Source organism: Cuculus canorus, chromosome 5 (assembly GCF_017976375.1).
Source record: "Cuculus canorus isolate bCucCan1 chromosome 5, bCucCan1.pri, whole genome shotgun sequence".
Lineage (NCBI taxonomy): Eukaryota > Metazoa > Chordata > Aves > Cuculiformes > Cuculidae > Cuculus > Cuculus canorus.
In genome coordinates this window covers 17,058,154-17,335,914 of record NC_071405.1, presented here as the reverse complement: position 1 = coordinate 17,335,914, position 277,761 = coordinate 17,058,154, and the positions used below count along the sequence as shown (strand labels likewise).

General features: G+C 49.9%; 12 protein-coding genes and 1 long non-coding RNA gene across 37 annotated transcripts in view; 5 read left to right on the top strand and 8 right to left on the bottom strand.

Annotated features, from left to right (window-relative positions):
- PLCB2 (phospholipase C beta 2) overlaps positions 1–29,128 on the top strand; it is a 56,377-nt gene extending 27,249 nt beyond the window's left edge. The window contains exons 7-32 of one of the 5 annotated variants that reach the window (XM_054066721.1): positions 1–28; positions 698–798; positions 1,446–1,612; positions 1,801–1,947; positions 2,728–2,885; positions 6,220–6,302; positions 6,680–6,764; positions 8,579–8,750; positions 9,414–9,511; positions 10,190–10,286; positions 10,439–10,523; positions 10,936–11,060; positions 12,788–12,921; positions 13,382–13,546; positions 13,895–13,994; positions 14,269–14,373; positions 15,368–15,453; positions 15,537–15,633; positions 17,414–17,467; positions 18,484–18,694; positions 18,913–19,072; positions 20,701–20,777; positions 23,841–23,936; positions 24,573–24,630; positions 25,438–25,524; positions 26,104–29,128. The exon at positions 1–28 is cut by the window's left edge and continues 48 nt beyond it. In XM_054066721.1, coding sequence (XP_053922696.1) covers positions 1–28; positions 698–798; positions 1,446–1,612; positions 1,801–1,947; positions 2,728–2,885; positions 6,220–6,302; positions 6,680–6,764; positions 8,579–8,750; positions 9,414–9,511; positions 10,190–10,286; positions 10,439–10,523; positions 10,936–11,060; positions 12,788–12,921; positions 13,382–13,546; positions 13,895–13,994; positions 14,269–14,373; positions 15,368–15,453; positions 15,537–15,633; positions 17,414–17,467; positions 18,484–18,694; positions 18,913–19,072; positions 20,701–20,777; positions 23,841–23,936; positions 24,573–24,630; positions 25,438–25,524; positions 26,104–26,376 — 3,049 coding nt within the window. In that variant the 3' untranslated portion in view covers positions 26,377–29,128. Of the gene's footprint in view, positions 29–697; positions 799–1,445; positions 1,613–1,800; positions 1,948–2,727; positions 2,886–6,219; positions 6,303–6,679; positions 6,765–8,578; positions 8,751–9,413; positions 9,512–10,189; positions 10,287–10,438; positions 10,524–10,935; positions 11,061–12,787; positions 12,943–13,381; positions 13,547–13,894; positions 13,995–14,268; positions 14,374–15,367; positions 15,454–15,536; positions 15,634–17,413; positions 17,468–18,483; positions 18,695–18,912; positions 19,073–20,700; positions 20,778–23,840; positions 23,985–24,572; positions 24,631–25,437; positions 25,525–26,103 lie in introns of those variants that run through there. The other 4 variants (XM_054066722.1, XM_009566766.2, XR_008449930.1 and 1 more) reach the window with 4 other exon arrangements.
- A 1,726-nt stretch (positions 29,129–30,854) lies between these two features.
- Positions 30,855–78,212, bottom strand: PAK6 (p21 (RAC1) activated kinase 6). Of its 6 annotated transcripts, none has more exons than XM_054066728.1 (13): positions 77,255–78,212; positions 64,478–64,801; positions 63,982–64,103; positions 62,914–62,970; positions 56,065–56,422; positions 51,594–51,802; positions 46,002–46,619; positions 40,614–41,105; positions 40,231–40,364; positions 37,232–37,358; positions 36,887–37,012; positions 35,402–35,536; positions 30,855–33,459 (listed from the first exon to the last, which is right to left on the bottom strand). In XM_054066728.1, exons 6-13 carry the CDS (start codon positions 51,795–51,797, stop codon positions 33,292–33,294), a joined length of 2,004 nt encoding a protein of 667 aa, XP_053922703.1. In that variant the 5' UTR covers positions 51,798–51,802; positions 56,065–56,422; positions 62,914–62,970; positions 63,982–64,103; positions 64,478–64,801; positions 77,255–78,212; the 3' UTR covers positions 30,855–33,291. The 6 variants fall into 6 exon arrangements, with proteins under 6 accessions (XP_053922703.1, XP_053922701.1, XP_053922702.1 ...); XM_054066726.1 differs by having other exon boundaries at positions 30,856–33,459; positions 56,062–56,422; positions 77,255–78,211; XM_054066727.1 differs by having other exon boundaries at positions 30,856–33,459; positions 56,062–56,204; positions 77,255–78,211.
- Positions 78,213–84,207: 5,995 nt separating this feature from the next.
- Positions 84,208–104,248, bottom strand: BUB1B (BUB1 mitotic checkpoint serine/threonine kinase B). The gene is made up of 24 exons (XM_054069076.1): positions 104,165–104,248; positions 102,904–103,066; positions 101,931–101,990; positions 101,552–101,696; positions 100,504–100,700; positions 100,224–100,402; positions 99,927–100,120; positions 98,631–98,725; positions 97,509–97,735; positions 97,110–97,222; positions 96,576–96,673; positions 96,236–96,288; positions 95,262–95,372; positions 94,951–95,035; positions 94,310–94,412; positions 92,307–92,593; positions 91,062–91,252; positions 89,833–89,979; positions 89,568–89,680; positions 88,912–89,073; positions 87,904–88,046; positions 87,363–87,534; positions 86,901–87,007; positions 84,208–84,722 (listed from the first exon to the last, which is right to left on the bottom strand). The coding sequence occupies exons 2-24, from the start codon at positions 103,044–103,046 to the stop codon at positions 84,539–84,541; spliced, it is 3,309 nt and encodes a 1,102-aa protein (XP_053925051.1). The 5' UTR covers positions 103,047–103,066; positions 104,165–104,248; the 3' UTR covers positions 84,208–84,538.
- Positions 104,249–107,590: 3,342 nt separating this feature from the next.
- CDHR5 (cadherin related family member 5) lies at positions 107,591–124,708 on the bottom strand. The gene is made up of 14 exons (XM_009566837.2): positions 124,504–124,708; positions 124,112–124,290; positions 123,178–123,228; positions 122,804–122,896; positions 122,159–122,257; positions 120,775–120,885; positions 118,706–118,882; positions 118,211–118,301; positions 117,398–117,495; positions 116,483–116,689; positions 115,889–116,005; positions 114,774–114,846; positions 112,297–112,448; positions 107,591–110,169 (listed from the first exon to the last, which is right to left on the bottom strand). The coding sequence occupies exons 1-14, from the start codon at positions 124,580–124,582 to the stop codon at positions 109,585–109,587; spliced, it is 2,112 nt and encodes a 703-aa protein (XP_009565132.1). The 5' UTR covers positions 124,583–124,708; the 3' UTR covers positions 107,591–109,584.
- Positions 124,709–127,199: 2,491 nt separating this feature from the next.
- On the bottom strand, positions 127,200–142,895 carry LOC104064491 (VIP peptides). Of its 10 annotated transcripts, none has more exons than XM_054068159.1 (9): positions 141,349–142,895; positions 141,168–141,277; positions 138,552–138,748; positions 134,842–135,014; positions 130,228–130,324; positions 129,874–129,978; positions 129,484–129,588; positions 128,602–128,703; positions 127,200–127,504 (listed from the first exon to the last, which is right to left on the bottom strand). In XM_054068159.1, exons 5-9 carry the CDS (start codon positions 130,314–130,316, stop codon positions 127,396–127,398), a joined length of 510 nt encoding a protein of 169 aa, XP_053924134.1. In that variant the 5' UTR covers positions 130,317–130,324; positions 134,842–135,014; positions 138,552–138,748; positions 141,168–141,277; positions 141,349–142,895; the 3' UTR covers positions 127,200–127,395. The 10 variants fall into 10 exon arrangements, 7 of the variants coding, with proteins under 7 accessions (XP_053924134.1, XP_053924135.1, XP_053924136.1 ...); XM_054068160.1 differs by having other exon boundaries at positions 134,846–135,014; XM_054068161.1 differs by lacking the exon at positions 134,842–135,014.
- A 179-nt stretch (positions 142,896–143,074) lies between these two features.
- Positions 143,075–153,587, top strand: DRD4 (dopamine receptor D4). The gene is made up of 4 exons (XM_009566763.2): positions 143,075–143,408; positions 150,716–150,828; positions 151,716–152,263; positions 153,371–153,587. Exons 1-4 carry the CDS (start codon positions 143,142–143,144, stop codon positions 153,571–153,573), a joined length of 1,131 nt encoding a protein of 376 aa, XP_009565058.2. The 5' UTR covers positions 143,075–143,141; the 3' UTR covers positions 153,574–153,587.
- Positions 153,454–180,458, bottom strand: DEAF1 (DEAF1 transcription factor). Of its 2 annotated transcripts, none has more exons than XM_054069049.1 (14): positions 178,667–180,458; positions 177,343–177,440; positions 176,364–176,493; positions 174,173–174,319; positions 173,255–173,394; positions 172,039–172,104; positions 171,312–171,438; positions 169,115–169,243; positions 168,238–168,366; positions 166,158–166,408; positions 161,703–161,768; positions 159,135–159,224; positions 154,644–158,340; positions 153,454–153,584 (listed from the first exon to the last, which is right to left on the bottom strand). In XM_054069049.1, exons 1-13 carry the CDS (start codon positions 178,929–178,931, stop codon positions 158,236–158,238), a joined length of 1,743 nt encoding a protein of 580 aa, XP_053925024.1. In that variant the 5' UTR covers positions 178,932–180,458; the 3' UTR covers positions 153,454–153,584; positions 154,644–158,235. The 2 variants fall into 2 exon arrangements, with proteins under 2 accessions (XP_053925024.1, XP_053925025.1); XM_054069050.1 differs by having other exon boundaries at positions 159,135–159,221; positions 178,667–178,937.
- A 96-nt stretch (positions 180,459–180,554) lies between these two features.
- TMEM80 (transmembrane protein 80) lies at positions 180,555–190,322 on the top strand. Of its 3 annotated transcripts, none has more exons than XM_054069053.1 (6): positions 180,555–180,599; positions 185,293–185,309; positions 186,766–186,859; positions 186,970–187,062; positions 188,255–188,507; positions 188,949–190,320. In XM_054069053.1, the coding sequence occupies exons 1-5, from the start codon at positions 180,581–180,583 to the stop codon at positions 188,458–188,460; spliced, it is 429 nt and encodes a 142-aa protein (XP_053925028.1). In that variant the 5' UTR covers positions 180,555–180,580; the 3' UTR covers positions 188,461–188,507; positions 188,949–190,320. The 3 variants fall into 3 exon arrangements, with proteins under 3 accessions (XP_053925028.1, XP_053925029.1, XP_053925027.1); XM_054069054.1 differs by having other exon boundaries at positions 180,577–180,599; positions 185,298–185,309; positions 188,949–190,322; XM_054069052.1 differs by lacking the exon at positions 180,555–180,599 and adding an exon at positions 182,356–182,444 and having other exon boundaries at positions 188,949–190,321.
- LOC128852403 (uncharacterized) lies at positions 182,283–195,432 on the bottom strand. The gene is made up of 3 exons (XR_008450232.1): positions 195,212–195,432; positions 189,741–189,825; positions 182,283–182,419 (listed from the first exon to the last, which is right to left on the bottom strand). It is a non-coding gene; the product is annotated as an uncharacterized LOC128852403 (long non-coding RNA).
- On the top strand, positions 194,514–254,676 carry EPS8L2 (EPS8 like 2). 2 transcript variants are annotated; one of them, XM_054069048.1, is made up of 21 exons: positions 194,514–194,663; positions 215,167–215,231; positions 216,308–216,363; positions 228,213–228,277; positions 232,367–232,528; positions 233,917–234,066; positions 234,194–234,273; positions 235,022–235,161; positions 237,178–237,257; positions 237,987–238,113; positions 238,435–238,523; positions 239,247–239,321; positions 239,951–240,099; positions 240,499–240,625; positions 241,514–241,629; positions 245,077–245,188; positions 246,489–246,596; positions 247,332–247,473; positions 250,221–250,404; positions 251,316–251,448; positions 252,408–254,676. In XM_054069048.1, exons 2-21 carry the CDS (start codon positions 215,188–215,190, stop codon positions 252,477–252,479), a joined length of 2,211 nt encoding a protein of 736 aa, XP_053925023.1. In that variant the 5' UTR covers positions 194,514–194,663; positions 215,167–215,187; the 3' UTR covers positions 252,480–254,676. The 2 variants fall into 2 exon arrangements, with proteins under 2 accessions (XP_053925023.1, XP_053925022.1); XM_054069047.1 differs by lacking the exon at positions 194,514–194,663 and adding an exon at positions 203,150–203,158 and having other exon boundaries at positions 252,408–254,675.
- A 1,377-nt stretch (positions 254,677–256,053) lies between these two features.
- Positions 256,054–265,339, top strand: TALDO1 (transaldolase 1). Its single transcript, XM_009566762.2, has 8 exons — positions 256,054–256,241; positions 258,773–258,896; positions 260,014–260,121; positions 261,306–261,437; positions 262,454–262,629; positions 262,785–262,982; positions 264,237–264,382; positions 265,025–265,339. Exons 1-8 carry the CDS (start codon positions 256,145–256,147, stop codon positions 265,055–265,057), a joined length of 1,014 nt encoding a protein of 337 aa, XP_009565057.1. The 5' UTR covers positions 256,054–256,144; the 3' UTR covers positions 265,058–265,339.
- A 3,145-nt stretch (positions 265,340–268,484) lies between these two features.
- GATD1 (glutamine amidotransferase class 1 domain containing 1) lies at positions 268,485–275,950 on the bottom strand. Of its 3 annotated transcripts, none has more exons than XM_054068057.1 (8): positions 275,869–275,950; positions 274,747–274,823; positions 274,289–274,394; positions 273,463–273,570; positions 272,276–272,370; positions 271,355–271,448; positions 270,275–270,386; positions 268,485–269,832 (listed from the first exon to the last, which is right to left on the bottom strand). In XM_054068057.1, exons 1-8 carry the CDS (start codon positions 275,924–275,926, stop codon positions 269,829–269,831), a joined length of 654 nt encoding a protein of 217 aa, XP_053924032.1. In that variant the 5' UTR covers positions 275,927–275,950; the 3' UTR covers positions 268,485–269,828. The 3 variants fall into 3 exon arrangements, with proteins under 3 accessions (XP_053924032.1, XP_053924030.1, XP_053924031.1); XM_054068055.1 differs by having other exon boundaries at positions 268,492–269,759; XM_054068056.1 differs by having other exon boundaries at positions 268,496–269,756.
- A 1,807-nt stretch (positions 275,951–277,757) lies between these two features.
- LOC128852289 (olfactory receptor 8I2-like) overlaps positions 277,758–277,761 on the bottom strand; it is a 1,682-nt gene continuing 1,678 nt past the window's right edge. The window contains exon 1 of the mRNA XM_054068054.1: positions 277,758–277,761. This exon is cut by the window's right edge and continues 1,678 nt beyond it. The gene's annotated coding sequence lies outside the window, so the exon portion shown is untranslated.

Below are 277,761 nucleotides of genomic sequence, written 5' to 3'. Positions count from 1 at the left end.
AAGCGCTTGTCATCTTCCCAAGGGCAAGGTGAGTGGTTTGTTAGGTAGCCAAAGGTCCTGCGGGTTTGGGGGTCATCTTTTTGCCTGCCCTGACTGTGATGCCTATGGCTATGAAAAGCTCATCAGCCCAGATGCTCTCTGTCACTATGAGACCTTGTCCTTGCCTCTGGTTGCTGTGCCTCAGCTGCAGGCCTGCTAGGGTCAGGTCTCACTAACAGTATTGCAGCAACGCTTGCAACTGCATCGTTTGTGCTGTGTTCCCTTCTACCTGTTCCCCTGTGTGCTCTTTGAAGGAGCAGATCTGAGGGTGAATCTTGGTGCTTCTACCAACCCGCAGAGGACAGTCTAGGCCTCTGGCATCTCCTACCACTGGGTCAGGCCTTAGAATAGAATCACAGAGTTGTTAAGGTTGGAAAAGCCCTCTAAGATCATCCAGTCCAACCGCCAGCCCAATCCCACTGTGCCTTAGCTTTATGCATCACACAAGTGGCACTAAGGGATGGCTCAAATAACTCTCCGTTCTGTCCCAGGGCTTTGTGGTGCCTCTCCGCTCCATCTGTTCTTTCCTAAACACCTTGCCAGATGCTCCAGTTGCTTTCTTGCATTGTCACAACCAAGTGCTGGACTGTGGGTGTTAATGGAGAGGTCCAAGCACTCATGGGTCTGTGATACCGATGTGTCTTTGTTCCTTTTGCAGAACGATGCCATCAACCCTGAGGACTTCCCCGAGACTGTCTATAAAACCTTCCTCATGAATCTGTGCCCACGGCCTGAGATTGATGAGATTTTCACGTCGCAGTAAGTTTCCCTTAAGCCACAGCAGGGAACAGCATCTCTTGTCGGAAAAGACAAGCAAAAATGAGGGGCGAGGGGGTTTAATGCAATGCAGCTTGTCTGGTCTCAGGCCTAAGAGGGGCAGATACCCAGGTCACAAAGCAGTGTCCATGCACTCAGTGCTTTTACTCACAGCCTGGATAAGAAGGATGAGGCCTCAGCTGTCACCATCAGAGGACCTGATTCCAGGTCAACACTAGATCGTGCTGATGTGATCCTGCTTGTGGTTGGCCCCAAACACGGCCATCCGCAGCGTGAGAACCACAGATCTTCACAAACAACCAGTGACTGATTCTGACTTTTCAAGTGGACTGGATTTCATGGGGCAAGCAAGTTGGTGTGCTCTGAAGTTCAGGTCCCTTTAGAGTTCAAGTCAGAGTCTCTAAATATGCTTTGTGCTCAGTACAACCTCTTCACAGTATTGGGTTATCGAAGAGGAAGGAAGGCCGTAGTAGGAACATGATTTACAGGAAGACATGTAGACAAACTAGAAAGTTGTGGGCCCAGAGATGCCTGCCGCTGATCCGAGGAAGGACCAGCCTCTCTGTGTGAGGTTTTCTGAGTCACACCCAGGCATCATCTCTGCTCCTCTTGTTGTTCTCTCACTGCAGCCATTTAAAAGCAAAGCCCTACATGACCAAAGAGCACTTGGCAAAGTTCATCAACAAGAAGCAGCGAGACTCTCGCCTCAATGACATCCTCTTCCCACCAGCCAAACCCGAGCAGGTGCAGAGCCTGATAGAGAAGTATGAGCCCAGCGGGATCAACATCCAGAGAGGTGAGTCATATTCAGGCCCAAAGCCTCGCTGTAGAGGCCATATGAGAATGGCAGAGGATCTCGTGCCTTCTGCTGCCCTGACTTTCCCGAGGGAGCAACCAGAGGGATTCTTGCAGGTCTTGGTGTTGCAATGGAGGTGCCAGAGCCATTTTGTTTCAGTCCTGTGAGCAGCTTTGTTCTCCATGCAGGGCAGTTGTCTCCAGAGGGGATGGTCTGGTTCCTGTGTGGCCCTGAGAACAACGTGATAGCACTGGACAAATTACTGCTGTATCAGGACATGACCCAGCCGCTCTCACACTACTTCATCAATTCATCACACAACACCTATTTAACAGGTACGAGGCCATTCCAGAGGCTGCCTCAACCCCGACACATGCGTGCCACATATGAGGGGCAATTAATTGGGCAGATGTATCTGCCCTGAATCGTAGAATCATAGAATTGTTAAGGTTGGAAGAGCCCTCTCAGTTCATCCTGTCCAACTGTCAGCCCAACTCCACTGTGCTGACCAAACCATGTCCCCAAGCACCTCAGCCACACATTTTTTGGATCCCTTCAGGGATGAGATGCCACCACCGCCCTGGGCAGTCGCTGCCAGGGTTTCACCACTCTGTCAGTAAAGAAATCTTTCCTAATATCCCATCTAAATCTCCCCTGACACAACTTGCGGCCATTTCCTTTTGTCTCATCACTTGTTACTTGGTTGAAGAGACCAGGACCCACCTCACCACAACCTCCTTTCTGGTCGCTGCAGAGAGCAATGAGGTCTCCCCTCAGCCTCCTCTTCTCCAGACTAAACAGTCCCAGGCCCCTCAGCTGCTCCCAGAACCCCTGTTCTCCAGCCCCTTTCCCAGCTCTGTTCCCTTCTGCAGACACGCTCCAGCCCCTCAGTGTCCTTCTTGGACTGAGGGGCCCAAAACTGAACCCAGGATTCGAGGTGTGGCCTCACCAGTGCCGAGTCCAGGGGGATGATCCCTTCCCTACCCAGCGGGGCTTGGCACTTAAATGCTGTGTAAGAAGAAGAAAAGTCACTCTGTAATCTACACCATCCTAAACTCCAGTTTGTGCAGTGAATGTCCCACATGAGTAGCTAATGCCAAGCCTCTTCCCTCCAGCCGGGCAGTTCTCCGGTATCTCGTCTCCTGAAATGTATCGCCAGACGCTGCTGGCCGGCTGCCGCTGTGTGGAGCTGGATTGCTGGAAAGGCCGTCCCCCAGATGAGGAGCCCATCATCACTCACGGGTTCACCATGACCACTGAGATCCTCTTCAAGGTGCGGAAGAAGTTTGCTTTCCACTGCTTGGTTTTAGACTGGTTGAGGCGGCTGAGGAAACTGTGAGATGGATGGGCCGAGGGCAAAGTGTTGGAGAGGAAAAGATCAATGAGAAGGTGACGGGTTAATGAAAGTGCAGACAGAATGAAAAACAATCAAATAGGTTGGAGTTTGTGTACATTTTTGGAGCAGGAGGACCAGAAAAGCTGGATGGAGATGGATGGTTGAGAGAACTGCAGGCAGTCAAGTGGAAGCAGTGGAGAGATGGTTGAGTAGATGTGCCTGCACACACAGTGCTGAGTAGCAGGATGGTTGTACAGATGGATGGTGGATTTATGGATGGATCATAGAATCCTAGAATGGTGTGGGTTGGAAGGAACCTTTACAGGTCTTGTTATCCAACTGCCCTGCAGGAGCAAGGACACCTCCCACTGGATCAGGTTACTCAGAGCCCCATCCAACTTGGCCTTGAACACCTCCAGGGGTGAGGCAGCTGCTGCCTCTGTGGGCAACCTGGGACAGGGCCTCCCCACCCTCAGTATGAAAAATTCTTCATAAGATCTAGTTTAAGTCTCTCCTCTTTTAGTTTAAAACCATTCCTCAACGTATTGTTGCAGGCCCTGCTAAAAGGCTTTTCTCCGTCTTCTTTATCAGCCCTTTTTATATATTGAAAGGCGGTAATAAGATCTCCTCAGAGTCTTCTCTTCTGTATGCAGAACAACTCCAACTTGGATGCATGTCAGAGAAGCAAATAGGATGGCTTTTAGAAAGCAAATGGTCAAGATGTATTTATCTTCTCCCTGCTCTGCGGCAGGTTTCAGGCTTAGAGCCTCGTATAGTGGCGATTTGGAGGAATAGGTTTTAATTACTTCCTAATTCCATGAGCATGTGGACTGCATTCAGTGGAGCAACGGCTGTGCAGCACACTGGGCAGATGGCTTCCCTGAAGGTTTAGCTCCCAGGCTCCTGAAGCAAAGCCTGCTTCTCCCTGGGAAACGTAGGGTATTTAACCACAGAGGTTCCAAAGAACTTGTAGGTTAAAAATCAGTGCAACACAGTTATTCTTTCTGCACTCCTTTACAGAGCTGCTGCCCACAGGCAGAGGCACTTTGAAAGCTCTTCGTAGAATCATAAAATCGTCTCGTTGGAAACAAACTTTGAGACAGAGTCCAGCTGTCCCTGTCCACTCCTAAAACAGACCCCTGACCACCTCGTCTGACCAGCTTTTGAACTCCTCCAGGTCTGGGGACTCTACCACCTCCCTGAGCAGCCTCTGCCAGGTCCTGAGAACCCTTTCTGTGAAGAAATGTTTCCTGATGTCCAATCTAAGCCTACCCTGGTGCAACTTGAGGCCATTTCCTCTCATCCCATCCCTCGTTACTTGTTTGAAGAGCCCAGCACCCACCTCACCACAACCTCCTTTCAGGCAGTTGTAGACAGTGACGAGGTCTCCCCTCAGCCTCCTCTTATCCAGACTAAACAGCCCCAGGTCCTTCAGCCGCCTCTCATAATCCTTGTGCTCCAGCCCCTTTCCCAGCTCTGTTCCCTTCTGCAGACACGCTCCAGCCCCTCAGTGTCCTTCTTGGACTGAGGGGCCCAAAACTGAACCCAGGATTCGAGGTGTGACCTCACCAGCGCCAAGTCCAGGGGCACAATCTCTTCCCTGCTCCTGCTGACTGTTATCTTTCTCACACAGGTCAGGATGCCGTTGGCCTTCTTGGCCACCTGGGCTACTGCTGGCTCTGTTTTAAAGTTGTTTATTCTGCTTTAAAGTTATTTGTTTTGCTTTAAAGCTATTTATTCTGCTTTTTAAAGTTATTTATTCTTATTCCCTATCTTTTCCCCAGTTCCCACACTTCACTATTACTAAAAATTTTAAGGAGGGGGGGAACCAGTCATTCAGGTCAGCGGGATCAGTTGTGTTGGGAGTCAGTAATTTCCTTAACCCCGGAGCACCACTGCTGTTTTTTGCCCAGAGGTTCGCTATGATGGGAGAAATAACAACAGCTGGGTGAAAGCTGAGTAATTGCAGAGTTCTGCTCAAGCATGGGTCCCCACCTCGAGGAAATTATAAGCTGCTAACGCAGCATGTGCCCAGGTTTTAGCTTTACATGACGTGGAGATCTTTCCCTGCACGCCTCCCTCCCTTTTCTACCATTTTAGTAGCTTTTCTTTAGCTTCTCCTCCTCTGAACCTCGCAGGTAGCTGCAATACGAAGTCCAAGTGGTCCACAAACCAGGATTTTGGGGGAATAAAGGACTGTAATTGCGAAGGAACAACTAACCTTTCTTTCCTGTGTCAATTAGCAGCACAAAACAGAAAATAGAAGGAAACTTGTGGCAGATTAGTAGGGGCTTGGAAAAAATATGATTCTTTCTCTTACACTGTTAATGTTGAGAACGTTTCCATGGCATTTGCATTTGAAATGTCAGCGCTGCTGGTTACTGAACGTTCCAGTTTCTCTGCTGCTAGAGAGAGGGATTTTAGAAGCAGGTGAAATGATAGAAAATTGGACAGGTTCAGAGGTAAGAATAAATAGATATTTAATATAAATATTAAAGCAGTTTAATCTGGCGCTGCACACACCTTTCTCTCCCAATCCAAGGCGTATTTGGCAGTGCTTTGCCTCTCTAATAGGCACTTCCATGTTCATTTATGTGTACACTGAACTATGAAATACTCATTGTCTTGCACTTTTGGCTTCATTTTTTATGCAAGCTGTTGAGTTTAGCTGCAGGTTGTGTTCTCTGGGGCTGGAATCCAGGTGGGTATGAATGATGACACTTCTCACCTCCTTACTGGGAGAAGATCAGTTATGTTTCTCAATTTAGCACCGTCCCAGCCAATTTCAGCAGCCAAAAGCTGAGCACTTGGGCTCCCAGGTACTTTTTAGCCACATAAATAGGAGAGAGTGAAATATGTAGTTAAAAACCGCCATAAAGTTACAACCATAAATAAGGTTCCACAGTGGCATCCCAAGATATCTTAGGATTTTCTTTCAGAAAACGAAGTTACTGAGGTGAGCCTTGGCTGAAGTTAGAAAACTGACTCTAATTTAGCTCAAACCACAATGTTACATTAAAGAGAAGCTCCTGGCAGTGATTGGTTTGGAGTCTGCTCAGCGGGAGATCAGCTGCATGGCGCAAATCAATGAGCGTAATCATAGAATCATGGAATAGTTTGGGTTGGAAGGGACCTCAAAGCCCATCCAGTTCCATGGGCAGGGACACCTCCCATTGGATCAGAGGCTCCAAGCCCCATCCAATCTGGCTTTGAACGGTTGGGTATCAGTGGTCTTTTCTGGTCTTTTCTCTGACCCTTGTCTCTCGTTTAGGATGCCATTGAGGCCATCGCAGAAAGTGCTTTTAAAACATCTCTCTACCCTGTCATCCTGTCCTTCGAGAACCATGTGGACTCGTGAGTATCTGGGGATTGGGAGAACGGTGTTTGCTGCCCAGAGCAGCAAGTACACAGGCAGGGGCTGCTGGGTTTCAATGCCCGAGTTGAAACGAAACACCGATTGACAGTTTGGAAGCAATTGGTAGTGGGTCAGAGCTGAACGGTGAGCCATCAGCTGCAGAGGGAGAGCGGACACATCTGTGCAGCCTTTTAGCTCAGGATAGGAAAGTGTGAGTAGATTGGAATAGGCCTGGGGAAGGATTTCAAGATGTACATAGTTGTCTGGTGAAGGAGAGATGGTTTTCTGGGTAGAGTGCGTGGATCTCAAGATGGTTGTTCATGCTAAACTCTGGACTTGGACATGAGTTTTCCTGCTCGATCTCTTTGTTCTCTAGGCCCAAGCAGCAGGCGAAGATGGCTGAGTACTGCCGAACCATCTTTGGAGATATGCTGCTGACAGAGCCGCTGGAGAAGTACCCGGTGAGTGGAATCTGGGGAAGGAGGCTAGTGCAGAGGATTTTCTGGGATAAAACATCTCCTGGTGCTGAGAGGGGGCACCACAGATACAAGGGTAGTGAGAGAGAAGGCAATACATGGACAAATAAGCCCGATTCATAGGGGTGAGCACCATGGCACGTGGATGGAAGAGGAATCAGAGAGGTTTTCCTAACACTTTCCTGATTCTGTTCTAATTTAATGCTCTGGGAATTTAGTGACTTTGGGAACTGAGCTCTCGGTGACCAATCCACACCGGTTGTACCAGTGAGGGATGGTGTATTTTGGTACACGGTGCTGTTTCAGATCCGTCTGCCAGCTCCTGCTTTGGAAAGAAACAGGAACAAGGGCTTAGTAGCAACTCAGGCTCTTCCTACCAATGCTTCTCAATTCCTGTTACCAACCTGGAAATATTCCTTTCCGGTAAGGGACAGTGGCACGCACAGCTTTGGGCTCAGAGTGGCTGAGTGGAGCTCCCGACCTGCTTGACTCTCATCATCCGTTTACTTGTACAGGCATGGTTGCAGTGACACCTTTGGTGATCCCCATGCACGCTGCTGCTTCAGCTGCTTCATGGATGGACACAGATTTAAAATAACAGGCACTGCTTGCATTCTGCAAAGCACGGGGCAGTTCCTTTGGATGAGGAATGGGTCAGAAGGAGGCCATGAAGATGATCTGAGGGCTGGAGCACCTCTGCTATGAGAGACTGAGGGAGTTGAAGTTGTTTAGCCTGGAGAAGAGAAGGCTGCAAGGAGACCTTAAGAGCAGCTTCCAGCACTGAAAGGGGCTCCCGGAAAGCTGGGGAGGGGCTTTTTACAAGGGCCTGTGGGGATAGAATGAGGAGAGTGGCTTTAAATTGGAAAAGGGAAGATTTAGACAAGGCATTAGGCAGAAATTCTTCACCATGACGGTGGGGAGGCCCTGGCCCAGGTTGCCCAGAGCAGTGGTGTCTGCCCCATCCCTGGAGGTGTTGAAGGCCAGGTTGGATGGGGCTTGGAGCCCCTGATCCAGCAGGAGGTGTCCCTGCCCATGGCAGGGGGTGGGACTGGATGGGCTTTGAGGTCTGTTCCAACCCAAACCATTCCTCGATTCTGTTCTATGATAAGCGGTGGAGGGAGCTGAGACATTTGGCCCATGCATCTGTTTGAAAGCACTGAGATCAAAAGAAGAGATAATAATAAGCAAATTAGGAGTTTCCCACTGTTTGGACCCATGTCCAAATGTCCCATTGTCCAGGCAATGGGAAGAAATGTTGGGGGGGTGTGAGGAGAAACAGTTCAGGACATCAGCTGAATGATTAATGTCTTGCTGGTGTCTGCTCGGGGAGTGTAGGTCTAGAAGCACAGGCTGAGTCACACACATCCTTGTCTTGAGCCACCTACTCTGGGATCTCTTTTTTTCAGACCTGCTGCAGGCAGGATGTTTAAATACAGCCTCAGTGCTGACGGAGGAGTGAGCCTGTGGTGTAATGATTGAGGGAGGCGCGATGTGAAAGCCAGAGGGGTGTGGGTGCCTTCAGGACACATAGATGGTTTTTCAGCTGTGGTACAGTAACAGCATGTGCAGAGGCAAAACACTGGTCTGAAACAGCATAGGGAGGATGAATTCTTAGGTAAAAATCTGCATAAATACAGTGGGAAACGCCAGGAGATGGAGGAGTTAAAGTATACAGTAGTGAGAGATGTGTCCATGCACCAGTCAACGGCCAGAGGAACGGTTCTGGGAGAGACAGGAGAGAGGAGTGTTTGAGTTCCACCTTTGTGATGAAAATTTGGTGTGACGTTTATCTGTTGCAGCTGAAGCCAGGAGTTCCTCTTCCAAGTCCTAAGGACCTCTTAGGGAAGATCTTGATTAAGAACAAAAAGAACCAATCGATATCTGGGAAGAGGCAGAGCTCTTTGAAGAAAGGGAGGAACGTGGAACCAGAGATCATCGAGCAACCATCCCCTATGGATGCTGAAGATACCGGTATGTCTGAAGGGAAAATGGGGCGAATAGACCTAGATTAGCAGGTCTGGCCCTCTGGACACCTTCCAGATGACCCAGTACTAGCCTGAGGCCAGCCAGTGCCAGTCATTAATTCACATATTTCAAGGAGCAGCAGAAGCTTGGAAGAGAAATCAAATCTTCTCCATATTCTCAAACACTTTATTGCAAACAAAACAGACGATTAAGTTATGCCCATCAGTCAGCTCTCCTGCCTGCTCCAAGGTGTGTGGCTGCACGAGATGGTAATTCATGGATATGCACCAGCCATTGGTTTGATGGATGACTTTTACTGCTTGTAACTCTCCGATAACCACAAATTCACCATGGCTGACTCCTCACTGTGAGGTTCTTAAAAGTTTATAGAACCTTATTTTCCCCAGAGAAGTAGATTAGATATTGGGAAGAAATGTTCTTCTTTGAGGGTGAGGAGGCCCTGGCCCAGGTTGCCCAGAGCAGTGGTGGCTGCACCATCCCTGGAGATGTTGAAGGGCTGGTTGGATGGGGCTTGGAACCCCTGATCCAGTGGGAGGTGTCCCTGCCCATGGCAGGGGGTGGGACTGGCTGGGCTTTGAGGTCCCTTCCAACTCAAACCATTCCATGATTCTGTGATACAAAGCACTGATGTGGGCTGTGTATGCTCAGTCTGGGCAGGTGACGTGGCTGAAGAGGAACCAGAGGAAGAGGAGGATCCTCTCAGAAACCTGGATGAAGAGCAAATTAAGAAGATGCAGTCAGATGAGGTACTGTCACTGTTTGTCTGTACCTTTCTGGTCTTTTTCCTGGCCACCAGCTTTCTCTGGGGCCTCGGTACACTGAGTAGAGATGAACCCAAAATGGGGTCTTTCCTTCCCCCACGCAACACTACTTTTGCAGGAGACACTGAATAACAGAAATGATGTTGCAAGCTTGGTGAATATGGCAGAAGAGTTATTATTTCTGCCTCTGATATTCTGCATGATTTGGAGATAACTGTATGCCTTCAGGGTGTTTCGAGAGGTTTAACCTTGGTTTGATGACAGTTGTTACTGAAACATGAAGCGCTGCAGCTGAAGGAGGAAGGAGATCAGGGTTCCCTTGAGTAAAAAATCCAATTCCAATTTCCATCTCCTTAATATCACTCGGAGAGGAGGGAAAACAACATCCCAGGTTTGTCCCAGACTCCGTGATTTGAGAGGTTGAGGAGACCTTGGCCTTCTTGCATATTGATGCCTCCCCACCAGTTTTGGCCAAGCTGCCTGGAAGCTCTGTGCTCCTGCACTGTTCATGATGTGATTGTAGGCCAGGGAAGCCACACACTGAGTGTGTCCTGGTTAGGGCAGCCACTAGAGTCCTTTGGTTGTGAAGCCCAAGCGTGTTTTGTTTCATCTCCAGGACACGTCTGTACATTTTTCTTCTCTTGGGTTTTGTTTTCTGCCCAGGGCACCGCTGGTTTGGAAGTGACAGCATACGAGGAGATGTCTAGCCTGGTTAATTACATACAGCCAATCAAATTTGACTCTTTTGAAGTCTCTGCCCGTAAGTCAACTCAGTCTTTTCAGAATCCCAAGTAATTCCATCATAGAAAATGGGTTTCAAGGGCCAAGTGCTTGCTGGGTCTGTTGGTCCCCACACATAGAATGGGGGGCTGGGAATGTCTTTCTCCTAAATGCTTTATCTCCCTTTTCTAGAGAAGAACCGGAGCTACGTAATCTCTTCCTTCACTGAGCTGAAGGCTTATGATCTGCTAACCAAGTTCCCAGTGCAGTTTGTAGAGTATCCTTTTGGCAGCCTTTGTCCAGTGGAGTTGGTTGTAAGGAGCATGAGAGGTCCTCTGAAGCTTGGGTGAAGCTGAGGACTATCTAGCTGGCTTCTGGTTCCAGAACCAGGTAAACTCTTCATCAGAGATGTAAAGTGGGTTGGTGCTGGAAAGGTAGGATCTTCCAAGGTGGCTTGGGATCGATTCAGAGAGATTCTTGGCAGAATGTGTCCTGCTGTAGGGAACACCAAGGCTGCTTGAGTGGAAAGGGTGCAGGAAAGGAGCCTGATGTTGCCAGGGCTTCTCTCATCTGGAAGGCTCTGAGCATTTGGTAGCAGAGCTTAAATGATTTTCACAATCTGAGTACGTGAGCCAGACTCAGGGGACACAATGAGTTCTCCAGAGTTGTTTCCAATAGAGCGACTGCAGATACAACAAGCGACAGATGAGCCGGATCTACCCCAAAGGCACACGGATGGACTCCTCCAATTACATGCCTCAGATGTTCTGGAATGTCGGCTGTCAGATGGTGGCCCTCAACTTCCAGACCATGGGTGAGTGTCATGTTGGCTTCCAGCTGCTGGGTGGGTGAGGCTGTGTGCTCGTCTTCACTGTCTCTTCCTCTGCTGCTCTTTCCTTCTGCTGCCTTTTCCACGAATGCATTTACTTTGCCTGCCTTTTCCCAAAGCGTTGTTCTTTGACTCCATCTCCTGCAGACCAAAAGCTCTTTTCTAGGCCCAGCACAAACCCGGCACACCCAGGTGTTGTTCCCACACTGGTGCACACACAAAGACACGTTCTCGCTCTCACTCAGCATCTGAGTGCCTTCTCTGACTGCCCTGATATGGGATGTCAGATAGAATAATGTGCACAAACACATCAGAAGCTCCTGCTTCTCCTGAGCTGCTTCCTTTCTTGAAGGCAGCTGGCTGGGCTCCATCTGTCTATGGCACTGGCCTGTCTAGGCTATTATTTCCAATACTTTGACCTGAACAGGGCAGAAAAGCCTTTCTTTGCTGAGAAGCATGAGAAGGAGAGAAAAGCCTCCAGAGAAAGCTATTCTTTACTCTTCTTCCCTTCTCAGAGGAGTGTCTCGTGTACAGGGTGCAGAGGACCAGCTGTAGGGTTAAAAAAAGCAACCTTAAAAGGGAGAGAGTGAGAGGTTGGTTACAAAGAGGATCTCGTAGTGAAGACAAGTGCAGAAACCACAAGGCAGTGTTGTCAAAAGAACCGACAGGGGGAGAAGATGGACTCAGAGGAGACTGAAAATGAGGAGCAGAGGGGTTCAGACAACTATTGACTTTGCACCCAAAACAGCGGGTGCTTCTTAAAGCAGGGTGTCACGGTTTGGCTCTGGCCTGGCTGGTTTTGGCAGCTAAAGCTGAGCAGATGAGTACCCAATTCCTGCTCCTCCTACCCCCAGGGAAAGGGAAATGATAACTTGTGGGTTGGAAACTAAAACTGCATCTTTAATGAAATAATAGTAATAAGAGGGAAGATAATCAGAAAATAATAAAATATATAGAAATATATGACATCAGGCCTCAGCCCCTCATTCACTGCTTCCCCACAAATGCTGCAGAGCAGACATGAGGGAAGGTGTCCAGGATAGGAGGGAGCTGGGCTCAAGAGCTGGATTTAGGAATGCACGGATCCAGGATCAGGAGAAAACAGATGGGCGAGGTCCTCGCTGGACGCTTGCCATCGCAAAAGAGGGCGAGGCCCTCGTGATCTTTCAGTTTCATACCAAATAGGATGTTTATGGGTTGGAATCCTCTGCTGGTCAGTTTGGGGTCACCTCTCCTGTCCACCCCTCCCTGCAGGTATGACCTTTTTCACCTCTTTGAGTTCCATCAGCTCAAGGGTGGCCTTTGTTTCTGTAGGAATAAGAACAGGCCTTGGCCTTTCTACATCCAAGTGCCCCATGTGATCACCACGAGAGAAACTTAAAACATGCTGTTATTGTTCAGAAACTGAAGTTCCTCTGACGAGACTTTGCTGAAGTCAGAAACTGATTCTACTTTAGCTCAAACCACACCAGTAGGTTTTAGTTTCGTTCCACCCATGCCTTATGGTGCAATCATCAGCAAACCCCTCGCCTTTCTCACCACAGCTGCTGTAATATTTCTCCCTGTAGGGTGCTGAGAGGCTTAATTAGTTTCTGAAACGGCTGTGTGAGCCTTTGGCAAGCATGGGCTGAAGTACAGCATCTTCCAGCTCATTCATAACCACCTGATGAGGTCCCTCAGACATTTTCCTCTGCATCTCCCTTGTATCTCAGATGTCCCCATGCAGCAGAACATGGCTCTCTTTGAGTTCAACGGCCAGTGTGGGTATCTGCTCAAGCACGAATTCATGCGGCGCCCAGACAAGCAGTTTGACCCCTTCTCCGTGGACCGCATTGATGTGGTGGTGGCAAGTACCCTGTCTGTCACGGCAAGTACAAACCATGGGGTTGTTCCTCCCCTGACAGCCAGTTCCTGCCACTGCGGACAGAACTGGCATCTCCATCCCCGCAATTTATTACCCAGTAGGGCTCTTGGAGGCAAACGAACCCGGCGAGTCCTGTGGGAGCGGGTTACCATGGCAACTCCCAGCCTTTTCGCTATCTTAAATTAATCATCATTGCGTGAAAATTGAAAATTAGCATCTGCCACACAGAAGCAGCCAAGGCTGCGGTGATGGGGAGGGAGGAGGTTGGAGGAAGCGCTGCAGCAAGAAACATGGGTGGAAGTGAAAGAAAAGCCTTTTGGGGACTGGAAGCTCCATCAGGAAAGATGGTTTTGGGTGGGAAAGTGACTTTGGGATGAAGGAATGGGTGGGTTCTTCTGTTTTATTTTCAGCAGTTGCTAATTCTGTTTCTTCTTGTTGATAGATACTTTCTGGTCAGTTCCTCTCAGACCGCAGTGTGAAGACATATGTGGAAGTGGAGCTGTTTGGGTTGCCCAGGGACACAAAACGCAAATACAGAACCAAACTGACCTCCACTGCCAACTCCATTAACCCTGTGTGGAAAGAGGAGGCTTTTGTTTTTGAAAAGGTAAGGTCCCTTCAACTCAAACCATTCTGTGATTCTCTGAAAACACTTTTCAGGCTTCAGTTCTGGCAGAATAGTTTTTAGTTAATTTTATGGAAGAAGAAAACCAGGGAGGAGGGAGGAGCCCTTCTGGCAAGTTCATTCTCTTCGCTGGTGAATTGGTTCATGGAAGCTGAGGTTTGGAGGCTTGTTCTCCCCATTTGTTCTTTAGGTAAACTAAATAGGCAAGATCTTCCTTGGAGAGGTGGCAGTGCTTTGATGGAAGGAGGGAGAGAGTAAGGTTCTCCTTGGTGAAGCTGGTTTGCTGTTAGGAGTGAGAGGTGAGGATGCCTTACTCTGTTTTTCCCTTAGATCATGATGCCTGAGTTGGCATCTCTTAAAATTGTGGCCTGGGAGGAAGGAGGGAAGTTCATTGGCCATCGTGTCATCCCTGTTATTGCAGTGCATTCAGGTAAGTGCGGCTACAATTCCTTCAGCTTTTGTGCCCTTGAGGTCTCTCCATTGGAAGTTGTGAAGAAGTTAGCAAGCAAAACATGCAGATGTTCCTCATCTCCATTCCTGTCAGCAGTGGAGCCTCCAAATTCATCCTGTCACTGCCTTGGCTTAATTCCATAATGTATCCACCATGCCCTCCTGCAAAGAGAGGCTTTGTTTTGCACTTGGAGCGTCTGCACAAGAAGGGACAGGGATTCTGTCAGCTCACCTCCTCTGCTTTCTGCTTCCAGGCTACCACCACGTTTGTCTCCGCAGCGAAAGCAACATGCCACTCACCATGCCTTCTCTGTTTGTGTACCTGGAAGTAAAGGACTACGTTCCCGACGCTTGGGCAGGTAGGATGCATGTGAGGGTTGCTTTGGCTCTATCCAAACTGTGATCCAGCAGCAATTTTCCAGCCTCAGGGGCTGCTTTCCTTAATTCCTCGTCAGGGTGGGACCTGAGTGTGTGCCAGCATCCTGTCACACCCTTGCTTTTGTTGGAAGAGGCTGGATGCTTACACTGTAACTGTGACTGGTTCCCCGTAGGGGCGAGGTGCGCACACACCTGAGGCAGCGTGGGTGTAACTGTGTCCAGTTTGGGATGGGACCATTTCTTCCCTGCTTCATCCAGTGGCAGGAGAGGTGGTCACTATCAGGGATTGACAGCAGTAGGGCTCTAGGGAACACAGGCATGTTCTTCTTCTCTGTTTCTTGCTGGTGCTGGGATACAGGGATCTTACTCTAAAAAGGAAATGGTCAAACCATCCCTGAAACCAGAGGACGCCCATGGAGATGAACCAAAGGTTGGAGCACCTCTGCTATTAGGCCAGGCTGGGAGAGTTGGGGTTGTTCAGCCTGGAGAAGAGAAGGCTGCGGGGAGACCTTAGAGCAGCTTTCAGGACTGAAAGGGGCTCCAGAAAAGCTGGGGAGGGGCTCTTGATCAGGGAGTGCAGGGACAGGATAAGGGAATGGTTTGAAGCTGAAAGAGGGGAGATTGAGATGAGATCTTAGGCAGAAATGTTTTGCCATGAGGATGGGGACGTGCTGGCCCAGGTTGCTTAGAGCCATGGTGGCTGCCCCGTCCCTGGAGGTGTTGAAGGCCAGGTTGGATGGGGCTTGGAGCCCCTGATCCAGTGGGAGGTGTCCCTGCCTCTGGCAGGGTGTGAGACTGGATGGGCCTTGAGGTCCCTTCCAACCCAAACCATTCTGTGATTCTAAGCAGACGATACAAAACCTCCCTTCTCCACGATTTCCTGTTCTAGGCCAGAAAGCAAACAAGAAAGCAGGGGAAAGAAGAGTACAATGAGTTATTTGATAATCCGAGCAAAGCCCTCCTCTTTGTTTCTAGATCTGACCATTGCTCTCTCCAACCCCATTAAGTTCTTCAGCCTGCAAGACAAGAGATCCGTTAAGCTAAAGGATGGCTCAGTGGAGGTAAGCTCTTCCAGGTTCTTCTGCTGCCTCTAAAGAGGTTGCATGTTTTCAGCCTGAAATAATGGAGGTGGTGTTTGTTTTAGAGGCTTGGCCCACAAAGGAACCTCCCATCTGCTGAAAGTAACGGGATACCAGACTCTGCTGGGAGATGCAGCTTTCCTGTTTCAAATGGGCCTGCAGGTAAGGGTGTGGGTGTGAGGGGACCTCAAAGCAGATGGGAAAGCCTGTGCACTCAACAGGCTGGAAAAAGACAGCGCTGGAGGGTGACGATCATTGGTAATGTGGTCAGAACCTCTCAGGCGAAGTCGCCAGCTTGGCATTGATGACAGAAGTCGTAGTTACCCTGACTTTTGTGGCTGGGGCAAGTGTGATGTGCATAGGGCTTTTAATCCACAAAGAAAAGTCATCCTAGGTGTCCACTGAGACCACCAGGAGGCAAACTGCAGGCCCAGCCGGCATGAACATCGTGTCTCCTCTCCAAGGCAGGGCCAAGGTGCTGGGGTAGCACTGCTGTTCCCTGTGCGATCCTGAGGACTCTGATGGGCAACCTCAGTTTTCCAGGTTCAGCACAGGGTTCTCTGGGTGAGAATTATGTTAAGAGAAACTACTATCCATGGAAGAACTGGCCCATGGTAGAGATGTAGCCTTTCATCTTCAGTGTGAAATGGCAGGTTGACAGTTTTGAGCAAAGATAGGATACTACGGATATTTCTGAGACAAATGGCTTGTTTTATCCTCCAGTACCTCACTGCTCTTCACCTCTTCCTTGTTCTTTTCAAAGGTCTCTTTCTGTAGGTTATCGTTGATTTTTGACATTTTAAGTATGTTTAGATCCCTCTTGAAAACTCTCTTAACTTCTGAAACTGGCTCAGGTTGCCCAGAGTGGTTGTGGTTGCCCTGTCCCTGGAGGCGTTCAAGGCCAGGCTGGATGGGGCTTAGAGTCCCTGATCCAGTGGGAGGTGTCCCTGCCTATGGCAGGGAGTGGAACTGGATGATCTATAAGATCTCTTCCAACCCAAACCTTCCATGATTCTATAATTTATTACTAGGTTTAAGAAGCTGTAGCAGAGAAAGATCTTCCTAATGGTACATTTGTTCCTTGCATAGTGACACCTTCCAGTTGGAAGCCAAGGTGGCTAAAGTCCAGTGGCATCCTGGCCTGTTTCAGGAACAGGGTGGCCAGCAGGAGCAGGGAAGAGATTGTGCCCCTGGACTCAGTGCTGATGAGGCCACACCTCAAATCCTGGGTTCAGTTTTGGGACCCTTACTCCAAGAAGGACATTGAGGGGCTGGAGTGCATCCAGAGAAGGGAATGGAGCTGGGGCTGGAGAACAAGGTTTATGAGAGGCATCTGAGAGCACTGGGGCTGTTTAGCCTGGAGGCTGAGGGGAGACCTCATCACTGTCTACGAATGCCTGAAAGGAGCTTGTGCTGAGGTGGGTGCTGGGTTCTTCTCCCAAGTGACAGGCAGTAGGAAAGGAAATTTACACCAGAGTGGGTTTAGATTGGATATTAGGAAACATTTCTTCATGGAAAGGGTTCTCAGGCCCTGGCAGAGGCTGCCCAGGACAGTGATGGAGCCCCATCCTTGGAGGGGTTTAAAATCTGGGCAGACTTGGTGCTCAAGGGATCTTTTTCAGTAGTGGACAAGGACGGTTGGATTCGATGATCTCAAAGGTCTTTTCCAACCAAATGGTTCTGTGATTCTCTGATTTTAAGTCATCACCTGCAATATTCCGCTCGTGCAGGCTCTTTGGAAAGGCAGAGGATCCTGTTCCCTTTCGCTGTGCTTGTTAACAAAGTTCCCAAACACTTTAGCATCTCGGCAGATTAATTAATTACTGTGGCTTCACACCAACATCCTTCACAAGGCCCACGTTCTCGATGAGCCCCTCAGTGTCTGTTTTCAACCTGAAGGTCCGGGATAGAACATAACCAGGAACGTCTGTTGTGATTTCAGGAGCAGCGGCTTTCACCAAGGATGAAAGTGCAATAGAAGCAACGCAGATTGCAGGTAACTTCTCATGCTGTTCCTGTGACCTTGGCAGTCATCTCACATTCCCTCTCCCTATTTCTGACTGGGATGAAGATGAAGCCTGTCTTGCAACTTAAAAAGGACCACCCAAGTGAATCTGCTGCACTGGGGATGTGTTGCCAAGTAATTGTTAAGGACATCAATTTTCATTTTAAATGTTATTCCTAAAGAAAAACTTTCCCCAGGACACAGCTGTGATTACTTCAAATATGTACCTTCCATAATCACAGAATCATAGAATGGTTCGAGTTTAGGGAAGGGACCCTAAAGTTCATCTAATTCCAACCCGCTTGCCATGGGCAGGGACACCTTCCACTGGATCAGAGGCTCTAAGCCCCATCCAACCTGGCCTTCAACACCTCCAGGGATGGTGCAGCCACCACTGCTCTGGGCAGCCTCGGCCAGGGCCTCCCCACCTGAGTTCATCATGAAGAATTTCTTCCTAATGTCTCATCTAAATCTTCCCCCTTCCAATATAAAGCTATTCCCCCCCATCCTATCACTTCATGCCTTTGTAAAAAGCCCCTCCCCAGCTTTCTTGTAGGGCCCCCTAGAAGGTGGGCCCTGGTTTGACAGTCTGGACTTGTCGAGTTGCATTTAAGCTCCAGTGTCCTCAGTACCAGCTCTGAGAAGCCGATCCCGCACAGCACAGCCTGGCACTGCAGACACACCCGTGAGTTCTGCATAGTTTTGCGCATTCCAAGCCCAAACCCAAACCCGTTACTTCCGTATAGAAGGTAACTCCTGGAGACTTTTGGCTGCAGATAACCACATCTGCCTGCCTTGCTGCTGCCAGATATCAAGTTCTCCAACAGCTCATCCTTTCCCTTTCATTTTTATCTGCCTCAAACCCCTTTTTGTTTATTCCTCGCAACCCACACAGAGGGAGAAAAAGCTGAATGAAGGCAGTGCTGGAAATCCTGACCCCAAAAGGCATCACAGTAGGTTGAGAAATGCTAGATGAGAGCAAACAGCCTCTTTATTTTGTGCTTTAGAGCCTCAGACAGCAAGCATCGCGGAGCTGCAGCAGATGAAGCTCTTTCTGAAGCTGCTGAAGAAACAGGAGAAGGAACTGAGGGAGCTGGAGCGGAAAGGATGTAAACGGAGGGAGGAGCTGCTGCAGAAGTATTCTGTGCTCTTCTCAGAGCCTCTGTGCTATGGAGGCAAGAAAAGAATGATAAACAGCAGGAAGACCCAGAAGAAGAGGTAAATGCAGCACAGGGCCTGGCCTGTGGGTCACCACCACAAACCAAAGCAGAGGAATCCCCAAGAGAAGCGTGGCTTCGCTGAAGGAAGCCCGGAGTGCTGTGGGCATCCACATCTCCTGGATTTATAGCTTTGGATGTTGCCGCTGAGGGGTAGGCAGGGAGGTCAGGATCGTCAGCATCTCTTGAAGCAGCAGAGCTGCTGTCTTTCTTCTGCAGGAGTTTGACTACAGGTGACGTTGGTACATGTGCAAATCCTGTAGAAATGGCAGAAAGCCAAGTTTTGGAACTGAGAGAGAGGCTGGAGATGGACCTCACCCACCTAGGAGAGGAACACTATGATGGGATTCGAAGAAAGAAAGAGCAGCACGCCACAGAGGTAAGGACCACGAGAGCCAACAGCAAATGTAGCCAGGAGAGCAAAGACAGCCTGAAAATGGAGTTCTTTGCTAAACTCTGAGCTTGGAAACGTAACTGTGGGGCAGAACCCCCCACCCTCAGAGCCACTGTTGGGTCCACACAAGATAAGTGAGCCTGTAGACAGTGATCCTTATTTGTCAGAAGCAGTAAAAATCCAGCAGGAACATTTTTATAGGTCTGTGATGTGAGAGGAGTTGAGCAGTGCTGCCCTGGAGCACGTCAGGCTCCATTTTCAACTCCTCTGGGAGCTTGGCTTGGGCTTAATGTGGTGTTTATTGGCTTTGTGCTCTGCCACCTCTCTAGGAGCATGGGTGTGTGAGGCTGTACCATGCTTCTCACAGCTCCCACTTGATGTGCCACCAGCCAGGTGACATGTGGGCGTGTTGAAGCCCTGCAGGTTCCCCAGTGGTGACCATTGCAGCCTTGCAGATACACAGGGGCAACCACGCTCACCAATCATACAGCCAGGACAGAAGATGCATGGGAGAAGAGTGGCCCCACCAGTACACTCAGTGTTTGCCACTGCTGCATCTGTGCCTGTGAAATGAAACCTGGAGCGGGACAGCACCTCAGGGACCACCTCTTAGCAGGCCTGGATTTCATTCCTTTTGGAATCCAGAAAGTGTTTTGCTGTTTGACTTAGTAGAAGACTTAAATGTCTACGCAGGGTGTTACCAGCGAGTCCTGAAAGCTCATCGGTGCTTCCCACACCCTTGGACCTCCCCACCTTAAGCAGTCCCCAGCGAGAGAGACTGATGCCTGGAGACAAGGTGCAGCCCACAAGGTGGAGATGAGAAATATGGGATAGGGCATCTCTTCCAGTGAAAGGGGGACTGTTCCAGGATTTAAAGGCTTTTTCCAAAGGACCTGGCATCGTGTCTTAAATCTTAGGTTCCCTGGTGCATTTTGGCTTGACAAGCACCTTGCAAGCTGTCTCCAAGACTGGCTGGTCTAGCATGTGTCAACTCTAAGAGAGAAGAAAACCTGTTCTTGAGAAGCAGCTTTACCTGGAAATTGTGCTTATTGGCAGAGAAACCAAGAGAATAAGACAATCTTGTCTCATGCTCTGACAGAGACTGAGAGATGTAGTGGGCAAGGCTACAAAAAGGAAATCAAACCCCGGAGCTGCAGAGTGCACAGCCCAGCAGGCAGGGTTTTCCTTTCAGGCTGTCTCTGCGGGCAGGTCCAACTGCACACTGGCTCTGCCAGGAGCTTCCACAAGAAGGCCCAGCCTCTTGTTTAGAAGGTAGGATCTGCTGCTGTTTCCCGTATACCCAAAAGCACAGTGAATCTGGTGCTGCCTCTTATACAGAGAGAAGCAGCTGTCCATAAAGGTAGCCTAGAGGTGGTGACATGGCTTGTGGAGCAGCCTCTGGCCTTGGTAGGTCACACTACCAGCCCAGTGTGGTCTGTGGGCACATCTGACCTCACTGTCGTGGTGCACGGGTTTGCACAGAGCCTCCTGGGTGAGTTGGCCTCTGGGATTGAGCCCAGGGAGAGATAAAGCCAAATTCACTAGTAATTAAATACAGGTGGGCTGCGTGTCATCTTGGTTTGGTTTTCATCTTGTTTTCATTCCTTGAACAGCAAGTGACCAAGATTATAGAGCTGGCCAGAGAGAAGCAGGCAACTGAGCTGAAGGCACTGAAGGAGTCATTGGAAAGGTAAACTTGATATTTGAATAATGAAGTAATAATGCACGAATAATGAAGCAATAATAATCTTGCCTGGGGTAGGGTTTTCTGCTGGATCACAAAGCCCCGTGCTAGAGGCAGGGGGTGAATACAGGGGAAGAGAAGCGTTTGCACTGGAAGGAACGAATCCAGTTCCACACCCTGCCATGGGCAGGGACACCTCCCACTGGATCAGGGGCTCCAAGCCCCATCCAACCTGGCCTTCAACACCTCCAGGGATGGGACAGCCACCACTGCTTTGGGCAACCTGGGCCATGGCCTCCCCACCCTCACCGCAAAACATTTCTCCATCTCACCTTTTTCAGCTCAAAACCGTTCCCCTCATCCTGTCCCTGCACTCCTTGATCAAGAGCCCCTCCCCAGCTTTCCTGGAGTCCTGTCAGCACTGAAAGCTGCTCTAAGGTCCCCAACTCTCTCTCGTATGAGAGATGCTCCAGCCCTCAAATCGTCATTGTGGCCTCCTCTGGATTCCCTCCAACAGGTCCATCTCCTATGTTGGGCACCTCAGAGCTGGATGCAGGACTCCAGGTGGGGTCCCATGAGAGCAGAGTCTTTTACTTTAGTGAGAAAGTGAGGCAGAAGTGATGAGACACAAGGTCTCACACGGTTGCCCAGTGGCAGGGGTGGTAAGAGAGCTCTCGCCTTGTCATCTCCAGAACAGCGTCTGTGCCCCAAGACACCAAACAGGGTACAAGCATTCGAGCTGCAGTCAGCAGCCTTGACTGATGGACTCAGAAAGATAGGAAATAAGCCTGCAGGTCACTGGATGTCATCTCTGTCTGCTGCGGTCTGTCCATCACGTATAATCCCTTCCAGGGACTGATCAGCTCAGCCTTCTAAAAGAATTGAGCCCCGCTACTTAAACTGGCAGAATCAATTCACCAATTTCTAGTCAGGCATTTATCCATTTGTTCGTGCAATAACTTTGTCCTGAAGCTAAAATCCTCACTCATTCCTGCTTCCCATTATATCCTCTCTCAGCCTTTACTTGCTGAATTGGGCAAAGGTTCCTCTTTTCATGTCCTCCATCAAGACAGATTCGGTTTGTCTCAGCTATTCAGCATATTCAGACAAGGGTAAGAAAACCAGGGCATACCAGGAGTAATGGTTTGTTAATGATACGGTGTCATTTAGTAGAGTCACAGCTGGCTGTGAGGAGCTCCAGGAAGATTTAAAGATCTTGAGCAATGGGCAATAAAATGGCAGTTAAATTTGGGATGAATAAATAGAAATGAATGCGAATGGAAAACCCAACTGTACAAGGGCTGAGCTGTTGTCACTCGGGAAGGAGATCTTGGTTCTGTCCCTCTGCTCTGCTCTGGTGAGACCCCACCTGGAGCCCTGTGTCCAGTTCTCAAGTCCCCAGCATAAGGACATGGAACTGTTGGAGCGAGTGCAGAGGAGGCCACAGAGATGATCCAAGGCTGGAGCACCTCTGCTGTGAGGCCAGGCTGGGAGAGTTGGGGTTGGTCAGCCTGGAGAAAAGAAGGCTGCAGGGAGACCTTAGAGCAGCTTCCAGGACTGAAAGGGGCTCCAGGAAAGCTGTGGAGGGACTTCTTACAAGAGCCTGGCGTGACATGATGAGGGGGAATAGCTTTAAATTGGAAGGGGGAAGATTTAGATGAGACATTAGGAAGAAATTCTTCATCATGAACTCAGGTGGGGAGATCCTGGCCCAGGTTGCCCAGAGCAGTGGTGGCTGCACCATCCCTGGAGATGTTGAAGGCCAGATTGGATGGGGCTTGGAGCCCCTGATCCAGTGGGAGGTGTCCCTGCCCATGGCAGGGAGTGGGACTGGGTGAGCTTTGAGGTCCCTTCCAACTGAAACCATTCTGTGATTCTATGAAAACCAAGAGCCAAGTCAGCCTTATGCCACCGCATCCATCACTGTGAAGTCACTTGTTCAGTATGTGATCACGAACAAAAGGCTTTAAAAGAGCAAGAAGGGGGTGGCAAGGAGAGTCAGCAGCAGGGAGTTGTTTCTGCACAGAAAGTATCTGAGCCAGACTCAGCGTGGAGAGCAGATGACTGAGGGGGATGCGACAAAGTGCATAAAATCATGAGTGGTGTGGAGAAGAAGAATGGGGAAGTGATTACTCATAGTTTGTTGTAAGAGAAGAACCGTGGGGCACCCAGTGAGGTTCTTGGGGAGCGTGACTTCTGTCACACAGCTTAGAAATGAAGTTCTTGTCCTCTCATGGCGAGGAGTTTTGCAGTCTAAAAGTAGAGCTGAACTCCCAGATGTGAGAGACATCCACAGGAGATAAATGCGTAGAAGCTGGAGGACAGACTGGGAAGTTGGAGGATGGGAAAATCACCCTATGCTTATTTTCTTTCCTACGCTTCTCTTACGTGTTTGCTTCTTCCACTGTTGGAGGCAGGACCCTGGCCTGATGGGCCACTCTTGCGTGCACCTTCACAGCCATCCTGATGTAGTTGTGCTGCACAGGGGTGGCAGGGATGACGTTCTGCTGGTGCATCAGCAGCCTCGGGTACCCTGCTAACACCTTTCTCCCTCTCCTTGGCTTGTGCTCTGGCCTGCAGTTGGCATTTTGATGCCACACAGGGCACAGATCTGAGGTTTTGTTCTTTCCATTGTTCCTACTGGTCAGTCAAATGCTTTCTAAGTATTGATGGGTTCTGCTTTGCAAGCCACATCCCTTAGTTTATCTGCCTTTCTGCTTGCTTCACGTCATCTTTTGAACTCTCCTATAGAGCCACGTAGCTCCTTCTTTAGTTTTTCTTTTTCATTTAGCAGTGTAAATCCTTTCAGTAAGTCTCCTGCTGCTCCAGAAGAACCCAGTACAACCCAGTTGTAACACATGGATTTTCTCCTGTCCTTTTGCTATGACTCAATTTGAAAAGAAGAAAATGTTACAGGACTTAAAATATTCTGCAGACTTAGGGCTTTGTGCTGCACTATCGCTCAAGCTTTGCTTTTCCAGGTAGTCACGCGCTGCAGAGAGCAGATGTGGAGAGCTGTGTCAGTCTGGGGTTTGTAATCAATCTCTCAGTGCTCTCTTCTCTCCCCAGTAACATTAAAGACATTAAGAAGAAGCTGGAGGCAAAGAGAGTGGACCGAATCCAGGCTGTGATGAGGAGCACCAGCAACAAGGCAGCTCAGGAGAGGTACTGGGAGAGAACAGGGAAGAGATTGTCCCCCTGAACTTGGTGCTGGTGAGGCTGCACCTTGAATTCTAGGTTTGGTTTTGGGCCCCTCACTCCAAGAAGGACATTGAGGGGCTGGAGCGCATCGAGAGAAGGGAACGGAGCTGGGAAAGGGGCTGGGGAACAAGGGTTATGAGAGGCGGCTGAGGGACCTGGGGCTGTTTGGTCTGGAGAAGAGGAAGGTGAGGGGAGACCTCATCACTGTCTACAACTGCCTGAAAGGAAGGTTGTGGTGAGATGGGTGCTGGGCTCTTCTCCCAAGTAACGAGGGATTGGATGAGAGGAAATGGCCTCAAGTTGTACCAGGGCAGGTTCACATTGAACATCAGGAAAGATTCCTTCACGAAAAGTGTTCTCAGACCCTCACAGAGGCTGCCCAGGGCAGTGGTGGAGTGCCCATCCCTGGAGGGGTTTAAAAGCTGGGCAGACGAGGTGCTCAGGGATCTGGTTTAGTAGTGGACAGAGACAGTTGGACTCAATGATCTCAAATGCTTTTTTTCCAGACAAATAATTCCATGATTCTATGACATTGATAAACAGGTTTTATATAGAGACAACAGGTGGGTTATAGGTTTTTATGGATTTCTTTCCTTAAAGGTTGAAGAAAGAAATTAACAACTCTCACATTCAGGAGGTGGTGCAAACCATCAAACTGGTAAGTCCTGGCACTGCCACAGCATCGCTCTTCTGTAAAGCAAGGGTGTCTGTTGGATGGCACCAGCAAGGCTCCCAGACAGAGTACAAGCTCTCAGAGGTGTTTAGATCCTCTAAATTGCCTCTGTGCCAAGCAGTCTGAGTAATTATGGCTCTCCAGAGCAGTGGTGGCTGCCCCATCCCTGGAGGTGTTCAAGGCTAGGTTGGATGAGGCAGTGGGAGGTGTCCCTGCCCACAGCAGGGGGCTTGAAGTGGTTGGCCTTTGAGGTCCCTTCCAACCCAAACCATTCCATGATTCTAGTTCTGATGGCTACTGTCCTTACTAATGTTCTGCGAGTCCTTGAGGGTGCATTTGGTCCCCCAGCCTGGTCAGGGATGCAGTGCAGATGGAGCCCTCTGGAATATTCTGCACTGGTGTTGCAGGGGTCTTTTTGCAGCACAATTAATAAGCGTCTGCCTCCACATCTACTGAATAGTGCACAACACTGTGAGAGGGGGAGGAGAAGATCCAAAGGTTCCCATCTTTGCCCTTTTGAGATGCAGCCCCTTATAGAGCAGAGTCATGCGCACATGTGTGTCTGTTCTTGCAGTGCTTTCCTAGTTCAGGGGCTTGAGGAGGACACAAACACCTTGGAGCCAGCAGATATTGGTCAGAATTGGGAATGAGGGGGATACTGTGCCATGTGCTGGGTAAATCTGTGTCTTGTGCTCTAACAATGTATCTTGCTGCTGTAAGCTTGGGCTGGCTAAAGCATTTCCTTATAAAAAACTTAAATTTAAGTGCTTTTTTAATTTATTCTTTTTAAAGGTAACAGAAAAGACAGACAGGTATCAGCAGAAACTGGAAGAGAAGCAGGCAGAGAATCTGAGAGCAATCAAGGAGAAAGAAAGCCAGGTAAAGGCACCCATGGAGCTCAGGGTCAGTGCTGTACAGTAAATCCTAAATACTCAAGGGGTTTCATCTTCCTTGTGCACTCTTTAATTAATGCCTCACTCATCCTGCACACGCACGCTGTAGCCACCCACTCCTCTGTGCACTGAATGAATGACTTAGATCTGCGTGGGCTCCTCGAGAACCACCTTCAAAGTCACAGCTGCTGCACCCTGATGCTCCCTGTGCCAGCACGAGCATTCATCTCACCACAGAACCTTCTAAATTTCAAGTGTGGTGGAAACGCGTCTTTAAATGAGACAAATCTCACCCCTCAAAGTGCACAAATGCACTCATGTTCTTTCAAGGTGGGTGTGCAGCAAGCATGCAGTCTCAATTCATCTCACTGCAAATCAGAGTAGCCCATCTCGGGAATCCTCCTTTCATCTTCTGGAAAGGCAGAGTTTGCCAGGGGGGTGGAGACCAAAACTGCAAAGTACCAACGTCTCCTCACATCAGTCTCTCTCAGAGCAGGTTTTTATACCGTTCCCAGTCTGACTTAGCTCCAGTGTTTGGAGAATGACATGAGGTCTCTCTTTGCAGCTCCAGCAGGAAGCACTGGTGGAGTATGAGGAGAAGTTGAAAAGACTGAGTATGGAAGTGCAGGAGATGGTGAAGAACTATGCAAGAGGAAGCTTTCCTGGAGAGCCAGAGGCTCAGAAGGATGCAGTTCAGAGCATTCCTGAGGGAGAACAAGGCCCTACAGACCAACTGGAAGAAAAGATCCTGGTGGCAGAGGTGTCAAGGCTCACATTCACCGTGCCTGGACCGCCAGGAGCCGAAACAGACGTCGAGATCGAAGAAAGCATATTTTGAGAGAGGCTTCCCTTACTGTTCCACTTCAGGAAGGTTTAAGGAGCTATACAGTGAAGTTAAAGACCAGCTTGACAAACTCCCACTCTCCCATTCCACTCCAGGGAGCTCCTGAATCCTTCAGGAATGTACTGCATTATTGTCCTGGACATTGGCAGGAGGCTAAAGAGATCGCCCTTCAGAGACCACTTCGCTCCCATCTTCCCTGGCCTTAGCACTAAGGATTTTGAGCAGTGTAAGGGCCCGTGGCTGAAGATGGGTTTGCTGTTGGCTTTCACAGTGGCATCGACACTGATATTTCAGTCTGGATTCAGACTTCGGTTTTTAGAGTAAGGCCTCTCCCCCCTCCATTCATCACACATGTCTGTCCACATCAGAGCGGTCTCCAAGCTGGATCCTTTGAATCAATTTAACAGGCACACTCTCCAGTAGGCCTGCTGAGAGTGAGCCTGGACTAAAGCCTCCGGACACACACAGAGTGGTGGGTCCTCAGCAAACACTTATCTCCTAAAGTGCCACTCCCACCAGCAACACTACCTGTTACTGCAGACCCCACCTCTGTAGAAGAAAGGGTTGGGTTAGTAGACCCTCACACCAGTTCCTTGGACAACCAGTGTTGGCTCTGTCCCCCCCCCCCGGGATGAGGACAGTTTTCAGTACAGTGGCACTCACACCACATCAACCAGCATTTCCCTCTGTGGAAATGGGCATCACCAGTGCTGGAGCTGGTCTGACCACAAACCTTCCAGCAGAACACACCTGGAGTGCCTGCTTCCCCGGATCTTGGGCTTGTCTTGCCACAGCAAAAGGGAAGTGCAGAGACAGGAGGAGGGGGATGGTTTTGAGCTGGAAGAGGGGAGATTGAGAGGAGATCTTAGGGAGAAATGTTTGCTGTGAGGGTGGGGAGGCCCTGGCCCAGGTTGCCCAGAGCAGTGGTAGCTGCGCTATCCCTTGAGGTGTTGAAGGCCAAGTTGGATGGAGCTTGGAGCCCCTGATCCAGCAGGAGCTGTCCCTGCCCAGGGGATGGCAGGGGGTGGGACTGGATGGGCTTTGAGGACCCTTCCAACCCAAACCACTCCATGATTCTAAGTTCCTCTTGGCCACCTTTACACTTCCATGTTGTAGGACAGCAAAGCTTTCTTTGGGAACACAGCACTGCACGGTGATCTCCTGCCTCCACACATACTTTCTCTCACCTGCCTTATGACCTTGTGTACTCAACAGTTTAAACACAGCAAGTTTTTCCTCATCCAGAAGAAAGGAGGTCCAACTCTTTTCATAGCACTGTTAAACACAGACTTTGCTTATGGATTCTTAAAAAAGCAGGAAAAGGCAATAATTCAGGGCAGAGCAACCGCATCCTGGCCTTCCCTACATCATAGCCTGAAAGAACGGGAGCCCAAGAGCTGAAGTTTGGCTCTGCCCTACATCTCCTCGTCCCAGAGGCCCCATCACATTCTGCACTTGTGGCTACTGCCCTGACACCCCAAAAATGACTCGGCCCACTCCGGTCAGACACCTGTAGGGATCACTAAAAAGGTGAAGGAAGATGGATACCCTTAGGAATACAGAAGGAAATGGGAATGGCAACTGGTTTGTTACAAATGCTTATTTCTAGGATAAGATCCTGCAGGTCAAACCTTCCACATCCATCATTCAAGGAAACAACAAAACCCATACCAACAAAGGAATTGGTGGGGCTGGGACCCCCAAACCAGCACCCCCAGCCTGGAGAACCTTGTACTGATGAAATCCTCACTGGGTGTATTTGGCCATTCAAGCCTTTTTCACTGCTACATCATAGAGACATTAAACGCAGTCATGGAAGAGCAACAGGTGAGCCCATGGGTGGAAAAGGAGCTACTTTCATCTTGTTATTAAAATCTCTGCCCTAAATTTGAGACAATACCAGAAGAGATGTGTTCGCAAGTGGTGCAAGGGTCACCAGAATTCAAAGTAGCATGTAACCCAATGATGTCCCCACTCACCTGCTCTTCAGGTTCCTGTTGTGGGAAGGTGACCTCAGGCACAGCAAATGCGCAGCGTGCAGTGGTTGTGCCGGGAGCACAGTCACACTGCTGGGAAACACGTCGGGAAGTGTTGCTAGTGCAGAGGAAAACCAAACAACCAGCTCCCAGAGGTCAGCGAGAGGAGATGCTCCAGGCCTGGTCTGGCACCTAAGGACAGCCCATCCCTCCCTGCGGTGCTAAGGTGATACTAGAACTGTGTGTTGTAAATGTCTGACTTATTTATTTTCTACAAAAAAATAAACCTTGCATTTTTTAAAGAGCTGGACTGGCTTTTTTTAATTGCAGTTGGTGGGGACGGGAACAGCTGCAGGCGATGCCCACTGTGTGCACGTCTTGGCAGAAACACCAAGCGCTCTGCCCTCAGAGTTCTCAAATTCAGCTTCTCCTGTTATCAGACAGACAGGGAGATTATTTTTTTTTAAACATAACACTCTTCTCACACATGTTCTCTTCTGTGTGAGTTTGTTCTATTCTGTATGGCCCTTCATAACCAAACATGGCCAAGAAAATTCCTCCCACTCCCAATCCTGCTCCTCCTGCCTTAGAGGTGCCCTTCCTTCACTCCAAGACAGCATCCCCCTCCCCAGCTTTCCTGCAGCCCTTTTCAGCACTGGAAACTGCTCTAAGGTCTCCCCACAGCCTTCTCTTCTCCAGGCTCAACAACCCCAACTCTCCCAGCCTGGCCTTGGACAGGAGGTGCTCCAGCCCTCGCATCATCTCCGTGGCCTCCTCTGCACTCGCTCCAACAGCTCTATGTCCTCCCTGTGCTGAGGACTCCAGAACTGGACGCAGGGCTTCAGGTGGGTCTCAGAGCAGAGCAGAGCAGAGCAGAGGAGCAGAATCCTATGAATGTCCTACAACCTGCGTGTAGTGTGGAGCAGCAGCTCAGGCTCAGTTTGCACAGAATGATCCCAAATTGTCTGCTATCATCTCTTTAATAAAGAGCTGGTGCTGATGTGACCATTGCTACTACAGGAGGCAGGGTAGCTCCTGTGTGTTAGAGACACTTTCGCTGCCCCACCTGTATCCTACGGAGTCAAGATTCACCGCCTAGCACTATCCTCACTTACCAAGTGGGATCTAGCGCCCAGCAATCGCTTTCTCCAGGCTATGGGGAAACCTAGCGTTGTTCTCACCACACAGAACAATCTTAAAAGTCAGGAGCCTCATTTGATGTAGGGTCCTGCAGTCATAGAATCACTGAGATTAGAAAAGCCCTCTAAGCTCATCCAGTCCAACCACCAGCCCAACCACACCATGCTGACTAAACTGTGCCCCATCTACACGTTTTTGAACCCGTCGAGGGATGGGGACTCCCCCACTGCCCTGGGCAGCCTCTGCCAGGGCTTCACTGCTCTTTCAGTAAAGACATTTTCCCTAATATCTCATCTAAACCGCCCCTGGCACAACTTGAGGCCATTTCCTGTCACTGGTTGAAATACAGGTGCCTCTAGAGAGAGGTTTGTCCTCTTCTGCAATGCTCAATTCCATACAGACAAGCATAACTGGGCGATGACAGCAGCCACAGCCTCCCCATTTGATTCAGTAAATTGTTCTTTTAAACGCAACCTGCTGACTTCAAAGCCCTGCTCCATCCCGCCTGCCAGAGCTGTGGCAGCATGGAAAAGAGTCAATACTGGCAAGGCTGACAGGAGGGAAAAAGAAAAGGGAGTGATTCAGGTGAAACATGACACAACCCAACAGGAAAGCCTGAGACATGACAGTAATCTTGTTGAGAGCACACATGAAGAAATATTCAGAGTAAACAGCATCTCTGAGCGCAATTACCCGTACAGAAGGCGAGGAGGTCTTCAGAGGAGAGGCTACATTCAGGTACGTACTTGGATATTCCTTGGCACACCAGAAATCCTGCTCCCGAACACGCTGGTAACACCCATCCCAGACCTGCTCTGCTGGCGCTGGAGATGCTCCTGGCCCTGGAGACAGAGCTGCAATCTTTTAGCTAATCTAGGATAATCTGAGGATTTATGCTTGATTCCACACTCACCCAAGTAACGGACTAATTAACTGGTGATGTGCCACACACGAACTGTAGAAGGGAAACACAAGAATTGGATATTTAATTCTGTATTGCCAGGAAGATGAACACTTTCTGCACTCCTCACTAATAGTATAGAACCATGGAATGGTTTGGATTGGAAGGGACCTCAAAGCCCATCCAGTCCCACTCCCTGCCATAGGCAGGGACACCTCCCACTGGATGAGGGGCTCCAAGCCCCATCCAACCTGGCCTTCAACACCTCCAGAGACGGGGCAGCCACCACTGCTCTGGGCAACCTGGGCCAGCGCCTCCCCACCCTCACAGCAAAACATTTCTCCCTAAGATTTCATACCAATCCCCCCTCTTTCAGCTCAATACCGTTCCCCTCATCCTATCCCTGCCCTCCCTGATCCAGAGCCCCACTCCAGCTTTCCTGGAGCCCCTTTCAGCACTGGAAAAGTGCTCTAAAGTCCCCCTGCAGCCTTCTCTTCTCCAGGCTCAACAACCTCAACTCTCCCAGCCTGGCCTCAGACAGGAGGTGCTCCAGCCCTCGGATCATCTCCGTGGCCTCCTCTGCACTTGCTCCAACAGCTCCATGTCCTCCCTGTGCTGAGGACTCCACACAACTGGACAAAGGGCTCCAGGTGGGTCTCACAAAGCAGAGCAGAGGGGCAGAATCCCCTCCCTCCCTGCTGGTCCCATTGCTTCTGATAAGGACTTTTTAGAATGCTAGAATGTACTTTAATGCAATCTTCACAGATTTTGCTCCCTGTTCTTGTTCAGACTCGGGTCAAGGAATAAAATAGAGTCAAATGTAAAACATCCCTGTCCCTGTTTCAGGATCCAGGCTTCTGCTGGAGTATCCTCTTGCTTCAAGAGCCATAGAAGGGGTGAGTTTGACCAGACTTCAAGGTTGATGCTCCCTTACGCCTCTGAACTGCAGACACACTTTAAAGCATTCGGGCACCGCATCAGGCTTATGAATAAATCAAGATCTACTTTAATTTAAAACACAAGTGCAAAGGATTCACAACTACAGACGAGCAGAATCGTTTGTTTCAAACTATAAATCTTTTCAAAGCCCTGCTCTTTTGCATTTAAAAAAAAAAAAAAAAAGAAAGAAAGAAAAAAGCAGTAAATCTGGAGTACAGAAACATTTTACATCAAAAGTTTTCCAGTGCAGCTAAGGAGGAGCTCAATGAATGCATTGCAAGCAACTTCATCAGCCCCAAACTCCACCACCCAGCCCAGGTGAGACCCCGCGGTCCCTCTGCTGCTCACAGAGTGGGATGGAGACACTCGGCCCTGCAGAAGGCATCGATGTAGAGGGAGCTGGATCACCCTCTGGAGGTATTCCTCTCGCCTTGCCTACAGATTCCACCTACGGGTGCCCACCATTTAGCTGGCTGGCAGCAGTGCAGACGAATTCCATCCCAAATTACTTCAAGTAATTAACTGTGGCTTCAATTTTGAAGCAGGATCTGTAACCAGAGGGAAATGGCAGAGCAGCGAGATTATTGACATCTTCAGAAGAAAATGCAGTGATGAGGTTAGTTTCTGACAGTAGGGCTAGCCCAGGAATAACTTAAATCTCAATAAATTTATATCTGGAGTTTCAAAACAGGATCCCAGTTCCACACGGAAGATTATATCCTCAAGACCACACAAAATACACACTAGTACTGTACAACGTCACACCCTGACCGAGAGCCCAACTGCCCTAATCAGCTTGCTGAGCAGAAAGGGTATCGTACAAAACAGCTAAATCCATTTAAAAACAACTGAAAAGACTGTTCAACCAACCAGTGACCCTCCAAATGTACCAGCAGTGGGATGGTGGGGAAGGACATACCATAACAAAACATACAGCAGTTTCTTTCCTCCCTGTGTAGGGGAGGCAGGGGCTGAAAGTGCCTCATGGGGACACAAAACCCTCTCCCAGGATGTGCAGGCAGCTGGAACTGTTTCACTCCATCTCCTACAGCATCCCCAAAGTGCTGCCCAGAGCAGCGCTCCTCAGCCTCTCAGGAGAGGGCTTGGAAAAGAAAGGTGCTTGGAAACCAAACGTAGAAACAAGCTCTCGCAGACTCTCCAGCCCAACCAGCGATGAAGGTGTTGTGTACCACAACTTCTCAAGCACAAGAGCCTGGAGGCAAGAAAAGCCATCTTCACTGAGTCTGCTTTGAGCCCCGTATCCAAAGGTTTCCTCCTCCAAAAGCTTAAGATCATGAAATGGATTCAAGATTGACCACTAAGCCGTATGTATTCCTCAGCCAAAGAGAAGCATGTGGATGCAAGAGAGCCATTCCAAAACAAATATATACACGTCACATCCGCTCCCTAGGAAAACAGGTTTCTAGGTCTGCATTTAACTGAAGGGAATGAAAATCATCCGTGAAAAAGTCTCAGAAGAAAAACAAATCAAGTCTTTGTGCATTGTTTGAGAGTTTGGAGGGCTCTGTGCCCCATAAATGTGCATTTGGGTCAGGTCAAGACTCCAGTGTAAAACCAACAAAATAAAGATCACATTTCTAATGGGGAATTATTGGTCAGTTCTGTAGTCAGCAGCCAATGTTTGCTGGAACATTCAGATATGCCACATTGCAGCACCAGCTCTTCAGAAGAAGCGATCCACACGCCAGGGAACACCCGCTTTGTTCTTGAGACGTACTTGGTCCTGTTGGGAGCCAGGATGCGTTGATTGTCTTCAGCAAGAGAGAAGCCACCAAAGGCTGAGGATGCTAGGGCAACAGTCACATTCATCCTCTAAAGAGATCGCTGACGAGTTCCAAGCACCATTTGCAGGATGAGGCCACCTGGCCTTGTGATTATGTTTTTATATGTATATAAATACGGTTTTCTCCCAGCATCTGCTCTTCTGCCAAGTCAGCAGGTGGAGGTGCGCTTTCTGTACTGTTGGATAAGGGGAACCAGGCACTCTGGGAGTCCCGTCTGGAGCAAAAAAGGGTGATCCAGAAGTTCTTGTGCCGTCGCTCTCTCTAGTGGGTCCCGGGTCAGCATCCTTTCCAAGAAGTCTCTCAGAACCGGGGAGGTCTGTGAAAAAGCAACCAAGTCAAGCCCCGAGGGGACCAGGCAACAGTTCACACAACACCAGGCTGCCAAAGTGCATTTGCTTACAAAGGATGCTGTACAGCTCAATCTTTAATCCTGGTTTTGCCCAGAAATGTTGGGGTTTATGCTAGAATAATAACTTTCTGTCCCTGGGAGCCACAACAATTATCCATGTTGCTTTCTTTTCAACAGAGAGCAGCAAACTAAGACAAGACCACCTGTCTCACCCTTCCGTCTACGTGAATTTGAGTTCCCATTTTGTTCATTGAATCATAGAATGTCCCGAGTTGGAAGGGACTCACAAGGATCAAATGTTATTTATTCTTTTCTGCCTTTCAGCTCAAAAATTCAACAGAACTCCTGCTACCCAAAGCACGTCACTTGGGGCTGAAGGGTTGACCAATTGTTTTCCTGGCCACAGACTGTGGAAAAAGTAGTTAAATATGATTCCCAAATGGGGTTTGAGAGTCTAGAAACCTGATAGTGCGCCAGTGCAAGAAGATAAAGGAACCGCAGAACCCAAAAGCTACGTGACCTCAGTGGGCTTTTGCTTTGAAAGACTGGCTAAAACCTAGTGAGCAGCCAGACCCAAGAACCACATCAGGGCACAGCCCATCTCCTGCTGGTGGTAAAGTCTCTGCATCATTAAAACGGAATAAAAAATGAACTTGGTATATATATATTTATTTTGATGCTGCTAATTACATCCATTTCAGTCTGGAGGCATTTTCCCAGCTCTGGTTAACTCAGATCACGAAATCCTGCTCACATCAAGCTGCTGCTTATTTCATGAGTGCTTTGAATGGTTCCCCTGTGGTTTCTAGAGGAAGAATGCCTAACATGGCTAAGAACGAGTGCCAGCATCCAGCCTTTATCCCTCTCTAAATCAATCTACTTATGCTTTGGAAGAGCAGCCAAGAAGATCCCAGGTGGTGTCTGCTTGACCTGGGGCACCTAGGACCACAACAAGTGGCCATGAACAGAAGGCTGTGTCCACAGTGGGTGCTGAGCTCCACTCAGCAGAGAGACGGGGAGGATGCCCACCAGCCTGGCCATCCAGAGGTCTTCTGGAAGACACTTTGCTTCCCAGGACGAGACTATAAAGGGCTCTGGCTTTCACAGCCCGTGGTAGGGTCACCTCACCTAGGGAGACCAGAAAGGTCTTTGCACCACAAAGGAGGGAAGCACTGGATCCAGAATGTGACCTTGGACTTGTAATTAGCGTAACAAAGGGAGGAAGGGAAGGGCAGCTGTAGATGTGGGAGCATTCGCTCTCAGATCAGCGGTCTCCTCTGCTAAATAATTCAGTCAGCAGCTGCAGATATTCTGATTAATCGGGAAGGCGGGACAGCTTGGAATGCTGCAGAAGCTATTTGATCTCAGAGGCTTGGATGGAAACGAGAGGAGGACCGCTCAAATTGGGGACTAAGAGGTAATCTCTGTATTTCTCATGTCACTGCTACTCTTGTATAAGAAACCGTGAAGCTGAGTTGATTTTCAAAGCAACTGCAGCATCCCCGTGAGCTTCTGCCTGCACTGAGCGCTCATGCTCTGATTGTAACGCGCACTTTGCAGTCCTGAAATCCGTGAACCTAGAAAATCTCAAGAGAAAGGACCTCTAGTTTGCTCCCCTAGAAGATAAGCTACTCTATCAACAAGATATTAACTGCTAAGTCCACCTGAGGCAGCTTTGAGTTGCATTCTTAGGTCTATGCCCAGGTGACCTTCCATCACCAGGGCTATTTCCCAGCCAGCCACTAGCTGTCAGCACAGCTCACATCCACTGGGGCACCAAGACCAAAGAGGTTGCCCAAGAAACATGTCCTAGCAAGATGGCTTTCACAACCAGCTTACCAGGAAGGGCTGATAGAGATGTTTCCCCATGATAAGCACCAAGTTTGTGAGTGTGTGCCCGTATGCTCACCCTGTGGAAGTTTTTCAGCTTGGGAGGGGGGCTGTCTCGGAGCCTCTTCATTGCCTGGACCGGAGAATCACTAAAATAGGGGGGTTCTCCATCCACCATCTCGATCACCATGATCCCCAGAGACCAGATATCCACCTGCGGGAGCCAACATCATGTCAGTACACACAGTTCAGAGCAACAGAACCTTGCTTTGTCGCTTGCACAAAGATGACAACACCTGCCTATCACCAATGGTACCAGGCGGGTAAAAAAAAAAAAATCACAGAAGGGTTTGTGTTGAAAGAAACCTTAAGCCCTTGTAGTTCTACCCCCTGCTGCCATGGGCAGGGACACCTCCTGCTGGATCAGGGGCTCCAAGCCCCACCCAACCTGGCCTTCAACACCTCCTGGGATGGGGCAGCCACCAATACTCTGGGCAACGTGGGCCACAGCCTCCCCACCCTCACAATGAAGAATTTCTTCTTAAGATCTCATCTCAATCTCCCCTCTTGCAGCTCAAAACCCTTCCCCTCGTCCCGTCCCTGCACTCCCTGATCGAGAGCCCCTCCCCAGCTCTCCTGGAGCCCCTTTCAGTCCTGGAAGCTGCTCTAAGGTCTCCTCTCAGCCTTCTCTCCTCCAGGCTGACCAACCCCAACTCTCTCAGCCTGGCCTCAGACAGGAAGTGCTCCAGCCGTCGGATCACCTCCGTGGCCTCCTCTGCACTCGCTCCAACAGCTCCATGTCCTCCCTGTGCTGAGGACTCCAGACCTGGATGCAGGGCCCCAGATGGGTCTCACAGAGTAGAGGGGCAGAATCCCCTCCCTCCCTGCTGATCCCACTGCTCTGGATGCAGCCCAGGACATAGTTGGTTTCTGGGCTGCGGATGCACGTTGCCAGCTCACATTGAGCATCTCCTCCCCTATCACCCTTAGTCCTTCTCCTCAGGGCTGATCTCAACCCATTCTCCACCCAGCTTGTACTGGTGCTTGGGATTGCTGCTGGACTCCTCACCACAGTTTAAAAGACATCTTCTCACCTTGGCCCGAGCCACGCTTCTGTTGCAACACACAAAAGTCTGCAAGTAACGGCTTGCGCCACACTTGGTCAGCTGGTAAACAAGGCTAATCCGTCTGCTCCCACCTGCCCAGAATTCAGAGCTCCCAGCTGTGTCTCCTCCCCTCCCTTAGCACCATTGACTGATTTACTGATCCCTATCGTGCCATGGGCTGCTCCTTGCTAACATGTGTCCTCACCTCAGCAGATACAAACCTCTGCCAAGCTTCAGGTATAAAGTGCAAGTTTACACCATGTTCCCAGAAGAGGAACCTGATTTTCTACTGGTTTAGGAAATATTGATACCATCACAATAAAACCTGTTATCATAATTGTATTTATATTTTAAACAGACTTCAGAGGCTCTTCCTAGAAAAGCCAATGGGTACTTTCCCAAGACATCTGGGAATATCACCTGCTGCCTCTTCTGATGTGAGGGACGTGGTCCCTTACCTCAGTAGCGTACGGTATCCGTGCAATAACCTCTGGAGCCATCCAGTAGGGAGTTCCCACCAGGGACTTTCTTTTGGGTACATCTTTACTGATCTGAGCACAGAAGCCAAAATCAGAGAGTTTGACCTGTCCAAAAAGAAAAACAACCAACCTTAAAGATTGTTTTTAAAGAACATTGTAGGAAACACCAAAGGCAAAGGGAGTAAGAGGGCAGAGCTCAAACAAGAGGCTGAACAGAAAGGAAACAAGGAGACAGGCCAAGGCTGTGACATAGATGACAAGAGATGATTTGGCTCAGGAAACCTACCCTTCCATCCAGTGTCAACAGAATAGAATCAAACGTACCCTTCCATCCAGCGTCAACAGAATGGAGTCGCTCTTGATGTCCCGGTGAATGACCCCCTGCGAATGGAGGTAGGACAGAGCCTGCAGCACAGATTCACACACAGTTGCAATTTGCTCTTCATTTAGCCTGAAAGCACAGACAGAGGAGTTAACAGCATCGTCCAGGGCAGCATGCAGTGCTCACTTACAGGTCTTCTTTAAAGGCACCCAGCAACTCTGAAGCCAAGTTGCAGATGAATAATTTTGGTTCCTTGTAACCATTACTCCTCTCCCTGCCCTCTCTGATCAAGAGTCCCTCCCCAGCTTTCCTGGAGCCCCTTTCAGTCCTGGAAGCTGCGCTAAGCTCTCCCCACAGCCTTCTCTTCTCGAGGCTGACCAATCCCAACTCTCTCAGCCTGGCCTCAGACAGAAGGTGCTCCAGCCCTCACATCATCTCTGTGGCCTCCTCTGGACCCGCTCTAACAGTTCTTCTAGGATAGCGTTTCCCTGTTGAAAACATTTTTGTCTCGATGCTCAGCAATTTTACATTTCCATAAGCTGAATCCAGAGAAATTGCATTTTAAATCTTGCAGCTAAGTTCATTCTGCAAGATGCTGTCTCAAGCAATTCTGATAGGCAAGGCTTCTCCATGCCAAGTGGCCACAGTAACTGTTAAGACAGCTTTTTTTAAAGCAAAAATAATAAAGCTATTGTTCACAAGACAAATTGTGCAACTCTATCCAGAAAGCATCTAAAGAGGTAATTTGGTAGAGAACAAACAGAGGGATCCTTTACAGGTTTCACACACCAGACACTTTGGATGCTCACACTAACTCAAAGGGGCTCCAGAAAAGCTGGGGAGGGGCTCTTGATCAGACAGTGCAGGGACAGGATGAGGGGAATGGTTTTGAGCTGAAAGAGGGGAGAGTGAAATGAGATTTTAGGGAGAAATGTTTTGTTGTGAGGGTGGGGAGGCCCTGGCCCAGGTCCTCTCTCTGCATCTGAGCACCAAGAACCTTATTTTTAGAAGCTCTTTCCACTTGTAATACCAACACAAGAACCTTCACGACCTAGTATGAGCGAAAATGGTTGAAATGCAAAGTGTCTCCTGTAACCGAGGGCAGCCACCACTTCTCTGGGCAACCTGGGTCATTGTCTCCCCTCACAGGAAAACATTTCTTCCTAAGAACTCACCTCAGTGTCTCCTATTTCAGGTTCAAACCATTCTCCTAGTCCTGCCCCTGCTCTCCCTGATGAAGAGCCCCTCCCCAGCTTTCCTGGAACCCCTTTCTGTCCTGGAAACTGCTCTAATGTCATCTGACCAGGACGCTGCCTGGTGATAGCAAACACACCTGAAGGACAGCAGAGGGCTGCTTTTGCTATTGTGATTTAATCTTGAACAGGAGATGGAATTCTCCAACACAGAACCTTTTCATTTTGTAGTGCCTGAGCTATAAGAAAAGCTGAGCCACTTCTGAGCTCCACCACAAGGCAGACTTCCAGCTTGTCATGCATGGAATTTGGTTTCAATCAAGTGGCTGCATGGTGTAAAACAGATTACTGGAGGATTAGCTCCCTCCTGGAGATGCAAATCAGTTATCACTCTCAGCAAACGTTTAATGAGTGGATTTTCTGCCCTGTGAAAAACTGATAACGGCTTGCAGCTTACTTTTGATAAACGTTATGGTTATAATAGATCTTGTTTCTACCATGTCAAAAAACAAGCACTCAGAGGAAGCCTTTCTGGAGAACCCAAATCTAGGCTGAGGTCCCACACTGGAATCCAGTGGCACTGGTGGGTATAAAGTTCACAGGCTCTTCATAAACCAACTCAGAATGGTGGGTTTGTGTATAGCTCCTTTGGTTCTACCACCAGCTGAGAGCTACAAGTGCTTTCTCCAGCTCTGCTGTGTCCCAACTCAGCGCTCTTGAAGAGTACACGTTCTTTCTCCTGCCCAGGAGCAGGGATGTGGCTCACAGGGAACCCTCGGTTCTCACAGCCCGAGATGCCTCTGAACACAGCACTGGAGGGCTTGGCCATCCAAGCACCTCCAAGACCACTCCTTACAGGCGGGGCCATAGAGCCTACAAAGGACAACGCGCTTTCTTATGCCTCTCAAACACATCAAAGATGCAAATCTGAAACAGAGAACGCACCACGGCAAGGATTATCCACCACAGGATGAGCAGAGGCCAGTCAAAGCTTTTAGGTGAAGGCATGCTATGATTAAAGAAGTAAATACAATTAGTGTTAGTGCTACTACCTAATTGTAAGCCAATTAAGGTTCTGAGTCCTCAAAAAAGGCAAGCTCGTTCTACAGACTTTCTTGGTCAGCCTCGTCATTGGTGTTCCCTGCACCAGTCTACAGCCTTGCAGGATGCTCAGGGCGAGAGGAGGGTACTCCAGGGTCATGGGAAGATACAACAATCATAACCGCATCTCCAGAGAGCCTCATGAGTGGGACTGCAGAGGCCATTTGAGAACAACTTCTCTGCCCTACAGGAATGCTTTGGTCATTAATTAACATGAAGTGGTGTGGATAAGAAAACAAATTTAGGAGAGTGTCCTGTAGCTGCTATCTTTAGGCAATGAAATTTGGGAAGGAGTCCAGATTTCAAAGCTCTGCTGTACATCTCCGGAAGAGATAGTCACAAATTCAACCTCTGCTAAGGTTGTACCACTGAAAACTATTTCTGCGTGCTCTTTAATCCTTATTCAACGAGCTTCCTAGCCAGGACACAACAGATATGATAAACAATGCTCTTTGTGAGTGCTGTGTTGTACAGAGAAGGTCATCAAATAGATGAATAGTGGGTATCTAAAGGGATCAGCACTGTGAGGTCCCGTCTACATTATAAGCATCGCTGCATACTCCAAACAGATAATAGTTATTAAGTGTAATAATTTCAGGGCACTGCAATAACAAGATCTCTGAGTAAAAATATTCTTCCCAGAAAACTCCACTCTGCTGCTCTTGCCTACCAGGAGGGAACCCAAGCGCTGACATTTTGCTTCCTACCTGATCTGTGACACAATGTCCGTGAGGGCTCCGCCCTGCAGGAACTCCATCAGCACCCAGAGCTCATCTCCCACAAGGTAGCTCTTGTACATCTCCACTACATTGACATGTTGATAGTCCCTCATTATCACCACCTGGAAAAACAACACAGTGGACAACTGACCACCTCAAAATCATGAAAGACCCTTATCCAAGCAAGCAAGCAAGCACACACAACTCTCTGAGCAACAGCAGCCTCCACCCCCCCCAGGCATTTTTCTTCTTGGCATGAGCATTACTCTATTAAAAGGAAGATGCCTCCTGCTCTTCCCTTCTTTCTGCACACGACCGTTGCCATGGCTTTACGGTGGACAGCAGAATCCCACTCTCATCACCACACTCACCTCATTAAAAAGGAGCTCCCGGCGCTGCTGCTTTCTCAGGTCCATCATTTTCACTGCTACCTGTCGCCCCGAGTGCTTCTCACGAGCAATGCAGACGATACCCGTGGACCCTTCACCAATCTTGACATAATTCTCCAGCAATGACCGGGGATCCCCCTGGTCCACCACCATCCTCAGGGCAGCTTTGAACTGCTCATGAGTTACGACCACAGGGTCCTCACTGGCCAGTTGCCCTTTCACAGAAGAGTCCTGGGGCAGGTGAAGGTTGCTAGAGCTGGTCTGAGTCTGCCGGTTCCTGGGAGACCCTGCTGGTGATGGCCTGCCTTGTGGCACTGCCATTGCCTTCTCCACTGTTGGTGACTTCTGGGGAGTCCCAGCCTCCGAGATAATCTTGGGGAAGTCAGATGAAGGCTGATCTGGTGGAAGAGACTGGGCTTTGGCTCCCGGGCTGCGTGGTGAACCCCACTGCTGGGGCCTGAATAAAGTATTAGGCTTTGAGAAGAACAAACAGGAAAGTGGAAGAAAGAAAAAGTGGTGTTTAGGTTATGGTAGAATCACAGAATGGGTAGGGCTGGAAGGGACCTCAAAGCCCATCCAGTTCCAAACCCCGGCCATCGGCAGGGACACCTCCCACTGGATCAGGGGCGCTAAGCCCCATCCAATCTTCAGGGATGGGGCAGCCACCACTGCTCTGGGCAGCCTGGGCCAGGGCCTCCCCACTCTCACAGCAAAACATTTCTTCCTAAGATCTCATCTCAATCTCCCCTTTTGCATCTCAAAACCATTCCCCTCATCTTGTCCCTGCCCTCCCTGATCCAGAGCGTCCCTCCTCAGCTCTCCTGGAGCCCCTTTCAGTCGTGGAAGCTGCTCTAAGTTCTCTCTGCAGGCTTCTCTTATCCAGGCTCAACAACCTCAACTCTTTCAGCCTGGCTTCGGACAGGAGGTGCTCCAGTGCTCAGATCATCTCTGTGGTCTCCTCTGGCCTTGCTACAACAGTTCCATGTCCCACCTGTGCTGAGGACTCCAGAACTGGACGCAGGGCTCCGGGTGAGTCTCTCAGAGCAGAGCAGAGCAGAGAGGCAGAATCCCCCTCCCTCCCTGCTGGTCCCACGGCTCTGGATGCAGCCCAGGACACAGTTGGCTTTCTGAGCTACAAGCACACATTGCTGGCTCCTGTCACGCTTCTCCTCCCTCATCACCCAAGTCCTTCTCTTCAAGACTGCTCCAAATCCATTCTCTGCCCAGCCTTTACTTGGGATTGGGATTGTCCAAACTCAGGTTCAAGTTAACTTGGATTAACAAGAAGTGCCAGAAACCAGTTGTGTGTGACGCTGCTCTGGCCTGGTCCAGCTAGTGGCAGATTGGAGTCAAGAGCAGCATATGCTGCATGACTCGGGAAAGCCACATACATGCATGGTTTCAAGAATCAGTTACAGGATGGTGCTATGCTTTAAGGGCTTCCAAACCAAAGCAGTTTAAAAGGTCGTTTTTGAAGCACATGCTTTGAAAAACCCACGAAAACCCAAAAACCACAGAAAAAACCCAGCTGCTTGCAAGCATTCCGGCCTTGCCATCAAAACTCAGGGGCAACCTGTGCCATAGAGAGTTTGAAAATCCTCCCTCCCTCTGTGCCTCTGATCTTCCTATGTATAAAAGAAAAGAGGATTCATGCCAACGCTGTAAATCACTTTGATGTCTTGGCCTAATTCCCTCTGGGTAATTACGTGCTGCCTACTGAAAACTCTCTCCCACTGGTCCCTGCAGAGCTTTCCTGCCTATCAAACATGGAACAAGAGCTCTGGTTTGGGAAAAGGTCTGTGCACCAACTGCAGTGGGTGGCCAGCGAGACATGCCACCTTGCTGTCCTACTACCCCAAAATTGACCTACGATGGATTGGAATTGCCAGTGCTCTCCAAAGCACTAGAGCCTTTTGGAGACCTCCCACTCATGCACCCAACCCTGTTTAGTTTAAGAGATCGAGTGAGATCAGAGCCTGTGGGAACGTAGCTTCAGGATACGCATTCCCATGCCTGTGCTGCTCCCAGGAAGGATAAATCTTGACGTGCTAACACTCACCCTGGAAATGTTGACTAACTAAACTCAACAACATCGAGGTACAAAATACATCATATATGTAGTCATATGTAAAATAACAGCAGATTTGACACAGTAGCGACTTCAAAAAGAGCAAACCAACCGCTTATACTACAGGGCAAAATGGAAACTTCAAAGCAGGAAGCTTTTTCTCTCTTGAATTCAGAGAGATTATGAGCAAACTTAATAACATGGGTACAGGAACCCAAAAGTGCCAGTAGAGAAATCTTTAGAAGAGTGCTCATTTTCTCTGTCTCAGACAGAAAATAGAATCACAGAATGGTTTCGGTTGGAAGAGACCATAAAGATCAAGTCCAACCATCGATCCAGCCCTGCTAAGTCCCCTACCAGATTGTGTCCCCAAGTATGACATCTATTCATCTTTAAATTGTCCCAGGGCTGGTGACCCAACCACTGCCCTGGGCAGCCTTTGCCAGGGCCTGAGAACCCTTCCAGTAAAGAAATCCCTTCTAATGTCCAACCTAAATACCCCAGCGCATCTTGAGGCTATTTCCCCTTGTCTGTCACTGGCTACAAGGGAGAAGAGACCAACTCTCACCTTGCAACAACCTCCTTTCAGGCAGTTGTAGACAGTGAGGAGGTCTCCCCTCAGCCTCCTTTTCTCCAGGCTGAACAGCCCCAGGTCCCTCAGCCGCCTCTCATAACCCTTGTGCTCCAGCACCTTCCCCAGCTCCACTCCCTTCTCTGGACATGCTCAAGCCTCTCAACGTCCTTCTCGGAATGAGGAGCACAAAACTGAACCCAGGATTAGAGGTGCAGCCGCACCAGCGCTGAGTCCAGGGGGACGATCCCTGCCCTGCTCCTGCTGGCCTCACCATGGCTGATCCAAGCCAGGATGCTCGTGGTCACCTTGGCCACCTGGACCACTGCTGGCTCACATTCAGCCAACTATCAAACAACACCCCGAGGTCCTTCTTCTCCAGGCAGCTTTCCAGACGCTCTTCCTCAAGCTTGGAGAGCATAGAACTTAATTCTGCACCCTTCTTAATCAAGGATTTTTGTCAACAGTAGAATCTGCATAAGCCAAACACACACTGAGCTCGTTTCACACGCAGAGGCCTTGAAAGGATGATTTATAGATGCTGGCATTGGGTGCAGGGGTGCGTGAACACCAACTGCCTGTCACAAGTGACTTCCTCCCCGTTTGCCAGCTCCACCCCTGCTGTCCTGTGGAGACACGTTCATGGCAATGAAGCATTTGTTTCCCAACTCTTGTTTTGTCTTACAAGAGAGGCAAAAAAAAAAAAAAAGCTTTATATAAGCTAGAGCATGCGAAAGGGAACACAACATGCATGCAAGCTCACGCATGTTTGTCCAACCACACATAAGGGTTATTTCCTGCTCCTTTGACAGCCCCACTATCCACCTTCTCAGTCTCTGGATGTGTTGACATGTCTTTGGTTCTTCAACTCCTTCCCCTAATACTTGGGGAAAACAGAAGAGCACCCGACTTTCTCATGGTGACAGCAAGCACCCACCTCCCCAGGTTCAACCAAAGGGAAAAGCACCCAACCTTCCCATGGTGATTGCAGGTAACCACAACCCCATGTTCAACCAACTGCATCCCCTGTCCACTTCACTTGTAACTGTGCATTTCTTACACATTATAATAACCCGTCATCACCTCCATTTGTAAGGGAGACAAAAGTTTTCATCACTGGAGGCTGTTAAGAACAGCTTAGATAAACAACCAGAAGTGATGGCACAGATCCATCACTGGGATGAGAGACTTACTAGGCAACCTCAGGAGCTTTCCCACTCCTCTCACGGGCAGTATGAGTTCAAGCACAACCAAAGACTGCCACACACAGATACCATTTGACTGCCAGCCTCTGTTCCTCCTTGTGAGAGAGCTGAGGTCCAGACTCTTGCTAAAGAAGAAAGAAGTGGTTGCTTTTCCTCTACTCGGGCATGGGCCACCAGCCAGTAGATCATAGAAACACATGACAGAATAGTTTGGTAGGAAAGGACCCCAAAGCACATCCAGTTCCAAATCCCCTGCCATGAGCAGGGACACTTCTGACCAGACCAGGAGGCTCCAAGCCCCATCCAACCTGGCCTCAAACACCTCCATGGGGCATCCACAACTTCTTTAGACAACCTGTGCCTTCCCATCTCCACCAGAAAGCATTTCTTCCTAACATCTCATCTCAATCTGTCCTCTTTCAGCTCCAAACCATTCCTCTTATCCTATCCCTGCACCCCCTTATCAAAAGCCCCTCCCCAGCTTTCCTGGAGCCCCTTTCAGTCCTGGAAGGCTGCTTTTGTGTGGCAAAATTAGGCTACTAAAACAGTTTTTAAGTTATGCCTTTCTACTACAGAAGGGCAAAAATAAGCAAGTCCCCTACCTCCATCCCAACCTATGCTTCTGCCTGGGGGAATGGCTTTGAATTGGAAGGGGGAAGATTTAGATCATAGAATCACCAGGTTGGAAAAGACCACTAGGATCATCAAGTCCAACCATTCCTATCTGCCACTAAACTATTTCCCTGAGCATCTCGTCTACCCGTCTTTTAAATACTTGCAGAGATGGTGACTCCATCCCCTCCCTGGACAGCCTCTGATGACCCTTTCTGTGAAATTTTTTTTTCTGATATCTAGTCTGAACCTCCCCTGGCGGAGCTTGAGGCCATTCCCTCTTGTCCTGTCCCCTGTCACATGGGAGAAGAGGCCAGCTCCCTCCTCTCTACAACCTCCTTTCAGGCAGTTGTAGAGAGCAATAAGGTCTCCCCTCAGCCTCCTGCTTCTCAAGGCTAAACAACCCCAGTTCCCTCAGTCACTCCTCATAAGACTTGTTCTCCAGCCCCTTCACCAGCTTTGTTGCTCTTCTCTGGACACATTCCAGAGCTGCAACATCCCTCCCGTAGCAAAGGGCCCAGATGAGACATTAGGAAGAAATTCTTCACGATGAGGGTGGGGAGGCCTTGGCCCAGGTTGCCCAGAGCAGTGGTGGCTGCCCCATCCCTGGAGGTGTTCAAGGCCAGGTTGGACTGGGCTTGGACTCCCTGATCCAGTGGGAGGTGTCCCTGCCCATGGCAGAGGGTGGGACTGGATGGGCTTTGGAGACCCTTCCAACCCAAACCATTCTGTTATTCTACAAGCTTATGCAGACTACATGCTTCCCTGTCCAGGACCATTTTGATTCCAGCATTAATCATACCAATAACAGATGATTGCATGATGCTTGCAATTCAATTTGTTCATCTGTGTAACTAACCTCTGCAACTGTAAAGTCAATGGTGCCGTCACTCAGAAATACTGGATAACCATACCTTTATCTGCAGGGAGGGGCCTGACTTGTTTGAGCCGCTGGAGGATGGAAACACACTGCGCAGCAGCCTCCTCTTCAAGCTGTTCTCCCTTGATTTGGAGCTAGGGCTGCCCTCCCCCGACGGCCTGGAATTTGCCTGTCGTAGGAGACAAGGCTGAGGCCAGCACTCCTCTGAACTCTTTCTCCCTGTCTTCTCGTTCTCCCCTGGCAGAGTTGGCATATGCTGCAAACCAGAGGCGCGCTGGAGGCAGCTGTCATCAGCATCTTGGAACTCCGAAGGCCCGAGGGACTGGGCTTTCATGACCATACCGTTCGAATGAGATTGTCCTTCCAAGCGAGGTTTATAATCCGGCCACATCGTCTGCCTCCGGGTCACCTTGGTCCCACCATTGCAATTGAGGTAGTTTCCATATTTGTCCACCCAGTCTGCTTCAGGACTCTGAAGATACATGTCTGGGGGTCTGTCTTCCCCCAAGAGCCCAAGGGACTGAGCTCTCCTTCTGCTGGTGGGGCTCCTGCCCCTCAGAGTGTTTGAACTGATGGCAGAAAGCTTCTGGATGTCATTGAGGATCCCGGAGATGTAGCCTTCTACTTCTACCGTGCTGCCTCTCACCACCGTCTGTGAAACAGAAGGGTTAGTTAGAATCACAAAAATTAGGGCTCAGGTTATCTTGACAAAAGGTCAGGCTATGTTCAGCCAAAAATTACTCAAGGAATTTAGGAGAAATACAAAAATGTTGCTTTCTGTCTTTGTTTCATTGTCCTTCAAAAGAAGAGTCATTAGGTCACATCCTTCTGTCGGAGGCAGCGGTGCTTTCAGTCAGAACAGGGAGTTCTGCTGCTGCACTCGCATTGTAAAGGACGACGCTAGAGCTAAACCAAGGTGTTTTAGCAGTCCTGACCCTCTTGTGCTGCACTACATCACTTGGGCCCAAAAAACCTAAGAGTTCATGGTCAGAAGTTACATGTCCTAAGCTCTATCTGCAAAAATCACCTTGCTGCTCCAACACAAGGTCCATCTCCCCCTGTACCACTCTTTGTAGTGTTTGTAATCAGCCTCCCTTAGTCTGGTTCTGGACAATTCTACAACTGCCTGTAAGGAGGTTGTGGTGAGGTGGGTGCTGGGCTCTTCTCCCTGTGACAGGACAAGGGGAAATGTCCTCAAGACGCTCCAGGGGAGATTTAAGTTGGACACGAGGAAGAATTTCTTTCCCGAAAGGACTGTCAAGCACTGGCAGAGGCTGCCCAGGGCAGTGGTTGAGTCCCCATCCCTGGAGGTGTTTAAAAGACGAGTAGATGTCATACTTGGGGACATGGTCTGGTGGTGGACTTAGCAGGGCTGAATTGACGGTTGGACTTTATAATCGTAAAGGTCTTCTCCAAGCAAAACCATCTGTGATCCTGTGAATTTCTGCTAGTGCATCTTAATCCTGACCAGCAAAGACCACACTGTTCAAACACTGCATCCCTCTGCTGGTCTGCCAAGCTATTATAATTAAAAATGATGAAAAAAGGGTCACAGCAGCTCACAACTGCCTTGTAAGCAAACCGGGAAGAACAAGGCTTGTGTCCAAGCAAGCAACAGCACTATACAACAAGACACTTGAAGCTGTTGGTATATTATGTTGTGCTCTACCTTGTTTGTTCTGGAACTCAAAAGCTTACAGAAGCTTTTTTAGTGCTGGGAATCAAAATGTTTTGTTTCCTCACAGGAATTCACAGCACAAGATCACTCCCACACCTTCATGAATCTCTGCCCAAGGAAAGGCCTTCCCTGGAGTGATGGCAATCCCCTGTTTGCTAACTGAACTCCAGGGTTCTTCTAAAGATGCTGAATCAATTACTCTGAGCCTAATATTTAGCTGGTGTAAAACAGCAGCTCCAGTAATTTCAACCAAATACCACCAGAGCGCTCAAAACAAGCACCCAGTTTGCTCAGTGTCTGAGAATGGAAGGCAGGACAGAGATTTCATCCTTTCTTCACCTTGTTTGACAATCTGACCCATACCACTGCATACACAACACCACCTGCAGCAGGAGACACCGCTCTCCAGTCCCACTGTAGCAATGCTTGCCCCTCACTACATACCCGCACCTTCCCTCTCAGCCCCAGCTGCTGGAAAGCAAACCATGTGCTGAGAACACAACTCCTCAGGCTGCTTCCAACACCTTTACATCAACATTGATAGGGAAGAAAAGGCCAAAAGTAAATGGTCAGAAATCAGTCTCTGAATTCTGTCACTGAGGTGGAAGAGTCTCCTGCCCATGCTAATTCATCCATAAGAAATGTCAGACATCTTGGTTTACTTCAGTAAGGCCCTCAACTGCGGGGGAAATCGTGATCAGGGAGTGCAGGGACAGGATGAGGGGAATGGTTTTGAGCTGAGGGAGGGGACACCGAGATGAGATCTTAGGGAGAAATGTTTTACTGTGAGGGTAGGGAGGCCCTGGCTCAGGTTGCCCAGAGCAGTGGTGGCTGCCCCATCCCTGGAGATGTCCAAGGCCAGGTTGGATGGGGCTTGGATCCCCTGATCCAGTGGGAGGTGTCCCTGCCCATGGCAGAGGTTGAATGGGTTTTGAGGTCCCTTCCACTCAAACCATTCCATAATTCTATGATAAAACCCAATATTATTTTAGGAGTCTTCTCTAGTTTTCAAAGACTACTGGGTATTCCATCATTTTGCTCGTAAGGGCTTGAACCTTCTTTCAGCTTTTACCATCTACAGGTTTAATGAGTCAATGATGAGAGCACTGACCAGGATTAGACACAGGACAGAATCTAAACTCCTCCTGCACATTTCTGCTTTGGCAGCGATGTGTCACACTGTCCTTTGCAGTATACTTTCCCCAATGCACGGGAAAACCTGCCCAGTTTACTCCAGGAATGCCATAGGTACAGAACCAAGAGCCTAAATGAAGCCACGATGTCAGAGAATGCTGTCGTTTTTCGATGCCCCAAAGCCTTATACCCTGAGATTGATGGAAATTGCGTTGCTTGACATGATTTGTTCCTGATAAATCCAGGCTGGCTGCTAGCTATTACCCTGCTATCTCCTAGGAAGTGTCTGCGAACAGATTACTTGCTTATTTGTTCCAGTCTCTTTCTGGGAATTGAAATTATTCCGACTGATCTGCAATTCCTTGAATTCCATTAGGCCTGGCTGGCTTGAAAATATGGAACTTAGAATGATGGAATGGTTTGGCTTGGAAGGGATCTCAAAGCCCATCCAGTCCCACCCCCTGCCATGGGCAGGGACACCTCCTACTGGATCAGGGGCTCCAAGCCCCATCCAACCTGGCTTTCAACACCTCCAGCAGCCACCACTGCTCTGGGCAACCTGGGCCTCCCCGCTCTCACAGTAAAACATTTCTCCCTAAGATCTCATCTCAATCTCCCCTCTTGCAGCTCAAAACCTCATCCTATTCTTGCACTCCCTGATCCAGAGCCCCTTCCCAGCTTTCCTGGAGCCCGTTTCAGTCTTGAAAGCTGCTCTAAGGTCTCCCTGCAGCTTTCTCTTCTCCAGGCTGACCAACCCCAACTCTCTCAGCCTGGCCTCATAGCAGAGGTCCTCCAGACCTTGGATCATTTCTGTGGCCTCCTCTGGACACATTCCAACAGCTTCATATCCTTCTTATGTTTGGAATTCCAGAACTGGACTGAGTTAACTTATCTAGGAAGTCTCATTTCTGTTCACGTTCTTTCCTCATTCTAGCCTACATTCTTCCCCTGTTGTGCTCATGTTAACCGTGTGAGCCCACTGATCACACTTAATCCTTTTCATAAAGACTGAAGAACAATCATTAAACATTTAAGAATAAAGTGTGAGCCATTATTAACTGTCTTCCAAAATGAGCAGTGAACAAATTCTTTCCTTCATCCTGCTCCTCAGTTTACTTATGGTATCCCTTAGTGCCCTTTATGTTCTTTGAGAATAACATCTCCTTTTGCATCTTGGCTTCCAGTTTTGTCTGTACATAAATTTCTATTTGCCCTTTATAACTTGACCCAGTTTCCACCCTTCTGAGCAATCCTCTCGCAGTTTAAGCTCATTAGAGAGCTCCTGATCCAACCAAGTTTGTCTCTTATTACACATTTTATCTCTTTGGATAATGGTCATATCTCCTACTTCCTTTGGAGCCTCAAAGCACATTCAACCAGGAGGCAATACATCTTCCCTTTTTCTTTTACCTCTTCTTCCTAAGCAGGTTTCTCCTTTTTATAACAACTTTCTGGGGAGACGTTATGGAAACTTTCCAGTACTGAAAGGGGCTCCAGGAGAGCTGGGGAGGGGCTCTTGATCAGGGAGGGGAGGTATGGGGCAAGGGAGAATGGTTTTTAGCTGAAAGAGGGGAGATTGAGATGAGATCTTAGGGAGAAATATTTTCCTGCGAGGGTGGAGAGGCCCTGGCCCAGGTTGCCCAGAGCAGTGGTGGCTGCACCATCCCTGGAGGTGTTGAAGGCCAGGTTGGATGGGGCTTGGAGCCCCTGATCCAGTGGGAGGTGTCCCTGTCCATGGCAGGGGGTGGAACTGGATGGGCTTTGAGGCTCCTTCCAACCCAAACCATTCCATGACTGTGTCCAAAGATCCTGATGTGCCATGCACATTGCGGGTTTGTCTTTTCATCAATTCTTGCATTACAGTAAAATGCTGTACCGTTTAACCCCTATGGTTTAAGCCTCTGTACTCAAAAAGCTAAATATATTCACCAGATGGACAACCAGTTTCTTTTATGTCCCTCCTCAAGTTCCAGTGGTAACATCTCTAGTTCACAACTCACCTTTCAGGTTTGAGGCCCCTGGAGGTTCTCTTTAACAGGGAACCAAAACGTCCCTCAAGCCAGAAACACTTGTAAGATGATGACAGAATTATTGTGTTTAATTTTCTTTTCCAAGCAGTCGCCCCAAGTCTCCCTCTCTGCACACAGCTGGTTCCTGCGGTCCCTTAGGACACAGTCTCCAGACGCCATTACCACCAGCCATCCAACATAGCCACCTAAATGCACCTATCTACAGGATCAGCCCCTTCTTCCTCCTTACTGAGGGACCTGTTCAAAGAAATTCTGTCCACGCTGTCCCATTTTCTCTGCAACTGCTGTTTTATGGACCCTTTGGCCAAAATCCGAGTTTAATCCCTCGCCTCTCATTCACTTGGACATCCATGAACAGCAAGCGAGCGCTACCCCCTTCTCTCCCTCCCACTCAGGCTTCCCTGTCAACTTAATTACCAGCCAAACTTCCTCACCCACGAGGATGACGAACTTGCTAAACCAGGTCTCTCCACAAATTCTCCTCTTCTCTTCGCTGTATGACAGCCGAACATCCTAGACCTTCTCAGCTACCACAAAAACTTCCATAGGTCCTTGTGATAGTGACAGGTTATTTGAGCAGAGAATTTACTGCTGTTAAGGACTATTTCTGATGAGTTACTATCACCTCAGAAGAAGTGCTATCAAAGCCCAGAACCTGCTATCCACCAAATTTCCTACAGATTCAACCCTTAGCCCCATTTAAATATATAGGGAAACATTACCTCAACTCAGGCCTCCCCAAGGAAAACCCAGGGAACAGGAAAGAGCAGCCTTCCTCTCTTACCTTCATAGGCTGGAGTTGCATCCTCGTGATCCTCGAAGGGTCTACCACTGGCTTGGGGCGCCTCAGCGTGTCCAGAATGTTCTGCCATTGAGGTGGCAGGCCCACAAATTTGCCCTCCTTTGGGTCAAATGAAGTGTGGACACGGTGCTCAAAGTTCTGTGGAGCCGAGATCTCTGGGCGTTTCTTCTTCTTCTTGCGGAACATGATGCCTGAACAGAGAAAGCAATGCCATCAGTGCTATTAAATCTTTTAAGTCTGACATGCCCGATCAGTAATATCAATTATATTAGCTAATCACATTGCATTAAAAACATTCTCTCCAGTGAAAAGCACTTTAAAAATGGAGCTGACGTGATCATCTGCTTTTACAGATGAACAGATAGAGTCAACAAGAGCACAATGACTTGCTGGAGACCACTGAGCACCTCGATGGCCAAACTAGGAGATCTACAGACCTTTCTAGTGCTCTGCCCACTATGAAACCATGCCCCTCGTTCAGAAAAGAAACGGACGCCTGTTACGTCTACAGCTGAACTCCTGTCACTTGGCTTCATTTAGTTCTACCAATTCATATTGCCCAATATAAACATTTTGGACAGGTATTAAGAGATATATATTTATATTTTATAGGCTTATATCTGGGTTAAATGTCTTTGGAGTTCAGCCAGTTAGACAGCGTTGATTCCACTACAAGCCTGGAAAGAAGGGGGGTTATGAAGAGGGCTTGTGGTGGCTCCTCATGGGTCACTCCAAGTAAGTAATAAACATCTGATTGCCACTTAAAGATGACAGAGTTGACACCAAAGGAAGAGCTGCCCAAGATTGATTTTGGATTTCAAATTCTCTTGCTTAGGCAGAGGGCTTAGGAGAGAAAGAGGATGTGGTAGGTGGAAATCAAACTGTCAGCAGGTACTTCAAGGAGCTAAAATTAAAATCTAAGATTCCTTCCCCTTGGGGGCTGAGAGAGTTTGTGTGAACAGCCATCAACAAGCCAAGAGCAGCTGACACAAATACACACAAACACAAGAGACACTCAAAATCTGAATTTAGACTTTATAGACAAAAAGAAAGAGATGTAGATAGACAGAAAGCCAAAAGGTTTAGAGCTTTTTGAAACTGAGAAGATAGGAAGAAAAAGGAAGAACTGGAGCTCTGCATGCTGTCACAGAGGTGGGAAAGCTTCAGTAAGTGGAGCATTGTGATAGATGGACACAACCTCTTCAAAAGACAGACAGGGAATGTGGAGTAAGGGGAAGTGACCCTTTCCATGAAGAAACAGCTCCAAGGTAGGGACATTTTCTATGGAGAGCAAGGGTTTTCACAGTGGTATGAGCCTGAGAGACAATAGACATAAATCAAAAAAAGAGAGGTCCCAACTAGATAGAAGGAGAAACTCTTTCATGACCAGGAGAGTCCATAACTGGAGCTGCTTACCCAGACAGGCTGTGCTGTCTCTACCCTTGGAGGATTTCAAGACCATGTTTCTCTTGAAGACAAAGCCCTGTGCAACCCGGTCTGACTGTGAGAGTGGAGCCTGCTTTAAGCAGGGGGTTGGACTACAGTTCCTTTGTGGTCCCTCCTCCCCCAAATTGTTCTACAATCCCATGGACTGGTTTGATGGCTTTAAAGTTATGAATATTCCAAGTTACACTTTCCTATTTGCTGTTGGAAAAACACGTTTAAGGAGCAGACGACTGTTCTATGGATGCTCATCAGCATCTCTCCAAGATGCTTTCTGTCAATGGACACGATGAACTGCACAAAGACACCCGCAAGAGAGATGAGACAAAGATGAGACCCAGTGCCAAAACTTCTCAGGTAGTTCAGCGCTAACGCTCCCTAGCTTGGGAGAAAGGTGTACAGAATCATAGAATGGTTAGGGTTGGAAGCAACCTCAAAGCCCATCCAGTCCCACCCCCTGCCATGGGCAGGGACACCTCCCACTGGATCACGGGCTCCAAGCCCCATCCAACCTGGCCTTCAACACCTCCAGGGACGGGGCAGTCACCGCGGCTCTGGGCAACCTGGGCCAGGGCCTCCCCACCCTCACAATAAAAAAAATTATTCCTTTGGGAAAAAACTTTTAGATGATCTATATCCACCAGCAAAAAGAAAATGTTTATCTGCCCTTCCTCTTCCACTTACAACTTCAACACCAGCATTTGTCCCTCACTAATACCACTTATAGTGATTGAAGACAACCTCTTCCTTGGCATCAAGTAGAGAACTTTTGCCATTCGATCTTCAGCTCTTCCCCCGTACCAAACCTCAGCTTCCAACTATTTGTGCTCAATAAACATTCACAAGGGTCAGAGGCACAGAACACGCGCAGAGATAACGTGAGGGGTGCAGACAGAAGCACACTTTTAGAGGACACTGGTCTCAAAGATCAGCCCATCTCATGCTTTTTTCCCCCCACAGTGAAATATATGTCAAATATTCTCCACGTTTTTCCACTTAAAACTAGTTTAGGGAGCAAAGTGCAGCCACCAGGTGAATGACTTTGCTTCCTAGTGCTAAACTCAGATCCTGAAAATGCATACACACTTGCTTAAAGCTTGGTTACTGCAATCCTGTAGTCACTGGGATGGGAAGTGTTTGTCAGAGAAGGACCTTTGCACCATCTAAACCCCAATCATGCAATCCACCCTGATGAAGTATGAACTTAGAACCATAGAATGGTTTGGGTTAGAAGGGACCTAAAGCCCATACAGTTCCACCCCTCCCATGGGCAGGCACATCTCCCCCTGGATCAGGGGCTCCAAGCCCCATCCAACCTGGCCTGGAACGCCTCCAGGGATGGGGCAGCCATCCTGACAGTGTCACACACAGACACTGCTGACTGCAACACTGTGGCCTACTGAAGATACCTTATGGTTGAAAAAGAAAGCAAAAGACTAGGCAACTGAAAAACTGCTTACAAAAGAGGCTGGAAACAACTGCTCTGACCAGAAGAGGTTTCACAGCCAGAATAACCTTTTCTTAGAACGTGTTCTCATGAAAACCCAGGTACATTTTAAATGGAGAGCATACGGGAAGAGAATTTGTACTCCAGGTCTGTACTGCAATACTCAAACACTGATTCATCCTTAAGGCCCCTCAGTGCTGCGTATTAACAAATAATTGAAACAAAACTCACAGGGCAACTGTTTAAGGAAAGAAAAAGCACAGACAGCACTGGAAAGGAAAGATGCTCCAATGGCTCATGGTGTTGCAACCGTTCAACCCAAGAGCTGGTACTGTTGAGGAGCTCTTGCAGCCTCCAAGGAAAGCAGGAGGTACGCCTGTAGCATAATAGTGAATGCTTCAGTCTGAATCAGTGACTACACCTCAGTCCTGACAGCTCCCTGGTCCCCCAGCACAGGAGCACCTCTAGACAGACCGAGGGTACTCGTTTAACCAGTATCTTCCCTTGTCCTGCTCTCACAGCTTCGTTCCTCATCTCATCTTCCTAACGAGAAGACAGTCAGAGCAGAGCACACAAGTTTGCTTTCAAGTTTGCTCTTTTACTGCTTCAGGTGGCAGAGAGTCCTGTAAATCGTGGTGTTACAAACACCACAGCTATCAGCACTTACGCTATCCATCGCTTTATGAGCACTTCAATCATTTCCCCATAAGGAGAATAATTCTAGTCTTCAAAATGCAAATCTTTAAAGCCCAGGTGATATTTTGGCCCCCAAAAGAGCAGTGGCAGCATGCCAGCACATCCATTTGCATAACCATAACCACCACACTTATGAATGGACATTAAATCCCTACCCCAACAATCAGCCCCTGGACCACACTTTGATCCTACACACCACAAAGTGCTTCCCGAACACGGCAAGCGTCATCTACTAAATCCATGGTCAATTCTAGGGCGATGAACTGACACAGCCAGCACCTACCTTATTGGTTTATAATACACATCTTAAAAACAACCAAATAGAATCAACTCCAATACCACAACTCCCTGGGCACCCCGTGACATTCACTTTATCCAGCATCAATCTTTGCTTATAAAGACACTACTGTAGCAGACAGGTGGTTGAAAGGAACACTGCATTGAGAGCAAACGAGATTCACACGCTAAAAATAGTGATTTGAAACGCAATGGCTTGTAATAATCTGTGTAGGTTTTGCATTTCAGTGAGAAGGGCTGTATTTAAGCAGCCTCCTTGCGCTTTGTGGTTTGCATGCAAGAGCTATTTACTTCTATTTCCAATACCCAGCACAGACTGTTTAAATAAAACACATAAAACCAGGCCCTTTTCTAATTCAGACAGAAATTCAGCAGAACATTTTATGCATATAAGATTCTGTAAATCAAGCCAAACCTGTATTTAAACATAAGCAGCGTCCCTTTAATGTAATAATACAAATACGGTGGCACTGATTTTATAATCATCAACTCAACTTCAGGCTCTCATTCACTGCTGACAACTGTACTGTACCAAATGTCACAAACAGAAAGAATAAAAGTCACTACCACAAGACAAAAGCAGTCGGAGATTGAAATTCTCTCAGCGATCCATTCCTGCTGCCTGGGAAACCACGTTAGGTTTTTTCAACTCCAGATAGAGCCGTTCCTGGGTGATACGGTCCTCAAAGCTGTCACATCTGCCGAGCAGCCTGAGAAAAAAAATCCCCCAGCCAGCAGATCCAGAGCAGGGGGAGGGATCGGCAGGGAAGGAGGGGCAAGAAGAGAGCAGGGTCAGGCTCAGATGAGAGGAAGGGGTGGGAAGATGAAGGATGGGAGAGGGAAAGGGGAATGAGAGTTCGAAAGGGAAAGAGGAATGACAGGGAGAGAGGCAACACGAGGAGCAGGGCGTGGAAAAGGATCGCCTCTGCTGGAAAAGAGAAATAGATAAACGTTATCAGGGATTGCTGCGTATGACACAGGAGTTCAAATGCTCAAAGCAGCTGCTGTGCCCTGTCCTTCCATCCAACGTGCTCCATCCTTCCATCTGACATGCCCTGCCCTTCCACTCGATGTGCTCTGTCCTCCCACATGACATGGTCTGTCCTCCCATCCGATATGCTCCATACTTCCACCCAAAATGCTCCATCCTCCCACTCGACGTGCCCCAGCCCCACACACCCCACAACACACGGCAGATGGATCTCCATCTCCATACTTAACCGTGCTCAGCCACTCTCTCGCTCACACGTACGCTTGGCGATGGCAAAGCAGCAGAGAGCTACTTCAGCCTCACTTGTGTTGCTTCCAGTTAAAAATAAGCTTTCCCTCCCCCTCCTCACTGCAGCAACCAAACTCGCTCATCAGGGCTTATTGCACAGGTCTGGAGACAGCTTGCTACATTCCTCCTGCCCCAGACAAGAGATAATGCTCGGTCCCAGGGCTGAAGAGAGTGATTCTCATCACCTCCAAGCACTCACTCAACTGATAACGCGAAATGACTCCAGCTGGCTACAAGAGAGGGGGAGGAGAAGAACTCTTCTTCTAGGACCTGAGAAACTGTGATACGCAGACGGAGTTTGGAGTTGGAAGATGAAGGAGATCCCGGAGAATCCACCAGTTAAAAGGAAGAAGACTGATGGCCAGGTCATTGGCATAGAACACATTTCAAATGCAGCACAAGTTAAACAGGCCGTTCTCAATGCATGTTGTGTGCAGGATGGATGTGTTTGTGTACCCAGAATCATAGAGTGCTTTGGAAGGGACCTTAAAGATCACACACGTGTATGTGAATGTGCACACACAGTATTTCATTGTATTCCTGACCTTCCAAACCCCTCATGTTCATCCTCCTGAGCTTTCCAACATGATTGTTATTTATAACAAGCTATAAACGTTCATGGCAGCTTGCAGACAAAGAAAAATGATGGGTTACCTCCTCAGGGACCTTACAAATCTAAATGGGACTTAACATAGCAAGAAATGACAATGAAGAGGCACGGAAAGCGAAACCATCTGCAATCTGAAATAGGATCTCAGAGCATGGAGCCTTGTCACAATGACACCTTCTGCATCCATCTGCAATTCCAGTGTTAGAAATACTGGTTTAGGGACATTTTTTCTTCTAAAGGAAGCATCAATATTTGCTGGCTGCACTATTGCTTCTCCTACTTTGAGTCCTTTCCTTCCCCTTCTTTCTCGCTCGCCAGCCCCCAACAGCAAAGCTGTGTGTTGGGAATGAGCAGCACAGCAAACTGCTATAATGCTCTAAATCCTGACCAAACACACACACAAGCACACAGATTAATATTACATTAGAAATGGATTGGGAGCAGCCCTGGTGAGAAGGACTTGGGGTGCTGAGGGAGGAACTCAACAAGAGCCAGGAATGTGCGCTCACAGCCCAGAAACCACCCGTGTCCTGGGCTGCATCCAGAGCAGTGTGTCCAGCAGGGAGGGAGGGGATTCTGCCCCTCTGTTCCGCTATGAGAGATCCACCTGGAGCCCTGTGTCCAGTTCTGGAGTCCTCAGCACAGGGAGGACATGGAGCTGTTTGAGCAAGTGCAGAGGAGGCCACAGAGATGATCTGAGGGCTGGAGCACCTCCTGTCCGAGGCCAGGCTGAGAGAGTTGGGGTTGTTCAGCCTGGAGAAGGCTGAGGGTAGACCTTAGAGCAGCTTCCAGGACTGAAAGGGGCTCCAGGAAAGCTGGGGAGGGGCTCTTGATCAGGGAGTGCAGGGACAGGACGAGGGGAAGGGTTTTGAGCTGCAAGAGGGGAGATTGAGATGAGATCTTAAGAAGAAATTCTTCACTGTGAGGGTGGGGAGGCCCTGGCCCAGGTTGCCCAGAGCAGTGGTGGCTGCCCCATTCCTGGAGGTGTTGAAGGCCAAGTTGGATGAGGCTTGGAGTCCCTGATCCAGTAGGAGGTGTCCCTGCCCATGGCAGGGGATGGGACTGGGTGGGCTTTGAGGTCCCTTCTCATCCAAATCATTCCATGATTCTATGAAATAAGCTCAAGGAGAGCCATATTTATTTTATTGATGGAGGGGTGTATTTTTGACAAATGAGAACAACTGCTTGATGTTTTTTGCCCTGGCTCTGCTGCACAGGGTCTAAAGGCTATGTGCTGACTCTTTCTCCTCTGCTCCAGTTTCTTGCTCATAAATTAGGACTAAAACACAGTGAACGCCTATTTGCTCAGCTGGTTTTGGACACTGCTCAGTGGTAGCTTTAGGTGTGTTTTAGCTACATGAGACTAAATTCATTCTGGGACATAAGCGTGACTTGCAAGAAAAAAGACCTCTTGAACCTTCTGAAACGAGTACGGGCACATCCCAGCTGCTCATGGGCTTTTTCTCCTGACAAATAACAAATTTTTCCACTCTCTGCAGTCCCCTAGCAGTCCCAGCGAAAGTCACTGTCCCCAGTCTCTGAAGTCAGACCTCACCCTCCAGAAGTTTCATCTCAACAGACAAAAGGTAAGGAAAAAGAATTATTACCCTCATTTGCAGACTAGACAGAAAAGGAATGACTAGCTTGTTTTTTTCCCAGCTCCGTCTCAATTCGTGAAGCTAAAAGAGCTTCCAGGTATGTCTCCTGGCTGCTTTTTAACTTCATATCAAGGTCAGATCCAAGCACAACACACCCTGGCTTCCAAGGGTAGAAAGCATGGGTGATGGCACTGATGAGAGCCCAGACGTACTCCTACCACCTGTTTGATCTTGACACCAGCACGTAGGTCTAGACACCATGACAGAACCCAACGCACAGACAAATCACACCCAAACCTCAACGGCAACCCAATGCCTTCATTACAGAATTAGCCTTTTCCCCACCTGTATTTGGTTTGTGAGGGGCTTACAGCCAGCAAACACCACCACGGCACCATGAGAAGGCTGCAACTGTGCATGGTCTTCACTGAAGGTGTGTGCTGCAGGTCATAAGGCTGAGACGTGAGCCACTACAACAGCTATGATCCCTTTTCCCCAATTTTTAAACACTCAATGTGGCTGTGTCTTATTTCCCATGTACAAAACCATTCACTATTGCATCTGTCCAGAGGGCCACGAGGCTGGGGATGGGTCTAGAGAACAACACTTATGAGGAACAGCAGAGGGAACTGGGGCTGTTCAGCCTGGAGAAGAAAAGGCTGAGAGGAGGCCTCTTTGCTCTCTATGACTACCTAAAAGTAGGTTGTGGTGAGGTGGGTTCTGGTCTCTTCTCCCAAGTAACAAGTGATACAAAGAGAAGAAATGGCCTCAAGTTGTGCACAGGAGGTTTAGATTGGGTATCAGGGAAAATTTCTTTACCAAAAGACTACTGAAGTCCTGGCAGAAGCTGCCCAGGGCAGTGGTGGATCCTCCATTCTTGGAGGGGTTCAAAAAACGTGTAGATGGGGCACTTCAGGACACAGTTTAGGAGGCACAGTGGGGTTGGGTGGACGGATGGACTGGATGATCTTAGAAGTCTCTTCCTACCTTAATGATTCTATGATCTCTTTGGCTCCCATCACACACACAGACACGTCACTGTTCCATGTCCAAAGAGTCACTGCATTGTCCCAAATGGGTTTACTGCCATTATTTGGCCACAAAGGATGTTTCAGGGTTAATACCAAGCACGTGTATTTTGTTGTCAATCCAGAATACCAAAGAGCTTCAAGACAGATTAGGATACAGAGCTCCACTCTCCACTGTCTTGTGCAACAAATCCATTCAAAACAAACACAACAACTACATCAAGATTAGGATCACAATGTCCAAGATTCTGTGCAAAAACTCACATGGATTGCAACATCTTGCATACCAGAAAGGAGGCTGTGCTGGGACAAGGGCAAGGGGCCACATCTGGCATGCTGGCTCGCACGAGCCATGACGGAGCCAAAGCTCTCAGCTGCATCTGAGGAACATGCTACTTCCAACTTGGAAACACTGGGTGCCACGTCCCACAGCTCTGTCCGAGCACTGTCACCTCATGGTGCCCCTCCAAGCCACGTCATGCATTGCGAATCCAATGCTTCTGACACTCTGGGTCATCAGAGGGAAGCCGCGAACGGGCACGGTGCTGACTCTACTGCAGGGAAGCACCAGGCAGGAGCTGAGCAAGAGCTGCTCACTCAGTGAGTGTGGCTGATTGCTCACAAGCAGAAATGTCCCAGCAGAGACAATCGCACACATCCTGGATCCCATTCCTTGCTCCAGCAGCATGGCAAAGGGCTGGCAGAGACCCCACAGCACCTCCCCATGCTGCTCAAGAGATGCAAGGGTTAAACCTCCTTCCAAACAACACTAAGCAATCTTAATCCCTATTTACCATCATCACATTCTCCCAAAGTGAAATCCGTATATTTAATTGCTGTCAACAGCCTGCAAGGCAGCTCGCTTGGATTATCCCCATGGGAAAACGGATGGGAAAACTGCAGCCCAAACCATGGAGCAGACAGAGTGGCTCAAACCCGATCACCTAGCTGACTCTCGATGCCTTCCTTCTCATTACTGTCAACACCAATAGGGAAACTTAAATCGTAACAGACACATCTTCTCCTCAGGAGTGTCGGTTATCCTGCTTGGTTTGGAAAGTAAAAACATTCCCCAGGAGCACGAACGCTCACCTCGCTCTGTGTAGGTTAAAGCCCGAGGTGCACTGCTAACACAAGTACAGAAAAACAACCGTTATCATCTACAGCTACGCTCTCTTCATCAATTAATTACCAATTAATCTAATTACTAATGTAACAAGTTAAAATGGCTCAGCCCAAGGGTAAATGATTTTTTTTTTGAGGGCAATAGATTTCAGCTCTTGGTCTATCGTCACTCTGCATCCCATTGCTCTTGTGCCAGGCGAATGGAAGATCAGTCCCCAAAACAACAGCAACATCCCTAATGACCAAATCTCAGCGCAGTCCTCAAGCCATGTGGTAATTGTCCTGCAATTTAGAAACCACAATGAGAAATCCCTTAAAAGCAAGCCCTGTGTCAGCCAAGCCTGGCTCTGCCCTCCTTTGCATCGAGTCCATACAATTGCTACACAATCGGCACAAAAGGACATGGAGCTGTTGAAGCAGATGCAGAGGAGGCCATGGAGATGATCCAAGGCTGGAGCACCTTCTGTACAAGGTGAGACCGAGAGAGTTCTGGTTGCTCAGTCTGGAGAAGAGAAGGCTGCAGGAGACCTTAGAACAGCTTCCAGGACTGAAAGGGGCTGCAGGAAAGCTGGGGAGGGGCTCTTGATCAGGGAGTGCGGGGATAGGATGAAGAGAACGGTTTTGAGCTGAAAGAGGGGAGATGGAGATGAGATCTTAGAGAGAAATGTTTTGCTGTGAGGGTGGGGAAGGCCCTGGCCCAGTTTGCCCAGAGCAGTGGTGGCTGCCCCATCCCTGGAGGTGTTGAAGGCCAGGTTGGATGGGGCTTGGAGCCCCTGATCCAGTGGGAGGTGTCCCTGCCTATAGCAGGGGGTGAGACTGGATGGGCTTTGAGGTCCCTTCGCAGCCAGACCATTCTATGATTTCATAACTGAAGTCAGTGAGGCTGGTGCAGGACCTGGGTTAGTACAACAGACAAGAAAACTGGTCTCCATGTCCAGAACCTCCCTTGACATGTGTGGGAGCTCGCTGTACTCTCTCCCGCTACCAGTGCTGTGCAGCACCATGGCCTGGGCAGCATTCAGCTGACTTCAGCTGACACCGTGTACATGAACAGAACTGCTGCTCCAACGCTGCAGCCCAGTGCCTCTCTTGGTGACCTCAAGAAATCATGATGTTCAACACAGAACTCAGAACCCTGCTGAGTATTGACTTGCAGTTAGACCAGCTCAGACCAGGCTACACTAAGTGATTTGCACCAAACATTTAACTCCTTTCTCTGCCTTTGAATTTCTGAGAGAAGTACATTAAAAAGTGCATTATTTTTGCCTCTGCTCCCCATCAGAACTTTTATAGTGCTTCTCCTTGTGAATGAAAATCACTTTGTAGCCACTTTTGCAAGCCTCAGCAACAGGACCCAGGCTATTTTTCCAGATACAGATGTGCTCACACCCATAAGGACAAAAACAGCCCCGTACAGGCAACATTGTCCATCTAGGAGCACAGTTACTAACCCCGCAAGCTCTTTGCCAATAGCTCCTTCCACTATTTGATCACCTTTGCTATGAGATACATAGACCATTGCTCACACTTAGTGCACAGGACACAGACCCCAAAGCAGCAGAGAACGTAAAAATCAATATACAGCTTTATCACAGCTCTAAGAATGAGACTTTTCAGTGGGACAGGGCTCAAGAATGTGCCATGCAGCAGCGCTTCCTCCCCCAACAGCTGTGTAGGGGCTCAGCTGCTGTTTTACCTAAGCTCCAAGCTCAGAAAGCAGATGAAGACTCAGCAAATCTCTCTTACATCCCCCAGCCTCACCCAGGAACCCGCACTCACCAGCAACAAGCTTCTCTTCTGGTTTTTCAGCACTCTGTCCTGAAACACATTAATGTCCTGGCAAAGAAAAAAGCAAATGCATCAGCACACCATTAATAAAGAGAGATGAAAATACCTGGCTGTGCGTGTTGGTCACTGCCTTGCAGAAATAATTAAGTTGAAAACACAGAATCATGGAATGCTTTGGGTTGGAAGGGACCTCAAAGCCCATCCAGTTCCACCCCCTGCCATAAGCAGGGACACCTCCCACTGGATCAGAGTCTCCAAGCCCCATCCAACCTGGCCTTCAACACCTCCAGGGATGGGGCAGCCACCACTGCTCTGAGCAACCTGAGGGCCAACCCACCCTCATTGTCAAGAATTCCTTTCTAATGTCTCATCTAGATGTCCCCCCTTCCAATTTAAAGCCATTCCCCCTTGTCCTGTCACTCCATGCCCTTGTAAAAAGCCCCTCCCTGTCTTTCCTGGAGCCTCTTTAAGTCCTGGAAGCTGCTCTAAGGTCTTCCCGCAGCCTTCCGTTCTCCAGGCTGAGCAACCCCAACTCTCTCACTGTCCTCATGGCAGAGGAATGCCCAATGGAATTGTAGATAGTAATGCAGAGAGGAAATTCGCCAGCTTTCAGACAGCCAAAAATGCACTCACACGCCCATAGACACCCGAGTAGGACACCGTGGTTTCAGTAGGCGTTTGGAAAGGATCTTGGCTGGCCCAGCAGGTCAGGAACACCAAGAGAAGGGGCGTTAGCTGGCCAGTCAATTAGACGTCTTCATCAGCTATGGGGAGGGTCCTTGCAGATACAAGAGGCTGAAGAGGAGATATTGCTATGTCTCGCATAAAGGCGATGAGCATGCATGTTCCTGACATGCTGCCTGCTTTGTCAAGCATCACCCAAAGTAATTTTTAACCCCTTCTTCACTCTGGTGTTTTAAAAGCATCACCCTGCAAGACTCAATGTGTTTTCCACTCCACACTCTCCATCATCTTGAGTGTCAAGAGGGGGAATTGCCGGACCCCAGGCCCCACACACCCACCTACAAGACAGTGGAGAGGAAAAATGCAAGATCTTACCAGCTGTCCTGCTGCAACAATACTGGTAGAGACCAATTCCAAGTGAGAGGAGAAAGAAGGGTCTGGAGGGAAGCTCTCCGACTGTCATGCAGCAAAGCCGATGGGAGAATGGTGTTGCTGGGCTATAGGAGTAAAGATGAAGTTAAGTCCTTCTCAAAGGGATCCAACTCCTGTTTTTTCTTCCCTTTCAGAACCATCCCTTGAAAGAAAAAATTGTATGATTCCCCCCAAACCATTGCCCTCTTGCTTTGCCCTTGGCTGGCGGTGCCAGTGGGAGTGTTACACTCATTCTTGGCAGCGTCAAGGCTCTGCTCCGAAGGGAAGGGGTTAACCCGCAGCAGTGAAGCCACCGGGGAGTGAAGACGTTAGTTCAAACTGACAAACCTAGTCCTCTGTAAACAGAGGAAACCTCGCAGGGAACAGCGGCCATTGGGCTGCTAGAGATTTAAAGCACGCAAGTCAACGGCAATCCCCAAATCCGTGGGATGGAGCTTACCCCCAACTCCTCATTGCTCCGTAGCCAGAGGTGAGGTGGGAACGCTCTGCCACCAGAACCCGCCGACACGCTGATAAACTTGCGCGAGAGACACAGCAGGAGAAAGCGGGAGACAAAAAAGGGGTGGAGGCAAGCCTGACATGTTTGTGCAGTGCCTGCTTCACCTAAGCTGCCGAGTTTGATTTCAGGGTGTGGTAGCAGATGGGACGCAGAAACGCTCGGCGCGGAGAAGCCTCAGGTTCTTGTTCCAAGGAAAAGGACACATGCCAACAGCAGAGCTTCTTGGGACCACCTCTCCTTCTCCTCACCTTCTTCTTTGGGTCCCTAGAGAGGACAAGAGAGAGAAAGAGTTGAGCGTCGCACCTGGGCACTGAGGTTTGCTGGGTCTTGGGCAGGAACCTTGGGGAGATCACCTCCCATTCCTCTCCGCCCTTGTTACCCCCCCCCCTCCCCTTCACCGCTGACCTAGTAAAGCTCTGACTTGCTCGTTAGCTCTTCTCTCGGCTCCACAGCCTCAGGGCCCAGAGCTGCTGCAGTTCCTAACGAATCCTGACAACTCTGCCTGTGTCGCCTGGCTGGAGATGTCAGGACCTGCCATCCATTCCATGTCATTCCTGGCAGGAAAGCTTTGGTTGCTTGCTACGTGGCTGGCTACAGAAGAAGCCACCAACTTGTTTGCATTGCAGATGAGCAGCACATGACCTGGCGCTTTTGCTTTCCTCCTGGTGCTCCAGCATGAGTCAGGGCTGCGAGGTCTGAAGCCTGGGATCACCCTGTAATCCTGTTGCGTTGCCTGTGCCGCGCCTCAGGGTTTCCTCACTCCTGGAAACAGCTTCCAGGAGCGACTTAGGGTCAGTAGGACACCAGCTCCACCAGTGCTTGGTGCTGGTGGATTGGCAAAGGTGGAATGATGGCACACAAGGACACTTTGGGGATTACAGCCTAGGACAGGTTAGGGTTCATGTCAGCAAACCCATCAGCTGCCAAATAAAGAGGGTTCCTGGCCTCTCCAAACCACTAACAACGCTGGCTTAACCCTAAGATGTCTTCAGGTCCAAAGAGCAGAGATAAAAGCCTTAAAAATCCACCCCCATGACTGTTCTTTTTTTAATGTTTGCTTTGTTGAACCACCCTTAAAACAAATAAATGAATGACATGCTACAAATAATCATTAGGCTGTCATCATTCCTGCTCAGAGTTGCTTGGCCAGCAGAGGTGGGTCATCCCAGTGAACTTTTAGCCACATTCCCTCATTCCCATTTTCCTTCCTATCCATTCATCCAACTCAGCTGCAGTGTCTCTGTACAACAACCAGAGTCACGGATCTCATTGGAATGCGCAAGATCTACAGTGATACCACGTGAAAGAGCAGAACTGGGGTTCACACAGAGAACATAAAGGAACACTGGCACGGGAGCTGATGGGCTGACGCTCACATCCTCACTGCCAGACCTGCTCAGTTGGGGAAGACTCCTTGCTGAAGGCACAGTCATCATGTCTGCATTGCACAGCAGGTCCTTGCCTGCCAAAGCGCCTGAGCTTTCCTGCCTGCTACCTCCCAGCAGCGTCCCTGGGGTGGTGGAAATGAAGCCAGCCAGGTTCCTTTCTGTCTGGAGATGGGCTTGGCTCCTCATACAGGGCAGAGCCCAGACATAGATGGAATCAAGAAAAGGAGAAGTCACATTAATAGTAGTGAACAATAAATGACAATCAAGAGAGATGACAGCTTGCTTTCTCCAAAAGATGGAGCTTTTGAGGGCAAAACAGCATGGTGGAGGATCAGAGATGAGGAAACAGAGCATGATCCTGGTAGGTGTGGAGGAAACGCAACTCTGAGTGCAAACCATCACTGTCATCTCTGGCATCTGCGCTTCACTGATGTGCCAGGCAGCGCAGAGTCGTCTGCACAACCACAGCTTTGGGAGTGTCACAAAGAAACATCATTTATAGTCTATGAGGAGTCACTCAGGCTTGGAACTGGCTTCAGATTTGCATACGCACTGTATTTCATGGGCTTGCATACTAAGGCAGTCTTCTAGAACAAGACACATGCTCTTTATAAACAAAGAGCCTGATTTTACTTCTCAAGACACAAGCTTAGGTGAAACCAAGGCAGCTCTGAGTTGGTGGGAACCGCTGCTGCCTACGATCTTTGTGGAAAAGTAGGACACTTCCCAGTGTTTCTGTTCACACATTTGGTCCCAGCAGTTCTACACCCTTTGAAGAAATAGTCCCCAATAAGAGCGTTGAAACACTGGCCCAGGTTGCCCAGAGAGGTGGAGGCTGCCCCATCCCTGGAGGTGTTCAAAGCCAGGTTGGATGGGGCTTGGAGCCCCTGGTCCAGTGGGAAGTGTCCCTGCTCACTGCAGGGGGGTTGGACAAGACAACCTTCGCAGTCCCTTCCAATCCAAACCAATCTCTAATTCTATGACCACTAATTTTTCCCTTTAGCTATTGTCCCCTTATTAAACCTTTTGCTGCTCCTTCCCTGCCCACTGCTCCCTTCTTACCTAGAGAATTGCACAAGCTGATATCAACAATCACACATTCCTATAACCACCCTGCTCCTCCTACAGCTGCTCTACTCGATGTTGTTCACTCAGGTCCCATCTCCAGCAAGAAGTGTTGCAGGGTGCATCAACTAAACTAATTTATCTTCCCATCAAAGGCCATTCCGAGCTCCATGGCCCCTCCCCAGAGACAAGGCGGAGCACATTTCAGATCAAATCCACTAATCTCACCTCTTTCTCGCCCTGTCCATCCACACCACTGTGTCAGGAGAGCACCAGGAGCTCACATCCCATGCTCCTCCTGCACTAGATCCCATTGAAGCCCACTTCATTCTCCACTGGAGCAGAATTTTGTGAGAGAAGAAACACTTTTCAATGTTTTACTTTGCCAACAGGCAAGACTGGGCTGCATCAGAAGAACAATAACCATCAGGTCAAGGGAGGGGATTCTGCCCCTCTACTCTGCTGTCGTGAGACCCCACCTGGAGCCCTGTGTCCAGTCCTCAGCACAGGGAGGACATGGAGCTGTTGGAGTGAGGCCATGGAGATGATCCAAGGGCTGGAGCACCTCTGCTGCGAGGACAGGCTGAGACTGAGAAGAGATCTTAGGGAGAAATGTTTTGCTATGGGGGTGGGAAGGCCCTGGCCCAGATTGCCCAGAGCAGTAGTGGCTGCCCCATCCCTGGAGGTATTGAAGGCCAGGTTGGATGGGGCTTGGAGCCCCTGATCCAGTGGGAATTATCCATCCCCATGGCAGCAGGGGGTGGGACTGGATGGGCTTTGAGGTCCCTTCCAACTCAAAAACTTCTATGGAAAAAATAGAGAGACAGCAAGACCAACTCTACCACTTACAACAGCTTTCTTCTACCTAAGCCATCAGAAATAGACTTGGCCACCTCAGTTTGGAAGTTGTGGGAAATGGGCAAGCTGTTCAGAAAAATTTATCTTCCTTCAACAAAACTTCCAGGAGAAGCCCGATATCAAGGCAGAGAGAATTTGATGCACTCAGGAAATCCTGCTGAGGACTAATGCTGTTCCAGGCACGGAGCTTGGTTGTGATTCAGAGCTAAACCTTCTAGCAGAGCTCCTCTGAGCTCTAGGGTTTGCCAGGAGGCACAAATTTGCTTCCATCAAAGAAGAGTGGCCCCTCTTCTCTTTTATGGCTCTCAAAATCCAAAGTAAGCTGGCCAGGAAAGGGAAGAAAAAATGCATCAACAAAGGGGTTACCAGGAGAAAGGGCGTGTTGTGAATTAACAAAGCATCAGCATCAACTGGTGGGAGGAAGCACAAGATAAGAATCAAGTCTGCAAGTCTCATAATCAAGGCATGACATTAGCCAGCACTGGAGATAAAGAAGGAGCCATCCAGAGGCAGTTTCGCTTTAAATAACTGCTTACAGTTTAGCTGCCTCTCCCCAGGGCTGCTGCCTTCAGAGGTGGGCAGAAAGGTTCAAGAGAGCACTAGCTGGGTTGTCTGCTCTGATGTCAGGGCTCTCCTCCTGCTTCTCGTGCGCTGCTGACACTGTAGAATCATAGAAAAGAATCAAGGAATGGTTTGGGTCAGAAGGTACCTCAAAGCCCATCCATTCCCACCCCCTGCCATGGACAGGGACACCTCCCACTGGATCAGGGGCTCCAAGCCCCATCCAACCTGGCCTTCAACACCTCCAGGGATGGGGCAGCCACCACTGCTCGGGACAACCTGGGCCAGGGCCTCCCCACCCTCACAGCAAAACATTTCTGCCTAAAAAATCTCATCTCAATCTCCCCTCTTGCAGTTCAAAACCATTCCTCCTTGTCCCATTCCTGCCCTCCCTGATCTAGAGCCCCTCCCCAGCTTTCCTGAAGCCCCTTTCAGTCCTGGAAGCTGCTCTAAGGTCTCCTCAAAGCCTTTCTCCTCTCCAGGCTGAACAACCCCAACTCTTCTCAGCCTGTCCTCATACAGGAGGTGCTCCAGCCCTTGATCATCTCCATGGCTCTAACTCTAAAGGCAGGATCCTGGAGATACCGGCAGGACAAAGCCATGACTGCACTCCCACTACATGAGTGGTTTATGGTCTAATCTAGGTTTCACTTTTTTGGCCCAATTCAAACCAAAAACCAAACGCACCAGAGCTGAATAACTGGAGGTTGGTTTAGCAAGTTCACCTCTGCCAGAGCACTGTATGATGCTATAGATCTGGACACTTCTCCATGCTCAAATTTGGTGAGTACTTGCAGTCCCTTTTCCCCAGATGCACACCAGCAACTACAACATGCACTGGGTGACATGAAAGAACATTTGTGCTCCTCCAAGCTCCCAGCACCACTGAGTCGAACTTAGTGCCAGGTTCTCCTTGGCAGGGCAACTCTGATGGCAGAGCAAAGCAAGGAAGCAACCTGGACCTACACATTCTGCCAGGCTGAGAACACCAGGCAGGAGCTTCAAACACAAGCAAGAAAGTAGATTAAGCTTGAAGAGAGTAAGAAACCATTAGACAGTAAAAATTTTAACCCCTACTCTAACAAGAGGTTGAAACCAAAACTCCAGAAGATCACCTAAACACAGCACACGCTGTTTTGCTACTGGTTAAATTCCTGTGGCTTGGTAGACATTCCCTCCAGATAATATCAATACAGCCTGGATCGCAGCCACCTCGCGCTTCTTCCAGATCTTCTACTTGCAATAATTCACAGACATGTTCTGTTATAATAGAAGTAACGTCACACTCCACCAGACAAGTCTGTGCCACCCTCTCCAAAAGGTGCATCTGCTGCTTCCCACAAGAGTCAGGGCAATCAGTCTGCAATGGACACTATCACAGCAGAAAGGCAGTGTCCCTGACCTCTCCCACAAATCCGTAAGTTCACCATGGGAAAGTCATTCCGCCCACTGGGAAAGCAGCTGTGACAAAGCCCAACACCCATGGAACAGAAGCGGAATGTCATCCAGAGGGACCTGGACAAGCTGGAGAAGCGGGGCTGTGTGAACTTCATGAGGTTCAACCAGGTCAAGTGCAAGGTCCTACACTTGGTTCAGGGCAATCCATGGTTTCACTACTGTCTTAGTGGGGACATAATTGAGAGCAGCCCTGAGGAGAAGGACTTGGGGTGCTGGTGGGTGAGAAGCTCAACAGGAGCCAGCAACATGTGCTCACACACCAGAAACCACCCATGTCCTGGGCTGCATCCAGGGCAGCGGGACCAGCAGGGAGGGAGGGGATTCTGCATCTCTGCTCCGCTCTGCGAGACCCACCTGGAACCCTCAGCACAGGGAGGACATGGAGCTGCTGGAGCAAGTGCAGAGGAGGCCACGGATACGATCTGAGGGCTGGAGCACCTCTCGTACGAGGCCAGGCTGAGAGAGTTGGGGTTGTTCAGCCTGGAGAAGAGAAAGCTGTGGGGAGACCTTAGAGCAGCTTCAAGGACTGAAAGGGGCTCCAGGAAAGTTGAGGTGCGGCTCTGGATCAGGGAGTGCAGGAACAGAACAAGGGGGAAAGGTTTTGAGGTGAAAGAGGGGAGATTGAGATGAAATCTTGGGGAGAAACGTTTTACTGTGAGGGTGGGGGTCCCTAGCCCAGGCTGCCCTAAGCAGTGGTGGCTGCCCCATCCCTGGAGGTGTTGAAGGCCAGGTTGGATGGGGCTTAGAGCCCCTGATCCAGCGAGAGGTGTCACTGCCCATGGCAGGGGGTGGAACTGGATGGGCTCTGAGGTCCCTTCCATCCTAAACCATTCTATGATTCTTAAGCTCGTGTTCTTCAAGCACACTGTGATGCGCAAAGATGCTATGGAAACGCAGATTGAAATCCCTGGCTGACAAAAGAGGAATAGAGACTCAAGCTTCTGCTCGGAATAACTAGGTCAGGCAGCTATTGCACAAGTATTAACCAGAATCCAGAGAATTCCTAGTGGCTAGAATAACGGCAGCAGGAGCCTAACACTGTTTGCTGTTATTAGTCACTCTCTACCTCTGGGTACATTCAAACCCAACTCTCAAGAGCCTAGAATAATTTGAGGGCTGGAGCTTCTGAGCTTCTGTTTGTCAGGATCCAGCCATGTGGCTCCAAGCAGCACTGGAGGGTCTCATCCCACTCCCTGCCTTCTGGAGACGGGGAACATCTGCCCTCCTGGACATCACAACCCACGTGTCCAACCCACCTCAGAGAGCTCACCCTTAGTCCTTTTGCCAGGGAACAGGTGTCACGGTCCCCTCCCACCACCACAACCCACCAGCAAGCACAAAAGCAGGCTCTGTAGGGTGTCCAGGTAGCTTTTTGGAGGGAAGGTTGTTAGGGCAGAGCAACTGTTTGAATGGAATCCAGGGAAGAGGTTGACCATTGCAAAGCAGATTAGTATCCAAAACTGATCTCAGCCTCCTCCAGTCTCTGAGGCTGAACCAAACATTTGCTTTCCCCTCTTTCAGCACCACTGCATGCCACTCACTGGGGTTTATTCCCCCTGGTCGCGCAAGAACAACTGCCCAGCTGCCTGCAGACCATCCATGCAGACAATCAACACAGCTGCACGCACCAAAAACTTTGGGTTCTACAAGAAAGAGGAGGTGGGTGAAGGGTTAAATCAGTTTGGGCTTTGTATTGTTACTATAAATAAAATCCTCTCTGCTCTGGTAAGACCCCACTTGGAGCCCTGTGTCCAGGTCTGGAGTCCTCAGTACAGGGAGGAGAGAGTGGAGAGGAGACCACGGAGATGATCTGAGGGCTGGAGCACCTCCTGTCCAAGGCCAGGCTGGGAGAGTTCGGGTTGTTCAGCCTGGAGAAGAGAAGGCTGTCGGTAGACCTTAGAGCAGCTCTCCCAGGACTGAAAGGGGCCCCAGGAAAGCTAGGGAGGGGCTCTTGTTCAGAGAGTGCAGGAATAGGATGAAGGGAATGGTGTTGAGCTGCAAGAGGGGAGACTGAGATGAGATCTTGGAGAGAAACGTTTTGCTGTGAGGGTGGGGAGGCCCTGACCCAGGTTGCCCAGAGCAGTGGTGGCTGCTCCATCCCTGGAGGTGTTGAAGGGCTTGAAGCCCCTGATCTAGTGGGAGGCATCCTTGCCCATGGCAGGGGGTAGGACTTGATGGGCTTTGAGGTCTCTTCAAAGCTAAACCATTCCATCATTCTATGATGTGAAAGCCTTTTCTTGTAACTGGACAAGGAACAGAAGGGTTAATGCATGCAGTGGCCAGAAGGCACTACACAGAGCTTAAAATAACTAAGATCAGTATAATTTGGCTTTAAAAAACATCTGGGTCTTGATTCGGTGCTTATTAAAAATTCATACTAGCCTTATGATTGGTTTCTGGAGGAATTAAGCCGGGTGTTACGCTTTCTAATGAGCGCTTTGGGCCTTGTCCAAGAAAGTACATAAATGCATATGATAATGTCAGAAATTAACTTCTTCCCTGTGACATCCAGCATAGAATAAGAATCTCTCTGGCATTTGTGGAAGTTGGAGGAAAAAAAACCACTGGTTTCAAGGGATTTTGGATCAGCTTGGAAGAACAGATGCTCCAACTGACTCTGGAAAGAAGTCTCTATGGGCAAGTCATCCTTGAGTTGCTCATGCTGCACCAGCTGTCCAAGTTGGGCTCTCGTACAATTAATGGGCAGAAATCAGAGTTCCCGAGTGGGGAGTGAAAGGTGTGGGAAATTGGATGGCAAAGCTAGAGACTGTTACGGAATATTTGGGCCCCAAGACGAAGAGTGAGCATTGGGTTGATTTCATCAGTAACCAAAATGTATAAAGTGAGGTCACAAGTGGGTTAGGCCCTGTACCACCTCACCAGCCACAGTGACGTTGGTAGACAAGACACTCCTGGTTGTGGCTGCTATTGAGGAAATACCTGGATTTTGGGCACTTCATAATAAAACACACACTGGTGTTCATAGAATGGTTTGGGTTGGAAGGGACCTCAAAGCCACCCTGTTCCACCCCCTGCCATGGGCAGGAACATCTCCCACTGGATCAGGGGCTCCAAGCCCTATCCAACCTGGCCTTCAACCTCCAGGGATGGGGCAGCCAACACTGCTCTGGGCAACCTGGGCCAGGGTCTCCCCACCCTCACAATAAAACATTTCTGCCTAAAATCCCATCTCAATCTCCCCTCTTTCAGCTCCAAACCATTCCCCTCATCCTATCCCTGCCTTCCCTGATCACAGAGCCCTTCCCCAGCTTTCCTGGAGCCCCTTTTCAGTCATGGAAGCTGCTCTAAGGTCTCCTCAAAGCCTTTCTCTTCTCCAGGCTCAACAACTCCAACTCCCTCAGCCTGGCTTCACTGCAGAGGTGGTTGGTTGGTCAAGTTCTTCTTCCAGGCTTGGGCCAGTAGGTGAGCAAAGGAGGAATAAAATAAAGAGGAAAATGTTCTACCTGCTTTTCTAGTCCCCAAGCATCCAGCACCTCCTCTCACTTTCCTCCCCTGGGCAACAGCAGTTCCCATTCCAGTGTCCCAATTCCTCTGGTCTTGGTCAAATCCTCTTTATGCTTCCTTGTGGTTTGTTTTTTCTTTTTAACCTCTTTTGTATTCTGGGATTTTAGGAGTTTTTCCTATTTTTTTTTTTCTAACCCTTGTCTGGCCAACAGATGGACGTCAGAGAAATGAAATGGGTGAAATGGAAGGAGTAACAAAAACTGAAGTGCTGCATTAGGCAAGCCAGCTACGGAAAAGAAATTCTGTTCTGTCACTGTGTATTACTGAGTTGAGAGAGATTAATGAGCTTACACTCTTTAACCACCTCCCCAGAACGGGCACCACGGCTTGAGGAATGCAGACAGAGCTCAGAAGTGATTTCACGATCAGAAGTGAGGGGTGGGAGGGAAATAAAGAAGCAAAAGACTGTTTAAAGTCCTTTCTTGCCTCCAGATGCACGACATATGGTGCAGTTGTCCTAAGTTGGGGACTGAAATACTTCTAATTCCCTAAAAACACACAGAGCAGCAGGAGTGCAAGCGCACACTGCACTTGTCATCATTGCTGCAGCAGAGATTGAGCTCAAACTCCCACCTCTCTGCTGGGAACATCAAGTTAAGCATCAACAGCAGAGTAACCTGCAACAAGCAGGGAGGGAGGGAGGAGATTCTGTCCCTCTGCTGCACTCCACGAGACCCATCTGGAGCCTGCATCCAGTTCTGGAGTCCTCAGCACAGGGAGGACATGGAGCTGTTGGAGCAAGTGCAGAGGAGGCCACAGAGATGATCTGAGGGCTGGAGCACCTCCTGTCCAAGGCCAGGCTGGGAGAGTTGGGATTGTTCAGCCTGGAGAAGAGAAGGCTGTGAGGAGACCTTAGAGCAGCTTCCAGGACTGAAAGGGGCTCCAGGAAAGCTGGGGAGGGGCTCTTGATGAGGGAGGGCAGGGACAGGATGAGGGGAATGGTGTTGAGCTGCAAGAGAGAAGACTGAGATGAGATTTTAGGGAGAAACGTTTTGCCATGAGGGTGGGGAGGCCCTGGCTCAGGTTGCCCAGAGAGCAGTGGTGGCTGCCCCATCCCTGGAGGTGTTGAAGGCCAGGTTGGATGGGGCTTGGAGCCCCTGATCCAGTGGTAGGTGCCCCTGCCCATGGCAGGGGATGGGACTGGGTGGGCTTAGAGGTCCCTTCAACCCAAACCTTTCCATGACTCTATCAAGTGACACACTTCACCTGGTATCGCTGCTAATGCAGAGATGGAGCTCAATCTCCCTCCTCTCTGCTGGGAACACCAAGTAAAGCATCACCAGCAGGTTGAATAACCCAGACAACTCTGCCTTCTGAAACGGCCCGACACGCCATGTGCTTTAACAGGTTTCGGTCCCTTTGGACTTGAACCACATTTGAACTTCTCAGTAGTAAAAAAACCCATTCTCTCCTGTTCCTATTCCTCTGAGCAATCGCACACACGCCCCTTTCATTATTACAACAGTGTAATTTTGTCTCCGACATTCCCCCAAGAGGAATTACTCATGTCCTGCTATTATTTATTTTACTACTAAGAGCCTGCTTTTTAGCAGTAGTTTTAATTAAATACCAATCCTCCTCCTCAATTAGGAGCACCTTTATCTAGCTCGCTGTGCTTTGTGTTCTCCAGCAGTATCGTTTGATTTCTCCTGTTAATACCCCCCTCTGCGGTTCTCAGGAACTGCAAAAAGCCCCTTCTCCCACTAAATCTTATCAGCAGAAGAAATACAAGGTGTTACCAAAGTCAACAACCATCAGATAGAAGATAGAGCAGTTTCCAGGACTGAAAGGGGCTCCAGGAAAGCTGGGGAGGGGTTCTTGATCAGAGAGTGCAGCGACAGGATGAGGGGAAGGGTTTGGAGCTGAAAGAGGGGAGACTGAGATGAGATCTTGGGGAGAAATGTTTTGCTGTGAGGGTGGGGAGGCCCTGGCCCAGGCTGCCCAGAGCAGTGGTGGCTGCCCCATCCCTGGAGGTGTTGAAGGCCAGGTTGGATGGGGCTTGGAGCCCCTGATCCAGTGGGAGGTGTTCCTGCCCATGGCAGGGAGTAGGACTGGAAGGGCTTTGAGGTTCCTTAAACCCAAATCATTCCCATGATTAACACTGGTTATTCAGAATTCCAGTTTAAATTGGTGTCAAGTGATGCTGCTAAAAGTGGCAGCATCTTCCATATCCCCAAAGCCACCCTATGCCATTCTGTGTACCACCTCAGAGCACGTTGCTGCTGCTGCTGGAACCTCTTTGGTTTCCCTGCTCCTCTGAAGCCCCTCTTCCTTGTCCATTGCTCCTCTACCCTTTATGTTTCATCTGTCCTCTCCAAAGATGCAACTACAAGATGTCAAGGTGCATTTTCTTTGGGAGCTGGACACTCACTGTGTCCACATGCTGGGTAAATACCTCTTCAAAGCCTTTGCCGCCCCTGGATAATGAATCAGATCATAGCATATCCTAGACCACAGCACACAGGACCCTCGGAAGCTGCCCTAGATTTGTGTTTTAAGAGTTATTTATTCATGCTCCCCAGGTGTCAGAGGCAGAACCGATGCCTCCTCGCTGTGGAGTTGGCAGGAACAGCCTCATCTCAACTGTTTCTACAAAGCGGAATCAAACTGCAGCAACAGCATCAACTGTTCCAGCACCTGCAAAGCCGCCTGCGGAGACAGCCCAAAGTTCCGCAACTGCTGGCACCAAACCCCTCCTGGCCACCATTCCCTGCTGGAATATTGGGCACAAGCTCCCTTCCCCAGGCAATCCCCCCTCCCCTCCAGGCACTGCTCCGTTCCCTGCCTCCTAGGGAAGGAGGCAAAGAGTCTCAGATCATTTTGATTGCACCTCTCAGGCTTGACAAGGCTTTTTCCTCCTTCTCAGCTCTAGGTGGAAAAGTTGGCTTCCCTAAATATAAGTTTTTTGCTTTTATGAGCACCTTTTATTTCTTTTCCAGGAGCAACTGAACTGCATATATTAACCAGTGTGGAAGGAGGAAGAGTGGATTCACACCTACATCTTGCCTGTCCTCCCAGGCTCTGCAAGTGCATTCATTCATTCATGCTCCAGCACCCTTCTAGGCTCCCTGCTCCGCAGTACTCCAATGAAGGACTCTCATTCCTACTCCAAACTTGACTGTACAATGCTCAGTCTGGAGGGTTCACAGCCAGGAGGGAATTAGGATGGAAAACTGAGGATAAAAGACATTTCAGATGTTACTCACCAGGTTTTCCAGAGCCATCTCCATGCATTCCAAATGTTTTTTCCCTTCCTCAGACAAGGCTTTTCGAACAGATTTCGCCTGCAGCTGGGACAAGCAGCTCTCCTGCTGTCTGCTCTCTCCACAAACACATTTCAACAGCAATGAACTGGTTGGTCAGGTGTAATTCAAACAGCTGCTTTAAAAGCACCCCATCTCCTTGTCCTTGTTTCAACAGCATTACTTTAAACCAAGCCTATTAAGAACTCCCAGGTTCCCCAGGCAGGAACCATCTTCACTTTGCCTCCTACAGACCAACTAACGCTCTCTCAAGGTTCAAAAGCACTAAACACAATTAATAAACCATAAGCTCATGCCTGTTCACTAAATTTCCCTTTCATTCCCCATCGTTCCTCCAACACCCATCGTTCTATTTAAGTACCTGCTTTAGAAGCACAACCAGGGGCGTTTATTCACCACTAGAACACAGACAAGCAAAAGACAGCCTTAAAACCATCTTTTCTATGGCTTCAGACCTCAGAAAATTAGTTCTTTGCATTTCCAGCCTAAAAAACGGAGCGCGGGGAGATTTGTCGCCGCTCCGGAAAGTAAAAATACTCTAGAAGGCACCTGAATGTCAGCGCTGAGCTGCCCCACCCGCTCCCCAGCGCTTTCCTCACCTGGAAAGAAGGGCTCCGAGAAACGCTCCTGGAGTGAATTCAGTGCCTCCTTCCTGCCGAGTGCAGGTCGCTGCTTGTCTCAAACACGGGAAGCATCCCTTGCTTCAGGCAGAAACTCTCAGCAGTTGCCTCTCCGGGGCTCCTGGTGCAGCCCCAGCGCAGGACACGGACACAGCCCTGGGAGGAGAGCAGAGCCCCTCACCCCTCCAGCAGCGGGGCTGGAGACCTCCCCGGGGGGATAACACCTCACAGCTGGCAGACAGGGCAGAGCAGGAGGAGAAAGCCCCTCAACCCCCCGGTGAGCGCTCGCTGTAGGCACACACCGCTTTCGGGGGCTCCGTAACGCCGTGAATCAATGCTTTCCAGGACCTTATTTTATCGCGTGAGCTCAGCGGAGCGGATGGAGCTCCGGGCTGGTTTGCACGAGAGGCAAAGCGAGCTTCAGGTGTGCAAAGGCTGCAGCTGCGCTGCCCCGCAATTAAAGCCTTGAAAGCAGAGGATGCTTCGAGCTTCCCCCGGGGCGGGGAGGGAGTCCACAGACAAAACAAAACCTCGCACTTGGTTATTAACGCCTCCTGTGCCCCCGAGGGGTCTGACCCGCAGCCCACTGCAGCAAACGCAGCGCTCGCCCTGCCGAGGCGAAGCCAAGCGGTGGTTCTCGCTGTGCGAGCCTTGCTGCGGTCCTGCTGGGCGGCCGGAGCCGGGGGCGGTGTGCTGATCCGGCAGAACCCGCCTGCCTCCCGGAGCAGGCAATTGCCAAATGCAAACTCTAATAGCGAGCTGACACCTCTTCAGGCTCAATTCCAGCAGCAGCTCTCCTGGCACCCTGCAGGAGGAGGAAGGGAAACTCTTCTCAGGCTTCACACTTCAGAGGGGTGTAAACTGGGACGGATTTATTAAGCTGATGGAAGCAGGGGCAAGCTGCACCGGCTGGAACTCCACAGCTGTGACCACCACCTTCTGCTCGGGTCCCAGGTGGAACCCAGCAGATTCCAATCCTGCAATCAAGGCAGCGACTGAAGAAGCTTCTCCCCCACCTGATTGGGAAATCAAGTCAAACCCAGCAGGGCTGCCCGGGAGGCAGTTGGGGGTTTTCCACAGGTAGTCTGATAAAGAAGCCAATTATTTACCATTTCCTGGCATGTCAGCTGCTCCTGTATCTCCTGGACAACACTCGGAAAAGAGAGCTTTTTGTTGTTGTTGTTGCCAAGATGTTGTATCCAAGAGACAATTCATTTTTCTTGCTTTTAGAACTGGCTTTTATTTCCTCACCTGGATAGAATCATAGAACGGTTTGTGCTGGAAGGGACCTCAAAGCCCATCCTGTCCCACCCCCTGCCATGGGCAGGGACACCTCCTGCTGGATCAGGGACTCCAAGCCCCATCCAACCTGGCCTTCAACACCTCCAGGGATGAGGCAGCCACCACTGCTCTGGGAGACCTGGCTCAGGGCCTCCCCACCCTCACAGTGAAGAATTTCTTCCTAAGGAAATCTAAATCTTCCTCCTTCCAATTTAAAGCCATTCCCCCTCATCCTGTCACTCCAGACACCTATAAAAAGCCCCTCCCCAGCTTTCCTGGAGCCCCTTCAGTCCTGAAAGCTGCTCTAAGCTCTCCCTACAGCCTTCTCTTCTCCAGGTTGGACAACCCCAACTCTCTCGGCCTCTCATAGCAGAGGCGCTCCAGCCCTTGAATCATCTCAGTGGCCTCCTCTGCACTTGCTCCAACAGATCCATGTCCTTCTTATGTTGTGGACTCCAGAACTAGACACAGGGCTCCAGGTGGGGTCTCAGCAGAGAGGCAGAATCCCCTCCCTCCCTGCTGGCTTCACTGCTTGGGGCGCAGCCCCCAAAGCCATTTTCATGAACATTAGGTAACAAGAATGGCTGCTGCAAATTCTTTTACATCAGGGCCTGAGGAAAAATCCAAGCTGTTGGGTGAAAGCTAAAAAACCAAACAGAAAGCATGATGGGGGGGCAGAGAGAAAATAACTGGGGAGTGAGTCAGTCCTGTTCCTCCTGCTTAGTCACCTGAGTGCTGCTCTCCAGCCCCACCGGAGATGGGGAGGAAGATGTCTCCCACCCACCTCTGCCTCCTCCTGACTTACAGAAAGAGGAGCTGGGGCAGAGTTGCAGGATCCTTAGGGATACAGCTTCCCAGAGAAGCGGGGCTGACAGGAGCGCGTTTGCTCATGTTTCTCACCCCCTCTGCTATCTCTCAATTAAATCATCTTGAATCAACCGGTACATTTGCCAGTTGAAGTTTCTCCGCTGGTGCTCTGCAGTTTTGACATCGCTGGGAGTTGCCATGGAGAAGGGGGTGATGTCACTGTCACAAAAAGCACTGAATTTACAAATACAAGAACAGAGCTATTTATAAAGAGCTGCTTCTCTCCCCCCACTCTCTGCTGGGGTGGGTGGAGAAAAGGCAGCAGCTCCATTCTGGATGTTGCTGTCAACAAGTCTCAGAAATGAGTCGTCGTGTTAGAAAATATCCTGAGCCCGTGAAATTGCTGAATGCTCTCGGACTTCATTCATTAGAGCTGGATTTAGCTCTCCAGCTCCGAGCTATTTTTGAGGTCATCTAACACTTGTGTTTGCAGAGGAACTTCTGGCCTGAAAAATCTGTGCAGTGTTACTGAAATACAGCCACTTCCGAAAGGAAAAAGAGAGGGGATAAGCACCCTCTTCTATGTAAATGCTGCTTATAATCACTTGGAAGTGACTGTTGGGTTCGCCTTGACTACATGGGGTGCCATCACACATGAATGCACACCTCTTATAATGGAACATTTAGAGCATATAAAAACTGCAAAATGCAGAAAAGATAGAAAAAGGAAGATGCTAAAGTTAGACTTGAACCAAAAAATCAGTTTAGAAAGCAGCTCAAATAAAGTGGAAGGGATAAAGGGCGGTTTAAGAACATGACAGGGAAGCTGTCATAGATGTCAAAAGAGGATTATTTATGTGTATGGTGCCTAAACCAAGCACGCAGCCATCTATCTCTCCAAATGTGACAGGGCAGTGATGTTCCTAAAAGCTGGATGCTGAGGAGAATTATTTCAACAAGATACAGGTCAAGGACAAAAATTCAGTTTTGAGTTGAAAAAAAAAGCTTCATTTTTAAAGAAAACAGCGCCGATCTGGAGAGTTGGTCGAAAGCTGCGCCCCAGCTTGAGCAGCAGCAGCAGCCACAGCAACGGTTCCACTATTTCACCCTCTGGATACTCAGATCAAAACCAACCCCTGGCTGATGTTCCTGTTGCACTGCACGATTCAGGTGCCCAGAGCACAGCAGGGTGGGGAGCAACAGAACTCACCAATCCAAATGGAGGTTAGGAAACCAGCACCTGAATCAGCAGGGTTACTTTGGTTTTAGGAACCGTTTCTCCTCCACAGAAGTGTAACAGTTATAAATAGGTTAAGTTAGATATAAAAAGATACGTTAAAGTATAATACCGGTTCAATAAACAAGAAAACCCCAGGATTTGAATTATTTGTCCAGCATCACATGCAGAGTTTAACAAAGTGGATTGGGAGCAGCCACCAAGAGAAGAACTTGTGGTGCTGGTGGGTGAAGAGCTCAATCTGAGCTGGCAAAGTGTGCTCGCAGCCCTGGGCTGCATCCAGAGTAGTGGGACCAGAGAGGGAGTGGATTCTGCCCCTCTGCTCCGCTCTGTGGGCCCCACCTGGAGCCCTGCGTCCAGTTCTGGAGTCCTCGTCACAGGGAGAACGTGGAGCTGTTGGAGCAAGTGCAGAGGAGGCCACAGAGATGATCCGAGGTCTGAAGCACCTCCTGTACGAGGCCAGGCTGAGAGAGTTGGGGTTGTTGAGGCTGGAGAAGGCTGTGGGGAGACCTTAGAGCAGCTTCCAGGACTGAAAGGGGCTCCAGGAGAGTTGGGAAGGGGCTCTTGTTCAGGGATATAACGATATCAGCAGATCTGGTCTATAATCCATGGGAACAGACTAATGAAAGTACAAGTTGTATTCAGTTCGGTTCATGTTGCAGGTACAGGACTAATCCAGGCTGGCTGTTTGGGATTAGCTGCAGCTCTCCGGGTGGCACAGAATGGTCCAGAGGCCTTCACTGTATCTGTTTGCACTGGATATTGAGGAACGTCCCCAGGCACCACTGAATTTTGCAATACTCCATCACTTTTTTCCCCTATGAACGATTCCTGGGTGAATGATTATTTAAAGTAGTCTCTTAAAACACAGTACTGGTTGAGCTTTTTGAAAGGATCTGCACGATCCAAGAGATTCTGGAGAAGTACTGTGCATCAAGAGGATCCAAAGCACCGGAAAAACAAACTGAAGCTTCGGCCCAGGCGCTGAACAGAGACAAATGCTTGTCTTTCCTTGGCTGCTGATCCTGCCTTCTAGATCCCACTTGCCTGCCAAGTGGAGCACCAGGATCAATAATGGAATCACCTTAGATGGTGGTTATTGCAGAGGGAGAGCAGTGAGCAAACCTTTCTGGAAGTAACAAAAGGAACAGGCTCTTCCCTGCTCTCACCCAGTGACCTCAATGTTCCCAGCCTCGTTTAATCATTTAAAATATTCCATCAGATAAAGAATGAATGGCAGTGTAACCTTATTCCTAATGTTCTAAACATGGTATTCTGCTAAATTAACCAAGCAGAGGGGCAAGAAGCATGAAACAATAAGAACCAAGAGGCATTCAGCCTTCCTTCAGAGGTCTTTAAGCGTTTTAAGCAACCGCACATTAATGTTACCGCATTGCCCGTAGCCCAGGGCTAAATGAGAGACTCAACCTCCAGTTCTCAAGGCCACAGTGCAAGAACTCACTCAGAATAAGAACACCAAGCATTGCTGGGGAAATCATGGGGGCACAGCAGCACCTCAGAAGCTGCAGTTTAGCCCCAAGGCATTTGTGGAATATTTATTTGGGAAATCAGCAGCAGCACAGAGAAAAGATTCAGATTATTTCCTGATGTGCAAGCATTTATCTGCTTTTAAAAGCAGTGATAAATGTCATGAACTGAAAAACAGTTGGATTTGATTTATAGTAGGTTTGGTAGAACCAACGCAGCGTTAATTAATCATAGAATCATGGAATGGTTTGTGGGGGAAGAGACCTCAAAGCCCACCCAGTCCCACCCCCTGCCATGGGCAGGGACACCTCCCACTGGATCAGGGGCTCCAAGCCCCATCCAACCTGGCCTTCAACACCTCCAGGGATGGGGCAGCCACCACTGCTCTGGGCAGCCTGGGCCAGGGCCTCCCCACCGTCATCAGGTAGAATTTCTAATTAATCCAAACCTTCCCCCCTTCCAATTTAAAGACATTCCCCTAATCCCATCACTACAGACCCTGGTAATACTTTCACCAGTTATCTCAGGTTTAGGGGTTTGCATCTCCTTGAGATTCCATACCTTTTTAGGACAGCAGGGGATGAGTGCTTGTCACTGACACATTCCCTCAACGCAATTGCTGACGATGTAAAGCATTAGCAAGCATTAGAGATCCAGAGCTTGCAGCAGACGTAGCTACAGACACACTTTAAAGTCCCTTCTGTTTAAGTATTAATATTTTAGACTCTGATTCTTATTGTTGGCTTCTTTTACTCGCTTTTCTTTGCTATCAAGATCTGCTTTCTCTTCTCATTTGCACTGCGTAGTCTAGGAGTAAGAAGGTTGCATAGCCATGGTCACAATTCATAGTGAGGGGGAACTGGTATCACCTGTTTCCCAGCTGCAGGCAGTGATCCTGATGAGCCCTGAGAGCACTGGGAGTAACTGCTTCCAACGCAGGTGGGGCTACCAGAGCTCAGGGAGCAGAAAATGGCTCAGAGATGTGGCTCTTGCCCCCTCTTGCATTATCTGTACATCTTATGCACATTTAACCAGCCAAGATTGTTTATCTGTAGCATTTGGGCTCAATGACTTTCAGCCGTTGTTTCCAGAATCCTTTCCTCTTAAAGCAGAGTGGACAACAGAATTGGCTGAACTCCTTTACCGTTTCTGAATCAAAGTGGAGGGTTTATACCAAAGCAGAGGAAAAGGGGGGCCCTACAAATACCTTGCTTCAGAGAAACACCCTGGAGTCCCGGCAGCAAGCAGGCAGACCATGTATTCCCTGATCTGGGATGAAAGTATCTGGATTTGGGTGGGTTCCTCCTCACAGGGCTGCTCTGTGCAGTGCCCATCCGGAGCATCAGTCAGGCTGCTCTTCATTGCTGCAAGAGTTAAAAGCCTAGCTCTTCTGTCCCACTACCCTCTCTGTAGCCTCTGGAGAACGTTCCACTGCAGCATTATCTCAGGAATAAGAAAGAAACAGGGGCAGGCGTTGTCTCCTGTTCCCACCCCACTCTAGCCAGGCAGAACGCTGGGATCAGAGCTAGAGCTTGGAGACCAAAACTCCCCTCCTCACCAATACTGTAAATCAAGAAGCATTTAGCAGTGGCATTAGAGACTTCACTGTAAAAAACCAAACAAATATAATGAAGAAGAACTGGCAGCAACCGAAAGAGCAGATGTGTCTGTGCTGCATGTTCCCAGTTCTACTCCCAAGGAACTCTGCGTCTCTTCCACACAGGTTGGTCTCTGTTCTACCCTATGAATTCATTGCACCAATATGTGAGAACAGCTCAGGGAGGTCTTTCAGGCCCTCGGTAGTATCTCTGTTCAAGGTTTGCTCTCCACGATACTGGATACAACTGGGATCCATTACATTCCTTGGGTTTCTTTTCATATAATATATATGAAAATTTCTTATGCCAATCCTCTATGAGAGCACATCCAAGCAGAATCATTCAGGTTGTGTTCAATTGTCCAAGAAGCCCTGTGTGGTTATGAAAGCTGCCACCAAATCAGAGGCTTTGTATCCTGTAGTCACTTCTCAGTCAGGCAGAAGCACTCCAATATAGATACCAACCAAGTCTTTGGAAACCATCTGACAGTAATGTTTGATATGACAGAGTTGCTCTCAAAATACAACTTTATTGATGAAACATTGATTAAAAGACCAACTAAACATAGGACAGAGATGTTTTAGAGACAGCAGCGTGAACTAGGTATCAAACACATTAAGGAGGTACAGGAGAAGGGGAGGGCCAGTTATGACAAACAATTTTCTCTGGCAAACTGCTCAGATACAGAGCAGTTCTCAGCAGGCTGAGGAGGCTGATCTCACATCAGCACACAGGTAACGCTCCTTAGTCAGTCCCATGTAAAAGTATTGCAGAAACAGCTACAATCATTTGAAAAACAATAAATAAAGCTAACAAGAAACCGCTTTATGTAACACAAAACGGATCTGTCCTCTATGAAATCACAGAAAGGTCCAGTGGAAGCACAGCTAAGGATTCACAAAGACGTTCTTGGAAACCGCTGTCAAACATGTCACCGATTTCCTCTCTCAACTCCCTCAGCAGATGCACCGTGGACTTACCATCTGCATTCAGAAGCTGCCCAAAAAGTTTACTCCAGAAGTCACCGTCAGCAGTCCTAAGGCAGAGAGCAGCTTTCAGTGAAACAAGACACACACGCAATACATCTGTCAAGATTTCCATTTATATTTGGCACTGGACATCCTGGGAAAATGAAGTCTGAAGTAATAATTTCATGCAGTTGTCACCCCAGAAGGATGGGATGGCATCCAGAGGGACCTTGTCAAGCTACAGAAGTGGGGCTGTGTGAACCTCATGAGGTCCAATGAGGCCAAATGCAAGGTCCTACATCTGGGTTGCAGCAATCCATGGTTTCAATACAGGGTGGGAGGCAATGTGATTGGAAGTAGCCCTAAGAAGGACTTGGGGTGCTGGGGGAGGAGAAGCTCAACATGAGCAGGCAACATGGACTCACAGCCCAGAAGGCCAACCATGTCCTGGACTGCAAAAGCAGTGGGACTAGCTGGGCAAGGGAGGGGATTCTGCTGTTCTACTCCACTCTGAGACCCCACCCAGAGTTCTGTCTCCAGTTCTGGAATCTCCAACATAAGAAGGATATGGAACTGTTGGAACTGTTCCAGAGGAGGCCACAAGGGCTGGAGCACCTCTGCTGTGAGGCCAGGCTGAGAGAGTTGGGGTTGTTCACCCTGAAGAAGATGACTCCATTGAGACCTTAGACCAGCTTTCAGTACTGAAAGGGGCTCCAGGAAAGCTGGGAAGGGATGTTTTACAAAGGCCTGTAGTGATAGGGCCTTGAGCCCCCTGATGCAGTGGGAGGTGTTCCTGCCCATGGCAGTGGGGTAGAACTGGACTCGCTTTAAGATCCCTTTCAGGCTAAACCATTCTAAGATTCTACAATGGTAACAAACCCCTCTCTCACCAATCTACCCACACAAAGTGAATAAGAAGTTAACTGACTCATTAGTCTCAGAAAACCTCTCTCAGAGGTAACCCTTTGCTCCTCAGTCTGGCACTGAATCAGGAGACTGCACCACCGCTGACTACTGCAGCACTTCGCTCTCGAGCCAGGAGTTACATCGGCTTTTGAACAAGTTCTGAGCCTCAGCTTTATGGAAGTGACTCAGAACAGCAGCAGCCGCAGAAGGAATCTGGCCTGTACTACAATATAAGTGACTTTTCTACAACAATGAGATCACACAGAACCTGACAAAAATAACACGCAAGAATTGAGGCTGTTCCTTTCATGTTCTCAGGCAAGCAAGAGGCATAGCAGAGGTGGTTACGTGTTGGTAAGGGCATCTAAGGAGTAATGAGGGACAAAAATAGCCCTAAAGATTCAAACTTAGCTTCTATAAACTACCCAACATACGCTGCACAGATGAATTTCCTTAAAATAGCACAGGGAAAATAGAAAAGCTAAAGCTGGAAGTGAAAAATCTGCAAATCCATTCTTGAATAATGGTAACATATAACTCCCTTCCGTGAAAAACAGATTGTCACCCTTATAATAACCTCACAGATGAAAAAAACCCTTGCTCAGAATTCACATTCTGCGTCTCCAGAAGTCTTTGCAACACTGACTCAGTGCTTTGCGTTCATTCCATCAGCTTTTAAGTGGGTTTGGAGTCACTGAATGCCATTGGCCTTAGAAGAACCATTCTGTGCTCTGCCTTGCAGTTCCCCAATGCTGCAGTGGTTTGTTGAACTGGTAGTAAGATCACTGGCTCTACCAGTCAGTTCTGCTCTCTTTAAGTCTGTTTAATACTTAAAAATAACGAGGTCCTTTTTTAAAAATTTTTCCTAAGATGAGGTGGTCATGGTTGTTGCATTTAACACCAGGCAGCCTTCAAGTAATAAACCTTCTTTCTGTTTCTCAGAAAGTTCTTTGAGGGAAGTTATCCTGTCAATACAACCCTCAAAATCAAAAGCAAACCTTAACGGAAAAAAAAAGCCGACCAAGCCACTTTCTAAGTCTTTATAGAACTTACAGCAGAAAGGGCAGCAGTAACACGACCTATACAAATGAAAAATGGAATTGCTAAAAGCAATAGGAAAAAGAATCCTGTGCTTTGATGGGTGTTGCCAGCGTCATTGCCACGCACAGCCATATCCAAAGGATAAAGCACAAGATTAACTTAAGTTCTCTTTCGCTTTTGGCAAAAACAGCACTAAGTTCTGTGTTCTAAGCGTTGAAGATTCTACCACTGCAAAGAAAGGGAAGGAAGTTAGAAGCAGTCTGTTCTATCCCAGCAGCCTACTCTGCAAAAAGACTTACTTGGACACATCTCGGCTCATTTTCCAGATGGAGTTCTCTTGATAGACCTGGACATGTTCCCCGAACAGCATCAAGTGGATAATATCCGCAATACCAACCAAGTCTACCTGCAATCACAACAAATATCAGAACATCCAATTTCCATCAACGTCTGCAATCCCCTACTGTTGCTGCGTTTACACATTTCATCTGAATTACTCTTTACATTACAATCTTCCAGGCCTGCTGAGCAAGGAAGCTTCAGAAAGTATAATTCTGGTCGTCTTATAGGTCCCGGATAAATGTAGCAATGACAGTGCTTGGGAACACTACTGGTCCCTTCACTTAACATCACAGATTTATTCAGATAAAACCTCTTTAGTCAGTATTTATTGATTGGAGATTTCCACAGAGTTTGGAAAATGTCATTTAAGAACAGAGAAGGAAACACAAACTAAGATGTCCTGCTAAACATCTACTCACCTGATAAGGGAGTGAGCTTTTGGCCAGAAGCTGCTGCCCATGAGGGGTCTGAGATGTTGGAAAGCTGTTGGGCAAAATTACTCGAGACTGCAATCTCAAATCCAGACTGTGAGAGAAATCCACGATCTTCAGAGCTCTTGTCACCTCATTACAAGCGAAAGTGTCACAGATACTGAGAAGAGGAAGCAAATGGAGTGTAAGACAACCCAACAAGCTTTTGTATTTATAAATACAATTTTACAGCATAGCAAAGGTAAACCAATGCTCCCCTCTGATGGTCAGCACAAGAACTACCACTGAAAGGATTGCCCCTGGATGGGGAACAGCTGGCAGACGGACGCTTAGAGATCACAGCATGGTCTGAGTTGGAAGGGACCTCAAAGCCCATCCAGTCCCACCCCCTGCCATGGGCAGGGACACCTCCCACTGGATCAGGGGCTCTAAGCCCCACCCAACCTGGCCTTTAACACCTCCAGGGATGGGGCAGCCACCACTGCTCTGGGCAAACTGGGCCAATGCCTTACCACCTTCTGCTACGAACCTGTCTCCCAGGAAGAACACCTCTGGACGCAGATCTCCATGGACAATCTCTGCTTTGTGGAGCCTCTCTACCACACCCAGAAGATTATAAACAACCAGTAGGATAACTTCCTCCATGATGGATGTGCAGCCACGAATAACATCCTGAAAATGGGGAATAAACACGTATCTATATGCCATTCTACCTCAGAGACATTATTATTCAGAATCGTAGAATAGTTTGGGTTGGAAAGGACCTTGAAGCCCATTCAATCCCATCCCTTGCCATGGGCAGGGAAACCTCCCACTGGATCCAAGCCCCATCCAACTCAGAACACCTCCAGGGATGGGGCAGTCACCACTGCTCTGGGCAACCTGGGCCAGGGCTTTGCCACCCTAATTGTGAAGAATTTCTCCCTAATGTCTCATCTAAATCTTCCGCCTTCCAAATAAAAGCCATTCCCCCTCATCCTGTCACTACAGGTCCTTGTAAAAAGCCCCTCCCCAGCTTTCCTGGGGCTCCTTCTAGTCCTGGAAGCTGCTATAAGGTTTCCTCAGAGCCTCCTCCTCTCCAGGTTGAGCCACCCCAACTCTCTCAGCCTGGCCTCATGATCCAAGGGCTGGAACACTTCTGCTATCTTTGTAGCCCTCCTCATGGGGCAAAAGATCAGGAGGAGGAAATTGAACTGAAGGCTGGAACTCATTTAAAGATGTTGAGTTAAATAAGAGTTTTAGATGTAAATAGTGTTGTGGAATAACACACGGTTCTTGGCTCAGGTTGTTTAAGCACTCATGAACACCGAAAATGTGAAAAATTGGTTCAAGTTTGTGACCGAGAAGCAGATGATCTACGATCGAGAAGCCAACTCTAAGGATACAATAGACAAACCTAATTTATGTAAAACAAAACCCTGAAGATCTAGATTGCAGGATTAAACATGTGAAACCAGCCTCAACAATGATCATAATGACAAACGAAACTTGTTAAGAGTTTGTCTTCTACAGTCATACTTTGTTTACCCGTACTGACCGCAAGCGTGAAGCGATTTACATCCCTGTGCAGAACAGCACAGCCGTCCTCAAACAGGTAACAGCTACAATTCTCACTGAAGCTCTGGTCGAAGTCTGTGTTCAAACGCTCCTGTAACTGACATGTGATATAAAAATCCCACGGCACAGGCTGAGAATACACCTACAGGAAGGTACAGAAGAACATTTATTTTTGGAATAAAGCAAGAATTGCTCATCTTCATATTCTTCTCATCCTCTTTTTTTTTCCTCTCCACTTTGCCAAGGAAGATATTTTCCAGTCAAACTTTCAATCTGTGCAAACAGGAGGAGGCCTCACCCCATGGATCCAGCCTGTCCAGGTCCCTCTGCAGAGCCTCAGCCCACGGATCCAGCCTGTCCAGGTCCCTCTGCAGAGCCTCCCTATCCTCAAGCAGATCCACACACTGCCTGGCTTAGTGTCATCTGTGAGCTGACCAAGGAAGCACTCAATCCCTTCATCCAGATCATCGATAAAGATATTGAACAGACCTAGACCCAACACCGAGCCCTGGGGACACCACTTGCAACCTGCTTCCAACTAAATTGAACTTCATTTGCCACCATTACATTTTACTTTATATTGGCTGAGGAGACGTTACCATTTCACACTTGCACAACCACCATCATATGTGTTACCTTTATTGCAAATCCTTTTGCATCCAACGGGGGAAAGTTAGCCAGAATGGCAAAAAACATCTTGTATTCTTCGTTGGTCCAATATTCCCATTTGATGCAGTAAGTCTCATTCCCTGTTAGGAAGGTTTACGCTCATGAGCTGGCACAAGTGGTGCAAGTTATTCCCCATCTACCCCACATGAAACTGGTGAGAGCGAATACAAAGCCCATTTCAAACCAATGACAACAAACAAATCCCTTGTGCCACAGCGTCTGGCGTACCTACCCAGCTCGACGTCTTTCTCAAACTCCATGACAGGTAGAGTGCCGGCTTCCAAATGAAAGTCGGGAGAAGCAGTCAGTGATTCTGGCACAGGATCCAAAAGCTTTTTACGCTCTTCAGCGCTCCACAAGACCCAGGTTCCATCATCACCTAGGACGAGAATAGAAACAGATGAGCTGAAACAAGGTGTTGAGCCTGTGACTCGATTATATGTGTCATGAAAATGTAACCTGGATATTGGGGCTTTCTGTCTGCATTCTGATTTACGGCATCACCTTTCAGTGACTCAATCTCTTCCAAATGGTTCCTTGTTCTGTGAACAGAACACTCACGTGAAACTGCCTCACATACCCTCTCATCATGAGGTCTCGGTGATTTTACTGTAGCATCGCGTAAAATGTATATCCTTCACAAGAGACCAAGCCCTGAATCAGATCAGGTACAGCTGCTCAGCCACAGCAGAACTCAAATGCATCTTGTGAACTCATGCTCCTTTCCAAAATCTGTGTCCAGAATAATCAGTTCTAATTAAAATATCATAAACAGACATCAGAGGAGTTAAAGCAGGTTAAGAACCTTGACAACCATCATGGAACACAAGCCTAATTCCACTGGCCAAGCTTTGAAGGCTTTTTGTGACCATTCCAGTGCTAACTGTAATATAAAGATTTTTAACAGAGAGGAACAAAGGGCTTTGCCTAGGGAAAAAAAATTACATTAAGTATTTAAGTACCACAATTGTTTTCCTTCAATAGGAAACATGCTGTGAAGCAGCACAAGAGTGCAAGATTTAAACCAAAGTGATGCAACTTTCTCTAGATTTCAAATTCACCTTTTTCAGTGTGGCATTTATCAGCACACCAGGAAAGCACAGTGTGATCAGAGAGAGAACAAAAAGTCAAGACAAACTAAAGCTGCCTGAGAAGTTCTCACTACCATCCAGTCCACATTTTTCATTTCAGAAGCTGATCTCATTGCTCCTACGCACCCCCTGCTTTAATATCTTAAATAACCTCTCCGTCACCTTAATATTTACATCTTCTGGGTGCTGACAAGCGTGCTGGACTGCACACCTCACTATTGCTGCTGGCAGGGGAGACAAGTTTAGTCACGAGTCACAGTAATGGGAGATACACAGGAAGTGGAGTAGAATGTAGGAAGGACAGGAAAAGCACCATCGTTTGGTGACAGCAGCAAGTTACTTGTTGAGTGAAACTCAGTGGAGTACTAACCAGTAGCGTTTTCACTGTCACCTCCAGAATCAGCAACCATTTCAGCAGGCAAGCTCTGAGCAAGCTCCAGTTTCTCAGGGACGTGCAGGTCTTTAATGGTAGATATTTGTGTAACAGAAGAAAGGGAAGATCCCGAGGAGACAGAAGAACCTGACGAGCGAGTATCTTCCCGGCTTGCTTCCATGATGGGGCTGTAAATAAAGTCATCAGTTATTCAGATATTCAGAAGATACTCTGCCTAGATAACACCAGCCTAGTGACTGTGACAGGATACTGTGTGCTCCCAGACTGCTTTAAAATAAAGTCCTTTTGCAGCCTTAGTGAAAACCCCATAATTATGTCAGAACATCATTTTAGCTTAAATGATTGCATATACTCAGAATCTTAGCCTACCAATGATTTTATCATCTCTTCTGTTAAATTAATGCTACAACAGGAAAGAAACTGAAAGTTTGTTACTCAGCCACCAACATTCAGACCTACAGTGCTCCTAAAGCAGTTGAGGGCTGAGTGGGAAATAACGCTTACTCTTGGTAATAATAATCCGCATGGATTCCCAGGAAACTTGCCAAGGAAACACCTTCGCCGTTGCATTCATGTTTACATCCTAATAGCTAACAAATCAAATTGTTCCAAATCAAAAAAAACCCCCGTACAACAGGTGTTTTTTTTCCTTTACCTTGATAAGAAACAGGAGGTTGTTTCCCAGTTTTTCTTCCTCTCTCCAGCTTTTCTCCTCCGTAGGAGAAATCCAAGCCCTAATCCAGGCTGGGTTGGATGGGGCTTGGAGACCCTGATCCAGTGGGAGGTGTCTCTGCTCATGGCACGGGGGAAACTGCATGGGCCAGGCCATTTGAGGTCCCTTCCAACCCAAACCATTATATGATTCTTTGACTCAAGAGATGCATTTTCTACACTAAAATACTTACAGAAGTGTGCAAATATAGAACAAATCAGTGATTCTACTTTTAGTCTCTGGTTACAAAGGCAAAACGTGTTTATGAATTTCTGTGCAAGTTATTTGGTAGAAAAAGCATAGTTAAGCCCCATTTTCAGTGATGCTGAAAAAAAAAGTGGGCTTGCTATTATCTCTTAGATCTGCTCAGGGCAAAATAGATCCTGAGCTTGAGAAAAGGTTGCCTGGTCTATATGTTCTGATGTCTTCAGAAAATTGGTTCTTCAGAAACAGAATAGTAAACCCACAGCCAACTGAAGACATGGGAAAAAGGATGTTTTGTTAGTTACCTCAGTTTATTTATACAGAGTGCTTCACTGTATGCTCCCTCACAAACCAGGACTTCCTGAGTCAGCGGTGCACACTTTGCTTCTGGACAGTGTTCCTTCAGGACATCCTGTGAGAAATCAGGAGCTGGGACTCTCTGAGCTACCATGCCATGAAATGGTGTTGAGGCCAGATGGGCAGCCCGAACGAAATCACATGTGTCTTCTGGGTTGGCACAGAGGGTTTTGTTCTTGTAGGAGCCAGTCACAATCGCATCTTCAGTCAAAGGTTCAATTCCATTCAGCTCATCCTGAAAAAAGCAGGAAGAGACAGTGAAAGACTGGTAGAATTTGTCATTTTTTTTTTTAATTTCTTTAAAAGATGAACAATTCTCTCTCTCCCCTTTCTTCCACTAAATCATGCTCCTACATGAATCTGCCACTCAGTCTTCATGTACTCTACTTGCACTACTCATTCAAATTGGATAATCAAACATTACCTAATATAGTTGCGTGTTTTTCCTAACCAGAAAGGCCAGCTTTGTTACCCTCTACAGTGCTGCAGAGCTGCCAAAGGCTACTTAGTACCCACCACCCAAGAACAGCATTTCAGTGTAGTTATAAGCACATCATTAAAGTGTTTAGTAAAATGTTGGGCATTTCAGACACACAGAACCATAGAATTATAGAACCATTTGGTTGGAAAACACCTTTGAGATAGAGTCCAACTGTCCTTGTCCACTACTGAACCAGATCCCCAAGCACTTCATCTGCTAGTCTTTAAACCCCTCCAGGGACGGGGACTTCACCACCACACTGGGCAGCCTCTGCCAGGGCCTGAGAACTGTTTCTGTGAAGAAATTTTTCTCAATACCCAATGTGAACCTGCTCTGGTGCAACTTGAGGTCATTTCCTCTTGTCCTATTGCCTATTACCTGGGAGAAGAGCCCGGCACCCACCTCGCTACAACCTCTTTCAGGAAGTTGTAAACAGTGAGAAGGTCTCCCTCTCAGCCTCCTTTTCTCCAGGCTAAACAGCCTCAGGCCCTCAACCACCTCTCATAACCCTTGCTCTCCCAGCCCCTTCCCCAGCTCCGTTCCCTTCTCTGGATGCACTCCAGCCCCTCAATGTCCTTCTTGGAGTGAGGGGCCCAAAATTGAAGCCACAATTTGAGGTGTGGCCTCACCAGCTCCGAGTACAATGGCACACCTCCCTGTTCCTGCCAGCCACACCATTTCTGATACGGGCCAGGATGTCATTAGCCTCCTTGGCCACCTGGGCCACTGCTGCTTGATGTTCAGCTGGCTGCTGGCCAACACCCCTGGGTCCTCCAGTGCCAGGCAAACACCTAAAGCAGAACTATGTGGTCATCTAGACTGACTCTGGAGACAAAATCAGCATGATCCTTAACCCTGTTAAGTATTTCCTATTGTAGTTGTCCATAAAATCCATCTCAGCTCAGAATAAAACCTTCTCAGCTCAATCAGTCTAAAGGTCTATTGTGGCATGAAGTAACCAAGTCCTTCGAGATGAAAACTACTGCCTCCAGAAAGCTTTACAAACATCTGCACAGCTGCCACATAAAGGCACACAGCTTAGGAAACAAGAGACAACAGTTGAAGGGAGTCAAGCATGAGGTACTTCAAGCAAAGAACAGAGGAGCTGAGAAGCTTGTTTGGATGCATGGCAAGGAAGTGGATGGAAAAGCAGCCAGCGTGTATGAGTACAACTCTTTATCACACGCGCTTTTTAAAGTTTGAGTGAGCAATCTTGGCCATGAATCAGTTGCCTAAAATCTGACAGATTCCTTACTGTCATCTCTCTATTGGCCACCTGAAAGGCTCATAAAACCACGAAGTTTCCAGTGTAATCTTAACATCCCCCAAGTCAAGTAGTGCCACATCAGACAGAATCCTTGCTTATGTCCCATCAGGTCAGTCCAGGTGCCTCACTCGGTTCAACTGCAGGACATTCTATGTTGTTTTCTCCTTAACAGGAGATCTGCTGTGGGATAAACTGCTCCTTACACAGGTTTCCGGTGGTACATTTTCCTTTGCAGTTAGAGAATCTGGAGGTTTATGAACATCAGGGGGATGCCAGGCATTTTTCTGCGCATGACCTGCAGAACAACTAAGATAAAGTTACATCCAATTAAATATCTATTAGAGTAGCTTCTAATCTTCAACAGAGATTCCTCTCAACAGTTTAACCTACTGACAATTTCAATCTACCACTTTCAACTACAGATTTACCACTAAACTGCAGCAGATGCAGATCTCCAGAATGAAGAAAGTTTATACAGCAGCTTAAATCATAGAATCATCAAATGGTTTGGGCTGGAAGGGATCTCACAGCCCGTACAGTCCCAACCCCTCCCACAGGATCAGGGCCTCCAAGCCTCATCCAGCCTGGCCCTGAACACTCTAGGGATGGGGCAGCCACCACTGCTCTGGGCAACCTGAGCCACTGCCTCACCACCCTCATCACGAATGATTTCTTTCTAATGCTCTACTTTCAAGTACAGTTATTAAATAAAACAAAAAATACAAATACAAACAAAACCAAACCACACAAGAAGCAGTTACTGCTTTTCAGCTGCTAGAGAAAGTGGTTCAAGACTTCAGTTTTCCCTCCCTCTGAAAGATAGGTCTTAAACAAACAGTTCTACCTTGTATTCTGGTTTGCCAAAGTAGAGGATTCATCAAATATGGAGAAAGCCATAGCAGGACCCGGTGGAGGAAGAAGAGGGACACCTGTACAGAAAAAATCTCAGTCTGTTATAGCAACAGGTTTTCAACAACAGCATAACAAGTGCTACTTAAAACATTTAATACACAGCCTTAAAAATGCCAGTTCTAGCAGGAAGTTACAAACTGGCATTTAAAGAAACCTATTAATAAAGCTTGGGTTTGTCATGTTAACGAGCCATGCTTTTACCACCATGTTTTGTCAGCTGCTTTCTCTTTCCAGAATTCATACCTTCTTTCGCAAGGCTGGCCTCATCTCTCTGTTCCTCCTGTTCATCTTCAGAGTCTACAAACACGTTTCCCTGTTGTGTGGCTGGGTCTACATCACAAGACTGGATAACCTCTGCCAATAGGAATAGCAGTCAGTTTGGATCAGTCATTTGATTCAGCGCACGCCCTTCCCAACAACAGAACTGAATATGCAATTTCTGATTGTATTCCTCTACCAAATACTTTCAAGAAAAGCAGGACTTCAGATTGATACAATCTTAATGTTTGCGTTAAGCTCTTCCAGAGATTTTAGTAAGAGTACATATATGAAAGCGTGAAGAAAGCTCTTTCAGCTACTAAAAAAAAAAAAAAAGGTTTTTTGCTTTAAAGTCACAGAATCACAGAATCATTTAGTTGGAAGATATCTTTAAGATCAAGTCCAACCATCCCTGTCCACTACTGAACCAGACCCCTGAGCACCTCACCTGCCCATCTGTTAAACACCTCCAGGGATGGGGACTCCACTGCTGCCCTGGGCAGCCTCTGCTAGGGCCTGAGAACCCTTTTGGTAAAGAAATTCTTCCTGATGTCTACTCTGAACTTCCCCTGGCACAACTTGAGGCCGTTACCTCTCATCATATCGCTTGTTACTTGGAAGAAGAGACCAACACCACACCCTCCTTTCAGGCAGTTGTAGACAGTGATGAGGTCTCCCCTCTGACTCCTTTTCTCATGTCCCTCAAGCTGTCTCTCAAGACTTGTCCTCCAGCCCCTTCCCCAGCTTTGTTGCCCCTTTCAAACCATGACAGTTCTCAGACCACAGATGCTTGGTCTTTTGTCGACTATGGTTAAGGGCACTCAACACTCAAATCATCTTATTTTCTTTCTTCTCATCCACCTAGACTTTGCTTTTAGTTTTTTGCAGTTTATTCATATAAAAGAACCCTTCCCTTTAACACTGCTTTCTCCTTAACGGTGAAAAACTTAAATACTTACCCTGAGAAAGGGATGGTTTATCCAGCTGAGTATCGTCAGAGCCCTGGAATTCACTGGGAAAGAAATAAACTTGTTATGTTTTACCCAGCTTCATAAAACATGAGAAATACTGTAGGAGAGGAAAGCCAGACTGACAAGAACTACTTATAAGGAGTTCGGTATCCCTCAGCGAATAATCAGAACTATATAAAGACAAAAGACAGATCCTGGTTGCAGGCTGATGCCTGGGTGCATATTCCACCTGCCTGCAGAAACTGGTTACCTCTTAGTGATCCACACTACTCACAACTGATTATCCCCACAATTTTTCTCATTGCTGGCAAAGAAAATCCTGTGTTACCTGTGTAAGTGAGGCTGTTTCTCTCCGACTTCTGTTGCACTGGGAGAAGTAAATTCTTGCAGCCCCAAAGGTGGTGAAGCTTCTGGTATCTCTGTTGACTGTAGAAACAAAACCATATTTCAGTTGTACGGTGATGGAATCACAAGCCACAAAACAAGGAGTTCAAGGCCAGGTTGGATGGGGCTTGGAGCCCATGTTCCGGTGGAATGTGTTTCTGCCCATGGCAGGGGGTGAGACTGGGTGGGCTTTGAGGTCTCTTTCAACCCAAACCATTCTATGATTCTATGGAGTAACATTGTAAGATTTAAAGTCTTCGATTTACATTCCTACAGTGAAAGTGTGTAGATTGCAGAGTTGGGTGAAGAGAAGAAATATTTCCCTGAGTACACACAGGTGATCTTTGCATACAGTGCTTTCAAAAAAGAGCTTTAGAAGAGCTAGCTGAAGAGAAACCTATCAGATATTGTTCCTCCTTTGCTGCTTTTACTTAATACAGCAGCCATTTGTAAGAGAACAGTTGAATGAAGACAATACCTCTTTACACGGTTGTTGCTGCTTCTCATCTTCTTTCTTCTTTAATTTCTTCTCCAGCTCCTCAATTTGCCTTTGTATTTCTTCCTTCTGCTGTGCTATGGCCTGCATTTCCTCTAAGGAAGAAAGGCTTTTAAGGCACAATGCATATTTCATATATGCTCTATGGCTACAGGCTATATTATTTTTAAAAGAGGCTAAATCCCTTGGTCTTCTTCCCCCTTTTCACAGCTTACAGGTAAAAGGCTGTCAGACGTGTTACTTTCTCTACACCTCAGAGCAGTTAAATAACTATCCCAGCAGAAAAAATAAGAGAAGCTGCAATAACACAGAGCTGTACGCTGATAAGAAGCGAGGATAATATTATGATTCCACCTTAGAAAGTCTCATTTCGAAGCATACCTTCAGCTTTCTTCTTTGCTTTCTTCCTGTAGATTTCAGCCCTGATCTCTTCCAATGAGAATTCTTCTACTCCAGCATAAACTTTGTCCTTGCAGTACATCACTGTCTCTTTCTTCTCTTGATCATCCTGCTGAAGATTCTGCACTCGCTGCAGGAGGTCTTCCTCCTTCTTAGGTTTGCGAACACTTAAAATGCAGTTTACACTGGGTTCAATTTTGCAGGGAGTCCTGAAAAAGCAAGTTATTAGTTGATTGTGTGTACTTCAATGCAACACAGAAAAGAAACAGCTGATTTCACAACCTGGTTGTAGTCTTGGAGTAGATTTAGCCTGGCATTTCAGGTTAAGCAAAAAATGGAAGATTTAAGATGCAATAAGAGGGGAATTTGCTGAAGGAGAACTTCGGATAAGGAATTGATTGGAAGGGTGCATTCAGAGGGTAGTGGTCAATGGCTCGATGTCCAGATGGAGACTGGCGACAAGTGGTGTGTCTCAGGGGTCCACATTGGTGCCAGTGCTGTTTAATATCTTCATTGATTGCATAGAATGATAGAATCGCTTGGTTGGAAAAGACCTTTGAGATCATTGAGTCCAACCATAAAGACAGTGAGATCGAGGGCACCCTCAGCAAGTTCGCAGATGACAGCGAGCTCACCAAAACCCATCACTGTACAGTGAAACAGAGCCTGAAGCAGTCCATTTCTCAGCTAGAAATGCCTTCAGAAATGCTATGTGCTAATTTCAGGAGAGAGGAACCAGAATCTGTACAGTTTCACAGATCCCAGGTTGGATGAGGCCTTGAGCAACCCTGATCCAGTGAGAGGTGTCCCTGCCCATGGCAGGGGGTGGAACTGGATGGGCTTTAAGGTCCCTTCCAGCCAAACCATTCTATCATTCTATACATAAATATGAACCAGGTTCCCACATAACAAGCAGTGACAGTCAAATATTTCCCACGTCCTTGTGCATGCTCCACTGAAGCCTCTGCAATCACGCTAAAGCACCAAGAGCTTCCAGATTGGCAGATTTAATTCTTGTAGATCTAGAGGCTTGGCTACTAGGCAAAATGCATCTGAATTATACAAAGTAGCTTTGATAATTCCAAATGCAAACCATAGACTCACATGATTTGTTGCTGAGCTGACTCTTCCACATATGGGGTGAAACTAGGCTGTGGGAAGGGCACTTCTACACCAGAACTGGCACTGCCACGAGGACGCTGGGGAGGAAAAGCCAATGTTGTTAACAGCTTGAAGGTTCCTATTTAGGCTCTATATTCATCTCTCCTCCAAATTTCCCTTCCCCCAGCAGTTGACTCATTTGTATTTTTTGTTATTTACAAAAATTAAACCTGATAGACTTCTCAAAGATTAACTAACAAGATTAATTCCATTCTGATACATAAGAAGTTATGGACTGAGCTAAGCACTAGCACCTCAAAAAGCAAGATACACTCCTCATCACAACCCTCATCAGTACCCAAGTTTCAGTTGTTCTCAGGGAATGCTGGTCAGGCTGGGTATGCCTGTTGCTCCCGTTTGTTTTGGGAAAATGCTATAGCCCTTATTTTTCAGCCAAGACTACCTCAACTCTAGAAGAGTATTCCTTCTGCTGTCTACTGGGAATCTCCAAACTTCTTGATTTTCCTCTCAGAGGCCATTCCAATACCATAAAAATCCCTTAACTGCTTCTGGGTCCATTATTTAAGAAAAGGCAAACTGAATTCTAGTCTCATCTACTCTCTACTATCTCATTCTACTTGAATCACATTCTACAGCCAAGTGGTGCAGTTGTCACACTAGACGGACAGGATGTCATCCAGAGGGACCTGGAAAAACTGGAGAAGTAGGGCTGTGTGAACTTCATGAGGTTCAACAAGACCAAGGGCAAGGTCCTACATTTGGGTTGGGGCAATCTGGGGTTTCAATACAGGCTGGGAGACAACACAAGTGAGAGCAGCCCTGAAGAGAAGGACTTGAGGTGCTGGGGGAGGAGGAGCTTGACATGAGCTGGCAATGCAGGCTCACAGCCCAGAAAGCCAACCGTGTCCTGGCTGCATCAAAAGAAAGACTGTCTGGCTTCTCTCCCTTTCTTTGGCTGCGTTGCCCTCTTCTAATTGTTTTCTGCCCCCAAACAGTTTGGCAGGACAACTCTACCAATTTTTCTGGTTAGCAAGAATGATAATTTCCTGATTTGAGAACCCTAGAGAGAGTTTTTTAACTTTATTCTAGCAGGATCAACTTGCTAAACTTGAATAGGCTACACACAGCCTGAGACTCTTCGGGATGACCTGTAGTTACAAATAGACACAAACACCAGGCAAGGGAAAGAGAATACAACCTTTGTCTCGGGGATCAGAAGAAGATATCAACTTACACACACCTTCCTCTCTTTTGCCAGTCCATTTTGAGACTCCTTACCCTGCCAGAGTTCCAAGGTCCCGCTTTTAGTTCATTCTCCTCAGCCCTTGCAGCTGGAGGGGCCATCCACGGCTGTGATATAAGCACGGGAATCTCGGATCCAGAAGCTGAATTTTCATCAAACACCGCAAAACCCGGGTTATTTGGAAGCTGCTGAGAAGTTACAGTCTGGAAGCTTCTGGTTGAGTTTGTGGCTATAAGCAAAAAGATTCAACTTTTATCACACTCAAGTGCAAATTGCACAGCAAAAAGATAAAACTTTTAATAATAACCTGTGGTTTCAGCAACTGAACTTACTTTTAAGCGCACCTCCGACACGACTAATTGGGGCTTTCACTTTCTTCTTTCCCTTGCCTTTTAGCTCTGCCAATGTGCTTCTCTGAGGCTCTGCAGGTTCTAGAAGATCTAGATCTTGTTCATCGGGGGGGTCCTCAAGCCTCAGCAGTGTCTGCCGAGAAACACGCATCTGAAACTGCCTGAGAAAGATATTGGAGAAGTCAGTATAGCCTGACTTTACCAGGTACCCCTTGAAGCACACAAGACTACTCCAAGCTCTTCCATTCAGCTGGAAGCTTACCTGTGAAAGGACTGGAGTTTATCCAAAGGCTCAGCCTTGCGCTGAAGGCCTTCCTGGAATATTATGTCTGCTTTCTTAAAGTTTCCTCTCTCCTCGAGTACTTCTGCCCATGTGATGTAGAGCAGTGCCAGTGTTGTGCCAATTTCTTGGCTATGGAGGTAACTGTACAGATCCAAGGGCTCGTTACAAAAGTTGCCCTGAAAGAACCAAAGTGTTCAGTAATGGCACTGGACTACAAAGGATTCCAAGTTGATATCTGCATTTTGATGCCTCTTGCAAAACCCCACTGATTTCAATACAAGTCTTACAGAAGCAGCTATAGGCCAGGACAAAGTTGCATCGCATCACAGTGTACAAGATAAAGAAGAGGAATTCAATTGGAGAAGAATAACAAGAAAAACCTCCGATGGCATTTGTCAATATTATTACCAGTCCCTTAATTCTAGTCTACACATGCAAAGTCAGTCATTTATTATCCGTGATAATTCAATGATTGAACTATGTCATGTTAGTATTCCTGAAAATAGTTATTTCACCTTTAGATACAACATATTTCTTCTTGGTTTCAGAACTAGTAAATCGGCTCAGAAAGCAAAACCTTGAGAAAAGCTGCTTTAAGATGAGAGCAACAAGAACTATAGCAAAGAGAGAGGGCAGGACCAGAACGCACTCAGCCCATGTTTGCTCAAACACAGAATGTGGATAAGAGACAGTTAGAAGTTAAAATAACCAGTAGGACAGAGTTAAATGGGTCTTTAAATTACTATTTGTCCTTAAATAATCAAGGCCTACCCATTCAAACTAGTTTTTACAAAACAAAACTTATGGAGTTTGCAGCTGCCCAAACCAAATGATGCTAAAAAGATCCTATTTATAATGAGAAGTAGAATTCACAATAGGCAATGTTTGCAGAGGGATACTCCCAGCATTGCACAGTTGTACAACAGATGCTTTGACTCTGTTGTTCAAAAAATCAGCTTAACTGTGTGCAAACAAGATGACAAGTACCAAGAAAAAGCAGCACCCAAGACATTCAGAAAACACTCACAAACTTGAGCCAGAGGTTAAGGTAGCGTGGGTCTTTGTAGTATCGCTGCTGATTGTTGAGGGCTTTCACCGCCCTTTCCAATATTGCTGCGAGATTGCTCTCCTTTCCGCCCTGGGGGAAGCTCTGCTCTGTCCACCTTACATACCTAGGGATGGAATAGATTCATAGGAAGGCGGTTCTGTACAAGGAACAATACTTCTCTTTCCGTACAGGATAAGGAGATACAGAAACAAAAATTCGGGAACGCATTCAAACACAACATATGCTGAAAAACTGTTATAGAAATTATTTTTAATTTGTTTCTTATTCATTTTTCCCCAAGCTTTTACAAGGATATCTGACCTTTCTATTCTTTCTTCTGAAATAAAAGGAAACCCACCTGTCCCAGACATCCAGCGGGTCATCTCCAGAGTAAAATCGGATTTCTGATTCAAACTCCCTTAAAAAAAAAAAAAAAAAAATTAACCATGCTGCCTTTGCTCACTCAGGTGTCTTTGCAATCCAGAGAAGACACACAGAGATGCCTGGTTTGTGCCTATATTAATCATTTATCTCCTAAAAAACATTCTGCTTCAATAGATTATTGTGGGAAACACAAAAAAGCTCTTCTCCTTGTGATCTTAGAATCATAGAATGTCCCAACTTGGAAGGGACCCATGAGGATCATCGAGTCCAGCTCCTGTTCGTGCACGGGACAATCCCAACATTCACATTATGGGTCTGAGGCTGTTGACCAAATGCTTCTGGAATATCATCTGGCTAGGTGCTGTGCCTGCTTCCCTGGGAGCTGTTCCAGTGCTCCACCACCCTTTGGGAGAAGAACATTCTCCTAATGCCCAACCTAACCCTCCCCTGATGCATCTTCCTGCCATTCTCTGGGGTTCAGAGAGAAGAGCACAGCATCTGCTCCCCCTCCTCCCCTCGTGAGGAAGCTGTAGATCATGATGAGGTGTCCCCACAGTCTCTTCTTCTCCAGGCTGCACAGATCAAGTGGCTTCAGCCTCTCCTCATATGGCTTCCCCTCTAAACCCTTCACCAGCTTGGTGGCCTCATCTGGATGCTTTCCAATTCCCTTCATGCATTTTCGTTAATAAACACATTTAAGAACACAACCAAATCTCCATAGAGTTTGCCATTTAAGTGCTCCATTGCAAACCTAAACTGTCTATGCCACCCAGAACCCCTGGTCCTGAATACTTGCAGCATGACAGTAGCACAGACATCAGTGGCTAAACTTCCAGTGTTTTATGTGTTCTTTAATGCCTGTGAGATTAGTATAGCTACAGAAGACAGAGACAAATTGATAAGGAGGGAGGAAGAGAAGGAGAAAGAAGGTGTCAAATACTGCTCACTGTCTTTTGAGCTGAAGAGCGGTGTGCATGGAGGTCTCCTGCTGAGCCAGTGCCTCCTGCAAAGCAGCCATGACCCGGCCCTGCCGCAGCGGCTGCACGTTCTCCTTGCTGAGCTCCCACTCATCGCTGTAGTCCTGTGACATGACAGCTTCTCCTTTGAATTCTGTGATAACAATAAAAACTAATAAGGAATTGATGCATTAGGCAGGACAGTGACCTGGAACCTGGCAGATGTGGCTGTCCTCAGCTACACTTTCTGTGTAAACCATGTCCCCAGGTGCCACGTCCATACGTTTTTTGAACCTTTCCAGGGATGGGAACTCCACCACTGCCCTGGGGCAGCCTCACCAGTGCTTCACCACTCTTTCTGTAAACAAATTGTTCCCAATACCCAATCTAAACCTCCCCTGGCACAAATTGAGGCCATTTCCTCCCAATTCTATCGCCTGTTACTTTGGAGAAGACATCAGCACCCATCTCACCACAACCTCCCTTCTGGGAACTGCAGAGAGCAACGAGGCCTCCCCTCTGCCTCCTTTTCTGCAGGCTAAACAGCCCCAGGCCCTCAGCAACCTCACATAACCTCTGTTCTCCAGTCTCCTCTCCAGCTCCATTCCCTTCCCTGGATGTGCTCCAGCCACTCAATGTCCTTCCCGGATTGAAGGGCCCAAAACTGAACCCAGGATTCCAGGTGCAGCCTCACCAGCACCAAGTGCAGGGGGACGATCTCCCTGCTGGCCACACCACAGCTGATCCAAGCTGTCGGCCTTCTTGGCCATCTGGGCCACTGCCGGCTCACTGTCACCCAGCACCCCCAGGGCCTCCTCTGCCAGGCAGCTTTCCAGCCTCCCGAAGCCTGGAGCTGCACCGGGTTGTTGCGTCTCAAGTGCAGGACCCGGCACTCGGCCTTACTGAGCCTTATACAAATCACAGGCAGCGAGGGCCGAGTGTCCCCCAAAATCACATGCAGCAGGGGCTAAGTCTCTCCCAAACCACATGCAGCGGGGGCCCAGCCTCCCCCAAATCACCCGCAGCGGGGGCCCAGCCTCCCCCAAATCACCCGCAGCGGGGACTGAGCGCCTCATTGCAGCCTCGAGCCTGGCGCAGTTGACGGGAGCTCGAAAGGCTCCTCGCACGAAGGCGTCTCCCTCCCTCCCCCGAAGCAGGCAGGGGCCGAGGGGACCCCCGGGACCCCCAGCCCTTCGCAGCCCCCGTTCAATCCTCCGTCCCTGCCCCACGGAGCGTCTCCGGCCGCACGCACCGAGCGCAGAGGTCTGGACAATCCCTCGGTGGCGGCAGCACCGCCGCCTCCGTAATTCAAACCCCTAACGGCCGCCCGGCGCCCCTCCCCATTGGCTGCTCCTGCCGCTCCTCCCCGCCCCTTCCGGTGCGAGCCCGCGGCTTCCGTCCCGGTGCATCATGGAAGTTGTAGTTTTTGGCTGCACTGCAGGCAAAAGTGAGTGGTCACTCAGCTGCTGTTGAATCCTACCCTGAATAAGATCTTTGAGGCTATGCCTACTTTTTTTTGATAACTGGGGCTAGTTTTCATTCTGTTATTGAATTCCAGCTCAGATACAGAGCCATAATAATACAAGAAGTAGTGACTAACACAAAAATATGGAATATTTTGATTTAAGCTAGAGTTTCACTTCTTCTTCGAAAGTTAGACAGAATGGCCCTCTGAGAACATGTTTTTTTAAAATGGTGCTTTTCCAGACCCAAACACGGTTCGGTCTTTGGAGATGACAACATCTGGTGTTCAGTGTGCTCTGTGCTGAACAGACATTTCTTCTTCTGTAATCAACTCTGTTTGGAGTTTTATTCCTATCTCAAATGCAAGGTCAGGCAGAGCTGGAGCAAGCTCCAAATTAACAAGACTTTTTAATGTTGTGAAGTGTCATAATAACATTAAAATTAGACCTTGGAAAGTAGTAGAATATGCATAAGATTTCTGGGAAAGAAATTATTCACATGCGTGGAAGTGGGAAATAGCTCCTGTCCCAGCTCTTGTCTCGCTGCACAAATTGATGGAAGCACTGCCTCATGTTGCCCGGCCCTGAGAAAGGATACTCGCTTCCTAAAACTCAAAAATTAGTCTTAGAGAGTTGGATTTGCCAGCATTTCTGGTATCAAGAGAGGTGCGCTGCACCATGCCCAGCTAACAGAAATAAAAGGAATAAAGCCTATGCTGAACCTATCAGCAAATCATAGAATCATAGAATATTTTGGGTTGGAAGGGACCTTAAAGATTATCTAATTCCAACCCTGCGATGGGCAGGGACACCTCCCAACAGACCAAATGCTTACATTTAATAAAAATCCTGACTTTCTGCATCAGTGAGTGTCTCAGAGGATAGTCGTCTGAGTTGAAGCAAGCCTTCCTTTGTTTAGTCATAGGGATTTTTTAAACAAGGTTACCTGGAGGTGTTCAAGGCCAGGTTGGAGGGGGCTTGGAGCCCCTGATCCAGTGGGAGGTGTCCCTGCCCATGGCAAGGGGTGGGACTGGATGGGCTTAGAGGTCCCTTCCAACACAAACCATGCTATGATTCTGTTATTTGGAACTATAATAAGACCTAATGCTCAGAACTGACATGTAGAGAGCTGTGACCTGGTAGTAATACTTTGATAGAAACTGCATTTTGCAGGAAGGTCACCAAAACCTCCCTGCTGCCAGGACACCCTCGTTCACCGCCAGGCTCCAAAGGAAGGGTCAAGTGCAGGAAGGACTTGGGAGGAGCGCCTTCGCTTTATCCTTTCTCATTCAAGTGGTGCAGAAGGAAGGATCGATGCCTTTCCTGTCCGTGTGATGGCACTCTTTGAATACTCTTTTCCCACTGTGAGTGCCACAGTTTTAACTTTTGCTTTTACAAGCGTAAGCTATGGGGTATTTCCAGTATGAATTTTGCAGGATAAAATACCCAAGAACATAAATGCTTGTGGGGGAACAGACTTGACAGCTAGGGCTGCAGAGGAAAGAGTCGCCAACAGGGAGCCTGGCAGGCGAGTGGCACCTTGATAGGACTTCAGTTGCATGAATGGCAGGCTGAAGGTTCTTGAGCTCAAACAGCTCACCAGCACAAGGGGCTGAGCACAGGAGAAGCACAGCAAGGAGGAGAAGGTGAAGCACCAAAGACGCTGCATGCTCTTTGTCAGAGGATGAAGGAATAGGACAAGGGGGAATGGTTTGAAGCTGAAAGAGGGGAGATTGAGAGGAGATCTTAGGGAGAAATGTTTTGCTGTGAGGGTGGAGAGGCCCTGGCCCAGGTTGCCCTGAGCAGTAGTGGCTGCCCCATCCCTGGAGGGGTTGAAGGCCAGGTTGGATGAGGCTTGGAGCCCCTGATCCAGCGGGAGGTGTCTCTGCCCATGGCAGGGGGTGGGACTGGATGGGCTTTCAGGTCCCTTCCAGCCCAAACCATTCCATGATTCTATAAAGTAGCACTATAAGTGAGGTGAGGCTTGGCAGAGGGTGCTGGCCTTGATTAGACTCATAAAATGTCCGGAGTTGGAAGGGACCCACAAGGATAATCAAGTCCATCTCCTGTCCCTGCAAAGGACATCCCAATATTCACACTGTGGGGCTGAGGGCATTGGCCAAATGCTTCTGGAGTGTTGTCAGGCTTGGCACCACCACTGCTTCCCTGGGAGCTGTTTCCGTGCTCCACTACCTTCTGGGTGAAGAACCTTCTCCTAATGTCCATCCTAAACCTGGCCTGGTGCATCTTCTTGCCATTCCCTGGAGTCCAGAGAGAAGAGCTCAGTGCCTGCTCCTCCTCCTCCCCTTGTGAGGAAGCAGGCTAGCAAAATGCTGCCGGAGTTAGGAGGTATTTCTGCCCTGGCACACGCAGCAGCCAGCTGGGCTGCGGGACCCGAATGTGCTGATGTGTGTGTCCCTCCATCACCATGAGCTGTCAGCTTTGCTAAGAGCTGGTGGGGCCAAATTCCCCATGCTGCTCCAGATACCAGCCTGGCATCCCAGGCTGCACATCTCCAGCTGCCCCAGAACTGACCTGAGTGTGTCCCCTGTCCCTCGCTTTCAGTAAACAGATTTGTCTGTGTCAGCATTTCTCTCAGAAATGTTTTTCCTGGTTCATTAAAGGCAGATGGGATCTGGCAATCAGCAGTTCACCTTCCCGACGGCACTCAGTCACTTTTCAGGTCATTATGCTTTAAAATAATTCAGAGCTCCTTATTAATGCATTGAGGCAGGAAAGGCGGGTTGCAACCCATGGACCAGAGCTGCGGATAATGACAACCAGGTTCCAATAAGAGAAAACGGGGGCAAAGGGGGTGGTGAACATCAGGGTGTTTTATTTGAACTTTATTCCTTCTGTTAAACCTCCTTTGTCCTTCCCAGTCTCTTTCTGTACCCACGTGGGTTGGAAAACACAGCACAGTGGCTGTTCCCCTCACCCATCTGATGGAGACAACTCATTGCTGCGTTGGTGCAACATCTGCTTCTTAGTTCAGCTTTCTGCTTTGCTTCCACAGAGACCATCCCTTGTTCCACACAAGCTGGGTTGCATCAGCCACTGACGTGGAACACAACCCTGCACTGCCAAAATTATCCCTACTCAGTGGGGCACTCGGCATCACTGATCCTGAATGAATGAATGCTGATGCTTGGAGCGCAGCAAGCTGATGGCACCTTCAGATCTTTCACCAGAGGTAGAACAATCAAAAGCCTGGAGAGGGGTAGAGTAGGAACAGTCCAAACTTTTCCACCCATGACGAGTAGCATCAGCATGCAGGGCAGGTTGGGCTCTACCCTCAGCTCTGCTGGTGGCTGAAGGTCTTGGGTGAGCAAGAATAGAGGGGAGATTGAAATCAGATCTTAAGATGAAATGTTTTCCTGTAAAGATTGAGATGAGATCTTAGGCAGAAATGTTTTGCTGTGAGGGTAGGGAGGCCCTGGCCCAGGTTGCCCAGAGCAGTGGTGGCTGCGCCATCCCTGGAGGTGTTGAAGGCCAGGTTGGATGGGGCTTGGAGCCCCTCATCCAGTGGGAGGTGTCCCTACCCATGGCAGGGATAGGAATGGATGGTCCATTTCAACCCAAATCATTCTATGATTCTATTTAGCAGCTACTGGAGAGTTCCCACAGTCCCATGGGAAATGTTTGCTGGAAATAACCCTAATCTACAGAAGGAACCATGCTTACATGGCAAACACAGGGCGCATTCCCCACCCTCCCTTATCAGACAAACAGTACTTGTAATTTCTGGGCAAATCACTTTATTGCAGTAAGGAGGAGACCTTTGAGCATCTCCATCTTCACCTTCAGCAGAAATGCAGCTCCAGAGGTCCACACTGCAAGGGCAGCTGTCCTCAGAGAAAAGAGAGCAGAGCTGAGCACTAGGAACACTGGGACATGGAAATGTACAGAAATAAAGAGTGGACCAAGATGATAAAAGCTTTTCTTTTATCATTTGTGCTGTGGCAGGATTATTTTTTGGTTTTTCTTCTCTACCAGGAGACTCATCTTCTTGAATCCTGTGCTAAGCTGAGAAGGTGCCATAAACACTAGTGACCCAAGCTCCTCCCATTTCATCTCTGTTTCAAACACTCCTGAGCTTCTTCTGGAGGTTGAACCCTCAACAGTCCATGTCTGCCATGGCTTGAAAATGAGAAAACCGGCAGCAGCAATTTTGTGCTGGTGGATCAGAAGATGCAAACGCACACAGCCACATTGTTTGCCAGTGGACATCTGCCCAGGTTTGGTTGCCAGATCAGGGAAGAGATTGGTTGATGGGAGGTAGAAATCTAGACCAGAGCATTCAAAACTTTTCTCCCTGTGCTGCCTGAAATGATGTATTCGCTTTGCTGAGTTGGTGCTTTACGGCAGGACTATAACTGAGGACAATATTGCTGAAAGATGAGGGAGGGTGGGTCCAACATGCTATGGTGCCATCACCCCTTAAAGTCAATCCAGGGCTCAGTAGGCTTTTCTAGGTCAAGCCTGAACTCATAAACTGAGCGCAGGAAGGTGGACTTGGTCTTAATGAATAACCTCAACTTTAGGTGAAGCCTGAAAGATGGCAAAAGAACCCACTGGACTCCTCATGAGTGGTGGAAGGTCAAATGCAAAGGGGTTGGCACAGCAGAATAGTGGTGGCATCTGGCACTTGGAGGTGATGACCGCCTCCACCTCCAGCAGCAACGATAAAAAGGATACCTTCAGCCCTGTTGGACAAGAGAAACATTGGGAAGCAGTGTGGTGACCCCACATCTAGCACTCCTGGAATGATACCTATTGCTGCTGGAAATATCCTTGCCATTTTGTAGGCAGGGCAGGGCAGGGCAGGAGCTGCTCTTCTGCCTGACAACCAGGAGACAGAGCTAAAGAAGCACTGCACAAGTAATGGTTTTATGACATAGAAAAATTGATGACGAGGTCCTTCAGTAGAGAACACGTGGGCAGTCCTTTCTTACCAGCGAGGGAGGAAACATCAGCCCCTGAGCATGGGAGCTCTTGGCTGCTGGCAGGATGAGGACCATGGTGGCAGATGGCAGCTGCTTGTGCTGCAAGCACAGAGTCTGGCACAGCGGAGAGCAGAGCCAAGCCCTGAAGTGAGCTCCTGGACACAGACCTATGAGCAACACAGGGTCAGGGTGGCTTGCAGTGGCTTATGCCCCGCAGCAGGCATCAAACTGCTACACCCCGAGGAGAACAGCCAAGCAGTCTATTACATGCGACTGTCATCATCCGCCACTGTGTCTGTGAGAGACATGTTGACCATGGCTTCTGCAGCGGGGAGCAATGAAGTCTCTGATGCAAAGGACACTCCCAGTCCTCTTTGGTGATCATCCTTGTCATAATCTTCTTCCTCCTCCTCTTCCTCGTTCTTCTGCATATCTTGGTCACTGTCATCATCACCATCTGCTACATCAACCTCAATCACTTCAACCTTCTCTCCAGCTTCTGGATCCACATCAGTCTTAAACCACACAGCTTTGTAGCCATCATCTGCCACACGCCTGTCTGTCTTGAGGATAGACTTCACTTCTTTCTCATTCTCAGTTTCTTCTTCCATTTCTTCCTCTTTCTCTTCCTGGCCAAAGGTTATGGTGGAAGCTATGGAAGACTTTGGGAGGCTTTCAACTTCTTCTGCATTGGAAGCGGGCAAGGGAAGTGCTGTCTGCTCTAGCACTTGTGACACTGGCTGGACACTGCTGCTTTCTGATGTCTCATGCTGTTTGATGCCCACATCTGGGTGTTCATCTGGCTTGTAAGATAGGTTCTGGTGACCCCCAGAGATTTTCTTGGAGACCTACAGGAGAAGAGATACCTTGTGACTATCATGAAAGAAAAAGGGTGAGGAAAAGAAGAGGTGGCTGCAGTGACCGAGCTGCTGCTCAGCAAAGCTTCATCTTGCTTTGCAGGTAGACCTACTTGAAGCCTGGGAAGGATATGGCTCCCTAGAAGAGCTATTTTTTATTGAATCTACTTATGGATTTTTTCAGGTAGGCATGGACGTGTTTTCCAGGAGGGCTCAGAGCCAGCAATGTGTCCTGATTTGTACCCACCCATTTGGGGATCACTCATTTGACCTCACTCAGATGAGGACTGTTGTTATTCACTCGAGCTGGGTGCTCTGGACTCACATCATTGCCTGAGGAGTCCAGACTCCTGATAGCCCACCCTAAGGCAGAGACCAACACCCGGTCAGGAGAATTACACCCTAAACTCCAAAGTAACTGGTCTGCCAGTAGAGCCAGAAGTAAAGAGCTCAGATGCAGACAACTGTCTAAGCCCAGGCTTTAGGACAGGACACAGAGGGACCTTTCTTTTTTGACTGTAGAGGGAGGATGAACATTTACACCCCAGGCGCAGGTTTTTCAGAGACTTCTCCTACTATGTGTCACATTGATCCTAGATTTTGTGCTCCACGGGGCTGTGGTCCTCTCCTTACCCTATCTGCTCATTACCCACCATGCAGCTCCAGCCTCGAGGCAGCAAATCATGGAATCATTTGTTTGATTGCCCTGACCCAGGTGTAGGACCTTGCACTTGGCCTAAAGTGTCGTTCTTTAATAATCAGGCAAGATACTTTGTGCTAAGATATAAACTTCTAAATAATGTAAGTGAAGGTACGCTGAGTGCTTAAGGGTGAATTATTCTTTCTTAAGCTCTGTTCACATGCAGCTTCCTCTTATTTAGAGACGATGTAGTGCAAAAGAAGACAAGAGAAGAAAATGGAACTACGGAAAGAGTCCAGCACCATGCACATAAAATCATAGAATCACCAGGCTGGAAAAGACCACTAGGATCATCGAGTCAAACCATTCCTATCTGCCACTAAACCATGTCCCTGAGCACCTCATCTACCCATCTTTTAAATACCTTCAGAGATGGTACTCAACCACCTCCCTGGGCAGCCTCTGCCAGTGCCCAATGACCCTTTCTGTGAAAATTTTTTTTCTGATGTCCAGCCTGAACCACCCCTGATGCAGCTTGAGGCCATTTCACCTTATCCTGTCCCCTGTCACTTGGGAGAAGAGGCCAGCTCCCTCCTCTCTGCAACTTCCTTTCAGGTAGTTGTAGGAAGCAATAAGGTCTCCCCTCAGCCTCCTCTTCTCAAGGCTAAACAACCCCAGTTCTTTCAGATGCTCCTCATAAGACTTGAGGGAGCACATGCTTGCTCACTCACCCTCAGACAGATGGGAGAAAGAACCAGAAGGGTAAAAGTGAGGAAACTTGTGGGTTGAGATGAGGACAATTCAATAGGTAAAACAAAAGATGCACCCGCAAGCAAAGCAAAACACAGAATTCATAGAATCATTTGGTTGGAAAAGACCTTTGAGATCATTGAGTCCAACCATCCCATCCACTACTAAACCTGATCCCTGAGCACTTCACTGATCCATCTTTTATATCCCTCTAGGGATGGAGACTCCCCTACCACTCTGGGCAGCCTCTGCAAGGGCCTGAGAACCCTTTTAGTGAAATTTTTTTTCTTGATATCTAATCTGAACCTCTCCTGGTGCCACTTGAGACCATTTCCTCTTGTTCTATCACTTGCCACTTGGGAGAAGAGACCAACACCCACCTCGCTACAACCTCCTTTCAGTAGACAATGATGAGGCCTCCCCTCAGCTTCCTTTTCTCCAGACTAAACAACCTCAGGTCCCTCAGCCGCCTCTCATAACCCTTGTTCTCCAGCCCCTTCCCCAGCTCAATTTCCCTTCTCTGGACATACTCCAGTCCCTCAATGTCCTTCTTGGGACGAAGGAAAAAACAGCTAACACCACCAAAGCGATGCTACCTTTGCCAACGTGGTCTCAGGAGAAATTAATCACTTTCACACAAAACTGTAATATTTAAGCAGCACATCCATACCTGAAAGCATCCTTAGATTCCACTTTGCAAGCAATCCAGGTACAAACAAGGCACGTACCTTTTTCCTCATCAGGTGTTTGACTGGTTTCCCGTACTGTTTATAGATCATCACTCCAAGGAAGATTAAGGCAATTAGTAGCAGTGTTCCTAATGTCCCACCTAAGATGCCCATGACCTGAGCTGTGTGTGTCTGATCAGGGGGCGTCACAGCTATGAGAAAAACAAACCAGTGTTACAAAGCCTAAAAAATGGCAGCAAGGGTTTTGAACACAACACTTCATGGTGGGAGAACCTCCAAGCAAGGCCAAAGCAGCATCCTATGCTGCAGAATCATATAATAGTTTGGGTTGGAAGGGACCTCAAAGCCCATCCAGTCCCACCCCCTGCCATGGACAGGGACACCTCCCACTGGATCAGGGACTCCAAGCCCCATCCAACCTGGCCTTCAACACCTCCAGGGATGGGGCAGCCACCACTGCTCAGGGCAACCTCGTCCATGGCCTCCCCACTCTCATAGTGAAGAAATTCCTCCTTATGCCTAGTGTAAATCTGCCCTTCTCCAATTTATACCCATTCCCCCTGATCTATTGCTCCCAGCCCTTGTAAAAAGCCCCTCCCAAGCTTTCCTGGAGCCCCTTTCAGTCCTAGAAGCTGCACTAAGGTCCCCCTGGAGCTTTCTCTTCTTTAGGCTGAACAACCCCAGCTGTCTCCACCTGTCCTCAGGGTTAATCAGTTTTGCTTACTGTTGTCGGTGGGGTTTGTTATTTTTAAGTTTTCCAGCCTTGTGTTTTATTGTAAATTAGTGTCTACAAATTTTAATCATTAGTGAAACATAGTTTTGTTCTCCTGCTGACCTGTTTATGACAATGGACTTTGAGAATTCCCTCTGTCTTTGGTTGCACCCTCAGTTTATCATTAATACGTTGGTGAGGGTTTAATACGCTAGTGAATTGTTACTCCTTAATAATGTCTCCTAGGGAGCCACGGCCCACAGAGCTGATGTGGACCTCTATCACCCTTAGCTCCACCATGCTGCGCCTCATCTTGGTGGAACAACTCACCTGAAGATCCAAGTGAACTGGGTCCAGCACTGGTGCCTCAGAAACCAGAGGCCAATGTACACTTACCACTGTATAGTAAACAAGACTCTAATTTCTCCTCAGATATTGGAACCCTCAGCTAAGTATCCTACAGCCTCTTGCATGTGCATTCCTTAACACCACCTCTTAGAGCTAAATGACCTATGGATCGGCCTGGCAAATGGTCATCTCAGCTGTCTTTAGGCCATTCCTGGGTCCTGGCTATAGCACAGAACCATAGAATACCAGGTTGGAAGGGACCCCAAGGATCATCTGGTCCAACCTTTTTAGGTCATATATGGTTGAAATGAGATGGCTCATCACTCTGTCAAGCTGAGCCTTGAAAGCATCCACAGAATAAAGCACAATCCCTCTCTTAGGCTCTGAGCCATTCAGTGTGACCTCAATCTACTTTTTTTGCCCCAGCATCGTTTTATGGGATTTAAATAGCAAGGGCAACATTTCTATGTTGCATAGAAGTGTTAGTACATCTGTTTGGAGTGATTGCAGGTCTGTGTATTCACACTTGAACTAGCTTTCTGCTGAGCTGGACTGTGATAAATTAGGTTCATGTGGGTTTATGCAGCCAGTATTTTTAGTTCTGAAGTCACACTGCCCTTGGGGAATCCAAATTTACACCCAAGAGCCCACCAGAAACCCCCACAATATAGTGATGCAGAGGGTGAAGTAATGGAAGAGCCCAACTGGAAACTTCAATCACACATCATCACGTAGAAACCGATGGAGTCTGAGCATTATCTGCTTCTCCTAATGTGAAAATGCATTATATTGGTTCATCTTAATCCTAGTTTCATAAGTTTGATACCTCACTGATTTATAAGTTCTGTTTAAGGGCCGTTTCTAAGAAGTATGGAGAAGAAGCTATTATAGGTGGAGGGTTGTGTACATAGCCTCATCTCTATGTTATTTCTCAAAGGCCATTTCTCCCAGTAAGACTTTAAAATACCAGAATATCATAAGTTGATGTGATTAGAAAACACCTTGGCTCCCTAGGAAGCCTGGCTTCATGGGGCTGCGGCAACTCCTGTCTGCTCTGCATAGCAGTTTTCTCTATTTCTGGCTACAAAGGAGCAATGATGTACCGAGGCATCAGAGCAACCCTCCTTTGCTGTGAGAAGACATCCTGGGTTATTTCTGACCCACAAATCAAGCCCAGATTTAGCTTTGAAATGCCAAGGAAAGACACTACAAGGCACAGCACTACTTAAAGCCTCAGAAGGCAGTTTGAGGCACGTGGTGACCACATAATGAAGGAGTGGTTTGAGTGTTTGCTCTTTCATAGCCACCACAGAACCTCTTGTAGGTCTGAGGCTGGCCTCCACTCAGATCCACAGACTTCAGTGGATGACCTTGTCACCGCCAGTTTGCCCACAGAAGTGGAAAAGACTTCCCAGTCATCTACACCAAGCAGAAAACAAAGAGACACTCAGCCTACCTGCGGCAAGGACAACTTCTACTATGATTACAGTGCTTGCCTCCTGCAGGCTCACCACGTCTTTTCCAACAGCCTGTGTGAACATGGGAAAGAGACAGCTTAGGGACTTCCTAGACATTCATCTCTCTCTCACGTTTTGTGGTGGGTGCTTTGCAGACGAAGTACTTTGTCTGTATCCTCACAACATCCTCACAATATCCCTCCATCGTAGCTGGACAATCTGGTCACAGGGCAGAAAGGGCTCTGAAGCCACATCAATCTCCTACCCATTTCCTTACCCTCCTTTTTTGATTAATCAGAAGGATAAAAGGAGGGTCGTAAGATCTCCCCAGCTGACTTTTTGCTTGTCTCCCACAATATTTTCCACAGAATTAGAGAAACACTTTTATAGGTGGCACCAGATACGGCTGCATCGCTCAGAGTAAATTTGCTATCACTTCATCTCCCTCCATCCCTTTACATTTGAGATGCACGCGGTTGGGGCAAGGATTGTCCTTTCATTATATCCTTTACTTAATGGCATTCCACTCTCAGAGAATCAATCATAGACTGATTTGGGTTGGAAGGGACCTCAAAGCCAATCCAGTTCCATCCAACCTGGCCTTCAACACCTCCAGGCATAGGGCAGTCACCACTGCTCTGGGCAACCTGGGCCAGGGCCTCCCCACCCTCACAGCAAAACATTTCTGCCTAAGATCTCACCTCAATCTCCCCTCTTTCAGCTCAAAACCCTTCCTCTCATCCTATCCCTGCACACCCTGATCAAGAGCCGCTCCCCAGCTTTCCTGGAGCCTTTCAGTCCTGGAAGCTGCTCTAAGGTCTCCCTGGAGCCTTCTCTTCTCCAGGCTGGCCAACCCCAACTCTCCCAGCCTGGCCTTATATCAAGAGGTGCTCCGGTCCTTGGATTATCTCTGTTATCTCCTCTGCATTCACTCCAACAGCTCCATGTCCTTCCTTGTTTGAAACTCCAGAACTGAACTCAGGGCTCCAGGTGGGGTCTCAAGAGAACAGAGGGGCAGAATCACCTCCCTTGACATTCTGGTTACCTCAGTTGTTCTCTACTGGGAACCACCCCTTCCACAATCCTGGCAAGATTACAAAGAACATTGCCTTACCTCAATGGTTACAGTTCCCGGTGACTGCAGTATCACATTTGTCAGTATGAGTCCATCTCTGGTTGCAATGAAATCGGTGCTGTTCTTTAGATAGTACTCAATGTTTGGGTTGACTTTCTGAAAAGCCAGAAGAGTGGATGATTAGACCACGCTGTTTGTCCTCTGCAGGCCTCCTTGTAACAACCCATTGGCAGGACTTGTTGTATACACCTGAAATATGAGCAGGTGAACAGGGCAATAAATCTGGGCTGAGGAGGTGAGAAAGGTTGGATGCAGTGTGTTCATCCTGTAGCTCAGAGTTCAAGCCCTGATTCTGATCCAGACCTGCTCACCATATCTGCTCATCCTATGCTGGTTTGTAGCGGATCAGAGCTGAGTGGGATGGGCTTTTGGAAGACAGGAGGCCAGCAGCTTCTCCACACTACACCAGCCATGAGTGATTCTGATCTATGTGGGATTTCCAGGGAAATATAATACTGAACACTAGAGGAAAACATGTGTTTGCCTCTGTCCACCTCCCTTTCTTCATGTTTTCTGGTCCTGCTTTAAGCCCGAAGCAGTGAGAAGGAATGCAGTGCATTTTCAGTTTCTTACATCAAGGAAATCATAATCCACTGCCGTTATCATCAGGGGTCTTGAAGAATCACCAGCTTGGAAGACAAAGCTTCTTGGGGCCTGACCAACAAATGCTGTCCCGTTGTAGATCCTGTGTTCAAAGTACGGTGCATAATGACTTTTATTGATGACCTTGATCTCAACAATGGCTATGGAGTATTTCTGTATATTGTTGACCTGGGTGGCCTAGAGAGAAAGAGAAAGAGAGAGAGATAGACGTTAGCTTTTTCCCAGTAGTGATGAGACATAAAAGGAAAGGCTGAATCTGAAGCTCATTGCAACCCCTGGAGTTCTTCCCACCACTGTCAGTGTGCTTTGAGCCAGGCCTGTCACAGACGGGCTTATGGTTTGCAGTCCTCATGGCTTAGGTTTCTTCTGCTGTTGGCCCTCTACACAGTCTTGGTCTAGCACCAAAATCTAGGTTTTGACCGAGATAGTATCTAGACAAATTGACTGCTCCAAAACAGTGAGATTCCAACACTAACATGTTCCAGCACTGCTCATCTTTGTGAAGGTTTGGATCATCTCTGAGTCCATACCTTCCTAGGTCTGTGTGTACAGGGTGCACTTTTCAACTTCATCTTTTCCTTTTGAGCGTAGCCAAAAGAGGAGCTGGTCTCCTGGTTTGAGTTACATTAACTACTGTAACACAAGATCCAGTCATGACTAAAGAAAGCCTTCCCATTGTACTCCTCCACATTTTCAACTCAACAGAACCTCCCTGTAACTTGCTTTGATGTTGCAACCCACACACGGCCAAATACTAGGTCCTTCCAAAAGAAAGGCTGTAACAGAATCCTCTTTAATTTTTAATGTAATTAACCAAGTGTCACATCAAGCCTGCTGCTACCTAGAAAGCTGATGGGTTGTTGTCTGAGCTGTCATCACACTTACCATGACCTGCAACAGGTACGAGTCTGGGGAAGTTGCTTCTTTGTTCATAGTTAGGTTCCCTGTGTCTGCATCCACTGAGAACACTTGATCAGCATTCCCTAGAGAAAAAGGAAACACTATTCAAACCTTAGATACCTTCATGAAGTCACTTGGAGCTCATTGACTCATTTTTTTGCATATTAGTGATAATAGCCCCAAGGGCAAAATGCTTCCGTCGTTGCCTGGCTGGAAATGTGCAGCCAGGGAGGTCAGGCTTGTACCTACAGCATCGTGGGGAATTTGGCTCCACCAGCTCTTGCCAAAGTTGATAGCCCACAGTGATGGAGGAACACAGATTGGCACACACAACTCCCCCAGCCCTGCTACGTGTGCCAGGGCAGAAATACCTCCTCATTCCAGCAGCATTTTGCTAACCTGCTTCCTCACAAAGGGAGGAGGAGGAGGAGGAGGCACTGAACTCTTCTCTCTGGACCCCAAGAAATGGCAGGAAGATGCCAGGAAAGGGTTAGGTTGGACATTAGGAAAAGGTTCTTTCCCCAGATGGTGGTGGAACATTGGAACACCTCCCAGGGAAGTAGTCATGGCACCAAGCCTGGCAATATTCCAGAAGCGTTTGGCCAACACTCTCAGCCCCATGGTGTGAATATTGGGATGCCCTGTGCAGGGACAGGAGCTGGACTCAAGGGTCCTTGTGGGTCCCTTTGAACACAGGACATTCTTTAATGCTCAATAGCTGTGGAGGGATCTCATCTTGGAAGGTAAAGCAGGGAACATAGGAGATGAGGTTTGTGGAAGATGACAACGTCTACTCACCACCAACAATACTGTACATGATTTTTTCATTGATAGTGTAGTCAGGATCAATAGCATAGACAGGTCCTGGCTGGAGGATGAGTGGTTCCGTCTGCAACAACACAGCGAACCGCTAGTACCCCACTACAACACCAACTCAGCGTTTGCCACAATCCATCTCTGCCTGGATCCTGCCGTTTTGCCCAAATAGAACTGCATTTACTGCTGGGACATGGCTGTAACAGGGCAGAGGTCAGACAGCCTCAAGCAAAGCTTTTTCCAGCTCTTCCCTCTCCCAGAATGTTCTGCAGGAACAAGGACAAGCAGTGCTGCCTGATGTGGAGGAAATTCCACTTCCCAGGATGACAAAGGCTCCCTGTTGTGCTGAATCATCTGCATTTATGAGAGGGAATGAGCACGAGCGCATGGAAATTATTAGATACAAGCAAATGGGAACAGCATCTGGATACAGGTTGAGAATAGTATCAATGACACTGTTGGATCACATCTGCTTACCGACATCTCAGACATGTTGACCCTGCCAGTGTAGGGGCTGCTGATGCAAATGCTGTTGTCTGCGTTAATGAAGGTGCAGGGAAGGAACCAGGGTGGTTTGGTGTCTGCTTGTTCTATAATGATGTTTATTGTAGCGGTGGCTGTGTTGGTGGCATCATTGCTGCCCGCAGGCCTGTCCTGCACCCAAAGGCAAAGCATTCTTGTGAGGTCCAAGCCTTATCACCAAAAGAAGAGCCCATCTGCTAAAGCCAGGGGCCCCGGGGCTCTTAGTTGTGGTAACACCCTTTGGTGCAAGGCTTAGCAGTTTATGTGAGATCAGATAAAGCAGTGAATCATCTCATTCTGCTAACAAGGTGGACTTGAAAGAAGGGCTGGACACAGTCACTGTGTAATTATGGAGGGTGGAATCATAGAATCACAGAATGGTTTGGGTTGGAAGGGACCTTAAAGTCCATCCAGTTCCACCCCCTGCCATGGGCAGGGACACCTCCCACTGGATGAGGGGCTCCAAGCCCCATCCAACCTGGCCCTGAACACCTCCAGGGATGGGGCAGCCACCACTGCTCTGGGCAACCTGGGCCAGGGCCTCCCCACCATCACAGCAAAACATTTCTCCCCGAGATTTCATCTCGATCTCCCCTCTTGCAGCTCAAAACCCTTCCCCTCATCCTAACCCTGCCCCCCCTGATCCAGAGCGCCTCCCCAGCTTTCCTGGAGCCCCTTTCAGTCCTGGAAGATGCTCTAAGGTCTCCCCGCAGCCTTCTCTTCTCCAGGCTGAACAACCCAACTCTCTCAGCCTGGCCTCGGACAGGACGTGCTCCAGCTCTTGGATCATCTCTGTGGCCTCCTCTGCACTTGCTCCAACAGCTCCATGTCCTCCCTGTGCTGAGGACTCCAGAACTGAACGCAGGACTCCAGGTGGGTCTCACAGAGCAGAGCAGAGGGGCAGAATCTCCTCCCTCCCTGCTGGTCCCACTATTCTGGACACAGGACACGGGTGGTTTCTGGGTTGTAAGCACACTTTGGTGGCTCATGCCCAGGTTCTCATCCACCAGTTGTCCAAACTCACTGCCCTTAGTATTACCCCTCCCTTCTGCCAGCCCAGAGCTCTCCAATTCAGACCATTAGGCTCTGCAAAGGGATCTGAACAGGCTGGACCAATTGGCTGAGACCAATGGCATGAGGTTCAACAAGGTCAAATGCTGGGGCCTGCACTTGGGGCACAACAACCCTATGCAGTGCTACAGACTAGGGTAAGTCTGGCTAGAAAGCTGCCTAGAGGAGAAGGACCTGGGGGTGTTGGTTGACAGATGTCTGAACATGAGCCAGCAGTGTGCCCAGGTGGCCAAGGCAGCCAATGGCATCTTGACTTGTATCAGAAACAGTGTGACCAGCAGGTCCAGGGAGGTTATTCTCCCTCTGTACTCGGCACCGGTGAGACCGCACCTCGAATACTGCGTTCAGTTCTGGGCCTCTCACCACAACAAGGATGTTGAGGCTCTAGAGCGTGTCCGGAGAAGAGCAATGAAGCTGGTGAGGAGGCTGGAGAACAAGTCTTACGAGGAGCAGCTGAGAGAGCTGGGGTTGTTTAGCCTTGAGAAGAGGAGGCTGAGGGGAGACCTCATCACTGTATACAGCTCCTGAAAGGAGGTTGTGGTGAGGTGGGAGCTGGCCTTTTCTCCCAAGTGACAGGGGTCTCAAGCTCCGCCAGGGGAGGTTCAGGCTGGACATCAGGAACAAATTTTTCATGGAAAGAGTCATTGGGCACTGGCAGAGGCTGCCCAGGGAGGTGGTTGAGTCACCTTCCCTGGAGATGTTTAAGGGACATGTGGATGAGGTGCTGAGGGGCATGGTTTAGGGAGTGTTAGGAATGGTTGGACTTGATGACCCAGTGGGTCCCTTCCAACCTAGTGATTCTATGAGTCTATGGTTTAGGGACTGTTAGGAATGGTTGGACTCGATGATCCGGTGGATCCTTTCCAACCTAGTGTTTCTATGATTCTGTGATTACCCTCCAATTAAGACAGACTGGGGCAAACAAGACATTTTATCCCTCTGAAAGAACTTACCCTTGCGTACAAGATCAACGTCGTCCATTTAAATTTCTCATAGTCCAATGTTTTTTGTAAATAGATTTCTGGGTTATTGACTCCTTTGATGGCAAAATAACCATCTGTGACCTGGGAGGAAAAAGGGAAAAAACCCTGCTAGCTGAGTGAATCACAGACATGTTCCCAAAGCTTCTCATCGCTGTGTTTGTCTCCCTTGTCAGACCTTTAATCCCAGGCCCTGGGACGGGCAGGCAGTGTGGGAATGCTGTCTCTATTCAGTCCTTAGCGTGGCATGCTGGAGGTGCCTGGCTTGTTTGTGTTCCTCCAAGTTTCATTCTCCAAGATCCCCTCCTTTCCCTTCCTACCTTCTCATCAGGTGCTGCCTGAAGTCTTTTACCTCTTTCGTCTCCTGCACTCACTGGGTTACCAATAGCCTGTGGTTTGGGGTTGGTGCCAGCTGAGCCATCTCACATCCGTGCACAAAACGGATCAAAGACGGCTCGGCCTCTGCTAGCTGGCAGGGTTGCTCTCCTTAGCTCAGAAGAGCTGAGCTTTGGAAGCATCTGTAAAGCCAAACTGGAATAAAATACTTCACATTCTACTCTATAACCTCCTGTACTTGTCTTGGTTCTCCTTTAATCTATGCCCTGACTAGAATCTCTCTGAATTCCTGAATCCGTCTGGATTTACACCACTGTGAGGGCAAAGTCTGGTCCTAGGGCTGAAATTCAAAAGCTTGTGGTTTCTGTTCACAGCCCTTAAAGTCCCTGGAGTTGTGGAGGCGATGGGGGGAGCGGTCAGAGCCTGCCTCCTCACTCCCTTTTTGAAAGTATTTTGAAGGTATTATACGTACACTTCTTTTTCTCTTGAACAAAGGGTTTTCTAATTTCTAGTGGGACATCACACTCCAGGCGGGCATCAATTGAACTGTGTGTCCAATTCATCTCCCACATTACCAAACACACACCTTAAGAGACAAGAAGCTAAGGCACCAAACTGGGACTTGAGGAAAGAAGAGTTCATGTCTGTGTGATCTCTGGCAGCCCAGGTCATCTCTGCTTCACATGGACGCTGTTGGCAAACAGGACAATAACTCTTTCTTTCCCTATTGGACTCAGAGCAGCTCTGAGTGCTGTGAGGTACAAAGGTCTCTCCTGATATGTTTACAGACCATCCCAACGAGGCTTCACTGGGTTATACCGCTCAGAATATTATAGATGAACATTTAATTGTAAAGTGCAATAAATGAGTGAGTGGTAAAAGTAATCAATAACTGCAGTGAGGATTGCAAAGCTGTCAGAGAACCCAACGCAGCACAGTGGCCTCAGCCTCAAAGCTGAGGCTCTGCTGAATTCAACACAAAGGCTTCTCCAGAGATACAGGAAAGAACAGAGATGCTCACCGGCACTGTGGTTGTGAGCTCGTAAAAGATGGTGTCCAGGTCAGCATCGGTAGCGCTTAAATCTTCACGGGTTACAATGGTTGCATTCACTTTTGTATCCTGAAACAAAGGCAAGAAGACCATCTGAGAGTTGGACCATCTCTGCTAAGAGGGTGGGCTGAGACAGTTGGGGTTGTTCAGCCTGGAGAAGAAAAGGCTGTGGGGAGAGCTTAGAGAAGCTTCCCATGCTTCAGGAAAGCTGGAGAGGGGCTCTGGATCAGGGAGTGCAGGGACAGGATGAGGGGAAGGGTTTTGAGCTGCAAGAAGGGAGATTGAGATGAGATCTTAGGCAGAAATGTTTTGCTGTGAGGGTGGGGAGGCCCTGGCCCAGGTTGCCCAGAGCAGTGGTGTCTGCCCCATCCCTGGAGGTGTTGAAGGCCAGGTTGGATGGGGCTTGGAGTCCCTGATCCAGCGGGAGGTGTCCCTGCCCATGGCAGGGGGTGGGACTGGATGGGCTCTGAGATCCATTCCAACCCAAACCATTCTGTAAGAAAGCTGCTGTTATTCTCTCTATGAAACGGGCTGAGGACTTCTCCCTCCTGACCTTCGCTTATTTCTACAGCTTTGGGCAACTCAGTGCCCTCTTGGCTCCCGTAAAATGCTTACCTCGGGAACAACTTCAGTGAAATTCGTTTGTTTGAACACCGGGCTGTTATCGTTCACATTGAGAATGGTCACAAAGATTTCCAGGTTTTCGCTCTGCAGAAAGGGTAAAGCAAGAGAATCAAAGACAAAAGAAGGGCTGTCAGGGGGTGATGCTGCTTCGCAGAGTGATGGAGGTGTGAGGAGCAGAGCTGGATGAGACTGGCATGGGATTGTTCCCAATTCCTCCCCCCTTTGCAGAGCCTTAGGTGGTCTCTCTTTCTGACTGAGAGGAGCGTGTACGTCCACAAAGAGAAGGACATCGTCTCATCCCAGCCTGTGGACTAGGAAGAGCAGGGAGAGTCTGTAACAGAGTCAGGGTTTGGGAGATCACTCACCTGCCCGGCAGCATTCTGGCAGATCAAGTACACCAGCAGCAAGGAGTCTTTCTGTGTGCAAAACCCAAAGCCCAGCCATTAGAAACAACCCAAAAATGTACACTGCAATCAGTACCCGCTCTTACGAAAGACTTGGACTTCAGGTGAATTCCAACAGAGATTTCTTTATAAATTGAATGAAAAAATGAACATTCCGTGCAATAAGTGTGGGGTGCCTGCAGGGTATTAGCTCTCCCTGTTGTTCTCCACTCAAAGAGGTGCAAGTTTTTATGAGGGGAAAAGGATGCTCATGGCTGTGTACAGAGCACTCCAGGAGATAAAATAACTTAGCAGCAACCTAACTAAACACACTGACCTTTAATACTGCCTTATGTTTCACATAAGATTGCTTGGCTGCTCAGAGCTGTGTTTTCTACAGGCAAATACGGATCATTTTACAGGGCTTCTGAGGAGCTCTGCGCACTACAGTTGTCACATTTGGGGTTTTAAAACTTCCCCTTGTTTTAATTCATGCAAACTCGTTGAAGGAAAGCAATAGCAGGCACACCATGCATCCCCCTCCTCCCATACTCTGCTGGTGGAAGGACTGATCTCCCAAACAGGGAGAGCAAACGCAGCTGGAGTTGGTTTATTTTTAAGAGTTATTTCCCAGATCCTTTAGAAATGGGCAATGAATTCCTGGAAGTTGTAGAATCATGGAGTGGTTGTGGTCGGAAGGGACCTTAAAGTTCCTCCAGTTCCCACCCCCTACCATGGGCAGGGACACCTCCCACTGGATCAGGGGCTCAAAGCCCCATCCAACCTGCCTTCAGCATCTCCAGGGATGGGGCAGCCACCACTGCTCTGGGCAACAAAGTCCAAGACCCTGGGCTGAAACACATTGCATCTCAACATTACCTCCCTCATCCCTCCAGCCTGCCAGCTGGAGTCTTACCTCATAGTCCACACTTTGGCTGAGCTGCAGCTCGGACCCCTGTAAAGTGAAAAACCTAGCATCGGGGGAAGTCAGATCAATCCTTACGGTGAAGCCTGATTCCACATGGACGGTGGCCACCACGTAGCCAGGAGGATTATTTTCATAAACGCTTGGTTTGCTGTTATCAACAGAACATCCTGGAAAAACACAGAAATAAGACACAAAATTGCCCGGGGCTTCACATTGTGACAGAGTTGGCTGAGATGTGAGACTTGAGTCACCATTGGAGAGAAGATCATTGGACAAAGCTGTCTTACAGGGTGAAGGTTATAATCTCCCACCTACAATGGTGCGACCTGCTGCCTTAGAGGTTATCCCTCTGTGGTCACAGACCTCCTGCAAGAGCTTACCTCCTTGCTGTGCTGAAACCAGCGTTACGAAGAGCAGCAGAAAGAGCCCAGAAGCAAGGATCCCGTGAGAAAGAGCCATGGTGAGCTGCCAGCAGTGGAAAAAAATCCCTCTTTCTGATTAAGCTGATCCTTTTCTCTCCCCGTTTCTCCTGCTTCAGGAAGGTAGAAACACATTGGTTTGCTGGAGTGCTTTGCTGCTGGTCAACCTTTGCCTCTTTGGATGACTTATTGAATGATATCACCAGTCACGGAACATGATGACGCATAAATTCCTGTTTCTACTTTCATCCTGTGTATTCCTTATCCTAAACTCTCAGTGACAACAGGGATAGCTTTGAAGCATTTTATAATTTGGAGCCAAGGCCCCCGAGATGGACATGAGCGGGAAGGAGAGCAAGGGCTGGTCATTGGGAAGTTGCCTGGGTACTCCACCTTCTCCCAGTGGGGAGGAAGCAGGCAGACTCCTGTGTCTGATGGGCCAGAGGTAAGGTCTGGTTTGATCAAACCAGATCAGAATGATGTGAGCTGGCCATTCTTCAGAAAAAAAATCTTAATGATCATAGAATCGCAGAATGGTTTGGGTTGGAAGGGACCTCAAAGTCCATCCAGTTCCACCCCCCTGCCTTGGACAGGGACACCTCCCACTGGATCAGGTTGCTCCAAGCCCCATCCAACCTGGCCTTCAACACTCCCAGGGAGGGGGCAGACTGCCATGTTACTCTGCTTCCTTTATCTTATTTATTTTAGCTAGGCTTTTTCTGCATGGCCCACAAGCTCTTTTCTAGCAGATTTTGCCCTCCAACCCGTGACTTACAATTCCTCTCCCCTAGTTTGCAGTCTGTTGTTCCTAAAAAACAGTTTTGGTTTTGTGTTTTTTTTAAAAAAATAAGAAAATAAAAAGCCAGCTCTCAAATGTCTTATCTTCATTTACTTCTGGAAAAAGCAAAAGTTTCAGTGAAGGCAAAGCCATTCTGGCTGATCCTTTTTTGTTGAATGAAGGAGCCGGACCCTGTGTGAGTCCTTGGGTTGAAATAATCAGTTATGTTTCTGAGACAGTCTTGTTATCCCCAGCCACCTACGGTATCCTGGCAAGCGTGGATCCAGAAGTAGTGGCTGAGCTCAGAGCAATCAATTGTCCCCTTCCACCAGTGGCCAGCAGTGGCTTTTTGCAGAGACGCTCCCCATAATCTCCATACAAGCTCCAATTACTTACACCTCAGCACCTTGTGAAACATCAGTAGCATGTTATTCTGCTGTCTTCTCCTGCCTTTTTCTGAGCCTGTGTAATGCTTTCCAAGCCAAGTGTCAACTGGAAAGTTGTTTGGCCACTTGGGCAGAGAAACACCATTGCTCTCAACTTGCCCATTGTGTCAAGGAAGAGCTGCTCACTCTCTTCCTTTTCAAATCTCAATTGATTTTAGAGTGTTCTCACCCAGCATTTTAGCCAAGTGGTTGTTAGTGGCTTAGGAAAATACAGACCAACATTCCTGCCAAAAGTCCTCTACGAGGTCTCTTTCCTAGCAAAGATCACCTATGGACCAAAATAAATAAACACTAAGGTCTGTAAGGACCACATTACAGCACCACGGTAAAGAAATGTGTGCTTAGATGAATGTTTGAGAGGGAGTAGCTTCCTTCCAGATGTCAGGTAGAGCATGAACGTGCAGGCTGATGGTGCAGGCTGGACAGAGCGCTTCCATGGTGGCCACACATGGCTGCAGCTGGACATGCCATGTTTTGGATCTGCTTTTCAAGATCTATTGGGTTTACAGGAAAGGCGGAGCTGGTGTTTTATCAGAGGAGAGGATCTGCCAGGCAGTGTGGTGTAGGGAGAACGTATAAAGCTCATTAAGTGGTGGGAACAAATTCCTCCTAGAGAAGCTTTGTCTTTAGTGGCTGTGGGAATGCTGGGCCAGTAAATACGGGGGCAGAATGGACTGGAAGCAATATTTACAGTGAGTATCTCTGTTGGATAGCTCTCAGCACATTTATTTGCAGTAAAATCTAGCACCTGGCCAAGCTTCCGCTGAATGGAGACCCTTATGCTTGGATTGTGAGCAGTGTGGAGCCCCAGCCACGGAAGGTGTGGCCAGGGACCCCAGCTAATCCCAACACAGAATCATAGATTCATTAAGGTTGGAAAAGACCCCTCAGCTCATCCAGTCCAACCCCACCATGCCTGCTAAACCATATCCCAAAGCACCACAGCCACACGGTTTTTGAAGCCCTCCAGGGACAGAGACTCCCCCACCGCCCTGGGCAGCCTCTGCCAGCACCTCACCACTCTTTCAATAAGGAAATTTTTCTTCCTATCCAATCTGAACCTTCCCTGGCACAACTTGAGGCCATCTCCTGTCATCCTATTACTTGGGAGAAGAGCCCAGCACCCACCTCACCACAACCTCCTTTCCGAGGGCTGCAGTGAGTGATGAGGTCTCTCCTCAGCCTCCTCTTCTCCAGGATGAACAGCCCCAGGTCCTTCAGCCTTATCTGGAAGAAGCCTGGCAAAACACTTCTTCTCCCCGCCCCTCCCATTCCTAATGGTCCAACACTTGTTGAGGGTCCCCCCCTCATTGCTCTTTCCCAAAGAGCAGCCAAAGCCTGGTGGAACTCACGAATCTTTATTTGACTTCAGAAGCAGGCAGCCCAATGCTAACAGAGAGTGGAAGTGATGTGCTTCCTTCAGGCTCCATCTACTGACACTGGTTCACACTGACATACATCTCACTTGAGAATCTACAAGGTTTTATTGGGGTTTGGTTGCTTTCCAGATTTTTTTTTAATTTGCTGCTCTCCAGGGTTTTTCCTAAGCAAATTCAACAGCTTCCTTCTTTATTTGGAAAGCTCTATACATGCAAAGCCCATTCCTTGGCTGTTTCTTTCCCTTTGCCTTCAGTTGGAAGTATCTGTATCATCTTTCATGCCTGCGAGCATCTCAGAGCTGGAGCAAACATACTGGCTGGCAATGGCAGCAGCTGCCTTGGCATCAGGGTCAGAGTGGCTGTGGTAAGGGAAAGAAGGAGTGATAGTTTGTTATTCCTGGGGACACAGACCACAGGAGGAACATGAAGGCCACCTTCTAGACCCAGATGACACCTGCCTGCAGGCAGCACCCCACACATGTACAGGGAAACCCGCTGGTGTTATCATCCCCATCCGTTCCAGGCAATGTGGATAAGAGGCACTGAAAGCCAGCTTATCACTCCTCATTTTAGTGATTTCACAGTAAGAAAGTGCTTGGTCACTAGGAAGAGACTACATCCAGACGCTGGGACAGCCCATCTCGAGGTGTGTTTGAATCAAGGACCGAATCAAGACAGGGTAGCAAAGGCTTTTAAACTGTTAGATCAGGTTTTCTGATGTTTAGGGGTTGGAACTGGATGATCTTCAAGATCTCTTCCAATCCAAACCATTCTATGATTCCTAATGGGATGAACAATTGTTTCAGTCCAGGATGACAACTCTGTGATTAGAAAAGATATTATTTCATTTCCCTGGGGGTTACTATTTTTAATACCTGGCTTTTATCTGGCACATTTTAGCTGTAAATCTCAATGCCGGCTTGGCTTTAGAAGGGCAAAACTGAGTGCCAGGTGGGCTCGGCACGTAGAACTAGAGATCACTGTGAATGCAGGTGTGGAAATCTATTGAGGTGGCACTCTTGGCAGTTAGACTGAAGCATCTGCTTCTCTAGCTCTGCAAACCAGCCCTGAGAGTGTGGTGGCTGGCAGAGTGGCAGGAGGTACAAAAGCGTGTGATGCAGGGTGGCAATTCAGCAGTGACAGTCCCCAAGCTGGTGGGGAATGAGGCAGGAGTAATCTTAAAATATGGACAATTTAATAGATCCTCCAACCTCTTTGAGGACAGAGGGATAGCAGCCTTACTAGTCATGTTGGTGTTGTGTTCATAGATGACCTTGGAGGTCTTTTCCAACCTTAACGATTCTGTGGTTCTATCTTTTTGAGGGTATCAGCTGATCTGTTGCATTATATCAGACTTCTGAGCTTGGGGCAAAACCTGGGTATTTACAAGTGTCCTCTTTTGTCTTCAATGTTTTGGTGATCAGGGCTATAGAAGTGACAAATCCATCCCACCTACCTGATGCTTAGAATGTTCTGATACAACCACGTAAGGCAAAGCTCCTTGAGGCTGATTTCCTCCTCCTTCTCTTGCACGTCTGCAGCGACTGGACCTGGAGAGCTGGTGTGGATGGAGAAAATTGATGATCAAACAGTATAACCACTGCAGCTGGGAAGCAGCCCTGGTGTCTGCAAGGCAGGTTTCTTCTGGAAAGAAGGTTTGTGCCCTGCTCTGTCTGCTGTGACAAGCAGGACAGGCTGGTGGGGTGTCTCTGCCATCACTCCAGGTGCAGCCAAGCAGGAGGAGACCAAGCCCCAGCCTGCTGGCTCTTGTCTTGAGGTTGCCAAATCTTCTTTCCTTAGAGCTGAGACCTGCCTCCCTGCAGCCCGCAGAGCCCAAGGTGCCTCTCCATTCCCCAGGAACCAGACCTCACTACAAGAAGGACATTGAGGTCCTGAAGCACATCCAGAGAAGGGTAGCGAAGCTGGGGAAGGGACTGGAGAACAAGTGTTACAAGGAGCAGCTGAGGGACCTGGGGCTGTTTAGCGTGGAGAGGAGGAGGCTGAGGGGAGACCTCAACACTGTCCACAGCTCCTGAAAGGAGGTTGTGGTGAGGTGGGTGCTGGGCTCTTCTCCCAAGTGACAACGATAGGACAAGAGCAAATAGACTCAAGTTGCACCAGGGCAGGTTCAGACTGGACATTAGGAAAAAGTTCTTCACTGAAAGGGTTCTCAGGCCTTGGCAGAGGCTGCCCAGGGGGGTGACTGAATCGCCATCCCTGGAGGTATTTAAAAACAGGTAGATTAATTGCTTAGGGCTATGCTTTAGTAGTGGACAGGTACAGTTGGAATTGGTGATCTTAAAGGTCTCTTCCAACCTAGAGATTCTATGATTCTTACCTGCGCTTGCGGCCCATGAGACTTTGGATGAATTTCTGAACCTGAGCATTTCCTCTCATCTTGCTGTATTCACTGGTGAACAATCCATCCGAGTGCCTCTGGGACCTGTGCCAGGGGAAACACTCCAACAACTGCTCTTCTCAGCCACTAGATGTGGGTCTCATCACAAGACACAGAAATTTCCCCCTCCCACCATCAAGGAGCCCTGCATCCCTCTCTTCTCCTCTTCTGTCTCCTTTCATCTTGAACATCTTCTGGATGAGGCCAGTGCTCAGACTGGCTCTGGAGCTGGAAACAGCTCAGCCCCATGGCAACTCCCCTCATAGCTGGGATCCCATCTCCTGCTGGAGACGTCCTTGCCCCAGGAGGATGATTTTGGCTGGTCCTTACCTCTCCTTGAGGCCCACCAGGTGTTTGACCAGCTCCTGCACGTAGGCATTGCCATTCATCTTGCTGAGCTCACTGTGGAAGAGCCCATCTGCATGTCTTTCAGTCCTGGGAGAGGAGAAAGTAGGGGTCAAAAGGCACAGGTTGAAAACCATCAATGTTCCTACACTTAAGCAAGAAAAAATATTTACCACATTTGCACTAAATTTAACTAAATCAATTTAGGGAAGAAAAAAAATCCAACAGCCAAGGAGCTGCAAGTTGTGTGAGGAAGATAAAAGGTGACTTCATAGCCAGCAGGCTCTTTGAACCAAAAGCCATGGAGAAAAAGGAAGCAGAGGCACAAGAAATGCTTACCTCTCCTGGGATGGCAGAGATGCTGAGAAGTGTGCTAGGACCATCACGGGAATAATTAGTCGCCACGGACCAGACATCAAGCAAACCATGTTTTCTCCTGCATTAAACACAAGGGTTTAGGAGCAGCAGAACAAATGACCTTGGTAATTGGTACAGTTCAGGTGCCCCACTGAAGACTTTGTTGTGGAAATAACCCCACTGTAACTAAATCAAGCAGGAATTCCTGCCAGCAAAGGTAGTAGGTCTTTAAAATGCGAAAGATGAACAAGTCAGAGAATCAAAGAATGGCTTCAGTTGGAAAAGACCTTTAAGATCATCAAGTCCAACCATCGATCCAGTCCTGCCACCAAACTGTGTCCCCAAGTACAACATCTACTCATCTTTTAAACACCTCCGGGATTGGGGACTCAACCACTCCCCTGGGCAGCCTCTGCCAGTGCTTGACAACCCTTTCAGTAAAGAAATTCCTTCTTTAAGGGACCTTGAAGCCCATCCAGTTCTGACCAGAATCCAAACCATTCATGTTGCCAGTTAGACGGAAGCTGTTTGTAGTTATCCCACCACCACACAGTCCAAAGCATGGGTGTGAGGTTGGCTGTGTGAGAGCCTGTTTATGCTGGGCTTGCTCCTCGCCCATCTGATGGGCTCTACCTAAAACCAAAGACCGTGTGTTTCTGCAAGCCATCTGATCCAGCTGCCGCCTGGCCTCTCTCCTTTCCTCTGCTTACTCCGGAAGACGAAAACCCCACATGTCGCTGGCAACACCGCTCAGGAGATGGATCGCCTTATGGCAAATGCTCAGCAAAGCATCACAGGGGCCTGAGACCCACCACCCAGAAACTGAGAGAGAGGAAAAGGCAGTCCATCCAGTCTGAGCACATCAGCCGTACTCACCAAGCTGTGGTGGCTCCTGAGTCTTGGCTGTCTCACGGCTGTGGTGCACCAATGTCCCACTCCTCTCCTTGGCCCCTATAAATCTGCAGCCCTTATCAGAAGCAATTATTTGGGTAAAGATATGAATATGAGTAATTATGATGAACAGCAAATAATGCATCCGGGATGGAATGTCTTTTTAATTACTCTAAACCCCATCAGCTCATTCGCAGCAATTTGATGGACTCTAATTCTGCTGATGGGTAATAATTCCTGCTTCTCTCTGCAACGACAATAATTTATTGGCCACACATCCGTGCTCTAATTGATTCATTATGATTGTCATCATTATCTCCCCTCCTGGCTTTAATTATCTCGTGATAGGAGCTTAATCTTCTCTTCTTCTTTTTTAATCCTGGCTTGGGTTCTGTTTGCAATTCCCATGAACTGGCGATGAGTGTATTTGGCCAAACACCGTGTCAATTTTTAGGACAAACATTGACTTATCGGTAGGACAAGGGCTGGCTTTCATATGAGGGGACAATACTTTCCAAGCTGTGGCTTCACAGACATCTGGGAAAGGTCTGGTGAGAACAGAGGGTATCACAGCTTCAAAGAAGGAAGCATCCGCACAGAGTCCTGGAATGGTTTGGTCTGGAAAGGACCTTAAAACCCATCCAGTTCCAACCTCCTGTCATGGAGACAGAAAAGGACCTGGGGGTGTTTGTGAACAGCAGCTGAACATGAGCCAGCAGTGGCCCAGGTGGCAAAGAAGGCCAGCGGCATCCTGGCTTGGGTCAGCCATGGTGTGGGCAGCAGGAGCAGAGAAGGGATCGTCTACCTGGACTCGGTGCTCGTGAGGCCACACCTTGAATCCTGGGTTCAGTTTCGGACCCCGCACTCCAAGAGGAACATTGAGGGGCTGGAGCACACCCAGAGAAGGGAACAGAGCTGGGGAAGGGGCGGGAGAACAGGGATTATGGGAAGCACTGAGGGACCTGGGGCTGTTTAGCCTGAAGAAGAGAAGGCTGAGGCAAAATCTCGTTGCTCTCTGCAGCTCCTGGAAAGGAGGTTGTGGTGAGGTGGGTGCTGAGCTTTTCTCTCAAGTAACAAGGGATAGGATGAGAGGAAATGGCCTCAAGTTGCAGCTGGGGAGGTTCAGATTGGATATTGCGAAACATTTCTTTACTGACAGAGTGGTGAAGCCCTGGCAGAGGCTGCCCAGGATGGTAGTGGAGTCCCCATCCCTGGGGGGGTTGAAAAAGCATGTAGACATGGCACTATGGGACATGGTTTAGTAGGCACAGTGGGGTTGGGCTGACAATTGGCCTGGATGAGCTTAGAGGGCTTTTCCAACCTCAGTCATTCCACGATTCTATGAAACACCACCAAGCTCTCAGGGAAGCTCAGTTTGCTGTGAGGATGTGAACAGCTCTGGTCAAGAGGCTGCAATGACAAAGGAGCCCCACGATGGCAGCAGAGGGTGAGAATCAAGACAGTAAAACCAGGAACCAAGGAGCCTGGTTTATCTACATTACAGCAAAAAAACATGGTGTTTGTCTTGCAGTGAAGGAGAGTGAAAAGGTGATGGGATAGAAAAGTGTGTGGCCATGCCCAGCTCTTCTGCAACATAGTGCAGGTGTCAATTGTGGGCTAGAGCGGAAATGCAACTCCTGAGGACCCAATGAGGAGATTCGGGACCATACGTGAATGAACTGGCACTCAAACCAAATCCCCAGTCCTGAAACAACACCTGATTCTCCTTTAAGGAGAGTTAAGAACAGATTCTCATCACGAGACATCATGGAAGCAGCAGTGATGAACAATGCTACTTTGCAATAGCAGCATGAATCTGCACCTTGCTTTTCCATTCTCCGTCTGTGTGAGTGCTCCAAGCAGGAGCAGATATTCCAAAAGCACGATTAAATCATCTAGTGATGACTGTGATCTGACCCATCATCCCTGTGTGGCATCATACAGAGAAAAGCTCCCAGTCACTGACTCCAAGAATGACAAAGGCAAGTTTTGTTTCCTTTCTTTCCTCACCCGATCCCTGCTCCTTGCACCTGTGATAACCTGAAGCTACAGGAAGCCAGGGCTGAGCTCGTTCTTGCCAGGACCTCCAGTGACTGACCTGTTTATCATAGAGTCACAGAATGGATTGGGTTGGAAGAGACTGCAAAGTCCATCCAGTTCCACCCCCTGCCATGGATAGGGACAACTCCCACTGGATCAGGAGCTCCAAGCCCCATCCATCCAATCTGGCCTTCAACACCTCCAGAAATGGGGCAGCCACCACTGCTCTGAGCAACCTGGGCCACGGCCTCCCCACCATCACAGCAAAATATTTCTCCCCAGGATCTCATCTCAGTCTTCCCTCTTTAAGCTCAAACAAATTCCTCCTTGTCCTGTCCCTGCACTCCCTGATCCAAAGCCCCCCCCCCCCCCCCCCCCCCCCCAGCTTTCCTGGAGCCCCTTTCAGTCCTGGAAGCTGCTTTAAGCTCTCCCCGCAGCCTTCTCTTCTCCAGCCTGAATAACCCCAACTCTCCCAGCCTGACCTCATACAGGAGGTGCTCCAGCCCTCAGATCATCTCCGTGGCCTCCTCTGCACTCGCTCCAACAGCTCCATGTCCTCCCTGTGCTGAGGACTCCAGAGCTGGATGCAGGGCTCCAGACGGGTCTCACAGGGTGGAGCAGAGGGGCAGAATCCCCTCCCTGCTGGTCACCCTCCTCTGGGTGCAGCCCAGGACATGGGCAGTTTCTGGGCTGTGAGTACACGTTGCCAGCTCGCATTGAGCTTCTCCTCCCTCAGCTCCCTCTCCTCAGAGCTGCTCCCAATCCATTCTCCACCCAGTCTCTTTTTGTGCTTGGACTTGCCCCCACCCAGGCGTTTACGGGATGTAAGACAATGTTCACAGGACATATAGCAAAGTGCCCCAAACAGATAACACTATGGAGTGCTGAGGCCATGGATCAACACCCCTTGAAGAGGGCATGAGAATTGCTTTGCGTTAGGAGAGGGAAGGGTTCTGTGAGCCCTGGGGCCAATCCCTGAGCAGGAGCCGAGCTGCCCTGAGGACACCACCAGGTGCAAAACCACCAGGATCTTTGTGCAGTAACCTGTGCTTAGGCTTGACCCCGACTGACACGCACAGCGTGGAGAGCACTGTGGTGAGCTGCATTAAGTAAATCCAGTCAGCACAGGTGCAAGGGCTGTTCACAGCAGCCACAGGGCTGGCCAGGGACACTCTCGTGTGTGGCAGCGAGCACAGGTTACAAAACAGCAGAGCCATCCCCCACTTCAACACCAAGGTTCTGCATTAAATGGTACCTAATGGTGTGTGGTCACAGGCCAACCCATCCCACAGGGGAACGCATGGCTGGAAAGGTGACCAGGCAAAAAAGACCAAGGGGTGCTGGGCGACAGCAGCTGAATATGAGCCAGCAGTGGCCCAGGCAGCCAAGAAGGCCAAGATCATCCTGGCTTGGATCAGAAATGGTGAGGCCAGCAGGAGCAAGAAAGGGATGGGCCCCCTGGTGAGGCTACATCTTGAATCCTGGGTTCAGTTTTGGGCACTGCACTCCAAGGACATTGAGGGGCTGGAGTGCATCTAGAAATGGGAACAGAGCTGGGGAAGGGGCTGGAGAACAAAGATTCTGGAAGCAACTGAGGGAGCTCGGTCTGTTTAGCCTGGAGAAGAGGAGGCTGAGGGTGTAAGGACAAGGGAACAACCATCTCACCCACCACACGTGTCCAGCAATGCTGTCACAAGCCCTGACGAAGCTGTTTAGTTGCAGCCAGCCTTCAAGGAGCCCAGGTACAGGCTGTGACCCCATCCACCAGCAGCACCCACCAATGGCATAGACATTTATTGAGGTCAGATGGTACTGGGAACTGCATGGCTAAATCCTTCCTGCGTAAAAGTAAAATACCCTTTAATCAGCTTATGGGTTGTTCAGGAACTTCTACCTCCCCCATTCTTTTATTTCCTTCCTTAACATATCTGTGCGTGTCTCCATGTGTGCAGCAGGGATTTGCTCTCTTAGGATTGCAGATGAGCCTCCCCCGTGCCAAGAAGCCGACCACGACACTGCTGTCCACTGAGAGCAGATCAGAGTCATTTTCATTCACCAACTCCAGGTCTGTAGGAGAAAGGACCCTAATTGGAATAAGGGGATTGGAGGATTTAGCCTTCTAAATGCTCCTTTCTCACACAGAATGGTTTCAGGAGTGGCTTTAATCTTCACCACCTGATTTGGTAATTTGGGCTATAAAACAGAAGAGTGGGATGGGAGGAAAGGGTGAGCTAGGGCAGCTGCAGGTGGGCTCGGGAGAGACAGGGAGAAGGTTCTGGCCTAGGCTGCCCAGAGCAGTGGTGGCTGCCCCATCCCTGGAGGGGTTGAAGGCCAGGTTGGATGGGGCTTGGAGCCCCTGATCCAGTGGGAGGTGTCCCTGCCCATGGCAGGGGGTGGGACTGGCTGGGCTTTGAGGTCCCTTTCAACCCAAACCTTTCCAAGATTCTGTGATCCCTCATCCCTCTGCTCTGGAGCAGGGATGGGTGCTAAGCCAGGAGGTCCCCTCAGGGAGTGTCTGCCCGCCTGGTGACACTCTGCCTGGGGATGCCAGGCTCATCCTGTAGAAGCTGCTCCCACTTGCAGCTGACAGGAGACAGCCTTGAACTTCGAAGGGCTGCCATGAGGCATTTCCCTCCTGCAAGCAAATCTTCCTTTCTGCTTGGGAATGGACATGGTAGAGAGAAACAAGGGTTGGGTTTACCTTGGCTGGCCCTGAGATACAGAAAAGCAAAAGCCAGGCTTGGGGCACACTCCAGTTTGCAGGGAGAAGGGGAAAACTCCATTTTCCCAACCTCTGTGCATGTAGTGGCTGTCTCTGTCACCAAGCACAAATAGCTTTTTGAAGACAAGCTGCCACCCCCATTAATGACTTACTGGGTTTTTTTTATACCCTGTGGGCTTTCTTTCAAGTCTCATCCAAGGACTAGAAAAATGGGTGCACTCTGCCTGCCTCCAGGTAGTCTCTACGGTGTGGGACGCATGGATGGGACAACCCACACCACTGCAGGGACATGATGGGACAGGACTGGCTGGCTTTCCTCTCCATCCTTGACCACCTGGCCCAGCTTTGTTCTCTCTCCAGATGGAAGCTACCTTGTTCCTTGACCCAGAGGAGCTCCAAGTGCCACCTCCCCACAGCAGAGCCATGCACTAACGCTCCCCACACATCTGGCCTTATCACAGCTCTAATTGGCATCAACAGCCATAATCTCAGCCTCCAGCTGTTTGCTGTGTCTGAGGGAGAGCAGAAAGCACTTCAGGGAATTAATTTTAATTATCAGGATGAGATGCTCTGTGTCCCGGCTGCCAGGCAGGGCTTGGCCCAGCTGTTCCAGGTGTGCAGTGCCAGCAATGAGCACAGCAGCTCCACTTCAGGGCAGCTGCATCCTGCTTTGGACTCGAAAGGACATCCCTTCCAGGTGAACCACAACAGGCTTTGTGAAAATGAGGGGGGAAGGAGGTTCACTGCTCACAGCCATGCCTTTATCTGCCTGCACTGCCTTGCACTTCTTGTCCTCCCTGGGAGGTTTTTCATGACGAGTGGCTCTAATAAACCCACTGATGCTTTAAAACCTGTAGGGGCTCTTGGAGCGTGTTAATCTGATCTGCCCTGTGACACAAACCCTTGTATTTCACCGGGTTACCTCTGTGTGAGATCAATTATGAGTCTTAGTCTGAAACCAGGCATCCACAAAAACATCGAGTTTTGAGTCTGAGCTAAAAGAGACAGAAAACCCAGCCACTGCCTCTGTAGTTTCAGCCCCACAGTCAATCGCCACGAAAAAAAGCATCCTTTTTTACATCTGAAATGGATTTATCATGACCTGCCAGAATGTTAAATGATAAAAAATAGAATCATAGAATGGTTTGAGATGGAAGGGACCTCAAAGCCCATCCAGTTCCAACCCCTGCCATGGGCAGGGACGCCTACCACTGGATCAGGAACTCCAAGCCCCATCCAACCTGGCCTTCAACACCTCCAGGGGTGGGGCAGCCACCACTGCTCTGGGCAACCTGGGCTGGGGCCTCCCCACCCTCACAGCAAAACATTTCTCCCTAAAATCTCATCTCAATCTCCTCTCTTTCAGCTCAAAGCCATTCCCCTCATCCTATCCCTGCACTCCCTGATCAAGAGCCCCTCCTTAGCTTTACTGGAGCCCCTTTCAGTCCTGGAAGCTGCTCTAAGCTCTCCCTGTAACTTCCTCTTCTCCAGGCTGAACAACCCCAGCTCTCTCAGCCTGGCCTAAGACAGGAGATGCTTCAGCCCTCGCATCATCTCCGTGGCCTCTTCTGCACTCACTCCAACAGCTCCATGTCCTTCCCGTGCTGGATATTTATCACATCAAGTTATTTGTCATAACTTGCCAGAATGTTAAATAAAATCTCTCTTCAGTGTGTCCATAAATCCCTGCACCTTATTGGAAGAGGACTCAGAGTAGTGGCATCCTCTTCCGTCTCCCGCCAAGGTTAACCTGGAAGGCAGGGGCAGCCTCTGCCTCTTTTCTCAGAAATGCATTACAGGCAGTTTGAAAAGCAGGCGGCTTTGCTGCAGACGATACTTTCACAGAGAATTGCTCAGCTCAATATGTCAAATAAAATGAGAAGGATTGGCCTTAAAAGCTCTTTATCTTCCTCTCTTTGTTCTGAACCTGAAGTTCCCCCCCGGTTCTCTGCTGCCCAGCTGTCAGGGCACGGCTCAACAGCTGAGTTTAGGCACCTCTGTGATAAAACTTTGGCAGGTGATTTTGTTCTCCTTTCTATTTAAAGGATCACACCTGGATTCTTTTTTGAAGTCTCTGGCAGATGCTTCACTTTGTGGCCTTCCTCATCCTTTGAACTGGCTCTTGGAATGCTGTTATGGTTTGGGTTAGAAGGGACCTTAAGGTCCATCCAGTTCCACCCCCTGCCATGGGCAGAGACACCTCTGACTGGGTCAGGTGGAGCTTCTGGAGCTCTTGCAAAAGGGCAGGCTTTCAGAGGTGTCCAAGACCCTGGAAAGGGAACACATGCCACGGTCTGTTCTTCCCCGACTCAGCAGTTACGCACAGAGCAGGGGTGGAAAGTACTGGACACGTATGGAGAGAATCATAGAGTCATTAAAGTTGGAAAAGCCTTCGAAGCTCATCCAGTCCAACCATCAGCCCAACCCTGCCACACCTGCCCAACTATGTCCCAAAGTGCCACAGTCACACATTTTTCAAACTTCTCCAGGGATGGGGACTCCCCGACTGCCCTGGGCAGCCTCTGCGAGGGCTTTGCCACCCTTTCAGTAAAGGGTTTTCCCTAATGTCCAGTCTAACCCTCCCCTGGAGCAGCTTGAGGCCATTTCCTCTCATCCTATCCCTCATTACTTGGGAGAAGAGCCCAGCACCCACCTCACCACAAGCTGGAGCTGCAGAGAGTGATGAGGTTTCCCCTCAGACTCCTCTTCTCCAGGCTAAACAGCCTCTGGTCCCTCAACTGCTCCTCACAAGACTTGTTCACCAGGCTGGTCTCCTGTAGACCTTCCTTCTCCTCTGTCAGGAGCATAGTTCCCCTTGTCCAAGAAAGGGAATGCATCTAATGCCTATGCCTGCCAAGAGATAAAAAAAAAAAGAGAGTGCTTTTCCATTAGCCTTTTACCTCCAGGATTCACTGGAGACCCTGTCACACAGCAAAGCCAAACCAGTTGTCCCATCCATGCCAGATGGGCAGCAGGATGTGGTTTCCAACCTCTGTATCTGCCAAGGGATGCAGGGAGCCACAGCAGATCCAGCGATGGTGAGCAAGGATCGTTGCAGCCTGGGGGGCTGCTATGGCAGAGCCAGACTAATTAGTACTTCACACAACTGCTCTTTTTTGGAAGTCAAACTCCTTGTTTCACATCAGTTTAATCCACTCCAGAATTAAACTAGTTTAGGATTAAGGCCTTGTTAGTCTGGACTAAAGGCTCCCACACTGAGAATTAAGAGCCATTCTGCACTACCCCACAGGGAAAAAAAAAAAAAAAATCAGGCTAATGGACACAAATTAACTGTTAAAGTGGATTAAAAAGCCATTAATCCCTGTGGAAAGGCATAAGGCCTGCAATGGCGATTCGATCCTGCTCTCTTTGCTGCTCACATTCGTTAGACATCAATAAATTAAGCGTATTTTGTACACACAGGGGTTTGGTGCAGCTTCATTCATGCACTTCAGGGCTTCATTTGGCCAATTTGAGAGGTTGTCTTGGAGTAAAAGGGCTCCGGTAGAAGTGGCTCTGCTGTACCCATTCCTGCAAAGGGTGCCAGCAGTCAGGACTTAGGGACCACCCACCAGACCAGAAAATACATGACTGGGTGATAGAGACTGCTGAACGATCTCAAGATATTCAGGTTTAAAAAACAAGTGGGGGAGTCTTGTCCTTGTCCCAGTTCACCATGCTGGGTAACATCTGTCTTCCTCATCTGAACTTCTCAGCAGGTGAGGGCATTGCCAAACCAGCTCTCCTTAACCTGATGGATGCTCGTGCCCACCTGAGTCAAGCATCAGCAGAGGCTGTCCAGGGAAGTGGTGGAGTCTCCATCCCTAGAGGGGTTCAAAACGCATATAGATGTAGCACTTTGGGACATGGTTTAGCAGGAATGGGGGGGTTGGGCTGTCAGTTGGACTGGATGAGCTTAAGGGTCTTTCCCAACTTCAATGATTCTGTTAATGTAGAAACAGAGGCAGGGCTGAAGGCGAGCGAGTACCCGCTCCATTGCTTGTGGCCAAGAGCAGCAGGCTTGGAGACCTGGTCCTATTCAGAGTAGGTGGAAGCATCTGTTCTGTGCTAGGTAGGACTGAGCTTGGTCTTTGCACACCAGTTTAAGTACATGTCAAAGCTGGGTCAGCTGGAAGAGGGAGACAAACAGACAAATCCATGGGTGTTGGGATAAATGTGATGGCAAGCCTACATTGGGGTTGGGAGAGTGGGGAGAAGCAACTCAGCAGCAACTAAAGGGCTGGCATTCCCACTGGCTCCAGAAAAACCATCCCTCTGGAGACAGCGTTTGGCCAGATTGCCGGTTAAGTGCTTAAATCAAGGTAATTTTCTTCTCCTCTCATATGAGATTGCAGAGCCTGAGGCAGCCGGGTAAAACAGAGTGTGCGGATCAACTGCTGCTAATCCACCCCAAGGAGAGGACAATGCCTAGAGCTGATGTGTCCCTGCAGCTGAAATCAGGGCTCTGGCTCGCCAGCACTGCACACACTGAGGGTTAATCACATACTTTGTCCAAAAAGGGTGAAAGAATTGGGGGAGTGAGGCCTGGAGAGAAGACTTCTTCCACAAGTCTAATAGAGGAGATGAAACTCTGATAGATGGAGCCTATAAACAGCTCTGAGGAGCTTCTTGTCTTATAAAATGCTGCCAGTAATGTAGGTTTTCCCCCCTCCATCTGGTGTAAATTATCCTTTCCTGCTACACCTCCTCTTCCCACTGCCTCCCATAAACACCAGGAGCACCCATCTGGATGGTGATCGGGTCCTCAACATCTCATCAGAGGTTTGGAAGCACAGCTGGGAAGACACCCACCAAGCCTGGGTCAGGTCCCGTATCTCTCAAGCCATCTGGGCTAGAAACAAGGAGGTCACAGCTCCCCTGTCCTTCCCACCTCAGCTCAGCTGCACTGAGCCACCTTTGCTCCCACCTCTGCTGCCTGTCCAATTGCTTCCTCAATCCTGCATTTCTTATAGAATCATGATATCATTAAGGTTGGAAAAGACCTCCACGCTCATCCAGTCCAACCATCCACCCAACCCCACTGTGCCTGCTAAAACATGTCCACCAGCACAACATCTACACACATTTTTTTTTAAATCTCTAGGGATGGAGACTCCACCACTGCACTGGGCAGCATCTGCCAGGGCTTCACCACTCTTTCAACAAAGAAATGTTTCCCGATATGCAATCTGAACCTCCCTTGGTGCAACTTGAGGCTATTTCCTCTCATCCCATTGCTTGCTACTTGGTTGAGGAGACCAGCACCCACCTCACTACTACCTCCTCTCCAGGAGCTGTAGAGCATGATGATGTCTTCCCTCAGCCTCCTCTTCTCCAACCTAAGCAGCCCCAGGGACCTCATCCTTATGTAGGGGAAGCCTAGGAAGATCCTTCCAATTATGGACCAGACTGCTGCCACACCTGGAGGGATGGTTGATCACAGAACTCACAGGTGGGTCAGTGCATGGTTGCTCTCTTCCTCCTGCTCAAGAGGCAACGTAGAGTCCAGTCCTGGGAGCAGCTGGGGTGAATCAGGCACCGAAGGGCAAGGCATGATCCCCGGCTCTGTTTGTTTTCCCTGTAAAGCTCAAGGCTGGTAGAAGAAGCCTGGGAGCTTGGCCTGGGAAGAATTAGGGACAAGGCCCACCAGGAGCATCCCAAGAGGGGCTCCTCCAGAGAGCGGTGGGGTGGACTGGGACACTAGGGACACTGGGATCACACTTCAGGGCACAGGGCCACACAGTGGGGCATGTACCTAGGACACACACTGGGGACACCAGGACACACACCAGGACACAACCTGGGATACCAGGACATACACTGGGACACACGGGATGTGCACTGGGGCACGTACTGGGAAAACAGGGGACACACCAGGCACACACACCGGGACACTGGGACACACACTGGGGACACACACTGGGACACCAACTGAGACACTGGGACACACACCAGGGGCACACATCAGGACACCAGGACACACACTGTGGACACCAGAACACATGATGGGATACTTGGACACATACTTGGATACCAGCAGACACACCGGGGGGACACATGGGAACACTGGGACACATACTGGGGACACCAGGGCACATACTGAGACACCAGGACCCACCTTGGGGACCCACTCCAGGACACTCCTCAGGACCCAGTGGCACCAGGACACATCTATGGACACTGGGACACATACTGGGGCACCAGTACACACACTGGGGACACTGGGACACATACTGGGATACTGGGACACATATTGAAACCCCAGGACATGTACTGGGGACACCAGGGACAAATACTGGGACACCAGGACACATACTGGGATGCCAACGACATACCCCGGGGGGACACACCATGACCTGAGGACACTGGGACACATACTGGGACACCAGGAGCCATATTGGTTCACCAGGACACGCAGTGGGACACCAGGGCACGTATTGGTATATTGGGATGCATACTGGGATACCAGGAGACACAGCAGGGGGACACACACTGGGGACACCAGAGCACATGCTGGAGCACCGGGACATCTACTGAGGACACCAGGACACATGCTGGGGCATCGGGACACATACTGGGGACACCAGGACACATACTGGGACACTGGGACATGCACTGGGGACACCAGGGACGCACCCCGGGGGACACACACCAGGACACATACTGGGGACCCCAGGACCCACACTGGGACCCTCCCCGGGACATCCATCAGGATCAGGGGACACCAGTACACACACAGGGGACTCTGGACACATACTGGGATACTGGGACACATACTGGGATACCACGAGACACGCCGGGGGAACACATACTGGGGTATCGGCACACAGACTGGGACACGGGGACCCATACTGGGACACCAGGACACACACTGGGGACACTAGGAGACATACTGGGACACCGGGACCTGCCCCGGGGACCCTCCCAGGGACACCCCTCAGGACCCGGGGACACCGGGACCCAAGCAGGGACACCGGGACACGCAGGGGTGGCAGCACCCTCGGTACCTCCCGTTCGCCCCCCGATCCCCCCCGGGGGACGGTCAGAGGATGCTCTTCCCCCGATCCCCCCCGAGCCCTCGGTGGGGCGCTCAGAGGATGCTCCTCCCCCGATTCCCCCCGATCTCCCCCTTCTCCCCCGATCCCCTCGAGGGGCGGTCAGAGGATGCTCCTCCCCCGGGGCGGTGTCGCTGCCAGCAAGGCTGAGCGGGGCGGGGGGGTCGGACCCCCCTGCTCCGGGCTCCATGGGCAGCGGGAGCACCGGGAGCATCCCGGGCAGCGGCCCCGAGGGGTCCCCGCCGCCCCCCGCAGCCCCCAGCGCCCACAACATCGCGGCGCTGGTTCTGGGCATCCTCCTCATCCTCCTCATCGTCGGGGGCAACGGGCTCGTCTGCCTCAGCGTCTGCACCGAGCGGGCGCTCAAGACCACCACCAACTACTTCATCGTCAGCCTCGCCGTCGCAGACCTCCTGCTCGCCCTCCTCGTCCTGCCCCTCTACGTCTACTCCGAGGTGAGGCGGCACCGGGGGCACCGGGGGCACCGGGGGATCGGGCTGCTCTGCTCCCGGCACTGATGGGCTTGCGGGGTGGGCTCGGCGAGACACCGAGGATTGAGGCTGGCCAGGTGTCCCCAGCCTCCATCCCTCCGGTTCGGGACAGCCCTCGTCCCCAGAGGTGCTTGTGCCACTTGCCAACCACCGCAGGTTTCCTCACCATCTCCTGGACCACGGGTGATGGGAGCAGCAGACGGTTTAGGGTGAGTTTGTGGTCTTCCCCATTGTCCTCCCAGGTGATTGTTGACCTCCAAATGCACCGAGTGGGGATGATCGAAATGCACTGGGTGGAGATGTTCGAAATGCACCCAGTGGGGATGCTCCAATTGCTCCAGGTGGAGACGTTTAAAATGCACCGGGTGGCAAAAGAGCAAGCATTGAGGTTGGATAGGTGTTCCCAGCCTTCATCCCTCCGTTTTGGGACAGCCCCTGCCTTTCTGCTCCATCCCCGGAGATGCTCGTGGCACTTTCAAACCACTGCAGCTTTCCCCCTTCATCTCAAGGACCACAGGTGATGGGAGCAGCAGCAGAGTTTGAGGACTCCGCTCCCCCATCATCCTCCCGGGTGATTGTTGAGCTCCAAATGCACCGGGTGGAGATGCTTAAAATGCAGCAGGTGGCAAGCGACGAAGCATCAGGGTTGTACGTGTGTTCCCAGCCTCCATCCCTCTGTTTTGGGACAGCACCTGCCCTCCTGCTCCATCCCCAGGGATGCTTGTGGTGCTTTCAGACTACCATGGCTTTCCCCTCCACCTCCCATGGCATCACAAAAGCCCTGCAGGACCAGAGGCAACGGGAGGGGCCCATTTAAACCCCTTTAGGGTGAGTTTGTGGGTTCCTCCACTGTCTTCATGGCAATGGAAGCAACAGCCAGTTTAGGGCGAATTTGTGAGCTCTCAAATCACCCTCACGGGTGATTGTTGAGCTCCAAATGCACCGGGTGGAGACGCTTCAATTGCAGATGCTCCAACTGCACCCAGTGGAGATGCACCAGGGTATCTGCCCTGGGCCATCTCAGCAGCTCTGGGCAGTCCTTGCTGTGCCCGCTTCCCAGGTTGCCATCAGCAGATGGTTAGGAGGGACAGAGAACTCCTGTGCTGTGCTCTGTCTGGCGTAAGGTGAGCAGGTTTTGATGATAAGGGAGATCATGAGCCAGGAAACAGGTTTCCATGTCCAGCTGAGCAGGGGAAGGTGTCTTTTTTTGGGACCTAGGTGGGATTCAGTCACTGTACATCAAGGCTTCTCCTAAGAGTGCTCTGGTTCACGCAGGCGGGCAATAGTGGTCATGGAGAGCCACCCTGGGGGACTTTGGGTCAGGTTTTCTGTTCCTCTCCAAAACCAAGCCTGTGAGAACTCACCTCCAAGCCTGTGAGAACTGAGGGAATGAAAAACAGGCTCTCCTGAGGCTGAGTGGTTTTGCATCTCCCTCTCTGTCACAGGGAGATAAACGCTTGCTGCCGGGAGATTGATAAAGCCTGGTGATTGTGGGGGGATTTGTTGGACAGGGATGAGGAGGCTCGCTGGAGCCTGTCCATGAGCACCAGCCAGCGGCTCTTCTCCTGCTCAGGTGGATGAAAGCACCCACAGGCAGGGTTTGAACCTGTCCTCGCAGTGGCTGGTGCTGTGGAAGAAAGAGGAGTCCTTTCTGGATGGGGGGGAGTCAGGATGCGACCTGTGCACAGCCAGCAGCCCCACCAGCTGTAGTCTGGGGCATCCAACAAACTTTATGTTGTCTGACAGCTGCATGGTTTGTGGTGGAAGGGAGTGGAAGGGAGTGTCCCATGAGTGAGACCCATCTTGGAAGGCTGGAAAGAGTGAACCAACAGGGTTCAGCCCTTCTCAGCGCATGAGTGGGATGGGCCTGTGCTTTCTTAAGGCTGTGGATTAGAGCTTAGGATGCTTTTAGCCTCTCTACCTGCTCCTAGGGTTTTGCAGGACACTGTGACCTCTCTGGAGGTATCCTGGAGGGACAGGTTCATCTGGGGATCCATCAGAAGAAGCAGTGAAGAACGGGGGCATTAGAGCCCCCTCTCTTTTCAGCACACTGACAGGAGCCCCCCTAGGCTCTTTGGGTTTGCTCTTCCCTCGTTAACTCATTTTTGGTGGCTAGAAAGCCTCTGTCCTCATGCTGCTTCTTAGCTACTCCTTGCTAATCAGAATTCCCTTTTTATACTTGCTCTTGCTGCTGCCTCTCCATGCCCCTGGTTCCCCGTTCTGTGGGCAGACACACACATCCGTGTGGTGTCTTGGTTTGAGTTTTGCTGGCTTATGTAAACTGCTGGCTGACATCTTCTGGGGTCCTTCTGGAGGTGCTTCCAGTTGGGTGTAAGCATTGTGGGGCTCTCCTTGGCTATCACAGAAATCCCACAGATTTGGGATGCTCTGGCAGTGGGCGTTCAGCCCTGTATGAGCTTTAAAAGCCCAGGCTGTCCAGCCTGTGCCTTAGCTGTGACGATAGTTGGTGTGTCTGCTTCTTCAGCTCTTCATCAGCATCAGTGATGTGGTGTAATCCTTCCATTCCACACCAAGGAATGAAGGTGGCTTGTGACAGAATTGTCTTTCCCTTCACTTCATAGAATCATGGAATGGTTTGGTTTGGAAGGGACCTTAAAGTCCATCCAGTTCCAATCCCCTGCCGTGGGCAGGGACACCTCCCACAGATCAGGTGAAACTTCTGGAGCTCTTACAAGAGGGCAGGATTCAGAGGCATCTGATACCCTGGAGAAAGCACGCGCCAGGGTCTGTGCTCCTCCAGCTCAGCGGTAATGTACAGCATGAGGATGGAAAGGACTGTGCAGGTATAGAGGGAATCATAGAACCATTAAGGTTGAAAAAGCCCTCTAAGCTCATCCAGTCCAACCGTCAGCCCAACCCCACTGTGCCAACCAAACCATGTCCTGAAGTGCCACATCACACGCTTTTTGAACCCCTCCAGGGATGAGGACTCCACCCCTGCCCTGGGCAGCCTCTGCCAGGGCTTCACCACCCTGTCAGTAAACAAACGTTTCCCAATATCCTATCTGAACTTCCCGTGGTGCAACTTAAGGCCATTTTCTCTCGTCCTATCCCTTGTTACTTGGGAGAAGAGCCAAGCACCCACCTCACCACAGCCTTCTTTCCAGAAGCTGCAGAGAGCGATGAGGTCCTCATAAGGGTTCTCCACCCTCTTCCCCAGCTTCATTGCCCTGAAGAAAGGCAGAGCCACACAGCATTGGAGCCTCCTCAGGCTGCGCGGTACCCAGTCCATGCCTGGAAGCTCCTCTGAGGGTCATAACTAGTGGCCATGGTCATTTTTAATTATCCCCTCTAGGTTGGGGCAGGATTTCCAGCTCATTTTGTTCTGCAGTGTGGTAAGGAATAGTCAGAGCCAGGGGACGGGATGTTTGTGTTGGTGTTTTTCTTTTCTTGGAGGGAAAAGCAGAACCTGAAGATCAGACGCGATGCTGGGACAGGGCTGACAGGGTACAGTGGCTGCTGCTGTTTAAAAGAAGCTTAATTTCAACTTGCACTGCTGCGTTCAGCCACTGAAAATGTGGTGTGATCTGCATGTTCAGCTCAAACTTTACTCTCAGTCTGGGCTTTGGTGGTTGTTTTTAATTTCAGTACAGAGTGAAGTGGACTTTGAGGGCTTATTGGAAAACTTAAGAACCAACTGAGAGCATATTTTCTTCTTATTTAAGCAGGAAGAGAAGAATAAAGTTTGACCCCTTCCTTCAGCAGGAGATGCTTGGCCATCTTGTGCTTTTTCCCTGTGAGATGGCTTCTAATGTTAGGTTTTTGGAAGCATTCCTCCCAGTCAGGGCTTGAGGAGCCAGCTGGAAGAATTTAAACTGTTGAGGTGACATCAGACTTCCCCACGAAATAACAGCTTCTGTGGCAATGGGATTCCTTCCTGCGAGAGGTGGATTATCCTTTGCTGCTATTCACGGAAGCCTGAGCACAGTGGGAGAGGCCTTGATTTTGTTGTTTCTGTTGTTAAGAAAGTTCATTCCGATGTGTTAGCAGCAGTTGTTGACACATCCTCTCCTTTTGTACTTCTGAAAGAGGCAGCAGAACTTTTTGTCAGCAAAACTCTTAGTGAGCAGTGAGGACAGAGAGGTCTTGGCTGTAGGAAGCCCTGGATGTCCCTTCGTAGAATGAGGATAGTTTGGGTTGGAAGGGACCTCAAATCTCACCCCGTCCCATAGGCAGGGACACCTCCCACTGGATCAGGGGCTCCAAGCCCCATCCAACCTGGCCTTCAACACCTCCAGGGATGGGGCAGATGTCACTGCTCCAGGCAACCTGGGCCAGGGCCGCCCCACCCTCACAGGAAAACCTTTCTCCTTAAGATCTCATCTCAATCTCCCCTCTTTCATCTCCAAACTGTCCCCAAATGTCCTATCCCTGCACTCACTTCATCATTCTTTCAGTAAAGAAGTTGTTCCCGATGTCTAATCTGAACCTCCCCTGGCACAACTTGAGGCCATTTCCTCTCGTTCTGTCACTTGTTCCTTCGGAGAAGATCCCAGCACCCACCTCACCACAACCTCCTTTTGGGAGCTGCAGACAGGGATGAGGTCTCCCTCAGCCTCCTTTTCTCCAGGATAAACAACCTGGTTGCTCAGCCACTCCTCATAACACCTGTGCTCCAAACCCTTCCCAAGCTTCATTGCCCTCCTCTGGACATGCTCCAGCTCCTCAATGTCCTTCTTGGAATGAGAGACCCTGCCTCTTTTGCTGAAAGACTTGGTAAGAACGCAGGAGCCACAGCAGCAGTTTATATAGTCCTCATCCACTGGAGACATTCCCAGCTATTAGGGAAGGAACCAGGCTGAGCACCTTCAACTCTTGGTCTCTGCTGTGAAGCATGCCTGGCTCGGCAACCTGCTCGATGATCAGCCCTTTCCTTAAATCCATGCCAAGTGTGGGTCTGATCCGGAGAGCTGCGGGCAGGAGCCATGCGAGGCAGGGTTATGTAAACATCTTTGTCACTAAGATCCCTCTAATTGATGACGAAAATGAGGAAACACTTCTGGCAGAGCTGCAACTTCACCCAGATCCTTCCACAAGTCAGGGAGCAGGAGGCTTTTGAGCAGATCTTCGAAGCGATAGAGCAGCCAGGACTGAAAAGGGCTCCAGGAGAGCTGGGAGGGGCTCTTGATCAGGGAGTGCAGGGATATGATGAGGGGAACGATTTGGAGCTGAAAGAGGGGAGAAAGGTTAGGGAGAAAGGTTTTCCTGTGAGGGTGGTGAAGAGTTGGAATTATTGAATAGTTGGAGTTGTTTCTCCTCTGCACAGTGGTTGATCCAGAGCCTAAGCCATGTGTACCGAGATATTTGTAGCTTGTAAGAAACCACAGTGGCTGCATGTGAATTTACTGGCATTGCCGACCTCGGTCGGCTCCACAAGCAGCCAATTTGCACCTGGAGTATTACTTTAGGGATTTGGCTTGTGTCCAGAGCAACCATCCTTATCCCTCTCCTATAAACCCTCCTTGTCTGCCACGAAGCGCTGAGCCAAGGGCAGAGCATGACCCATACTGAGAGTTTTCCCATCTTCTCCCAAGAGGTGATGCCTGGAGGTTTCCAGTATGGTGGTCAGTGTGCTGAACCTTGCCTGTTTAAGGCTTGGACTATGTTCTCATCAGAGCACATCAGCAGCCTTAGAAAAGTCATATCAGGCTGGCTGGCTGGTGGGATAACATTGGCAGCTTGGTTTAATGTTGAGGGAGATGGCTTCCCTGTAGAGCATCTGGTTTAACATTCCTCCAGCTCTCAGCATCTTCTCCTGCCTCCAGCCTTCCTGACTGGGCACAAAAACATTGGGAACAAAAACAATGGGCCTGGTGCTGTAAAAAGGAGAGAACATAGGAAAAGCTGATGGAAGCAGAGTTGCTCTGGAGCAGTTCTTAAAGGCAGCTTGAGCTCCTTCTGATCCCTAAAGCTTTACACTGTGTACCTTGACGGGCTAAGCTGCTGTAATTAGGTACCAGTGGATCCTATGACCCAGCAAAGCCAGCTATGCCTCTAATCCAAAGTCACTCACCCGTGGGAGAGGAGCTTGGCACAGTTTGCCCAGGCAGGCAGGCAAAAACTGTGATATAACGGCAAATCCTCTCTCAGCACTTTCCCCAAAGTCGGAATCTTGGTGGTGGGGGGGGGAAGGGAAGAATTTGTAGCGTTGTCTGAGAGTCCACTGAATCTCCTGGCAGAGGCTGTGTCCTCTGGAGGTGCTGCAGCCTGCGAGCTCTTGTCCTTTTCAGAATCAATTAGATTCCAAAATCACTTAACACCTACAGAAAACTCTAGTCTGGAATCAAATTTCCTCTCTCATGATCTTAACAGAACCTGTCAGTGTCCCAGCAAGCTTGGCAGAATCACAAAGGTTGTTTTTGCAGAATCACAAAAGGGTTTGGGTTGGAAGGGACCTCAAAGCCCTTCCAGTTCCAATGTGTGCCATGGTCAGGGACACCTCCCAGTAGACCAGGCTTCTAGGCAGGTTGGATGGGGCTTTGAGCCCCCTGATCCAGTGGGAGATGTCCCTGCCCATGGCAGGGGGTTGGAACTGGATGGGCTTTGAGGTCCCTTCCGCCCCAAACCCTTCTGTGATTCTATAAGAAATGAACAAGCTCCCCTGAGAGACAGGTCTGAGCTGTCTGTGGGTCAGGACTTTTTTTGGAATGGAGCATCTATTTCACCTTCCAGGCAAAGAATCCTCCTCCCTGGAGGTTCAGGCAAATTCTACTTCGTGATGGTGCTGCTCCTCCTAAGCATCACATGGTTCCAGCCCTGATGCAGCTGAAACAGGAGCTAAAGGTGCTGTCAGATCTGACACTATCCTCACCTCACGATGGATGCTCCATCCTTGGAGGGGTTCAAAAAGTGTGTGGCCATGGCACCTTGGGACATGGTTTAGCAGGCATGGTGGTATCGAGCTGCACAAGCTTAGAGGTCTCTCCCAACGTTAATGATTCCGTGATACTAGGATTGCAGAGCCTCTCCCTGCTCCCCCAGTGACCGGCCACTTGTCACGCTGCACAGAGGATGCTCAGCCCCACCTTACTGGGGACAGGACAGGATGGGGAATTGGAGTTTGGGGGTTTGGAGCCTGCTGGCTGTCACTTTGCTGGGAGGGGAGCATTGTGCCACGGGCAGGGCTTCGTGACGTGAGGCTGCTCACCTGGAGGAACATGTGAGTGGCCAAGGCAACCAGGCCTGGAGCTGTTTCCTGTCATTTAAAGGCAGTGGGACACGACATGTGCTGACCTCAGGGATCTTTTCAGTTCCAGGGAGGTGTGTGGTCCCTCAGCACAGTGCTGTGCGATGCTCTGATGACCATGGACGTGATGCTGTGCACAGCCTCCATCTTCAACCTCTGTGCTATCAGCGTGGATCGGTAAGTGTGTTCCTCAGCTTCATGTCAGAGGAGAGCATGGTGTCCTGGCATTGACCAGCTCCCGTAAATCTTGCAAGAGTCCCACACAGGGAGGCCAGATCGTGCTCTCCCCTAAGCAGCACCTGGGCTGCATCCAGAGCAGTGGGACCAGCAGGGAGGGAGGGGATTCTGCCCCTCTGCTCTGCTCTGTGAGACCCACCTGGAGCCTGTGTCCAGTTCTGGAGTCCTCAGCACAGGGGGGACATGGAGCTGTTGGAGCGAGCGCAAAGGAGGCCATGAAGATGATGCAAGTGCTGGAGCACGTCCTGTCCAAGGCCAGGCTGAGAGTTGGGGTTGTTCAGCCCGGAGAAGAGAAGGCTGCAGGAGGACCTTAGAGCAGCTTCCAGGACTGAAAGAGGCTCCAGGAAGGCTGGGGAGGGGCTCTTGGTCAAGAAGTGCAGAGACAGGATGAGGGAAGGGTTTTGAAGCTGAAAGAGGGAAGATTGAGATGAGATCTTAAGGAGAAATGTTTTGCTGTGAGGGTGGGGAGGCCCTGGCCCAGGTTGCCCAGAGCAGTGGTGCTGCCCCATCCCTGGAGGTGTTGAAGGCCAGGTTGGATGGGTCTTGGAGCCCCTGATCCAGTGGGAGGTGTCCCTGCCCATGGCAAGGAGGTGGAACTGGATGGGCTTTGAGGTCCCTTCCAACTCAAACCATTCTGTGAATCTGCACCACCACACTCCCTTTCAGCCGTGTGTGCCACCAGCACCCTCAAGGCTGTAACCCAGGGCTTGGCTGTGTCAGTAACTTGACAGGTAGGAGGATTGTGGCAACCAGCTTTGGGACCACTCAGTTATTCTCCTGGTGGTGACACCATGCCAGGACTGACTCACCTGGTCCTGTGTTGGCAGGTTTATCGCTGTCTCAATACCCCTGAACTACAACCGGCGACAAATCGACCTGCGGCAGTTGATCCTCATATCCACCACCTGGATATTTGCCTTTGCTGTAGCATCCCCAGTCATATTTGGCCTCAACAATGTCCCAAACCGGGACCCCAGTTTGTGTCAGCTGGAGGATGACAACTACATCGTGTACTCCTCCATCTGCTCCTTCTTCATCCCCTGCCCTGTCATGCTGGTGCTCTATTGCGCCATGTTCCATGGACTCAAGCGCTGGGAAGAAACCAGGAAAGCCAAGCTCAGGGGTGGCATCTATGGGGCCAACAGGAAGCTCTACCACCCCTCAACCTTTCTTGAGCGAGAGCGAATGGGACTGGAACCACAAGAGTGCAGCCATTGTGCCCGCTCCGACCAGCCTGGGGACTATGTGATGAACAATGGGATCCAGACTGTCTCCTACCCACACCTCAAGTACCCACACCCAGGACACAGTTGGAAGCGAGCCAAGATCAACGGCCGGGAGCGGAAGGCCATGCGGGTGCTGCCTGTTGTCGTCGGTGAGTAGCAGTGGGTGCTGGGTGGGAAGGGTGCAGCACTGTCCTGCAGCACGGTTGGAGCTGGTAGGATTTGTTTGAACCTGGAGATGCAAACACGCACTTTCCGACTCTACATGAGCGTTTGGGGAGTGACGAGAGGTGGCGAGAACCACGCTTTACCCTCGCTGCAGGAGGTGAGGGCAAGAGAAAAGCCACCTCCTTCTTGCTTCTCCACCACCCCTTGATCTTGCTGGTTTTTGGTCCTCACGGAGTTCTTTGAACACCCATCCTCCCTGTGTTCCTCTGGAACACCTTGGTTGTGGCATAAGAGTAGCTGTATCTATCACTCGCTGTGAGAGAGTGTTCATCGGAGAACATCTCCATACTCCTAGAGCCAGAGCTGTGCCAACAACCACCACCCCTGTGAAAGGGGGCTGGAGCACCTCCCGTACAAGGACAGATAGAGAGTTGAGGGTTGTTCAGCCTGGAGAAGAGAAGGCTCCAGGGAGACCTTAGAGCAGCTTCCAGTGCTGAAAGGGGCTCCAGGAAAGCCAAGGAGGGGCTCTTGATCAGGAAGCGCAGAGAAGGATGAGGGGAATGGTTTGAAGTTGAAAGAGAGGAGATGGAGATGAGATCTTAAGGAGAAATGTTTTGCTGTGAGGGTGGGGAGGCCCTGGCCCAGGTTGCCCAGAGCAGTGGTGGCTGTCCCATCCCTGGAGGTGTTGAAGGCCAGGTTGGGGAGCCCCTGATCCAGTGGGAGGTGTCCCTACCCATGGCAGGGGTGGAACTGAATGGGCTTTGAGGTCCCTTCCAACCCAAACTATTCCATGATTCTATGAAAGAACCAATGGACAATGTCTATAATCCAGCCTTTCCTTCAAGGCAAACCTATGGCTCCTGATGCCTTAGATGGGAATGCAAAATTGATCCATAATTTATGTTTAGGATGAGAAAGACATCTGAATCATTTTGTCCAGGCATGTGCCCAGCTCTGCATGTCAGCACATCTGCTGCTTTTCCCTGTTTTCTCTAAGCTGCCTCCATTCTTGTTTGGCCCAGGCTGTCCTGGTTAAATCAAACCCTTTTTAACATTGCCATCACCTTCTCTCTTTAATGTCCTTCTGGCAGGTGCTTTCCTCTTCTGCTGGACGCCTTTTTTTGTGGTCCACATTACCAGGGCGCTCTGCAAGTCCTGCTCCATCCCCACTCAAGTCACCAGCACTGTCACTTGGCTGGGTTACGTCAACAGCGCGCTCAACCCTATCATTTATACCGTTTTCAACACGGAGTTCAGGAACTTCTTCCGCAAAGTCTTGCACCTCTTCTGCTGAGCCCACCAGAACTGGCGAGGAGAAGGAGCCACGAATCACCAGGCTATTTTTTTTTTTTTTATAGTTCATTAAAGCTCTATTTCTGCCTAAGTTCCTGCTGTCTTTGTTGGGAGGAGGGAAAGAAGAGAGGTGGGAGCTGCAGGTCTCTGGTTCCCAGATCTTTGTAGTAAGGACTTGCAGGTGAGGAGCAGTGGATCCACTTGGATGCTCTCCCCACTGGGAGCTGCAGGCGTAGCCGCCTTTTTCACACTTGGTGCTTGACGTAAGAGGCAAGAGATGCTGCAAGACAGCTTCTCGCGGCAGCTCCTGCTTCAGATGTAGGTGTTTGGTCTGGTTTGGGTTACTCTTTGCTGCCACTAAGCAAAATCAATCACCGTTATCCCTGTCTCGTTCCTGGGAGCAGGAGACCATTGATGCTTTCAGCTGCCCTGGCCCTGAGAGTGTCAGCCAATTCCCTTTCTCCTGCCTGCACTGAGGGAATGCTCCATCTTCCATCTCTGGAAGTGTTCCTGAAGGAGGTGGCTGATGCACAGCCCTCCGGGGCCCGTCTTCACCCTTTCCATATGATTTAAACCAGGAGGACAAACCAGAGCAGAGCAGAATTGAGCCCTGATACTGCACGCTGGGACACACCGGGCGTCTCGCAGAGCTGCTCCCAGGGCTGTGTGACCTCCTTTCCCCCAGCAAAGTATCCCCTGGGGCACAGAGAAGGGCAAGGGCAGGGATTCGGCCCACTGCAGTTCAGCAGTGGCTCTGGCAGAGCTTCAGGCTGGCACAGATTGAGGAGGATCATAAATTACATTGGTTTGCATCATTTTACTCAGAAGCCTGGCCGTCCTGGCGTGGTGCCCCATTTGCTGCCCAAGCTGCTGTCAGCTGTCTGTGGCCTCTTCTGGTTCCTGGGGCAGCACAAACAAGGCTGGGAGGCAACGTGGACAGGAGTTGGAGGGAAAAAAAGGCTGCTAGGCTCATTTCCCAGATGTTCCCTTGCCAGATGATGTTGTATTTACCTGTACCTCCTTTTCCTTTGATTTTAAATCCAAAGACTGATTTTTCTCATGTTTTTCTACCAGAAAAAAAACCAAAATAAATGGCCGAGCCTGACATCCTGAACCCCCCAGGGCCAGCTCAGCCATGGCAAACTCTGATCAAGACCTGGAGGACACCGAAGTGATGGCTGTGGGGACTTAGTAACCCCATGGCTTGAAATGCAGCAGCCTTTCCCACAGCGCAAGAAAGATGAATGTCACTCAGCCCTCTCCAGCCACGTTGCTCCTTACCAGCTCATGGAACAGTTGCCTTTTCCCGCTAACTGTGTGGTTTTCCCTGCTTGGGAGCAGTGCTGGGTCACACTCCTGCTGCTGAACGCACTAGGATAGCGAGGATGAGAGGCGTAAAGCCCTTGTATAAGGACACTTGGCTGCACAAATTGTGGATTTACCCATCCAAAGGCACACCAATGTGACCGCTCGCTCTCCAGAACGCCTCATCACATCACACCCACCAGGAAGAAATCCCTTTGGTAAAGTGGAGCGCGGTGACACCAGGGTGGCCAGCAGGAGCCACTCTGGCTGTTCTGGAAGGAAATGATGATTGCAGGAATCAGCAAGCGTCAGAGTAACGATTTCTGTCTGGGGTTGGTGCTTTCCAAGGGGTAATTTGCTCGCTTCAAAACAAAAGGAAAACAGTACTGCAGGGAGAGCTTAAGCTTTTCTTCCACAAAGAACAATGGCTCAATCAATTTATCATCTGCAAATAAAGATATTGAATTCCCACAGGGATTAGAGTGGAAGCGTTGGTGCTCTGCAGTGCGGCACTGTGCTGGGCACAGCTGCCCGGGCTCTGATGAGACGCTCAAATGATTCATACCCACAATTTGTTCATTTAGGTATGTTGCCCCGATCTCTTCCAATGTTTTTTTTTCATTTAAAAGGTGCAGTAAAGCCAAAATTCAGCATCCCAGGCTCAGCTGTACTCGGCCACGACCTGGTGCCTGAGAACACTTGCCCAGAGCAGTGGTGTCTGCCCCATCCCTGGAGGTGTTGAAGGCCAGGTTGGATGGGGCTTGGAGACCCTGATCCAGTGGGAAGTGTCCCTGCCCATGGCAGGAGTGGGACTGGATGGGCTTTGAGGCCCCTTCCAGCCCAAACCATTCTATGATGAGAGTGGAGGCTGTAGTGCTGGGAGAAGCTGCTGCCTGGTCACCTACCCAGGCAGGAGCTCCAGTGCACGTGTACCCGCTGTCGGAGCTCACCTCAGCACACAGCTGTAGCCCCCAGTCCACGCAGAGCTCACTTCTCCAACCAGCAGTGAATGATTTCCTGTGGAGAATGAAAGGCGAGCCAGAGAGGTGACGCAACAGGAATGTTTTCCAGCTGAAAGCCATGGAAAGCACAGCTGAAAGGCACCATGCCAAAGCTGTCACCCTCAACTCTTTGAGGAGCAACTGGATCAGCAGAGTCACTGGATCGCAACTCGGCCACCTTCTCTGAGAGCAGCTCCTTTGAGCTGAGGGGTTGGCCTGAAGCAGGAGCACGGCTTGCTGCCCACCCTTCCCCAGGCTGGACATGAGCTGATGGATCTGGTGTACACATGGACCATGCCAAGATCTTTGCACCCTCGCCAGGTGCCACTGAGGCAGTGCTGACACCAGTCCAGGGCACAGCCCAACAGCAGCACGAGGCGTTCGATGTCCCCTGCTTCTCTGTTTAGTCACAACCTTGATGGGCAATAGATGGAGGCAAGAAACCATGCCGATTAGCTGTATCATTGTGTGCTCAATTAAGGCTGTCTTTTCAATTAGCTAATTGTCTTTTAAGCTTTAGAAAACAGACAATCATAATTTAACAGTGTGAGAAGAAACTATTACAGATACCGAAGTACCACTCCGGGAAGCAGAAGAAGTGAGTGTTCTGCTATAAGATCAGAGGAATTGCTGATTCTTTTCTTCCCTGGAGTTTTGCACGTGTAATTTCTGGTCCCATCCCGCTTTAGTTCGTGCTCGGCTTTCCTTGGTTCTTTTGGGGAAGGCCAGCCAGCTGCTGCTTCCCCTCTGCTGACACCAACTCCGTCTGAAATGCTGCCTGCCTTGCCCACGATGCTCTGCATTCTGAGCCAGGAAACAATATTCACTAACTGCTGTGAAGCCCTGCTGGGCAATCGCCACCGCCCTCCACCACCAGATCCCCTCTGCTGCCAGCAAACCCAACTGCGGGGCTCTCTGGAGATGCTGAGATGATAAAGCAGCTCCCATCTCCTCACAACACAAGGAGCAGAACCTAAGGAGACCTTTAAGACTCATGGAGGAGGAAAAGACTGGTTAGGGACAGCTGTAAGAGTTCAGTATTTCGCATCCTCATTTGCTTTGTTATTGCTTTCCTGCCACTCTGGACAGGATTTTCTCCTTCTGACATAAATTTTGATGCCACTTTGGATCACTGTCATTCTGAGGTGACGTCTCTTGAAGAGTAAGCTAATCCTCACCCACCAAGATAAAATTGGAGCGAACAAGAGAATCACAGCATCATTTACATTGGAAAAGACGCTTAAGATGATCGAGTCCAACTATAAATCCAATGCCACCATCCCTACCATTGAACTCTGTCCTTCAGTGCCACAACCAGTGACCCCTCATACTTGTTATGCCTGAGGCTAAAACACCAAAGCAGAAGGGTGTGCATCTGCCAAGACCCCTCTGGTTGGGCATGAATCCTCAAAACACAAATAAATTAGCCTAAATTATTGAAGAAGACACTAATAATTAAATGATTTTGTTATAGCAAATGAAGCAAATAACTTCCTAGTGGTCACCCCCTCTGTTAATGAGTGGCAACAATGGAGCAGCGCTCTTAATTAAACTCTGGGTGCAATCAGATCTGATATTGGCCAGACACACACCAGGGAGGCAACAGGCTGTGACTGTCCATGCCCTGCTGAACAAACACTTCCCAACTGGCCTCCTCTGGAGACCAGGACCAGAGACGCACGTGGAACCGCAGCAGCATCGTAGCTGCAGCCACTCCCAGCGGCCACTTGCTGTGTTTATCAGCACATTCAAGTGCTGCCGTGAGAAGGAAACGGCACCCTCGTGGTTTCACTGCATTTTATTTAACAACATGGTATTTATCACTTATTCTCAAGTGCTGAAGCTCCAATGTTTTCCAAATTTGCCCAGCACAGAGGGAACACAAGGAAACAAAACTCCTTCCACAGGCAAACAGAAGAACATGGACTCAATTTTTCAAGGCAATTAAATAAAACAAACACAGTTTCGTTTCTCTTTCCAAACAAGAGGTAGGGAGGCAAAGGGAGATGGAAACACTGGCACATCTCATGGCAGCACCTGCGTTAGATCCATCTCGAGAGAGATGATGAGATTGCGATCATCCACACGGTGGAGGCTCCAGTCTGGCAAAGCCAAAGCTCCCTAAGCTGAAGGTGGCTCCCAGCTGCGAGGCTGCAGGTCAGTGGCAGCTGTTCTATTCAGCTGAGGTTTTCACAGTCTCAACAAAGAGGATTGGGTGTAGGCAAACACTGTCACAGTATCAAAGATCAGTTTGCTGGAGAAGAGTGTGGTTCATAAAGGACAAACCATTCATGCCGCGCCTCCGATCCAGCCGGCCGCGTTGTGTCATTCATGACCAGTCCAAGAGGTAGATGTGCTCAGACAGCAACCTTCTCCATGACGCTGTCTGTGACGTGCACCTCGTCAGCCTGCACTGTCACCGTGGCCGACTGGCCGCAGATATGCTGGTGGTCCTTCCAGTCCTGCAAGGGAAGAGCAGATGGAAAGGGAACGTTTAGATTAGACATCAGGAACAATTTCTTCACCAAAAGGGTTCTCAGGCACTAGCAGAGGCTGCCCAGGGAGGTGGTGAAGTCTCCATCCCTGGAGATATTTACAAGACAGGTAGATGAGGTGCTCGGGGATGGTTTAGTAGTAGACAGGGACAGTTGGACTTGATGATATCAAAGGTCTTTTCCAAGCAAATGATTCTATGAAAGAACAAACACACAGCTGGCAAAAGCACAGTGCGCCCCAGCAGAAACCCTGTTGGAGAAGCGCTTTTTCCAGCACGGATGGGTCACAGGGGTCTCCAGTGCTCAGCCAAATGAGACTGATAATGGAAATGAAAGGAACCAGGTAAAGGGTTTGTAGAGGAGGAAATGAAGCAGAATGTTGGCTTCTCAATCCAAACCCCAATCCAGAACATCACTGTCAGTCAGGTCAGGAGTCGGAACCCTGATTTTAAACCCTCTCCTGAAGGACAGTGTTGGATACAGGGTCTCCATTCAGCAATGCCAAAGGAGAGGATACAATTCCACCCAGGACTGGTTTTAACTTGAACTAACACGCCACCCCTTGCTGAGCCCAGAAGCCACAGAACATGGCTCACAAACCCTAGGGGGGAAACTCAAGGAACCAGTTACTGCCAAGTGCTTCGGACTCCTCCACCCGGTTCCTCTTGCCCATCAGGAGGCAGGCAGAAATGTCTGGCTGACCTCAAGGTCACCTAACCTCTCCAGAAAACAGAATCCGCAACCCGCAAACAAGCCGATACCTTCCTCTGGCAGAAAGTAGAACAGTAGTTGACTTTGTGGCATCCCGTGCACTCGTTCATCGCCTCACGACCGCAGTTGACACAGGACTGCTGAGAAAGCAGACAACAAAGTGATTACAACAGAGATAGCAACAACAGCGAGATCACCAAAGTGCAATTAATACCAGTGATGTCATATGAACAGTGGTAAAACAAATACCTCCTCAATATGTCAATCCAAACCAAACAGGGCTCTGGACGTGGGAGGCCACACCTCAAATCCTGGGTTCAGTTTTGGGCCACTCACTCCAAGAAAGACATTGAGGGGGTGGAGCCAAAGAAGAGGAATGGAGCTGCGTATGGGGCTGGAGAAACAAGAGGTGGCTGAGGGAGCTGAGGCTCTTTAGTCTGGAGAAGAGGAGGCTGCGGGGAGACCTCATTACTCTCTGCAGCTCCCGGAAAGGAGGCTGGAGCCAGGCAGGTGCTGATCTCTTTTTCTAAGTAACAAGTGAGGCCATTACCACTGAAGAAGTGGCTTCAAGTCATGCCAGGGGAGGTTTAGACTGCGTGCTACGAAAAATTTTTCACAGAAAGAGTGGTGAAGCATTAGCAGAGGCTGCCCAGGGCAGTGGGGGAGCTTCCATCCCTGGAGGGCTTCAAAACATACATGGCTGTGGCACTTCAGGACATGGTTTAGCAGGCACAGTGGGGCTGGACTGACAGTTGGATGGGATGAGCTTAGAGGGCTTTTACAACCTCAATGACTCCGACTCTGCGATTCTCTGATTGCCCACTTTCCAAGACCCCCTCATTATCTTATCAGGGATCACTCTGGAAAATGAAATGCCCCTTTGTTTTCCTTTCTGGAGTGCAAGAAGCCCTTCAAAATTACAGGTGAGATGCTAAGTGGTAGTGGAAATCTGTTCAGAGGTGCCTCCCTCCACGTAGCTCATGGATTTGCTTAACCAGAGCCAAGTTACTGGTTAATCTTGCCCTGTATTTTGAGAGGAAAAGGGGATCTGGGCTTGAGCAAGCTTGTTCCTTTGCCAGACAGCAGCATGACTACATAAGCAGCGTCTCAAGAGGGAAACAGCAGACAAAGAGGTAAAATTAAGAAGGCTATGAAAGGATAGAGGACTTAAACATGGAAGTAAGATGAGATCGGATACATGGATGAAAAATCACACCTGTTTTTAAAGGATGTTTTTCCGTCTATCACTTTAATCTGGTATCAGCAACACCAATTAACATAACCTGGATATTTAGGTGGAAGCATCATTGAACTCTCCCAAAAATAAGCACTTCACAGAGCATTCCACTTCCAACTCATTAAATTACTGCCAATTCATTAGCACGTCAGAGCGTCAGCGTGAGGCTGCGACAGGAAGCGTTTCTGGGCTGTGAAAGTATCACTGGCGTCGTTAATCCCACCACCTCTTTCTCTTTTGAGCTGCACCAGTCTCAGAGTCAGCGCCCCAATCAGCACGGAGCTTATCACGCCGTCTGCTCACATCTTACCTAGAATTAACGGTTGGTGCAACTGAACTGGGTTTATGTTCCTGAGGTACAGATGAGGATTCGTGTCACAAAAAAGGAGCTGGAATCTGCTCTCTGGAGAGAGCAGAGCCTGTCCCAAAGGGATAATTGCTCAGGGTTGTTCATAACCAGTACAGGACTGGAACATGTTGAATGCACAGTGTGTGCAGTTGTACCCGGGCATCTTAGAGACTCCTGACTACAACATACAGCTGTAGTCATGGGTCCCAGATGAACTCAAACCCTACTCCCATTCCAAGTCAGAGGGAATCGTGCAGGTTTGAAAAGCAGCTCACAGGACAAAAACGAAGAGAGTTTCCCTCCTCTAACCCCTCAGTGACAGCCACGCATCTGAGCTGCAACACTCAGAGGTGAGTGAGAATGATTACCAGCCAGATAAACGACAGGGAAAACCTCGAAGGTAAGGGGAAGGGGACAGGCTTTGCTAGGACAGAATGTGGAGGGCTACGAAGATGATCGAGGGCTCAAGCACATCCCGTATAAGAACGGGCTGAGAGAGTTGGGATTATTCAGCCTAGAGAAGAGAAAGCTGTAGGGAGACCTTAGAGCAGCTTCCAGCACTGAAAGGGGCCCCAGGAAAGCTGGGGAGGGACTTTATACAAGAGTCTGGAGTGATGGGATGAGGGGGAATGGCTTTCAATTGGAAGGAGGAAGGTTTAGATTGGACATTAGGAAGAAATTCATCACAATGAGGGTGTGGAGGCCCTGGCCCAGGCTGCCCAGAGCAGTGGTGGCTGCCCCATCCCTGGAGGTGTTAAAGGCCAGGTTGGATGGAGCTTGGAGCCCCTGATCCAGTGGGAGGTGTCCCCGCCCATGGCAGGGGGTGGAACTGGATGGGCTTTGAGGTCCCTCCCAACCCAAACCATTCTGCAATTCTATGATTAGTGCTGCTAGGGAAAGCCTGGATCGCTTCTGGAAGACTCAGAATACGTGACTTCCGTAGCAATGATGACAAACTCCACGTCTGGAAGTGGAAAAAGACCAATAACAAAGGACTCTTCATAAAACATGAGACTCCCCTTCCCACCTTACCTTGATGATGATTTCCGATTTCCCATCCACATCTTCTGTCTGTTGAAATAACTGGTTCTGATATTGCTGCAAGGAAGAACACACCAGAGCTGTCATTTCACAGCCGTCAGGGGCTGAAGAGGGGTCTCTGTATGGAGGGTCCCAACACTGAGCGTGTTCTGTCAAGTCCACAGTTGCTGCTGTGAGAGGACAGAGGGGAATGTCACTCCCTGCTTCTACAAGAGGAACACTGACCTTGTGTGGAGACAGAGGAAGGAGCTTGTGAGGTGACAAAGAGGCCCAAGGTGACAACCTGCCAGTGAAGTACAGCATTGACTCAAACCCCACTCATCCCATTCCATCCAGCCATGCATTCCTTAAGACGGGTAGGTTTAGTGCCAGAAAGGAACTATACCACACCATGAGAACCTAAGAGGTTGGCAAAAGAAAGTGGAAAATACCAAGTGCCATCGTCTTGGGCCAAATTTTGGGTCAAAACAGAGTCCAAAGGGATGGCAGAGTCCAACAGAATGGATTAGGTGAGAAAAAACAGACAAAATTAACACCCTCAGTACTTCAGAAACAGCATCAGCCATAAACACTACTGCTTTCAGACAGGTTTTGCATCAAAGTCTCCAGAGGTGGCTTTTAAAGCACACATCGGGGCTGCAGATCTTCAAAGCAGCCCAAGCCCAATGGGTGCTGCACCCACTGCCTCACCAGGCCCTCAGCCAGCACTGCTGAGACAGGATCCCAACAGGATTAGGTGTTAACCCTCTTCTGCCTCTGCTCCTAGCCCCAAACCTGCTGATGGAAGCCACATATTTAGCCCCATTCTGTTCACTTTTTATCTCTCCACACAGCAAGGCTTTTTCTTCCACACAGCCTGGGGTGTGAGGAATTCAAGCCAGGCAGAAACTATGGAGAAGGAAAGGATCTTAGGAACCCTTAGGACTCCTTAGGAAATCCTTAGGAAAGGAACAAGCCACACACATCCAGATCTCGCAAAAAAACAGCTCTAGAAGACCAAACCCCCCAGTTCTCACTGTTTTCATGGCTGCTTGGGAGTACCCAAGCCATAATTTGCTTAGAGAGCTCCATTTTTTAACTGCCCGACCCTTTTTAGGCTGATTTCATGCTTTCCAGCCCTATATTGCTTTAATCTTTCTAAAAAGGAATCCAGCTGTTCCAGCTGTTGGCTGAATTAATCTTCCACCTTGTTTTAAGCAGGCTGGGCTCCAAAGGCATTGCCACAGTAGCAGAAAAGGACTATTGCAGTTAAACACTTGTCATGTTGCAACAGCGATTCCTTCACATTTCTACAGAAAAAAAACTCTTTACCACATTGCCCGAATCTCTTTGTTATCTTCAAGCAATATCTTCCGGCACAGAGTTTGGCGAGTTCACCTGTTCTCCCCCTCCAAAAGTTTATCTGATAGAAATGATGGCTTAATACACACTCAAAAAAATTACATTTTGAAGCATACAGACCTTTGTAAGTCCTGCCTTTAATCCATTCCCTTTTGGGCCAGGCCTGCAAATCATCAAATCTCTCCTGCAAGAGACGCTGAGCCTTTGTTGCCCCCTCACTCTCTTCCTAAACTGTTTTCCCTAAGTGAAAAATTGCAGCAAAGCCAACATTCAGAAGCCCTCGAGGGATGGAGACTCCACGGCTGCCCTGGGCAGCCTCACCAGTGCTTCACCACTCTGTCAGTAAAGAAATGTTTCCCAATATCCAATCTTAACCTCCCATGGTGCAACTTGAGGCCCTTTCCTCTCATCCTGTAACTTCACTATGACCTATATCTGCAGTGTCTCCACAGCATCTTATAGCTCTGCTTTCTCATGTGTCCTCACTGTCTCAGTGGAGCAATAACCTCAGTTTTCAGTGCTATCAATGCTCCAGGCAGACTCCGGCATCTTCTCTGGACTTCTCTTAACACCAAAGCACAGCCTTCCTCCTGGGGTGTTATCCTGGATCACCAAGACCTCCTTTCACGCAGTGGTAGACAGCAATGAGGTCTCCCCTCAGCCTCCTCTTCTCCAGGCTAAACAGCCCCAGGTCCCTCAACCACCTCTCATAACCCTTGTTCTCCAGCACCTTCCCCAGCTCCGCTCCCTTCTCCAGACACACTCCAGTCCCTCAATGTCCTTCTTGGACTGAGGGGCCCAAAACTGAACCCAGGATTCGAGGTGCAACCTCACCAGCACCAAGTGCAGGCGGATGGTCCCCTCCCAGCTCCTGCTGGCCATGCTGTTTCTGACACACTAGAGTGATTTGCAATAGACAAAGCAGCATAGAAATTGTGATTAAAAATTATTAATGTTTCATTTACAGGTCTCTAAGATAACTGAACTAAAACGAGCACACATGTCCTTTTTCCTACACATTTGCTCTTGTCACCTCTCTGTGATGGCAGAGGGATGTGGTCAGGGATACAGGCAATTATGAGATCCAGAGAGTTTGAACTCAATATCCTCAAGACCTGAGACAACAAACTAGAGAAGCTCTGCACTGCTGTGAGAACTAAAGATAATTATTACTTACAGTCATGGCCATGAACGTTGTGTATCTGGTTGGGAACCAGCCCACTCCCAACAGATTTCTTTAATCCTGCTATGTATTGTTACTCTTCCAGGAAGAGCCATGTCTACAGCTCTATTATAAATAGTTTAATCTTGTACAGCCTTTGCTCTGATACAATGACACAGCTTTCACTTCTAAATACCTCGGCACATCCTGCTGCACAGATTCGCTGCAGAGCGGTGCTCTCTGATGGAGAAGCATCCACGCTTCTGCATTTACCATCTCCATTCATGTGAACGGAGGAGATGGTGAGAAGGTTATCCCCCTTGGAAGTTCTATCAGTGTCAAACACAAAGCAGTGGTAAATCCTAAGTGGTTTCACAGAATCACAGAATCACAAGGTTGGAAAGGACCCATTGGATCATCGAGTCCAACCATTCCTAACACTCCCTAAACCATGTCCCTAAGCACTTCATCCACCCGTTCCTTAAACACCTCCAGGGAAGGCGACTCGACCACCTCCCTGGACAGCCTCTGCCACTGCCCAATGACTCTTACTGTGAAGAATTTTTTTCTGATATCCAACCTGAACCTCCCCTGACGGAGCTTCAGGCCATTCCCTCTTGTCCTGTCCCCTGTCACTTGGGAGAAGAGGCCAGCTCCCTCCTCTCCACAACCTCCTTTCAGGTAGTTGTAGAGAGTAATAAGGTCTCCCCTCAGCCTCCTCTTCTCCAGGCTAAACAACCCCAGCTCTCTCAGCCGCTCCTCATAAGACTTGTTCTCCCGCCCCCTCACCAGCTTTGTTGCTCTTCTCTGGACACGCTCCAGAGCCTCAACATCCTTCTTGTGGTGAGGGGTCCAGAACTGAACACAGTATTCAAGGTGCGGTCTCACCAGTGCTGAGTACAGAGGGAGAATAACCTCCCTGGACCTGCTGGTGACCCCATTTCTGATACAAGCCAAGATGCCGTTGGCCTTCTTGGCCACCTGGGCACACTGCTGGCTCATGTTCAGTCGGCTGTCAAGCAGCACCCCCAGGTTCTTCTCTTCCGTGCAGCTCTCCAGCCATTCTTCCCCCAGTCTGTAGCGCTGCATAGGGTTGTTGTGCCCCAAGTGCAGGACCCGGCATTTGGCCTTGTTAAACCTCATCCCATTGGTCTCGGCCCAGCAGTCCAGCCTGTTCAGATCCCTCTGCAGAGCCTCCCTACCCTCCAGCAGATCGACACTTCCTCCCAGCTTAGTGTCATCTGCAAACTTGCTAAGGGTGCACTCGATGCCTTCATCCAGGTCATTGATAAAGACATTGAACAGAGCTGGACCCAGTAGGGGTCCAGTAGCTGGTTTGGGTTGGAAGGGACCTTAAAGGAGAGAAGGGCCCTGGGCGTGAGCCAATTCTCCTGTAACACCAGCTGGCTTTGCAATCTGACCACACGACTCGTGCAAGATCAGCTTTGCTTGCACAACACCCAGCAAGACACCTCTAAATGTCACTGCTTCTCTTCCCCACAACTTCCGCAGCTTGCTGTTCTTTTTATCCCCTTTCCTCTTCAGCTTGCTGGTCTTTTTATCCCCCTTCCTCTTCAGGCCATCAAAAGCCTCCAATATCCCTGCTCACTCAGCACGAAGAAAGGAGCCACCACATGGCTGAACATTCACCATCTACACCAGGATTCAGTGTCCAGGTCTCATAAATGTAGAGATGTGTGATGGGAGAGCTCAGGACTCACAACAGCAACCCTGCTACCCATCACTCTTGGAGTCCCAGAGCACTCTACTCCTTGCCCCATGATACAAATGACTCTGATTTCTCTTGGCAATGCTGCTCTCAAAAGATGGAGAAACAATCCCTAAGGGCTATCACTGTAACAGCCAGCAAAAACCAGCAAGGTATTGCTGTTCCTCACTCAGCCAAAAGACACCCTTGGCTGAGTCACCTCTGGCACTGTTACCTCTTTCCTCTCCACATCAGCTTGGATTTTGGCTTGAGTGACAGCAGCCTCGCGGAAGGAGGAGCTGGCCTGCTTGGCCTGTTCAATGAGAGTCTTCAGCTGCTGAGCGGTGTTGAGCAATGAGTTGACCGTCTCTTCCAAGTAGAGCCAGCTCCGCTGCTCCGTCACTTCCAGCCCATTCACCACCGAAGGGGATATGGCTTTGGTGGGGGTTGCAGGGGGCACCGCCAGAGCGGGGAGTGAGGTTAGCACTGAACAAAGAAAGACAAAGGAAACATTAGAATTAGGGCATTTCTTTTCCATATGGGGAGGGTTTTGTGGCATTGTGTTGAGACATTTGCAAAGGTTAAGGCTGAGAAAGATATTCATGCAAGCAGCAAAAGCTGAAAGAACCCAGCATAGATTTGGGGAGAGGGAAGGAGCCTCAAAGCTGATGGTACAGCAGGGCACTGTGTCCCAGACGTGCAACCTCCTCTGACCCACAGCCCTGCCAGTTCATCACACAGATAAATGACATTTTTCGCTCAATGGCTCTTAATTAAAATAGTGATTTCATCCATTTGCACACAGAAGTATTTGTACTCAGATATCCATAAGAGATAAATAGGTCTCTTATCAGGAGCTGTTTGCAGAAGAGCCCTTTATGCTGTGACATTCCCAGCACAATATTTACCACAACGTGGCATTTGATAACATATTTAAAAGGGAATTACTTCCGATTCCTCATTTTGGCACGAGTTTATCAGTCAAAATAAAGTCTTACCCAGTGAAAAGCAAATCAGTTTAATTAGTAACATCAAGATCTGATTAAGAGTTAAAACCAACAAGATTTCACTCTGAACAGAGCAGGAATGTGCTGTGCTGCTCTGTACCAGTAAATAAAATGTCCTACAGCAGGGAGAACGTAGAATCACAGAGTGGTTTGGGTTGGAAGGGACCTCAAACCCATTCAGTTCCAACCCCCTGCCATGGGCAGGGCCACCTCCCACTGGATCAGGGGCCCAAAGCATGGTTGAATTTCTGGGCTGCTAAAAAATATAGGCTTTAAAAAGAAAGGCTTCACACTGCACAAAGGAACTTTGACTGTTGGACTTGATCTTAGAGGCCTTTTGCAACCTTTAATGATTCTATAAGGAACATTATACATTCACATGGTCTTTCCTTGATTTCTGAGAGCACAGTGGCAGGGATCAAATCCTGCCTCTCTTATAGCTCCTCAGTGTCAGCGAGACCAGGAACCACCAGTGACCACACAGAATCACAGAGATTAGAGAAGTAAAAGGCCTACAAGTCCACCAGCCAGACCATTGCCTGCTGGATCTTTTCTCCAGGCTCAAATAAAACACATATTGCAAAAGCAACGCTCCAAGTCTACAATTCCAGTTCCTTCAACACTTCTATTGTGGTACACAATTCACGAGTTATCTCTAGAAAGGAAACATCATTAAATTTAGGTGACAATTACACACGAAGAAATACTTGATCATCAGTTTAACACTGTCTGTCAAACACTAAAGGGCTGACTCGCATTTGGCATTTTTCGTATTGCCTTTTCTTCCTTGACTCCAGAGCAAAAGTGACCGCAGCAGGAGAGGTTTCGCTGGCACCTACCATTCCAGCACAATCACCAGCATTACAGGATGGAAAACTTGCACTGGATGCAAGAGCAACACAGCAAACCACTGTCGGGGTAGGCACAGCGAGGTATGGGAGCTGTGGGAGCTCCTGGGATGTTATTTTAAAGGAGTCTCCTCTGATCAAAACTAAAACGACTGTTTAGCCACAGCACTGACAGAATCCTTGAAGCAGAAGCCTTAGGAAAGGCCAGGAACTGCGGGATGATTTAGGAAGCAGGATCATAACAGCTGCCTCCAGGAGAAACCAACAAGTCAAAGTTCTCAATAACAGTGAAAAATTTTCCACAGAGTGGAAAACCTGCTTGGCCAAACCCCAGAAACCACAAAGCTCATAAGCAAAGCAGAGCAAAGTCTATTTTTCTGCCTCAATCTTTGCCAAGAAAGATTAGAGAGTAAATTCAAGCACTGATAACTTGGTCTCAGGTGACGGATGTAAAACTTACCTATTTTGGGGTGAGAAGTGGGCAGCGCAGCTTCAGGAAAAGGTGAAATCTGGCAGTTGTCCTGGTAGCTGGGGTAGTGGGGCTCGGGGTGGCTGACCCGGCAAGGCTGCTGGACGCTGGTGTCCTGAACTGTGGAAGAACAACACCAGCATTAGGAATCACTCTGGAACACAGCCATCAGGTGCGACTTGTGCTACTTTCATCATCTTTTTATCATGTTTTATATCTGTTCCTACACTTTATGATAATTCCAAGGGTTGCAAATGAGAAACAGTAGCGTGGTCTTACACAATTAGCAAGCAAAGCAACCTTGCACCCATTTAATCTCCATCTGCTCTCACTTTTAAAGGCAAAGCTTACTACTGCCTTCCCTCCCGCACACATACAGATCTGGAATAACCACAGGACTCAAAAACATGGTTTTCGGAGCAGGACAGTGCCCTCAGCAGAGCTCATACCCCATGAACCACACTGAAAGAACTATAATAGATGTCATGAATCTCTATTTTGTTTTATTTATTCCACGGTTTTCACTTAGGGTTGACAACTCGCCCATTTTCCTTTCTCCCCTAGCATTTTAGGCCAAAAGAGGAGTGAAAAGAACGACAGAGATGGCCACACCCCTAGAAATCAGCAGAGGTGCATGTTAGCTGCTGCAACACCCAAAATTCCAACCTCTTTTGTGCAGCTGGTAAGATGTCCAGCTGTTGAAATAATTTCAAAGGCAGGACAGCAGATTAGGCACGGTCTCTCTGTAAGCTCTTGAGAAATAAACACTTTGGGCAGCATTCAAAACACTTCTTCCTGCGGCAATGGGCATCCAACCCCTTTTTCTCGTTCCCACGGCTGCCCAGCAGCCATACACCTCAGCTCTTACCAGCGGCTCCACTGAAAACATCGCCCTGGGATGGACTTTCCGAGATAATCGCGGTGGCTTCCACTGTCGACGCACGGTCGAACGTCAGAGCGCCGGACGTAGTGATTTGTCCAGAAGGAGTCACCGTGACTGGAAATAGAAGTACTTTCATAATTAACGCTCCACGCAGAGGTCTCAACAGTTCAGCTGTTTATCGCCCTTCTCTGAATCACCCGAAGGCACTTACAGGTCAGTAAATGGCCTGTGGTACCCAACTTTGGATCCCACCCATGACCAATACAGTTGGGAAATGCGAATAAAAGCCCCACGTGGCTTCTGAAGGTGCTGCTGCCCTCCTGCAGACCTCTGGTCACTGGGTGTACGAGGCAGAATGGTCACTTACAGCATGCTGCCTCTCAAATCGCCACTTTTTTCATTAGCACAGGAGCAAAAGCACCAACCAGAAAGATCCAGCAGGGCCACAAACCCCATCAGCTTCTGGCAGATCCCCATTTATTACAACCTGAGCGTGGATTTCACTATGTAAAGCAACGCAGAAAACCTGTGGATTACAACCAATTCTGTGACAGTCAGGTTAGCTGGACAATTTTATCTGTCTGTCTACATGGAATGATAGAATCTATTTAGCCAACGCAAGGAACAAGTGACAAAATCCTTTTGGATGAAAATACCCGAGTGGCTTTAAAAATGTTTAAAACCCTTTTTAAACAGGTTTTTAAAGAGGCACCTCCCGTCCAAGGCCAGGCTGAGAGAGTTGGGGTTGTTCAGCCTGGAGAAGAGAAGGCTGTGAGGAGACCTTAAAGCAGCTTCCAGGACTGAAAGGGGTTCCAGGAAAGCTGGGGAGGGGCTCTTGATCAGGGAGTGCAGGGATGTTCCAGCCCTCGCATCATCTCCGTGGCCTCCTCTGGACACGTTCCAACAGCTCCATGTCCTCCCTGTGCTGAGGACTCCAGAACTGGACACAGGGCTCCAGGTAGGTCTCACAGAGCAGAGGGGCAGAATCCCCTCCCTCCCTGCTGGCCACGCTGCTTTAGATGCGGCCCACTTAGTAAAGTTCCCATGCAGACGACGCTAGGGTGATGAGAGCAGGAGGACACGGGCACACAACTGGGAACGCACAAGGTAGATGAGCTTGCAAATTAATTTCTGTTCTCACACAGCAGGGTTTGACAATCAAAACCAGTAAAGTAACAAAGCGTGTCCTGAATGTTAGAGGGGAATTTGCAGATGAAAGCGTCACGTTCTGCCGCTTTCATTAACAACTTTCAGGCTGTGTGTTTCATTCCAGCTGCTTAGAGCCTACTTTTCCATGTGTTTCAAGAATTAGCACAAATATTATTACAAAGCCCCTACCAGCTTCTAAAGGACAAATTCAGGCTTGGGGATGGCACAGGGGCTTCCAGCAGAGCAGAGAAGGCCTAGCCTTCCCCTCAAGGTGAACAGCCCTGGAGGTGTTTAAGGGACAGGTGGATGGATGAGGTGCTGAGGGGCATGGTTTAGGGATTGTTAGGAATGGTTGGACTCGATGATCCAGGGGGTCCTTTCCAACCTCGTGATTCTACAGTTCTATGATTCAACCTAATTGCAACAGGAGAAAATGTGATTGCTCCATCCCTGGAGGTGTTCAAGGCCAGGTCAGATCGGGCTTTGAGCAACCTGATCAAGTGGGAAGGGAGATGTCCCTGCTCATGGCAGGGGGTGGAATTGGATGGGCTTTGAGGTCCTTTCCAACCCAAGTCATTCCACGATTCTATGAAATTTCTCAATTGTTATTTGTGAAAAACCCACCTGAAACCCACTCCAGATCAAGGTTGGGAGTCCACAACTCCCCCTACACCACAGGGCTGGGAGAGCAGGAAAGGGGGGAAATAACACTGATCTCTCTCAGAACTAAATCTGAAACCTATTGCTCACTACAAAAAAAGCCGTTAAGAAGCTCAAAATTAAGTCTCCTGAAGGTCTAGAGCTGTACTTTATCTCCTACTCAACTGGCAGTCCAATGTGGCAACACCATAGTTTCTACAAATATGAAGTGAAATTTGTCTCACTGTGCCCATAAAACCATTCCATGGAAAGGAAGTGGCAAGGAAAGAGACATTTCTCAGCCGGTTAGATCCAAGGGGACGCTGACTGGCATAAGATATCCGGTGTGGCAGCTCATCAGAAAAAAAGGAAGCGATTTTATCAAAGAACCTACATGTAGTAGCTGCTGTGGCTGGAAGCAGACTGATGTTTTTGGAGCAGTCCTTCTTCGCTGGAGTTGTAGGCATGTCATTTTCTTTTTTCCGCCTTTTATATGGTACAAAGAGTCGAATGGGGCCGCTCTGGGCAAAACAGAACACAAGAAAAAAGAAGAAAGGAAAAGCATTAGTTGAGGCACCTCTGGGGATTTTGGGTTTGCTTCTCATTTTTCCAGATGCAGCTAAGGTCAAGCAGCACATATTCCCATGGAAGATGTGTGGTTTGCAACAATTGACCAAAAATCTTCTAATCCAAACCAAAAAGGGTGAAAATGGAGTTGCACTCAACTCCCTTCAGCTGAAGAGGCACAGATGTATCCACTTCCCACTGTTCTTTAAGAAGCAGAACTAGGCAAATAATTGACTGCTGGGCAAGGTGGTGGGAGAGAACAAGAGCAAAGGGAAGACAGAAAGTTTCAGGTGTAGGAAACAAGCAAATAATTCAGTTCAGAGCAGAAAAGAAACACAAAACACTATTTCAAGTCAAGTTAAAGGCTTCTGCTTTCAGGATTTTAACCTTATTTTTCAAGCAAAAAAAAACAAACAAAAATCCTCAAGTAGTCTAATACGAAAATATGGATGTAACACTAAGTAATGACATTACTCCCTAGTATTAGAATTATTCAGCTGAAAAAGACCCGATTCACTGATTTTAAACCAACAGCTATAAAACCTAGAGCTCACCAGAGTCATGTCATCACAGCAGGCAGCACATGTACAGGAAGCAGCGTGAGGATTTAAAATCCCATCCTGGAAGTAGAAGATAACCAGTTCAGCATCAGTCACCAAAATACTGAGAGCACGACTGTATGATAGAATCATGGAATGGTTTGAGGTGGAAGGCGCCTCAAAGCCCATTCAGTTCCAGCCCCTGCCATGGGCAGGGACACTTCCCACTGGATCAGGGGCTCCAAGCCCCATCCAACCTGGCCTTCAACACCTCCAGGGATCCAGGGATGGGGCAGCTACTATGAGCAACCTGGTCCAGGACCTCCCCACCTTCAGTGTTAAGAATTTCTTCCTAATATCTCATCTAAATCTTCCCCCTTCCAATTTGAAGCCACTCTTCCTCATCCTATCACTCCAGACCCTTGTAAAAAGTCCTTCCCCAACTTTCCTGGAGTCCCTTTCCGTACTGGAAGCTGCCCTAAGTTCTCCCTGCAGCCTTCTCTTCTCCAGGCTAAATGACACCAACTCTCTCAGCCTGGGCTCACAGCAGAGGGGCTCCAGCCATCAGATCATTCTTATAGCCCTCCTCTGAATGCACTAAACAATTCGGACCACTCCCAGGGAGACGCAGCCATTCCCTGTGCAATAACAGAAAAAACAGCTCCTCTGCCTCATGGTGATGGGGCGAGCAGGTGGGGAGGAAGGAGAAGGAAGAACAATTTCCAAATCAAAAGGCAAGGATATGTGAATTCAAGACTTCATAAAGTTTCTGTCCAACCTAACAGCAATGCCAAATTCTCTGTGAGATTCCTGGACGCTGCAGGAAACAAAAGGCCCAAAGCAACACACAATGAAAGGTGCAAGTGAAGAATGTGTCTGTCAAGCAAACAGAATCAAGCAAGTTGGGTTATTGAGTTCCAGTACCATGGGTGAGAGCTTAGTTCTTGATTTCTGTGACAGCTCAAGGCTGGATTTCACCCTGCATAAACCTACACCCCCTTTTCAAGTGCAAGTGAGATTTGTATCGTGTTGTTTGAAAATACACCCAGAAAAATTCCTTTCACATCACTGATTCTCAATGAAATCCAAGTGTTGCTTCCAAGCTGCCCAATGGCACCGTCAGCCATAGCTCCACAGAGCTCCACTCAGCTGGCGCTGCAGCGCTAAGCAGACTCTGCCCAGACTCTATTGTCCCCTTCCAGCAGAGAGGAGGAAGCAAACTTAACCTTACGTGAATAAGGCACTGCAGGGGCCTCCCAGCATAGCGGATGCTCCTCTTCCAGTCTTTGCTGCTGGCTCGTCCCGCCATAGCTTCAAATTCAGTGGGGCTGTACCAGTTGTCCCCTTGCTTAATGCACCTACCACGGCCTCCTGAAACAAAACAGAAGAAAGAAATTGGTAGGTGAAGGTTATGAACCATTTTACCATTTTGCCAAGGAAGTGAATACTGAAACTGCTGGACAAAACAGCAGTTAATACATCGCAAACACCAAATATTCCCATCTGCTGGTTTTCAGCACTCTGGGAGAGCTGTGCCATTGATGATCTTACAATAACTGCGCGGTTACAAAGCTGCAACTCTGGGCCTCACAACGGCACCTAAAGGCTAAAAGAAATTACTCATCCACAGGAGGAATAAGTCTTTTGGGTACAAACACCATGAATTCAAACCTTTCCTTAATTTGCACCTAAATTTTTAAGCCTTCTGTTCATGAAAAACACTCTCTTGCTGCGCTGTGCTGTCAGGCTTTGCTAACAGTCTCTGCTCCTGCTTCTTCAGCTTTCCCACAGAGATAGAGAGCAGAGGAGGGGCTGGGGGAGCTAAGGAGTCCCGTTAGGACACAAGCTCTCTCTTTTCCCTTCCGATTCTTCAGGGCTTTGTAGAAACACGGACCTACTTCTGAGACAAAAAGAATCTTTGAGGAATCAACCTATTGCTGGGGAGACTCACTGCACAGTGGCCTCTGTCTTCACGGATGTAAGAAGTTAAAAAGCTTCTGAACAAAGAGCAAAATGGAAGAGAAAAATATCCAAAGGGACCAGGCTGACTAGGAAACTCTTTAAATCAGGCTGATTGTGAGAGGAAAAAAGAAGAGCACACCAAGTGCAGAAGGAGCCATCATACTTCCTCACCCAAGGTCACCGTTACCTGAGCCAAGCCTGTTTTTGTAGAGAACGCCGCTGATATTCCGGCACCGCACCGGGAGCTCATTCTCATACACAGACGGATCCCAGTTGTACTTTGTTCCAGTTTTCTCTTGGACAGGTGCTAAAGGGGCAGGAGGAGACTGTGGTCCTTTGAAAAAAGGGAAAAGAAACATCATAACAACCAAAAAGCACACTGGCTATGCCTTCACATGCTCAGCCTGGCCAGGGCAACAGCGCCAAGTGGTCAACAGAACCAAACAGTGCCTCTCCACAGCAATTACGGTTACACAGCAAAGAACTACAGCTTGAACACTCTGAAAATGACTGAAAATAAACCAAACAGCATCTTAGTGCGGATCACAAGCACTGTTCCCCGGGGCTCAGTGTTGGGTCTAGTGCTGTTCAATGTCTTTATCAATGACCTGGATGAAGGGATCAAGTGCTGCCTTAGTAAGTTCACAGACAACACTAAGCCAGGCAGAAGTGTGGATCTGCTGGAGGGCAGGGAGGCTCTGCAGAGGAATCAGGACAGGCTGGATCCATGGGCTGTGACCAACAGGACAAAGTACAAGAAGGCCGGGTGCCAGGTTCTGCATTTATGTCACAACAACCCATGTAGCTCCAGGCTTGGGGAAGAGCAGCTGGAAAGCTATCTGGTGGAAAAGGACCTGGGAGTGTTGGTTGAAAATGGCTGAACATGAGCCAGCAGCAGTCCAGGTGGCGAAGAAGTCCAACGGCCTCCTTCCTTGGAACAGCCATGGTGTGTGTGACCAGCAGGAGCAGGGAAGGGATCATCCCCATGGACTCAGTGCTGGTGAGGCTGCGCCTTGAATCCCGAGTTCAGTTTTGGGACCCTCACTCCAAGAGGAGACATCGAGGGGCTGGAGCGCATCCAGAGAAGGGAATGAAGCTGAGGAGGGGGCTTGAGAACAAGGGTTACGAGAGGCAGATGAGGGACCTGGGGCTGTTCAGCCTGGACAATGGAGACTGAGAGGAGACCTCATCACTCTCTGCAGCTCCTGAAAGGAGGTTGTGGTGAGGCGGGTGCTGGGCTGTTCTCCCAAGTGACAGGTGACAGGATGAGAGGAAATGGCCTCAAGTTGCACCAGGGCAGGTTCAGATTGGATATTGGGAAACATTTCTTTACTGACAGAGTGGTCATCACTGAATGGTGAAGCCCTGGCAGAGGCTGCCTGGGGTGGTGGTAGAGTCCCCATCACTGGAGGGGGTTTAAAAGCCAGGCAGACGAGGTGCTCAGGGACCTGGTTTAGTAGTGGATGGGGACAGTTGGACTCGACAATCTCAAAGGTCTTTTCCAACCAAGTGATTCTACGTTTAGAAAAGACGCTCTAGCAGCCCATTAGATGCTGAGGTGGTAACCTGGCGTGGTATAAGCAGCTGGCTGGATTTTCCCTCCCCAGAGCCCGATCCATAAACTGTTTTGGAGCACTGCAGCTTTGCCGTGCCATCTGGTGGACAGAAAGGAGCCAAGCAGCCCGGAACAGAATCTTCGCAATAAAGACACCTGCTATTGCGACTCAGCAAGCAGCCTGAATGGAGATAAAGCTACATTCAAGAAGCCTTTGAAAACAAACCCATGTGCAGAACTACGAGGCTCATGTTATTTCATAGAATCACAGAATGGTTTGGGTTGGAAGGGACCTCAAAGCCCATCCAGTCCCACCCCCTGCCATGGGCAGAGACACCTCCCACTGGATCAGGGGCTCCAAGCCCCATCCAACCTGGCCTTCAACAACTCCAGAGATGGGGCAGCCACCACTGCTCTGGGCAACCCGGGCCAGGGCCTCCCCATCCTCACAGCAAAACATTTCTGCCTAAGATCTCATCTCAATCTCCCCTCTTTCTGCTCATTATTGATATAAAATGATCCACCTGCCCTTGTGGGTAAGATTGGCGTAAAAAGGCATGTAGCAGCCCAAGAGCAGAGCAAGAGTTTTCAAGAAACTCATTTGCAAGGAATAAAAAAAAATAAATATATTTCTGACAAGAAAGAAAACCCGAAATGAAGTGTTCTATTCCTGAGAAATACAATTAGCGTCTGAAGGGGGGATAAACAATTTTTACAAGGCAATTGCATAATATTATGCATGGAATGGTTTTCAACCCTAGAAACACAGTTAAAACGGAGCAAAAGCAATAAAATAACACTTCAGAAACAGACGGCCTCCTACCTGGAGTGAGAGGTGCTGGCGGCCCCTTCAGACCCGTCGTTTCCACAATGCTGCCATCTGTGTGAACCACTATGAGTGTGGCTTTTTCAGTATTCAAGCTGTCCCCGATTTGGAGGGCTGTTCTCCCAGACTAGAGAATAAATAAAGAGTTTAAAAATCAATAGAGTTAATATACCAGTGTATTTTGGTACTCCCTCCAAATGAGTATGGCAGTTATTAGGTTTGGGTTTGAGGCTTCTGTCAACCCAGTTCAAAGGTTCCACGTTGCAGGTCCTCAGTTCCATTACAGAATGAGTACATGAATGGAAAGGTAAAACCATAGAATAGTTTTGGGTTGAAGAGACCTCAAAACCCATCCCATTCCAGTTTCACCCCCTGCCACAGGCAGGGACACCTCCCACTGGATCAGGGGCTCCAAGCCCCATCCAACCTCGCCTTCAACCCCTCCAGGGATGGGGCAGCCACCACTGCTCTGGGCAACCTGGGCCAAGGCCTCCCCACCCTCACAGCAAAACATTTCTGCCTAAGATCTCATCTCCATCTCCCCTCTTTCAGCTGAAAATCATTACCCTTCAACCTATCCCTGCCCTCCCTGATCAAGAGCCCCTCCCCAGCTTTCCCGCAGCTCCTTTCAGTCATGGAAGCTGCTCTAAGGTCTCCCCACACCCTTCTCTTCTCCAGGCTGAACAACCCCAACTCCCTCAGCCTGGCCTTGGATGGGAGGTGCTCCAGCCCTTGGATCATCTCCTCTGGACTCACTCCAACAGCTCTATGTCCTTCCGGTGTTGAAAAATCCTCTCAATGTGACAAAAAAAACCTGTGCATCCCCCAGCCAATGGTTTTGTGGCTTAAAGCCTGGATACTGCAATGAAAACACAGCTTTGAGCTCACTAGTCCTGGAACACAGAGCAAGCTCTTGTTTTACACTGAGAAAGCAAGGGGGACTTCGCAAGGTCCCTAAATGAAAGGACAGACTCACCAGCACATGTCCTGAAATCGAAGCTGCATTTGCCACAGACGTTGTGAAAACATTGTCCGCAGAGGCCCCGACGTTGGCAACTGTCACTGTGGTGACTTCTGGAATGGAAACCACCCAAGAAGTTAATATTCTGCTGTACCCAGCAAGCCCGTTAAACAGCTAAGTATTAAAAAATATACCTGCATTTCCCACTCCCTTCCTACCCAAAACTGATTTTACTTTTAATGACACCTTTAACTTGTCATGAACGCAATCATTGTTACTGTGCTTTGAACATGCTTTAACCTCCCCAAGACCATCACAGTAGTTATTGGCATGGGATGAACTATGGGCAAAATGAATATTGCATCAAAAAAAAACCCAAACTGTGACGTTTCTATTAGAAGAGGGGTGAAGCTCAAACCTCAAGAGAATGACCACCTCTCTCTCTGCTATGTGATAATTTCTAGGGTACATTTGGGCCAGTGAAAAAGTGTCCCAACTTAGAGCCAAACACTTCTAGGATGTACAGGATATTTGGCTGCTTAGGGAACATCAGAGATTTGCAGTCCCACGCGTGGATAAGAGTGAGAAACAAACACTGGAGCTCACACAGAGACACTGGTCTGGGTACAAGGGGCTCTGAAATATTCTTGCCTTCAAAATCCTGCAGATTTTGGGGTGCTGTGTTAACAGAGCACAAGACAAAAGCCACTTTAGACATACAAAGGCAGCTCTTGCTGCTTTTCTGTGGTGTGAAAGCGAGGAGAGTGGTGTTTGTCAGAGTCTGGGAGGGAGTGAAGCCTCAGCCTGGACCTGCCCATCCCTCACTGTGTCCCCTGCAGGGAGCGGGTCTGTGGGGTCACAAAGCATTTGGAAGCTGTGGAGGTCGAGGGTGCTGTGGGACCCGTGGAGGCTGTTGGGAGGCTGTGGAGAGGACATGGGAGCTGTGGGAGCCATAGGGGCTGTTGGACCCATGGAGGCCATGGGGCTTTTGGGGGTTGTGGAGTGGCTGTGGAAGCCCTGGGGCATCTGGAGGCTGTGGGCTTGTGGAGGTCATGGGGGTCAATGAGACACATGGAGGTCTGTGGAGACCATAGGGACTCTGGAGGCAGTGGGACCTCTGAAGCCTGTTGGGGCTTTGAGTGGTGTGGAGGTAACAGAGGCTGCAGGAGCTGTGGGTGCTGTGGAGGCTCTGGGACCTTTGGAGGCTGTGGGGACCATGGAGCCCATGGGAACTGTGGAGGCCACAGGAGCTGTGGAGGCTGTGGAGCCTTTGAGGTCCCTGATGCGGTGTCTGAGACGCCAGGGTGGAGGCAGCAGTGCATGCTCTGCCTGCCCTGACCTGCGAAGGCAGCGTCAGCCTCGTCCGCGCTGCGCAGGGGCTCAGGGCCCATCTGGATGTGCTCTGCACCGGCTGCCATCACTGCCACTTGCGCCACTGCCGCCTCCTCCTCCTCCTCCGACTTGGACACCACCGCTCGCGGCCGTGGCTGCTGCTGTTGTTGCTGCTTCTGCTGCTTTTCGGGTCTTTCCACAGCTGCTGCAGCCGTCACGGCCGCCGCCTCCGCCAAGCCCAGCTGCTTTGCTGCAGAGTCGGTGTCCTCCATGCGAGGCGAGGGGGGACCAGGTCTCCGGGGCCACACGAGCACTCTTTGGCGGGCGGACAAGTGGTGCCAAGTGCTTCCGAGCCGTGCCAAGGATGCTCGAGGGCTTCTGAGCCTGCCCAAGCACTTCTGAGCACCGCCGAGTAGTGCCAAGCCCGCCCAAACGGTGCCAAATGTCTTTCCCCGAGTGGTTTCGAATGTGTTCACTGAGTGGTGACAAACATGTTTCACTGAGCAATGCCGAACATGTTTCCCCGAATGGTTTTGAACGTTTTTCTCCAAGTGGCTACAAACCTCCTTGAGCAGTTCTGAATGTCTTTGTCCAAGCGGTTCTGAACAATTCCGAGCTCTCCTGAGCAGGGACGAATGTCTTTCCCCGGGGAGGTTCTCAGCCTGCCGGAGCAATGCTGAACGTGTTTCACTGACTGATGCTGAACGTGTTTAATCGAGTGGTTCCAAGCCCTTCAGAGCGGTTCCAAAGGTGTTTGACCGAGCGGTTCCGAGCTCGCCCGAGGGGTTCTGAATAGTTCTGAGCCCGCCCGAGCAGGTTCCGAGCTATGCTGAGCCTGGTTCACTGAGGGATGCTGAATGTGTTTAACCAAGTGATGCTGAACGTGTTTAACTGACTGGTCCCAAGCCCTCCAGAGCGGTTCCAAAGGTGTTTGACCGAACGGTTCTGAGCCCGCCCGAGCAACTCTGAACGGTTCTGAGCCCGCCCGAGCGGTTCCAACGTGTTTGAGCAAGTGGTTCCGAACAGCTCCGAGCGCCCCCGAGCGGTGACGAACGAGCCTGTCCGAGCGCAGCCGAGTCCACCCGAGCGGAGCCGAATAGTTCCGAGCCCTCCCGAGCGGTTCCGAACGTGGCTGCCCGAGCGCTGCCGAGCGCCCCCGAGCGATTCCGGAACGTTGTTCCCCGAGCGGTTCCGAATGTCTTTCCCCGAGCGGTTCCGGACAGTTCCGAATGTGGCTGCCCGAGCGGTTCCGAACAGTTCCGAACCCGCCCGAGCGGTTCCGAACGTCTTTGCCCGAGCGGTCCCGAACAATTCCGAGTCCTCCCGAGCGGTTCCGAGCGTCTTTGCCCGAGCGGTCCGAACAGTTCCGAGCCTGTCCGAGCGGCTCCGAGCGTGTTTGCTCGGGCGGAACCGAACGCTTCCAATGGTGCACGAAGAGTCTTCGCAGGCCTCGTCCGAAGGCGAGCGATGGTTCCCGCCGAGCAGGGCCCGCGCTCCCCTGCCGGCTCGGCCGCTCCCGGCCCCGGCCGAGCGCAGGCAGTGCGTCCCGAGGCGATACCTGGCAGATCGGGCCGGGGGCCGAGCCCGCCCGAGCGGGGCCGAGCCTCCCCGAGCGGTCCCGGCCCGAAGAATCCCGAGTCCGCTCGAGCGGTTTCCGATCGAGCCCGAAGGGGAGCCGAGCGGTGCCGAGTCCTCTCCGATCTCACCCGATCCACTGGCCGGAGACACCCGAGCGGGCGGCGCCCGAACCCGCCCGAAAGCGGCCGAACCGGGCCGAGTGCGACGATCGTACCCGAAGGCGGAGGAAAAAGGGGGGGGCGAGAAGGGGGGGAAAGGGAGGGGGGAGGGGGGCCGCCGCTCGGAGGGCGGCGGCGCGGGGCATGCTGGGATGCGGGAGGACCGCGCGCGGGCGGGGCGAGCTATGGCCGGGGCGAGGCGAGGTGAGCGCGGGGGTTCTGCCCCTGGGCGGGGGCGAGACGGGGAGAGAGGGGACAGGGAGCAGCCAGGGGAGAGAGGGAACGAGGAGCAGCCAGGGGAGAGAGGGGACGGGGAGCAGCCAGGGGAGAGAGGGGACGGGGGACAGGGAGCATCCAGGGGAGAGAGGGAACAGCGAGCAGCCAGGGGAGAGAGGGGATGGGGAGCAGCCAGAGGAGAGAGGGAACAGGGAGCATCCAGGGGAGAGAGGGGATGGGGAGCAGCCAGAGGAGAGAGGGGACGGGGAGCAGGCAGAGGAAAGAGGGGACAGGGAGCATCCAGGGGAGAGAGGGAACGGGGAGCAGCCAGAGGAGAGAGGGGACAGGGAGCATCCAGGGGAGAGAGGGAACGGGGAGCAGCCAGAGGAGAGAGGGAACAGGGAGCATCCAGGGGAGAGAGGGGACGGGGAGCAGCCAGAGGAGAGAGGGGACAGGGAGCAGCCAGGGGAGAGAGGGGACGGGGAGCAGCCAGAGGAGAGAGGGAACAGCGAGCAGCCAGGGGAGAGAGGGGACGGGGAGCAGCCAGAGGAGAGAGGGGACAGGGAGCAGCCAGGGGAGAGAGGGGACGGGGAGCATCAGGGGAGAGAAGGGACGGGGAGCAGCCAGAAGAGAGAGGGAACAGCGAGCAGCCAGGGGAGAGAGGGGACGGGGAGCAGCCAGAGGAGAGAGGGGACAGGGAGCAGCCAGGGGAGAGAGGGGACGGGGAGCAGCCAGAGGAGAGAGGGAACAGCGAGCAGCCAGGGGAGAGAGGGGACGGGGAGCAGCCAGAGGAGAGAGGGGACAGGGAGCATCCAGGGGAGAGAGGGAACGGGGAGCAGCCAGAGGAGAGAGGGAACAGCGAGCAGCCAGGGGAGAGAGGGGATGGGGAGCAGCCAGAGGAGAGAGGGAACAGGGAGCATCCAGGGGAGAGAGGGAACAGCGAGCAGCCAGGGGAGAGAGGGGACAGGGAGCATCCAGGGGAGAGAGGGGACGGGGAGCAGCCAGAGGAGAGAGGGGATGGGGAGCAGCCAGGGGAGAGAGGGGACGGGGAGCAGCCAGGTCAGAGAGGGAACGTGGAGCATCCACGGGAGAGAGGGGACAGGGAGCATCCACGGGGTATCCACAAACCAAGAGCATCCCAGGGTGCATCCCAAAGCAAGAGCATCAAGGGGTGCATCCACAAACAGAGAGCATCCAAGGACGTATCCCAAACAAACTTTATCTTGGGGTTCATCCACAAACCAAGAGCATCCTGGGATGCATCCCAAAGCCAGCCTTATCCCAGGATGCATCCCGAAACTAAGAGTGTCCCAGGATGCATCAAAAAAACCACTTTATCCCAGGATGCATCCACAAACCAGGGGCATCCCGGGATTCATTCACAAACCAACCTTCTCCTGGGCTGCATCCAAACCCGACAGTATTCTGGGATGTATCCCAAACCAACGCTATCCCAGTCTGCATCCTGAAACCAAGCACATCCTGGGCTGCATCCACGAACCAACCTTATCCCAGGATGCATCCACAAACCAACCTTATCTCGGGATGCATCCTGAAACCAAGAGCATCCCGGGATATATCCATAAACCAACCTTATCCCAGGCAGCATCCTGAAACCAACCTTATCCCAGGGTTCATCTGCAAATCAAGAGCATTCTGGGAGGTATCCCTAAACAACCTTATCGTGGGTTCATCCACAAACCAAGAGCATCCCAGGCTGCATCCCAAGCAGTGGGACCAGTGATCTGAGGGAGGGGACTGCAGCATGCAGAGGAGAAATGCAGCGGTGCAGGAAGGCACACAGCGACCTGGGGAAACATGAAAGGGAGGAAGGTAAAAAAATGGCAGCAATATGGTAAAATGTGCAGAGATCCTTCAAAAACAGAGCAGCCCTGCATCCAGTTCTGGAGTCCTCAGCACAGGGAGGACCTGGAACTGTTGGAGTAAGTGCAGAGGCGGCCACGGAGATGATCCGAAAGCTGGAGCACCTCCTGTACAAGGCCAGGCTGGGAGAGTTGGGGTTGTTCAGCCTGGAGAAGGCTGTGAGGAGACCTAAGAGCAGGTTCCAGGACTGAAAGGGGCTCCAGTAAAGCTGGGGAGGGGCTCTTGATCAGGGAAGGCAGGAATAGGATGAGGGGAACAGTTTTGAGCTGAAAGAGGGGAGATTGAGATGAGATCTTAGGCAGAAATGTTTTGCTGTGAGGGTGGGGAGGTCCTGGCCCAGGTTGCCCAGAGCAGTGGTGTCTGCCCCATCTCTGGAGGTGTTCAAGGCCAGGTTAGATGGGGCTTGGAGCCCCTGATCCAGGGGGAGGTGTTCCTGCCCATGGCAGGGGGTGGGACTGGGTGGGCTTTGAGGTCTCTTCCAACCCAAACCATTCCATGATTCTGTGATGATGCCAGGGCACTGGGATTAGCAGCCTGCTGCTAACCTGAAATTATTTATTAATAATGACTACTTATTTGCAGTGTCCCTTACAGGCATGTGGTGAGGTTGAACCTGTGTGAAATAACCTGTGTTGCTCAGAAGGAGGCAGCACGGTCTAAATAACAGCAGCTACCAAACTTCTGTGAAGAGATGCAGGAGCATGGGCAGTGCCCTCCTGTGGAAAATGGTTTCAAAAAGAAGTAGTTGCTATGAGTAGGTTACTGGGCGTTACCTGGGGACCACTCTGATTCTGCCACCTGAGGCTGTTCAGCCTGGAGAAAAGGAGGCTGAGGGGAGACCTCATCACTTTCTGCTGCTCCTGGAAAGGTAGTTGTGGTGAGGTGGGTGCTGGGCTCTTCTTCCAGGTGACAAGTGATAGGACAAGACGAAACGGCCTCAAGTTGCACCAGGCCAGGTTCAGACTGGACATTAGGAAAAATTCCTTTACGGAAAGAGTGGTGAAGCCCTGGCAGAAGCTGCCCAGGGCAGTGGTGGAGTCTCCGTCCCTGGAGGGGTTCAAAAACCATGTAGACATGGCACTTCAGGACGTGGCTTAGTGTCACAGTGGGGTTGGGCTGATGGTGGAGTGGATGAGCTTAGAGGGCTTTTCCAGCCTCAGTGATTCTATGAGATGGAGACACCTCGTTATTGCTTGGGAGAAGGGAAACCCATGATCTGGACACAAGGGGCTGTACAAACGTGTAAATTAAAGCACATCTTTAACCACTGATCACTGCAGAACAAGATGGGCAATGAAACCTTTAATTCCCATCCTAAATAAATAAAGCATTGACCAAAATGCCTCTTGGTGAAGCAAGCGGATGAGTCTGTCAGGAGCCCGTTGTTCCTGTCCAAAGTGGAGAGGAGATGAAGCAGCTCCAGGAGGCATTTCAGATCACAGGCAATCGCCACTTCAAACTGCTTGCCCATTTCCTCTGCATTCCCAAACTGGGCAGGTTAATGAGGCATCTAAAGTTACTGGAGATTCACTTGGTCCAACCACATGAAACTATGCAGTGCTGAGGACAAGAACCTTTGGGCTCATCCTGTGCAGGGGCAGTGGTTGGACTCAGTGATCCTTGTGGGTCCCTTCCAACTCAGGACATGATTCTGTGAACCTCAAGACATGCAGGGCTGAAGGTGGTGATGGTAATGAGGTGTCTGCTAAATGGACAAAATGGCCCTTCACAGGCACTTTTGCTTATGAAACAGAGCTCGTAGCTCTTCAGTTCCTCCTGTGTCTGAAGGAGGCTAAGAATATTAACAAGTTACTGCTTCAGCAGGGCTGAGCCGTTGTTGTGCAAGGGAATTTAATCTGTGTTTTTGCAGGAAAAAAAAAAAAAAGGAAGAAGAAAGTAAAACATCTTGGTTAGTGTTTGGAAAATGTTTGGTGTGGTTCCTGTGGGTGATATGAACACATTAAGGTTTTACATTTGCTTTTGAAGGGAACCGGTTTGGAAGGTTGGTGTTAAGAGGAACTGGGGAGCCCAGTATTCTACACAAATGCTTTCTCACAATTTAAAACCAAATGGTGGATCCTGGTTCCTGTGTGTGATTCCTTGGCTCCTGCATAGTTAGAGGGGATGAGGTCGCATCTGCTGTGACAGGACAGGATAAACAAGTTCTCCATAATGCCTTTGTAGTTCTTTATGTTCCACCATGAAAGTGTCTTGTCACAACAGGGACTTCCCCCAAATGGCTTTAGATTCATGTATTAGAAAAGCTATTTTGGGGACCTGAGCTCTGTGATCTTAGCAAACACTGAAAGGAGAACAGATTCCTCCAGGCATACTTGGCCTTTCCAGTGATATGAGCTGTTTCATAGAATGATGGAATGGTTTGGGTTGGAAGGGACCTCAAAGCCCATCCAGTTCTACCCCCTGCCATGGGCAGGGACACCTCCCACTGGATCAGGGGCTCCAAGCCCCATCCAGTCTGGCCTTGAACACCTCCAGGGATGGGGCAGACGCCACTGCTCTGGGCAACCTGGGCCAGGGCCTTCCCACCCTCACAGCAAAACATTTCTGCCTGAGATCTCATCTCAATCTCCCCTCTTTCAGCTTCAAACTGTTCCCCTCCTCCTGTCCCCGCACTCCCTAATCAAGAGCCCCTCGCCAGCTCTCCTGAAGCCCCTTTCAGTCCTGGAAGGTGCTCTAAGGTCTCCCCGCAGCCTTCTCTTGCTTGAAGTTTTCTGCAGCACCTTCGGCCATATTTTGACTTATTTTCTTCTCTTTATTTTTCCCTCTCCACGGACAGGACAGACTCCGTCAGTTGTATCTTTTTTGTACCTCTCACGCTCCACACGTGGGGATCTTCAGGAAGACCGGCTGAAACGCCACCTCCTCTCCCTGCTGAAGAAATCAGGGCTATTTTTGTGTTATTCTTGGAGTTTTCCATCATCAGCACCACCCATAGGAAGCAAAACCAGTCAAACATTCCCAAGGAAGCTGGGTTTTGCAGCATTAGCTCAGGTTTAGCTGGGATTTTGCCCTGATTAGCAAAACCCTTGAAACCACCCACCCTGTGGCCTTGATGGAGGGGTGGCAGCCACGGTCTGAGACTGCGGAATTCCCATCTCCATAGGAAGTGAGGCTAAAAATTGCATTTGTGGTCTGAGAGGTGGTAAAAGAAGTTTTCAGTAATAGTTCCTCTTCTCTCCATTCACCCCACCTTTGCTCCTGCCAAGATCTAAGTAACCTCTGAAGAGGAGACTCCCTTGGCTTCAGAGATTTCCATGCTCAGAACCTATCTAGTAATTTTTTGCTCCACCTTCCTTCAACTGGAAAAACACATAAAACCTGGTTCTGTTTGAATAAAACAAGCTTCTCTGGGACCTGGAATAGAGCCAGAGCATGTGGGTGGGGGCTCCCTTCAAACCTGGATGGTCTGTTCCCATAAAAGATGCCTGGGATAATATCCCTGCTTGGAGTTACTCAAGATTTGAGAAGGAGAGGGGGAAGGATAAAGAATATTTTGAGTATAGACAGGCAGATGTGGAAATAATGAAAGCTGCATTGACTTTCTTCTATAAATGACATTGCATTATTTAAGGCTAAGAAAAGCATTTGGTATTGATTTCTTGCATTTGGTATCGTTTTCTTATCAAAAATGCATATGAATGGGCAAACTTTCTGCATTCTTGGAGCCACATTCTAACTTCTCCACGTGGTGGTGAGCACCAGGAGGTCGTCTCTCCTGTATTGCATTAACACCACGCTGCTGTGCATCCAGACAAAAAATTCTTTCAGTTTGTCTGTGCCTGCTGTATGAAATCAATAGAATCATATTATCATTTGTTTGGAAAAGACCTTTGAGATCATTAAGTCCAACCATCCCTGCCCACTACTAAACCATCTCTGAGCACCTCGCCTGCCCAGCTTTTAAACCCCTCGAGGGATAGGGACTCCACCACTGCCCTGGGCAGCCTCTGCCAGTGCCTCAGAACCCTTTTGGTGAAGAAATTTTTCCTGATAACTAATCTGAACCTGTCCTGGTGCAACTTGAGGCCATTTCCTGTCATCCTATCACCTATCACTTGGGAGAAGAGCCCAGCACCCAACTCACCACAACCTCCTTTCAGGCAGTGATGAGGTCTCCCCTTAGCTTCCTCTTCTCCAGACTGAACAGCCTCAGGTCCCTCAGCCGTCTCTCATAACCCTTGTTCTCCAGTGATTTTAGGAGTTGGATCCTATCTCGTTGCTGTGAGAAATCCTTAACAACAGCTCCCAGCTCTCATCTGTTCTTTTACAGATGCTATTTTATGTAAATGGTATTTATTACATCTTCTACTTCTTGGCAACCCTTGCAATGATCATTTATAAGAGTAAGTTGCCCATCTTCTAATGCAGAGGTGGGCTGTGTGCTCGTGGTGTGGTTCATGTCAGTGTGCCCACTGTGTTTCCCTGCCTTATTTACTCTTGTGTTGTTCCACAGGTCAAGTTTTCAGTTATCCAGATGATTTTTTGGCTCCCGATCTTGCCTCGCTTCTCATTATGGCTGTTCTTGAGGTGCTCCGATTATACTTAGGTACGTGATGTTGTCACCATCCCTCTTCAGCGAAATCTTTAAACACTAATCACTCTGAGTCTGGGTGTCAAAACTTGCCAGTTGAGCAGATGCAGGTATTTGGAGGCTGTTGTTCATTTATGTCATTAAACTGTATCTGACTGATCAATATTTGGCCAGAGGGTCAGACAGAACTTGCTGTCTTAGGAAATATCATCTCTAATGCCATTAAAACCATTAGCTGGGTTGTCAGAGAGCGTTATAACTGGGACAGCCGGAATATTGTTCTGCTTGATAATATGATAATTGAGCATGGCTTGTGAGAATGAACATGCTGGAACACAGTCACCAAGGTGCTCCAAGTCCCTTCAACACTTCCAGCAAGGAAGAGTCACCAAATGGCCAAAACCTTACGGAATGGGTGGTGCTAAGGGTGCCCCTGAGCAGCGTACACTGCCACCCCGACGACACCCTTTCACTCCTTCTGAAGGCACAGACCAGATCCAACACATTAATTTCACTAAGCCAGAGCAGCGTAAAGGCCTCCTGACCCCTATCCTAGGCTTGCTAGAACTTCATAAAGCCCAAATCATCTGTGCTTGATATCCCTAAGGCATTCATGCAAGGTGGGTCTCTGACTTGCTTCAGGGCTGAATTTTGCCTGCTGCCTTCAACCTCTCTGCATGTTTGCTTGGAACCTGCTGAGTGAATTAAGAAGTGAGTTTCAAGTCTACAGCAAAGTCTACCAAAACTGGCTTGGAAATAAGATGGAAGGAAGAGATAAGCATGGCTTCTCCACAGTGATAGGAATAGATTAGCAGGGAATATCAAAGGTTCAATATTGCATAAGGTTTTGAAACCAGAATTGGATGCTCCTAGATGTGTCCCACAGTCACCAAGCTGTCATGCTGAGTGTGGGGACTGGAGGAAGGTTTGGTGGTCATCTGAGAAGCTGAGTGATGAGAATGGTTGGAGCTTCAGAACTGATCCTCTGTGGTGAGGAAGGGTTGGCACTGTGACTTTACCAACTGATTGCTCTTTATTTGGATTAATTTGATCAGCAAGAGATCACAGAATCATAGAATGGTTTGGGTGGGAAGGGATCTCAAAGCCCATCCAATTCCACCCCCTGCCATGGGCAGGGACACCTCCCACCCGGTCAGGGAGCTCAAAGCCCCATCAAAACTGACACCAGCTTTTTGTTTCCTTCCAGGTTCAAAGGGTAACCTGACAGAAGAAGAGGCTCTGTTGGGGCTCAGTCTTGTGACCATGGTTGGAAGCGTGATTCTGTCTGTGTATTTCCTGGTGTGGCAAACCTATGTCCTAAAAGCAGACGTCATTCTCAATGCCGTTCTTCTCTTTGCATACGGGCTGGAGTCGGTTCTAAAGGTCACAGCCATCGCTGCGTTTGTCCGCTAAACCCTGCAGTTATCAGTATGTTTTCAACACGATTCTCCTATAAAAGAGTGAGTTTGTGTTTCAAATATTTCATAGAATCATCAAATGGTTTGGGTTGGAAGGGATCTCAAAGCCCATCAGTTCCACCCCCTGCCACAGGCAGGAGCACCTCCCACTGGATCAGGGGCTCCAAGCCCCATCCAACCTGGCCTTCAACACCTCCAGGGATGGGGCTGCCACGGCTTCTCTGGACAACCTGGGCCAGGGCCTCCCCACCATTACAGCAAAACATTTCTTCCTGATATCCAGTTTAAATCTCTTCCTTATATCCAGTCTAAATCTCCCCTCCCTACATTTCAGCCTTGTCTTTTAAATGAAGAACTGTGTGCAACTCCATATCCTTTTACTGAATCAAAAACCTATGTTTGTGTCAAGCTTGGGGACTCTGGGGTTTTGTACAATGAGGTTTTATATTCATAATTTCCTGTTTTTCTGTGTATTTATACAAGTAAATAATGTACTGGATCTAAGAAGCGTTGGAAGTGCGGAGCACCTTGTTCACATCCTGGGCTACAGCTCAGCTGCACAAAGGAAGACTCGGATGAGGCGGGATGTGTGCACAAGTGTCTTCTGGTCCTTCTGCCTCCGCTCTATCTTAGCCCTTCTCCCGCTATGGAAAAGAGCACTGAGCTCTGTGCCGATTTGCACCAGCCAAGGGCCAAAACCACAGCACTGTCATCTGCACTGCTGTTCCCTTTTCTGTGGTGGCAGGAGGGAATGAAAGCTGCAGAAGGTCCTGCAGAAGGGCCCGGTTTTGTCCCTTAGGGGCCCCTTCCAAGGCTGGGGAACAGCAGCTTCTGTCAGCACTACAACCTCCAGCAGTCAGAATCCAAACCCACCCAGCAGCACGGACCCTGTGGGCCGGATCCTGGAAAGTCAGGGCACAGCAACAGCAGGAGCACGGCTGCACCAATGAAGACAATACCAAGGCAGCAGAATGAGGAGCAGCCAGGAAAGGGAGAGACGGAATGTTTCTGTGCTTAATCTGCATGAATCCAGCACCCACCCATGTGTCCTTCCAGATTTGCTTGGCGTGATGGAATGCACCCATCACATCCTTGTTAGGAGGAGCAACAAACACTGAGCCATGTCTGCCCTGCTGATGAGGAACGCACGCCATGCAGAACCCCCTTCTGTATGCAGACAAATAAAAGCACCCTTTTTCCTGGTACTTACCCCGCTCTGGCATGGAATATCTGACAAGTTTTAAAGGAAAGAGTGCAAAGTGGAATGTTTTTTACCTGAAGGTTCAGCAGACAGGGTCACAGATGTTCACGTCTCGGTGAAGCCTCCATGCTTTTCCTTTTTTCCTTCTTGTGGTGCTCCCTACCCAGGGAATAAACACAAATATTAGCACGGCTGGAGGGAGCAGAGAGCCAGGGTGCAGATGCAGGAGACAAAAGCAGGAGGTGTTTCTGATTGCAGATGTTTGACCCCACCACGGATTACCACCCCTTGGCTACAGCCCGACAACCATCTGTGGTGCTGCACCTTGGAACCATCCCTGGCCTGATCCATGCAGGAAAGAGCCCTCAACAGTGGTTCTGATGAAGGTGTAAATTAGGTAATGGCTGTTGTGTTTCTGCCTGACCCCACAGCATCTTTTGGATTTTTTGGAGTTTGGGACGGGCTGCTGGGTCACACAGAGTAAAGCAGCTGCCTCCTCAAGCTCCTTAATGATTCCAACCTTAATGTTTCCTTATAAAACAGTGAGATATCTATACATGTTATAAAACATGAATCCTCTGCTCCCTAACCATCAGTGAGGAATAAAACAAGAACCAGCAGAAAATCATAGAATCACAGAATGGTTTGTGTTGGAAGAGACCTCAGAGCCCATCCTGTCCCACCCCCTGCCATGGGCAGCGACACCTCCCACTGGATTGGGGCTCCAAGCACCATCCAACCTGGCCTTCACACCTCCAGGGATGGGGCAGCCACCACTGCTCTGGGCAACCTGGGCCAGAGCCTCCCCACCCTCACAGCAAAACATTTCTGTCTAAGATCTCATCTCCATCTCCCCTTTTTCAGCTCTAAACCATTCCCCTTGAACTATCCCTGCACTCCCTGATCAAGAGCACCTCCCCAGCTTTCCTGGAACCCCTTTCAGTACTGCTGTAAGGTCTCCCTGCAGCCTTCTCTTCTCCAGGCTGATCAACCCCAACTCTTTTAGCCTGGATTCGGATGGGAGGTGCTCCAGCCCTCGGATCATCTCCACGGCCTTCTCTGGAGGCTTCTCTCCATGCTGAGCTGGTGCAAAGACCCAAAGTGAATTGAGCCCTGACCTCAGAGTTTCTCTGCTCAGGAGCTCCTCTCCAAACCATTCCACTGTTTGGAAAAGCCAGGGCACAACACAGCAGAGCCACAGATGACATTTGCCAGACATAAGGTTGCTGGAGCTTTTAATTAGGAGGCCCAGCCCTTCTGAAACAGGACGAGCAAGTTGGCTGCAAACAGCATTAAAAATTGAGAGGAACGTGTATTTTGAGGAGCTCGGTTTGCGTGTTGTTTACTCTGCGAGGAAGAAGTCTTTGTTCTCAAGCCATCACAGGGGTGTCTGCCGCCAACCTGATTTAAAAGGCTGATCTCGAGAGGGAAGTTCGCCTTCCAGGATTTCAGACTGAGATACTTGGAGAAAGAGGGTTTATGGGTCTATAGCATTTTTGTGTTCCTCAGCAGGCAGAAATGACATCCAGCCTGATATGGTGAAGCAGTGCCATCCCCCAGTGACCTTGGCTGAGGAGCACAGCTGAGGACACGCGTTTCTTTGGTTCCACACCTTGGAGCCAAGTCAGAGGTGCGGGTGTACAGGGACCACTACCACACAGCATAGCAATTCCCCTCTTCCAGCTGCCTCTGCTCTGCATCAGCCAGCATCAGCTGCTGCAGGGAAGGTGTCATTAGCTCCATTGGGGTTTTAATACTCTGCCCAGAGGAGAAGCTCCCTTCTCTGCTCAGCACTTGGAGGGATGCAGCCCCACGTGGTAGCCTGCTGTGCCTCTCTTCATTATGAACATGGAGCTGAAGCTGCCAGAGAACAAGCAATTATTGCCTTAAATATTAAATGGGTTCTCCAACAGAATCCCTTCAACTTTATGAGGCCACACTGGGATAGTTGGGGTTCTTCAGCCTGGAGAAGAGAAAGCTGCAGGGAGATCTTAAAGCAGCTTCCAGGACTGAAAGGGGCTCCAGGAAAGCTGGGGAGGTGCTCTTGATCAGGGAGTGCCAGAACAGGGCTAGGGGAAGGGGTTTGAGCTGGAAGAGGGGAGAGTGAGAGGAGATCTTAGGGAGAAATGTTTTGCTGTGAGAGTGGGGAGGCCCTGGCCCAGGTTGCCTAGAGCAGTGGTGGCTGCGCCATCCCTGGAGGTGTTCAAGGCCAGGTTGGACGGGGCTTGGAGGCCCTGATCCAGTGGGAGGTGTCCCTGCCCATGGCAGGGGGTAAAACTGGATGGGCTCTGAGGTCCCTTCCAACCCAAAGCATTCCATGATTCCAACTCCCTGTAGGCATCCCAGGAAAGGGAGCCCAGTGGTCCCAGTGGCAGATGATGCATTGCAGGGTCAGGGATCCCCTGCACAAAACCTTTCAGCTGGCGAAGCTCACCAGGCTCCGGCACAGCTGACATTCCCACATTCCTCTTTGGAACCAATATCCCTTCCCCTGTCTGGTGGCATGGCTGGTGCTCTCTAAATGCTGCTTCTCCAGGTCTGGCCCCATTTTCCTGGTGCATCCTGTACCCAGATCCCTTGGGATCTCCCTGACACCATAGCTGCCAGGGCGCTGGGCGGGTGCATCACACTGAGTATCGGTTCACATTCTCCTGCGGCGGAAGAGGTCGTTCTCCTGTCAAAACCGAGCTGCCCAGATGGTAACTGTCTGGCAAGGAGCTGGCTCTCCTCCTGCCCGCCCAGCTCACTTGGCGGCATTCCTCCCACCATAACTCACCCGGGGCGGTTCCCCTGCCCCAAGTCTGGATGTGGGCCAGGCAGAGTGCAAGCCCCTCGGCGCAGCAGGCACCAAGAAAACCACAGCAGCAGGGAACTCAATGAGTTAAGGAAGCCAGGCTTCCTTCAGCCCTGCATCCCGTGGTGGAATCCTTTCTCAGAGTCACAGCAATTTCTTCCCTGAGGCTGGTGACAAGGGTACACTCTAGAACATACATTTTTTGGACAGAACTGGCAATCCAGATGGGTCCGTGCTGCCACGGACATGTCTGTAAGACCCATGCATTGAGATGATAGTTTCCAGCTTAGCAACCAGGTAGTGAGCTGATCCCACCGTTTTAAATATAGCTAAATCTTGAGATAAATGAAATGAAGTGTTCTCTGAATGTGCTAAGTCTGTCCACACAAGAGAACATTCTCCAGAGTCCAGTGTCCCTGTAGGTCCCCAAACACATAATCTGCAGGGCTGACCCCAAGCACGACTCAAACATCCTCTCCGCAGTCTGGCAATGGAACCTCAGGAGTGGCCTTGATGTCTTTTAAGATTTCCCTCTCACTTTTTAAGAACAAGAGAGGAGCAACGAGAGGATGTGATGATGCTGGTGTTTCTAAAGGAATCTGTCCCAGAGCACATGGGAACGATGCTGAAAGGGCTGGAGCTCAAGTCCTGTCTTTGCTACTGCTGCAAGAAGCAGTGTTTGCTTTGACTGTGCCCAACCTGGGGCCCTGGTGGAGAAAGGACAGTGATCTCGCTCCCGACAACACTGATAATAGAGCTTGGACATCCTCATAGGAGGGTGACAACACCAATAATAGAGCTTGGCTGTCCACGGGGAAGGGCTGACGCAGAGTTGTGTGGCACGGCAATGCTCCTCGCAATGGCCCAATGCATCACAGAGGCTTTCTGTCTGCCACAATGCATGGGCACACACATGGGAATAACGATGGGGTCCTGCATGTGGTGGTCGCCCAAGCAGAGCCTACAAGGAGCATGTCCTGCTGAGGAGAAGCCTTGCTCAGGCTGCACCATGCTGATGCCCAAACCAAGCCTTTTACTCTCCTCTCTGCGCTGTAACCCAGCACAGCTCTCCCAAAGCTGTTTTACCCTTGCCCAGTGCCGAGGGCTGAAGCATGAGGCCAAGACGTGTGGCATGGCCGGGCCCCATGCCTCCTGCCAGCTCATGGTGGAGCTGGAGCAAGACGAAGGGCTTTATGGCAACATAACTCCAAAGAGCACAGTGTTGTGGTCTGGGCTACCCCAAAAAAGGCTCTTCTCCACACCCCAACTGATCTGGGGACCTGGAGAGAGAGGGTATTTTGCCCTCTCCTTCCATCTCACAACACCTTTCCCTACTTGCAGAGGATGTTTTGTCCTCTCCATCTCACGACACCTTCCCGTGCTTACAGAGGACGTTTTGCCCTGTCTCTCCATCTCCTAACACCTTTCCCTGCTGGCAGAGGACATTTTGCCCTCTTCCTCCATCTCACAGCACCTTTCCCTCCTACAGACAGCAGGGCAGGGAGAGCAAAGCTTGAGGAAAACAACCCACAAGCCAGCGTGGAGCTGTGGCGCAGAGCACCGGACTGCACAAAAGGTGCCTTGTTCGCTCCATGAGGCCATCGGGCAGCGCGTCCCCTCCCTCACCGGCAATGGAAAACCCATCTCTGAGCCCTCCTTTGCCTCCCCTCGCTGCCTTCAGCCTCCCCTTTGGGGACGAATGGTCTCGGTTGAAAGAAACCCAACATTTAAGACATGCCTCCTGGGTGGCACCTGGGCCACTTTTGGTCCCCTCGCCCCAGGAGTGGGCCAAGGGGATCCCTGCGGGGACGCAGGCGGCTCAGCGCTGGCTCCTAGTTATCCAGTAACCTGTTGCTCCGGGTCCCAGCTCCACCTCTTGCTGCCTCCACATCCCTCCCCTCCTCTTTTCTCTGCCAAGAAACCTCTGTCACCTGCTCACAGACAACCGGGGCGAGCGCCACTGCGACGAAAGGGCAGAAGGAAGCGGGGAGCACGGGGACCCCCAGGCTAGGGTGCCGGGTGGGCTCTGCCTCGCTGTCTCCTCTGACTCTGGGCTCGCAGGGAAGGTGCTGTGCGAGGAGCCAGAGGGAGTTTGGCTGTCGAGAATGGCAGCAGCCTTCAACTAGGAGGGCACAACGAACTTGGGAGAGGACAGACAGGAGCAGAGGGAACTGCGAGAGACAAGAGCAGCTTCTCACCACCGGTAAGTGCTTACAAGCCCTTAAACTTCACATTTTCCCCCCCTACATTTGTCCACTCCAACCCCCTGGTAGAACCAGCTGTGCAGGGAGTGTGACTGGAGAGGGGGCTGCAGCTGGGATAACTCTGCTTTATGTCTTTTTGGGGGTGAAGAAAGGTAATTTTTCCAGCGTTTTCTTGGTTTGTTTCCCCCTTGCGTTTCCCCGCCGGGCCAGATCAGTAGGTGGCACTTTCTTGGCAGCAAAATGTCCGTCTGGCAGAGAACAGGGCTATTTTTTTTTGCTCCTAATGAAGTCTGGAGACACAGTTTGGAGCAGCTGTTTGTTTCCAAGCTTCGGGGTTTCCTCCTTTCAGGAGAGAATTCCTACTCTTCCCCACCGGGCTTCTCCTGGTGGGCCAGCTTCACTGTGACGTTGGTGAGATTCATCACCCTATTCCAAACCAGGGAGGCTCGCTCGGAGCTGCCCCATGCCCTCCCATGACAGCTCTGGCTCCCCACAAGCTTCCCTCTGCGTTAAAGAGTCGGAACGTGTCTTGTCCTTTTTCACTTACGTGCCTGGAAGATGCCGGTGCAAACTCCACCGAGGACGAGGCTCAGGGACAAATGATTTGCCTGATGTTATTTTTAAATACTGGAAATCATTTTGCGGCAGCACAGTAGTAAAACACGGTGATTGCCCTGCTGTAATTAGGGCAACAGGGAGGAACGCTTGCACTGCCAGGCGGCTCAGAAACGCTGCACGGACTGAGGGCTGGAGCAGGGATCAGCTCCATCAGTGGCTGCTCCTGGGAAAGCTCCTGCACTGGGCTGCTTGGTGGGATTTGATCCTAAAAAGGACTTTTTTTTTTGAGTTAAAGGAATGATAACAATAGGCTCTGCCTCTAAAAGGGATTTTTTTGGAGTTAAAGGAATGACAGCAACGGGCTCAGCTCCTGGTTTCCACACAGCAGGGATCCACCTGCAGCTGCCACAAGCAGAGTACATTCCTGGCTCCATTGAGGCGAGGGATTGAGTTTTGAGTTAAAAATTAGTCCTTCATGCACAGCAAGGGCAGGCAGTGGGGTGGAGTCCGAGCCCTTTAAAACAGGGCTGTCAAGAGGGACTTGGGATCTGCTGTGGGATGTGTCTTTGAGTGGCAAAGGTTGTTGTTTTGCCCTGTTTAAAAACAAATTGAAGTTTGGGATAGTACTAAAGCTCTGTCCGTGCTGTGGTCGGGCCAGGGTCGTATCTGCTGCTGGTTCCATCATTGAAGCGTTGGGAAGCCAGGCTGGTCAAGGATCCAGTGCTCTTTCAGCTGGCTCCCAGCCCTCCGGCATGCGCTGGCATCGGTGGAGGATCCGTTCTGCTGTACTCCATAGGGCAGGAGGTCTTTGTCAGATGGTAACAGAGCTCAGAAGGGCTGGTATGGGTTTTGGGGTGCCTGGGAGAAAGCCGAGTGCTGGCATTGTGGAAGTGGACATTGGTGAAGTCCTGGAGAAGGGAACAACTGTGAAAGATGGGGAAGCGCAGCTGCTGTGTGACCCGTTTGCTTGGTGGGATAAAGCAGTTTGCCCAGACAAGGTCTCCATCCTTGGCTTTCTGCCCCTCTGCAAGTCACCGCCCACCGTGAGGGTGGGCAAAGACAACAAGACAGAGGTGGGCAGCTTGGCCACTGTGTAATGCAAGGAGGAAATGTCTTCTGGGCCATGGGCTCCATGTCACAGAGGCGGATGGACTTGCTCCTTCGGTGCCCACCTGCAAACAGCTCACCATAGCCATCATAGGATCATGGAATGGTTTGGGTTGGAATGGACCTCAAAGCCCATCGCGTTCTACCCCCTGCCATGGGCAGGGACACCTCCCAGTGGATCAGGTTGCTCCAATCCTCATTCAGCCTGGTCGGAGTGACAAAACCCAGCCCCAAGCCTGGCAAAACAGGTCCTACAGATCAGTGCTTCTGGGGCTCTGTTTCCCTGACTCTCATGGATGCAAGCATCTGGTCTGTATGGACCAGCTGGCCGAGTTGGGTGACAGCTCATGCATCATGGAGAAGACGCTGTCTGCCCTTACATTAACAGCAGCCACCATTTTGTCAGGCTGTCCCCCTTCAGCTGAGGACAAGGAGAGACAGTGAGGCAATGAACACAAGGAACCCACAGCCAGCTCCACTTTGGCCAAGAAACCAGGCTGTGCTGGGGAGGAGACCCTGCTGTGGGACAGCTCAGCGCCAAACCTGCCAGGTCATTGTTAGCATCAGACACCTGAGAGCTGCTGGAAGCCAGAGTGCTTTTTGCAGGGTCACGGTATGATTCAGGCTGGAAGTGTAAGAGATCCAGAAGGGATCCTAAGGCGCTAAAGGACTCAGGAGGTTTCAGTCCTTGTGGACAAAGGAGTGAAACAGGAAGAACAGAAGCATTGGTTTGTGTGGGCTTGAGAAACATCTATGTAAAATAAAAGGGCTCCAGGAAAGCTGGGGACGGGCTCTTGATCAGGGAGTGCAGGGACAGGACGAGGGGGAACAGTTTTCAGCTGAAAGAAGGGAGAGTGAGATGAGATCTTAGGCAGAAATGTTTTGCTGTGAGGGTGGGGTGTCCCTGGCCCAGGTTGCCCAGAGCAGTGGTGGCTGCCCCATTCCTGGAGGGGTTCAAGGCCAGGTTGGATGGGGCTTGGAGCCCTGATCCAGTGGGAGGTGTCCCTGCCCATGGCAGGGGGTGGGACTGGATGGGCTTTGAGGTCCCTTCCAACCCAAACCATCCTATGCTTCTATGGATGCAGGGGGGAGCCTCAGGGCATTATTCCCAGAGGGATAGATCCCAGGTGCTGCTCTGCAGCCATGTCTCCATCACACTCTGCTTGCTTTCTCTCTTCCATACCATGGTCTAATGCTAGGTAACAGTGAGTTTGATGAGGACTCAGCTGTTTCCTCACTGTGCAGGGCCAAAACCTGGCCTCGTGTCTCCTTTACGTAACATCCACCAGCAGCGTGGCTCTGAACTCCAGGGCAGGTGTCAGCACGTGGCCTTTAGCCTCTGAGTTTGATGTGACTGGCAATAAAATAAATCGCCCTATAAAAATACTCAACTTTCCCCAGCATCCCCCCAGCAAAAGGGACAGGGAAAGTCTACAGATTTCCCGGAGAGGCTGCGATGGTTTCCTGCACGACAGTAAAGCTTTCTCAGCAGCAGGGTGTCAGCAGCGCAGGGTAGATTAAGCAGCAGAGGACTCTGCCAGCACAGCCTCCTGAACCACTGGGCTTTGGCCAGGGTTCAGCTGGTGCCAAGAACACCCGTCTGTTTGCCTTAATGGCCTCAAGTTGCACCGGGGCAGGTTCAGATTGGACATCAGGAAACATTTCTTCACAGAAAGGGTTCCCAGGCACTGGCAGAGGCTGCCCAGCACAGTGGTGGAGTCCCCATCCCTGGAGGGGTTTAAAAGCCGGGTAGATGAGGTGCTCAGGGATCAGGTTTAGTAGTGAACAGGGACAGCTGTATGCAATGATCTCAAAGATCTCTTCCAACCAAATGATTCTAGAAGGAATTCAAGCCTCCCTCTCAAAGGTTGGTGCCTTCAGATACCCTCCCTGCTCATCCAACTGTGCTACAGGAGACTCCTTGCACCATCAGAGATGACGCCAGGCACTGTACATCACTTGAATGTTGCAGGAGATGAGATCCAAGGGGTCCAAATCACGCAGCTTTTCCTCTGTTGGGGATACAACAGACGGGAGCGTTAGGGAATTCACGTGCCCTACCATGGAGCAGGGAGCTGGGAACAGTGACTGTCTGCTTGCAGTGGGCCTGAAATGGCAAGGTCAAGGGAAAGAAGTGACCTTTCACCTATCCCTGAAATATTCAGTTTTCCTGCATCAAATCCATGTCAAGAGGGAGTCAAAGGGCATCCCAGAGAGAGGGGATCCCATGCATTGGTGGTGTTGTGTTGCGCCAAGATGAACAAGGCCAACTCGAGTTCATCTCTTCCCAATGCAGCGAGAGGTTTCCTTTCTCATGGGCTGGACGGTGATGCCATCAAACCCAAAACACACAAAGCCAGAGGGGGTAGTTAACCCAAAAAGCCATTCTATCTTTATTTCCTGGTAATCCAGGTAAATTAGGAGGAATCACAATTAAGAAGGGATGGAAGGGCGTGTCGGTGAGTGCTGGACTGGTTTGGAGATCTTGCCCATTCACCTGCACTGCAGTTCCTCAAGGAGAGCCCAGCCCTTGTTCCCGTTCCCCGAGTCCTCCTGAGGGTGTTGCTGCAACGTGCTTGCTGCCACTGAGGTGCCATGGAGACCAAAAACTTCCCAAACCATGGGAAGAGGAAGCCAAAGATGGGGAGGCACAGGCTCTTCCTGCTCAGCTGCCCTGGAAAAGTGACTGAAGCGGCCAGACAACCTCTTTTGGCCTCGATTTGGTTGGAAGCACCCAGCAAAGCCCACAGGCTTCTGTTGCTGCAGGCATGGTTGGATCTGGGGGACCTTCACATGTGCAGAGGGCAAGAGGCTGATAGCAGAGGCTGGGCTGCTCCATGTCAGATGGCAGGGCCTGCTCAGGATGCTCAATACCCTCTCATCCATTGCTGGGTCACAAACCAACCCAGCTCATAAGCATCTCCCACAAGGGTTTTCCTTGCCCTGTTGAGACAGGAAACAAATCTCATGCCAAAAATCCTCATCTCAGGTGCCAGAACCTACTTCCCACATCCAGACCATGGTTGGATCTTCACCTGTTGAGGCAGTTGCCCACCCATTCACCTCTCCTTTCCTACTCCCCAGCTCACTGCCATAGCTTCTCTCAGGTGCTTCAGCTGAGATGGAGAAGCTGTGCACCATCAGGACAATGGGCATCAAGACTCAGGGCAGGAAGGGCCAGTGGTTAGGATTTGGCAACAGCCCTGGCTTGTGATGGGCCAAGTGTGGCAAAATGAGCCCTTGTGGACCCAGACTTGCCCTGGGTGAAGTAAGGACAGGAAAGACATGGATCTGTTGGAGCAAGTCTAGAGAAGGCCGTGGAGATGATCCAAGGGCTGGAGCACCTCCTGTATGAGGCCAGGCTGAGAGAGTTGGGGTTGATCAGCCTGGAGAACAGAAGGCTGTGGGAGACCTTACAGCAGCTTCCAGGACTGAAAGGGGCTCCAAGAAAGCTGGGGAGGGGCTCTTGATCAGGGAGGGCAGGGGCAGGACAGGTTTGAAGCTGAAAGAGGGGAGATTGAGAGGAGATCTGAGGCAGAAGTGTTTTGCTGTGAGACTGGGGAGGCCCTGGCCCAGGTTGCCAGAGCAGTGGTGGCTGCGTCATGCCTGGAGGTGTTCAAGGCCAGGTTGGATGCGGCTTGGAGCTTGGAGCTCTTTTGATGGCCGGTAGAGTAGTAGCAACTCTCCCTTTGGTGGGCTGGGGTCTTTACACACCACCTTGGAAAAGCCCAACAAATGCTATCCTTTTCTGGTTTCAATTGGGTACTGCCCCCAAAAAGCTTTTCCTAACTTGCACTTGTTTGAATTTTGTTCTGCCTACTTCCTTTTTCTTTTTTCCCCTCCTCTGCCTTATCAGTTTCAACCTGTCCAGATTTCTCTTCCCCAAAGGTAAAGTGCAGACCATCTGAATGGCAATAAACCAAAGTTCAGCTGCCCAGCTCGGCATCGCTGAGTAATTCAGAAAGTGAAATGCTGCCTCTGGTAGGAGGCTGATTAAGATCAAGTGAACAGCACAGTCCAAGTCACCAGCACCCTCCCCAGTGTCTTGACAGGTAATTTTCCTCTCACCAAAAGGACCAGAAGTGAGACCTTAGAGCAGCTTCCAGGACTGAAAGGGGCTCCAGGAAAGCTGGGAAGGGGCTCCTGATTGGGGAGTGCAGGGACAGGACGAGCGGAACGGTTTGGAGCTGCAAGAGGGAGATTGAGTGTATTGCTGTGAGGGTGGGGAGTCCCTGGCCCAGGCTGCCCAGAGCAGTGGTGGCTGCCCCATCCCTGGAGGGGTTCAAGGCCAGGTTGGATGGGGTTTGGAGCCTCTGATCCAGTGGAAGGTGTCCCTGCCCATGGCAGGGGGTGGGACTGGATGGGCTTTGAGGTCTCTTCCAACCCAACCCATTCCATAATTCCATAATTCTATGATTCTACATTCTAACCTCTCCCCTCCTTAGAAGTGTTGTCTGCCAGAACTAGAGCTGCCAACCAAAGTCATGGACTCCCCCAGATTCCTGCACCAACAAATACAAAGAGAAACCCAAACCTTGTCCCACCTCATTGCTGTGGCCAATGCAAGTGGCTGGTCCTTTTCTGCTGCTCACTCTTCCTCACTCAAAGAGGACTCCTTTGGGGTCCCTCCTTGTCCTACCACTACTGGTGGAGATGGCTGAGAAGGAGGGTGCTGGTGGGTGCTGCCCTGGGCCCAGGCATTGCTCACAGGCAGCTGCAGAGGGTTGGGGCTTAGACCAAAACTGCAACTTGTGGACACGAAATCCTCCAAGTCAGGTTTGAGGCTCTCAATGGTGACAGAAGGGAGGAAAAAGCAGTGACTCTGCCTTTGCTCCGTACTGTCGATAAACACAGTGATGTCCGTTTGCCTGAGCCCCAGACACTCCTTTCATCATTAAATTCACTTTATAAAACAACTAGGGAAAGGAGAAGAGTGAAAGGTAATTTCACCCACAACATCCCCTGATAAACACAGGCTGGAACCTGTTCTTCCTGACACCGCTGCCTCTTAATTATAGCTGTGTCCATCGGAGGAGGCGGAGTAGGAGAATCGGGCTTTATGCAGAGGGAGCACTAATTAAACCTCTCTGTTCCCTGGAAGGATATTCCTACTTCCCTCTGGGGCAAAAGTGAATGGACTTGTCCCTGGCCATTGCCGCAGGTTAAGCTGTAGCGTTAGTTTTCACACAGCTTGTCTGGTTGTTGGTACCTGATGCTCTTGACATTGCTTTTAGGCTGAGATATGTGACTTTCAAAGCTCCCTGAAGAAAGAAGAGGAATAAGATGCACCCAGAGAGCCCTAAGCTGTGCCAGGGGAGGTTTAGATTGGATATTGAAGGAGTGGTGAAGCATTAAGAGGCTGCCCAGGGAAGTGGTGGAGTCTCCATCCCTGGAGGGGTTCAAAAAATGTGTAGGTGGCTTTTCAGGGCATGGTTTAGGAGGCGCGGTGGCGTTGTGTTGATGGTTGGACTGGATGATCTTAGAGGTATTTTCCAACTTTAATGATTCTATGTTGCTTGTGGTATAAGGTCAGGTAGTAGGGTATGGCTCCTCAGTCAACACTGACCACAGTAGAGTTCTGCAAATTGTCCCTTGCTGAGGCTCCAGCCTTTAACATCTGACACAGGCAGGACTTCTGTGATGGAGAGTGTGTCCCAGACTGCACCCCAGCAATCCCTCTGGCTGGAATCAGATAGGTTTCAACAGGCTTGACCCATGCTTAGATCCACATGAGAAGAGTCAGGTCCCTCAGGCTGGCAGGGAAGGGGTCTTGTACCACCAGGCCGTCATCCCTAGATGATGTCCAGGCTTCATACCTGACCACACAGGTGGGTGCAGTGCTGAGCCACGTCTATTTTTCCAGCACCCGAGAACACAAACCCTTCTGAACTGCAGGAGAGAACATCTAAACTATGGAAACAGCCATTGTCTTCTTAAAGTCAAGGGGGTGATGCTCAGACAACATAAGTTAGCATTCTCCAGCCAGCCCCTCAGGGAACCCAAGCTGGTGAAGGCAGGGTCTGGTCCAGCATCCAGGCATGTCCTCACCCCAACCCAGCATCCAAATGAACCCAGAGTAGGCTGGGTGTGAAGAACATGGGGAAAAGGTTGGGTTGGATTTTTCTCTCCCTCCTTTTTTGCAAGAGAAGGGACAGGATGGTTTAGTGGTGGACAGGTATGGTTGGACTCAATGATCTCAAAGGTATTTTCCTACCAAGCAATTCTATGATTCTGTGGTAGGAGAGTAAAAGTGACATGAAAGACTTTCAAGGTTAGCTCCAGATCTGCAAGACTGTCTGGTTTGTGGCTCTGAGTTGTTCCTGCTTGGAGAAAAGGTTGCTATTCACCAGCTGGAAAAGAAAGTGCGTGAAAAGCTGCAGCTCAGCCAGACGAGCTCCTATGCTGAACCAAGCAGGAGCAGGTTCAACAGGATGAGTTGAGAGGGAAGGCGGCAGAGCTGTGCTCACTGCTGGTCTTTGCCAGTACGAGCAGGGAACACCCTAGGTGTGGCTGAGCCATCGCTGCTGAGCAATCCGAGCACCCTCTTCCCACTCTGAGCTTAAAAATAAAGAAGGGCACCCACGTACATGACTGAAGTTATGAAGCTTCCAAAGCTCTTCAGCTTGTAAGAGAGACAGGGAAAGTGCTGCTCTTCTTGGGATCCACGATACTGCTGGTGGGATGGAGACAGGGAATAAGGGAGCAGTTGTTGACTGGTAACAGAGCTGGGGGGCATCCCAGGCAAGTGGCAGCTGGCAAGTGCAGCAGAAACAAAAGGAGGTGCCTGGGCACAGCATGCAGAGCCGAGCTGCAAAGCTTCTCACCACCGGGCCCTCAGGGCTTCAAAAGTTTAAGCAGGTTGGCCAAATGCAGTTGGAGAAATTCACAGATGAAGAGGGGGGCCAAGAGCTCTTAAATCCTGCTGCTGGAGGCTGGGAACTTTGCAGAGATGTTCCTGGTGTTCTTGTTCTCTCCTCCAGGCATCTGCAAGTGCTACAGCTGTGGTCCTAACCTGCTGCTTGAGCAGGGACTGAGTTAGGTGATGGGAAAGGTGATGGACAACCTTGTGCCCAGGCAGGGACTAAAGAATCATGGAATGGTTTGGGTTGGAAGGGACCTCAAACCCATCCACTTTCACCCCATGCCATGGGCAGGGACACCTCCCACTGGATCAGGGTCTCAAAGCCCCATCCAACCAGGCCTCCAGGGATGGGGCAGCCATGAGTTCCCTCCCTGAGAGGAGAGGAGCTCCAACACCAGTGACTGCCCAGGGGAAGGCACTGTCATGCGAGTTTAATCACAGCCTGGGCAGCAAGGACTGAGGGCGGCTGGAAGAAACAAACTGAGCGGTCAAAGACCACTTGCCACAGGCACATCCAACGAGACCAGACAGGTCCCCAGAATATCTTCAGTACTGAAAAGGACTCCAGGAAAGCTGGGGAGGGGCTCTTGATCAGGGAGTGCAGGGATGGGATGAGGGGAATGATTTTCAGCTGAAAGAGGGGAGATTGAGATGAGATCTCAGGCAGATATGTTGTGCTGTGAGGGTGGGGAGGCCCTGGCCCAGGCTGCCCAAAGCAGTGGTGTCTGCCCCATCCCTGGAGGTGTTGAAGGCCAGGTTGGATGGGGCTTGGAGCCCTTGATCCAGTGGGAGGTGTCCCTGCCCATGGCAAGCGGTGGGACTGGATGGACTTCGAGGTCCCTTCCAACCCAAACCATTCAGTGATGTCTGTGACCTGCTCCACAGCTGGCACACGCCCAGAGACATTCCTGGTCTCTGCCAAGACCTTGTGAGCCAACGATCAAAGGTTAGAAGAGCAATCTAAAGCAGTGGAGAAGACCGGGCTGTCACCACCTCAGCAGTCCCTGGTATTTTCCCTAGAGTGCAGTGTGTGGCACTGCCTCCAACAAGATCCGTCCTTGCCAAGACAAGTGCATGCAGCCGCCAAGATGCTGCTCGCAGAGGCCATGCTCCACTCCAGCTCCATGGATGATGGGCACTCCAGTCCTCTGGTCTCAGAATCCTGTCCCCAGACAACTCAAGCCAAAAGAGGATTTGGTTAGCCCATGACATCCAGCTTAGCAGAAGGTCCACACTAATCTTCCAACAGGTAGTCCCACAGGGCAAGACTGAGAAGCACCTGGCTGGGGAGCACCAGGAATAGCACTTTGTTGTAGCCCAATGGAGCCCCACCAGCTGAGATCGTAGAATCATAGAATTATAGAATGGTTTGCGTTGAATGACAGGCTCCACGTGAGCCAGCAACATGCACTGACAGCCTAGAAACCACCCGTGTCCTGGGCTGCATCCACAGCAGTGGGACCAGCAGGGAGGGAGGAGATTCTGCCCTTCTCACTCTGTGAGACCCACCTGGAGCCTGCATCCAGTTCTGGAGTCCTCAGCACAGGGAGGACATGGAGCTGTTGGAGCGAGTACAGAGGAGGCCACAGAGATGATCCGAGGGCTGGAGCACCTCCTGTGTGTGTCAGGCCAGGCTGGGAGAGTTGGGGTTGTTCAGCCTGGAGAAGAGAAGGCTGCGGGGAGACCTTAGAGCAGCTTCCAGGACTGAAAGGGGCTCCAGGAAAGCTGGGGAGGGGCTCATGATCAGGGAGCGCAGAGACAGGATGAGGGGAAATGGTTTTGAGCTGCAAGAGGGGAGATTGAGATGAGATCTCAGGGAGGAATGTTTTGCTGTGAGGGTGGGGAGGCCCTGGCCCAGGTTGCCCAGAGCAGTGGTGGCTGCGCCATACCTGGCAGTGTTCAAGGCCAGGTTGGATGGGGCCTGGAGCCCCTGATCCAGTGGGAGGTGTCCCTGCCCGTGGCAGGGGTGGGACCGGATGGGCTTTGTGGTCCCTTCCAACCCAAACCATTCTGTTAAACTCTTCTCTCCCGTTCCCAGCCTGGTGACAACTCCTGTTTTCTCCTCACCCACCCCACCAGCCTGCCCTAACAGCCTCTCACCCTTTGCTGCAGGTACCAATTGTGGTTTTTCCTCCATGCCCTTGCAGGAGATTAATTTTCACATGGCAAGATCATTAAAACATTTCTGCACCATAAGATTAGGAGCTGCCATTTAAAATCCTCTGATAACCCAGCCTCCCACATCCTTCTATTCTAAATTAAACAAAGGGCAAAGGGAACATATTTTGATTTGGTTTTGGATCGCTCTCCCATGGAACTGGTCTGGTTGCTGCGTAAGTGGCTGCTTGTGCTGCAAAAACCCCTCCTGCTGGCCTCGTCCACATTGCTCGTGAGCTTTACTGATATCAGAAATCGACTCCAGTGACAGATGATCCTAGGATTTAGCTGCGCGCGTGCAGAAGGTTCCACAGCCCCCAGCGATGCCTGCTCAAGCTCTTCCCAGCCACTCGTGCTCTGTGAATCATGGAATCATAGAATAGTTTGGGTTGGAAGGACCTTTACAGCTCATCCAGTCCAAACCCCTCTGCAGGAGCAGGGACATCTTTAACCAGATCAGGTTGCTGCAAGCCCCATCCAACCTGGCCTTGAACACCTCCAGGGATGGGGCAGCCACCACTGCTCTGGGCAACCTGGGCCAGCACCTCCCCACCCTCATTGTGAAGAATTTCCTCCTAATGTCTCATCTAAATCTTCTCCTCTCCAACTTACAGCCATTCTCCCTCCTATCACTTCATGCCTTTGTAAAAGCTTGTTTTCCTGCAGGGACACTCAGAGCCGAGCTCCCCTGTGCCAAGTTTGAGCTCAAACGAATTGTTAGCAATTGGCCAAAAATACACAGCCAGGATGTGGGCAGGAAGCACAAAACAGGGTGGGAAGGGATGGCAACGAATGTTGTCGTGATTAGCCTGAAGAAGGCTGGAAAAGCCTTAAACCTCGAATGTGATGTTAAAGAGACAAATCTCCTCCCTCAAACCCTCTGCCTCAGCCTCCCAGCAGAACACCCAGGGAAAGTTTTAGAGCAGGAAAGGAAAATGATCGATGCCTTCGCTGCCCCAAGCCCCAGCTGCAGCGAGGAGATGTTTGGAAAGGGGAGCAGGAAGCGGAGGGAACCTGCCTCTCGCTGGCACAGGTCAAGTGAGACAGGCTGCAGCCCTCTCCCCTACCTTGGGGACAATACCTTGGTGCCACCTTCCTACACAGGGAGACAAGTGTTTACTGGTTTTGCAATCCTGAAAACTTGAAGGTGACCACGCTGGAGGCAAACTGAAGCCAAACGTGGCCCCCAGAGTGGCTCCCAGCCTAATAACAAGCTTTTCTCTGATGGAGAAAAAGCTCTTGGCACTCTGACTGGCCTCTGCATGCCTGAATTTCTGCCAGACAAGTGAATCAGCATTTCAGGGAGGGAACAAAACTGCCCTTCCTTTAGGAGGAGGTGGTGGAAACGTCCCATTGATCTCAATGCCTCTGTCTTACTCGTGAACTGGTCAGCATGGAGGAGGTGATGTACAAACAAACAGCCACATCACCCTCAGCCCCATGGTGTGAATTGTGGGGTTGTCCTGGCAGGGACAGGAGTTGGACTCAATGATCCTTGTGGATCACTTCAAAATCAGGACATCCTGTGATTCTATGATCTTTCTTAGAAGCATTTCAGCTCCATTTGGGTTAGCAGTAGCCAGGCAAGTGACCTTATCCCAGGCTAAATCACAGGCTGGGTGGAGAATGGATTGGGAGCAGCCTGAGGAAAAGGGCTTTGCGTGCTGGGGGGTGAGAAGCTCAACATGAGCCAAGAACATGTGCTCATAGCCCAGAAATCACCCGTGTCCTGGGCCGCATCCAGAGCAGTGGGACCAGCAGGGAAGGAGGGGATTCTGCCCCTCTGCTCCACTCTGTGAGACCCACCTGGAGCCCTGCGTCCAGTACTGAAGTCCTCAGCACAGGGAGGACATGGAGCTGTTGGAGCAAGTACAGAGGAGGCCACAGAGATGATCCGAGGGCTGGGACACCTCCTGTCCGAGGCCCGGCTGAGAGAGTTGGGGTTGTTCAGCCTGGAGAAGAGAAGGCTGCGGGGAGACCTTAGAGCAGCTTCCAGGACTGAAAGGGGCTCCAGGAAAGCTGGGGAGGGGCTCTTGATCAGGGAGCGCAGGGACAGGACGAGGGGAAGGGTTTTGAGCTGGAAGAGGGGAGATTGAGATGAGATCTTAAGAAGAAATTCTTCACTGTGAGGGTGGGGAGGCCCTGGCCCAGGCTGCCCAGAGCAGTGTTGGCTGCCCCATCCCTGGAGTTATTCAAGGCCAGGTTGGACGGAGCTTGGGGCCCCTGATCCAGTGGGAGGTGTCCCTGCCCATGGCAGGGGGTGGGACTGGATGAGCTTTGAGGTCCCTTCCAACGCAAACCATTCCAGGATTCTATGATCTTCAGGTTTATCACAGTCCTCCTGGGGCCAAAGCTTTTGCTGAGAAGTAAGGTGGAAAACGAACCAGCCTGCCAAATCTTCTGTATCATTATTTATTTCTTCCTATCGTCTCCTCTATCAGCAGTGACTCTGCCGAGGGCAGCTCATTAGGATTGCACAGCCTTACTGTGAGGTGGGGTCATGGTGTAGGCGTATATCCACATTAAAGCAATCATTTAATGAACAATTAAGGCACTTGAGTGATTAGCTCAACACTGTGGTGGCAGCAGAAGCCAATCTCTTCCCTACCTCTATGGCCACAGCTTGCAATACAGGACTGATTCCCATCGTGGACTAACAAGGGCCACCCAGGTACAATGTGTATGTGGTCAGCATAGACATGGAAGCTGGTGATTGGACCAGGCAGCTTTAAAGCTTCTGGAAGAAGCAGTTTTGCTGTGGGTGCATAAACACAGCACTGCCTTCCAAGCAGGGATGTGACAGCCCTGAGCAAACCAGCTTTTGTCCCATCACGTCCCACCACAGGGAAGACCACTTTGCTGTGCCCTCAACCAGAGCCTCACCGTCATCGTGTGAAGCAGCCAGGGCACAGAAAGAACCTTCCCACCTTCTCCATCCTGGCCACTTGCCCATCATACCCCATTGGTTCCAGCCTTTTGCTGTTTCCCAGCTTCTTCCCAAATGCCTTCAGGCCTGGAAAAGCCATCAGAGAAATGAAATAGCCTCACTCTACAGTGAGGTGCATGTGAGGAACAGCTCAGGGAGAGACACGAGGATGCTGGCAGTTGGACACAGGGTTTGCGGGTTCTGCCTGAAGATGGAGGCAACTCAGTGCCCTGCTTCAGGCTGGGCAGGAGCCAAACAGGGCAGCATCTCAGGCCATCATCCACCCTGCTCTGGAACATGACACATACATGCAGTCACTCCCTATTTTTACTGGCCTGGTGTCCAAGTCCTTATTTCTACATTGAGAAAGTAAAAAGGATCCCTTTCATCAATGGAATCACAGCGTCAAACCCTTCCCTCCTTCAAAACATCACGGCTACAACGCCCTCGCTGCCAGAGTCCAGCACCAGGCAAGGAGAAGGGGATTATTTTGGGGGAGACGAAGGCTGAAGAAGAACGCAAGGCAGAGGGTGACAATGACCAGTGCATTTCGTCAGCAAACATTCTGGGTACCAGATATTCTACACCTACAGCTCCAGCCAGCATCGGTGCATCATGGCTAAAGCCCTTCAGCCTTCCCCTCGCGTCCTGCCCAGGCAGTCCCACAGCTACCACCAGCCTCCCATGGCCAGCAACAGCCCCCCACAGCCATCACCAGCCTCCCACCAGCCTCTCGTGACCACTATGAGGGCTTTGAGGGTCCCTCCAACCCAAACCATCCTATGCTTTGTAAGGACAGGGTTTGGAAATTTCAGTCTTAAGATGGGACAAGATCCTTGCTTGCTTGTTTTTACAAAGGAGCAGCAACAACAACATGTTCCTTGGATTGGCCATCAGCCTCTTTGCTCTGGATTTGGGTTTCCTTCCCCTGGTGCTTTCTGACCAACCCAAAGACAATGTGCTTTATGGGTGCATGTTCTTGGTAGAGACCCTACCCAGCAGGTCAGACTTGCTTTTGTTGAGCTCTGACAGGCATAGAGTCATGGAATGGTTTGGGTTGGAAGAGACCTTGAAGCCCATCCAGTTCCAAGCCATCTGCCATGGGCAGGGACATCTCCCAATGGATCAGGGTGTTCAAAGCCTCACCCAACCTCATCAACCTCAACGAACAGCATCCGTAGTGGCAAGTTCATAAAAGCACTTAAAGCAGAAGAAGGGTGGTTTCATCATTAGAACACTGGAGCAGGACACAAGAGACCCAGGTTTAAGTTCCCAGATGTGCTATAGGCTCCCAGGGTCCATCTCACCAGCATTTTAGAGATCTAACCTAGATCATGTGAATTTGGATCACAGAATTATAGAATGGTCTGAGTTGTAAGGGACCATGAAGATAATCCAGTCCAACCCCCTTAGAGTGAGCAGGGACATCTACAACCAGATCAGGTTGCTCAGAGCCCCATCCAACCTGACCTTCAATGTTTCTAGGGATGGGACATCTACCACCTCTGTGGGCACATCTCCTGGGGCCACATAGGAGCAATGAGCACACCAATCCCAGTGCCTCACCACCACCCAAAAGCTGTTTTGTTACTGGATGTGGGGTTGTAGCCTTGTCTGCCAGGTTCCAGTGGGCAGGAGAGGTCCTGAGCATCACAATGATACCCTCAAGGGCTGTGTAGGGCACACGCATCATGGTGCCTGTGTTCCTGTTGCCCTTGTGAGAGCAAGCAGACTTCACTCTGCAGGACAGTCCTTCAAACAGCTTCCACCAGCCTGGCATTCCCTTATGAAAACACCCACAGCCCTAACAGACAGGGCTTTGTTGTCCTGGGAAGTTGAAAAGATAACATCATGTGGTCGACAGCTAAGGTTTCCAACTGACGCGTTATGTTACTTGCCAAGGCTTTTGCTAACCCAGCCTTTCTGCCTGACCCATCCAGTTGGTGCAGGCTACTTGCAGAGACAGCAGCTCCTCATTATCCCTGTCCCCTCCCATACCAGGCAGGACCCCAGGCAGCGTTTCCACACTGTATTCTACCAGCGCCCAAGTCCCACAACCCACTGGGTGCAGAGCCTTCCCCCACTACATCCTCATATGCTATAGAGCAAAGCTATTCCCCATCACCACCTTGGGGCTGACTTGATGGGGCGTAAGGGACCACTTTGCAGGCTGGAATCACGCCAGGTGGTTCAAACTGGTCAAGAAAACGCTTTAGGCTACAGACATCAAACCTTATTGGACCTCTTTTTGTGACACATGATTAAACTGTGTCCTGGGCTGCATCCAAAGCAGCATGGCCAGCAGGGTGAGGGTGGTGATTCTGCCCCTCTGCTCCACACTAGTGAGACCCCACTTGGAGCCCTGTGTCCAGTTCTGGAATCTCCATCATAGGAAGGATATGGAACTGTTGGAACGAGTGCAGAGGAGGCCACAGAGATGATCCGAGGGCTGGGACACCTCCTGTCCGAGGCCCGGCTGAGAGAGTTGGGGTTGTTCAGCCTGGAGAAGAGAAGGCTGTGGGGAGACCTTAGAGCAGCTTCCAGGACTGAAAGGGGCTCCAGGAAAGCTGGGGAGGGACTCTGAATTGCGGTGTGCAGGGACAGGACAAGGGGAAGGGTTTTGAGCTGGAAGAGGGGAGATTGAGATGAGATCTTAAGAAATTCTTCACTGTGAGGGTGGGGAGGCCCTGGCCCAGGCTGCCCAGAGCAGTGGTGGCTGCCCCATCCCTGGAGGTGCTGAAGGCCAGGTTGGATGAGGCTTGGAGCCTCTGATCCAGTGGGAGGTGTCCCTGCCCATGGCAGGGGGTGGAACTGGATGGGCTTTGAGGTATCTTCCCACCCAAACCATCCATGATTCCTATGACCAGCTCCACAGCTGAAATGACTGTGGGAAGAAGAAACCATGTGTGTCTGAGGTTACAGGCTGTCAGAGCTCTTAGTGATGCCCCCACAGGAGGGGAAAACCTGGGGAAAGGCAGCTGCTCAGCCACAACCCCATTTCGCCTCTGATGTCTTATCGTTGGCTCCATCCCCATTTAGAGGTGCAGCACTCTCAGCCCTTTCTTTCTGTCATTCAAGCCTGTTTGTCTCTTGATTTAGCAAAACCATCTCCAGCCCCCCAGAAATGACACACCCCCCCCACCAGGTGCCAGCTAGGATTCAATTAAGAGCAGCCAATTTAAAGTGAATTAAAAGCTCCAGCATGAGGCTGTGTCCTGGTTTAATTTGGCCATCATCAGAGCACTCCCTCTTGTCGATGAACACAGGTCTGAGCTCAGCTGCAGCCCCTGGAGCAGCTGTAAGAATGAGGCAGGGGTTAAATAATGAAACCAGCACAAAGAAATGGAAAAAAAAAAATAGGAGCCCAGCAGGAGAAGAACCTGCTGACTTGCCAGGTGCTTGCTTTGCTTCCAGTTCCGTGCCTTCTTTTGGGTGCAGGCACCCTGGAAGTGAGGACAACCTTCCAACGGTGCTGGTTGAAGGGAAGGGGGGCACGTGGTTCGATGGGCTACAAATGCCTGCACAGAGCAGGGATGCTTGGTCGGCTGCATCAGAAGGAGTGATGCGAGTGATTTTAATGCATTACAGCTCCTGCTTGGCCAGCCAGAAGATGTGGAGTATCAGAGTGTAAATGGGACTGCAAGCAGCACAAAACCTTTCTGCTGTTTCATGGGTGGGTGTTGCCACCCCACACTTCAAGCAGGAGGTCCAGCAGCATTCCCACTAGGCAAGGCATACAACAGCTTGTCCTGCCTTGCTTCAGGGAGCCCAGCTTCTCCATCGCTACTTTCTCCTCAAGTGCCGTGAGATAAAGACTTGGCTCATTTTGTGGCTGGTCCTGCTTCACCCGAAGTTGAGTGGCGCCTCTGCTATGCCCACAGGGTCTGCTCCTCTGGTTTGACCACATGGGTTCATCCAAAATCAGGAGCAGATTCCCCAGAGGTTGCCTTTGGGACACAGCTTGTGAAGGAGAAGGAAAACCAAGGGTGGCTTTGGCTGCGTAGAATGATTTGGGTTGGAAGGGACCTCAAAGCCCATCCAGTCTCACCCTCTGCCATGGGCAGGGACACCTCCCACTAGATCCGGGACTCCAAGCCCCATCCAACCTGGCATCTCTGGTTCCTCCTGCTGTTTCTCACTTGGGGCCAGGGACCAAGCTCTGGGCCAGCCTCAGCATCACTCACCCACTGGAGCAACCTGGATTCCAGTCCATTAAGTGAAAAGGAGCCAGAAATATGACATTAATATGCAGGAACCCTCCCAGCTATGATCATCAGCCCTGGGCCTGAAGTGATCCGGTGGTGTAAAGTAAACAGAACAGCGCTGGGTTTATTGGAGCACCTTCCTTTTGCCAGGGCTCTTATGCTAATGCACACCAAGATCTAGGAGATAGAAGCAGTTTGAGGGCTGTAAACGGAAACCGGCAGGCAGCTATTAACAGAGGGAAAATTCACAGGTACCCAAGCCTGGGTGCAGGGATGGGTTTCATTACGCTCCGAGGGGTTGGCAGAACACCAAGTTTCTATTCTCATCTGTATATGAATTAATATCTGCGTGTGTGTGTGCATGGACTTTAGTATCAACCGCAAGAGAGAGGGAAAAGGGAGAATTCAATGCACCAGCTACAATGGGATGTGCACTTCAGTGGGATTTCTGACAGCATCCCAGCACAGAGGAGCTTTACTGTGACAGAAAGGAGGGGGAAAGACACAAGGATGAGCCCAATATATGCTGCAGTCCTACATATGGGCTTTATGTGCGTGGCTCTGCAATGCTGTTAGTCATACCCAGACCCGCAGGATACATGTGCGTGGCTCTGTGATGCTCTTAGAGGTACCCAGCCCTCCAGGAGGCACATGCATGGCTCTGTGATGCTGTTAGTGGTACCCAGCCCGGCAGGATGCATGTGTGTGGCTCTGCAATGCTCTTAGAGATACTCAGCCCTCCTGGATACACATGCCTGGCTGTGCAATGCTGTTAGCAGTACCCAGCCATGCAGGATGCACAAGCATAGTTCTGCGATGCTGTTAGTGGTTGTTAGGAATGTGGGGCAGCTCTGCTGACAATGCAGCAAGCCCTGCAGCAAAGACTGCCAGCTTCCAGAAGGGAAATCCCAGGTGCCAGAGATGACTCCGAAGTATTCCCCAGGGACTAGACAACATTTAGCCTAAGCTCACTGAAGGAAAAACTGTGTGCGGCAGCTCTGCTGTTTGCCAGGGGTGGCTGTGTGGGCACAGCTGCCACAGCCGCCAGAGCAGCCCCAAGGCACACGCCAAATGTGTTCAAAGGTCCCCTCGCAGGAAGCCCCACTGAAAGCCACACAGGAAAGAAACAGATCTCTTGGAGCGGGTCCAGAGGAGGCCACGGAGATGATCCAAGGGCTGGAGCACCTCCTTTATGAGGACATGCTGGGAGAGTTGGGGTTGTTCAGCCTGGAGAAGAAAAGGCTGCAGAAACACCTTAGAGCAGCTTCCAGGACTGAAAGGGGCTCCAGGAAAGCTGGGGAGGGGCTCTTGATCAGGGACAAGACGAGGGGAAGGGTTTTGAGCTGGAAGAGGGGAGACTGAGAGGAGATCTTAGGCAGAAGTGTTTTGCTGGGAGGGTGGGAGGCCCTGGCCCAGGTTGCCCAGAGCAGTGGTGGCTGCCCCATCCCTGGAGTTATTCAAGGCCAGGTTGGATGAGGCTTGGAGCCCCTGATCCAGTGGGAGGTGTCCCTGCCCATGGCAGGGGGTGGAACTGGATGGGCTTTGAGGTCTCTCCCAACTCAAACCATTCCGTGATTCTATGGTTCTAGATTCCTGCTGAATTTCTTCTTTCAGGCCAATGATGAGTAGTTTAAAGCCATACGTTTGAGTTACAATGAGGTGAGCAAGGTCTGACCCAAGTGAAGCAAAAGAGAGTTGCTGAGTGCCGGGCCCCACCAGGTGCCCCTGTGCTTTTCAAAAGTGAATAAAAACCCTTGAAGGCTTTGTGTCAGCTTTCCTTCACCTCACGCTAGAGCAGAGGTGAAGGTGAACATCTTGGATGACAATACAAAGCATCCTCTGTGGTTTAATTATAGCTTATAGACTCATGGAATGGTTTGGGTTGGAAGAGAACTTAAAGCCCATCCAGTTCCACCCCCTGCCATGGGCAGGGACACCCCCCACTGGATCAGGGGCTCCAAGCTCCATCCAACTTGGCCTTGAACACTACACAATCTTGTTTCTCCCTTCTTTTTTTTGACTCCAGAGCAGAGTCTGGACCTCTCTCACATCTTCTGTTGCATTATTCATAGTTCTACCTGGAAGCGGAGGAAAAGGCTTTGTGAGCAGAGCCTGTCTGCCTCTCACCAAGAACTCAGCCATCAACAGTTAATTTTTCTCCATCCTTGTGCTGCTGGTGGAGCAGCATCAGAGTTATCTCACTTTTATCCATGCAATACCCTGGTAAGGGTACTTAAGGAGCTTAAAATTGCCACATAACAAAAGGTTATAGCACTATAGGCATTAAAAATGCCTGGGACATGTACAGTTGGGACAACACGGCCACGGGAATCCATATGTTTGTTACTAGACTATAAAGGCAAAGGGCATGCTAGTCCCTGCTTTGTTATGAAAAGTTGTGCCGAGGTACCACAGCATTGGGGTGTGCCTGGAAGTGGTGGGCAAGAGGGGACAGTTGGGAAGAAGTTTTGGAAAGGCACCTTGGGATGTGTCATCTTCAGCCCAGGTCAGAGCTGGGAGAGGTGTCTGAGCTACAGGCCAGCAAGGAAACCTCACTGTGCTCACCTGACAGCTCTCATCTGCCCACCCTCCTGCCTGGAGACCCCAAATCCAAGCGTACACACGGATAAATGATCGGACAGTGGGTTTTCTACTTGCTAACCCTGTCTCCTCTGCTTCTCCTGCAGTTGCCCATCCTGCAAAGCGACATGAGTCTCAAGGGATCCCTCAGCAGCAACCCTGGCTCATCAAAGTAAGGATCTCGTGGTGGGCTTCCTCTTTCTCTTTGCTGCACCACCGCTCCTTCCTGCCACCCCGGGGGTGCTGCTAGCCATCTCGCTTGCCCCCAGGCTCCCAGTACTTGTTTCACTCCTCCTGGGCTCCTCATAAGCTGTGGCCACAGCTGGCATCGTGGCTTCACACCTCATACTGTGGCTTGGTAACGCTGTGGTGGGTGCAGAGAGGAGAAGGACAAGAGGAGCCACTTCACCTGCAGCTTGGGGCTTGTTCATGGCAGCTTCCTGATGAAGCTAGAGCCACCTGCATGCTCCTGGTCTTCTGAGAGCAGGGTGTAGGTGTATGAACCTCTTGAATCACCACCTGCCTTCAGGGAGACATGGAGATGGAGCAGAAAGGAGCCACTGGCCATACACTGGCTCACTGCACCACCCAGGACAGCCTGACCACAGGGCCTGAAACCCTGAAGTCCCACTTTGGTCCTCTCCTGTCAGCCCTGACCTGGAGGAAATACTTCTCTCTTGTTATATCACACAACCCAGGCCTGGGAGGTGGCCCTACAGGGGCTGTAACCCATGCTTAAAGACCTGACCCCCCAAAACTCAAGTGTTGACATACAATTATATCCTTCCGCATGGGATGTGTCCTACATCTGAGCACCTTCAAGAAGCACATCTCAAAAGGGTCCATTAATAAGGAATCGTGATCTTGGCACTCAGGTATAGTCTGAAGGGGTCTCCGTTTACCTGAGCTACTCCCTGTACCAACCCCTCACTGGGAGCTGCTGTCCTTCCAACAGCCCCTCTGGAAGCAACGTCCTTCCAGGGGACACTGTGTGAAGGTAACTCTAGTGGGGCCAGGCCTGGAAGGGCTCCTCTGTCTCCTCTTTCCAGCTGCTGGGTTTAGTGACATGTGCCTGTGGTGTGGATAACAGCTAGGGTTGCATAGGGAGCCACTGGCATGGTTGGACAAGCAAAGGCTTTGCCTGGTTCCCCGGGAGAGCTGCAGGGCTGTGCACCAGCTGCAGCGGGTGAGCACATGTTTGAAAGGTCCAGGAGCTGATGGTTTGTTTGTTCCTTCCTTCTTTTCCAGTGGCAGCATGGGAAAAGCAGACGGAGCCTCCAAGCTGAGCGCAAAGGACCTGTACGGTGAGTGGTGCCCGCAACCACAGCTCAGGTTTCCTACAGCAAAGGCACCTCTGGAGATCTGGACATGGCTTTTGGGGAGTTCGAGGATGAGGTGCAACCAGAGTCACGTGAACCCAGACCTCCATACACAAGGGGCTGGCCTGAGGTGGCAGCAGAAATGAGCTTTGCCCCTGTGCCACCGCCTCTCACACTGGGCAGAGCTGTCATTGTGTCAGGATGGACAAGCTATGCAGAACATCGCCTCCTTGCTCCCCTACCTGTCACCCAGATCCTCTCCAGTTCTGATAGTGAGATAATCTGATAAAGAGCCTAACAAAAGAAAGCCTGTCCTCAGTGGGTTAATGATTATCCTCCTCTAACTACTCAGTGAACCATGAAAACTCCAGCGGCCTTTGGCTCTTTGGAAGCCATGGGACCTGGCAGGATGGGTGCTGGTGCAGAGCCTGATGTGCAGCTTGTTTAGAAACCACTCAGCTCTGGAGGAGTCAACATGTCCCTGGGTGGGGAACCATAGAGAACTGTTGGGTATCAACAGCAGCTACTCCTGGTTTAGGAGCTCTCTTAAGGCATCCCAGGTGAATACTTGGCCTGTGGGGCCTTGGTTTGGGCCATCCAGAGGGACGGGATGCTACCCAGAAGGACCTGGACAGGCAGGAGAGGTGGGCCTCGGCAAATTCAAGAGGTTCAACAAGGCCAAATGCCAGGTCCTGCTGCTGGGTCAGGGCAACCCCAGCACAAACACAGGCTGGGTGGATAATGGATTGGGAGCAGCCCTGATGAGGAAGATTTGGCGTGCTGGGGGTGGAGAAGCTCAACGCAAACTGGACATGAGCACTCGCAGCCCAGAAACCACCCGTGTCCTGGGCTGCATCCAGAGCAGTGGGACCAGCAGGGCAACGGAGGAGATTCTGCCCCTTTGCACTACTCTGTGAGACCCACCTGGAGCCCTGTGTCCAGTTCTGGAGTCCTCGGCACAGGGAGGACATGGAGCTGTTGGAGCGAGTGCAGAGGAGGCCACAGAGATGATCGAAGGGTTGGAGTACCTCCAGGCTGAGTGAGCTGGGGTTGTTCAGCCTAGAGAATAGAAGGTGCTGATCTCGTCTCTCTGGATCAGAAGGAATGCAGGAAGATGTGCAAGGGGAGGGTCAGGTTGGACATTAGGAGAAGGTCCTTCTCCCAGAGCGTGGTGGAGCACTGGAACAGCTCCCCAGGGAAGCAGTCACAGCACCAAGCCTGACAATACTCCAGAAGAACTTGGCCAATGCCCTCAGACTCACGGTGTGAATGTTGGGGTTGTCCTGTGCAGGGACAGGAGTTGGACTCGAGGGTCCCGGTGGGTCCCTTCCAGCTCAGGACCTGCTATGATTCTATGAACTCTGCTCAGCTGCAAAGAGGTGAAAGATGGGAGTAAAGGTAGAGCAGAAATTTGGTGTTGCTGATCAGGTCTATTTGTGACCCGGATGCTGTGTGACGGGCAGGAGCCAAGCAGGAGTTTGGGCAGTGTCAATCACTTGTCTGGAGATAGAAGGACATGGGATAGCCTGGAAGGATGCAAGAGATGTAGGGATGTTTATTTGCTGCTCCACTTTGCTGGTTCATTTGGGTTCTTCCTGCCTCTAATGGCATCATTGCGTGAACGGAAAGGTCCCACAGATCTGATGGGTGGCAGCAAGATGACACTTGCAAAGCAGAGAGATGTGTAGAAATGAAACCAAGAGCTGAGCATCAAAACATGTCCCATGTTCGGTTAGCACCCATGGCCAGCAGCAGCCCAGGGCTTGGAATTGTTGAGGTTTCCAGGCAGGATCTGACAGTGAGCAGTCAGACCGTGAGCTGAGGAGCAGAGACCACTCTGCCATACCCCCACCACAGACCTTGTGGAGGGAAAGGTGGACAAACTACCTTTAGAACAAACATGGCTACTCAAACAAGTCCCTTTCACCAAGTTACAGTTTTTACATTTTTTGGTCTTGACACACCCCAAAAGCAAATTTCACCAGGGATGGGCAGCAAATCTTCAATGAAGACAGGTTGCCCAGAGTAGTGGTGGCTGCCCCATCCCTGGAGGTGTTGAAGGACAGGTTGGGTGGGGCTTGGAGCCCCTGATCCAGTGGGAGGTGTCCCTGCCCATAGCATGGGGCGGGACTGGATGGGCTTTGAAGTCCCTTCCAACCCAAACCATTCCATGATTCCATGATTCAACCATAAGTCCACAGGCCAAATCTTCAAGAGGAGGACACCAGCTGCCCTTTGTTCTCCCCCCCTTCTCTGAAACACAGCACGAGGTCTGCAATCATTTTGTCCACAAAGCAGGGGCTGGTGGCCGGCTCAGCCCAGCACTACGCGGGTGCATCCACAAGGCTTTCACCTCACAGAGTTTGCATCCCGACCCGCTGATTCCCCACACCTGCATCAAAGATCACCCACTATGTGTTGAACCGATATTTAAACGTCCGAGCCCCCCTCACACTCACATCCTCCCTCCCCTCAGCATTAATTCCTGCTGCGAGCCAGCACATTTGGGGCTGGAGGGCAGGCAAGAACTGAAATTCCAAGGAGAATTATGTTTCATAATGAAACAAATCACACTGAGCCCGGCTGGCCTGGATTATGCAATGACGATGCTGCTAAGGGACATTTAGAGTTTACAGAACTTTTCATATTCCCATTTTTCACCAGTGCAACCAGGCTGGACCCCCAGCCTGCACACGCTGCCAGCGCAGCGACCCCTGGATTCACCGCACACAGGCATTTACAGCTTGCTGGGTAACAGACGCAGATGCTCCAATGCATACAGGTGTCTAAATAGTATTCCTAAAGTGAAAGAGGTCTTGGGTTTAGCTTGCTTAAGCTGTTTTTTCTACAATAGAGTGCCTCTCGCCCCAGAGGAAGCGTGGGAGGAAGGAGGGCATGGACTGGAGCATCAGCTCAGATACCTGGGCTTGAATCACAGAATCACGGAATTGTTTGGGTCAGGATGGACCTTAAAGCCCATCTAGTCCCACCTCCCACTGGATCAGCAGCTCCAAGCCTCATCCAACCTGGCCTTCAACACCTCCAGGGATCGGGGAGCCACCACTGCTTTGGGCAACCTGGGCCAGGGCCTCCCCACCCTCACAGCAAAACATTTCTGCCCAAGATCTCATCTCAGTGTCCCCTGTTTCAGCTCAAAATCCGATCCCTGCAGGAAAAGGTGAGGAGGGGCTCTTTATCAGGGGGTGCATAAAGGGAAGGTTTAGGTTGGACATTAGGAGAAAGTTCTTCCTCGAGAGAGTGGTGGAGCACTGGAACAGCTCCCCAGGGAAGCAGTCACAATGCCAAGTCTGACAATTTTCCAGAAGTGTTTGGGCACCACCCTCAGCCCCATGGTGTGAATGTTGGGGTTGTCCTGTGCAGGGACAGGAGTTGGACCCGATGATCCTTGTGGGTCTCTTCCAGCTCAGGACCTGCTATGATTCAAATCAAGGCCAGTATCCTCTGCCCAGCCTGGCTCTGGGCTGTGGCTGGTGCTGGTGGAGTCTCCTCTCCCGTGGCTCCCCATGACAGGGATACCTGTCCAGGGCCCCAGTGGGCTGATGGGAATGGTTGGCTTTTTGTGTTCATGCCCCGTGTACTGTTACAGTGCCAAAGCCTTTCTTGGATTACAAGGAGCGACCAGTGTCAAGTGATCACGCCTTGCAGGCTGCTGCTGTTCTACACTACCTTTCTCCAGCCTACCTCATGCCACAGGCTGTTTCTCATGCTGCAAAACCCCTTTTCCAGTCCTCTACTGTGATAAGGTTTGGTCTTTCCCAGAAATGAGTGTCTCAAGGATGGGATGGGCAGGTTGGAGCCAACTGTCTGGATCTGACAGGTTTGGATGTGATGAGCGCTGCCAGGCCGGTGTCTCACCCCTCCACATCCCACTGCTCCACTCTGCTGTCCTGCTTGGGGCCAGCCTGGTAGCAGCTCCACTGGGCACTTCTGTGCCCCAGCACTTGGAATGAGAGGCAAAGACACCGAAGGAGTTGGTCGGGGTGCTGGAAAGCAGCTGAGCACCGCAGGGATGGACACGGTAGTCAAACATGCTCTGAAGGCTGCTGCAGAGCCATTTCCTTCCTTCATTTCATAAGGAACCCACTGTAATCATTAAACTGACCATGGCTCAAGCTGCACCAGGGCAGGTTCAGGTTGGACATTAGGAAAAACTTCTTCATGGAAAGGGTTCTCAGGGACTGGAACAAGTTGCCAAGAGAGGTGATTCAGTCCCTATCCCTGGAGGTGTTCAAAAGATGGGTAAATGAAGTGCTTAGGAATATGAATTAGTAGTGGACAGGTATGGTTGGACTGCATGATCTCAAAGGTCTTTCCACCTAATCCAAAACAAGAGACAGCGCTGTCTGACCAACCATGAAAGCAGCTTAAATGGATGCCTGCAGAAGTCCACTTGGGTGCCACCATGATGGGATGGCAGTAGCCACTATGCAGAAATAATGCTTCCTTCCAGCCTGTCCCTTGGCTTCTGCTGGAGTCACACTGTTTTCCTCCCCCCCGCCCCCAGGCTTTCATCTCAGCTCAGAACAGATGCCAGTAAGCGGAGAAGCAGCTTAATTTATTTATGGTATGCATTAACATTTATTCAGCTGGTTCCTGCGTTGAGTAAGGTGGCAACTTGATAGGTGCCTGCCATTCCCCCCACCGTCAGCAGAGCCGGGGCTCGCTCCATGAGGCAATCACAGACTCTTCCAAAGTGTGGAGCTGAGCAAACATGATGCTAAGGGGGAGAGGAAAAGATGAGTATCCTGCTCCCATGGCAACCACGAGAGTCCACCAAGGACAGCTGAGCACCTAAAAACTGTCCCCAACATTGATCACCTCTGGTAGGGGTAGAGCCAGCGGAAGGTATCATAGCATCATTGATCTGTTTGGGTTGGAAGGGACCTTAAAGCCACTCCAGTTCCATTCCCTACCATGGGCTTGGACACCTCCCACTGGATCAGGGGCTCCAAGCCCCATCCAACCCAGCCTTGAACACCTCCAGGGCTGGGGCAGCCACCACTGCTCTGAGCAGCCTGGACCAGTGCTTTCCTGTAGGCCTTCTTCAAGTGCTGGCCGGCTTTAAGCTGGGAGGGGCTCTGGATCACGGGGTGCAGGGACAAGACGAGGCGAAGGGTTTGGAGCTGAAAGAGGAGAGATTGAGATGAGATCTTGGTGAGAGATGTTTCCTGTGAGGGTGGGGAAGTCCTGGCCCAGGTTGCCCAGAGCAGTGGTGGCTGCCCCAGCCCTGAAGGTGTTCAAGGCCAGGTTGCATGGGGGTTGGAGCCCCTGATCCAGTGGGAGGTGTCAGTTGAGAATGGATGGGCTTTGAGGTCCCTTCTCATCCAAACCATTCTATGGTTTTGGTTGGAACTCAATGAACTTTAGGTTCCCTTCTGACCTAAACCATTTCACAATTCTGTATTCAAAAGCTGTCATTTCCAGCTCTGGAAAGCTCAGCAAACATCACTTTGGACTGTTTGGTGACAAACATTTTGGCATATTTCTTCCACTTCTGGTTGGAAAAGGAACCCCTCTACTCTTGAGCTTCTCCTGCAGCTCCTCAAAGCCCCAATTCTCCTCCGCTGAGCCACCCCGGTGCCTGCCCAGCAACGGAATGCTGCTGTACACCCCGCCCAGCGTTCCCCGCGTGCCAGACACAAGCAGGCAGTGTTTCTTGATGGATTCAGTCCTTGCTCAACCCAGGAGGTCGCTCAAGTTTTTATTTGCTCTTCTTGAGTGGGTTGTGTCTTCAGCTAATAAAAGAGGAATGTGAGCACTTGGGGCTGAGCTTGTGGCAAATATTAAGTGCGCGGAGGAGCAATTCAGCTCCGTGACACCTCCCAGCAGCTGTCAACATGCTCGCAGTACAGTGGCTCCCTGCTCTCACAGCCCATTCATACCCTTGGCTGCCCCAGCCTCAATAAGAGCCTTTTCATTCACTCAAGAGCTTTCAGCTCCTGGAGTTACGTTCCAGCCATGAGGGATTCCGGCTCCATGCAAAGATTCCCAGTGTCACAGACACTATCCAGAGACGTTCTGGCACTTCAGAAAGTGTCATGGGCGAACCAAGGAGCCTGATGCTTCCTAAGAAGCTGCAAAGAGAGCACTGGGTGCAGGTTTGGGTGCCACAGGATAAAAGATCTAAAGGTACTGGAGAGTGTCCAGAGGAGGCCACAAACCTGAGGAAAGGTTTAGAGAGGAAGCTGTGTGAGGAGTGGCTGAAGTCACTTGGTCTGTTCAGCCTGGAGAAGAGGAGACTGGGGGAAGACCTCATTGCGGTGTGCAGCTTCCTCACAAGTAGAGGACGAGGAACAGGTGTTGAGCTCTTCTCTGGTGACCAGTGACAGGACCCAAAGGAATGGCAGGAAGATGCACCAGGGTGGGCTGGACATGAGGAGAAGGTTCTTTACTGGAAGAGTGGTGAAGCACTGGCAGAGGCTGCCCAGGGTAGTGGAGGAGTCCTTGTCCATGGAAGGGTTCAAAAAGTGTTTAGACATGGACTTTGAGATATGGCTTAGTCAGCATCATGGGGTTGGGCTGACAATTGGACTTGATGAGCTTGGAGGTCTTTTCCAATCCTAATTATTCTTTTATTCTAAAAAGGTTCTTTCCCCAGAGGGTGGTGTAGCACGAGAACAGCTCCCAGGGAAACAGTCACAGCACCAGGCCTGACAATATTCCTGAAGCGTTTGGCCAGCAGCCTCAGCTACACGGTGTGAATGTTGAGGGTGTCCTGTGCAGGTGCAGGAGTCAGACTCAACAATTCTGCCCAGAGAAGCAGTGGCTGCCCCAGCCCTGGAGGGGTTCAAGGCCAGGTTGGATGGGGCTTGGAGCCCCCCGATCCGGTGGGAGGTGTCCCTGCCCACGGCAGGGGGTGGAACTGGATGGGCTTTGAGGTCCCTTCCAACCCAAACAATTCTATGATCCTTGTGGGTCTCTTATGACTCAGGACATTCAATGATTCTTTGAAAATGGAGCTCTCCCTGTGCCAGCCGGCCACAGGGACCCCTGAGCAGGGAAGCCCCTGTGGCAGCAGAAGCGAGGTGCAGACCCGCAGATGCCTCCTTGCCCCAGCAGGTCTGTACAGTGCCCGAAACCAGCTCCTTGCTGACCCTGCAGAACCTGGAGTATCTTCCCACTCGGCAAGGAAGCAGAAGCCTACCAGATCGGCCAAGCTGAGCTCATGCAGATGTGCAGTCTGGCTGCCAGACCAGATGTGGTGCTGTGCTCGGATCCTGTGGATGGATGGCATGTTTGGGACGGATGCTTTACAATGCAGGCCTGGCACATTTGCATAATTGCCACTAGCATACAGAGGCTGCCCTGTTTCTGCTCAGGAGGGCTGTGTCCCGACCTGCCATGTGGCACCCAGCCTGGTTGACACTACACTAGCAGGTCACTATAAACAGCTCTTGCTCTGCTAGGTAACGTGTAGGTGATGGAAAGACTTGGCAAGCTCCAGAAGGCAACTGCCAGGGCTTTCCTTAGGCTGCTCTAATGGAAGTGGAAGTCAGGAAGGTCTTTAGTGGGACGCAGGGAATCAAGGAGAGGTCCTGGGTCTGGTTCTATCAATGGAAAACCCAATTTGATACATTTTTGGTTCCTTATGGTCCACAACGGACTTGTCCACCCCCAACATTTTCTGCTCTGCTTTCTGTCCAGCAAAGTCTGAAAACAAATAGGAGGAGAGAGAGGCAGGATGAGGGAGGATTCGGTGTGACGGAACTTGCTAATTAATCAGAGAAGGATGTGGAGGGGAGGCTGAGGACTTCACATCTCTGGTGTAACCGGCTGTCCTTGCTGCTGAGGCCCCTGTTTACACCACAGCTGATTTGGCCCTGGTGTAGAGCAAGAAAACAGGCGAGTTTTGGCTTACAGCAGTTCAGAATGTAAACCGATGGAAAGAGATGGGAACTCAGGACTGAACTTTGGGATCCAACCCGCGACCCTTCAGTGAAGCCCTACAGGTGCTGCCCCTGTCAGTGACAGCAAAGAGCTTAAAATTGCCCAAAACACTGGGACCCCGCAGTGTCCCAGCAGTTCCGAAGCTGTACTGCCCTCTCCTAGGCACTTCAGAAACTGCAAAAAGGACAGAAAAAAAACCACTACAAGCCCATAAGAACCTGGGGCAAGCAGAATATGGGGGGAGGACGTGCTGTCCCCCTCATTTAGGACATGGAGCTGTTGGGGCGAGTCCAGAGGAGGAGACAGTGATGATCCAAGGGCTGGAGCACCTCCTGTATGAGGACACGCTGGGAGAGTTGGGGTTGTTCAGCCTGGAGAAGAGAAGGCTGCAGGAACACCTTAGAGCAGCTTGCAGGACTGAAAGGGGCTCCAGGAAAGCTGGAGAGGGACTCTTGATCAGGGAGCGCAGGGACAGGACGAGGGGAATAGTTTGAAGCTGAAAGAGGGGAGATGGAGATGAGATCTTAGGCAGAATTATTTTGCTGTGAGGGTAAGGAGGCCCTGGCCCAGGCTGCCCAGAGCAGTGTTGGCTGTCCCATCCCTGGAGGTGTTGAAGGCCAGGTTGGATGGGGCTTGGAGCCCCTGATCCAGTGGGAGGTGTCCCTGGCCATAGCATAAGGTGGGACTGGATGGGCTTTGAGATCCCTTCCAACCCAAACCACTCCATGATACTCCGTGGAGATGTATGGTCACCCAGTGGCACCTCAGCCCAGTCGGCAGCTGTAGGTGCTGTTGTCACCTCTCAGCTGACACCTCTTGGCTCTCTCCCGCAGGGTCAGAAAGCTGAACCACAGAGGAGCATGTTTCCCTCCTCCCTAGGATGACTTTCCCTCTGGTGAATGTTCACAGGCCATTCTGGAAGTGGGCAGCACGTCCCAAGCCTGGGCACCCCGTTGGGTGTCGTACCCCTCCAAGTCTCCTTTCTTCCACCCTTGGTACCTCCAGTACCTCGTGCTGGGGATGCTCTGCCCCGCTGGCTTGGCAGAGGCCATGCATGAAGAGAGAGAAGCCCACTTCTGCCCTCCTTTGCGCTCCCCTACATCTCTAGAGATGTTACCCAAGGTGTTTCAGCTCCAAGCTGTTCCTGGTGCGCAGAGGTTCTCCCACGAGCCAATCTCAATCTGTTGTGCTGTAGGCCCAGTGCCTTGCAGAAAAGGGTGTTGCATGGAAACGGGGAGGGAACTTGGCACAAAAGATGTGGTTTGGCTTCCTGGCCCAAGCTGATAACTGCAGCTCTCCAGGATGTGCATCGATCCTGCTTTTATTTCCACTCTTATTTATTACTCTCTTTCATCCCTTAACAAAACCAAAAAGGAAGCGCACTCTTCCAACTAAGATTTTAGCCTGACATTTCAGCTCAGCACCTGGTCTAGAGCCCTTGCCTAAAATCAACCTCGCTGCCTCTGCAAGAATGGTTAGGTTTGGAAGGGATCTCAAAGCCCATCTAGTTCCACCCCCTGCCATGGGGGCAAGCAACCTATCTTGTAAAGTCTTTTCTGGCCATTGGGATTCACCTCTTCAACAGAAGGGATCCCCATTGATCCACAGAATCAAACAGCCACAGATCTCCCTACAGGCATCATAGAATAGTTTGGGTTGGAAGGGACCTCAAAGTGAGAGAAGCTTGCTACTATCTTATATTTCTCTCATTAAAACCTCTTCTCATCTCATAGAATGTTTTGGGTTGGAAGGGACCTTAAAGATCATCCAGTTCCAGCCCCTGCCACGGGCAGGGACTCCTCCCACTGAATCAGGGGCTCCAAGCCCCATCTAACACGGTCTTGAACACCTCCAGGGATGGGGCAGCCACCTCTTCTCTGGAGGTTTTCAAGCCCAAAATCATTGCTGTATTCCTGTCATGCTTATTTATTACATGGGGATTATGCAAATTCTCCACCTCCTCGGGCTGGGGTATGGGTTGGATAACACCGTATGGTGCTCAAGTCTTCTCCATTGCAAGATGCTGTAGAAATGCAAAGTGGTCAAGCATGAGATGTGTCAGATAAAACAGGAGGAAACTGACTACTGCTACTAACGGGCCAGCATTCATTCATACAAAATTAAGCAGATTGAGGACAGGGCTGTACAGAAGGGCAGTGTAGGAACCACCCAGGACAAGCAACCTATCTTCTAAAGTCTTTTCTGGCTGAGGGAATTCATCTCTTCAACAGAAGTGATCCGCCTTGATCCATAGAGTCAAACAGCCACAGATGTCCCTGCAGGCATCATGGAATGGTTTAGATTGGAAGGAACCTCAAAGCCCACCCAGTCCCACCCCCTGCCATGGGCAGGGACACCTCCCACTGGATCAGGGGCTCCAAGCCCCATCCAACTTGACCTTGAACCCCTGCAGGGATGGGGCAGCCACACTGCTCTGGGCAACCTGGGCTAGGGACCCCCACCTTCATTGTGAAGAATTTCTTCCTGATATCTAATCTAAATCTTTCCCCTTCCAATTTAAAGCCATTCCCCCTCGTCCTATCACTCCAGGCCCTTGTAAAATGCCCCTTAAAACCATTTCCCTTGTCCTGTCCCTGCACTCCCTGATCAAGAGCCCCTCCCCAGCTTTTCTGGAGCGCCTTTCAGTCCTGGGAGCTCCTCTAAGCTCTCCCTGCAGCCTTCTCTTCTCCAGGCTGGACAACCCCAACTCTCTCAGCCTGGCTTCATAGCAGAGGTGCTCCGGTCCTCGGATCATCTCTGTGGCCTCCTCTGCACTTGCTCCAACAGTTCCAGGTCCTTCTTATGTTGGGGATACCAGAAGTGCACACAAGGCTCCAGGTAGGGTCTCACCAGAGCAGAGGGGCAGAATCTCCTTCCTCACCCTGCCAGCCACGCTGCTCTGGATGCAGCCCCTTTGTTTCCAGACCCATCACTTCAGCCATTTCCACTCCCTGTCAAGGAGGGGATGTCTTAAAATCCAAACTTATCTCCATCCCACACAGGCAAGGTGTTCTCATTTCCATCGGTGTCATCTATTTACATGAGAGATGCTCGGCGAGGAAATCGAGGTTACCGAGAGGGAAAAAAAAGGTTCCTCCCGTCAGAGACAAGTCCCTGCGGTCCCTTCCGGGTGCCCTATCCCAGACCTTGCCCCACATTCGAAGTAGGGCAGACTGCAATTAAAACAGAAGATGCTGCTGACCCTTCAATGCCAGCCTCAGATGGGAAGTGGTCATGCTGAAATATTAATTAATTGACTCAAGGTTGCTCTGGATGCTAACGCTGAACAGGGAACTGGGCTGGTGTCTGAGGTGCTTCCGCCTCACTCCACCTCCGAGTTGGTGCTGGTGGTGTAAAAGGTATCAGCTTGGAGACCTGGAGTCTCCATTAATGCCTCTGTTAGCATGCCCACCAACGTGCTCATCAACGAATGATAAAGGCAGGCAGATCAACTACACCCACAGCAAGTCTGCAGGTGACACCAAGCTGAGTGGTGCAGCCGACACATCGCAAGGCTGGGGCGCCATCCAGAGGGACCTGGATAAGCTGGAGCAGTGGGCCCACATGAACCTCATAGAATCAGAGCAAGGTTTAGGTGGGAAGGGACCTCAAAGCCCATCCAATCCCACCCCCTGCCATGGGCAGGGACATCTCCCACTGGATCAGGGGCTCCAAGCTCCATCTAGCCTGGCCTTCAACACCTGCAGGGATGGGGCAGCAACTACTGCTCTGGGCAACCTGCGCCAGGGCCTTCCCACCCTCATCATCGATATGTCTTATTATTCCCACTATTCTGAGAGAAGCTGGAAGCTCAGAGACTGCGAGAAGGATGGCAGTGCCCCATGACAGCTGGAATTCTCAGACCTTTTTATACCAATAAACAGCCGCCACAATGAAGGCTTCTTTTCTTCTCTTTTTTTTTGCAGAACAAAGGAAGAAATACTCCAACTCCAACGTCATCATGCATGAGACTTCACAGTACCACGTACAGGTGAGTGCGCAGTGAAACACTGAGCGGGCTGAAAGGCCAACCTCAGTGATAGATGCTGGTCATGCGTTGGGTTTTGTTAGCCCTGGACCTTCATTAGGCTGAAAATGAGTTGGGAACCACCTTAGAATCACAGAACGGTTTGGGTTGGAAGGGACCTCTTTTCTACTTTAAATTTCAATTGAATGTGGCTGATGAAACCATCGTTTATGAAACTTTTATTTCCTTTCTCAATAATCAAGATCCAGCAAATTAAGGTGTTGAGTAATTGGGAAGAGGAGGATGGGAAAAAAAGATGGTGTTCAAAAGACATAGGGAATTCTGTACAAGAAAACAGGAAATGGAGAAGCCGCTGTCCCTCTCATCACCCTTCAAACCCATCTTGGTCAACATGGACAGACAGGTTAAAAACAGGGCTCCTGCAGTGGTGACAGGAACTCATCTGCCCAAACAACAGAGACCACTATCATCTTTCAGCTCTCCTTCAGCTACTGTGTCCTCTCAAGTAATTCAAAACCCTTTGACCACAACAGGCACAAAGCCAAATTCTTCTAATTCCCTCACTCCAACAAGGACATTGAGGGGCTGGAGCACGTCTGGAGAAGGGGACAGAGCTGGGAAAGAGGCTGGAGAACAAGGGTTATGAGAGGTGGCTGAGGGACCTGGGGCTGTTTAGCCTGGAGAAGAGGAGGCTGAGGGGAGACCTCATTGCTGTCTACCACTGCCTGAAAGGAGGTCTCGGTGATCCAGGATAACACCCCAGAAACCAAGCCAATGGCCATCTGCTCCATCAGCAGCCCTGACAGCCATAAATGACTCCTACCAGTAAAGTCACTCATGGCAGCAGGGAAGGAACTTTAAACAGTGACACACACTTGAATTCTTCATTAATTTTGCCACATGCCACCCATTTGCGAGCATCTACCTTGAACTTTGACCAAGGCAAACAGGATTTTCAGTGAAGGCAGTGAGGTAGGCAGAAGTTTCCTCACAAGAAGCATTTTACAGCCTTTGAAGTAATCCATAAGCTGATCAAAGTTTAATAGCAGATGAAGTCATTACCCATTTCTACAAAAGCTAATGGGTCCAGAGGAAGCCATGGGCATGATCCAAGGGCTGGAGCACCTCCCGTATGAGGCCAAGCTGAGAGAGTTGGGGTTGTTAAGCCTGGAGAAGCGGAGGCTCTGAGGAGACCTTAGAGCAGCTTCCAGGACTGAAAGGGGCTCCAGGAAAGTTGTGGAGGGGCTTTTGATCACAGAGGGCAGGGACAAGACGAGGGGAATGGTTTTGAGATGAAAGGGGAGATTGAGATGAGATCTTAGGCAGAAATGTTTTGCTGTGAGGGTGGGGAGGCCCTGGCCCGGGTTGCCCAGAGCAGTGGTGGCTGCCCCATCTCTGGAGTTGTTGAAGGCCAGGTTAGATGGGGCTTGGATCCCCTGATCCAATGGGAGGTGTCTCCGCCCATGGCAGGGGGTGGGACTGGATGGGCTTTGAAGTCCCTTCTGACCCAAATTCTTCTATGATTCATTCTGAGATGAGAAGGGGGTTTAATGATAAATCCAAGACAGTAGCAAGCTCCTCTCCCTCTCACCAACCCATATCTAAAGAAAATGAAAAAGAAGAAATATTCTGCTGAGTCTGACTCAGATAATTAGCTTGCCCTTTGTGAGAATTAACTTACTGAACAGTAAACAACAAAGGAATTTATGAAGCCTGTAAACCGGGCAGTTAAAATAATAGCACAGATAAGAGCGTCCGTCATCAGGAATAAACCAGTTGCTGCTCCGAAGGAAGAGGGTTTGTCACCTCCGCACAGATAATATTGACTTTGTGAATGCCTTTTCCTGCACTCTTTTACAATTACAGTAACATTCCTGGGCATGTTTTTTCATATCTGATTGCCCGGCCAATCTCAGCTCAAACACCGACCAGGAGCTTTATTTAGACAGCGCCTCACCCAGGAGCTTTGCTTTGGGAACGCAGGTTTGGGTCTTGCATTCAGGCTTTTCGCCTGCTCTGCTCCTTTCAGGCTTAGTGAATTATCCAACAATAACCTTAACAACAAATTGGTCACCGCAAACCCTGTCCACCTCTAGTTCCCACCATCGACCACCATGAGAATGTCAGACTTGGCCCTTTCTGAGCCCTTCTTCTGTGACCAGCTGGTCTGAAGCACGTTGTAACAACGGTTCTTGCATGTGCTTCAACATGACCAAGGTTCCATGCTCTGAGTACACAGAGGGATCTGGGCAGGCTGGATCCATGGGCCAAGGCTCTGCAGAGGGATCTGGGCAGGCAGGATCCATGGGCCAAGGCTCTGCAGAGGGATCTGGGCAGACTGGATCCATGGGCGGCAACCAAGGGTGCGAGTTTCAACAAGGCCAAGTGCCGGGTCCTGCACTTGGGACACAACAATCCCATGCAGCTCCAGGCTTTGGGAAGAGCGACTGGGAAACTGCCTGGCAGAGAAAGACCGGGGGCCGCTGGGCATCAGTGGCTGAATGTGAGCCAGCAGTGGCCCAGGCGGCCAAGAAGACCAACAGCATCCTGGCTTGGATCAACACTTCCCACTTTGCATCTGTCAGTGGCTTTGACAGGTAGAAAGAACTTCCTTCCTGAGCCCCTCTCTCATTCTCCTCCATTGCCCTACTGCTGATTTTGGATGCTGCTCACTGGGTTATTTAATCAGCTCTTCCAGAGCACAGACACACTGGTCAGGTCTTTAACTCACCCATCCAACACCTCCTGCCTCTCTCTCCTGGAGAAAGGTGCTTAGGACAAAGAGCGTTATCTGTTTCCCATCACGCACATTCTCCTTCTCACCAGGAAGGCAGCAGGGCAGCAGGGGCAACAAGGTGAAATGGGACATTTCCTTTTCCTTCCTGACTTCTCCTCCTGCCCTGTTGTCACCAAAATACGTGGCCTAGCTCTGCTGTCACCATGAGTCCACAGAAACCAGGCTGGCTGCTGCAAGCAGGCAGAGCTCCCAGCTTCTCCTGCCTTGCAGTCCCCTCTACTGGTGGACACAGCTTCTCCCTATCACTGTGCACTTCAGGACACAGAGCAGCGATGGGGAAACATGGAAGTACCATCGTGTCCGGGACATTACCGCCTCACCTAAGCTGCTTGCAACCCGCATCCCACATGGAGGAGGAGAAGTGAGAAAAGCACGGAGGCCAGGCTGGTGAGGGCAAGAGCCTGGGCTAGGTTTATAGGATGGATGGAGGGATAGGGAGAAACCAGAGTGATCCAGCAAAGCCCCAGTGCAGGACAGAGGCAACAGCAAAGAATCCCTTCTTAAAGTCAGCAACACCAAGTTGCCCAGAGAAGTCGTGCCTGCCTCATCCCTGGAGGTGTTCAAGGCCAGGTTGAACGGGACTTGGAGCCCCTGATCCAGTGGGAGGTGTCCCTGCCCATGGCAGGGGGTGGGACTGGGTGGGCTTTGAGGTCCCTTCCAACCCAAACCATTCTATGATTCTAACACTGATTTTCACTACCACCCAATCATTGTGTGCATCCCACCTTGGCACAAAGGACTCAACATTTTTCCATGGCTTGTGGGAGCCCTTTCCCTGGGACAAATTCCACGTGGGGCAATGTCCTACATAAGAAGAGAGAAACGAAAGTGCTTCTAGCTTGGCAAGTCAAGCTTAACTCCCACATAAAAACTTCCCAACCAGTTTGAGAAATAGCAGGGGACCAACTCGTGTGTACAAAGCCTCTGCAAATAGGCAGTGCTGGACCATGGCCAGGGCTGCCAGACCTGACATATGATGAGATAAATATGCAAGTGGTGAAACTCGTTATGAAAAGCCTCACTGCATTACGAAACCCTTGTCTTTCACCACCATGGACAGGCTGGTACCAACAACCAGAACAGAGGCTTTCTGCAATGACTCTTTCATGCCTGGGCTTTAAAAGCAAACAGTCGTTCAAGCCTTTAGAGATGGTTTCACCACTGATTTATGCTACATGCACAATCATAGGGATTAGACTAGATGACCTTCATGGACCCTTCCAACCCAAACCATCCTATGATTCAATGATCAAAGCTTTTTTACCTGTTTTCTCTTCCTTTCCTCTCAATTTCAGCACTTGGCCACCTTCATCATGGACAAGAGCGAGTCCATCGTGACGGTGGATGACGCCATCCGCAAACTCATCTTGCTCAACTCAAAAGAGAAGATCTGGACACAGGAGATGCTGCTGCAAGTGAACGACAAGTCCATCCGCCTGCTGGACTGCGAGTCACAGGTACCCAGAGTTCTGGGGTGCAGCGTGTGCCCTTCTCGTTCCACCTGGGAGCATCATTTCTAAGGACAACTCCTTACCAAAACCCTCTCTGGGATGCATGGGGGTGGTGGACTCTAAATCAAAGGGCAGGGAGGTGTGGGATGATTTATTCACGGCTCCAGATGCTCCAGGTGAAAGATGCCTTGAGCTGTGCTCCAGGCCAACAGTAAAACTGCTTTCTGTGGGAGTGATGCAGACCTGCAGGTACACAGGGATCTGCATAAAGCATAGGCAGAAGGGGAGGACATACGGAGCAGCTGGAAAGCTCCCTGGCAGAGAAGGACCTAGGGGTGTTGGTTGACAGCAGCTGAACATGAGCCAGCAGTGGCCCAGGTGGCCAAGAAGGCCAGTGGCATCTTGGCCTGGATCAGGAACAATGTGGCCAGTGGGAACAGGGAAGGGCTCTTGCCCCTGGGCTCAGCGCTGATGAGGCTGACGGGACACCTCATCGCCCTCTGCAGCTCCCGGAAGGGAGGCTGTCGTGAGGTGGGTGCTGGGCTCTTCTCCCAAGTGACAGGCGACAGGATAAGAGGGAATGGCCTCAAGTTGCACCAGGGCACGTTCAGATTGAATATCAGGAACAATTTCTTCACTAAAAGGGTTCTCAGGCCCTGGCAGAGGCTGCCCAGCGCGGTGGTGGAATCACCATCCCTGGAGGGGTTTAAAAGACGGGTGGATGAAGTGCTCAGGAATCTGGTTCAGTAGTGGACAGGGATGGTTGGACTCAATGATCTCAAGCATTGTCTTTTCCAACCAAGGGATTCTATGATTCTGTGGTTCTATGATATGACATGCATTAAAATAACATGCAGAATCAGCTGCCTGAGAGCAGTGTCTTGTTTTGACGTGTCCATGTACATGGAGCACCTGATCTGAGGGGAAAGCGCACCCAGATAGTGGGAAAGGGATGGCGCTGGTCTGATCTCAGTGATGAGAAGCTAAAGATTATCAGCCCCAGGGCATCCAAAGAGACAGTGGGAGGGTGAGCCCCTCACAGTAATCAGCCATGTGGAGTCTCTGCTAGGATGCAGAGATGGGTACTGGTGCAGGTGGAGCACCTGCAATAAGCAATACGACGGAGAGCAACAAAGCTCAAGTCATAAAAGTCTTGTGCTGGGACCCACATTCAGGACTCAGAGGAGAGCAAGAGCTCTCTCTGTTTGCCACCCATCTCTCCTATTCTGCAGTCCCAAGCCCCTCTGCAAGCCTCAACGTGAGCCCAACAAACCCTTGCCGAGAAGCACAAGCTCTGACAGGTCTCTCTACTCATCCTGGAGTTCAGACACGAGACCACTCCCCGTTCATTCAGCAGCTCCCCAGTGGCTGACCCCTTCCCATTTCTCTTCCAGGAGGAGCTGGAGGACTTCCCTCTGCCAACAGTCCAGCACTGCCAAACGGTGCTGAATCAGATGCGCTACTCCTCCATCCTCCTCCTAGTGTGTCAGGACTCGGAGCAGCACAAACCTGACATCCACTTCTTCAACTGTGACGAGGTGGAGGTGAGCAGAGCCAGGGTTAGAGAGAAGGAACTCTGCTCCCTGCCAGCCCCTTCTCCTTTTGCCCACTTAGAAACCTCAATCCTTTCCAAAGCAAAGCCCTGAAAAACATCTCTGGTTTATCTTTGAGGCGGAGATGGTTCACGAGGACATTGAAAGCGCCTTAGCAGACCACAAGCATGGGAAGAAGATACGGCCACAGACACTCAAGTAAGTGCTCTGGCAGCCAAGAGGACCAACTGTGTTCTTGGGTGCATCCAGCACAGCATTGCCAGCCAGGAGATGGAGGGCGTTGTCCTGCTCTGCTCCACACTGGGGTGGCCCCACCTCAAGTACTGGGTGCAGTTTTGGATGCCACAGGATAGGAAGGGTCTAAAGCTATTGGAGGCTGTCCAGAGAAGGGCACACAAATGGTGAAGGATTTAGAGGGGAAGCCATATGAGGAGCTGCTAAAGTCACCTGGTCTGTTCAGCTTGGAGAAGAAGAGACTGAGGGGAGACCTCATCACGGTCTGCAGCTTCCACACAAGGGGAGGAGGGGGAGCAGGCGCTGAACTCTTCTCTCTGGCAAACAATGATAGGATCTGAGGGAATGGCAGGAAGATGTACCAGGGAAGGGTTAGGTTGGACAGGAGGAGAAGGTTCTTCCGTGGAGGGTGGTGGAGCACTGGAACAGCTCCCCAGGGAAGCAGTCACAGTGCCAAGCCTGACAATATTCCAGAAGCGTTTGGACAACACCCTCAGACACACCAAGTGAACGGTAGGGTTGTCCTGTGCAGTGACAGGAGTTGGACTCAATGATCTTTATTGGTCGCTTCCAGCTCAGGACATTCTATGATTCTAAGCACTGCAGATACAGCTGGAAGTAAATAAAAGCCCCTTACCATGGTGAATTTGCCACCAGTCTCTTGGAAGCAGGACCAGCAGCCACTAATGGGGTTGTTCTGCTTCCCTTGCAGAGCAAACCAAGAAAAGATCAAGCAGAGACAATCCATCCTCCCACCGCCGCAAGGGCCAGCTCCCATCCCCATCCAGCACGACACGCGAGGCTCGGGGGTGAACAGGAACCGAGTTGCACCCCCTTCCCAGCACAATCCAGGTACAGGGAGCACTCAGTGAGTCTGTCCTGGGGACGGGGGACTCGATGGCTGGGACAGCTGACCCTCTTGGAATAGCCCATGGTTATTTCCCACCTCGAACCGGTGGAGCCCAGAGAAGCCCAGGGTTTTTCACTGTGTTAGATCTGTGTTATGACAGAGACACAGATCAAAGGCACAACATCTTGTTTTATCTGGCTGTACTTTGCAAGTGCCTAAAAACTGGGCCACAACAAACATTTCCATTCTCAGGGGACATCAACAGCCTGGTCCAGTGGGAGGTATCCCTGCCCATGGCAGGGAGTTGAAACTGGATGATATTTAAGGTCCCTACCAACACAAACCATTCTACGATTCAATAAATCAAAGCTCCTACAAACCCCTTGTAACAAAATCTGTATTTTGGGGATACTGAGATTCCCAAAAGTAGGTGAAAGCCTCTCATAAAACTGAGCAACCACATGAAGCCACTCACTCCAAGAAGGACATTGAGGGGCTGAAGTGTGTCTAGAGAACAGGAACAGAGCTGGGAAAGGAGCTGGAGAACAAGGGCTTCAAGAGGCAGCTGAGGGACCTGGAGCTGTTTAGCCTGCAGCAAAGGAGGCTGAGGGGAGACCTCATCGCTGTCTACAACTGCCTGAAAGGAGGTTGTGGTGAGGTGGCTGCTGGGCTCTTATCCCAAGTTGGGCTCTTCTCCCAAGTAACAAGTGATAAGGTGAAATGGCCTAGGAACAATTTCCTTGCTGAAAGAGTGGTGAAGCCCTGGCAGAGGCTGCCCAAGGCAGTGGTGGAGTCCTCATCCTTGGAGGGCTTCAAAAACCATCTGGACAAGGCACTTTGGGACATGGTGTATCAGGCACAGTGGGGTTGGGCTGATGGTTGGACTGGATGAGCTTAGAGGGCTTTTCCAGCCTCAATGATTCTACAATTCATTTCCCTGGGATGGGATCTGAAGCCGAGCAGCTGACCTGGCAGCCTGATTCAGGTCCAGCTTTGCATACTGAAAACAAAATCTCTATTTCAGAGCTGGACTGTGTATAAACATCTATTTTCTGATGCAGAGCAGCCTTTCAGGGAACGGCCACCCTTAACACTGCCCTTCCCAGTGGGTGTAGGAGAAAGCTTTAAGTCCATCGCTCATAGCAGCAGATCAGGGCATTCAACCAGGCAGGATTTCTGGGTCTGAGAACACAGAGCCTGGCATGAAAGCAGGTGACCAGAGCCCATCTGCCGAGATCACTTCTCCTTCAAAACACACTCTATTGCTTTCTCTGCAACCTGTCAAAACCAATCGCCTCATCTTAAGACTTAAAGACAAAGTACATTCTTAACCTTCCTTTGCCCCAACTACCTCTCCAGTTCTCCCACTCCACTGTCCAAACCTCTGCGGTGTCAGCCCTTTCCAATCCCATTTCACTGAGTTGGCACGTTATTCTTTGCCCAAGAGGCCACCTGAGCAGTTGTTCACACTGAACTATCAACCCCTCTAGCAACTGACAGTTGCGTTCACTTCCAGGTCTTGTTTCTTCTTCCTCAACTCCTATTTGGTTGAACTGGTACCTCTGGAATCAGGAAGGCTCTCATGGAGAGCTGGAGGTTAGAAAAGAGAGTAGGAGTTGATCCAATGGGACTTTACACACATGTGGAGTGCTCCGAAATACACATGGTGGGTCTTTAGCTCCTCTGCGGATGCAAGTCAAATCAGATAGATCAAAGGCAAAGGTGTTAGTGACTCACGGTATCTGGAGGGCTTGCAGGTCTCTGCCTGTAGCCAACAGCTGGATGCTCTTCATGAGCAATTTGCCACGTGTATTTGGAAACAGGCAGCTTATGAACACAATTGTGACCTTGGAAGATTTAAAGAGCAGCTTTGATCACCTCCTGCTCTTTGTGATCTCTCATAACCCAGAATAAACAACCAAGCTGGGAGCTACCATCCCACAGGTCCTTGCATTTAATGGAGCCCACCTTCAGGCTCTGATAGTAACTGTATTTTTCTCTCCCTCCCTTGTTTGCAGACTATGAACGACGAAGCTCTGGCTCTCATGACCACGAAGAGTCCCGAGCCATTTTAGCACAAAAGATTGAGAAAGAAACGGTTGGTAACAAGAACGGTGCAGGGCCAACAGGGAGAAGGGGATGGAGAAGAGAGGAAGGGAGCAAGGGTCTCCTCCAGAAGCAGATATTTTATGCATAATATTTGTTCAGCTGACATCTACCATTCATCAGTGTAAGCTGAACAGAAGCAACGCTCTGTCACTTGGTCAGTTATGATCTCCTCAGACCCAAGGTAGCTCTGCTGATTTCAGGTCTCCTCCTCCCCAGCCCACAGGCCGGTCTTGGGGTTATTTCCCCCATTAGCAGGGGCCAGGCTGGATGGGGCTTTGAGCAACCTTGTTTTCAGCTGAAAGAAAGGAGACTGAGATGAGATCTCAGGGACATGTTTTCCCGTGAGGGTGGGGAGGCCCTGACCCCAGTTGCCCAGAGCAGTGGTGGCTGCCCCATCCCTGGAGGGGTTGAAGGCCAGGTTGGATGGGTCTTGGAGCCCACTCATCTAGTGGGAGGTGTCCCTGCCCATGGCAAGGGGTGGAACTGGATGGGCTTTGAGGTTCCTTCAATCCAAACCACACTGTGATAAGTACAGCCCCCACCCAGGAACAGCTTTGGGTTTGGAAAGTGATGAATTCGGCCTCATTTCATGCCTGGATTCCCCACTGCTGTGCATTCTTCCAGGAGACAAAGTGTCACGCTCTGGGTTTCGGGCTTCCCAGCTGCGTGCTGTTTGGGTTCTCTTTCACCATGCACTGTTGCATTTCTGTCCTCACAGCAAATTCTGAACTGCACTCTGGATGACATCGAAGTGTTTGTCGCCAGGCTTCAGAAGGCTGCAGAGGCATTCAAACAGCTCAACCAAAGGAAGAAAGGGAAGAAGAACAAGAAAAAAGGGCCAGCAGGTACAGTGCAATAGCAAGAACAAACACAGGGGCATGGATGGAGGTTGGGAGGAGACCTCAACTACATCCCAGCAAGGCCAGGTTGATGCAGCCGCACAGCCATGGACCCAACAGCAGCTACACCAGTTTTGGAGGTGCTGCTGATCTGTGGGGATCTCTTGTAGAGCACACAGAGCCCAGTGTCAGAGAAAGGTCTTTTTGAACCCTTGGTCTTCAAGTAGTTCTAGCCTCAGCACCCATTATTGATGGGACTTCTGCAAGCCAGCAAGATGAAAGAGCTGCTCTAACTGAAGTGTCTTTCTTTCCACCTTCTCACACCAGAGGGCATGCTGACTCTTCGAGCGAGACCCCCAAGTGAGGCAGAGTTCATCGACTGCTTTCAGAAGACCAAACTGGCTTTTAACCTCTTGGTAAGACACAGAGGGTATTTCATCCCATGCAGTGACAGATTCTTTACCCTATCAGAGGAGTAAGACTTAACGTGAGATTTGAACTGAGAAAACTGTCAAGGGACAGAGGTGTGAATCCCAGATTTCTTCAGAGTCCAGAGCAAACACTGGGTCAGGCTTGCGCAGGTTAAGCCGTTAAACTGAAACCAGAAGGGTAAAGTCCAGGATGGGACTGAGCAGCCAGGAGTCTGGCAGTCCTGGATCTCTCCTCAGATACTTAAAGCATTTGTGAAGCTGTGAGAGCCACAAACTGCCACACGCCCATCCCTGGAAGTGTTCAAAGCCAAGGCCTCATTCCATGACTCCATGATTTTCAACTTTGCAAAAGTCAGAAGCAATAGGCCTGGCCCTTCCTAGCTAAGACGTTCAAAAGAAGTCGAGATTTTCTGCTTCTGCTCAAAATAGCTTTAAAATGAGTGATTTTAACAGCATTGATATTCCACCCCTTCCAAAATTCCACACCCTTCAAAATGGACACAAGATACAAATGATCTAAACCAGAATGATTCCGACTCCCCAGTCACTGTTCTTCCCCAACTCTAGGCGTGCTTTGGAAGTTCCCTTCCTTTTTAGGCTGCGATATTAAGTACAGCAAATAGCCACCAGCCACAACCCCTGCGCATGACAGGAACCAGAAGGCAAAAATCAGGTGAAGATTAAAGTAGGTTTTCTTCCTTCTTTCAGGCTAAACTGCGGAAACACATCCAGAACCCCAGCGCCTCAGAGTTGGTGCATTTCCTCTTCGGGCCACTGGAGCTGGTAAATCCAATGCACGACTTTCACTGTGAACTCACTTCTTATTCCTAACATTGCTTTTGCTCTTAGAGGCACTGGGTTATGCAGAAGAGTTAGAAAATGGCTCACGATCAGCTATAGCTTTCTCAGTAAAGTCCAGAAGCAACACAACCAGTGTTTCTGGCCTCTAATCTGATTCCCAATGTAATTTAAATACACAAACCCTATTGGATATGGATCCTTTCACCCCATTATCAAAGACTTGGTGTGAACACAAGTGCAAGCCAGCGATGGTTCCCACTGGGCGTCTGCCTGATCGCACCTTCAAGCAAACAGGGCTCAGTGTTTGCACTGAAAATAGGAAGCAGAAATCCCACCTTGACAAAGAAGCCAGAGGGGGCACAGAAATACCAAGCGATTGTCCATTTATTTAAGTGCCAGCTTGCCATATACCCCATCTCTAAAAATGCCTTGGTTTTAGATCAGACCTTGCTTTGACCCCGATAGAAAAAGTCTTGGGTTCCTCTCAACTGCCCCATCTTCTTCAAAGATTTAGGTTGATGTTTCTTGAGACAACCAAGCTGATTTAAGGATCACCAATTTGATATTTTGAACATCTCCTGCTAAATCTCTCCTGTTTGTGGTTAATCCAGATCGTCAGTAGCTGTGGTGGCCCTGAGCTCGCCAGGTCTGTTGTCAGCCCACTTCTTTCTAAAGACGCCACAGATTTCCTCCGAGGACACCTGACCCCGAAAGAAATAAACCTCTGGGACTCCCTAGGAGAGACATGGACCAGATCCAGGTGAGGATGGAGCTGCCACCTTACCGGGTTACCCAGGCTCTTAGAATCACCGAGGTTGGAAAAGCCCTCTAAGCTCACCCAGCCCAACCATCAGCCCAACACCATTGTGCCTGCTAAATCACCTCTCGAAGTACCACATCTACATGATTTTTTAACCCCTCCAGGGATGGAGACTCCACCACATCCCTGGGCAGCCTCTGCCAGAGCTTCACCACTCTTTCAGTAAGAAAATTGTTCCCAATATCCAATCTAAACCACTTGAAAAAGGCAGAGAAGGTATTTGATTGGACAGACGTGTCAGAGGGTCAAGGATGCCCTGATGCCCCACTTCTCCCCAGCATGCTTTTGGAGTTAGGTTCCTTGTGAATCTCACCACCTATTCTCTGCTTCATCTCTTAGAGCCGAATGGCCCCGAGAAGCAAACATCCCCACCTACATCCCCAAATTCCGCAATGGCTGGGAACCACCCATGGAAATCTTCCGTGGAGCGCCCTGGGAAATAGACATCGGACACTTGCAAGAAGAGGTTAGTCTAGTTCCCTCCGTCATCCTCTCTTCTTTTCCCTCCCCCTTTTTCAGAGTGAGACATGGATCTATGGGTTTGCAATGGCGGATAACAAGAAGTCAGCTCAAAACTCAGCTGGATCTGTTCAGCTAAATATGGAAAGAAATTAAGGCCAAAAAAGGGCAGCAATAATCAGCCTCGCCTCCTGATGATCAGGAAAGAGAATCACAGAATCGTTGAGGCTGGAAAAGCCCTCTAAGCTCATCCAGTCCAACTATCAGCCCAGCCCCACTGTGCCAACTAAACCATGTCCTAAAGTGCCACGGCCACATTGTTTTTGAACTCCTCCAGGGATGGGGACACCACTACCACCCTGGGCAGCCTCTGCCAGGGCTTCACCACTCTTTCCGTAAAGGAACTTTCCCTATATCCAACACTTCAGTGGCACAACTTGAGACCACTTCCTGTCATCCTATCCCTCGTTACTAGGGAGAAGAGCCCAGCAGCCACCTCACCACAACCTCCTTTCAGGCAGTTGTAGACAGAGATGAGGTCTCCCCTCAGCCTCCCTTTCTGCAGGCTACACAACCCCAGGTCCCTCAGCCGCTCCCAGAACCCCTGTTCTCCAGCTCCTTCCTCAGCTCCCGTCCGTTGTCTGGACATACTCCGGACCCTCAATGTCCTTCTTGGAGTGGGGGGCCCAAAACTGAACCCACGATCCAAGCTGCAAATAAGATAGCATACCCTAACCGAACCCCATGGATACAGGTCTGCCTGAAGAACATTCTTTCAGTGTCCACCTCATCATGACCAAAAACTTCTAGGCTATAATCCCTCTTACCACTCTCACTCTCCTTTCCTCTGATACAGCTTTTCCCAGTAACACGAACTCCATCTTTGCCTTTCCAGCTCTCCTCAGCCAATGGGTATCCATACCGTAACTCCTCGCTCAAGCGTGGGCAGACGGCTGACCAGGCACAAGCTGTGGATGCCTTCAAACAGAACGTAACTCAGCATGTAAATAGGTAATATATCAGCTCCACCCTGGGCAACATGTCGCAACTCCCTCAAGCACCTACTGCTGCATATCACGACAACAGGCTGTGCTGGCATCCTGGCAGATCAAATCCCTACCATTATTAATTCAAGCTTGTTAATGAGATCAAAAAAGGACCACAAAGCCCATCCAGTTCCAACCCCTGCCATGGGCAGGGACAACTCCCACTGGATCAGGGGCTCCAAGCCTCATCCAGCCTGACCGTGAACACTTCCAGGGATGGGGCAGCCACCACTGCTCTGGGCAACCTGGGCCAGAGCCTCCCCACCCTCACAGCAAAACATTTCTGCCTAAGATCTCATCTCAATCTCCCCTCTTTCATGTCCTCCCTGTGCTGAGGACTCCAGAACTGGGCACAGGCTCCAGGTAGGGTCTCACCAGAGCGGACGAAAGGGGCAGAATCCCCTTCCTCCCTGCTGGTCCCACTGCTCTGGACGCGGCCCAGTACACAGCTGGTTTCTGGACCGTGAGCACACTTTGCCAGCTCATGTTGACCTTCTCCTCCCCCAGCACTCCAAGTTCTTCTCCTCAGGGCTGCTCTCAATCTGTTCCCCACCCAGCCTATGTTTGTGCTTGGGATTGCCCTGTCCCAGGTACAGAACCTTGCACTTGGCTTTCTTGAACCTCAAAAGAATCACACAGAACCCACTTCTCAAGCTTGTCCAGGTCCCTCTGATAGCATCCCTTCCCTCAGGCCTGTCAACTGCACCACCCAGCTTGGTGAGAACATTCAAGTCCATCTTTAGTGACTGGTTGATAATGCACACAAGGAAACATTTTCACCTGTTAGTCTCAGCACAGGCAAATTATAAATAGGAGCATCAAGACCTGGAATACGAATGAATAGCAAGGCCTGAGCTCACCAAAGAGTAGAGGAGGATTTGTTTTCTCCTGGGATAGGTGTTCTACCTCTTTACCAACCTTTCGTGCTGTTAATAGGGAGTTTTCCTCATTTAAGAGAGAAACTTAACGGCACTGAAGCAGATACTAAAATGGAGAACGTGCTTAGGTGCCTTCTCTGCCCCAGAGCAGACCTCAGACAACCTACCCAGACGTTTACAAATTCACAGTCCTGGGACAGATGCATTTCCTGCTGCAATCATGCTTTTTTCAGTGTAGTTTGAACTAGTTTTCTATCCAAGAGACCCACGCATCAATACTGTGATTTACAGCAGGGCTTCTGGCTGCAGGAAGGCGTCACAAAAGCCCCAAGCAATATCAGAATCATCAGCAAAGGTCGCTTGTGTAAACCTCGGTGCATGCAAAGTACACGTTAGCTTAAACTCCTCCAGCTTCTACCTCTTTCCTCATGACTCATTTACCTTCTGGAATGTTACAAAAGAAGTTATTTCTACTTAACTCGGTTTTCCTCCCCGTCCCTGCCTTCAGGGCACTGATGGGCAGGGCCACCACTACCCTTCTTGACTGGTGGATCCAACCCAGTCTCCTCCAAGTTCTCCCTCCCTGCAAACTCACAATGTAGATACTACATGTGGGTGTAAACAGACTGAGAGTTGCCCTGTATCAAGCAAACTAAACAACACTACACCATAGGCACAATATCAAACCACTGAACCACTTGGCTTCTACCTTTCAGACCACTAGAAGCTAATGAAGACAGGAACATGAACCAAAACCAAACATAATGGCCTTGCTTTTCAAAGTCAGGTTTACTCTACAGCAGTCCACAAAGAGCCAAGTTTCCATAGATCATAGAGTTAAAAATCGTAGAATCATGGAATGGTTTAGGTTGGAAGGGACCTTAAAGGCCATCCAGTTCCACCTCTGCCATGGGCAGGGACACCTCCCTCTGGATCAGGGGCTCCAAGCCCCACCCAACCTGGCCTCCAACACCTCCAGAGATGGGGCAGCCACCACTGCTCTGGGCAACCTGGGCCAAGGCCTCCCTACCCTCATCATGAAGAATTTCTTCCTAATGACTCATCTAAACCTTCCCCCTTCCAATTTTAAGTCATTCCCCTCATCCTGTCACTCCAGGCCCTTGGAAAAAAAACCTTCTCAGCTTTCCTGGAGCCCCTTTCAGTGCTGGAAGCTGCTCTGAGGTCTCTCCTCCAGGCTGAACAACCCCAACTCTCTCAGCCTGGCCTCATAGCAGAGGTGCTCCAGCCTTTGGATCATCTCCGTGGCCTCCTCTGGACCCATTCCAACAGTTCCATGTCCTCTTTATGCTGGGGAGTCCAGAATGGGCTTGCTTTTTAAAGCCAGGTTTACTCCACAATGGTCCACAAAGAGACAGGTTTCCACAGATCATAGATTTAAAATCACTGATCAAACCCAAGAACTCAGCAATGGAAAAATGTTAGTGGAAGCACCGGCTTCACTGAGTGACGCAGAACTTGCCACAAACTGGAAGAGAACCTTATTCCCTGTGAATACAGCGCTCAGGAGCCTTCTGCATCTAGTAGCTCTACCAGTTGCAAGCCATAAGCAGGAAGATCCAGACAAGGCACATTAAAATAGTTTCTACCTGGCCTTACACAAGGCAAGGCAGGTTTTCCATATGTTAAACAGTTCTGGAGTTAAAAACTAACACCACACCCCTCTTAACTGCAAAGAAAAAGATCTGCAAAATCCTCCTATACCCTGCATAAAAAACTATGAAAAATCTATGAAAAAATAAACCATTTCCATTTGGGTCAAGGGAAATCTTCCGTTCCACTTTTCCACCTCCATTTCTGATCATCTACCACATTTATTTTGCCTCTCTCCAAACAAAAAGCCACTTCAGCATTGAAAGCCCTATATTCTCGTGTCAGAAGTCCCCAAGAAAAATACTCCAACACATTCCTCTTCCCCCAAAAAATATATCTTAGAATAGAAACCTTCAAACTCACATTTCTGCAGAACTCACAGGATGCTGTTTCAGCAGTTCAGCACTTGTTACCTGAAGAAAGAACAACAAATCTCCACTCAGTTCTACCTCCACTTGCTTCCACCACTCTTTCCATCACCATGTTTGCTTCCAGCACCTATTCCCAGCACTGGTGCTGCTTCTCCTCTGCTTCTTCCCTGCTCTGGCACACCTGGCAGTAGTTTCCACTGATCAGGACACTGGGGTTTCCTACCTATTTCTCACAGGAGGTGCAATCAGAGCATTTTGGTTAGGCTTTGTTCATCTCCTTGGTTCACAGGGGAAGAAGTCTTCTCCTTCCTGAAAGCAGCAGCTTCACCAGCCACCAACAGCTTGTTTTTCTTTCTAAACACAAGGCCATTCACTAAAATAAGGGGTAAAAAGTCTTCCTCAACACTCAGCAGCAAGGAGGTACCGCCCTTCCTAAAAGAAACACAACTGTCCCTCTCCTAGCACTGGCACACAGCCTCCACCTAGCGAACCTGTTTTCCTCATGTTATTGGATTGGTATCCATTAAATTCCATCTTTTTCCCCTCTCACAGGAATTTCGAGGCACAGGGAATGGCTCTGCCGAAGAGATATGCCAAAATCCGCTATGATTTCACTGCACGAAATGCCAATGAACTCTCAGTGCTTAAGGATGAAATCCTGGAGGTACGTGAACGCGATCTGGACAAAAGTGCCCTCTTCCCCTTCCCAAGAACCAGAGATATCAGGACAGCAACAAGCACCAACTCATTTTAGTTTGGTGTTTTCTGAGCTGCAACACAAAGCTTTGCTCTCCTCTGAAGCTTTAGGTCTGAGCTGGAGCAGGCTGACTGCCTGCAGGGTCATTGCTCAGCTGAAACTCATCAGCCATATCTTAATTAGCAATGAGGAGGAAGGAAAACAAGTCCCCCAAGCGTACTGCTCACCTACTTGCTGTTCATTATTGCCACTCTGTCCCCAAAGGAATTATTTTCTATGAAAACACCCTTTTTCATAACTTTTCTCTCCCCACCACACTGTTGGCAAATGGAAAATATGGGGCATGGCTTGGTCTACACACAGACTGTTAAAGATCTACACAGGGCTTGAGAAGAAGACTTCTGCTCAAAAATATAGCTGGAATGAGAAACATGTGGGGGTCCTTCCAGCACAGCTCATCCATACAGGAGCTTTTGATCGGGGAGGGCAGGGCCAGGATGAGGGGAAGGTTTTTTTGCTGAAAGAGGGGAGATTGAGGTGAGATCTTGGGGAGAAATGTTTTCCAGTGACGATGGGGAGGCCGTGGCCCAGGCTGCCCAGAGCAGTGGTGGCTGCCCAGTCCCTGGAGGGGTTCAAGGCCAGGTTGGATGGAGCTTGGAGCCCTTGATCCAGTGGGAGGTGTCCCTGCTCTTGGCAGAGGGTGGAACTGGATGGGCTTTGAGGTCCTTTCCAGCCCAAACCATTATGTGATTCTAGGAAGATTACTTTATAAACAAAAAAAATAACAATTTGGAGTAAAAAAAAAGCTTGATGAAAGGAGCAGGGGGGTTGCAATAGGAGATATCTCAGTAACAGGCAAGCCCCTTGGCACACCATGGTTATGATGTGATGTGGCACCAAGTTAGATGATAATACTCCAGCATCTTCAGCAGGAGCCACTCTTGATCCATTGTTTTTTAATGCAAAAAGACAACACAAACTCAGAAAAATAAAAAGAAGGAGAAAGAGGCAAATGAAGGAGGAACTGTGAGTTCTTGAGCATCCTGGGTCTGGTTCCCCCTGTGTTCATCATTATGGTGAGTTCTGATGCTTTTCTGGAAAGGCTCTTCAGTCCTGTATTGCAAATGAATGCAATAAATCAACTTGGCAGCTCCGTGATGTTAGGTGACAACTTCACCACACCAGGTGGTTTATTTCCACTATACGTGTTTACATATGCCATAAGGCTGACATTCTCACCAGCAAATCTAATTTTCCCCTCTCTCAGGTGTTGGAAGATAATAAGCAGTGGTGGAAGCTGCTCAACAGGAGCGGGCAGGCTGGTTACGTCCCTTATAATATCCTGGATGTGGTGAAACTGGAAGAGCTTGAACAGGTCAGTAATCCAGCGATATTGAACCAGGAGCTGGGCAGAGGGTATCATCAGCCTCCAAGAATAATCTTGTCGTTAGACCTCCCTGGGTTTCTGAGGATGCCGTGCACAAGACGATCAGAGGCCACAGAGATGATGCGAGGGCTGGAGCACCTCCTGTCCAAGGCCAGGCTGGGAGAGTTGGGGTTGTTCAGCCTGGAGAAGAGAAGGCTCTGGGGAGACCTTAGAGCAGCTTCCAGGACTAAAAGGGGTTCCAGGAAAGCTGGGGAGGGGCTCTTGATCAGGGACTGCAGGGAGAGGACAAGAGGAACAGTTTTCAGCTGAAAGAGGGGAGATTTAGGTGAGATCTTGGGGAGAAATGTTTTCCAGTGAGGGTGTGGAGGCCCTGGCCCAGGTTGCCCAGAGCAGTGGTAGCTGCCCCATCCCTGCGGGTGTTGAAAGCCAGGCTGGATGGGGCTTAGAACCCCCGGATCCAGTGGGAGGTGTCCCTGTCCATGGCAGGGGGTGGAACTGGATGGGCTTTAAGACACTTTCCAACCCAAACCATTGTTTGATTCTTCCATGCAGCTCCACCTGAGCTCACATCAGCGTCAGCAAAGCGGCCCTGGATCAGCAGAGGGAGAACAGGGTGATTTGTCCCTGAATTTGCTGTTGTGGGTGGGAAGCAAAAAGTTTAAGAAAAGGAAAAATGGCCAAAAAAAAATCTTACACCTTTTTGTTTTCTTTCTTCTCATCCAGTCCAACCAGAGGTACAAAGGAGACCTGGGCTCCAGGGGATATGGACCATCCAGCCCAACTCACAAGCTCCCTGCCAGCTACGCTGGGGATAAATGGGGAAGCGAAATGTTATCGCGCAACTCTCCCCAGGATGCCAAAGAACGTACGTGTCACACGTCACGCTCCCAGCATCCGGGCACCTTTCCCACCACACAGAGAGCTTGGCACTACAGTTTTGCATTTAGCCTTCACTGAACAGTTTCTGTGAGCTCATCCATTCGCTTGCTTCCTGTCCTTGCAGTTTTCTTTCCTTCTTTCCTCTCACCGTAATGGTTTGTCCACTATTTTTGGTCGCTCTGTGTGTGTAACCAGACCTGCTTATGTGCGCTCCCTCTCGTAAGGCTCTGCACAAGGAGTGACTGCACCTTTTAGTGTCACCTTAACACTCCCTTCCAGCTTGACCTTCCTCCTTCTCCCACAAAGAGTTTCCTTTCCCTGCCAACACATTTAAGGCTGGCTAAGCAACCACCCATATTCAGGTCAATCCCTTCCTCTCACTTCCTTCACTCTTGTCTCCTGCCATACAAGCAGCGTCCATCTGGCCTGTTCCTTCAAGTCGTTTCAGAGAAATCCCAGCCAGCAGATCTGCTAGATATGTGGACCACATCGCTTCCTCACTCTGCCGTGTCACAAAGCATAAGAAAGACCAGGAGCCCTGCTCACCTCACCCCCTGGGCATCCCAATTGCTCAGAAAAGCGATGGCTGCCCCATTCCCGGAGGTGTTGAAGGCCAGGTTGGACGGGGCTTGGAGTCCCTGATCCAGTGGGAGGTGTCTCCGCCCATGGCAGGGGGTGGGACTGGGTGGGCTTTGAGGTCCCTTCCAACCCAAACCATTCCATGATCCTACAGGCATCTTCAGCAAGCTGTCTTCTGAAGGCCAAAACCAGGGTTCATTCCCTCTTCATTTGCCAGGGACTCCCAGAAGCAGGAGCCCTTTAGGGATGATGGAAAGCTCCATAATAGTGACAGCATGGACAAGTATCTATTAATAACATTGATTTATTCCCCAGTCTCCAGGAGTTTCATGGAAAAAAGTGATACTGGATGATGTGTCAGTGGAGTTACATGAGTATGCTGCTCACTCCCAGGCTTCCTGCCACAGCAGGAAAGCTGGAGATCTGAGGACCTGGAGCCGCAAACTATTTATTACAAGAAGCAGTGAGGACTGAAAAGTGGAGGGAGCAGGGCTACAGTTCAAACCCAAGCCTAATTGTAGCTGCTCACAGAACTGGCCTTCCACATCAGACGACAGCGACGAGAAAATAAATGGCAACAGATGGGCATGGAGAAATGGGAAGCTGGTTCTCCGAATCAGACAGTCAGGCTCCCCTGACCTCTGCTGTCTCGTGGTCTGGGTTTTTTCCCCTCTCCGCTGCTCAGTTTGCACTGTAATTTCCTTATTTCAACAGCCCAAGGGGAACTGAGTAACTCCAAAACAGGAAGATGACAAACTCAAGCTAAAACTCAACAGCAACGCCAGACATCAAGGAAAAGAGGGACCCTGTGCCTCACAACTAAATACACCACCAGAGCAGGTTTTACACCCTTGAGCCAACTTCTCCTAGTGGGCACTAGAATCATAGAATCATGGAATGGGTTAGGTCAGAAGAGACATCAAAGCCCATCCAGTTCCACCTCCTGCCATGGGCAGGGACACCTCCCATTGGATCAGGAGCTCCAAGCCCCATCCAGCCTGGCCTTGAACATCTCCAGGGATGGGGCAGACACCACTGTTCTGGGCAACCTGGGCCAGGCCCTCCCCACCCTCACCATGAAGAATTTCTTCCTCATGTCTCATCTAAATCTTTCTCCTTCCAATTTAAAGCCATTCCCCCTCATCCTGTCACAGCAGGCCCTTGGAAAAAGTGCCTCCTGAGCTTTCCTGGAGCCCCTTTCAGTCCTGGAAGCTGCTCTAAGGTCTCCCCAGAGCCTTCTCTCCTCCAGGCTGAACAACCCCAACTCTCTCAGCCTGGCCTCATAGCAGAGGGGCACCAGCATTGCAGGATTTTATGTCCTGAAAATGAGATGTGATGAGCAGGACAGGTTAGCAACATGAGATGACCCTCTTTTCCCCCTAAAGGTGCTGCTGAACTAGAATTTTCCTGGCAGATTGATTTTAGTCTGTTTTCTGTTGGCTAACAGCAAACAAGTTTGCAGTTGGGAGCTCTCCTCTTCTACACCAGACCAATCTCTACTCAGTCAAATGCGGACTGGGGAACACGTGCTGGTTAGATGAGCCAGCTCAACGTCTGCTGGCATGTACCATGCCAGAGAATTCACTTTCCATTTGGATAGAGCTGTATCCATGCTGGTCAGCATCAAAACCAAGATGACTTATTAGGAGGTGTCTCTGCCCATGGCAGGGGGTGGAACTGGATGAGCTTTAAGGTCCCTTCCAACCCAAACTATTCAACGATTCTATTATTTAGCTGTTTTTTTGCAATCCCACCTCTCCATCATTCTGGAGAAGGACTGTAGAGATCTGGGTTTCTCCCAAAGAGGAAGCGAGGTTTCAGAAGCTGAAGGAAGAGTACTGGCTTGGGAGGAAAGGGGAGATGCCCTCAGGGTCCTCCAAAACTGTGGCCATCTCCCTTTGCACATTCATTCCTGATGGAAGTTTGAAGGTCAAAATGTCATTGCTCAACCTATTGCTCTGCCAAAGCTTAAAGTTGTTCTTTAGAAGTCAAATACAAAAGGAAGCACTTGCCCTTGGTGTATTTACATAAAACCACTGAGCCACATTCTGATCTTCCTTACCATTTCCCCAGAGACACATTAATTTAATAGGATTTGTGACTATAGACTTGATTTCATTCCTTGCTCTCCACCTTGTGCCTTCTTTCCCCCAGAACTTATTCATCAAATGGATGAACTGAACGATGAGCTGCTCAAGAAGATCACAAACAACAAAATCCAGCCTCCCCAGAGGAATTTCAAAGTGGAAAAGCCTCAGCAAGTTTTCGTGCCCCTCACCTTCGAATCCAGCACTGACGAAGTCAGAGCTTGGCTGGAGGCAAAGTCATTCAGCAAAGAGTAAGATACACTTTTCTGCCATATGAAATACTGGTCCTTCGTTTAAAAAACAGTGTGGGAGGCAGCTTGCAGCGTTTAAACTGGATTACAAGTCACTTGTATTTACTTACAGAGCCTGTGTCGCAAATCAGACTCAATCTGTTAAATCCAGGCTGTATAAGCAAGACACTCCAAGCCCAAAGCCCCTTTCCTTCTTACCCACTATCAAATAATCCTGGTCTTACCGTGCAGCAAAGACCTACTGAGTAGCTGTAAATATAGGAATGGTCTTGCTTCTTCACACCACTTGCAGCCAAATGCTGCACAACGCCCTGCCCCAGAAAAATAACTAGTTCATTAATGAAACCCGGGCCTGAAATGCAAATTCCAGATGACCGCCTGTCTCTGGAGAAGCTGTGGTAAAGTATCTCCAAGTAAAAGCCAGACCCTTGGTCAGAAGGAGCAAATCTTCCCAGCCAGCAGGGAAGGACTAAGAATTAAGATATGGGAGTGGCTGTTATTTGCTTATATCATTAATGATTCATTATTGTCATTAACAGCCACTCTCCTTTGGCTCCATAAATAGCAAGGGTTACAAGTTGCAACTCCTACTTGGCACAGAGAGCTGTGATGAGCTCCAGGATCACTGCCCCAAGGCAATGGAGTGAAATCACTGCAGGATCTATGGGGCTGGGTGCACAGAGGATACCAGGAGGATACTGGCTTCTCCCATTCCTCACGGCTCAGTGTCATCCTTGCCAAGAGCCTGGGTGACCCAGCAGCTGCCACCTCAGCACAGCTCCAGGGCTGGGCATGTGCTATGGTCTTGGTGCAGGGCTGAAATTCAGCTGCTCCCAGCCTTTCTATCTCTGAATCCTATTCTTTGGCAAGTGGCCACACAACTGTCACCTCCTCCCTTTGTGTCTTCCCAGGACAGTGGAGCACCTTGGCATCCTTACCGGAGCTCAGCTCTTCTCCCTCAACAGAGAAGAGCTGAAGAAAGTGTGTGGTGATGAGGGAAACAGAGTCTACAGTAAAATCACAGTGGAGAAAAACCAGCTGGAGGTAAGTAACTTTCTGGACAATTCCCACCCAAATGGGTGCCTTTGCCAGCAGTGCCAGGTATCCCATCACACAGGGTTCAAGAAACAAAATAATTAAAAAAACACACCCAAAACTAATGCTCTAAGTCCAAGTTCCTCCTTTAAGTGCTCTATGAGCTCCTCCTTGGAGCGCCCTAACTTTCTCGCTCTCTCCCAGCTTCTCTCTCTCAGAGCGCTCTCTCACTCGGAGCTCCTCGAGAGGTCTCTGAGTGGTCGTCTCTTGAGTAGTCTCTAACTGCTCTGCCGTCAGGCTTTATACACCCTTATCACTTCATTAGCAGCTACTCAGCTGGCCCCAAATATCTCTTATTTAGCCTACACAAAACCCACACCACCTAAAAACTACAAGGTCATGGAAGGGCTTTCTGACCCTCTACTCCACTGTGTAAGACCCACCCGGAGCCCCGTGTCTAGCTCTGGAGTCCTCAGCACAGGGAGGATATGGAGCTGTCGGAGCGAGTGCAGAGGAGGCCATGGAGATGATCTGAGGGCTGGAGCACCTCCTGTCCAAGGCCAGGCTGAGAGAGTTGGGGTTGTTCAGCCTGGAGGAGAGAAGGCTGCGGGGAGACCTTAGAGCAGCTTCAAGGACTGAAAGGGGCTCCAGGAAAGCTGGGGAGGGGCTCTTGATCAGGGACTGCAGGGAGAGGACAAGAGGAACAATTTTGAGCTGAAAGAGGGGAGATTGAGATGAGATCTTAGGGAAAAATGTTTTCCTGTGAGGTGGGGAGGCCATGGCCCAGGTTGGAGGTGTTCAAGGTCAGGTTGGATGGGGCTTGGAGCCCCTGATCCAGTGGGAGTTGTCCTCACTGATATCAATCATCCCTTTGTAATTAGCTTGGCTCTCACAGCATTAGTTAAATATTATAATCTAACGACCGCTTGAACTTAATAGTCTACCTTCCTCTTTTTTTTCCATTCCAGAAAAGCAGAGGGGAGTCTGAGCTCCAAGAAATCATGAAGCGTCGCCAGGAAAGGATTGATTCCGCTAATTAAAATCTCTCATCTGCTTTATTTCAGCTCTTAGTCCTAGTAGTGCAGAAAAAGGGAATGAAAGCAATGATCCCCAGTCCAGAGAAGGGACAGCAGCGCTCTGCACTTGGCGGTGTAATTGCCATCAAAGTTACAATTTCAGGAACGCTGTTGATAAGGGTAGACATAAGACCGTGTCCCATTGGGAAAGGTGTTTTAATATTGCATGAAGTATTCTTTTTTTTTTATATATAACTATATATTTTATACTGAAATTTTATGTGCATGCAATCAGAGCAGATCAGAATTCACACGCATCTGAAAGTACAACAAGGGCTGGATTCAAACAAAAAGGACCCCAAAAAGCTTTTTCCCAAGGGCTGTGCCTGCTTGCAGCCCCCTCACTGGCACAGTGCAGGAAGAAGGCACGGTACATAGCACAGAACAAGCCAGCCTGAGTGTTTATAGAGTCTGGGCCATGGAAATGAGCCTTTTCCCCCACTTTTAATATCCTTCTTCGTCACATATATCCCTTGCTGCCCACTAGCAGAGGGCCTGTGACAATTCCTGTCCTCCTTCTGTCCTCCCATGTCCCATTGTTGGACAAGGCTGGAATCAAAACACCCATTACCCGAGATCGGCTGCTTCTTTAAAGACAAGTACTGGTTAGAGCTGCTTTGTACAGCAGGGATGGGCTTTACTTGTGGAATAATGACCAGGATCCAAGTGAGGACTGAAGCATTTTAGATCTGCAAATTGGCACACCAAGCCTGCTTGTCCCTGCGTGTGCAGAGGCTGCAGCCCTTCGCCTTGGCACGGATCCTGGGTCAGAAATCGGCAGCACTGCCAAAACCAGCCCTTGGACAAGGAGAGGATAAACCCTTCCCGGTTGTTCCCAACCCAGAGCCCTTGCCAGGGTGTTCACCACTCATCCCCACCTTCACTTTTTCATGGCAAAGAGTAACCTGAGATGCTTCCTAAACATCTAAGAAACAAAAGCCCCACAGAAAGGCTGTTTGAATACAAAATAAATAGCCACAAAAGTTCTAATTTAGTACAGGCTGATGTTCTTCACTGCCAGTTTCTCTTAATAATGTGATGTCCATTTGTATTTATCTATCTAGGGAAATACTTCCTCACTCTTAGGCTCTATAAATAGGGGCGAGGAAGAAGTCTCTTTCCCTAGAAATGTAATTAAGCTTTAAAAGCTCAAGCAAGCAGGTAACTATGTCCTGCTCGCAGCCAGTGTGTCCCAAGCTGTGTTTAGATCCGTATTTTACCTACAGACCAATGCAGTAAAGCAAACACATCCACGGGAACCGCTCACGGACCGGGAAGGCTTTGTCTTTCTCTCCCATTCACTTCGGTCAGATGGGAATTCAGGCCCAGACTCTGCAGAGAGTCACACATGCACTTTCCTTCACATGCTGCGAACAATGCCACCTCCTTGAACAGTTAAGCGTGTGCTAAAGTCTTAGTGTGATTTGGGTCTGTCCTTTCACAGGGGGAAGGCAGTGACTGGGGAACACATGTCTAGATCTGAGACTACTGCTGCACCTCTCCATTTTGGCTTTGTTCACCCAAAAATGTATCTAATGGACGATCTATTCCCTTAATATTGAAATAAGAAATTCTTAACACCAGCAGAATGAGGGTGAAGGCGGGGAACTTACAGAGGAGGATGATGTGGAGTCACAACCCTGCCAGCTTCCACAGTGGCTGGAATTGCAAAGGGCACTCACCTTGTCAGGGAGGGATGAAGAGGACAATCCTCCTGAGAAGCCCTGGCTCGGGATAAGGGTGGAGACAGGAAGCAGGCGTCAACACTGGCAAATCGCTCGTGTTGGAAACGCAGGAAGCTGAATAACCTCTAAAATGAAAAAAAAAAACAAATGGTGAGCTAGGAAACGGGACACCAGTCCTGTCTTTGGGTACAAAGGAGAACAAATCAGAAGGAATTAGGGTTATTTGGGATTCTAAGAGAAGCGTACACAGCAGCTCCATAAAGCCAAGAGCCACAGGAGCATTGCGTAAAAGAAATATCTCATTAGAGCTGATTGCTGAAGTCACTTTTAAACCTTTCCATACGACTGAGCTGTGCATCTGTTCTATTTGTACTGCCTGCAGGCAATGCTACAACGTACTGTACATTAATGTAATGGAACGAAGGATAAAATGATATAACCATGCACTGTACAAGATTTATTAAAATAGTTAAGTTATAACTCCAGCTCTGTCTCATTCCCTTGGATATGAAGGCAAGCAACAGGACACAAAAGCAGTGAATAATGGCAGCTTTTCCTAACAACTTGTCGCTCCAAGTCGAAGATTTGCAGCAGAATACCTGAAACCACGTGTTTCCTTTTGTTTCTGGGGACTCTGTTCAAAAGGAAGGATGCCACAATCCTGATAATCATTCACGACTGAAAACAGAGGTAGGGGAAAATCCCAAATGTGACAGCAATGAAATGCTGGGAAAGCTCCCAGCTGAATCCAAAACCTCCCCTCTTATCATCTTGAAGAACAAAGCTCCCTTCCCTCTGGAACAGGAGCCGGTACCATGCGCTCCCAGCCCAGAAACCATCTGTATCCTGGGCTACATCCAGAGCAGTGGGACCAGCAGGAAGGGAGGGGATTCTGCCCCTCAGCTCTGCTCTGTAAGACCCACCTGGAGCTTGTGTCCAGTTCTGGAGTCCTCAGCACAGGGAGGACATAGAGCTGTTGGAGCGAGTGCAGAGGAGGCCACAGAGATAATCCAAGGGCTGGAGCACCTCCTGTACGAGGCCAGGCTGAGAGAATTTGGGTTGTTCAGCCTGGAGAAGAGAAGGCTGTGGGGATACCTTAGAGCAGCTTCCAGGACTGAAAGGGGCTCCAGGAAAGCTGAGGAGGAGCTCTTGATCAGAGGGGGCAGGGACAAGATGAGGGGAACGGTTTTTAAATGGGAAGGGGGAAGATTTACATGGGACATTAGGAAGAAATTCTTCATGATGAGGGTGGGAAGGCCCTGGCCCAGGTTGCCCAGAGCAGTGGTGGCTGCCCCATCCCTGGAGGTGTTCAAGGCCAGGTTGGATGGGGCTTGGAGCCTCTGATCCAGTGGGAGGTGTCCCTGCCCATGGCAGCAGGTGGAACTGGACGGGCTTTGAGGTCCCTTCCAACCCAAACCATTCCATGATTCTATGAAAAGCACATCCTTGTATTTCGGGAAGGGAAATCAGCAGCTCCCTGCAGCTCCCAACACAAGACAAACCAAGGGGAAACACCATGATCCCTTCCTCTCGCCCCAATCACCCAATCAGAACGTCTCTTCCCGCCAAACCGCCCAATCATAGCCTTTTGCCCGCCCCCTCCCCGCTCAAGTGCCCAATTATACTCCCACAGTATTGGGCACAGCCGCCCAATCAGAGCCTTTCTTCCCGCCAAGGCGCCCAATCAGAGTCTTTTCCCAGCCCCCCTCCGCCCAGCTGCCCAATCAGACCTATCGTCCCGCCCCCTCACCGCCCACTCGCCCAGTGAGAAGCGCCCTCTCTCCCGCCTGCCCCGCCCGCTCTGGCCTTGCGCTCCTGATTGGTCGACTGCGCACGCGCCGGGGCGTGATTGACAGCGGGCGGCGCGGCGGGTGCGCGCGCAGGGCGGCTCCCCTCCGGGCACGCAGGGTTCCCTTATAGGCGGTACCGAACCTCCCGCCGATCATGTCGGTGTCCCCCGTGAAGCGGCAGAAGATGGAGTCGGCGCTGGACCAGCTGAAGCACCACACCACGGTGGTGGCCGACACGGGCGACTTCAACGGTGAGAGGCGGGTTGGGGGGCTGTCACTGCGCTCGCTTTCTGCGTCCCCCCTCGGGCGGAGAGTGGTCGCGCCCGGCGCGAGGGGCGAGCACCCGAGAGGACTGAACCATTCCGGCGGGGTGGGGGGGAGGGGGCGCCTCTCCGTACCGGCCACGGCGCGTTGGGAAGCGGCGTTACCTAACGCGGGGATGGAGGAGGCGCTGCTGCCCCGGGCGTCCCGGGAGCCCGTGCTCGGGGCTTGCCAGGATCCGCTGGCCGGGATGGAGAAGGTGATGCTTCCCGGGGTTTCCTGGGATCCGGTACCCGAGGCTTCCCGGGATCCACGGGCTTGGATGGAGAAAGTGATGCTGCCTGAGGCTTCCCCGGATCCGCAGTTCCGGGTGGAGAAGGTGATGCTGCCCGGGATCCCGGTACCCAAAGCTTCCTGGGATCTACTGTCTGGATTGGAGAAGACATTACTGGCTCCCCTGAGATCCAGGACCTGAGGCTTCCTGACCTGCTGTCCTGGCTGGAGAAGATGCCATTGCCTGTGGCTCTACCAGGATCTGGTGGCCAAGGCTTCCTGACCTGCTGTCCTGGGCTGGAGAAGATGCAGTTGCCCGTGGTTCCCCCAGGATCCAGTACCTGAGGCTTTCCAGGATCCGTTGTCCCAGGATGGAGAAGGCGACACTGCTGTTGGCTTCCAAGGATCCTCTGTCTGAATTAGAGAAAGTGCTGCTGCTCATGGCTTCCCCAGGATCTAGTGTCTGAGGCTTCCTGGGATCTGCTGTCGCAGGCTGGAGAAGGCACTGCTGGCCATGGCTTCCCCAGATCCGCTGGCTGGGCTGGAGAAGATGTTGCTGCCCGTGGCTTCCCAGGATCTGCTGTACCACCTGGAGAAGACGCTGGTACCTGTGGCTTCCCTGGATCCGCTGGCTGGATTGGAGAAGATGCTGCTGGCCATGGCTTCTCTGGGCTCCACTGTCCCAGCTGGAGAAGGCGCTACTGCTCGTGGCTTCCTGGCATCTGCTGGCCAGGCTGGAGAGGCTGAGTGCTGCCCACCAGGAAGATTTCTCAGGCTCCTGGAGACGCTTTTGCTGGCTGCCAGTTGTCACCCGTGGATCCTTCTCCCTGTCTGAGCCACCCTGCAGGCAGCACCCAACTCCCCGCTGTCCAAGTTCAACACTGATACTGGATACAGTGCTGTTGTTCCCAGCACCGGTTATGGGGAAGGTCTTGCAGAGCTGTGTCGTAAAGGATGCTGGTCGGGATGGCTCCAGAGGCGGGTACCAGCATAACCTGACTCCTGTTCCCACCTTTTCATGCTGAAGACAAGGAAAGGTGGCACAACACACTGCAGTGACAGCTTTGCTCCCCTCAGCCAAACCATGAGCTGCTTCCTGCTTTCCAACAGACTGAAAGGAAGGCTGGGAGAGCAAATCTAGGATGCAGAATGATGGGGTTCATTGCCAGAGACCTGTCAGAGCCTTCAAATGCTGCCAGGCTAGAGAGGAGGAACGTGCTTCATCAAAACAGACTCTAAAATCATGTGCGTGCTTCAGAACATCACGGTTCCATTGCTGTGCTGCTTTAAGCAGTTAAGCTGCTATTTTAAGCAGTTTCCGTGCAAAATGAAGTGTCTTTTGAAGGACCTGTTTGTGTGGAGTAGCCTCGTTCCAGGGTGATAATCACAGCATCATAGAATGGTTTGGGTTGGAAGGGACCTTAACGATCATTAAAGTTCCTTGCTTAGGACAGAGAAACAATACATTTCCTTCTATGACTGAAAAAACAAAGTTGTGCTCTCTAACTTGGGGGTTCATCCCAAAATGCTGAGGAAAATGAGCTGGGAATAAGTATTTTCCTTTTTGAAGCTGGACTAACAAAGGAGCTGACAGGGAGACTCTGCCCTGTTTGAGTCAGGCTCTGATCTGAGCCGGACAGTGCTTGGGCACAGCCCACTCTGCAAACAGCTGGTGACACCTGAAGTAGGTGAGGTCCAGGGTTTGGGGTCAGCCAGAGGCTCAGGTGTCTCCTACATGGAAGGAAGCCTGGCAGCACAAGCAAATGACGAGAATAGATCCTAGGAAGCTGTCTCCAGCTATTTTAAACAGATTTAGTGGCTCTAACAACTTAGAGAAGCAGAGCTTTTGCAATGTTCCTGTTCTCACAGCTGCAAGTAAACAAGAATGCAGAATTCTAACTACTAGAAGGGGAAAAGAGGTCCCCTTGTCTTTACTTTGTCCCTGTTATTTCTAGTGAATAGGAAAGGGATGGATGGGAGAAGCTGGAAGTTGGCACCATTGCTCTTCATCCATCATGTCTACAAGTTTGTCTCTTTAGTAGTGAGTGAACCTTGTTTTTCTTTATTTACTGTATTTATTGCTGGAGCTCCGTTAACCTTGTTCTGGCAGAAGCCAGCTCACAGGCAGTGGCATCTAAACATCACTGCAGTCTGCTCTGCCACCAACACTCCTGTCTCGCAGCCGTAAGTGCTCACAGCCTCCCCTCGCTTATCCAAGTCCTTTCAATAGCTTTTTTTATTTCCCTAGCAATCGATGAGTACAAGCCCCTCGATGCCACCACAAACCCATCACTGATACTGGCTGCTGCCCAGATGCCGGCTTACCAGGAGCTTGTGGATGATGCTGTTGCCTATGGGAAGAAACTTGGTGGGTGAGTAAAGAGGTGGTTTTTATCTCGGTCGATCTGTATTTATGAAGCCTTATTTATACAAATACCATTAGTGCTCCTAGCAATGTACTGGAGTTTTCACCTCGTGTAGTTTTTAGCTTTATCTCCTGCCCTAAAAAGCCTCAGCTCCTAGAGGAAATTGTTTCATGCTCGTTTGGGATGTGCTTTGGAGAAGGGCATCTTATTTAACAGTTTTCAGGTGGCCTGGCAGAGAAGGACCTGGGAGTGTTGGTTGATGGTGTCTGAACAGTGGCCCAGGTGGCCAAAAAGGCCAAGAGCATCCTGGCCTGTGTCAGAAACAGAATGGCCACCAGGTGCAGGGAAGGGGTTGTGCCCCCAGACTCCTCGCTGGTGAGGCCACACCTTGAATCCTGGGTTCAGTTTCGGGCCCCTCACTCCAAGAAGGACATTGAGGGGCTGGAGCACATCTGGAGAAGGGAACGGAGATGGGGAATGGGCTGGAGAATAAGGGTTATGTGAGGTGGCTGAGGGACCTGGGGCTGTTTAGTCTGGAGAAGAGGAGGCTGAAGGGAGACCTCATTACTCTCTGCAGCTCCTGGAAAGGAGGTTGTGGGGAGGTGGGTGTTGGGCTCTTCTCCTAAGTGACAGGTGACGGAATGAGAGGGAATGGCCTCTAGTTGCACCAGGGCAGGTTCAGACTGGATACCAGGAACGATTTCTTCACCAAAAAGGTTCTCGGGCCCTGGTACAGACTGCCTAGGATGATGGTGGAGTCCCCAGCCCTGGAGGGGTTTAAAAGCTGGGTAGACGAGGTGCTCAGGGATCTGGTTAGTAGTGGACAGGGACAGTTGGACCTGATCTCAAAGGGTTTTTTCCAACCAAGTGATTCTATGATTCTAAGACTGCTCAGGAGAACACTCTTGAGTTGACAACATCATGGGGAATAGTGTACAAAGGGTAACAGTGCTGGTGGAACGCCGAGGGCGGGACACAAACACTGAGTAGAGCAGAAGCGACTATTTGAACTCTGGAATTTAATGCTAAATGAGCTGTGAAATTTGACCTTCTAATCCACAGCAAGGTGTGGATGTGCTTTGTTTTTCCCCGATAGAAATGATTTTGCATTTTGATTTTTCAGGTCAGAAGAGGAGCAGATCAAAAATGCTTCTGACAAACTGTTTGTATTGTTTGGAGCTGAAATACTGAAGAGGATACCTGGCCGGGTGTCCACAGAGGTAGATGCCAGGTTGGTTTTTTTACCTTCTGGGTTACCCTGAATATTTGTACATACAATAAGGGACTGATGTGAGTTGGAGACAGATGTTCTTGACTAGACACCTCACTGGTATAAAGGTAGTAAAGGTTTATATTGTATTTGTATTAATAGCTGTTTAATTACAGAATGGATTTGACTAAGTTTGCTTGATTATAACTTAAGACTACAGAATGCTTACAGTTGGAATTGACCTCAAAATCCATCCAATTCCACATCCCTGCCATGGGCAGGGACACCTCCCACTGGATCAGTGGATCTAAGCCCCATCCAACCTGGCCTTGAACACCTCCAGGGATGGGGCAGCCACCACTGCTCTGGGCAGCCTAGGCCAGGGCCTCCCCACCCTCACAGTGAAGAATTTCTTCCTAATGTCTCATCTAAATCTTTCCCCTTTGAATTTAAAGCCATTCCCCTCATCCTGTCATGCCAGGCCCTTGTAAAAAGTCCCTCCCCAGCTTTCCTGGAACCCCTTTCGGTCCTGGAAGCTGCTCTAAGGTCTCCCTGCAGCCTTTTCTTCTCCAGGCTGAACAACCCCAACTCTTTCAGCCTGGCCTTGGACAGGAGGGGCTCCAGCCCTCACATCATCTTTGTAGCCACTGCTGGACCAAACCCAACAGTATCATATCCTTCTTATATAATGGAAGCATGAAGTTTCCCTTGCTCAAGGAACAAAAATCCAAGCTCAGTATTACTTGTTTTCATAGTTTTTCCATCAGGTGAGGCCTTGTCCCAGGTTGCCCAGAGCAGTGGTGGCTGCCCCATCCCTGGAGATGTTGAAGGCCAGGTTGAATGGGGCTTGGAGCCCCGATCCAATGGGAGGTGTCCCTGCCCATGGCAGGGGGTGGGACTGGATAGGCTGTGAGGTCCCTTCCAACCCAAACCATTCCGTGTTTCTGTATTAAGTTTTGCTCATTCTGCTCTGTGTGATCACATCTCAATTTACCAAGCACTTTGATGCTCTATTTCAAGGCTTGTGTAAGATGTGTCTTATTAACCCACTCCTGGCCCATTCACTTGCAATCCAAATGTATCTCCAAGAACAAAACCCTGCTATAAATGCTGAGAAAACAATGTTTTTCAATAGGGTTTGGGGTGAAGAGCGTTTAAAAACCACCACAGAGCAAGTTTTAATCAGGCCCGCTCTTGTCTTAAAGGTTGTCCTTTGATAAGGAAGGAATGATCCAGAGGGCCAGGCGCCTCATTGACCTCTATAAGGAAGCAGGAATTGGCAAAGATCGTATCCTCATAAAGCTCTCTTCGACATGGGAAGGAATCCAGGCTGGCAAGTGAGTATTTGTGTACCTAGTGGGCTGATCTGTCGTGTGCTTCTGCCTGTTTGCAGGCACCTGACCAACACATTCTGCACTTCCATAATTGTTCTGAAAGCCCTGCGCCAGGCAAACGGTTACCCGGGCTACAGCCAGCGAGGTGCTGGGCTGCAGCGCTGTTGAAAGAGGAAATGTTTGTTCATACAAGGGCTGGGCCACACACAGCGTTCCTGATGAAATATCGTGCTAAGCTGCCTGCATTCAGTTCAGGAACAGCATCAAATAAAGCGGGGTCTGCCAGCACAAAATATTTGCTGTTGGCTTAAAACTTCAAAGCTTATAAAATCTACCACATTCCTGGGCTGCATCCAGAGCAGTGGGACCAGCAGGGAGGGAGGGGATTCTGCCCCTCTGCTCCGCTCTGGTGAGACCCCACCTGGAGCCTTGCGTCCAGCTCTGGAATCTCCAATGTAAGAAGGACTTCGAGCTGTTGGAACAGGTCCAGAAGAGGCCATGGAGATGATCCAAGGGCTGGAGCACCTCCTGTATGAGGACATGTTGAGAGAGTTGGCGTTGTTCAGCCTGGAGAAAAGAAGGCTGTGGGGAGACCTTAGAGCAGCTTCCGGGACTGAAAGGGGCTCCAGGAAAGCTGAGGAGGGGTTCTTGATCACAGAGCGCAGGGAGAGGATGAGGGGAATGGCTTTGAGCTGAAAGAGGGGAGATTGAGATGAGATCTTTGGGAGAAATGTTTTGCTGTGAGGGTGGGGAGGCCCTGGCCCAGGTTGCCCAGAGCAGTGGTGGCTGCCCCATCCCTGGAGGGGTTGGAGGCCAGGTTGGATGAAGCTTGGGTCTCATGATCCAGTGGGAGGTGTCCCTGCCCTTGGCAGAGGATGTAACTGGATGGGCTTTGAGGTCCCTTCCAGCGAAACCATTCCATGACACTACAAAATTCAGTCCTTTAACCTCCTGGCTTGTTCCTGGGATGTAAATTGTGGCTGAGCAAAGTGCTATTCTAAGCCTACTTGTGTCCACAGGGTTCTGGAAGCAGAGTATGGGATCCACTGCAACATGACGCTGCTATTCTCCTTCGCTCAGGCAGTTGCCTGTGCTGAAGCTGGAGTTACTCTCATTTCCCCGTTTGTGGGACGGATCCTGGATTGGTACATTGCAAACGGAGATAAGAAAACCTACGAGCCTTCAGAGGACCCAGGTAAGCTTTCCTTTTAATGTAGTGCTAAAAACACAGAGCTACTCATTCCAACTGTCCTTTATTCATAGAAACCTGATGAAAAAATACTGGACTTGAACATTTTCTAAATAATTATTCCTACTTCAAATTAATTATTCCCTATTTCTCCTTTCTAGGAGTGAAAAGTGTCACCAAGATCTATAACTACTACAAAAAGTTTGGCTACAAAACTATCGTGATGGGTGCTTCGTTTCGAAATACGGGAGAAATAAAAGCACTCACAGGCTGTGACTATCTCACCATTTCCCCCAAGCTGCTGGCAGAGCTCAGCAAAGAGTATGTCAAGTTAACTCCCACCCTCAGCGTGAAAGAAGGTAAGTCCACAACACGGGCTTGCTCAGTCTTCCATTCTGGACTTTAGGATTAAGTAATTACATTCAGCTCCATGGTGCTCACATCATGGAGTCACAGAATGGTTTGGGTTGGAAGGGACCTCAAACCCGTCCATGGGCAGGGACACCTCCCACAGGATCAGGGACTCCAAGCCCCATCCAACCTGGCCTTCAACACCTCCAGGGATGGGGCAGCCACCACTACTCTGGGCAACCTGGGCCAGGACCTTCTCACTCTCATTGTCAAGAGTTTTTTTTTTCCGCGAGGTCTTATCGGAATCTTCCCCCTTCCAATTTAAAGCCATTTCCCCTCATCCTATCAGTCCATGCTCTTGTAAAAAGCCCCTCCCTAGCTTTCCTGGAGCCTCTTCAGGTACTGGAAGGCTGTGGTCATGGGGTGCTGCTTCCAGGCTGCTGGCTGGCTTTGCAGGCGTGTTATCAACTGAGCTTTTGTTGGGTGTTGCCAAATAATCAAAGACCCAATTGTTCAGCTCAAAATGTCTCACTGCAGTAGGACTGTTGTGTAATTCTCGATAATAGGCCTGAAAGTGCTGTACCAGTCAGAAGCGGATACGAGATAATGGCATGCACAGTTTCTCTTAACGTACAGTGTTTATTGAGGCTACTTTACCCCCCAACCCAAGAGCAGGGCCCCTTCCAGGCTTGCATCCCAACATGTGATCCCATAGCAAGTCATGTTGAAAGTGGTAGAATCATAGAATGTCCTGAGTTGGAAGGGATTCACAAGGATCATCAAGTCCAACTGCTGTCCCCGCACAGGACAACCCCAGCATTCACAGAGTGTTGCCCGGAGGGTGTTTTGGGGTCCAAATGGTCTTGGAAACATTTCAGCAGCTGGAGACAGTCAGAATCATAGAATCATGGAATGGTTTGGGTTGGAAGGGACCTCAAAGCCCATCCAGTTCCACCTCCCACTGGATCAGAAACTCCAAGCCCCATCCAACCTGGCCTTCAACACCTCCAGGGATGGGGCAGCCACCACTGCTGTGGGCAACCTGGACCAGGGCCTCCCCACCCTCAGAGCAAAACATTTCTCCCTAAGATCTCATTTCCATCTTTCCTCTTTCAGCTTCAAACCATTCCCCTTGCCCTGTCCCTGCACTCCCTGATCAAGAGCCCCCTCCCTAGGATCCTGAAGCTGTTTTAGGCAGCCCTATGGTATTTGATAATAGCCTAATAATGTGGTTTCGTTCTTTTTTCATTCCTTGTGCACAGCTCAGGCATGCAACCTTGAGAAGATCCACCTGGATGAGAAGGCATTCCGCTGGCTCCACAACGAAGACCAAATGGCTGTGGAGAAACTCTCTGATGGGATCAGAAAGTTTGCTGCAGATGCAGTTAAGCTGGAGAGGATGTTAAAGGTAGAGTCCTGCTTCCTGCCACTTCTCCTGTTGCTCCAATACTGCAGTTCCTTGTGGCATGGCCTGGGATTAGGAACCCATGAGCAAGTCCAGTCAGGTTTTATACAGTTGGTGCACATTCTATATGGGAGCGGCAGCTGAATTCAGTGAACTTGGTAAACTCCACTGATCTCAAGGAAGAATTAATGCCTGATCTGCACAGCCACACCTGCTGTGGGAGGCCCAAGGCAGCATTTGGGCTGAGGGTGGGACTGGGTGGGCTTTGAGGTCCCTTCCAACCCAAACCGTTCTGTGATTCTGTGAAAAGTCCCTTTGGTCTAATTCTAACCTCATTAGCCAGCAGTAGCAGTACAAGATGTGTAAGTAATCTTCTGCTAGGGAGCTCTAAATCATGTTTTTGTACTTTGCACAGGGAGGCACCAAGAGCTGATCTGCTGAGAACAGCCAGGGTTATGGAGCTTTTGGTTTATGGAGTCTCTTTCCAATGGGATTAACTGAACTGAGTGGTTCAAGAGGGGAAAACACACACCAAGTACACCTGATCTAGGCACTTGTTGAGGGACAACAGCTTAGCAATGAGTTCAGCTTGCTAAAACCCAATTCCCAAACTCTTCCTGAGTTTCTCTTCCGTTCTCTTTCCAGGAGCGAATGTTCAGTGCTGAAAATGGAAAGTAGAAGCATTGGCATTCTCCTGCGTGCTCAAGGCTGGATGGGTGGATCGCCTGAGATTATAAATGGATGTACAAATGTCTTACCTGTCAAAGTCTTATGCTGTGTATGAGTAGATTTCTGTATTATGCTTTTTTATCAATTTAAAAAGGGATATAGAGGATTTGGAATTTTTTGTGGCACTTTTGTCAATACACGCAAAATAACACAGATGTTGTGTGCTGTTGTCATTGCACTGCTGCAGGGGAACAAAATCGCAGAAGCACAGAATGGTTTGGGTTGGAAGGGACCTCAAAGCTCATCCAGTCCCACCCCCTGCCATGGGCAGGGACACCTCCCATGGGAGCAGGGGCTCCAAGCCCCATCCAACCTGGCCTTCAACACCTCCAGGGATGGGGCAGCCAACACTGCTCTGGGCAACCTGGGCCAGGGCCTGCCCACCCTCATTGTGAAGAGTTTCTTCCCAATGTCCCATCTAAATCTTTCTCCTTCCAATTTAAAGCCATTCCCCTCGTCCTCCCCCTGCACTCCCTGATCAAGAGCCCTTCCCCAGCTTTCCTGGAGCCCCTTTCAGTCCTTAAAGCTGCTCTAAGGTCTACCCACAGCCTTCTCCAGGCTGAAGAACTCAAAACTCTCTCAGCCTGGCCTTGGACAGGAGGTGCTCCAGCCCTCGCATCATCTCTGTGGCCTCCTCTGGACTCGCTGCAACAGCTCCATGTCCTCCCTGTGCTGAGGACTCCAGAACTGGACGCAGGGCTCCAAGTGGGTCTCACAGAGTGGAGCAGAGGGGCAGAATCCCCTCCCTCCCTGCTGGTCCCACTGTTCTGGGTGGGTGCAGCCCAGGACAGAGGTGGTTTCTGGTGCACTTTCTGCAAGTGCACATTATCCAATATTCTGTTAAGTCTCTTAATATTAAGTCTCATTAAGTCTACATTCCTAACACACTAAGAAGCAGTTTTGTCTTTCATGCTGTGTTAATGTGACTAAAGAGAAGATGCAGGCTCCTTGGTCCAAGACCTACACGTGCTCTTATCCAAGACCCATATTTACACTAAACCAGTCTCTTCCTGCCCTCATTCTGCAGCTGCGTTGGCAGCAGCAGTGACTTCTGGGCGAATGCCATCATAATTATCATTCTTAGCCTCTTTAACAGGGGGAATAGCTGCATCACAAGCAATTCCGTCAAATACCAGTTGTCTTTACCACTTCCCTGAGAGCCCAAAGCAAGGTAACAGCAAGAACATGGAACTGATTGAGGCTGAAAATGCCACTGTCATTACAACACAGGTGTCACCTACAGCAATGTTATGGAAGGCTGTGCTTCCAGAATTAACTTTGTCAAGCAGTTAATAAACAACTTGACAAAAGGTTAACCTGAGCTGACAGCAAACCTGTGGATACAGCTCAGGATTGTCAGGTTGAGATTTGTGTGTTGTCTTTGGAGGAGCTAAAAGCTTCTCTTTATGCAATAGTCATGGAACTGCTGCCAACTGTGCCCCACAACTAAGGGGGTGCTGTGTTTGTGGGGTTTGGGAGGGGTTTTACGTTTGTTTTTTCTATTTAAGTTCTATCCCCCCATCCCTTCTTCCTTGTTCTGAAGCCGCTGCTTTTGGAAGGAGAAGAACCTCAGGACTGAGCTCATTTAACAGCATTTACTAATTACAGGGCTTTCTATTAGGTTATGATGCACATGATGACATTTCATGCTGTATTTCATTAAAGCTAATTAAATACATTTCTCATTAGTTTTTATCACTCCACTTCCCTCGAGAGCTGGATTTATACAGGTCCAGTTCTAAACAGAGAACAGGTTCCTGTTTCTATGTAGACACAGGAGCCTTTTCCTGATAAAGTTGCCCAAATTTCACCTCTTCACAGAAAAAAAGGCAGCACTGAGGCTATGATACTTACACATGTGTTTGATCCAGCCTAGGTAATACAAGAAAACCAAGGCAAGGGAACAGCTGATGGGTAACGGTAGGGTGACACAGCAGCACTGCTGTCAGGCCGTGGCCATAACACCCTGGAGCTGTGGTTTCAGCCAGCTGGACGCTCACCAACAAGACACAGGTCTGGTACCAGAGGTGTTATCAGACACGTGGAGATGGTGCTGCACTCCCAGCCCTGCCCAGGACCAGCCCCACACAGCGCTGGGAGAGGAGCCAGCCTTTCCAAGGGCGGTGAAGTCACCACAGGGGACTGATCTCAAACCCTCTGCTCTCCAGGGCTGGGTAATGGCGAGAAGCAGATCATGGTGTAGAGTACGCTGGACGGAGCGAGGTAAGGTTTTCCCTTCCTGTCAGAGGTCATAGAATCATGGAATGGCTTGGTTAAGGGACCTCAAAGCCGATCCAGTTCCACTCCCTGCCACGGGCAGGGACACCTTCCACTGGATCAGGAGCTCCAGACCCCATCCAACCTGGCCCTGAACACCTCCAGGGATGGGGCAGCCACCACTGCTCTGGGCAACCCGGGCCAGGGCCTCCCCACCCTCACAGCAAAACATTTCTTCCCAAGATCTCATCTCTACCTCCCCTCTTTCAGCTCAAAACCATACCTCTCATCCTGCCCCTGCCCTCCCTGGTCAAGAGTCCCTCCCCAGCTTTCCTGGAGACCCTTTCAGTCCTGGAAGCTGCTCTAAGGTCTCCCCGGAGCCTTCTCTTCTCCAGGCTGAAGAACCCCAACTCCTCCAGCCTGGCCTCAGACGGGAGGTGCTCCAGCCCTCGCATCATCTCCATAGCCTCCTCTAGACTTGCTTGAGCAGACCCCTGTCCTTCCTGGGCTGTGCCGTGTCAGTGATGAAGAGCTCAAGTATTTCTGTATTCTGAAGAACTGGAGCTGTAGAAGCAGCAAACACAAAACTGCTGTATGGAAAGGTCTGTGCAGTTCCTGCAAGCCTCCCTGAAAGTCAGGCCTTTCCTCCTTGCGCTCGCTGACAGGCAATAAGCCTCTCTACCCATGGTGACTCCTCTCAGAGAGCTGGGTGCGTCTCAGCCTGCCACAGCTTGTCTTACACCAACGCATGACCTAATGCTTGGCTTCTTAGCAAAGGAATTAGGAGATATTTTTGGCTGCTATTGCATTCCTACAGCTGGAAGGTTTCAGGCAGGATTATACTGCACTAAGACCAGCTACCCGAGTTAGCACTGACCCCGGCTAGTCAGTCATCAGAGCAACTCCATTCTCAACACAACACAGAAGGATCATAGAATCACAGAATGGTTTGTGTTGGAAGGGACCTCAAAGCCTATCCAATTCCACCCCCTGCCATGGGCAGGGACACCTCCCACTGGATCAGGGGCTCCAAGCCCCATCCAACCTGGCCTTCAACACCTCCAGGAATGGGGCAACCAACACTGCCCTGGGCAACCTGGGCCAGGGCCTCCCCACCCTCATCATGAAGAATTTCTTCCCAATGTCCCATCTAAATCTTTCCCCTTCCAATTTAAAGCCATTCCCCTAATCCTGTTCCTGCACTCCCTGATCCAGAGCCACTCCCCAGCTTTCCTGGAACCCCTTTCAGTCCTGGAAGCTGCTCTAAGGTCTCCCCAGAGCCTTCTCTTCTCCAGGCTGAACAACCCCAACTCTCTCAGCCTGGCCTTGTACAGGAGGTGCTCCAGCCCTCGGATCATCTCCGAGGCCTCCTCTGCACTCGCTCCAACAGCTCCATGTCCTCCCTGTGCTGAGGACTCCAGAACTGGACACAGGGCTCCAGATGGGTCTCACAGAGCGGAGCCAAGAGGCAGAATCCCCTGCCTTGCCCTGCTGGTCCCACTGCTCCAGGACATGTAGTTTCTGGGCTGTGATCAAATGTTCCCAGCTCATGCTGAGGTTCCACATTAACTGCCCACTTTTTTCCTCCCATTTGTCCAAAACTCCAGCAATCGAGAACCACAATGTGTTTGCTGGAGAGAACTATTCCAAACATTTCCAAGAGAACAAAACTCATAACACAAACACAACAAAGGAGAACAGATAACCAGTTAGAAGACCATTTAGAAACAGCTGAGCAAATGCTTTAAACAGAAGCCCAATAACGTGGACAGTCAAGGAATAAAACAACGGCACATTGTGCTAACAGCACCACCACAGTGAGCTGCCTTCAAACAACCGGTTCTGCTTTATTCAGAGTTTAGCCGAGCATTTTCCATCCTATTCCAAACGCATCCAAGCACCTGAGACACAGTCAGACAGCAACTTTATGACCAATTCACCCAAAGAAAGGTGACAATGCATCTGAAATTGCATTCCAATGAAGCTTTGATATTTGAAACACAAACCCCAGATGGTTCAGAGTCTCCAGTCCTCTCTGGGGCCGAGCTAGGAATGATCAGAGTAATGTCAGCCTGGAACTCCATCTTCAGATTCAACAACTGCCTTCATAGCACCAACTTTTGTCTTCAAAAGACAAGGTTCCACCTCTGTAAACAAAGGGTCCAGAGATAAGCAGTGAAGAAAGGTGCAGCAACAAGAATGCATGGTGGTTTCATGATCGCTTCTGGCATGTGATGCTCTTCCAAGTCTTATCCACAACCTTCATCCATTTGCTATTTGCAACACCTGACTTGGCCACTTCACTGTCACAGTCACTTTGTAGTCCAGGATAGAACTTCAGAGATGTTTTACCCAGTTAAAAGACAAGGCAATCCTTCCCCTGCTGGCTCTTCATCCATCCTGTTGGTGAAGAGACCAACTCCTTCACTTCCTGCTGAAGGAAACACATCCAAACACGACACGACCTGTTAGTCCACAGCCAGGAAAGGCTTCTAACACACCTTCACCTGAGCAAAAGGAGATTTTGGTGGTTATGTGTGTCCTTCTAGTCGATGAGATGAAAGGCTGTCAGACAGTGATGTCATTGCCAAAGAAGCTAAATCTGTTCATCCCCAGAAGCCTAAACCACAGCTGACCAAATGTTAACTTCTCAAAGCACAAAGAATGACGCACAAGAGAGGGTTTTCTTCACAGAAACATCCAGTCTGTACTTTCCTTCCTCTACTGGTTCTGACAGACAGCCAGGCATTCCCCAACCCACTTTACCTTCTTTTGTTAATAATCACAAATGCTTTTTACCAAAGGACTCAACCAACTGCAGAAGAAGGTCAAACAAAGGCAACACGAATGTCAGTGGTTAAAACAGGCAAAAAAGGTTCTTTTGGAAGACAATATTCCCAACACAAAGACGCTCACCGCTCTCTGTTCTTATCTCCCATGTCCCCTCACCTGACATTGCAAAGAGCAAGAAGGTTCTGGACGGCTGGAAGAGTGGAATTCTCATTCTGTCCTGTCACCAGGTGCCGGTCCAGCACCACATGTACAGCATCTGGAATGCTGGCTGAGAACAGGAGAAACAGCAACAAGCGTCGTGTTAGTGGACACCGATGCAGTTTCTTTATCACATTTCTAATGAAGCTAGCATGGAAGAGAACTATTTTGATTAGATCTACTTACTGGGTGCCTGATGTGCTGATCTATAACCCCAACAGGCAAGGACAGCCTCTAATCCTGACCCAACTGCACTGGAAAGTCCCTTTCTGAAGGGTCAGCAGGAATGGTCCCCCAAGTCCATTCACACCAGACGGGTAAAGTGCATTTATCAAGAGATTTGCATAGTAAAAACCTCAATGTATGCATTTTCAACCTCCCACTGGATCAGGGGCTCTAAGCCCCATCCAACTTGGCCTTCAACACCTCCAGGGATGGGGCAGCCACCACTGTTCTGAGCAACCTGGGCCAGGGTTTCACCAACCTCATCATGAAGGATTTCTTCCTAATGTCCAATCTAAATCCTCCCCCTTCCAATTTAAAGCCTTTCCCTCTCATCCTATCACTCCATGCCCTTGTAAAACATCTCTCCCCAGCTTTCCTGGAGCACCTTTCAGTACTAGAAGCTGCTCCAAGGTCTCCCTGGAGCCTTCTCTTCTCCAGGTTGAACGGTACTTTCACTTGATGGCAAAAGACGACCAACCAGAGCAACCAAAGCCATTTAGTACAGGGTCTCCAGCTTTAAATAACAAAGCATTTCCTCTTCAAGCTCATATTTAAAGCTCATGTTTACCATGGGGTTACAGTACAGTGGACAACCACAGAGACTTCTGTGCTGTGCCATGCTGCCCAACCTCTCCATACACAGTGTTTTGTGGCATTTACTCCTCCAACACCCTTAATTTCTAACCCACCAGGGTATTTGTATGTCTCCACAAGATTAAATAGACGGTCAGAGTCCCGTTTAGCTCTGTAAAACCGGCACACACACATTCATTTCTAATACACACAGTGCTAGACAGCAAGAGCGTGACTTACCACTGAACGTAGCTCCTGAATCCTTCACAAAATCCTCCACAATAATGGACAAACTGGCAAAATTTGGCTGCCTGATTAGTTCATACACAGAGGGCTGGAAAAAGATCAAAAGGAAATAAGTCTGTCTTGCTTTTTATAAAGCAACACCAACAGACAATTGCACCTGCAATTTATTTTCTGTTCTCTACACAATTCTCTCAACGTACACAGGGAATGGAACAGAAGTGAAGCATAAAACCAAATGCAGCTTCTATGGATTCCTCCAGCCTTCCAGTAATGAAAGGGGCTGCAGGAGAGCTGTGGAGTGGCTCTTGGTCAGCGAGTGCAAGGACAGGACGAGGGGAATGTTTTTTTACTGAAAGAGGGGAGATTGAGGTGAGATCTTGAGGAGAAATGTTTTCCAGTGAGGATGGGGAGGCCCTGGCCCAGGCTGCCCAGAGCCATGGTGGCTGCCCCATCCCTCGAGGTGTTGAAGGCCAGGCTGGATGGGGCTTGGAGCCCCTGATCCAGTGGGAGGTGTCCCTGGAGTTGGAACTGGATGGGCTTTGAGGTACCTTCCAACACAAACCACGTCAGGATTCTACGATTCACAAAACTGAACAAAGTAATTCTCAGAAGCCCTCAGCTATGAATCCAAAGAGCTGCAGCAGCCGCTTCCACTATTTTACTGATTCAGTTTAAAGTTTAAGGAACAACTGGAACAAAAATACTCCCCACGTGACAGCTCAAGTGATTAAAGTTCTTCACGTGCTCAGTGTTGAGCCTCCACACCTTGCAGATAAACCAAGGGTACCAAGCTGGTGGTTAATACTTGTAGGAAGATCTCAGATAAGATCAGAAACACCAGCACCTGAAATCACAGCCCCCTGCACAGCAACAAAAGCCCCCAGAGAGCAAAAATGAGGTGATAGCTCAACCTACCCCTGTCAGGCTGTATCCCTGAAACACCCACGATTTATCCTCGTTGGTGGCACAGCACAAAGCTGCAACTCCGTGTCCAACCACACAGATAGGCTCTAGAGACAAAGCAGAGTGATGCAGTTGTAAGCATCTTGTGTTGTGCAAACACAAACAAGAGATGATGAGATTCTTCATGTTGCCTTCCTGCACTCAAATCACACTGTTCATAGTCCAGGGTTTAAGGTTATTCCAGCACACACCATTAGATCTGCCCCCCACTCAGAGTCACCAGCTGTCAACTCCAAGCCCAGAGACAGCACCAGTCAAAGAGAAAAACGCAAATGGTGAAAGAGAAGCACACACTCAAGTCTGAATTAACTCCAGCCTGAATAATAGGGAGGATATGGAACTGTTGGAACCAGTCCAGAGGAGGCCACAGAGGTGATGTGAGGGCTGGAGCACCTCTGCTGTGAGGCTGAGAGAGTTGGGGTTCTTGAGCCTGGGGAAGAAAAGGCTGCGGGGACACCTCAGAGCAGCTTCCAGGACTGAAAGGGGCTCCAGGAAAGCTGGGGAAGGGCCCTTCCCAAGGGCCTGGAGCAATAGGGCGAGGGGGAAAGACTTTAAATTGGAAGGGGAAAGATTTAGATGAGACATTAGGAATAAATTCTTCACAATGAAAGTGGGGAGGCCCTGGCCCAGGTTGCCCAGAGAAGCCGTGGCTGCCCCATCCCTGGACGTGTTGAAGGCCAGGTTGGATGAGGCTTAGAGCCCCTGATCCAGTGGGAGGTGTCCCTGCCATGGCAGCAGGTGGAACTGAATGGGCTCTGAGGTCCCTTCCAACCCAAACCATTCCATGATTCTATTCTATTATGACCCTGTTAGATTTCACACGAGGCTCTGAACCTTGAATCCTACTGAACTTGGAGAGTGCCCTTTCTGTATCCCCGTGAGGCAGAGAACCCTCTTCTGGCACCGGCAATGAATAGCTACTGATGTATTTTTCATACATTTACATAAAGAGGATACTTTAGAAGAGAAGGTGCCTTTCTCCAAAGCAGATCCTTCCAGTTCCAAATGCTCTTCAACTATGCAAACAACTTGAAGTCATCGAAAGGAATGGTTTCACGTGAACAATATGGCAGCACTACTTTAACTAACAGGTAAAAATATGGCAACGATGGTAAAATCATCTAATTACGTTCACCTACTGCTCTCAGCGCTGAAGTGCTGCAGTATCTTAGCCAAGTACCCGCTGTTTGCGAGGTCAGTCATCGCTCCAGGACAGTTTGGAATCAGCAAGGCGTGGTATCTGGCGCCTAGGAAGGAGGAAAGGATAAACTGATTGGGATGTAATCCATGTACAAAAAAGCCTGACCAGAAACCCATTTCAAATTTGACGAAATTATGACAATACCACATCAGTTGATCAAAAATCATATAAACTGAATGAACTCGGAAGCTAACACATCTGTGTGAGCAGAGAAAGAGCTCCTCCCTCCTAAAACACAAGTTTTATGCCTTTTCTGTGTCGTTCTTCCCTAAAGAGCTAGCATCAAGCAGCATCTCTTTCCTTAATGGGCTGACAGGGTTGGAGAACGAGCCTTGTGAGAGGTGCCTGAGGGACCTTGGTCTATTTAGTCTGGAGAAGAGGAGACTGAGGGGAACTTATCACCATCTACAACTGTGTGAAAGGAGGTTGTAGCAAGGGGGGTGCTGGGCTATTCTTCCAAGTAAGAAGTGATAGGATGAGAAAAAAAGGCCTCAAGTTACACCAGGGAAGGTTTAGATGGGATATCAGGAAACATTTCTTCACAGAAAGGGTTCTCAGGCCCTGGCAGAGGCTGCCCAAGGCGATGGTGGAGTCCCCAGCCCTGGAGGGGTTTAAAAGCCGGGCAGACGAGGTGCTCAGGGATCTGGGTTAATAATGGACAGGGATGGTTGGACTCGATGATCTCAAAGGTCTTTTCCAACCAAACGGTTCTATGATTCTGTGATAAACGGAGATAACACACTGGCCAACAGAAAAGCCCTCACCATCAATCGACTCCAGCTTGGCGGGGTTGGCGTACGATTTCATACGGAAGTCCTGTATCCAGCGCATGTTGCTCTCGTTCACATCCACAAAATCAATTGGCTTCCCCTGGGGAAAAGGCTGTGGTTAGCATCACACACAGACACCCACCACACTTCTTGAGGCATAACCATGTGGGATTTTGAGATACTTTGTCCCTCAAATGTCTCAAGTCATTCCATTTTTCCTCACTGGAGTTGTTCTAACAGTTCTCCCTCCACTCATTGTGGGCAGAGAAGTTCAGAACCCTACAATGCATGAGTTCGCTTTGAGATAAAGCAAGCAATAGTTAAAGAAGTTTCCCTTAATCAGCAAATGCAACAAAAACCCTCTCAGAAAAGTTCAGTATAATTCCCTCTTGTCAGCTGGGACATCAACCGGTTTCAGACTGAAATCACCATAACAGCCTGTTTTTACTCACCCCGGGAGTGGCAACTTGCAGGTTAAAAGCCGAGCTGCTCAGTGTAAAGCAGTGAAGAAAGGACTGCGCTGACACACCTGAAAAATAGAGGCTGACAGTGTAAGGAAACCCAGCCACAGTCGCTCATTTCTCCAGCAAAGGACACACGCTTGGGGTTTTGCTCATCTTAAGACGAGGTGCAGGGTGCAGGACTCTGCAGTTGCCTCCACGAGTTCAGCCACAGGAGCTGGGATGTGTGTGTGTCCACACAGAGGGATGCAGGCACATCCGTGCACAGGGATTTGGACACCACCACAAGTGTGGGATGCAGGCAAACCTGTGCACAGTGATATGGGCACCACCTGCTGGCGCACGGATGTGGGCACCACCTGCACACAGGGATTTGGACACAAGAGCAGGAGTGGGATGTGGACACACATGCACACAGGGATGTGGGCACCACCTGTGCACAGGAGGCATTCAGACACAAGAGCAGAAGTGGGATGTGGGGATGCAGGCACCACCTACGCACAAGGATTTGGATGCAAGAGCAGGAGTGGGATGCAGGCACCACATGTCGGCAGGGATTCAGACATTAGGGCAGGAGTGGGATGTGAATACACCTGCACACAGGGGCATGGGCATCACCTGCACACAGGGATGCTGGCACAGGAGCAGGAGTGGGATGTGGACACATCTGCACACAGGGATGCAGAGACACGGGCATCAACTGCACGCAGAGATTCGGGCACAAGGGCAGGAGTGAGATGCTGGCACCCCTGCACACAGGATTGCAGGTACCACCTGCACACAGGGATGCTGGCACCCCTGCACCAAGGGATGTGGGTACCACCTGCACACAGGGATTCAGGCACAGGATGTGGTGAGTTGCGGGCTCTCCTGCCCCCAGGGATGCGGGTACCACCCCGCACGATGCGGGATGCAGGCTCCCCTGCACGAGCCGGGCTGCGGGGACACAAACACGCGCGAGGACACGGCCCCCGAGGCTGGGACCTCCGGCAGCATCCCCTGAGCATCCCCCCGTGCATCCCGGCCGTGGGAGCCCTCATCCCACCAAACCCCGTATGGGAGCGGGGCAGGGGGCTCCCCAGGGTCCCACCCACCCCCGAGACCGGTTCTCACCCGCGGTGGCCGCGCTGGCGACCAGCAGGCAGGAGGGTCTGCCCAAGCGTTCCGACATGGTGAGAGGGGCGGGCGGCTCGGCTGCGGCTGCGCGGGGCGGGGAGAGAGGGATAAGGAGCCTTTTAACCCTTGCAGGGGCTGAGCAGCCGTTCCTCGTGCTCCCCTGCCTCCCCCCCAGCCCTTCCGAGCGCCGCGAGGTGATGGAACCATGGGGGGGGGTTGGGTGGAAGGGATCTCAAAGCCATCCGGTTCATGGAATCGCTCTGCTGGAAAAGACCTTGGAGATCTTAACCATAGAATCATAGACTAGTTAGGGTTGGAAGGGACCTTAAAGATCAGGAAGGAATAAATCATCTTAAGAGAATGAATTAGCTTAAGCAATAATAAGGATAATAAGAATGAAGTCTTGGCCAGGTTGCAGTTAGAAAGAGTGTGATTGCAACAGGAGTTCATCTTGTTCGCTGGTTGAAACAAGGACCAAATCAAGACTGGTATATCTTAAAGAAACTTAGCACTGACCAATGCTCCAAGCCAGGGAAAAGGAACAAACAAACAAAGCTGAGCTCACCAAGAGGACACAGTGAGGAAGGAGGTAAGATAAAGACCATCAGAGGCTTCTGAAGACACAAAGAATTTATGATCATGGAATCATGGAATGCTTTGGGCTGGAGGGGACCTCAAAAGCCCATCCAGTTCCACCCCCTGCCATGGGCAGGGACACCTCCCACTGGATCAGGGGATCCAAGACCCATCCAACCTGGCCTTGAACCCCTCCAGGGATGGGGCAGCCACCACTGCTCTGGGCAACCTGGGCCAGGGCCTCCCCACCCTCAGCGTGAAGAAATTCCTCGTTATGTTATGGGAGGCCAGGATGAGAGAGTTAGGGTTGTTCAGCCTGGAGAAGATAAGGCTCTGAGGACACCTTATAGTGACCTTCCAGTACCTGAACGGGCAACAAGAAAGCTGGAGAGGAACTGTTTACAAAGGCTTGTGGTGATAGGATGAGGGGCAGTGGGGATAAACTGGAGAGGGGCAGATTTAGACTAAGCATTAGGAGGAATTTCTTCACCATGAGAGTGGTGAGGCACTGACACAGGTTGCCCAGGGAGGTCATGGCTGTCCCATCCCTGGAGGTGTTCAAGGCCGGGTTGGATGGAGCCTTGGGCAGCCTGATCCAGTGTGAGGTGTCCCTGCTCATGGCAAGGAGGTGGAACTGGATGATCTTTAAGGTGGTCCCTTGCAACCCAAACTATTCTATGACTGATTTTATGATTCTATGTCTGGACTAAATCTGCCCCAAAGCTCCAAAGTAGCAAGAGATCTGAGTATTGTGAAGTTCATAATAACATTAAAATAAGACCTTGGAGGGTAATAGAATATACATAACATTTCGGGGAAAGTTTTCACTCATGCATGTAAATGGGAAATCTCTTCTGTCCCAGCTGCACACATTGATGCTGAGCACTCTGTCGCGTTGCCCAGCCCTAAGAATGGATGTTTGCTCCCTCAAACTCCAAAATCGGACTTAAACATGGTGGTTGCACTCCCTGAGGTCACACAGAGAGTGGAACGGGGATTTTACCCATACAGTCCCCTAAATGCAGTTACAGCCCCAAGACCAACCTCCTCTGGTGTATCCTTATGCACAGGGGTGGAAGGATGGAACAGAAAGGAGTGATGAGCTCCTTTGTTGTGTGTTAACCGTTCTCACATCCTCTGAGTTACACTTTAGACGTAAATATAAGGCATTTATAGGTGGCTTAGATGTCGTGTTCTCCATTTCTCAACGAAACTGCTCAAAAGCCCACACTTTTTTGAAAACCCCATCAGAAAACGTGATTAAAAGCTTTACAGCATTTCACTTCACCCCAGCTTAAAGCTGGGTTTAAGGAG

Bases quoted from the DNA above. Each gene is read 5' to 3' on its own strand.
- CDHR5 (XM_009566837.2), bottom strand. From the start codon at position 124,582: ATGGCTCTTTCTCACGGGATCCTTGCTTCTGGGCTCTTTCTGCTGCTC. The intron at 122,258-122,803 runs GTAAGCATTTTA...CCTTTGTTTCAG, and splicing joins TCACTGAAGTTGTTCCCGAG to GATACAAAAGTGAATGCAAC. The intron at 112,449-114,773 runs GTAGGCTGAGTG...TTTTTCTCATAG, and splicing joins AGAAGTTGTCCTTGCCGCAG to CTGTGACGCCCCCTGATCAG.
- TMEM80 (XM_054069052.1), top strand. From the start codon at position 182,390: ATGCAGCGGTGCAGGAAGGCACACAGCGACCTGGGGAAACATGAAAGG. The intron at 186,860-186,969 runs GTAAGTTGCCCA...GTTGTTCCACAG, and splicing joins TGCAATGATCATTTATAAGA to GTCAAGTTTTCAGTTATCCA. The intron at 187,063-188,254 runs GTACGTGATGTT...GTTTCCTTCCAG, and splicing joins GGTGCTCCGATTATACTTAG to GTTCAAAGGGTAACCTGACA.
- EPS8L2 (XM_054069048.1), top strand. From the start codon at position 215,188: ATGAGTCTCAAGGGATCCCTCAGCAGCAACCCTGGCTCATCAAA. The intron at 235,162-237,177 runs GTACAGGGAGCA...CCTTGTTTGCAG, and splicing joins CCCTTCCCAGCACAATCCAG to ACTATGAACGACGAAGCTCT. The intron at 238,524-239,246 runs GTAAGACACAGA...TCCTTCTTTCAG, and splicing joins AACTGGCTTTTAACCTCTTG to GCTAAACTGCGGAAACACAT.
- PAK6 (XM_054066728.1), bottom strand. From the start codon at position 51,797: ATGTTCCGCAAGAAGAAGAAGAAACGCCCAGAGATCTCGGCTCCACAG. The intron at 46,620-51,593 runs GTAAGAGAGGAA...TCTGTTTCACAG, and splicing joins TGCAACTCCAGCCTATGAAG to ACGGTGGTGAGAGGCAGCAC. The intron at 37,013-37,231 runs GTACGTTTGATT...CTTTTTGGACAG, and splicing joins TGTTGACGCTGGATGGAAGG to GTCAAACTCTCTGATTTTGG.
- TALDO1 (XM_009566762.2), top strand. From the start codon at position 256,145: ATGTCGGTGTCCCCCGTGAAGCGGCAGAAGATGGAGTCGGCGCTGGAC. The intron at 256,242-258,772 runs GTGAGAGGCGGG...TTATTTCCCTAG, and splicing joins CGACACGGGCGACTTCAACG to CAATCGATGAGTACAAGCCC. The intron at 264,383-265,024 runs GTAGAGTCCTGC...TTCTCTTTCCAG, and splicing joins AGCTGGAGAGGATGTTAAAG to GAGCGAATGTTCAGTGCTGA.
- GATD1 (XM_054068055.1), bottom strand. From the start codon at position 275,926: ATGTCGGAACGCTTGGGCAGACCCTCCTGCCTGCTGGTCGCCAGCGCG. The intron at 274,395-274,746 runs GTGAGTAAAAAC...CCTTTTCCCCAG, and splicing joins TGCAAGTTGCCACTCCCGGG to GGGAAGCCAATTGATTTTGT. The intron at 270,387-271,354 runs GTAAGTCACGCT...TCCTGTTCTCAG, and splicing joins TTCAGGAGCTACGTTCAGTG to CCAGCATTCCAGATGCTGTA.
- LOC104064491 (XM_009566836.2), bottom strand. From the start codon at position 131,281: ATGCATTATTTGCTGTTCATCATAATTACTCATATTCATATCTTTACC. The intron at 130,325-131,121 runs GTGAGTACGGCT...TGTTTAATGCAG, and splicing joins TCAGGAGCCACCACAGCTTG to GAGAAAACATGGTTTGCTTG. The intron at 128,704-129,483 runs GTAAGAATCATA...CATCCACACCAG, and splicing joins CTCATGGGCCGCAAGCGCAG to CTCTCCAGGTCCAGTCGCTG.
- DEAF1 (XM_054069049.1), bottom strand. From the start codon at position 178,931: ATGGAGGACACCGACTCTGCAGCAAAGCAGCTGGGCTTGGCGGAGGCG. The intron at 173,395-174,172 runs GTAACGGTGACC...GTTTTGTTTCAG, and splicing joins CAAAAACAGGCTTGGCTCAG to GAGGCCGTGGTAGGTGCATT. The intron at 172,105-173,254 runs GTAAGGTTAAGT...TTCTACTTCCAG, and splicing joins CCCTGCAGTGCCTTATTCAC to GATGGGATTTTAAATCCTCA.
- DRD4 (XM_009566763.2), top strand. From the start codon at position 143,142: ATGGGCAGCGGGAGCACCGGGAGCATCCCGGGCAGCGGCCCCGAGGGG. The intron at 150,829-151,715 runs GTAAGTGTGTTC...CTGTGTTGGCAG, and splicing joins TGTGCTATCAGCGTGGATCG to GTTTATCGCTGTCTCAATAC. The intron at 152,264-153,370 runs GTGAGTAGCAGT...TCCTTCTGGCAG, and splicing joins GGTGCTGCCTGTTGTCGTCG to GTGCTTTCCTCTTCTGCTGG.
- BUB1B (XM_054069076.1), bottom strand. From the start codon at position 103,046: ATGTCACAGGACTACAGCGATGAGTGGGAGCTCAGCAAGGAGAACGTG. The intron at 89,980-91,061 runs GTTAGTACTCCA...TTCTCGTCCTAG, and splicing joins TGACAGTGAAAACGCTACTG to GTGATGATGGAACCTGGGTC. The intron at 87,008-87,362 runs GTGAGTAGATGT...TTGTGATTGCAG, and splicing joins AAAGCTCACTCCCTTATCAG to GTAGACTTGGTTGGTATTGC.